This window comes from Ochotona princeps, chromosome 19 (assembly GCF_030435755.1).
Source record: "Ochotona princeps isolate mOchPri1 chromosome 19, mOchPri1.hap1, whole genome shotgun sequence".
In the NCBI taxonomy this organism is placed as follows: Eukaryota; Metazoa; Chordata; class Mammalia; order Lagomorpha; family Ochotonidae; genus Ochotona; species Ochotona princeps.
Genome location: NC_080850.1, coordinates 48,844,074 through 49,118,100, shown reverse-complemented (window position 1 = coordinate 49,118,100; position 274,027 = coordinate 48,844,074). Strand labels below are relative to the sequence as shown.

Below are 274,027 nucleotides of genomic sequence, written 5' to 3'. Positions count from 1 at the left end.
GTGGGTTTCCATCTGCACTGGGGCTACAGGGGAACGGCAGGGAAACAAAATGGGCACTGGGCGCTTGTGCAGTGTCAGTGGGTTCGTGTGCAATCGCTCACACATGGTTTGGCCCCTCACCCACGCAGGTGCTTAGCTCCGGAGTCCTAAGTTAGAGGGGGACACTCAATCAATGGTGGTTGATGGGGGGCTGCTAGTGGGGGTCCTTAGCCCTTGGGAGCCACCCTTGACAGAGGGGAGGGAGCTTAGGACTGCTGTGTGGCAGAGGGAAGTGTGCCCTGAAGGCCCAGGATGACGTGGGCAAGAAGCTGACCACTGCACTGCCGTCAGGTGGCTGTCAGGCTGTCCCTGGCTGGCATGCAGCAGCTGATACGGCCTCCCTGAATTCTGTCTGTCTTGTTCCTGGCATTGGGCCTTCCCTGGCGGGGCTTGGCCCACACTTGATGGCAGCCATGACCTGCCTTTCCCTTTGAGCATGCAGAGCCCAGCCGAGGGAAGCACGGAGGCCTGACGGCTGCTCTTTCCTTCCCTCAACGCCGTGCTGCTGGGAGGTGCTCCTTGCTGGTTCTGGGGGTGGGATGGGGGCAAACATTACAGCTGTGGACAGCACCAGCTGTTGCACCAACTGTGTCCTGTCAGCCCTCCCAGTGAAACATAGAAGGTCAGAAATGGGTTTTATACCTAGCTGGGATTTGCAACCAGTAGCTAAAACTATGACTTCTGATTTTGTGGATCAACGACTGCCTGATGTTTAATACAGTGTGTCCAGGCTTTGTCACATGGCCGCTTGGACACTTTTTGAACCATCCCACAAGAGTATGCAGGATAGATTAAAGCAGGAATCTCTCTTTCTGGATCCCTTTGGCATGTGATAACTTCCACGTTGCCTCTTGAATGTGAAGGAAAAGGTTTGTGTGTGAGATACTGAGAAATGCTGCAGGAAGCTGCAGCCCCCGTTGCCAGGCTCTGCGTTTGCAGTGGATTCTTGTTTTCTTGTTTTCCCTAATTTATTTGTTTTTATTGCAAAGTCAGATATATACAGAGAGGAGGACAGACAGAGAGGAAGCTCTTCCATCTGTTGATTTACTCCCCAAGTGGCCGCAATGGCCAGAGCTGAGCCAATTCGAAGCCAGGAGATTATTCCTGGGGTTCCTGGAGGGCCAGCCCAGCTGTTTCTTTCAGGGGTCTCTATTAGTATCGACTTCATAGCTCCTATGCAGTCTACGAGGAGGCCATAATTGGGGCCAGATACACATGTTTTTCAAATGGCTGGTTTCCTGGGGGGAGAAGCTGGTTATAGCCCCTTCAAGCCATACCACATGGACTGGTGTCAGCTGGGCCAATACCCTGTCCAGAGGAGTTTATCTGAGGGCTCAACAGCATGGCGGCAGTGTCCAGGAGGTAGCAGACAAAGCTGTCTGGGTTGGAGCCACGAGGTTTGTGATTACAAGTGGAAACCTCAAGACAGTGAGGTCACATTACACGTGGCACAAAATGGTGCCCTCCTGTGACTTTCCCCCGAAAGTTCCATGACAACGAGGCGGATGTGAAGAAGTCTCTCTGGGATTGCTCCAGATGTATTTTAAGATGGACATTTTTCTGATATAAAAGTTTTTTCATCTAGAGTTTTCCATTTTTAAGATAATTTGTGGTCCTTCATCAAGTTTATATTTTAGTGCATTGTTGCTGAAGCGAGCACAATTTTATATTTTATGTAGGCTTTTTTAGGTATTTACAAATTTATTAATACTTACAAATATTAATTTGTTTACTTACATCTACTTGAAAGGCAGAACAGCACACAAAGAGTCAGGTGTCTCCTCACTCTTTCACTCTCCAGGCTCTAGCCAAACACCTGGAACTCTGTCTACTGCCCTGGTGGTGGGGCCCCAAGCCTTTCCCACTGCCCCCCAGGAAGCATTAGCAGAAACCAAGATCAAAAGTGGAGGAGGGCCCACCGTGGCAGCCTAAGGGCTAAAGTCCTCGCCTTGAACGCCCAGTATCCCATATGGGCGTCAGTTCATATTCTGGCAGCTCCACTTCCCATCCAGCTCCCTTCCTGTGGCCTGGGAAAGCAGCTGAGGACGGCCCAAAGCCTTGGAACCCTCCACTCACGCAGGAGACCTGGAAGAAGCTCCTGGCTCTGAATTAGTTGAGATCCAGCACTGGAACCACTTCAGGAGTGAACCAGTGGATGGAAGATCTTTGTCTTTCCCCTTGGTGGATCTGACTTTCCAATCAAAATAAATAAATCTTAAAAAAAAAAAAAAAAAAAAAAAAGCAAGTGGAGGAGCCAGGACTTGAATTGGCACTCCTACAGAGATACAAACATCCCCGACAGCGTCTTACCCTGCCTCCTGACAACACTGACCCCCTCATTCGTTTTTTGATTTGAACGGTAGGGGCACATAGAGACAGAGAGAAGTCATCCATCTAATAGTTCACTTCCGAAATGCCTGCAATAGCTGCTCCAGATGTATTTTTCGGCAGGGTGGGCCTCCCTGACTCTCCTGAGACGGGGTGTTGGCGGCGATGGGAACCTGTGTCCTTGAGCACACCTGACTCCTGCTTCCCCAGGATGTTCAGCTCAACTACTTGCTTGTTTTTTTTTTTTTTTGAAGATTTATTTTATTTTTATAGGAAAGTCAGATATACAGAGAGGAGGAGAGACAGAGAGGAAGATCTTCTGTCCGCTGATCCACTCTGCAGTGGCCCCAATGGCCAGTGCTGAGTCAATCCAAAACCAGAGGCCAGGAGCCTCTTCCAGGTCTCCCATGCAGGTGCAGGGTCCCAAGGCTTTGGGCTGTCCTCAACTACTTAACCAGACCACAGGCAGGGAGCTGGATGGGAAGTGGGGCTGCCAGGACCAGAACCAGAGCCCATATGGGATCCCGATGCAAGCAAGGCGAGGACTTTAGCCGCTAGGCCACGCCGCCGGGCCCATGTTCAACTTGTTTTTAAAAATAGCTGAGGGCCTGGTGCGGTAGCCTACTAGCTGAAGTCCTTGCCTTGCATGTGCCCAGGATTCCATATGGGCGCCGGTTCTAATCCTGGCAGCTCCACTTCCCATCCAGCTCCCTGCTTGTGTCTTGGGAAAGCAGTTGAGGGCACCCATGGCCTTGGGACCCTGCATCTGTGTGGGAGGCCCAGAGGGGGATCCTGGCTCCTGGCTTCAGATTGGCTTAGCTCTGGCCGTCGCAGCAGCTTGGGGAGTGAATCACAGATGGAGGAGGAAGAAGTTCTCTGTCTCTCCTCCTCTCTGTATATCTGCCATGTGATTCAAATCTGTATATCCTGGAGAAGGTGGTGGCAGTGGGAGGCGGGCCACCGGTGAGACTAGCCAAGACTCTGTGTGACAGCCCTGCTGAACTGGCTTTTCCTGTCCAAGAGGAGGAAGTGAAGGGTTGGCCACTGTCTTGCGAAGGCAAAGCAGAAGGCAACCATGGTCCCACTTCAGAGTGACAATGGCTGGGATGTTGGAGACCTCCGGGACTTTGCCCTTCTGTCTGACTTTGGAGGAAAGCCCACCGAGGTCTGTGGGCTGCAGACCTCGGTGGGTTTGCTTGTGGCTTCTCTCCTGCGGCTCGCCGTGCATCTGTACCGGGGATGGTGGAGCGGAGTTGAGCAGCCTGCTGAGGGTTTTCCAAGGCCAGTCCAATCAGTAGCCACCAGGTGTGGACAGCCCAGCCTAGGGCCCATCCACAGAGGACAGCAGGCAAGGGTGGGCTTCTCAGGGTGTTGCTTTTGTCAAGTGTGCCTCACCTCCCAGGCCCTCCCCACGGACCTCCCAGGCCCTCCCCACGGACCTCCCAGGCCCAGTGTTGTGCATGTAAGTTGCTGAAGATAGCACACTTGTTTCCAGAAGGCTACAGAATCACTGATGTTTAAGATATGGTCAATCATTCCGAATATGCCCTGAGGGCAGAACCCAAGCTCCTGGATCTGGTGCTAATCACCCCGCAGTAGGGTTGCCTTGTGTTACCTAGGGTCTAGACACTGTATGGTGATATCACTACTGTTCTCATCATGGGAGGAACACTCATCAGGCTGTTGGCGGGGAGCTGGAGCAGAAGTAGAGCAGGAGGGACTAGAACCAGTGCCCGTGTGGGACGTGGGCAATGCGAGGCAGAGATTCGCATACCACACCACCACACTGGCACCCTTATTTTCTTTCTCCTTTATTTTGAAATCTCTTCTTTTTTAAAGATTTATTTTTCATTTTTATTAGAAAGTCAGATATACAGAGAGGAGGAGAGACAGAGAGGAAGATCTTCTGTCCAATGATGCACTCCAAGTGACCGTAATGGCCGGTGCTGCACCGATCCAAAGCCAGGAGCCAGGAGCTCTTCTGGGTCTCCCACGTAGGTGCGGGGTCCCAAAGCTTTGGGCCATCCTCGACTGGTTTTCTAGGCCACAGGCAGGGAGCTGGATGGGAACCAGCGCCCATATGGGATCCTGGAGCATTCCAGGCGAGGACTTTAGCCATTAGGCTATCACAGCAGGTCCTCTTTCTTTTTAAAGATAGACTTAAAGAAAGAGAGAAGAAAAAATAGAAAGAAATAGAAGAGTTTTTTTTTTTTTTAGAAACCCTGTATACGTATGTACATATACAGGGTTTAAAGCAATATGTGGATCACGCTATGCTCATCCGGGTCCGTGACTGTAGTTTCTGCTCTCCTTTGTCCTGTTGAGGACGTCTGCACTGCCTTTAGGTGAAGGAACAAGATGACCCTTGACCCTGCTTCGGGGCAGCGTGTAGGGGCAGGGACGGGGAACACAGGCCACTCCTCCCAGTAGAGTTTCTGTTGGAAACGTCCCTAATGAGCACTTAGTCCTCTTCAGGATTGTTTTTGTAAGCAGAATGAGATGTTTGGGTTCCAAGGAAGAAGCTGCTGTTCTTGGCAGCCTCTGGCCAGGGTGGGCTCTGGTCCCTGCCCTGTCTCCTCCTTGCCAGCTGGGGCATGGCCCAGCAAAGGTTCAGACCCCAAGTGACCCGGCCTGCAGCTTCGATTAAAAGACAAGGTGCGCCATGCGTTCCTGTGGCTTTGCTGACCTGAGCGGTTATTTCTGGGAACTCCAGCATTAGCACCACAGAGCCAAGCTGCTCCTGGGGAGAGGGAGGGTCTCAGTTACTTTGTTGCTGTTGCAATCTACTGTGCGATTTGTAGGACTGAGTAGCCAGCTGCAAAGTGACCACATGTGGACTTTTGTGGTCACCATGTCTTTGCTTTCTTTATGGTTCCATCACCCCAGATGCGCAGTTGAGCCCTAAAGTCTGCTTTGCCCTTAAACCCACACATCTCTGCCTGAGACAGCTTTTCCATGTCCTGACTCACTCTGCAGGCTGAGCCTGCCTGAAGCCGGGAGCCAGGAGCTCCACTCAGTTCTTCCCTGTGGGTGGCTAGGAGCCAGGTACTTGAGCCAGCACTGCGCCCTTGCAGGGTGTCTCACAGGCTCCAGGCACCCCAGTCTGGGGGATTGGAGACACTGGTGTGATATCTGCCCATCCCTTGCAGGACACTGGCTGCCAAGGAGCCCTGGCTGGGAAAGGGCATATATTTTTTTAAAGATTTATTTATGGGCCCGGCGGCGTGGCCTAGCGGCTTAAGTCCTCGCCTTGAACGCCCCGGGATCCCATATGGGCGCCGGTTCTAATCCCAGCAGCTCCACTTCCCATCCAGCTCCCTGCCTGTGGCCTGGGAAACCAGTTGAAGACGGCCCAATGCTTTGGGATCCTGCACCCGTGTGGGAGACATGGAGAAGTTCCAGGCTCCTGGCTCCAGATTGGCACAACCCCGGGCCATTGCGGCTCACTTGGGGAGTGAATCATTGGACGGAAGATCTTCCTCTCTGTCTCTCCTTCTCTCTGTATATCTGACTTTGTAATAAGATTTATTTTTTTTTTTATTGCAAAGTCAGATATACAGAGAGAAGGAGAGACAGAGAGGAAGATCTTCCGTCCGATGATTCACTCCAAGTGAGCCGCAACGGGCCGGTGTGCACTGATCCGATGCTGGGAACCAGGAACCTCTTTCAGGTCTCCCACGCGGGTGCAGGGTCCCAAAGCATTGGGCCGTCCTCAACTACTTTCCCAGGCCACAAGAGGGAGCTGGATGGGAAGTGGGGCTGCTGAGATTAGAACAGGCGCTCATATGGGATCCCGGGGCGTTCCAAGCGAGGACCTTAGCCACTAGGCCACGGCTCCGGGCCCGGGGAAAGGGTATATTAAATCCAGGCCCAAGCAGAGGCCTGGTGGCCTGGGCTGCCTCATCTCACATGTACTCCAACAAGTGCTGTGTCAGTTGGGGACACGGGGAGTCCCAGTGGACTCTTCAGCTTGGCAAATACCACGGGCCCACATGCACCACCCTTGACCATCTCGGCCACTTCTGTGTTCAGTTTTTGCACTCATGCGTGGGTATCCTGTGTGGATGCAAATCTTCCAGCTCTGGGTGACCCAGGGCGCCAAACCAGAGAGACAAGGGACAGAGAAAGAGCACCAAAATGAAAGAGAGCTGGGAGAGGCGCTTCCAAGCCCGGCTGTCCAGGCTGCAGATGCTCCGAGTCCTGACGGCGGTGTCTTCTAAGGCCAGCCCTGCCCAGTGAGTCCCTGCTTCGGCTCCCACACAGCCGTAAGTGACATGGGCCGAGCCTGTCACTCCTGTCCGTGACAAGGTGGTTGTGAAGGAGCTGGCCGCAGCGTCTCTAGTCCCTCGATTGCCCTGGGCCAGCCCTGTGCGAGGTGAGCTGTGCTGACCCCGGCACACACCTGGTTTTCTGGCTCCTATCTCTAGAGCTAGATTGTAAGTTCCTTGGGAGCAGCAAAGTGTATTTGCTTTTGATTTCCTACTATAGCTTGTGTTGAGCAAACGTGCGGCTGGTGATGCATTCGGCTTAAGTCACATACACCTGCAACCATTTATAAATGCCAAACTAAAGGACAGTCCACCAAAATCAATGTGTGTTCTCCACTTCCAAGATTTCCCCAAGGAAAGTGGGGTACACCTTTGGGGACAGGGGCATGGCCTTTCTCAAGCCCCATAGCAAGCACCCCCACACGCCACTGCAGGGACTGTAGAGGATGCAGTTCAACTTGTTTCAGTCGGCCTCTGCAAGCCCACTCCAATCCTCTGAGTGTTTACAGAAGTGGACTTCATTCTGCTAGCGTTGCTTAATTTGAAACATTGGAAGCTTCCCCATTTCTAAGTCATTGCCACATGTTCTTTGTATTTTTTAAAATTTGTGTATTTTTATTTTTAAGGCAGAATTACTGAGAGAAGGAGAGACAAAGAGAAACATCTTCCATCTATTGGTTCACTTCTCATATGGTCAAAAAGGCCGGAGCTGAACCAATCCAAAGCCAGGAGCCACGAGCTTTTTCTGGGTCTTCCACGCAGCTACCAGGTCCCAAGACTTTGGGCCATCCTCTGCAGCTTTCCCAGACCACAGGCAGGGAACTGGATGGGAAGTGCAACAGCCAGGACACAACTGATGTCCATATGGGATCCCATGCTTGCAAGGTGAGGACCCAGCCACTGAGCCATTGCGCAGGGGCCCATACATTGTTTTGTTTCCAACTGATCAATATCAGCAAATCATACACACTAGTGTGCTTGTTGCAAAGCCGTTCTGCCAGCTCCCTTTCTTCTCGTTGCAATGTGTACTTGTCATTTATCTCATGTGGATAGGGCACGCTAGCTCATTGTGTTTGAACAGCTATTTTCCTGTAGACAAGCACTGAAGTCACCCAGGTGCAAAAAGCTGCAGGGAACGTTCCCACTCACGTCAACTTAGGAGCACACACGTACGCACATACACATACTCACATATACACACTCATACGCACACAGGATTGTTACTGCTCACATCAACTCAGGGACACACACTCACACAAATGTACATACAAGGAATGTTTCTGCTCCTATCAACTCAGGGACACACACACACACACACACACACACTTCTCCGTCGGCTCTGTACATGAGTACAGTTGCTACGAGTGGATGTCTTCAGCCGTGAGTGGCTGTGCTAATGGAGACTCGCAGCAGTGACTGTGGAACAGGCTCCTCACCCCTGGCTAGGTCCGAGCAGGTGTGGTCACCCTGCAGCTGGTACAGTCCGAGAGAGGAGCGGGAGTTTGGAAATGGAAGACATCCCAGATAGGTTAAGTAAAACCAAAGGACGTAACTATGTATAGTATTCATTGGATTTTTTAAATGATTACTTATTTATCTATTTGAACAGCAGGCTGACAGAAGGGAGAGGAGACAGAGGAGAGAGTGAGAGAATCTTTTACTCTCAAATGCCCACGACAGCTGGGACAGGAGCCAGAAGCTCCATCCAGCTCTCCCACTTGGGGGACAGAATCCCAAATACTGAGCCATCTTGTGCTGCCTTCCAGGCATGTGAGCAGGAAGCTGGGTCCCACATGTTGGGCTTTGGGGTACTGACACCCCAAACAGTGGCTCACCCACTGTGCCCCAGTGCCAGCCCCCACCTGTGGAGGAAGATGCAGAAAGTGTGCAGTTTGGAGGAGATTAAAGAGATAATTAGACATGACTTAGTGCTAGGATTGGGTCATTGAAGATCTGAATTCTGGTCAGATTAATTTTTTTTTAAAGATTTATTTATTTTATTACAGTCAGATATACACAGAGGAGGAGAGACAGAGAGGAAGATCTTCCGTCCAATGATTCACTCCCCAAGTGAGCCGCAACAGGCCGATGCGCGCCGATGCGAAGCCGGGAACCCGGAACCTCTTCCGGGTCTCCCACGCAGGTGCAGTGTCCCAATGCATTGGGCCATCCTCGACTGCTTTCCCAGGCCACAAGCAGGGAGCTGGATGGGAAGTGGAGCTGCCGGGATTAGAACCGGCGCCCATATGGGATCCCGGGGCGTTCAAGGCGAGGACTTTAGCCGCTAGGCCACGGCGCCGGGCCCCTGGTCAGATTAATTTTAAAAATAACGAGCAAAAGGCCAGTGAAAATTAATCCTCAGCCTGTGGTGCCAGCATCCCGTACGGGCACTGGTTCAAGTCCCACAAGCTCCACTTCTGCTCCAGCTCGCTGCTAATGCACCTGGGAGAGCAGCAGAGGACGGCCGAAGGTCTTGGGGGCCCTGGACTCACACGGAAGACCCAAAAGAAGCTCCTGGCTCCTGCGTTTGGATCAGCTCAGCTCTGGCCATTAAGGGAGTGAACCAGTGAATGATAGATGCTCTCTGTAACTCTGCCTTTCAAAAATAAAGATGGGCCTGGTGCGGTGGCCTAGCAGCTGAAGTCCTCACCTTGAACATGCCAGGATCCCATATGGGCACTAGTTCTAATCCTGGAACTCCACTTCCAATCCAGCTTCCTGCTTGTGGTCCGGGAAAGCAGTCAAGGACGGCCCAAAGCCTTGGAATCCTGCACCTGGGTGGGAGACCCAGAGGAAGTTCCAGGCTCCTGGCTTTGGATCGGTCTGTTGCGGTCACTTGGGGAGTGAATCATCGGATGGAAGATCTTCCATCTCTCCTCCTCCTGTATATCTGACTTTCCAATAACAATGAATAAAATCTTTTAAAAAGAAGAAGAAGAAGCCGAAGGCTCATTGCTCAGCTGAGCTGAAGCTGCTCTGAGTATGGAGGGATGACGGGTGAGAATCCGCACGGTTTCCCTGATGCGGCTGACCGCAGTGTCAACACTGGACCAGGAAGGCTGCTAACTCACCTGCTCACTCACTGTCTGGCAAGGAGACTCCGGACTCTGAGCCACAGCCCCCACTGCACCCCCAGAGACATGGGCGGTTAGTGTAGCAGGTCGGATGGCACACGGGCCGCTGGACCACAGTTCCTGCGCCGGAGCCCCAGCCCGTTCCTGATCCAGTGTCCCCCCAGAGGCAGCAGGTGAGTCTCCGCATCCACAGTTTTATGAGCTGGAGTGAATTCCTCTCTCTACACTTCAGCTTGGCCAGGCCCTGGCTGTTGCTCGCTTTTGGGGAGAGAAACAGCAGATGGAAGATTCTCTCTCCTTCTCAGCCTTTCAGATAAAATGGAAATTTAAAAATTCTGAAAACCTGAGTATATAAAAATGAGTTAATAGATGTGAATGACGATAAAAGCCCAACAATCCCTGTTGACTAAGAAGCAACACTTGAAACAGTAACTCCTGGGGTTTCGGATCTTTGCATTCACTAAGCAAGGTCTGTTGCACACGCACCCAGGCAGGAATTTTGGGATCTGAAAGCACCCTCAGCCTTAGTCCTCTCACGCTCCCAGTCCTCAGAAAGACAGGAGCCAGGCAGAATCACACAGAAACTTTGATTACAGCACATTTGCAAGGAGAAAACCCGGAAGGCAAGTGCGCCGTGAAGGGGTTGACCACTCGGCAGAACGTCGCCTCGGACAGCCTCACGCACACTGACTCATAATGACTTGGGATGGGTGAACTCTGCTGCTTGGCTTGGGAGACGGCCACTTCAGACAAGAAAAGGCAGAGTCTAAAAAGAGACTTTGGTTTTGCCAAACAGCAGGAGATCCCCGCAGGCATGAATGTGTTTGAAGCTACAGGGAAGTACCATGGGCTGAGTGGGCTTGGTCTAGAAGATGCACGAGGAGGGAGGAAGCTGGGCAGCCAGGCTGGGCGGGCATCTGCAGAGCGGGCTGTCACTTCGCCAGTTGAGCTGGAGGCCTGTAAACACCAGCGTGTGTCTCTGGCAGTCATCATAGCGTCCTTGTGTGGGAGCCCTGGCAGAGGGGCGTTACAGCTGCCGCAGAGGGGCACGCTGCCTGGGCGCTGCCCGAGTGTGGCCATGCAGGTTCTCTGCTGTGGAACGTGCAAAGGTAGAAGAGGCTTTTTATGCAGGCACTGAAACCAGGCCAAGCTGCAGTTCTTTTAAAACCTGGCAGTTCGCCCATCAGCCATCAGTTGCCGCTCTTTCCCGGAAGATATCAGCATGGAGCCAGTGCCTAAAAGCCGGAGGTGGCTCATCCAAAAGATTTACAGAATTTTGGAAGCTGTGAACTTATGGCTTGTATCAGCCTGTTCTCATGAAAATAAAGATCCATGTGGGCAAATATAGGGAACTTAACCATCTGTTTCTGCAGAGTAATAATATCATGGCATGCCAAGCACACAGTCAGGAGGGCAGGGGCTCACCAGGCCAGAACCAGGGGGGAGCACAGATTCCGGGCCTGTGACTTGGGATGAGGGCGTCTTAACCATGCGCCCAAACTCCTGGCTGGGATCTCTGGTAGGTAGTGAAACAGAGGGAACTCTGTTGCTTTTAGACCTGATCAGGGTATCTACATGAGTGATGATGTTTAATGTATTATCCTCCTTTATGGATAGTTGCTTTTTGAGAGAATCTTTAGTACAGAGGGATATGTACATATATATCTTCACTGGAAAGGCAGATCCGCAAAAAAAGGAGAAATAAAAAGATGATCTGAGCCAGGAGCCTCCGCCAGGCCTCCCACTCTGGTGTGGGGTCCTAAGTACCTGAGCCATCATTTGTATTTGAAAGAATTACAGAGAGAGGCAGAGACAGAATCTTCTTTTTGCTCTTCACTCGTCAAATTGCCGCAGCTGGAACAAGACTGGTCTGACGCCAGGATTTTTTTCCTGGTCTTCCATGTGGGTGCAGGGGCCCAAGGCCTTGGCCCATCCTTTGTTGCTTGCCCAGTCCATAAGCATGTGCTCATATGGGATGCTGGCACCACAGCCAGAGGCTTAGCTGGCTACACCACAGTACCAGCTGCAGACTTTTAAGACTGAGGGTCTTGTTGGGTCATTTTGTGGATGGCTAGCCACGTGGGCAGTCAGGCTGGCTGGGGAGTGGCAGAGCCAGATCCTGCTGCTGGGACCAGGGACTCCCCTCCCTCTCACTCACTCTGTTGCTGTGCTGTGTTTTGAAGATGTGAGTTAGTCAGCCAGCTGTCTAATTCAGCAGTTGCAGTTCAGACTTAGAAGACTGTTCCACAGGCTCCTATTTCATTGGCGACACATTGATCGTGTTACTGTAATTCTGAGTGTTCCCAAGTGCTCTGGTTTGGGAGGCTGTTCTGCCAAGTGTGAGGTAGCGTGGTGGTCTAAGCTCCTGTCTCCACTGGCACGGTCACCGTTCCCTGCTGTCCACCCGCCAGTCCTCCTCTTCTCTTGCAATGTTCCCCCCTGTTGTGTGGCTGCCCAGACACAGCGAGACCATGCTCTGAGAGCCACCACACAGCTAGTAGGAATCTGTGAGCTCAGGGAGCTAGAATGGGCCATGTCTGTGTCCAGCCCTGGCTCTAGGCTACCGCGGGGCTGTCCCCGGATATCTGGGCTCCGCTCCCAGCAGAGATGCTATGGTCTAGGCAGGCAGTTTAGGTCGTTGAGTCTGGAAGCCACACCTCCCCTGCCTGTGTAATAATTTTTACCCACTCACATCAGTTTGTGTCTACCTATCAGTCCTTGGGACCGGGGCGAGGGACAGGGCTGTACTGTGGCTGGTCATGCCCCATCGGGCACTACCTCTAAAAGCTCATGCAATGAGGGGCTCGGCCTTTTGGCCTTTTGGGGCTTTTGGGCTTTGTGCAACTGCGGCACAGTTTCCTCGGGTTGGGTTTTCTCTCTCCCCAGCTGTCCATCCTACAGGCAGACTCAGAAAAAGGCAGCCATCTTTTCCCTTTAGACTCAATGTATCAATCTCTCCCTTACGCTTTTACTGTGTTACCTGGTTAGTTTCTGTTTCTGCCTTCTGAATAAACTCAACACTTCTTTATGCTATGTTGGTGCCTGTACTTAAAATGCTTTTTAAGTAAATGACAAGAAGCTAACAAACCACAGTCCACAGCAAAAAGAGGACGGAAAAAAAAACGTGATCATGGCATAGGTCGTGGGGTCTGAGCAGAGGACTTGAGCACTCCTGCCCGCCTCCAGCCCTAGCTCACTCCTGCCATGTGGCCTTTAGCTTTGTGTTCTGGAGGGTACCTCTGCCGCACCTGGCAAGCTCACTGTGCACACACGGGCCCTTCCGAGTGGACCAGGACGCAGAAGTGACCCAGAGGCTGAGCAGGCTGTGGGAGGAGGGCAGAGCTGGGTGTGCTGGTGGTGGGGAGGACGCACCTGCTCTGAAGGTGGAAGGAGGGAAGCCGGGCCTGGGAAGTCCTCAGGCACCTTAGCGGAGACCACGCCTGCACGATCGGGGCTAGCTGTTCTCCCTCCCGGCCGGAGCGCCAGGTCGGCGCCTGCAGAGAGCAGACAGGGACGGAGGGGACCACGCCACTGGGCAGCCAGGAGAAGGCAGACGGGGACAGAGGCGGGCTCCCGGTGCGGGAAGGGTGGTGAGCGCAGTCGGTCCGACCCGGGGATGGCGCCCTCTGCGGGCGGCACACGCGCTACGCTCCGGCTGTAGCGCATCTGGCTTTCGGAGCTGTTGGAGCAGCGCTGGGGAGTCGTGGTGTGGCGGGAAGGACCCTGCTTTCCTGTTAGATGGGGAGTGGTGGGGGAAAGCAAGCAGCATCTGAGAGCGCGGCCTGCGTTGTGGCACAGCCAGTTAAGCTGCAGCCAGTGAGTTCGGGTCCCATGTCAGAGGGCTGATTAGAGACCCCGCTGCTCCGCAGCTGCTCCAGCTCCCTGCTGGGGTACTTGGGAAAGCAGCAGAGGATGACCCAACTGTTTGAGTCCTTGTCACCCAAGAGGGAGACTCAGCTGGAGTTCTGGACTCCCGGCTGCGGCCGGCCAGCTCTTGCTGTTGTACCTGACCCAGTGGATCGAGGGTCTCTGTCCAGTCACTCTGATCTCAGATAAATAAATACATTCCTAAAGAAGGGGGAGGGCGGGACGAAAGGAGGAGGAAGAGAAGGAGGAGGAATGTTTCGGTTCGTGGAGTTCTTTGGCTTTTTAAAAGATTTTTTTAAAGATTTATTTATTCTTATTGGAAAGGCAGATAAACAAAGAGGAGGAGAGACAGAGAGGAAGCTCTTCCATCCAATGGTTCACTCCCCAAACTGCTGCAAAGGCTGGGGCTGAGCCACTTCTAAGCCAGGAGCAGCCCTAGCAGCCCTTCTGGGTCTCCCACACGGGTGCAGGGTCCCACGGCTTTGGGCCGTCCTCAAGTGCTTTCCCAAGGCCACAGGCTGGGAGCTGGATGGGAAGCAGAGCATCTGGGATAAAAACCGGTGTTCATATGATGCATGCAAGGCAGACTTTAGCCACTAGGCTATCACACTGGGCCCAAGCAGCCCTGGATTTTTAAAAAGATTATTTATTTAGTTATAGTTATTTGAAACATATATATACATATATGTATATATGTGTATATATGTATATGTATGTATGTATATGTATATATATGTGTATATATGTACATATATATGTGTGTATATATATATATAGAGAGAGAGAGGGAGAGAGGTCTTCTGTCCACTGGTTCATTCTCCAACAATTTGCACTAGCCAGGGACTTGAGCCAGGTCTCCCATGTGGGCAGCAGTGACCCAAGCCCTTGAGCCATGGCCTGCACATTGTGAGGCAGTGGGGAGCGGGCAGGGAGCCGGGACTGCAGGCACTGTGTGACAGAAGAGGCATCTCAGGCCTGCTCTCAACCTCCTCCCCAAACCCCGCCTGGTGCCGCCATGGAGCCACTTAGGTTTGTGAATCATTTAATCTTTATAAGCCTCATTAAGCTCAATTTGTTCCACATACTTATCGTGACTAAATGAGACAGCATCATGTTTTATAACTGCAAGGGTTTTGACAAACCTATTATGCAAAATTTGAATCAGTATTTCTCATGTAACTTCAGGACTCCAGTATCTCCATTTCCTTCAATTCCAAACTCTATTTTTTCTCTTTTTGTAATTATTTTATTTTGATAATCTTTACATAGTTGATTAGGGCACAAATGGTCAAGGGCTACAAGAAAATGGATAAGATTATTGTTTCCATATTATTATTATTATTATTATTATTATTATTCTATATCTGGGGTAAGGAGGAGATAAAGGGAGAAGCCCCATCCAGCCTCCCACCCGTATTAGATTATTATTATTTTTTTCTTTGCATTTTTTAAAAGATTCATTTATTTTTTATTGGAAAAGCAGATCTACAGAGAGGAGGAGAGACAGAGAGGAAGATCTTCTGTCTCATGATTCACTCCCCAAGTGACCGCATCACCCGGTGCTGCGCTGATCTGAAGCCAGGAGCCAGAGACCTTCTCCAGGTCTCCCACGTGGGTGCAGGATCCCAAGGCTTTGGGCCATCATCGACTGCTTTCCCAGGCCACAGGCAGAGAGCTGGATTGGAAGAGGAGCTACTGGGATTAGAACTGGCGTCCACATGGGATTCCGGCGGGTTCAAGGCGAGCAGTTTAGCTGTTAGGCCACCGTGCCAGGTTCCTTTCTTTGTATTTTTCAAGTCAAAGGCTGCTGGGGTCTGTGGACAACGAGATTGGAGTTCATGGCTCAAAGAAGTGCTTTGGTGGGCATTCTTCCATAGGGACATCAAAATCCTGGCAAGCCGTGTGTGAGGCCGCGGCGGGAGCAGCAGGGGGCAGTAGCCTGGAAAGTGATGGCAGGCACAGCCAGGGACCCAGGGGGCAGATGGGCCTGAGAGTGGGGGCTTCCTGGCCACTGAGTACCCAAAAGGAGTTCCAAGGTGGCTTCTGACCCGGGGGACTGGGCAGGTGCCTGGTCCTGGAGGGGCCTGTGGATGTGTGTTATGTCCAGTCCACTCACAGGACTGTGTTGTGCCCAGATCCCCAGAAATCACCAGGAGTCTGAAGTCGATCCAAGTGCACAAGGATGGTTTACTCAAGTTTGGCACATCCGAACCAGGGTTCTTGGTTGAGAGCAGGCACCTGGCTGACCGACTGGCACCAACACCCCTTCCTGGAATGTGGCTGCTAACAGCACAGTCATATGGTTTGTATAGGGGCAGTCCACAAGGTGAGGGGAAATACTACACATTCCCTACCTGTCTCAGCTGGACAGACCCTGCCTCCAGCAACTAAGGGAAGCACCCACTTAATTACTTGGAGCCACCTGTGAGATAACCAGCCTTAGGTGGGCCTTGATTCATAAGAATTGGGACCCTTCAGCGCCAAAGGTCACATAGGCCACTAAAGGTCGCCTAGGTCGTCTGGCCTGCAAGCTCACACAGTTTCTTAGCAATGAGCCATGAACAAATGGTTGGGATTTTGATATTGAGGTTCTTCAACTGAACTAGCATTCCCAGGGGTGTTGGCACTGCAGGCGCCAGCCCCTGCGCCACGACTCCACTGTGTAAAAACCATCCTTGAAATCCAAGAAAAGCAACTAGAGGGCCCGGCGCGGTGGCCAGGCCTGGGCGGGGAGGCTGGGGGAAGGTCTCTCGCAGAGCGGGGAGAGGGCATGGGGATGGCGGCGGAGCGGCAGCTGTGGGCCGACCAGGAAAGAGAACAGGTGGGCGCGGCTTCTGCGGGGCAGCTGTGGCCAGTCGGGCCGAGACCGCCCGGAGGCTCGAGGATCGGGAGGCGGGGTAAAGCCCTCGCTGCCCCTGCAGGGGTTCGCGGTGAGCGGAGGGACAGCCCGAGTCCCTGGGGACCGGCTTCGCGGTCACCCCAAGAGGAGCCCGGAGGTGCCAGGCTTGGGGCGGGCACGGCGCGCATGCGCGCGTCCCCTCAGGGGTTCGGTCCGAGGGGCGGGAAGTGGATTTTCGGGAACAACGTTTGAGGAACTTGACGACGGATTGGAGACGATGGGGCAACAAACAAACGTCCCATTGGGTAGCCGTACGCAGGCGCCTGCCTCCCCGGCTGCCCATTGGGCCTTTCAAGCCGACGCGGGGGCGGGCCCCCCGGAGCTCCGCCCCGCGCCGGGCCCAGCCTCAGGGCCCCGGGCCGGGGTCGGGCGGAAGCGCGCTGCCCGCCCCTTCCCCACGCGCCCCGCGGCGCCGCTGTCCCCCGGCGCGGACCCTCGCCGAGCCGGGATGCACTGCTGCTGCTCTGCGGCCTCAGCATGGAAGCCAAGCGGGTGGAGATTCCCGGCAGCGTGCTGGACGATCTCTGCAGGTACCGCGGCCCTCGCCGCCTCCTGCCCGGACCCCGCGCAGGCACGCGCCGCCCTCGGGGAGGCCAGGGCCGCGTCCCGGGGCCGCAGGGAGCGGTGGCCGCGGCTCGGCGGACGTGGTGTTGCTGGAAGGGGCATTTTGGGGGGTGATAGATCCGAGTGACCTGAGGAGAAGGCGAAGCGCTTTGCTCTCAGGTGCCAAATTTGATTAAAAAAACACCTGTGAGGGCGGCGTGGCGGGGCGGGACGCGTTCGAGTCCCGGCTGCTCCACTTCCACCCCAGGGCCTGGGAGACCCGCCCGGCCTCGGCCTGACCAGCCCGGGCCGCTGGGCCATCTGCCGAGTGAAGCAGCGGATGGACTCCCTGTAACTTCCAAAGTCAGCCTTTTGTAAAAATTGTTAGAAACGAACGGCTTCAGGTTTCCAAGGTTCTTGTGTAAAGGCTTCTTTATTTTCCCTGGGAAATCAGAGGCAGAGGATCTTCACCCGCTGGTCACTCCGGGTCTCCCACGGCCTTGCCGGCCTCCCAGGCCACAGGCAGGGCGCGGGACACGAACCGGTGCCCTGGCGTGGTATGGCATTGTGCCAGGTCACAATACCCATTTGGTGGTAAAAACATTCAAGATGCGTGTTCGGAAAGATTCATAATGATGATGTGTGGGTGAATAGAATTCTTTTAGGAAAAACAGAATCAGGAAGTCCCACCTGTTCTGGCTGTGGTGTTTCTGCTGAGGTTCACTGCTGTGTCTCCTGGGCTCACAGCCGTTCAAGACCAGAAATGCCGTTGTGTTCTGTGACAGTGAGTTAAGTGTCTGGTACATGTTTGCGAGTGAGCGTATTTAAGCTATTATATACATCTTGCAGGATATTTTTTCTGTAAGAAAGCTTTCTTTCGCGGTTACAATGTTTAGCAATGCTGACAGAAGTACAGGTGTGGTATATTTAAAAATTAGGGCCAGCTGCTTGGCAAACCGGTCATTTGCTAAAACTTGAATATATTGCATTTACAAGTTAATATTTATCGTATTTTTGTAGGGTAAAGATTTTGTGTTAATTCATGATTTTAACTTTAAGATTTTAAAAACAACTTTTCCAGAGATGTGTTTGTTTATTTGAAAGAGGTAAAGGCAGAGAGGCCTTCTGTCTTCTGGCTGCCAGGAGCCAGGGCCGCCAGGGCCGCCATCGTGGTCCGCAGCAGCAGCTGGCCCGCGCGGCTCTGCAGGCACACTAGCAGGGAGCTGCCTCAGAAGTGCAGCTGAACTTGAGCCTTGCAGCGCACAACCCCACCTCCTGCACCGGGATAGTGGCCTTGATTGTGAGGTGGTTTTTTTTGTTTGTTTGTTTGTTTTAAATACCTGCGCTTTAATTTGGAGAGAGACTTCCTCCTGGGCCACGGAAGGCAGTGAGTGATTGGAACTTGCTGGGATCAGCAAGAAGCTGGTCAGGAGTGAGAGTGGTGTGTTGGAGCTGCCAGGCTGTGCCCACCCCAGGACAGGTGTTTGAGTGCGTGTGGGTTTCTGCATGCTCTGACGGTCTGAAGGAATAGCTACTGGCCCTTCTAGTGACTGGGTGACACTGGTTCATTTCCAGTTAGGGGTGAGGTTGCTTTCTGGTTAAACATGTCCATGTGAAAACAACATGGAGGTACAGCATTTACCAAGCTGCTGGACTTGTCAGCATGGTTTTTGACTAAATTAGTTTATTGAACTACAAACCAGTTTTTAAAGTGTTAGCTGAAAAACTTGAGTTTAGAAAGTTGTTTCTCTTGAAGTTATGCTTGGAGTTTTTGAAAACTCCTGAAGAATTAGATGGTAAGGCCACTTGTGTCCCAGGGAGTGTGTTTCCTGGCTGGTGTCCTTGCTGTTCGGAAGTGAAGGTTGGCGGGTTCGTGCTCATCTTCAGCCAGCCACTGCAGTGTCGATCTTGCTGAAACATTTCTGTGCTAACATTTCGTCTGTAGGAATATTGAAAAGGTGGTATCTTATAATGTGGAGGGTTTTTTCCCGTAACAGTGTTAGAGAAGCCATTTTATTTCCACTGTTAACTATATGTTTGCTTATATGTATACATACACTTTTAAAAAGATTTGTTTTTGTTTGAAAGGCAGGACAACATGTATTCACATATATCCTATCTGTGTGTCCACTGGTTCATCCCTTACATGTCCAGAGCAGCTAGGGCTGGTGAGGCGGAGGCCAGGAGCCAAGAACTCGGGCTGGGCTCCCTGTGTGTGACTGGCGCCCAGGCCCTTGAGTCTCCTATGCTGCCTGGTGTGTTATCTGGAGACCAGGTGGAAGACGGAGCTGCAACTGCAATCCTGGCATGTGGGCATGCCATCCGGCAACTCAGCCACTGTGCCTGGCGCCCACCTCACGCTTTAATTTTAAAGACTTTTAGTGCAGACACCTGAGGAAGGAACGAATGGGTCAAGAGATGAGCAACAAACCTTGGAGATGAAAAGCAGAAAGCAGTGGTATGTGACTGTGGGGATACAGGACAAGAGAGAGTTGTTTGTCGCCCTCTGTCAACACAGGACATGCTGTGACTGTACCAGGGAAGCCAGTCATTGGGCCGGGACTCACGGGGTATCTAAGGACCCCATGTCCTTGGAAGTGTCAGATCTGACAGGGGAGTGTACTCCCCCCCCCCCAATTCAGACATTAGCCAGGTCTCCAGAACTGTGACAAGTTGGCCCTAAGTTGGGGTTTTCAGAACCCCTCTTTGGATTCAAGGAGTTTCTAGAACTTTTTACAGGACTCAGAAAACACATTTGACTTGCTTAAAGGATACAGATAGAGATGTATGTATGTATAGTCTTCAGAAAGCTTATAGAAAATGTGTATTATGGTGAAATGCATGGATTTTGAAATTTCTGCACCAATATAATTCCAGTTCAGGTTTTGCTATGAACTGATTTTATCAGTGAACTTATTACCCTACAAACTTTTTTTTTTAAGATTTACTTATTTTTATTGGAAAGTCAGAGTTACAGGGTGAAGGAGAGACAGAAAGCTCTTCCGTCATTGGTTCACTCCCCAAATAGCCGCAGCAGTCAGTGCTGAGCCAGTCTGAAGCCAGGAGCCAGGAGCTTCTTCCGGGTCTCCCACGCGGGTGCAGGGTCCCAAGGCTTTGGGCCGTCCTCGACTGCTTTCCCAGGCCACAGGCAGGGAGCTGGATGGGAAGTGGAGCAGCTGGCACAGGAACTGACATTCATATGAGATCCTGGCACTTACAAGGCAAGGATTTAGCCACTGAACTGTAGCGCCAGGCCCGTGGGCACGTCAGTGACATGAGTTGAGAAATGAATCAGCTAGGATGCAGTGAAAGGCGGGGGGGTGTTAGTGATGGGCGGAGTGGCTGCTTTGTCAGGAACGAATTCTGTGAGGTGGGAATAGGCGAGGTAGCGGTTTAATTGGCCGGTCATCAGCGTGAATGAGCACCTGTGCAGACTGAGTGTGGCCAGTCGCCCAGACCTCTGTGGTTGATGGACAGGTCAGGTGGTCTGCCAGTGCGCCGTCTGAACTCAGGCTGGCCTTACAAGGAAGTGTCCAGTTCTTGCTGCTGCCTGTCCATCCCTCTGCTCTGCAGGCCAATGGGTTTGTGGAGTGAGTTAGATGTGGTGCCCTCCGGTGGGTGGCCCTCCTCTCTGCAGTTCTCTGGGGGTGGGCTGTTACTGGCTCGCTGACTTGGTGCTGAGCAGGGAGGATCCTCCTGGGGAGCGCGGCAGGGTGAGGCGGGGCGAGGCTGAGCCGGGCCGGAACTGTCTGAGCAGGAGTTTGTGCTGTAGGCCGCGTGGCATCTTCCCAGGTGTGCCTTGTCACAGGCCGCTTGCTGAGACTTGCTGCCTACTAGAGGGGCTGCAGTGGAACTGGGCATGGAGTTAATTTCCCGTGTTCCAACTGAGAAAGTCACCAGCAGTGTGCCCTTTCTGGCCCAGAGGTCAGTGCAATTGGGTGACAGATCCTGTGGGCACTGCGGTGCGTCCCATGCTCCCAGGGCTCTGGTGGGGTCTGTGGAGTTGGTCGGCACATGTTTTGTAGTTTTCCAGAGTTGGACATGCTGTTTGTGTCCCATGCTGTGAAGTGCACACAGAGGTGGAATTGCTGTGTGCTGCGTTTTCTCAGAAAGCCTCCCTCCCTGAGCGACCAGCAGGGCCTGTGCTGGAGGGAAGCTGGGCCAGCCTGAACCCCCGCACCCCAGGGCAGGACATGGGCATCTTAGCTGCTAAGTCAGAGGTTTAAGCTCCTTTTCTTAATTTTTCTGTTAAAATGTATATTTCTATATGTATATTTGTCCTGTCACTGACTTATACCATATTGGAATTTTAAAGCACTTGTATTTAAAAATTTCTTGAGATTTGATTGGACTGTTAGAAACAGCTAAGTCATTTAGCTCTGTAGTGAATGATATAAGTGATCTAAAGTGGTACTGCTTTAAAAAAATTTATTGGAGAGATGGAGAGAGAGATGATCTTGGTTAGACTCGCTGGTCATCCCCAAATGGCACGCCAACCAGGACTGGGCCAGGCCAAAGCCGGGCAGGCGCCTGGAGCTCAAGCTCATCTCCGTGCTGCTGGCAGTCCCAGGCACCTGGGCTGTGCTTTGCTGCCCTTCCAGGCACATGAGCAGGGAGCTGGATTGGAAGTGGAGTGGCCAGTTCTCCATCCCGTGGCTTCCCAGGTGACGGCTGCCTGCAGCCTGGGAGGCAGGGCTGATGGCTAAAGCCCTTCGGTTCCTGCCACCCTTTCTGGGAGCCTTGGATTAGATTCCTTGTTTCCCATTTTGACTCTATTGCTGTTGCAGGCATTTGGAGAATGAACCAACTCAATGGAGGTACTGTCTATGCATCTTAAAAGTTTAAAAACTGGCCCTGGCTCGTTGGCCTAGTGGCTAAAGTCCTCGCCAAGATCCCACATGGGTGCTGGTTTGTGCTCCGGCGGCTCTGCTTCCCATCCAGCACCCTGCTTGTGGCCTGGGAAAGCAGTTGAGGATGACCCAAAGCCTTGGGACCCTGCACCTGCGTGGGAGACTCGGAGGAGAAGCTCCCGGCTCCTGGCTTCAGATCAGCTCAGCCCCAGCTGTGGCGGTTACTTGGGGAGTGAATCAGCAGATAGAAGATCTTCCTCTCTGTCTCTCCTCCTCTGTATATCTGAGTTTCCAATAAAAAATTATTTTACGTTTAAAAACTGTAGATTTCTATGTTTTGCATCAAAATAAACTTATTTTTTAATTTCATTTTTCATAAGCCTTTTGAGATACCCTCGTGTGTAAAAGTATGCTCACATCTCCGCTTGTTTTCTGGTTACACTTGAAGTAGACAGTTGAGGTTTTTCCAGGTGATTCTATTTAGCAGTCTGCTTGAACTGCTATGGAGGCTTTGGAGGAGGGGTGTGTGAGGAGGGGTGTGTGGAGGTGGGGTGTGTGTGAGGTGGGGTGTGTGTGAGGAGGGGTGCGTGGAGGTGGGATGTGTGGAGGAGGGGTGTAAGGAGGGGTGCATGGAGGAGGGGGTGTGTGAGAAGGGGTATGAGGAGGGGTGCGTGGAGGTGGGATGTGTGGAGGAGGGGTGTGAGGAGGGGTGCATGGAGAGGGGTGTATGAGGAGGGGTGTGTGGAAGAGGGGTGTGTGAGGAGGGGGTGCTTGGAGGTGGGGTGTGTGAAGAGGGGTGTGAGGAGGGGTATATGAGGTGGGGTGCGTGAGGACGGGTGCGTGGAGGAGGGTGTGCGGAGCATTGCTGCCTTGGTACTTCCTGTAATGTTTATGGGTGGGGATTAAGCAGATACTAAGCATAGTTTTGATTTAATTGTGTGAGCACATTTGCACATAAGCTTGGGAGGAACTGCTGGCTGGAGTTGCTTGCTCAGTTTTCAGAGTTGGGACGAGCTTTTACGTTCTGGACGGGTGCTCCTTCCGTGACGTGTGAGATGTGTATGGTGTGTTCTGTCTCGGAGACTCATTCTTCCCTGATTGCTCCCTGCCCAGGCCTTGCTGGAGTCCCTTTCTTAAGTTGACAGGTCGAGGATAAGACAGTTTAATCAATTGAAATAAATCGTTATGGCTTATACATTAATGCTTGCTCTTTTTTTTTTGACAGCCGATTTATTTTGCATATTCCCAGCGAGGAGAGAGACAATGCGATCCGAGTGTGCTTCCAGATTGAGCTTGCCCACTGGTTTTATCTGGACTTTTATATGCAGAACACACCAGGACTGCCTCCGTGTGGGATAAGAGACTTTGCCAAGGCCGATATCCTTTGCTGTGGTTGTCTCCGTTCTTGTTGGGGGTGTTCCTGACAAGTCTGTCTCCTTTGACTTCGGCTGCCTGTGTTCAAATGTGAACAGCAGGTGCAGTTGAACCGTTTTTATTTTTATACAGAAGACTCTCGAAATGTGCACTGGTGACTCGTGACTAAAATTTGATCTTTTCTTTCAGAAATAGCCTGTTATTTTTACCTTGTTGCTTTTAACCACGTGACTAATGAGGAGGTGGTGGTTCTTCCGGTTTGTGCAGACGCTTCTTAAATGGTCATTGACCATTTCACTCCAGGCTGTGTTTTTAGCTGAGGCACAGAGAAGCCAACGTCTTTGAGTATGTCTTCTGCTCCGTTGGCACTTCAGACAGAGCTTATTCTAATTTATTAGTTACAAAAGATTAGTATAAGTTATAAGTTAAAAGAATAGTGAATTACTAATAGCCCTGATGGTCTATAGTTTGGGAAAGGATGGACAGAGCCTAGACAAAATTGTGTTTTTAAGGGAAGGTAATAGTTTCTGCATAGGCAAATGGAGACTGTCTCAGAGAAAGCAAAAATGAAGAGTAAGAGATGTTTTAAGGACTGTCTTAGGAAGGCAGTTTGAGCGGAAGATTGCCCTGGCTGTGGACGAGTTCCACATGAAGGGCTTGCTGAAGCGGGCTCGTGTGGGTACTTGGCTCTTACTCTGTAGGTACTGTTCTGCGTCCTGCAGCGTGCGTTCACATGGATCTGTGCCCACGAGGCCAGTGTCCTTAGCACCAGAGCTGGGCGTGCAGATAGCCAGAGACAGCCTCACCCTCACCTCTGCCACTTTGCTGCGGGCCATGAGACATGGAATCCCTCGGACTCCGTAGGACATGGATGGCAGCCTGCGCCAGGTAGCTATGAGTGACAGTGTTCTGACACCATCTTAAAGCGGCATTCCGGAAGATTTGTTTGACCAGGATGGCAGGCAGTGTTCCCTGCGCTGTTGTGTTGCTTGAGTGCTGTAGCAGTGTGGTCCTGTGTGGAGCAGCACAGCAGAGAACGCACGCGGGAGAGCGAGTTCAAGGGAAAAGGGGGTCAGACCCTTTGCTCACTTGTTGAAGCGTGTGAGGAGACAGAGGAGGAAAAGGGTGCCGAGTGCTGTCTTTGTTGTGTGGTGCTTTGTTGTTTTTAAGATTCATTTATGTATTTTTAAAAGATTTATTTATATTGAAAAGGCAGATATACAGAAAGGAGGAGAGACAAAAAGGAAGATCGTCCATCCGATAGTTCACTGCTCAAGCGGCCACAGTGGCTGGAGCTGAGCCAATCCGAAGCCAGGAGCCAGGATCCTCGATCCTCTTCCAGGTCTCTCACACAGGTGCAGGGTTCAGGGCTTTGGGCCGTCCTCGACTGCTTTCCCAGGCCACAAGCAGGGAGCTGGATGGGAAGCGGGGCTGCTCATATGGGATCCTGGCGCGTACAAGACGAGAACTTTAGCTGTTATGCTATCACGCTGGGCCCAAGATCTATTTATTTTTACTGGAAAGTCAGATTAATATAGAGAAGGAAATATAAACAGAAAAATCTTCTGTCTGATGGCCCACTCCATCAGAACTGAGCTGGTCTGAAGCCACCGGCAGGGAGCTAGAAAGGAAGTGGAGCAGCTGGGATACGAACCAGCACCCATGTGGGATCCTGGCAGTTGCAAGGCAAGGACTTTAGCCACTGGGTCCTGAGCACAGGCTGTGTTGGTTTGTTGATTGAGCCTGTGGAGGAATCATGAATGACTCTGATTTTAAGGCGTTACAGTCTGTTTGGAAACAGTGAAATAGCCAGACCCTCTGTTTTGTTTTGGTGTTTTGAATGAGCTCGTGGTTCTACCACAGCAGCTTCACATGCTTTGCAGTTCTGGGTAGGACTGTGTGCGTGTCATACTTACGGGTCCTGTCCAGTAACTAAGTGGTGTGGACACTGAGCGGGGAGGCGGCACTGGAAAGCTTGCTAAGATGCTGTGTCATTAGCTGGTGGGAGAGGTTGGAAGCCTGTGGCAGTGCAGTGAGTGGAAGAGGTCATATTTGGAAGATCCCTGGAGGAGCGGCTGAGCGGGGAGCGCGTGCGCCTTTGTAGGTGAGATTGGTGAGGGGATGATGAGCTCGGGGATGGAGAAGCTGCCGCTGTGGTTGAGATGAACATCTTTGGAAAGGCAGAGTGAGACCTTTGTTGCTGCTTCACTTCTGGCAGCTTCGCCAGGGCTGGGCCTGCCAGGAGCCAGGAGTTTCATCTGGGTCTCCCACGCGGGTGCAGGGTCCCAAGGCTTTGGGCCGTCCTCGACTGCTTTCCCAGGCCACAGGCAGGGAGCTGGATGGGAAGTGGAGCTGCCAGGGTAAGAACCGACGGCCGCAAAGGAATCCCGGTGCATTCGGGACGAGGACTTTTGCCGCTAGGCCACCGTACCAGGCCTCCCCAGTGCATTTCTGCTGGCTCAGGTGGAACTGTGAGCCTAACCTGTGATACACCTAGGCTAAATGGAGCAGGTAGCAGTGAGTTGGTTTATTTTTTTATTTTTTAAAGATTTATTTATTTTTATTACAAAGTCATATATGCAGAGAGGAGGAGAGACAGGAAGGTCTTCCGTCCGATGATTCACTCCCCAAGTGAGCGCAACGGCCGGTGCTGCACCGATCCGAAGCCCGGAACCTGGAACCTCTTCCAGGTCTCCCACGTGGGTGCAGGGTCCCAATGCATTGGGCCGTCCTCAACTGCTTTCCCAGGCCACAAGCAGGGAGCTGGATGGGAAGTGGAGCTGCCAGGTTTAGAACGGCGCCCATATGGGATCCTGGGTCGTTCAAGGCGAGGACTTTAGCCGCTAGGCCACGCCGCTGGGCCCAGTGAGTTGGTTTAGAGAAAACAGAAAACAAAAGCCAAAAATGTGAAACTTGGCTGAGATGAAGATTCCTGGAGTCGGCTGGAGGACGCGCGGTGGGTGGAAACGCCCAGCTCAGGAGTCTTCCTTGACGGCCGCACTCTTCAGTCACTGTCCGTTCTTGCTGCCTCAAGGTGAAGACGTGGAAAAAGTCCTAGATGAATGGAAGGAGTACAAGATGGGGGTGCCAACGTACGGTGCAATCATTCTGGATGAGACACTTGAAAATGTGAGTGAAGCAAAAGTTTTAATGAACGGTGATCAACTGCTAATTTTTCATGTGGTAAAACACCTGTGGTCTGAATTGTTTTGAAACGTGTAGCCTTAAGGGCCATATTCTGTGTGCTGTTTGCTTTGAGTCTTAAAATATTAAGTTTGTTGCAACTGGGTGCAAAGAAGTGTCACTTCGTAATGAAGAATACTTTTTAAATGGGCACAGTTAACCTGTGCTGCACCCCCTGGCAGGGGTATATTCACGACTTTTAGAAAGTGAAATATTGCCTGAAGTTCCTGGTGGTAGCAGTCATGGAAGGGAGGAGGGAACCAGCCCTGTTTTGGGGAGGACAGTCTGATCTTCCCACCTGTGTTTGCCTTTTAGGTCCTTCTGGTCCAGGGGTACCTCGCCAAATCAGGCTGGGGGTTTCCAAAAGGGAAGGTCAACAAAGAGGAGGCCCCTCACGACTGTGCGGCCCGGGAGGTGAGTGTGCTGTGGCCGGGGTGGACGACTCCACGGCGCTGGTGCCGGTGCCAGTGGCACGGTCTGCAGCCTGGCGGCCTTGGCGGCAGTGTTTGTGGCCTAGGTTAGAGGGCCGTAGTAGGCTGTTAGAAGCATCGGTGGCTATTTACCAAAGAAGCAATTTGTGATTATTTACTATGGAGCAGGACTGAAAAACAATTGAAAATGCTGAGTTTCAGATTCGGTATGGAGTAGCTTATTCAAGGTAGTGTCTGTGGTAGCTTAGACAGCCTGCTACCTAAAGAACGTGGAGTTGACCCACACTCCCCAAAACTCAGAGTGGTTGGAGGACAGGCAGGGGGTGACCGTAAGTGGCTGAGAGCCTCCACCTGGCTTCTCTGTGTCCAGCCTCCTGCTATATGTGGTTTCAGGATTTCATATTCCAAGAATAACATAGAATCCCAAAGAATATGTTATACTGAAACTGACTTATTGTGCCTTTGGTTTAATGTGCACGATTAATGCAGAGCTGCTGTGGATTTTATTCTGCCTCTGGACTTGCAAGGCGAGGACTTTAGCCACTAGGCTACCACACCAAGCCCTGTGTCTGCCTTTTAAAGTAAGTAAAAAGTAAAGTTAAACAGAAAAACTCATGGAAACTGAATCTGGGTAATTACACATGGACTTAAAATTAGTTTTGGACTGGGCCTGGCATGGTAGTCTAGTGGCTACAGTCCTCACCTTGCACGTGCCCCGGGATCCCATACGGGCACCAGTTCTAATCCCGGTTGCTGCTCTTTGATCTGACTTTCTTTTTTTTTATGTATTTTTTTGAAGATCTTTTTTTTTATGTATTTTTTTGAAGATTTGTTTGTTTTTATTGGAAAGGCAGATATACAGAGAGGAGGAGAGACAGAGAGGAAGATCTTCCGTCTGATGATTCACTCCCCAAGCAGCCACAATGGTTGGAGCTGAGCCAATCCAAAGCCATGAGCCAGGAGCCTCTTCTGTGTCTCCCACATGGGCGCAGGGTCCCAAGGCTTTGGGCTGTCCTCCAGTGCTTTCTCAGGCCACAAGCAGGGAGCTGGATGGGAAGCAGGACCGGCGGGATTAGAACCAGTGTCCATATGGGTTCCTGGCGCATTCAAGGCTAGGATTTTAACCACTATGCTATTGCTCTGGGCCCTATATCTGATTTTCTTTCTTTCTTTTTTTTTAAAGATTTATTTATTTTTATTACAAAGTCAGATATACAGAGAGAGGAGGAGAGACAGAGAGGAAGATCTTCCGTCCGATGAGTCACTCCCCACGTGAGCCGCAACCGGCCGGTGCGCGCCAATCCAAAGCCGGGAACCAGGAACCTCTTCCAGGTCTCCCACGTGGGTGCAGGGTCCCAATGCTTTGGGCTGTCCTCAACTGCTTTCCCAGGCCACAAGCAGGGAGCTGGATGGGAAGTGGAGCTGCTGGGATTAGAACCGGCGCCCATATGGGATCCCGGGGCGTTCAAGGCGAGGACTTTAGCTGCTAGGCCACGCCGCCGGGCCCTATATCCGATTTTCTTATAAAAATAAAATAAATCTTTGAAAAAACTTGTTTTGGACCAAAATAAGCTGTCTTATCTTGGGTTTGGATGTATCCTTGCATACATTTCCTCTGACACCTTTCTGTTTGGAACCTAAGTACAGGTTTATTTATATGTAGCTGTATTCCTGTGAAATCTTTTAGGTCTATAAGCAGGTCACTTTCCCTTTGGTGTGGTAACTTCAGCAGTCCTCTGAGCAGTTCCGGGCAGTACCCACTTCCCCAGATTTCCTAGTGTTTGACTTAGTTCTGCTCCTCTGTGCTCCCCGTGTCACGTGAACAGATGTTACAGTGCAGTGCTCCCCGAATCACAGGAATGGGCGTGGCATTCTGCGCCCTGCGGCACATGACCAGGCATGGCACTCGGTGCTCCCGTGTCACGTGAAGAGGGGTGGCACTCTGTTCCCTGTGGCACATGAAGAGGCGTGGCACTCGGTGCTCCCGTGTCACATGAACAGGCGTGGCACTCAGTGCTCCTCGTGCCCGTGAAGAGGTGTTGCAGTTCGGTGCTCACACTCGTCCTTGGTTGAGTAGCACCCGTTGCGGTCCCCGCGGTTCTGCCAGGGTTGGCTCTGTGCTGTCGGTGTGCTGCTCCGCAGCAGTGTGAGTGTTCTAGCAGTGCCACGTGCTGGCCTTCAATATCAAACTTTTCTTTTTTTTTTAAGTTCTTTGGATGGGAATCTGTTTTGGTGGATTCCTCGTTTGAGGTTTCCTGAAGACGGTCATTATCTTGTGCTGAAGACAGACCTTATCCTGTTAATACCTCCTTTTGTTAATTGCCCATTTACGTAGTGCACATTAAAAGAAGAGAATTTTCTATTTGTTGGTTTACTGTGTGTATGGTCACAACAGGACTGTCTGAGGGAGAAGCCAGGAGCCTAGAACTCTGTTCTGGTCTCTCACATGGTCTTTTTTTTTTTTTTGTATTTGGAGGGCAGATTTACAGAGAAAGAGCGTAAGAGATCTTCTGTCCGCTGGTATGCTCTCCAAGTGGCCACAATGGCCGGAGCTGAGCCAATCTGAGCCAGGAACCAGGAGCCTTTTCCAGATCTCCCACGTGGGTGCTGGGTCCCAAGGCTTTGGGCCGTGCTCATCTGCTTTCCCAGGCCATAGGCAGAGAGCTGGAAGGGAAGTGAAGCAGCTGTGATATGAACCAGCGCCCACATGGGATCCTGGCACGTGCATGCAAGGCAAGACCCCAGCCACTAGGCTACCACGCCACCCCTTCCCTCCCTGCCCCCATTTTTAAGATTTATTTATTGGAAAGGCAGATTTATAGAGAAGGCAAGACAGAACGATTGATTTTCTGTACACTGGTTAGCTCCCCAAGTAGCCAGATTGGTCAAACTGAAGCCAGAAGTTTCTTAGGTGTCCCACACAGGTGCAGGGTCCCAAGGCTCAGGGCCGTCCTCCTCTGCTTTTGTAGGCCAAAAGCAGGAAGCTGGATAGGAAGTGGGGCAGCCAGGGCACAAACCCGTGCCTGCTTGGGATTCTGGCATGTTCAAGGCGAGAACTTTAGCCACTGAAGCATCTCACTGCACGCAGGGCTTCAGGTTCCCGCCCTGACGCTGGGTGCCACCAAGGATGTGTGTTAGCAGGAAGCTGCTGGAAATGGAGGTGGGCCTGACGCCGAGGCACTGGGATATGGGGCGCATGCGTTGCAGCCATAGCTTACCCACTGCTTCCGACGCTTGCCTGTGTTAAAGTTGAGTTGACTGTTCTCTTGAGGCGCATTCCGAAAGGTGGGTGTATGGAGTCCCTCTGGTCTGTGCGTTCCCTTTGTCTGGGAACGATGTGTTTGATCAGGAAATAAAGCATTACCTGTCGGAGCTGAGTGACGTGTTAAGTAAACCATTCTCACTTGTGATGGGTACATTAATCCTGAGCATGAAAGCCCTGACTCCGGTGGCTGCTGCTACTGTATTTTTTTTTTTTTAATCTATTTTATTGCATTGTTGTTGACAATCTTTACATAGTTAATTACAGTTAAAGAAAGAAAAAGAAAAAAAAAAGGTTCAGGGGGATAGGGAAGTGGGTAATACCATTATGTCCATATTGTTTCCATCATGTATCTGAGGTAAAGGGGGATATTGAGGGAGAAGCCCCACCCGGTTTCCCGCCCACCCTGAGTCCCAGATGTAGGGCATGCTCTGAGATATGTGCTCAAGTGGTGTTAATAGTTCTCCGGTTATGAATCGCTGCCAGTTTCACTCGATGAGGTCGTCCACTGATTGATATGGTCCATTATAAAGTCTCTGTTTTTAAAGATTGATTTATTTGAGGCTGGAGTGATGGTGTCTTAGGCTGATTCTCTGTGGTGCTGGCGTCTCCTATGGGCACCATGTCACTTCCTGTCCAGCTCCCCGTGACGGCCTGGGAAGGCACGGAGAACGACACTCACAGAGGAGGTCTGGGCGAGACTCCTGGCTTGCGACTTCGGCTCAGCTCTCGCGGCCATTGTGGCCATTTGGGGAATGATCCAGTGGATGGGAGGTCTTCTCTTTGTGGCATCTGCCTTTTAAGTAAAAATATTTATCTAAAGGACAAAATTAGAAAGGGGAGAGACAGAGAAAATCTTCCGTCTGCTGATTTACTCCTATTGGCTGTGGCGGCCAGAGCGGGTCTGTCTGAAGCCAGGAGCTTCCTCTGGGTCTTCCGGGAAAGTGCAGGATCCCAAGCACTTGGGCCATCTTCTGCTGCCGTCCCAGGCAGACAAGCAGGGCTTAGTTCATCCGGCACCATAGGCCACAGCTCTGTCCGCCACACTACAGGTCCAGCCTTGTGGTGTACGCTTTGATTTCAAAGGAAGGGGACAGCTGAGAAGCATGCATTTTGCTTCAGGGGGAATGCTCAGCTGTGGGCGTGGCTGGGTGTGGGGCTGATCCATGGGGCTGCAGGGTCAGATGCTCTGCCCTGTGCGTGTAAATGTCAAGACTGCAGACAGTGAGCCTTCTGAATTCTGTTCTTGGAAAGATGGAGACTTCAGAGGGTTTGGATGTCAGTAGTTCTTCTGCAGTACAAGTTGTAAATGAAGAAATGTTTTGACTGTAAAACCATTTTCTTAAAAGATATAGGCAGATATACAAACAGGAAGAGAGACAGATAGGAAGATCTCCTGTCCGCTGATTCACTCCCCAAGTGGCCGCAATGGCCGGTACTGTGCCGTTGCAAAGCCAGGAGGCCAGAGCCTCTTCCTGGTCTCCCACGTGGGTGCAGGGTCCCAATGCTTTGGGCCGTCCTCGACTGCTTTCCCAGGCCACAGGCAGGGAGCTGGATGGGAAGTGGAGCTGCCGGGATTAGAACCGTGTATTAGGTACAATTCAGTTTTCACATATTTGAAAAATAATGAGCTTAGGATCTGTATAAATTTGAGATCTGTTGGGAGTGGCATGGTGGCTCAAATAGACTAATCCTCCACTTGCAAGTGTCAGCATCCCATATGGGGATTGATTTGTGTCCTGGTGACCCCACTTCTGATCCAGCTCCCAGTTTGTGGCTTGTGAAAGCAAAGGAGGATGACCCAGGTCCCGGGGTCCCTGCTCCCACTTGGGAGACCTGGCCCAAGCTCCAGGCTTCATGGTGGCCATTTGGAGAGAGAGTCAACAGATGGGAGATACTTCCTTCTGTCTCTGCTTCTTTCCATAAATCTGCCTTTCCAATAAAATAAATCTTTTTTAAAAATCTGAATTCTGTGGCTGGAATCATGACAGTCCCTGTGCTGTGCTTCCTACCTTCCTTTGGGACCTCATGGGGAGTGCTGGGGTTGGGAATGCTGACCTGGCTTGGGAAGAGGCTCGTAGCAGTCGCTGGAGGAAGAGCTTGGGTGTCCAGGGAAACCTGCCACCCTCTGCGTAGTGTTTTCATGCTTGTCTTTTTTTTTTTTTTTTTTAAAGATTTATTCATTTTATTACAGCCAGATATACACAGAGGAAGAGAGACAGAGAGGAAGATCTTCCATCCCATGTTTCACTGCCCAAGTGAGCCACAACGGGCCGGTGCGAGCCGATCCGATGCCGGGAACCTGGAACCTCTTCCGGGTCTCCCACGCGGGTGCAGGGTCCCAAGGCTTTGGGCCGTCCTCAACTGCCCTCCCAGGCCACAAGCAGGGAGCTGGATGGAAAGTGGAGCTGCCGGGATTAGAACCGGTGCCCATATGGGATCCCGGGGCTTTCAAGGCGAGGACTTTAGCCGCTAGGCCACGCCGCCGGGCCCATCATGCTTGTCTTTGAAATATTATTTTGAGCTGGAGGTCTAACAGCTGAAACTGAAAATATCCAAATTTGTTATTGACAGGTATTTGAAGAAACTGGCTTTGATATCAAAGACTATATTTGTAAGGATGATTATATTGAACTTCGCATCAATGACCAGCTTGCTCGTTTGTACATCATTCCAGGAATTCCTAAAGACACAAAATTTAACCCTAAAACGAGAAGGGAGATTCGGGTATGTAATTTCTGAAACCCTTTTTCGATTGCAGTCGGTACTGCTAGAGTTAGGATGTTTCCTCTAGAATGTTCTTGATAACTAACAGAATGAATTGTGTGTTTCTGTTTTCAGAACATTGAGTGGTTCTCCATTGAGAAGTTGCCCTGTCACAGAAATGATATGACACCGAAGTCCAAACTCGGCTTGGCTCCTAACAAATTTTTCATGGCCATTCCCTTTATCAGGTGTGTTCTTGTCCACTGAAACAGAGAACTAATCATGACTTGGGGTGATTTTCCTAGAGCCAGAATTTTAAAATGAAATTGTCGCTGTTTCCTAGGCCATTAAGGGACTGGCTTTCTCGACGATTTGGAGATTCTTCGGACAGTGACAATGGGTTCTCTTCAGCTGGTAACACGCCAGCCAAGCCCACTGTGGAAAAACTGAGGTAAAGAAGGAGGTTCACGGGGCGAATGTAGTGACATGGAGGTGAATGTGTCACCTGTGACGCTGGCATCCATGTGGGCGCCCGCCAGCTTCCTGGCTCCCCCACTTACCAGCTCATGCAAGCCTGCCTGGGAGAAGCAGCGGAAATGGCGTCAGTCTTTGAGCTCCTACATTCCTGTGGCAGGTGTTGATGGCTTTGAGTGACTCAGGCCCACCCGTGGCAGCCTGCTGGGGAGTGATCTTGCAAGGAAAAGATCTGCCTTTGGCTAATTCCCTCTTTGTAACTCTTGCAAATGAATATGTAAATCTCTTAAAAATAGGTAAATTCAGGCCTGATTTGATAGCCCAATGACTAAATTCTTTCCTTACATTGGCCAGGATCCCATATGGGCACCGGTTCTGATCCCAGCAGTCCCACTTCCCATCCAGCTCCCTGCTTGTGGCCTGGGAAAGCAGTTGAAGATGGCTTGAAGCCTTGGGATCCTGCGCCCATGTGGGAGACCTGGAAGAAGCTCCTGGCTCCTGGCTTCAGATTGGCGCAGCTCCAGCCATTGTGTCCGCTTGGTGAGTGAAGCAGCAGATGGAAAATCTTTCTGTATCTCCTCCTCTGTGTATCTGACTTTCCAGTAAAAATAAAATAGATTTTTAAAAAGATTTATTTATTTTTATTACAAAATCAGATACACAGAGAGGAGGAGAGACAGAAAGGTCACTCCCCAAGTGAGTGCAATGGCAGGCGCTGCGCTGATCTGAAGCGAGGAGCCAGAAACTTCCTCTGGGTCTCCCATGCGGGTGCAGGGTCCCAAGGCTTTGGGCCGTCCTTGCCTGCTTTCCCAGGCCACAGACAGGGAGCTGGATGGGAAGCGGGGCTGTGGGGATTTGAACCGGCGCCCATATGGGATCCTAGCCTGTTCAAGGCGAGGACTTCAGCCGCTAGGCCATGGATCCAGACCCTAAAATAGATCTGAAAAAAAAAAATAGGTCAGTTCACAAAATTGTTACTGTGTAGACTTGAGAAACACAGTAGCGGTTTTGGTTCTCAGGTCGGCAGAGATCTGGAACTGCTGCTTCTCCCCAAGGGGCAGAGGAGCTCTGCTGGCTTACTAGCCACCTACCTATAGCTGGGGCAGACGCAGCCTGTGCCACCCGGGGGCGCGAATCCTGTCTACTACATGGCTACAGGGACCCGTCCCTGCTTTCTCAGTGTGTGAAGGCAGGAGGCTGGCGTCAGAGCAGGCCTGGGCATAGACCGAGGCTTTCTGCTCTGGGTGTCTCGGTGGCTTAGTCGGTGTGACAGACGCCTGCCCCTGAGACTGATGCTTGCCTTGTTCCTTTCATCCTACTCCCTCCCTTTCTTTCTTTTTATTTCTTTATTTATTTGAATCACAGTTACAGAGAGAGGAACAGACTGGAGGCTGGGGTTTTCCACCTGCTGGTTCATTCCCCGGATGGCCACAGCAGCTGAGCAGAGCTGATCTGAAGCCAGGAGCTTCTTCTGGATCTCCCCTGGGAATACGGGCCCAAGCACTTGGACCATCCTCCACTGCTTTCCCAGGCCCATTAGCAGGGAGCTGGGTGGGAAGCAGAGCACCTGGGACTCCAGCCAGCGCCCCGAGGGATGCGGGTGCTGGGAGCGGTGCCTCTCTTGCTGTGCCACAGCTTCTGCCCCCTAGGTTCCCTTTCTGGGTGCTGCTGTGTTGTTAGTCTTGCTTGTCATTAGAGATAATATTAACGGGTCTCTGGTGACGTGAGGAAGGGTGGTTGGACAGGCTTCCAGGGACATTTTGTGTTAGTACACTCTTGAGAGGTGCAGACGCAGAACTTGAGGAGGGATTATTTCCGCTCTGAGTCCTACAAGCAGGAATCGGCTCCTGCAGGCAGCTGTGTGAGGGGTGTAGGGAGTCTGGCTTTTGCAGGAGATGTACAGAGTGGCCCGTGAGGACTTGGACTTTTCTCTCTGCTGTGCCTGGTGTAGGCAGTGTGGTAGAAAGGTCCGCTAGTTGCTGGACAGGAACCATGAAGAACATGCTTACAGATCATTCTAGAATATGCTGGGGAAGTGAGCTTGTTAAATGATGTGCCAGTATGATGTGCAGAGAATGAAATAAAATATTTTTTAAAGATTTATTTATTTTTATTGCAAAGTCAGATACACAGAGAGAGGAGGAGAGACAGAGAGGAAGGTCTTCCATCCGATGATTCACTCCCCAAGTGAGCCGCAACGGGCCGGTACGCGCCAATCCAATGCCGGGACCAGGAACCTCTTCCGGGTCTCCCATGCGGGTGCAGGGTCCCAAAGCTTTGGGCCGTCCTCAACTGCTTTCCCAGGCCACAAGCAGGGAGCTGGATGGGAAGTGGAGCTGCCGGGATTAGAACTGGCGCCCATATGGGATCTCGGGGCTTTCAAGGTGAGGACTTTAGCCGCTAGGCCACGCCGCCGGGCCCAAAGATTCATTTATTTTTATTGGACAGTAAGATTTACAGAGAGAAGGAGAGACAGAGAGGAAGATCTTCCATCTGCTGGTTCACTCCCCAAGTGGTTGCAGTGGCCGGAGCTGAGCCAATCTGAAGCCAGGAGCCTCTTCCAGGTCTCCCATGTGGGTGCAGGATCCCAAGGCTTTGGGCCGTCCTTGACTGTGTTTTCAGGCCTTGGGCAGGGAGCTGGATGGGAAGTGAGGCCACCGGGATTAGAACCGGCACCCATATGGGATCCTGGTGCTAGGCTACCATGCTGGACCCTCTTTTTTTTTTTTTTTAAGGCTTTTATTTTTGATGATGCTTACTTAGTTGATCAGGGTGGGAAGGATCAAGGATTAGGGGAAAGTGTGTGAGACCATTGTTTCTGAATTTTCTTTTACTTCTTTCTGTTTCTGGGCGAAGTGGGGAGGTAAGGGGAAAAGCCATACCTAGCCTCCGAACCGCCCCAGTATCCAGGGATGGGGAATGGCCACCCAATGTCAGCCCCACGTTCCTGATGTGGCGCAGGTTCCAAGGGTTCTGCTCTAGTGGTTTTGATAGTTCTGAAATGCTGTTGATTTCATTGCTCCAAGGATGAGGAAATCCTTCCAAGGCCCACTGGCTGACATAGTTGACCTTGGAGTCTCCGTTAGCTCAGATATTTGCTGTCATCTTTTGGGGTATTTGTTGGATTCATTCCTCTCCCCTTTCCCTGCTGTGGTACCAGATGTACTCTGAGGGGCCCAGAGGGCCACTATATCCTTATGCATCTGGCCCTTCCATCCACTGCTCTGTCTTTTCCATTGAGGAGGGCATCCCAGGCCATCCAGCCTGGGCCCCCCTGGACATTCCAGCCTCGGATCTCAAGGACCTAGCATCCATTGTGCGGCCAGCCCTGAGAACCTGGGCCCTGCCAGATAGATACCCCATCCCCAGGGCTCATGGAATCCTCACCCTCCCCCCCACGTATCTCTAGAAAAAGAAGAAACAGAATAGGCTAGGCGACTGCTGGTCACTGGCGTGGTTAGCACAGCTCTGGCCTTAGCCAGGCCTTGTCTTGTGGCAGTGTGACACTTGCCTAGGCCATTGCCTGAGCTGGGTGCACCATGCCATCTTCATTGGGTGGTCTTAGGAGATAGATGCTTGGACCAGCTGCCCCAGAGCCATTTCTGCCTTGGAGAATCTGATTATAGTTCATCATCAAGTTGTACCGAGAAAGTGGAGCTAGGTAGATAGCGTGAGCCAGCGAGGCATGCAGTGAAGGTGAAAAGGAGGTACACTGCCCAAAAGTTGGGAAGGAGTGACGCTATCTGGAAATCACAGCGTAGGGTTGTTGCAGTTTGAGGAGCCGTGCGTCACGGTGTGTAGTGTGACTGTGGCGGTGTGGTCTTGTTCAGGCCTGTGGCTCTGCAGCTTTAGAACAGTCTGATGTTTAGTTGGAAGGAACAGGTGAATTTTCTCTAATGAAGTAGGTGAAAACAAAACTTTCATTATAACTTTGAAAAGGGAGAGAATTCTGAAGTGTTCTGACAGAATCCTGTGGGAACGTGCAGGGCTGGGGACATGGCCACACAGTGACACCTCTCATTCCGTCTTACACTGAGGGTACAGCCTTGCAGAGCCAGCTTCTTGTACACTGGAATTTGGGAACAGACCCTTGCTTAGCGTGTTCATTGCTGTCTTGAAGATACCATCATTTCTCACACCCTCTTGCAGCGTGGATGGCTTCCCTAGGCATAGTAACAGGAGCGCATTCTGTACTTGCAACTTCTTGTCAAGAACAGGAGTTGCCTGTCTGGCACAATAATAGAAAAAAATGTTACGTGTGTTTGTTTCAATAATGTTAGAAATCATTGTTATTCTAAAATTTTAAGACTAATCTCTTAGGGATGGGGCACCTTTTTTTTTCTGCCAAGGACCATTTGGATATTTAACATCGTTTGCAGGCCATGCAAAATTACCAACTTAATATTCTCCTGGCGTAGATGTGCTGAGCTCTGGAATGCTCTCTGTGGTCGCCATGCAGGGCCAAAGAGATGGTTTCTTGGCTGGTGAGCTTGATGTCCCCTCCCCGGTGTAGGGGTAATGTAGAATCAATCATGAAAATAACAGATTATTAATTCATTCAAGGTGGTTACTGCTCATTGCTCCAGGCTGCTGGGAACAGAGCAGTATACAGAGCAGACGGAACTCTCCCTTATGGGGCTGCACTCCTGCACGGGAGCTGGGGGCGGGGAGAATGTGAAAGGAAGTATACACTTTGGGAGATAGACCGTCAAGGTGTTGGAAGGCCTGTGCCTGGGGCAGGTATTTGTCCAAGTGGTCAGGAGGCTGGATCCCAGAGTTCCTGCGTTCAGGCCCAGCTCCTTAGGCACCCGCTGGCTCAAGTCTTTGAGTCCCTGCCCCAGTCCCACCCAGACCTGGGTGGAGCTCAGGGCTTGTGGTGGCTGTGTCGCCGCCCCAGTCCCACCCAGCTGTGGTGGGTATTTAGAAGTGAAACCAGTGAATGAAGTTGACTGCCTCTTTCTTTTCCTTTCTCTTCCTTTCAAATAAACTGAAAGTAAATTAAAATATATGTATATAAGTGGCAACACTGGTTCTGACTTTTGTGTTTGAACTTTGCTCTAGTCGGACCAGGTTGCGCCCCAGCCAGCAGTTGTTTCCCGAGGGTGTGCCCGGAGACCAGTGGGTGAGGCCCCGGCAGCCGCTGGCGCAGAGGCCACTCAGTGGTCAGCCCGAGCTGTCGGACCTCCTGAAAGCCAAGGTGAGTGGTGTGTGTTCACAGTGTTCCAGGAGCTCGGAAACCTTGACTCTGTAGTTCCTCTCAGCTCAGGAACTTCGTGCTACTTGTCATGGAACTCTACGTGGTGGGCAGGGCTCTGGGATCCTACTAACATGCCCCGGGAGGCAGCGTGCAGCAGCTGCACTTGGGTGCCTGCCAAGGGAGGCCTGGATTGTTTCTGGTTCCCAGCTTTGTCCTGGCCCACTGCTGAATCCACTCGGAGATTACTTTCCTTTCAAATATATTTAATAAATAAATACTTGAAAGAAGATTGTGTGCTTACAGGTAAACTTAAGTTGTTTAAATTAAAAATTCATGTTTAGAGTTACAGAGCTCTTACTTCTGCTGGTGCACTGCCCAGATGGCTACAACAGCCAGCACTGGGCCAGGCCGAAGGCAGGAGCCAGGAGCTTCACCCGGGTCTCCCACATGGATAGGGAGGTGGATTGGAAGCAGGGCAGCCAGGGCAAAGTTGGTATACGTTTGGGGTGCTGGTGTCAGGCAAGCAGTCATTTTATCTGCTTACCACAGTGCCAGCAACTTTGGGTTTTTTTTAAAAAAGTTTACTTGAACAGGAAAAAGCTTCACTTTTCTAGCGCCCATAATTGCTGGAGCTGCGTCAGGTCAGGGTGAGAAGCAGGAACTCCCGCTGGGTCTCCCACATGGGGGGCCCCCGAGTACTGGACCAGCAGCTGCTGCCGCCACGCTGTGTGTTGGCAGAAAGGCAGACAGGAAACACAGGCTTGCTAGGAGAAGGTGTACCCCTGTGTGGGTTCACTTTAGTTTTATGTGAAAAACAGACATGTCTTATACCTGCTGGCCCCTGCCTAAATGCCTAAAATGGTAGGAGCTGCCCCAGACTGAAGCCAAGAGCCAGATGCCGTCACATTGCCTCGCAGCATCCCTGTCTCGCAGCAGGCCCACCGACAGGAGCCTGGCCTTGGCATGCTCGGAGTGGCTGCTTGTGGAACACTGCCCCAGTGTCTCAGTGGGAGAGTTAATCGTGTTAATAACAAGATGTAACCTACTGCAAGTTTAGATTCCTTGTTGAAACTTAGTTATAGTGGTGCAAATTTGAAAAACAGCCTTGATAAGGACTTTTCTTTTTGAGAGTTTGTTTGCGAAGTGGCCGGATGAGTGGGGGGAACAGGGAAGGGGACAGCACCTCCTGAGAGGAAGCTGGGAGGCAGGGTGCCTCTGCAAAGGACAGAGAGATGCCAAGTCGGGATGGTTTCTCATGATTCATCTGCCACCTGCCATCTCTCCTGGTTCCTGTGAAACAAACAGAACACCCAAAAAACAAATCCGATGTGTTGGGCTCTGTGTCTGGCTTGTCCACAAGCTCAGTAGATTTGTGTGGAGGTTGGAGGTGCTGTTGCTGTAGGGTTTCTGGGAGCCTGCCTTGGATGTGGGTCTGGTGTCTGCACCTTAGTGGAGACTTAGCTGTTCAGAGCCCAGTCGGAGAAGATGGGTGGTCGGTATGGTAGGTGGACCCTGGGGAGAAGGTGGGGCTGTGTGTGCTGGGCGTTGGGGTGGATGCACGTTTTGCCTGAGGAAGTGGTCAGGGCCAGGTGCAGTACAGCTGTGCTGGGGACATGGGAGCACACGGGCCAGCCCAGGGCCAGGTGCAGTATAGCTGTGCTGGGGACATGGGAGCACACGGGCCAGCCCAGGGCCAGGTGCAGTACAGCTGTGCTGGGGACATGGGAGCACATGGGCCAGCCCAGGGCCAGGTGCAGTACAGCTGTGCTGGGGACATGGGAGCACACGGGCCAGCCCAGGGCCAGGTGCACGTGTACGCTGTGCTGGGGACATGGGGGCACACAGGCCAGCCCAGGGCCAGGTGCAGTACAGCTGTGCTGGGGACATGGGAGCACACGGGCCAGCCCAGGGCCAGGTGCAGTACAGCTGTGCTGGGGACATGGGGGCACACGGGCCAGCCCAGGGCCAGGTGCAGTACAGCTGTGCTGGGGACATGGGAGCACACGGGCCAGCCCAGGGCCAGGTGCAGTACAGCTGTGCTGGGGACATGGGAGCACACGGGCCAGCCCAGGGCCAGGTGCAGTACAGCTGTGCTGGGGACATGGGAGCACACGGGCCAGCCCAGGGCCAGGTGCACGTGTACGCTGTGCTGGGGACATGGGAGCACACGGGCCAGCCCAGGGCCAGGTGCACGTGTACGCTGTGCTGGGGACATGGGAGCACACGGGCCAGCCCAGGGCCAGGTACAGTACAGCTGTGCTGGGGACATGGGAGCACACGGGCCAGCCCAGGGCCAGGTGCACGTGTACGCTGTGCTGGGGACATGGGTGCATGTTTGCTGAGTTTCCTGCTGCAGTTTGGCCTGTTGTTGGGTCTGCTTTGTGCAGTTCATCCTGTTCATGTTTTATTCTTACTGGGAAAACAGAATCCAAATACGAGGGGAAATGGCAGAAAACAGTACCAGGACTCGCCTAATCCCAAGAGAAGGACAAATGGGACCCATAGCCAGCTGGCCAAGCAGCAGAACCCCCTGCCGGTAAGCGTGTGGTCCTGCCCAGGGCCCTGTTAGAAGCCCTAGGAGAGTGCGGGCATCCCCAGGGCACCTGGCTGGGACTCGCTTTCTTCCTGTCCTAGTGCTTAGCTGTGGGGTTTGATGGAACTCACTCAGGCCAGCCCACACTCCCGTGGACTCAGGGCACTCTGAGTTTTAGGTGTGAGACACTGATGAATTTGCATAACTAGTGTTTGTTTTCATACAGCTGTTTAAATTTAACCTGAAAACCATGCACCCAGACCTATTTATACAGTCATTCATGGGATATTATATGTATATTTTTCTTTTTTTTTTTTTAAAGATTTATTCATTTTATTACAGCCAGATATACAGAGAGGAGGAGAGACAGAGAGGAAGATCTTCCATCCGATGATTCACTCCCCAAGTGAGCCGCAACGGCCGGTGCGCACCAATCCAAAGCCGGGAACCTGGAACCTCTTCCAGGTCTCCCACGCGGGTGCAGGGTCCCAATGCATTGGGCCGTCCTCAACTGCTTTCCCAGGCCACAAGCAGGGAGCTGGATGGGAAGTGGAGCTGCTGGGATTAGAACCGGCGCCCATATGGGATCCCGGGGCTTTCAAGGCGAGGACTTTAGCCACTAGGCCACACCGCCGGGCCCTATGTATATTTTTCTAAATAATCACATTTTAATTAAGCTAATGGTTGGGCTCACTTCATGATGTATGATTTGGAAGGTAGAGATACAGAGCAGAGGGGAGAGAAAGTTAAGTCCTCTACCTGCTGGTTCACTCCCAAGTAAACTGCTGCAGTGGCTTGGATTGGCCCAGGAGTGTCCTCTGAGTCACCTGGCGGGGCAGCGACCCAATGACCTGGGCCGTCCTTTGTGGCTTTTCCAGATGCCTCAGCAGGGAACTGGATCAGAAGTGGTGCAGTTGGGACTGAGACTGATGCCCGTTTGGGATGCCAGCTCTCTAGGTGGCAGGTTAATTTGCTACACAACGACACAGACCCCAGAAAAACTTCAGTTTATTTTTTTAAAAGATTTATTTATTTTTATTGGAAAGGTAGATTTACAGAGAGGAGAGACAGAGAAGGATCTTCCAACTGCTGGTTCACTCCCCAAGTGGTCACAATGGCCAGAGCTGAGCTGTTCAGAAGCCAGGAATCAGGTGTTTTTTCCAGGTCTCCTACGTGGGTGCAGGGTCCCAAGGCTTTGGGCCATCCTCGACTGCTTTCCCAGGCCACAAGCAGGGAGCTGGATGGGAAGTGGAGCTGCCGGGATTCGAACCGGCGCCCATATGGGATCCCCCTGTGTGTAAGGAGAGGACTTTAACCCTGTTAGGCCACTGTGCAGGACCCTGTTCTTTATTTTAAAGATCATTTGTTTTGATTGGAAAGGCATATGTATTGAGAGAGAGACAGACAGATATGTTCCTTTCACCGGGTCATCCCCAGATGTCTGTAGTGGCCAGAACTGAGTTGATTTGAAGCCAGGAGCTTTTTGTGCGTCTCCCACAAGGCACAGGGGCACAGGGTCCCAAGGACTTGGGCCGTCTCCACTGTTTTCCTGGGTCCTAAGCAGGGAGCTGGATTTGAAGTGGAACAGCCAGGACTAGAACCATTGCCTATAGAGGGTCCTGGTGCTGTAGGAGGATTAGCCTGCTACACTGCCGTGCTGGCCCATTCTTTCTTGGATGTTTCTGTAATACACATGCAGTGAAGAACTAAGCAAGTCTTCGGCTTCGTGTAAGGTGAATACAGGCAAAGAAAGATAACAGAATGGGGACAGTGATTATATTCCTGGCTTAATTTCCTGTTTGAAAATTAGATGACATATGTCTGATTTTTCATCACTGAAGTCACTGTTCCGTGTGTGCGTTTGTACCTTTTAGAAATGTGAAAAGAAACTTCATCCACGGAAACTTCAGGATAACTTTGAAGCAGGCAAGTTACTTTCTATTTAAAAAATGCTTTGTGAGATGTGTGTTGTTCTTGTGGCAGACAGAGCTGTGGTGTGTCTCCTATGTCCATGTACGTGGAGTTCTGTCCGCAGGAAGCTGACTGCCCCAGAGCGACTGGCCAACTCCTCCTCTTGTCAGTGCCCGCTGGGACTTGGGCGTGCATGTTGGGAGTGAGCGGACTGAGCTTTGCAGAGTAGGGAACCAAGGGCCTCAGAGCGGGTTCCCCTTGTTTGGAGCTAATGATGCTTGCTTCCCAAGGGGTTCTGGGACAGCCTCCTCAGAAGGTGTCCTGTGGAGATAGGTGTGATGCTTGGAAACCAATGCCAGTAAAAGTGGTTAGTAATGGGATTTAGTGGGCATCACTTCAGGTACAGGTGCTGTTTTAGATTGCCGGAAATTCCAGCCGAGACCCAACCGAATCTCAAATGGAGAGCCAGACCACAGTCATTCCCCTGCGGGCAGCAGGCTGTGCTTGGGTGTTTCCCTCTTGTGTGTTGCCTCAACACTTCTACTCTTGGTGTCACCTGAAAGGTGTGTCCAGGCCCAGGCCTATGTCAGGAGCTCTTCCTGCGAGTACTACAGTTGCAGCTGGTAGAGTTAAGCTTCACTGTTTGAAGGAGTTTCTATGTATGATGTAAGGGGCCATTTTCTCTGTGTGAGGATCTCCAGTTCTCCCTACACCATGTTTTAAATAAAGATGTATTTTTATCGGAAAGGCCGATTTACAGAGAGGAGAGAGAGACAGGAAGAACCACTGGTTCACTCCCCAAATGGTCACAGTGGCTGGAGCTGAGCTGATCAGGAGCCAGGAGCTTCGTACAGGTCTCCCACGTGGTGCACGTCCCAAGGACCTGCGCCTTCCCTCCTCTGCTGCTCTCCCAGGCTGTTGGCAGGGAGCTGGATGGGAAGTGGAGCATGGGCACCAGCCAGTGCCCATATAGGTTGCCAGCACTGCAGGTGGGGGATTAACATTTGGAGCCACAGTGCTGGCCCCTGAAAGGCAGATTTTACAGAGAGAGAGAGAGAGAGAGAGAGGGAGAGCGAGTGTGAGCGAGTAGTCTTGCATTCATCCTTTGCCTCACTCCCCGAGTGGCCACGGTTGCCAGAGCTGAGGCAGTCCACAGCCAGGAGCTTCCGGGTCTGCCATGTGACTCTGCACTAGTTTGTAAGAGTCTGTTTGTTCCTGTTACCATTATGGGAAGAGGCTGTAAAGGGTACAGGGCTTTTTCTTAAAGGTTTTATTTGTTGGAAAGGCTCGTCGTAGAGGCCCACGTGCGTGCACACATGTAGAGCACCCTCAGGGCTGGGTCATGCCGGAGTCGGGAGCCAGCTGCTCTGTGGGAGTCTCCGTGTAGGGGCAGGGACCAAGTACTTTTCTAACTTTGGCTGCTTTCCCAGGCACATTGGCATGGACCTAAAGTCCCTGCTGCAGCCTGGGGTCCGGCCTTGGTGGGGGTGCTACCTGCTCTGCCATGGCATCAGCCCGCTGCTGCCCTTGGGCACATGGCCGTGGGCTTTGGAAAGCAGGTCCTGACAGTCTTCCACAGTCGGACGACAGGACCAGTGAAGGCAGACGTTGAACCTTAGCGCAGACGGGGAGGCTCTTCAGAAGGCTTCAGAAGAAAGCGTAATGGGTTCTGGTCCTGGAGGCCCCTTTTCTTCTGCGCGGCTGCTGGCGGTCATGCCAGACTTTCCCAGGGCTCTGCTTTTTTTTTTTTTTTTTATTGTCTTGGTTTTTTGTTAATTTTAATTAAGATAAATTGGAAGGTTTTTATTTTTTATTTTTTAATTTTTTAAATTTAGTTTTTTTGGAAACTCAGATGTACAGAGAGAATGACAGAGGAAGATCTTCTGTCTGATGATCCACTCCTCAAGCAGCTGCGACAGCCAGAGCTGTGCTGAGCCAAAGCCAGAAGCCAGGATTCTCTTCTGGGTCTCCCACGTGGGTGCAGGGTCCCAAGGCTTTGGGCCGTCCTCGCCTGCTTTCCCAGGCCACAAGCAGGGAGCTGGATGGGAAGCAGGGCTGCCAGGACCAGAACCGGCGGCCCTTATGGGATCCCAGCATGTGCAAGGGGAGAACTTTAGCCGCTGGGCTACCACACTGGGTCCGGAAGTTTTCTTTTTTGAAATGATTTATTTATTTGAAAGACAGGGTTTGGGGAAGACCCATCCACTAAGTTACTCTGAAATGGCCTCAATGACTGGGCCAAGTTGAAGTCAGGAGCTTCTTCTGGGTCTCCCCCGTGGCTGCAGGGGCCCAAGAACTTGGGCCATCTTCTGTTGCTTCTCCAGGTTCATTCACAAGGAGCCAGATTGAAAGTGGAGCAGCTGGGACTTGAACCGGTGCTTTCATGGGGTGCTGGTGCTGCAGGGACAGCCTAGCCCACAGTGCTGGCCTTGGGAGTTGGGGTTATGATTGTGAACGTTTGAGTTTTTCCTTTTTTCCACTACCTTCCACAATTGCATATTTTCATTTCATTTTGCAGTCAGAGGTTAGCATTTAGGTAGAGCCACCAGCACAGGCCAGGCAGGACACGAGGAGCCTGCTCTTCCTCGGGCGCACAGGTGCTGCAGCCGCTCAGTCCCAGGGTGCCGGTCTTGGTTGAATTACTCCTTAAAGACTTGGTTAGCTCCAGGCTTTAATTTTCTAGGTTTGTAATCTTCCTAGTTCTTAGGGTAACTGATATTTATAGTCTCTAATTTGATCTGTGAGGAAGTTCCCATTATGCTGGGAAAAATAGATATATTTGCTCTAGTGAGGCCCATTTTGCAAGCCAGGAAATGGGAAGGGTCTTAAAATGAAGGCTGATTAAAAAAACCACTCTTACACTTTTATTAATGTGAAATGCAGAGCTACTGCGGTCTGCTCCGCCATCGCCCCACAGCTGACGGGGCCAGGCTGTCGCCAGGGGCCTCTGGGTGGCAGTGCAGGCCGCTGGGCTGGAGCCGGCCGCTCCCGGGATGGGCTGCGGGCCTTCTGGGCAGTGGCTTCGCCTGCCCGCCAGTGCCTGCCCCTGAAAGCTGCTGTGTAGGGGAGGCTGTGATGATGGTGGACCTGAACACCTGTTCAGCGTAGGTTCGAGCTAGCCGTGGAACAAGCGTGTTACTCGCACAGGAACAGGTGGAGTGGCGCTCTGCTACCTGCACTCACTTGTGTCTGCCTCCCAGATGCTGCTGTGTACGACGCGCCCTGCTCCAGCGAAGACCCACCGCTCGAGCACCCTGGGGCTCAGGCCGCGGCCTGCAACGGACACTGCGCGTTCCCCTTCTCCTCCAGAGCCTTCCTGAGCTTCAGGTTCGACCATAATGCCATCATGAGAGTCCTGGACCCCTGAGAGCCGGCAGGGGAACTGCAGGCTCCGCCAGCTCTGAGACCACACATCGGAGTGGGGGTGTGAGACCACACCTTCCTCAGGTGTCCTCCGGAAGTGCGGGGGCGCGGGAAGCCCCAACGTGTGCAGCCAGTGTGGCCACCGTGTGCCCCGCATGACCTTGGCCAGTGCTTGGGGCAAGCTCAGTTCCTCTCTGGGAGGGAATTGTTTCTGTGTAGTTGGGTTTTACTCTGTATTCTGGTCAAGAAAATAAGGTTTGAGACATCACCAAGCAGCCAGATGGGTGGGCGGCACCCTCTGCCCACTGTAGTGCTTGCAATGATGGTTTGCTTTTATTGAAGTGTTCTTATACTGAGATTTTTAAAGGCAAGAATACCTGGTTGTTAAATGAACGCGGGAGCCGACATGTCACAGGCGTCAGGCCGTGGGTCCTGTGTGGAGGCGGCTGGCTCTCCCCCACGTGCCGCAGAGCCGCTTTCCGCCGCGGCTCCCCAGTGCTCCGGTGTTGGGGTCTGCAGACGGTTTATTTGGGGCTGGGGTCTGCGGCTTGAAGTTCCTGAGCACAGCCGGGGCGGGGGGTGCCGTGTACAGGCGGTGGGCCTGTGGGAGCCGAGGGTACACGGGCCTGGACGCAGCACTTGCTTTGGGCCGGCCTTTCCCTGGTGCCTCCCATGCCTTAGTTCCTACGGGGGTTCTGTCCCCAGAGTGTAAATGCCGCCCTCTGGTTGTGTTCCTCTGTGCTGATCTCTGGACGCTGGTGTTGTGGTGGGGTCCAGCCCACCATGGCCCCAGAGACTGCTGAAGCCCTGGGTGCTGGAGCTGAAGGGGCCCCCAGGAGGAAGCAGGGGGCGGGCTGGGTGGCCACTGACACATCTTGGGATTGCATTTTGCGCGTTGAGCCTTCCAAGGTACCAGGTAAGGTGACAGTGCCCATCTGAGGAGAGGCACCAAGGCTTAAGGGGCTGCAGCGTTTGGGCTGCAGCCGGCCTCCCTGGAAGGGCCTCCCAGGAGACTTGGGGGGTGTGAGTGTGTGCGTGTGTTTGCCTCCGTCATGTGGACTGAAGATTCTTCTTGCAAGTGCTGTCTACAGCATGTCTCTGCTTGTGCAGACAGCCTCTGGGGCCTCTGCGCACGGGGGCTGTTAACAGGAGTCACCTGGAGTTTGCGCTTGGTGCCGAGTCCCGGCGCGTTTACAGCTGGCCTATCCAGAATCCCGCGTGCTGCAGCTGCGCTGGCGGCATTCACTGTTTTTCCCAGAAATGTGGCTGCTTTGCTTGGGTCTCCCTGAGCCATATTGATCGTGGGTCCCAGCATTCCAGATCCCTGCTGAGTTGTCAAGGCAGTGAAACCTTGGCTGCCTGGTGGATGAATCCTCCCTCGTGGTTAGTGTGTGCATCTTAGGTGATGTGCTGGGTAGTCTGGCAGCCTGTGGGGCTGGGTTTCCCAGCTCTCCGTCTGAACCCAGAGTTGGACGTTCCCACAGGTGTGGCCCCTGGTGAGGAGCTGTGGGGTCGCCCCAGGGAAGGCCGTGCCAACTTCTCTGGTCAGAGCAGCCGAGGGAGGCCGTGGGGCCGGTGGGGTGGCTGGCCGTGCATCGTTGGTGTGTCGGGTTCACTCCTCACGTGTTCTTTGGTTCCAAGTTATGGTGCACTGTGAATCTTATTTTGTTATTTTTTTTGAACTTCTGTAGGTGCTTTTAAGTGTAATGTTAATTATTTACAAAATGTTAATGAACTGTTCTTACTTAACTGTTGTCACCCAGAAGATGAGGGTACAGTTTACATGCAATCATCAATTCTTGTTCAGGAATAGCAAGTGCATGGTGCCAGGCCTCCTGGGGTGGCAGCTGCCGCCAGCCGCTGCCCGCACCTGCGTCACAGGGCGAGTCTGAATTAGAGGGGAATTAAGGTGGGCTTTTCTATTAATACAGAGGCTAAAATTTCCCAGTGTTGTCAGAAATTGTGCTTGTTTGCTATTTTGAGCTTTAGATGTCCTTATTTTTCTATTAAATATCAATTAAGGAATATAATGAAGATATAGCAAAATTAATTTTATGCTGTAAGAGCGAGTCGATATGTTTTCTTTTGAAAGCTTCAGTTGTTTGTATATCACACGAAATAAAAGAAGTCAGAGCTATGTGAGTGCCGTGCTCCGCTCCCGAGGAAGGCCAGCGCTGGGGCCCGAGTGCGTGTGGACGGGGCCGTGCTCCGCTCCCCGAGTGGAGGCCGTGGGGACCGCTGGGGACCGCTGGGGACCAAGGTAACTTCGTAAATAGCAAGGACAGTGAAGGCAGTTTTCAACCAGGCTTTCTGCTGGGTGCGTTCTCTTCCTGTCATGCCCTCTTCGCTTTTTATCTCTTCCTGTTAGTAGGTCTGCCTGCTCAGAAAACAATTTTTTTTTTTAAGATTTTTTTATTTTAATTGGAAAGTCAGATTTACAGAGAAGGAGAGAGAGGAAGACCCTCTGTCCTCCATTTGATTCCCCAAGTGGCCACAGCATTTGGAGCTGAGCCGATTCAGAGCCAGGAGCTTCTTTCAGGTCTCCCATGCAGGTGCTTTCCCAGGCCACAGGTAGGAAGCTGGACGGGAAGTGGAGCAGCCAGGCACAACCAGCACCCATATGGGATCCTGGCACATGCAAGGCAAGGACTTCAGCTACTAGGCTACCATATCAGGCCCGAAATCCAGCACTTTTAAAATTTATGCTAGAACAGGACTTTGAGCTAGCAGTGGTAAGATCAGGAATTTTTATGTTAAAACATGAAAAGGAGTGCGTGGCTAAGGGTTTGTGTGCAGTCTGCTGGCGGCCGCGCCTGCCCGACGAGCTGCTGGCCCAGTCCTCCTGGTATCCAGGCGTTCTGTTTCCACCGTGGGGATCTTTTCAAGGGAAAACAAGGTCTCCTAGGAGATGGGCACCTGTGTGTGCTGGAGAAGAGCCAGCGAGGACGGTCGTGAAGGCGTCTCAGGCCGCTGTGCACCCAGCAGTGCAACCCAGGGACATCTTGCTTCTTAATCAACACAGGTAAGGCATGCCATGGGATTAGAAATATTTATTCAGAATATAAGAATGTTTGTAAAATATTATAAATGTCTCTGTATAAATAAATGAATTTTTTTAAGAAAACGATTCTATATCAAATAACACAAAGCTGTTTTTACAGCAGCTAAAACTAAAGGCATGTGGGAAGGTTTAAAGCATACAGGCCGAAGAGTCTAGAACATCACCAGGTACAGTACAGCAGGAAGCAGCAATTCGGACCCTGCCACGTGTGTGCTTCAGTTGAGGCCCCCGTCCTCACACGTGTGCAAAATGGGAAACTTCCGTCTCAGGCCAGCGTGGAGTCTCGAACGGATGGGAGAAGTGATGAGACACAATGGCACGTCCCGCTGGCCACCGTGTGCTCCGCCCAGGCCTGTCCGAGCACTGCAGTCGGCGCTGCGCTTCTACCAAGGGCCTTTCCCGCCAGACTCTGGTGTGGACAGAGTGCAGTGGGAGTGGGCGGAGTGTGGTCCTGCTCCTGTTCTCGGGCCGTCTTGGCCACAGCGTGGCCTGGGCGCGTCTGCTTCCTGTTACCAGCTGCCGGGACGCTGTAACAGGTGATGTCCTTTGGTTTTGAAGCGTGTGCAGTGGGCAGGCTGCAGGTTCCGAGCTGATGGACCTGACCTGGGCACACCTGGGGGACGGGCTCGCTGGGTGAATGCTGGGTTCCACATGATACCCACGTTTTGGTGTTCCATGGAGCCGCGGCTGTCGCAGGAGAAAGCAGAGCCCGGGCACCCTGATGGCCGAGGTGAGCTGCAAAGGTCCTGGGTGTGATGTTTGCACCTTAATGGGGCCAGCAGGGAATGGCTAGCAAGGATGCCAATCACTCAGGCCTCTCTCCTCACTTTAATTCAAAGCAACTTAAGAGCCCTGAGTGACTGCAGGGTGGTCGTGGGCGGCTGTGTGGTTGTTGGTGTCACCATGGGGGTCCTGGATGCAGTGTTTGGGGGGGAAAACCCGTGGCTGTCCCCAGATTGCCCCAGGAGGCTGTGGGTGTGAGAGAATTGGGTGCTTTGCAGCCTGCACGTGGTGAGGGAGTGGGCAGGGCTGGTGGCTGCAGCCAGGCGGGGTCTGTGTGGCGTGCCCAGAGTGCACGATGGAAGGCCTCTGAGGCTGTGCCCCTCTCCAGACCACAACCTGGACTTGGGGTGGAGGGCAGGGAAGCAGTGAGCTGACTGTTAATCCTTAGCAGAGGAGGGGAGGTAGACCCACTCCTACTTAGTCCAGTTGCAGAGCCAGGTGATCTGGGAGAAGCGGCTTGGGGACCTGGGCTGGGGTGTGGCTTTGGGGCTTTGAGTGAGTCCGTCTCCTTACCGTCCCTGGCAGGTGACCCCGTGAAGGTGAGCCCCTGCCCTGCCCATGCACACGAACACTGCTGGCTGTGATGAGGGCACAGGCCTGGCTGCTCAGCTCGCTGTGGCACTGGGGCATCTCAGGTGCACACACACAGCAGAGGGGACCAGGGACCTGGGAGAAGAGGATGAGTGCCAGCCCTGGCCCTGCTTTCCTCTGGACACAGCCTCGGGAATGCTGGGTTAGGCACTAGCCCTCCACAGCCCCATGACGCCCTGCCCGCCCGCCTGCAGGGAGGGGCTCAGCGCGCTCTTGGCATGGAGGAGGGGCTGGGTTTGCAGAATAGCAGCTCCTGGCTTCACTGTCCCACCCATGGTTCTTGGCTAGCTCTGGGGGGCAAGCTGCTCCTCCTATCCCCAGTCCTGGGCCTGCTAAGGGTCCCCGAGACCCCCTCCCTTAAGCTCTTGAGCACAACCTAGTGGGTCACACCAGCCTTGGCACGGGAGGAGGAGGACAAGGGCTCGGTGGGTCCTCGGGCTCCTGCAGGCCCTGTGTGCCCTGGGAGCAAGGGGCGGGCTGGCCAAGGTGAAGGCTGCTCTGTCTGTGGCACAGCCGCAGAGAGCAGGGGCCTGGCCTCCCGTGCACTCAGGTGGCAGTGGGAGACGCCTGGGCCTAGAGGGCTGTCTCGTTGGTGTGTGGTCTCGAGTGCTCCTCCTCCAGCAGGGCGATGCGCTGTTTGAGCATCCGCACTTGCGTCTCGTGCCGTTCCACCATGGCCAGCATCTGCGCCTCCAGCTTCTTGAGCTTGTTCTGGTGCTTCTTCTTGGCCTTCTCGTAGGCAGCCACCAGGTTGCTGGGGGGGGGGGCGGGGAGGTCAGCCCGCCACGGCCGCAGTCTGTGTGGTGGCATCTGGCCGGGCACCCCCACTGTGCTCAGAGCACTCCAGACCACCCCAGGACACCTCAAACCCAGTTGGAGTCCTGTCTAGGGAAGGCCACCCACACGCCAGGTCCCTTGCTGGCCCTCAAGAATGGTCTCTGGCCTACCAGTGTCAGTTTCATGACTCCTGGTGCGTCATTTCCCCCATCTCCTTCCTGGGAGGACCCAGCCCGGGCGCTGCCCATGGGGTGCCCTCACCTGTTGGCACGCTTCAGGTCGTTGACGAACTCGGCTGACTGCTGGTGCCGGACCTCGCTGCTCTTGGTGAGCCGCTCCAGGGCGCTCACCAGCTCCTGCACTCGTGCCTTCAGCTTCTTCTCGCTGCCCGGGAGACAACACGGGCGGGAGTTGAGGGAGCCTCGCTGCTGGCAAGGGCCCTAGAAGGGCACCTGGGCGTCCCATGCTGGCATCCCAACCCCAGAAGCAGCCTGGGACCTAGTCTTCTGCCCGGCCATCCCAGCCTGCCCACGGCACAGGCACTGGCCCTGCTGCAGGGCACGCTCTGCTCCAGAGGTGGACTGGGTGGCTCCAGTATCAGCTTGGTTCCTTGCCACTGCCACTTGCCACGTGGCGCTGGACACCAAGGTGCTAGTGGGGCAAGAGCCCTTCCCAGTGTCCCGGAGTGGCCATCTGTGGGGTGATGACAGCTGCCCCCTCCCCATACCGCCCTGCCCCGTGTTAGGGGAAGGAATGTCTAAGAGGGGCTTGGCCCGGAGCCAGGCCTGTGAGCCTGGTGGCATGGGCAGTTAATGCCCAGCTCAAGCTCCAGACTCTAGCCTCCTGTGGATGGGTACCCGGGCAGGCTTTGTGCCCATGGGGGTGGGGCGGGACACCTGGGCTGTGATCTTGGCTCCGAGGGAGCAAGTGTAGGGCAGGCACGTGGGTGCCCATGGTGTCCCGGCTGCGAGCATGGCTGGACCCAGCAGTGTGACCCAGCATGTCCAGGCTCCCAAAGCTATCTCAGAATCAAGGCCTGGTGGGCACAGCAGCGGACATTCAGAGGGGCAGGCTCTGCTTAGTAAGACTTAAGTCTCCAGGCTGGGGTGGGGGTAGCTGGCTGGAGTCCCTCTCAGGTGCCCGGTGGTCCAGACCCAGTTCTCACAGACCCGCAGAGTGGAAGCCTGTGCGGGCCTTGGGGCTCTGCCTGGGCGCCAGGAAGGCCTGAGCCTGGCGGCGTTTCCTGCTGGAGCCACAGGGTGGCAGTGTTGCCCACACCTCTGCGGCCAGGGGAAGTGCGAGCTGTGAGCCCCACGCTTGGGTTCACGCTCCTTATCTGTCACTTTTAGGCTGAGCAACAGCACAGGAAAGAAATTGCAATTAAGGATGAAAAATTTGCAACAGAACTGTTGTCCTTGGTGAGTGCACCACCCGCCCTGGGCTGACTTCTCTACCCTTTGAGCCAGCGGGAAGGAAACTTGGTGGAGACGCCACCAGCTGCCTGCCCTGGCCACTCCAGCCTGGGGACTGGCCCGGGGCTGACCAGGGCAGGGGAGTGAAGGAGGGGTGGTGCTACCTGGCTGTGTGCTTGAGGGGCTGAGTCAGAGAAGGGCGAGGAGCCTGGGAACTCCTGGCCCTGCCTGGGCTTAGGCTGGAGGGACTGGCTCCTGGCAGTCCAGAAGTGCCAGGGCACATGGGTGTGCGTGGGCCGTGCTCCTCCCTCAACTCGGGGTTCTGTGAAACGACACACGTGGGCTCATCTGCCTGGTCTACGGCTCTGCTGAGTTTCGCAGAAGTCTGACTTCACAACCCCAGGCCTGGCAATCTCTCCAGCAGCCAGCCTTGCTCGAGGGCCCCCGGGGCTCAGCCCCGCCCATTTCTGGGCTGTGTGACCCTGCGTGTAACAGGTACCCACGTCTGGGGCAGAATCCTTCAAACAGCTGCCCTGAACCTCCCCCTCCTCCCTGGTCTGCATGGCCCCAACGCCTGTGCACCACTTAGACACCTGAGACAGGACCCTGACCCCACATGCTGGTTGTCATGTAGCTCCCATGGTCATTTCTGAAACAATGGAAGAGCCCGCCTTACTAGCCCACCTACACTGGTGGCAGCCAGACCTGCTAACCATGCACATGCCTGCTGCTCCGCTCTAACAGCAAAGGGCCATCGAGCAACCAGCCCATGCCTGTCTGGCACTGCATTTATCAAAGAAAAGTTCTCTGTTGGGGGCCTAGTGTGGGAACACAGGGCCTAAGCCTCCACCTAAGGCTCCTGGCTTCAGATCAGCTCCGCGCTGGCCATCGTGGGCAGGGAGTGAGCTACTGGATGGAAGGTTTCTCTATCCTGATTCTTCTAAATTGGCTTCTCAAAAACAAAAGATGGGCAGAGTTGGACTGTCACTCCTGCCTGGTGGCAGAGGGGCATCACACTCACAGGTGAGCCACAAGGAGCCGTGGGACTGATGTCCTGGGGGTGGGGGATAAGGGAGTCCCATCACACCAGGGCCACGGGGTGCCTGGGAAGGCCATTGAGTGGGGTGACACAGGCTGACAACCTGGGTCCTGGTGCTGGGCCTGACTGCAGCCCTGTGCAGGGTCTTGGCTGCCGGGCAGCCCTTGCCTGAGGGAGGGGCCTCCTCAGCGCAGCTGCACCCTGCTCGTGCCATCTCAGGCCTCTGAGCTGCAGGCACTGGGACTGGCACCGGGCTCAGCCTACAGGGCTCCCTGTGGGACCCTACAAGCAGCTTTCCTCCCACCCTGGTGTGGTTGGGCCATCTGCTCTCTGCCTACCCCGAGCAGAGCTGCCAGCCAGAGGTGCTGCTGGGTGTGAGCTGAGTGCAGCACAGCATGGCGAGCTCGGGCTGCCAGCAGTGTGGTGGCCGGGCACCGCGATGTGCAGAGGGGTGACCTCGCCCATGCAGTGCCTTGCTAATGGCCTGTGGAGAGCAGCAGGGATGGCCCGGTGCATGGGAGACTCTAACCCTGCCTTTCAAATAAACATTTCAAAACAATGAAAGGGCAGATGCATCACCAAGTAAAAACAACAGAGGCCAAAGACCATCATGAATGAAACAAAAATCTGAGCTGGACAGCCCGCTGGACTTGGTTCCTCTGGGGTGGCAGTGCCCCCCAGGCAGCCAAGGGCGTGGCCACCAGAAAACTAGAACTTGTGATGTCCTTGCGTTCCGTTCCCACTGGCTGACACTGCTCTAGAGCCCAGGATGTGGGCACAGACCTAAAGGGTCTGGTGGGGCGCGTTTCCTGACAGGAGGGACAAAGGATGGGTGGGAGGAACAGATACGACAGCCCCACGAGGCTTCCCTGCCCAGGCAGCCCAGCAGGCCTCGGCGGGTGGGCCTGGCAGCAGCAGCCGGGCCACCGTCATCCCACTCAGTCCTGAGGGTTTGGCCAAGGACAGAACCCTCTTGGCCTGCAGTGCCAAGACCTGTGCATGGTTCTCTGCCTCCAAGTGCAAGGACCTGCATGTGGTTCTCTCCTTCCAGGGTTCCGGCACACTTGGCCTCCACAGCCAGCACAAGCCTAGAGCAGCCCGGCCCCAACCCCTTATAGTCATGAGAACTTGGAGCAAGGCCTGTGCAGGGCGGCAGGTACTCACCGTCGGATGGCGCTGGTGAACTCGGCTGCCAGCTCGCTCTCACTGCATGTCGTCCTGACTTCGGCCAGGGAGAGGGCAGGGGGGGCGGTGTCGGTACACTCCTGAGGACCGCAAATGAGGCCTCCGATGAGCCGCCAGTGCAGGAGCACCCCGGACTCTGTCCTGGCATGGCATGGAGACCCAGGAACAGTGGTTGGGGGTCCTCTGACTGTGTGGGGAAGTGCAAAACCAAAGCCAGTCCCAGCTGTGGTTCTGGTCACAGGCTTCCCGGGGGGCTGAGCACAGCCTGGGTCTGGGCCCTGGTCCCATGGGCACGGAGGAGTCTCCCAGCCCAGTGGCTCCCCGTCAGGGTGTCCACATGGGAGACACCCAGGAGCCTTGCTGGGTTCTGCATCCTCACGGGCAGACAGGCTGGTGTGCACAGGGACCAGACCTGACCTGCCTTCTACCCCTGCTGTGGGTGTGGAGTCTCCAGGGCATGGCCGCCCAAGCCCACGGCCCAGCGCGCTGCGCCCTCTGCACACCCAGCAGCCACTGCCCCATCGGACGAGTGCACCAGGGAAGCGATGAGGCCAGAGCCCAGCCAATGTGAGGCAGGCAGCCACCAGCAGGCACAACCACCTTGGAGTACTGCCCCTTGGCTGGCCCTGACCCTGGGTACCCCCTCTGCCCACCAGTCCCCTGCCAGCAGCCCTGCAGTCGGTCCAGACTCCGCAGCAATGTCTCCTTCGATATCTCACCTCCCATTTGGTGTTAACATTCTAAGACTTCGCAGACAAGGGGTGCCTGTTGGCTCCTGCTGCACATTTATGGTGCTGCCTGTTGTAAACAGAGCAGGCCTACATGTGTCCAATGGGGTCCACAGCATAGTAACGGTTACCTGTTTGTAAAGTCACAAGACCACCAGGGGAGGAGCGCCTGGTGGCAGAGAAGCCACAGCATGAGCTGCATGGACCAGTGGCCACAGCGCCTCACTGGCTTCCCGTGCTCTGCACCTGCTGCACCTGCTGGCCCTGCTCTAGACCATAAAACAGCCCACACAGGGGCTCTTACCGAAACAGCAGTGGGCTCTACTATGAAAGATAAGGTACCTGGTTATGGGCATTTCATTAGCTGAACAGCCCAGGGGTGCTATAATGTCAGGACGAGGAAGTTACCCGGCTTTCCTGTCAGATGTCTGTGCTTTGAAGCCAGCCCATAAAACATGCTGCTTCTCTCAGTCCAGCCAACACACAGAACACGGAAACACTGAGTTCCTGGCTTCAGGGAGCAGCCTGACTGCCTAGCGATGCTGACATCAGTGCCTGGTCCACTCCCCAGCACCGGGCACTGCTGGCCCTGCCCACTCTCCAGCTGCCTGACCCCGGAGCTGCTGCCTGTGAGTTCCACAGTTTCCTCTCCCCACTGGTCAGAGGTCCTTCCACAAAGCTCTCGAGTGTGTTCCACACCTGGATCGTGGCCCCGAGTGGCACCGGGAACATGATCCTTGTCCATGGGACAACTGGACCTCTGTCCACCACAAGCAATGTGCCTGCGGATGTCAGAGCCACCCACACAAGCAAATGAATGAAGCAGAGGCTGCCAAGGCCTAGGGGAAGCTGGCCAGGGGATGGCCCACAGGGGCCGGCAGCCACTGGTGAAGCACCTGTGGGCGCTCGGCTGCCCAGGGATGCCCACTCAGTGCCACTCTGGCCTGCATGGTCCCCTCCTTTCAGGGACACAGCTCACACAGGGACCTGGCTGCTGTGCTGTGAGAAGCCACTTCCGGAACCAGCAGGCCAGATCTGCCAACAACACTGGGTCAGGAGCAGCCCCCTTCAGCGGGAACAGAAAGTGATGGCTGGCCCTCCCCAACATGGGCAGTGCCTGCCAGGGGCACGGAGCCCCGTCGGGGATGACGTGCTGGGAGGCTGCTTTGCACTGATGCCGTGTGGGGTGCGGGCACCTACCTTGGGGGGCTTGTCCTTGCTGCCCCCGCCGCTGCCGCCGGAGCTGAGGGAGCGGGAGTGCTGCTCTCGGTGCTCCTCCACCTCGGCCTTGAGGTGCTCGATGTGCACCAGGTAGGCCTGCTCCTGAGCTTCCCGCGTGCTCAGCTTCAGCTCCAGCGCCGCCTTCTCCTTCTCCAGCAGGTACAGCTGCGCCTTGAGCTCGGCCATCTCCTCCTGCAAGGTGGGACACAGCGCGCCTGAGGCCGGGAGGGACGAGGGGCACACACGGCTGCCCCACACAGCTAGGACTGCTGTGTGGATGTGGCCACGAGCCCTGCTCCTCCATCAACACGCAGAAGTTACCGGCGAGCAGTCGGGCTCCCCAAAGAAGAGCTCCAACATGGACCCCTGGCCTGGCTGCAGCTCAGCTCTCAGGCACACGGGCTGCCGCCGCCCAAGGCCACAGTCTCCCATGTGTGGAGGGACGAGGCCCTTTGATCCCACCCAGCTGCTCTGCTCCTTCTGAGGGCCCGGAGCCAAGCGGCGGAAACGGATCCTCCCTGGGGGACTTGTAAGGGTGTCTCAGAGAGGCCTGGTGGGTGCTTTCCAAGGAGAAGGACATAGAACCAGGACGCCCCTCAGCCTCCACTGAGCAGGTATGCCGCTCAAGTAGCTTACTGATGCCCCTGCCCTAGGTGGCTGTCAGCACCATCTGTCCCTGTGGGGCAGATCCACCTCCCCATGACCATGGAGTCAGGTGTGGGGCTGCTCTTGGGAGCCCAGGCTGCTTCCCTGCCCAAGGGGCCCATGTGGGATTCGACCCTCGCCTGTGCTGACGGGCCCAGCTTCCTGGTGACCTGCATGGCTTCCCCTCAGAAAGACAACAACTATGTGAGTTGACTTGCCAATGCCGCTGGCCTGGCCACCCAAGGAGACCCTCCCCGAGAAATGAACCACAGGCCTTCGGGAACCGTGAGCAGGCCAGACCTGGGAGCGGCCGTCTCCCCCTCCAACGTGGACAGATGGCCAGGGAGGCTCAAGTCACGTCCCCCCCATATTGGGTGTGTAAATCAGTGGGCCAAACCCTGTTCCCTGAAGTGCCACAGTGGAAGGTTTTCCTGTACCCAGGCCTCTTCTGCCATCAGAAGGCAGGTTCTCCAAGGTCCTGGGAGCACTGCATGCTGACCCGAGGGGTCACTCCTAGGACAAACTCATAAAGCAATGAGGACAGAAAGGAAGGGGTGTCCCCAGATGCCAAAGAGGCGGAGAGAGCCCGCTGGGACACAGGGTCGGGGGAAGGCAGCAGAGGGGGCGACAGTCACCGATGCCTCCTCAGACCCTGAGCCCCACTGTCCATGCAAGGGAAGACTGTGGGCTCAGGAGGCAGAACCGAGGCCCCTCTGTGGACAGGGGTCCCCCAACACTGCCTTTGGAGGTGTGCAAGGAAACCCGTCATCTGGGCTCTGGGCGGGAAGCCACAGAGAAACCAGTCACTTGTGACCCATGTGTGTAAGAGGCAAGAATCTGAAGCCAAGAACTCAGCAAAACCTAGTCCTGGGGCTTTCACATCCACAGAGGCCATGCAGCACCACCCCGCAGGACACGCAGGACACAGGACTCCATGGGGCAGAGCTGCATGAAGGTGGATCAAAGTCCGTCCCCACCTGACAGCAGGTGCGGCAGGCGCGGTGAGCAAGGAGCACCAGTACCAGCAGTGAAGAGCCACAAGACAACGACCCAAAGGCACATTAAAGAGTAAAGGGACAGGGCCCAGCGGGGCACGGGACGTTAGGAGAGTGCCCTGAAGGAACCAGGCAAAACCTCACTAAAGCCACTCACAAGCAGGCAGTTACATCCCAAACAAGATGGCCACACCCATGTGACCTGCTGCTCTGAGACTTGGGATGTGTGAGGACATACTCAGGACGAGGCCCCCTGGTGGACCCTCCACAAGCCTGCAGGATGGCACAGCCAGCAATGGACGCTCTGTCCTCTCGGATGACTGCGCACTTGGTTTTCTAGTGCCAAAAAGGACATGGCGTGATGGCTCAGTGGCTAAATCCTTGCCTTACACACACTGGGATCATCTAAGTGCTGGTTCGTGTCTTGGTTGCCCCACTTCCCATCCAACTCCCTGCTTGTGGCCTGGGAAAGCAGTGAAGCATGGCCCAAAGCTTTGGGACCCTGTACCCACATGGGAGACCAAGAAGAAGCTCCTGGCTTTGGACTGGCTCAGTTCCAGCTGCTGCAGCCACTTGGAGAGAGAACCAGCCGACAGAAGATCTTTCTGTCTCTCCTTCTCTGTAAATTTGCCTTTCCAATAAAGATAAATAAATCTTAAAAAAAAGGGGGGGGGTAGGAGAAGGGGCGGATACCAAGGGTCTTAATAGGCATATACAGAAATGCCCTTCCTGGCTGGAGTGACACTGAGTCCCAGGACATGTTGTCCAGGAATGAAAAGCAAAGCCTTGCTCCCTGACCAAAGCAAGCACCTGGGTGTGCAATGAATACCGGCCGGGCAGCATCTTGGTCAGCCACAGGGTGTGAGGGTCTAGAGAGAGGACCCCTGGCTGGGTACTGTTGTGGCCAGCCTGTGGGCAGGGAGGGGCTCCCAGCCATGGCAGCCACTGAGGGCAGAGCACTGAGCAGGTGGCCTGGCGGGAGTACTATCCCCACAAAGAACCGAGTGGATCCCAGTGGGTGAGCACCCACCTTTGTGTGGTGCACCTGCTACCCTGGCCAGGGCCAGGCAAGCCAGGCCTCGGCTCTGGGACAGCAGTCTTGTAAGCAGTTGGAGGTATGGCTGCTACCTGCTAGCCCCTCTTTTCCCTCTCCAGGGCCTAAGCTGAGCCCCATGCAGACCAGCCTGGATAGAGGCGCTACAGGTTCCCGACCCTGAGAGCTGGGGTCAGCGTGGCCCCACAGGCCAGGGCACCTGCACTTGGGAATGACCACTCTGACCCACCTAGACCCCTCATCAGGGGAACACTGAGCCCTCGCCCCCTGGAGGGTGTCACCTGACTGGCATGCTGGCATGCTCCTTGCTTTGGGGGACTCTGATCTAAACAAGAGGGTTAAATCCCTAGCCACAAAGTGGCACTCAAGTCCCTCCGGCATGCCAGGCCTCTAGCCCCGGTGCAGGCCTGCAGTCACAGCCCCACCAGGTGCTTCAAGGGGCCCGCCTGAGTCACTTGCCTAGCTGATCAGGGACAAATATCAGACAGGCCTCAGTGTGGGGGAGCAGGCAGCAGGTGACGTGTGTCAGAACCAAGTGATGCGTGCCCTCCCTGCCGAAGTGTTGGCTTAACCAGCTCCTAGAGACAGGCACCGGCTTTCCAGAAGTCTCCCCTGTCCTTGGGATGCTGGCAGGAAGCTTAGCCAGGGCCTGGTCCACTCTAGATCCTCCCAGGAAGCAGGCAGACCGCTATGGCCATCCCAGGAGGGACGGCACAGGACCTGAGCAGGCTCAGCACCGCCAGCGGCCTCGCCCATCTCCGCTGTGCCCACGTCAGGCTGGCTTCAGTGGGGCAAGCCTTGCAGTCAGGGGTCACGGCAGGCGGACTACGCAGTAGAGGTCTGCTCTGGGGATCTGCTCTAGGACAGTCCACCCCAAGGATCCCAACACAGGAAGCCACGCCTGCCTGCACCCAGCCCCACCTACCTTCATGGCCATGAGTTCCTGCATGAGCACGGCGTTCTCCAGGTCCAGCCGCTGGCTGTCACCCCGCGGTTTGACGTCGCAGCTCAGGGGGTCGATGTGGACGCTCTCCAGTTCCAGCATGGTCAGCTTGACAGCGGCCCGCTCGTTCCGGAGCTGCTGGATGTAGTCCTTGAGCCTCTGCTCGTCCTCCTTGGTGAACTCCGTGTCGCAGCTGCTGGCCGTGGAGCTGGTTGTGCTGCGGGATGAAGAGACGCTGCCCGTGTCCACGCTGCCCCGGCAATCCTCCCCTCACCCCTCTGCCCGGCGCGGCTCCCACGGCAGCCAGAAAAGCCTTCTCCACGGTTCAGGACACCAACAGCATTTTGTTAAGAATGGAAATGCTCACACCAAGCAATTTCCCAACAACAGAAGCTTCTACTGTCTGCCACGATGGTGCAGGAACCCAAACAGGATTTCCAAACAAGTTCCTCCCCAGAAGTGTGTGCAGCTGTTTCACGCAAACGAGTCCAACACAAAGCAGGGTGGCCAGCCATGCTCCCTGGAAGGCGGCAGGCAAGTCACCACGGCGACAGACAAGGGTGGAGGTAATAACTAAGAACAGCGTGTGTGGAAGAGGTGGACACAGGGCAGGGCTTTGCACAAGGGCATGTGAAAGGGACACGGAGGCTGAGCAAAGTGCCATGTAGGTGTGGGCCATAGTAATGCATGAGCGCACACATACACACCCACACACCCCCACACAGTGGCAGGAGCCCCTGGGGCGCAGGGCGGGGGGATGGCATGAGGAGCCTCCTGGGTCCTCCCTGACACCTCCCCTGGTCCTGCTGCCCACTCAGATGCTATGCCCTGCTAACCTTAGCTGCTTGCATCTGGTATCACAGGACACACGGGTGGGTGTAACAGGAGAGTAGCAACCTTGAAAGTGGGGTGCCTGGGCCTCCCTGTGAGCAGGGACGTGCCAGGGCAACCCTGGGCAGTCTCACTGCGTGCTGACCGTGCAGAGCCTGTTGGCCTGTGATGCACACATGTGCACCCTGGGCTGGGGGCAGCGAGCCACCCTGGAAGGCAGGACAGCCATGGCCTGGAGACAGCTCAGCCTACCCCAGCAGCAGCTGCAGGTCAGCTGCCCCGATAATCAGACCTGCTCCAGCAGGTGCTGCAGTGACCTTGGGCTTGGCTGTTGCAAGGCACCAGGGCAGTCTGTCCTAAAGCCTGGGAGAGCAGCAGGAAGGTCAAGGGAAAGCACACCCTGCAACTCGCCTCCCCATCCAGGCAGGAGGCCCCTCCCCACAGCCTAGACACGACCAGACGCACCTGCGCTCTCAGAGTGCATGAAGATCAAGTTTCCTGGGAAGGGAGAGACGAGGCGGAGTGGAGCCCCTCCCCTCATCTGGTGCTCCTGGGCAGACATCAGTCCAAGGCCTGGCGGGGCTTTGTGCCAGAGAAGATGTGGGACAGGAAACACCTCAATGGCTGCATTTCCCTGGGGCTGCCCTGGTTCCCCCTACCCGTGCAGGACAGGAACCAGCAGGTTAGCCCAGTGCTCAGCAGTGCCTCTCCCAGGGCGGCGATGCCCTGGTGCCCGGCCACGCGCCAGCTGCATTCACGTGACTAATGTGAGAACCAGAGACCGTGAGTCAAGGAGCCCTGTCACGTGGGAGGTTGTGTCCGGCCACTGACGCCGGGAGAACGGAGCGCAGCGTTCTGCCTGCAGGTGGCCTTGGAGCTCAGCACAGCGCACCTGCTCTCCTTGGGTTCCAGCCTGTCCTGAGCCAGCTGCGTAACCAGACCACCAGCTCCTTACGCTACATGTGTGTAGGTACAGGCGCCCACACCGCAATGCAACAATACAGCCACATCTCCAGAGGCAGGCGACAGGTGCCCGCCAATAGAATGACCACCTCCAGGTACACACGCAGCGCCACCCCCAGGGAGACGGGAACACAGTGGCACATCTTGGGGTAGATTTTGTGTGGCTACATCACCTCACATTGGTCCTGTCCCCAGGCAGAACCCTAATCCCCAGGGTCACCTCTTCCTCTGAGCATCCTCTACTATCTGCAGATTTCCTGACCTTATCTATAAAAATCAGCTGTTCCCCAACACCGTGTTAAGGCATAAATGAGGGAAAATTGGCGATGTTTAGCACGGTGACCACACAAGGTCAGCACTAAATAAATACACTACTCATCCATTCAACATCCTGGGTGGCTGCTATGGTGGTTAGGCCACAAGCCCTGTAAAAATCCTAGTCCTCAGAGATTCATATTTTGGCAGGAAAGACAGGAAGTGGCAGACGAAGTGTCTTGGGAGTGCAGGAATACCAGGAAGAGGCTTGGGGCTGGGTTCGTACTGAATTCCATCTAGAGGCACATCCGAGTGGCCTGACGAGATGTCAGAAAGGGGGCTGTGTGGCCACCATGCGGAAGGGTGATCCGAACAGGGGACATAGCACCTGCAAAGGCCCTGAGGCAGACAGAGGGTCAGCAAGGACACTGTGAGTGGATCTCCGACATGTTGTTAGAAGACCCAGGAGCTTAGTGACAAGGACATATGCGGGACCCCTGGTAGCCACGCCGAGACACACTGACGAGTTCTGAAGCTAACGGCCGCTCTCTGGCTGCGCCTTCCTGATGCGCAGGCATGCAACAGCTCTTCCTCAGTAAGCGCAGGCCGCTGGCGTTGCCAGCCCGGGCCTGTCCCGACTGGCCACCGCTTGGACCCACTCACCCTTTTAATGCTGTGACTCCACTGTCCTCAAACCTTCTTCCTGTGCCAGGGAAATCATGGTCTTCTAGACCAGCCTAGAGGGCAAGGCCTCGGCCTCTTCCAGAGCTCCGCCACCCTCCGCTGCAACTAGAAGCTCACACCCGGTGTGAATCGCCCCCAGGGGCATCTGGGCTGCCTGGGTGTTCTCAGCCTGTTCTCACCGGCTCCCCACAGGACACTGAAATCAAAGGCATTTGGTTCCAGCCTTCCAAGCACTCACTGCTATGGCTCATCCTGTCTTGGCCACAGGCCCTTCTGCGGAGTCAGACCCACCAAACGAGCTGGATCATAAAGTTCGACCCAAAGGTGGGTCTGGATAAGAAGTTCTATCTCTGGTTTTTCCTTCAAAATAAGTAAATTTTTAAAAGAGAGAGAAAGAAAGGAAAAGAAGAAACAAATACTCACCCACTGTCAGCTAACAGCTGACTTCTGAAGTTTGTTTCTGGGGCAGGTGCTGTGGCACGGCATCCTTTACAGGCATGTCAGCCTGAGTCCCTGTGTTGCCACTGTGCACTTCCACCCAGCTTCCCATTACTGTCTGGGAGGAAGCAGACCATGGCCTGCCTGGGCCCTGCATGTTGGAGGGAGCCCGCACTCTTCATCTCAATGCACAGAAGACAAACCAGTGGAATATCCTGAACCCCCAAATCTCAAAACCTCCCGAGCACCAGCAAGACGCGACAGGTGGAAATGCCTGACCACTCATGGTCCAGCACGCAGGCTTTGTGCAAGGTCTATATGAAGCAACTTTGTTTATACCTGGGTCCTGTCCACAAGACATTTAATTTCTAAGTGCAAATACTCCAAAAACCAAGAAATCCCCAACACAAAACACTTCTAGTCCTTTGCCTACCAGAGAAAGTATACTGAACTCACTAAAACCCAACTTCTAATAAAAAAAAACCAACTTTTCTAAGAAAATGGTCTCCGAACCTCATACATCAAAATTATTTTTTTACAAGTATTCAAGACCAAGATCTCCAAATTCACGTGATTTATGACAAAAAAATTCTTTGGGGATAGGAGGTGTGGTGACGTGCAGCCCCGTACCCGCACTCTCCAGCTCGCCGGGCAGGCAGGACACAGCCCTGTCCACACTGGAGGGAGAGGAAGCAGATTCACACTTGTGGGAAAGTCAAGTTTGAGAGCATCTACTTCTGTACTGAACTAGAAGAATCTGGTTTTCAGGACAAAGTGAGTTATAATCCCTGTTTCCTAAGACAACCAGTGCTGGAGCCCAGAGGAAACGAGAGCCTCGCGTGAGCCCTCGCACCTGGCCAGTGCCGGAGTGGCTGCTCTCCTGGGGCCATGGACGCCGTGACGTGTGCAGGCAGGCGACCAGGCCTTGCCCGAGGGACAGAGGCATGGAAATGAGACTGTCAGGGCTCTCTCTTGGTATCCAACCCACCTTCCTGCCAACCTGGCCGCTTGATCTGCAAACAACTGATGTGCAGGAGTGTTGAGGGGCCTAAGCGCAGAGCCTGGTGGAGTTCTGGGTTTCAACACAGGCTCCTCCTCCACAGGCAGACAGCCCTGAGCAAGCCCCCTACCCACCTGAGTCTAGGTTTTCTCACCTGAACAGGCTCATTTAGCCTTCTTGTCTCTCCTGCTTTGGCAACCAGCTAAGAAACCAAGAAGCCACGTTCCAGACCAGGGCTGGGACATGCAGCCTGGAGCCCCAGAAACTGCCAGCAGACTCAAAATTCAATAAACTTCCTGTGGACTATACTGTTTCAGCTGATAGGTTTGTAAGGCCTGACAATGATTTCACAAATATCCGAATGACCTTGACAGAAGTAAGTTTCCTCATCCCGTAGAATGGTAACTGGTACATGGAGGTGTGTAGGACTCTGGCGGTCAGAAACGAGAAGACAGCGGGGACAGACGCCGCCTCCAGCTGACGCAATCCAGCTGCCTCAGCTGGGCACGGCCTCCCCGCTCGCCTTTCTCCAGTGCCCACAAGAGCTTCCTAGATTCACAGACACAGACCCAGCCTCTGGCTGCTAAGCTGGTGCATGAGTGCGGCTTCACTCTCCAATGGACAGGAGACAGGAGAAGCAGCTCGGGTCTATGGGAAAGGACAGACCCACCAAGGGTCAGAGCCAAGCTAGGGTGATCTGCGTCGCCACTGCTTGGGTACCACGGGTAGTGAGTAGGCCTAGCCCATCCCAGATGTCCCCAGAAGCAGAAAACAACGTGTAGGAGACTGAGCTGGACAGAAAGGCAGCACAGGCCCCGTCCGTGCCACCTTCTACGGCAAAGCGCCCATGTCTCTGGGCTGTGTCCCACACCAGCTGCTTTCCCATGCCTCACTCAAGCCTTGTTCCTTGCTAAGGGGAACAGGCAGTAGACGGGGTGTCTGGGCGGGAGTGAGAGGCCGGCGTTACCTGGTGTGGCTATTGGAGGAAAGGCTCTCCCAGGGCTGCACGCTGCAGCCCGTCACGGCAAAGGCTCCGCCGCAGCTGCCGTCCAGCTTCATGAGCAGGGCCTTGGCGGCGTTCTCGGCCGTCTTGCGGCAGTCATGGGCACGCTTTAGCATCTGGGTGATGTTCTCCTCCCCGGACTGGTCTCCTGCATGCCAGAAAAGCCAATGAGTTAAGCCCTGCAGTTGGACAGGGCAGCTGGTAGTGTGCACCATTGATTCCTGGTTGCTCAGGGCAGGGGTGGCCAGCCGGCACGGATAGCTGTGTGCTGGCCTTTAGGCTGGCATTGGGATGATATCTCTCAGCCCCAGCTCCACTGTTGTTAAACAGCATGTCAGCTGGGCACAGCGCAGTATTCCAGTGGGTGAAGTCGTCATCTGACACGTGTCGGGATCCCATATGGGCACTGGTTCCTGTCCCAGCTGTTCCACTTCCCATCCAGCTCCCTGCTTGTAGCCTGGGAAAGCAGCAGAGGACAGCCCAAAGCCTTGGGACCCTGCACCCGCCTGGGAGACCCAGAATAAGTTCCTGGCTTCTGGCTTCAGATCGGCTCAGCTCCAGTCACTGCAGCTAGTTGGGGAGTGAACCAGCACATGGAAGATCTTTCTCTCTGTCTCTCCTCCTTTCTGTAAATCTAACTTTCTTATAAAAAAAAAATCTTAAAAAAAAAGGACAGGGCCCAGCGGCGTGGCCTAGCGGCTAAAGTCCTCGCCTTGACCGCCCCGGGATCCCATATGGGCGCCGGTTCTAATCCCGGCAGCTCCACTTCCCATCCAGCTCCCTGCTTGTGGCCTGGGAAAGCAGTCGAGGACGGCCCAATGCATTGGGACCCTGCACCCGCGTGGGAGACCCGGAAGAGGTTCCAGGTTCCCGGCTTCGGATCGGCGTGCACCGGCCGTTGCGGCTCCGTTGGGGAGTGAATCATCAGATGGAAGACCTTCCTCTCTGTCTCTCCTCCTCTCTGTATATGTGGCTGTAATAAAGTGAATAAATGACAGTGTGAGCTGCGAGACGTTGGCCATGTGAGGCTAACACGCCCTCACTGCCCGGCTCTCGCTCAGCTCATCCTCCCATGTGCACTTCCTTGTAAACAAGGGCGAGGTGCTCCGTCTGTCCACAGCTCCGGTGAGAACACTGTGGAGAGTCGAGAGACCAAGCTAACAGTTCAGATGAGAATGGTTTAAAAAAACTACACATACATGAACATATACGAATATTACACACATGCATAAACTATGTACGTTGTACCAACACAGACCCTGAGCCTTCTCAGAGCTTGATAATGGTGGGGACACAGCTCCCCTGGGGGCCACACTGCTTCCAGGCGTGGGAGCCCAGGTAGCTCACACTGTGTGTGTTCAAGGTTGTTCGGAAATGCAAAACTACACAGACATTCAAAGTCCTGGTGGCAATCGGGCAGCAGGGTGGTGGCGATGGCAAGGAAAGGGACGGGCAGGCAGCAAACCCTGCTGCGCGACACTACAACGGTGGATGCACAGCCAAGAGTCTGCCATGATGCCAACCATGGGCCCTGGGCAGAGCCGGGCTGACCATGTGTGCATCTGGCATGCAAGTTAGGACGCTGGCATCCCAGACGGAGCACATGGTACTATATGTGCAGTGTGGCAGACAGCAAGTGCCTCAATGACCTGGGTCTCCCTGCCTGGGAGACGGATTCTTTGTTTAGTCCGGCCCAGCTCTGGACATCACATCCATTTGCAGAATGACAGATCTTTCTCTCTCTCAGGGAAACAAAACCAAAGCTATATTGGACATGGACATCCCTGGTTTGCCACCTCTGCAACAGATACAACTTTGGGGATACACCTGACTTCTCCTTTCTTCAACCCCACTCCTCTGGCCTCCCAGGGCACAGTCTGACAGCCAGCAGCGTTAATTCATCTTGAGTGAAGACAGTCAGTGCAAGAACCAGAGAAGGCCACAGGAATACTGTACACAGTGTCGCCAGCTTGCTCCTGCGTGGCTGCATGGCAGTGCGTCATACAGGTGTAGACTAACAGGCAGGCACTGTTGGCAGAACGGGGAGCTGGCCCCTTTTGGGGGGGTGCCTTAGACCAGCCTGGGCCAGGTAAGAGGGCAGAAGCAGGTGGGTGCGACTTGCAGGCTAAGACCCACTGGGCCATCCTGTGGCCACTTCCCGGACCATCCGTACACCATGCTTCCCTCTATTTTCCCATTCCCTTCAGCAGCTGGCCGCCTGATCCTGTCCTGAAGCAGCGCGAGGCCTGCCCAGCTGCAAGCGTGGACCTTCTCATCACCGACATCACACACCTTAAATGCAGCCTTCAGCGCCTGTTCAGCTCCTACTCGGAAACTGCTCTGAGGAGGCACAGGCTTTGTAAACGCCTTCTAGGACAGAACGGGTTAAACCACCTGGTACCAACTGCCAAGAGGAGAACTGATTTCTCCCTCTTAATTGATCATTTATCTTAACACACATACATTTTTAAAAGCACGGACAACAGGCCAGGATCATTTTAGGATCTGTTTCATATGAGGAGTGCAGTTTTACGATCTAGTTAAAGGGCTCTGACAAATGAGGTTTCTAATGGAAACGCTGGCAGAGGTTCCACTCTGGAGCTGGGAAGGTAATACTATTAAAAAAGAACAAGAAAACCCTGGAGGAGGAGGACTGGGTGGCCACCCATACCAACGAGGGCCTGCTCCCCCCATGGGGAACCCGGAGAGACAGCAGGACACCGACACCCCAGGACGCCCCCTAATCCTGTGAACTGCGAAACCAAGGAGAAAATACCTGTGGAAGTTCGGGCCAAGGTGACCCCAGGCGTAGGGTGGTGCCGGTCAGGACGGGGTACACCCTGGACAGTGCTGGGAGGCAGCTCAGGGTCCCCAAAGAGCTCAAGCCACCACAGGGGTCACCATCTGCACCTGGCCTGAGGACCACCCAGTCTCTCTGGCTTTCTGGTTACTGGTCCTGGCTTCTGCAGAGAAGCTGCTGCCGGCAAGTGGGGGTGCAGCCACATTACCAAGAGGGGCACTCTAGTGGCTCAGTCTGTCCTCTCCAGCCCGGGACCTGCTGCTGCCCCCCACAGCCTGTTTTGAATCAAAGCTGAGGGACAGAGGCGGGGTGAGGGGCGCAGGGAGGACCTGGATGGACAGGTCCTGTCAGCCATGTGTGTTGGGGCTCACAGGGCGAGCATCGCTTACTTAGAGGAAACCTGCACAGGAAGGGGACATGCTTGGATGACGAGCAGTGAGGGGAGGCAAGGGTCCAGCCCTGGGCAGCTGGGCAGCACGAGGGCAAACAGCGTGGCAGTGGGTCCACTCAGCATCACGACCGCCTCCCTCTCTAGGGGAACCAGGAGAGGATGTCTCCCAAGGCCCCTTTGTTTTCCCCTTGCCTGTAATTCTGTTTCAACCTCAGTGCTTGTTGCAGCAACAGCAAATTACCTCAGCCATGAGGGAAAATGAAAAGCACATTGGGCAAGTGTCTCGTGCTGCTGCGGGAGCAGCAGGGGTATCCTGGCACGAGGAAGGCAGGCCCGGGGGACTGATGGGCAGACGGGGCACTCACCAGGGGAGGAGCCCACGCCGGCCGCTCGGAACTGGCCCAGGATCAGGCTCTGCTCACTCTCAGCCAGCGCCAGGAGGAGCTCGTAGGCTTCGATGCACTGCTCACTGGAACACAAGCACAGGATGGGGTCTCCAGGGCAGCGTCAAAGCCAGGGCTGCTTCCTGGGACAGGCCTTGGCCTTGCCGTCCACCAACATAAGTGGGAGGCCACCCAGGATACCCCTGCCCCCGGGCAAAGGGAGTGCCCCGATCTGCTGGCTTGGTGGCTGTTCTTGCTGTACCTTCTAACCGACTGAGTTCTAGAAAAGGACAAGCGCAGAGGGGGCCTCTGCTCCTTGGAGGACTGGCTAGAAAAGACGTGAGCTGCCCCATGAGGACCCCACTGTTGGCCCTTATGCCCCTGTACCAAGCTTGGTGCCAGGCCTGATCTGTTTCGCTAAAGAACGGGGCAGACGTGTGGCAATATGTAACACCACTGCCTGCAATGCTGGTATCCCATATGGTGCCGGTTCAAGTTCCGGAGACCCCACTCTGGCTCCCTGCCAATGACCTGGGAAAAGCAGTGGGGGATGGCCCAAGGGGTCTGGTCCCTGCTACTCAACGTGGGAGACCTGAAAGAAGCTCCTATCCCCCAGCTTCAGCCTGGCCCAGTGCTGAGAGAGTGATCCAGCAGACAGAAGAACTCTCTCTGCAACTCACTCGAATAAATGAATAAATCTTAAATAAAGAAAAGGATGTGACAGAAGGGGAGAGAGAAACACATCTTTTATTCACTGATTTCCCCAAATGGCTGCGCTAGGCCCAAGTCAGAAGCTTAGAGCTTCATCCAGTCTCCCGTGGGGTGAAGTGACCCACGAGCTTGGGCCATCCTCCGTTGCTTTCCCTGGAGCATTAGCAGGGAGGGAGCCTGGAGCGAGGGAAGCAGCCAGGACATGAACACACACCCATAGAATCTCCAACATGGGAGATCCAAACAGAGCTCCTGTCCTGGCTGGTTGCAACCAGCTGAGGAGTGAGTCAACAGATGGAAGAAAGCCTTGGTTCTCTAACTCTCAAATCAATGAATAATTTTCAAAAATGGCATAACAGGTTAAAAAAAATCACAAACTGAACAAACAGAACGCATTCTATTTACAACATAAATTAAGTATAAAAATATAATTAAGCACCAGAAAGAGCAAATGAATATGTAACATGAAATTGGTATTTTGAATGGCACTACTTAACACTGTAGTTGAATATGCCAGCAGAAAAATGCCTCTTCACTAATGTCACACCCATGGCCTGTGTGCTCTAACTGCTCCAGCAATCCTGATTAATTTTAGTACATGTTATGCCAGTATTTGTCTTCTAAAAGCTCGTTTTCTGTTTGGACGCAGGAGGTTAGTTAGGGATGCATTTCTGAAAAACCTCAGTGGCTAACGGGGCCGGGCACCGTCCTCCCCACGCCTGCCTGCGGTCTACCTGTACTGCAGGGCTAACGGGGCCGGGCACCGTCCTCCCCACGCCTGCCTGCGGTCTACCTGTACTGCAGGGCTAACGGGGCCGGGCACCGTCCTCCCCACGCCTGCCTGCGGTCTACCTGTACTGCAGGGCTAACGGGGCCGGGCACCGTCCTCCCCACGCCTGCCTGCGGTCTACCTGTACTGCAGGGCTAACGGGGCCGGGCACCGTCCTCCCCACGCCTGCCTGCGGTCTACCTGTACTGCAGGGCTAACGGGGCCGGGCACCGTCCTCCCCACGCCTGCCTGCGGTCTACCTGTACTGCAGGGCTAACGGGGCCGGGCACCGTCCTCCCCACACCTGCCTGCGGTCTACCTGTACTGCAGGGCTAACGGGGCCGGGCACCGTCCTCCCCACACCTGCCTGCGGTCTACCTGTACTGCAGGGCTAACGGGGCCGGGCACCGTCCTCCCCACACCTGCCTGCGGTCTACCTGTACTGCAGGGCTAACGGGGCCGGGCACCGTCCTCCCCACACCTGCCTGCGGTCTACCTGTACTGCAGGGCCAGCCTCAGCGCTGTGGCGTTGGACTCGTATTTTCCCACCAGCATACTCATTCGCTCAGCGTTGCTCTTACATTCCTCCAGGGTTATTGTCAGAAGGTCATTTTGAGATTTGAGGTGCTCAATGCGGCTACAAAAGAAGAAACATCACATTTGCAAAAGGATTGTTGATTCACTCACTACTATTTTAGTTGTCTCGTCTGGACTCAAGTCAGAAATATGTCAGGACACAGACTTACCAGGTGTTCTAACAAATGAAGATGACAAAAGCAAAGACACAATTCTAAGTACTCAGTAAATTCCATGAGAATCAGAAAGGAAAACAAGCCCCCTGGCTGTTGCTCCTGATGTGTGCTGAGCTCGGCTTGGAGGACACACCAAGGCAGGGAGAGAGCTGTGAGTCCAAGGCCTCGCGAGAGCTCTGTCAGAGGCACCAAATCCCACTGCAGGGTAACAAAGGAGTTAGGAGTACAGTGGCTGGGCCCAGAGCAATGGTGCAACAGCTAGATCACCTTACAAGTGCCAGGATCCCATACGGGCACCAGTTTGTGTTTCGACTGCTCCACTTCCCATCCAGCTCCCTGCTTGTGGCCTGGGAAAGCAGCAGAGGATGACCCAAAGCCTTGGGACCCTGAACCCGTGTGGAAAACCCAGAAGAATCTCCTGGCTTCGGATCAGCTCAGTTCTGACTCGGTCATTTGGGGAGCGAACCAGCAGATGGAAGATCTTTCTGTTTCTCCTCTCCATAAGTCTGATCTGCTTTTCCAACAAAAATCAACAAATCCTTTTCAAACATGTCTTTAGTTGAAAGGTAGTGTGACAGTGAGGGCGAGGATGAGATTGTCCACCTGCTGGTTCACCCAATAGCAGGAGCTGGGCCAGGCCAAAGACAGGAGCCAGGAGCTCCTCTGCGTCCCCCAGGTGGGTGGGCAGGAATGCACACACCTGGGCTCCTTCCCAGCATGTCAGCAGGAAGCTGAACAGGAAGCAGAGTAGCTGGGACTTGGGCCAGCACTGAGGTTGTATGTGGGCATCCCAAGCCACAGTTTAACTAACCGGCTGCACTTCTGTGCCTGCCCAGCCTTGGCTAGAGCATCCTCCCATTAGCGCTTCTTCTCAGATGAAGAGCAGGCATCGAAGGCAAGGCCCTTTGCCCGAGATCTGAACCAGGCAGTGTGTGTGGGCAGATTCTGCACTCTGAAACCACTCCTGGGGAGAAGCACCAGGTGAACCGGCAGGTGGGGGGGTGCCTCAGGATACACCCTGGGGGTGGGGGCGCCTCAGGATACACCCATAAGAGCTTCTATGGGAGACGGATCAGAAACTGGGTTGTATCCAGGGCTCTCGCAGGATCCACACCAGCAACTAGCTCCTGGGAGCACAAGTCCTGGGAACATGTACGTTTTGCAGGGTTTAGAACTGCATAGGCAGCGCAGTCAGAAAACAACACAAATGCAGCCCTGCAGCTTCTCCACTCTCGATCCCGGGACATGAATGCTAGCACGAGGGGGCCTGCATTTTCCCACAGAACATGCTCTCTTGTGCTGTGACCACCGTCTTAACGACACTCCTGTTGCTTTCCATCCGGCCTCGGAGACCGTTTCTCTTCCGCCTGAGAGGCTGGTGTTCCCGCAGGCCTCGGCCCTGCCTCTGCTGTCCTGTCGTGACGTCACTCAGGCCCGACTTCAACAGGTGCCTGTGTTTCCACAGCCTGGCACAGCCTGTGTTTCCAGCTCAGGCCTCTGCTGCATGCCAGCCCCACAGAGCCTGCTGCTCCTCTGGCATTTCCACTGGGCCACACTGCCACCTGGGCCTTAGGACTCCCCAAAGGGCACTCCTGGTTTCTCCCACACGCTGGCCGCCTTTTCTCAGTAAATGCCACCCCTCAAACCCGACTACTCAAGCCAAGTTGTTTTCTTTAGGACCACCCCTTTCTCTTACGTTCCAGCTTAACCCTCCTGTCAGACACCGCTGCCGGCTCTGCTGAGGGGGTCCTTCTGATGGCCTTTTGGGAGCCTTCTCTTACTATTTTTTAGTTTACCTTCCCTTATGTCGCTTTTGTATGTCAAGAAGTCTAGTACAGAACAGGTGTCGGACACAGACTCGCTAAAGCAGAAAACATCCTTTCATTGTGGGGAGGCCTCTGAGGAGATCCCAGAGGGTGAAGGTGCCATTTTTTGAGGGTCATCCCTCCAGCTTTGAGACAGGTCATCAGGCACCAGCCATCAGGCTGCAGAGAGAGGTTCTCTACTGTCATGACCACAGCAGGGCTGGATGTGCCCTACAGCTAGTCGGTGCCTCTGCACTCAGGGCATGCCAACGACACCCCCTGGGAAGCCTTTGTCTAGGCTCTCGTAAGAGACTGAGGACCTACTCCAGACAGGACTCAGTGGCTGACCGCGACAGCCTTCACTTAACGGCCCAGCACCTGGCCGCCGCAAATGCCACTCTCCGGGGCACACAAAACTGAGCAGAAAGGCGCCAAGCACCCCCAAATCCAGCAGAACCAGCAGAAATGAAGGAGTTCCTCAGTAAACAGGCCCCTTGACAGCATGATTTCCGCCCACTGCCAAGGGCACACCTGGCTCCCAGGCCAGCAAAGGCCAGCAAGAACGGCTGCTGCATGGGACCCTCGTTCCTCAGCATTCCAGATTTAACAAGGAAACCATTAATGTCAAGGCTCAAAATGACCCAGATTGCCACACTGTTTAGTTTTCAAAACTCCCTCACATGGCTTCAAATCGGGAAGGATAAACACGCCAATTGGATTCCATTTTGCCACCCACCAGAGGAGCAGACGAGGCGGCAGCGGTGGGAACCGGCTCTGCGTGCCTTCCCGATTAGCTCACGGGCCTCCCAAGCTCTCACCGCACTGTCCCACCGAGGACGGGAGGCTGGAGGTGGCCACACCACCACGGCTGTGGCTGTAGACTGTCCTGTCGCTGCGGGCCCTGCTGAGTCAGAGTGGTCGCTGTGGCTTGGCCAGGGTCCTCCTGGCTTTCTGAGCCTCGTCGTGGGATGACACACAACACCAGTCCTTGCCCAGAGCCCAGAGGGCAAACTTGTGCTCCCTCTGCTGTGTGGCTTCTGGGAGAAACCCTGAAACCAGTGCACGGTCAGCGGATTCTCAATGAGACAGGGCAGACTGTGGGGACTCAAGGCGCATGTGCTCAGAGCACAGATCCAAGGCAGCCATCAGCAGAGCAGAGTCGGAGGCACGGGCCTGGCCATGCTGGCCGAGACTTGGCCAAACTGCCTCTACCGGGATGCTGGCCGGCTACATGATCCCATGCAAAATGAAATGGTGAGGTCCCTGGCTTATGAATTATTTACAATAATGGGAGTAGAGCAGCTGGGCACAGGACTGCTCCTTGGGTGTGTGTGACCACAGGGCTGCACCCCTAGAAACCAGCCCTGGCGACTGTTCACACACTCCCGACAGTCCAGACGCTAGACTCGCTCCACAGTGGTGCACAAAGCAGCCAACGCTCACACCGGGGTTCTCCTTACCTGTTCAGCCGCTCGGTCTCTACCTCAAACTCCCGGATCTTGCTTTCGGAGATGGCGGAGCCGTGCGAGTAGAGCGTCTGGAAAATCTCCTGGATGTTGGAGCAGTCTTGGAGCGAGTGGGCCAGGTGCTCGGCCACACTGCTGGAAACCTGTGCACATGAGCGTGAGCTGCCCGGAGGACAAGGTCACCATAGGGACATCCCCATCACTGTGGCTGCGACTCTGCCGGGGCTCCTCACAGCGGAACAAGAGACAGGCTGAAGCATGCACTGCTGGGCACAGCACGGGGCCTAGTGGACCCGGCGTGCACCGCTGGGCGCAGCACGGGGCCGGCAGACCCGACACAGGCTCCACATTCTGGATATGAAACAGTTTGGAACCTCTCCCCATCCTGCTGCTGCGGGCTGTGACCCTCAGCACTGTACTCCGGGAGCAGGCTGTCCCTTACTCCCACCATTTGCCTCCAGGCAATTGCTGTTCAGGGCAAAATTCAAAATTAAGAATCTTTAAAATGCTCCTCAGGCTCTCCCCAGCCCTGGCTGCCCTGGTCCCAACCTGCAGCAGGAGCTGCCCCCTAGGATCAGAGACTGCTTCCCGCCCTGGGCTCATAGGCTCTGGGCCGGAAACCCGGGCAGGCACAGGCCCGCTCAGGAGACACGTACAGATGGGAGGCTTTGCTGACTCTCTTGGTCTCTGCGTAGGTGAGAGAAAGCAGATGCCTCAACCAACACTTTTGTCGGAAGTACTGGGGGCTAAACCTGGCCATTTCTTTCTTTACTTGAATGGTATTGAGTGTGTGTGTGTGTGTGTGTGTGTGTAAGGAGGGGGATCTCTCTTTTTCATTTAGTAAAGGGAGAGAGATTTGTTTGATCTGAAGAGAAAAGGTCTCTTTTAAGCCTCAAGAAGTAATTCACCATATGGAAACTGGTGCTTGTTTTGATTTGAGCCTCAGGAAGGAAGCAGAGTCATACCGAGCTGGCTTACTGGGGGGAGCTCTGGTTGTTCCTTGGTGTCAGCAGGCAGTCTGCGGAGCTCCTGCAGCCCAACCCTGCCCGGCCCCAGGACCACTCACCCCTATGCTGCTGATCTCCGAGCCTAGGACTGGCCGGTCAGAGGAGGAGGACTCGGACCTCGTCTTCGAAAGCTTTACCCTCTCAGCAATCTTAAAAAAAAAAAAAAAGAAAGAAAAAATGACCAAGAAAGTACATATCATGTCCTGGATAAAGTGTTGGGGGTAGCTACGCAGAAGGCTTACTTTCACCCCTATCACCTCCACAGACCAATTCTGTAAAGAGTTCACTCAGCCAGCTTGTCTACTGTCACTTAGGCTGAGGGGTTCGGGTCATCAGCACAGCTGATACTGAGCTGGATGGGGCTGCATGGGGCTGCTCCATGCAGCGCACAATGTCCAGTGGCAGCCCGAGTATCTCACCACGAGGTGCCAATGGCTGCGAACAGAGTCACTCCACATGGCCCACTGTGCCCTGGAGATTATCACTGTTGCGGACAAGCACTGCGCTAGCCTGACTCACTACACGTGACTGCGGAGAACCAAACTTGCTGTGGAGACATGACTGGGGACGTGTGGTGCTGCATCGTGGGGCAGGCCCTGTGAGGCGGTGGCAGCCACCAGGTAGGGCTGCCGCTTGTAGCGGCCATGGCCTGCCCAAACTGATGTGCGGTGTGCTGGCAAAGTGGGGGGCTCATGGCTCACACTCAGGGTTCCCTGTTGGGCTGGCCCTCAGTCCTGGCACTCCGTGTCCAGCAGGAGGTACAACACACCTGGCAGAACCGGCCCCGCTCAACAGTGATTTGTCAGTCATGACATCCTTCAGCCAGCTGAGGAATGAGATGTGGGATCCAGGTGCAGCTGAGACACACATGAAGCACTGGGTGGCTATCTGCCTGTGGCTCCAGGGCAGGATGCCTGCCTGGTGGCCAGGCCCAGACAGCAGGAAGTGCCCCGGCCCCGGCCCATGCTCACCTTGGCAATGGGAATGTCGTTGCTGCTGCTGCTGGCGCTCAGCTCCCCAGTGCTGGGGTTCACAGGCCGGCTGGCGGCTGTGAGGCGGCCAGGGCTGGAGGGGCCGCTGGCCTGTATGCTCTGCAGCCGTGTCTGAAGCTCTCGAACCTGAAGGCACAGTGGTTTTCAGATATGGTTGGCAGGTGCTCCAGCAACCGGCATCAAGTAGACATAAATGAGTCAGCCTTCCTGGGGAGCTAGAGCCATCTAGTTCACGTCAGAGGTCCTGCATCCCTACCTGGGGCTGCCCTGGCCCCTGCCCGCTCTTCATAAGCATGAGGGTGCACTGAAATCCCAAGTCATGGAAAATCTTTATGGAGCATTTCTTCACCAGGCCCCAAGTGCCTGGCTCTGTGCTGGGCCCGATGGGTGGAACTGCAGGAGGAAACCGCCTCTCCTGGACCCAGAGTTCAGAGGAAAACAGAGACAACCGCAACACAAGTGCACTCGAGCCCACCAGAACCTCTGCTTCCACGGGAAGTTGCCAGTGGGACGCAGTGAGCGACTGGCATCAGTGTGTGTGGCAGAACTGGGGATGGGGTGGGAGGCAATCGCTCTCACAGCTGCATGGCACCAAACAAGCATGGCATAGGGGTTGTCTCAGAGGGCACCAGGGTTTGCACTGAAGACAGGACCCCAGGGGGTGAAAGGGTCCTATGGCCCTACCCCTGGGAGTTCTGGTGTAATTGGTCTCAAGCTCATTAATGGGCGCGTTTAATAGCTCCCATAAGATGTTGATGAAGGCCACAGGCAGGGCAGCACTGACCTCAGGGTCTGAAGAGGTGGACTGAGCCAAATCAAGACCCTAACCCTGGAGCCAGCCTGGCCGAGCAGCTCTGCCAGGAAGGGCGGGGCCAGGGCGCACAGCCCTCTAAAGGTCAGAGGAAAGCTTTCCATGCTAAGCGTCTACAAAGTCCACCTTGCGGACTCGAGAATCAAAAATAATTGAAATTTCAATAATTCATCAGCACATTTGGGAGCCAAAATAGGCAAATTTCCTCAGAGCAAATTGCACTCAATGGTGAAATGGCTCAGAGGGCCTCATGCTCGGCCACGGCTTCCAGAACTTCAGGTGGGTTGATACTGGGTCATCGCCTGAACATGCCAGACATGGGGACCAACTGCATCAGCCGGCCAAAGCCCAGTGGGACAGCTCATTCTGGAATGGTCCCTGACAAACAAGGAATAGATGCCTCGTGGCAAATGGAAGGGTCTGTTTTCCTGTCAGGCACCAGGAGACCTCTCTGGTGGAGAGCTGCATTTTGATTTCTGCTGCATTGTGATCTGAGGAGATCCTGAATAATTAACAATGTTAACATGCCCTCTGCCACTAAAAACCCTGGAGTGTCCATGTGTGTCCACGCTGTAGACATGGTCAGTGGTGAGTTCCTAGAACCCCACCAGGCCTTCTCACTTTGCTTACTTAAAAACACAAATGGCCCTGGACTACTCACACAAATGCCACTGCAGCTGTGTTTTGAAAATATTTCCCCCTTCAAGGACACAAGCGAACCACATTCTTTGTTGGAAATTAAGATGAAAATGAAAAAGACAGAACAAGCACTCACTCTTTCTTATTTCTCTCTCTTTCTAACCACACAGAGACAACACCTTCCAGTCAGTTCTGAAGGTGGGTATGCATGGAGCCTTCAGTTTAGAATAACTCCTAGGTCTAAATACGCTCTTCAGTCTTCAAAGCGTTGCACTTGGAGAGCATCACACTGGTGGGCTACACTTCACTATCTCCACAACAATTGTTAGCAGAGGCCGTGTGGTGAGCTGCCTGAGTGCAAGGGCCTTCTCCCTCACCCACCCTGGAGTGGGGCTCTTGCCTGATTTGAATGAGTAACTAATTATCCAGAAGTAACTAAGGCTACAGCCAGTCTGTGGACTCCGCACTGGCAAGCCTACGAGAGGGAGAGATTTACCCTTCTTCTTCCGGGTGTTGGGTTATGTCCTGCGTCCTAATGTTAACCCTCAATGCTGTGGGTACTGCCTCATCTCAAAACGGTGTCTTGGTAGACATAATTAAGTGAAGGCTCCAAAGCAGGGATGAAGGCACCATGGTGGGTTTAGAGGGGGCCCATATCCAGTGGCTGGAGAGGAGAGGGAAACCTGAGACACAGAGATCTGGGGAAGGAAGTTGTGTGACGTCATGTGAAGACAGAGTCAGAAACTGGCACAAGTTCAACATCACCAGGAATGGCAAGAGGCAAAGGAACATTCTCATTTGGAGCCACTGGAGGGAGCGTGGCCTGCAGGCACTGCAGTCCAGGGACACAGAAGAGTTGATTCCCTTGTCAGCTTTGGACATGCTGAACTTGGGTGGGGGGACCTTCAAGTGTGCAGGTGGCAAGGCCTATGTTGATCATGAGACCCAGCAGTCTGAAGGAGGAGATGAGAACCTAACAGGTTCAGGAATCTGGGGCAGAGTGGAGAACTGAGGCACAGCTGTCAGGCAGGGGCCCGCGGAGGATGGGGTGGGAGGAGAGTTGGCAAGCAGAAAGCAAGCCTGGACACCCAAAGGGGCGGACAGGCCGTCGAGGACACCCGTCTACTGGCCTCTAGGTCTCCACTAGGCATGCTGGGAGGAATTGGGGATGTCAGATGTGAGAAGGAGGCTGAACGGGACTGAAGAAAACCCAGCACCTTTCACAGCAGTGCAGCTCAGCTGAATGTTCATCCGAGAGTGACGCAGTAAGCGCCCATTTTCTTCATGGAAGTCATGGTGAAGAACAGAGGAGGATTAAAGGCCTAACAGTGAAGTGTGTGCTTAGGGCATCAGCAGAAGCAAGACTCGGGCACCTTCCTGACAGGCCAAGAGGAAGGAAGACTGTTGATGAAGGAGACTAGAAAGAAAGATACTCTGATAGACTCAAAGGGAGGTGGCCAATCCCGGCCAACTGGGCCGAGGATGACAGAGCTGGACACAGGTTTACAGAGCAACTGAAAACTTCAAGCAAATGACAGCCTCCAGTGAAGTCAACAGGCCCCGCCATTAAAAATGCATAGAAATGCTGCCTAATAAACAATGAGCAAGAAATTCATTGCCAAGGTTAAAAAAAGACAGTAAACCTGCAGGGGCCAGAGCAAGAAAGGCAGACGGCCAGGTGAGAGGGCAGGTGGTGTGGTAACCAGCGAAGCAGAGCAGACACAGGAGGAGCTCTCCAGGGGTCAGGAAGCCGGTGCAAGCTCTGCACCAAGGACAGACCTGTGTGTCGCCATTCTGCTGAACAGACAGCACTGGCAAATCCCCCTGTGGGCTCTCCGTGCCATGAGAAAGCTCATGCGCACATGTGGGCAGCCCCAATCACAATGGGGCCCAAAGGTGACACAACTGTGGAAAAGCTCCTGGCGTACATGGGTCCCCAGAGCGTGATGACGGGTGAGGGAAATGCTCCCTCCTCCTCTGTCCCTGTCCATTCACGCTTCTCCCTTTCTGGCTTCATGGCCCTGACAGGGGCCCTGTGACCAGGAATTCGGCTCTCTCTTCTGTGAAGAGGAAGAGGCTCTGGTCCACTGTGCCTATCTGTGGGGCAAAACGGACACCATTTCAAATGGAAGGATGGAGGGACCTGTTCAGCTGGATCAGGGAACTCCAACTTCACTCTGTGGGCTCAAGGTTCCAGAGCAGTGGAATCCTGCCTAGTGTAACACTGCAGGTGGGTGTCCAGGGAACCGGTCCAGAGGACACACTGGACGCCCTGTTCCCAGCCAGAATCTTCAGAGCCGCATTAAGGTGAACATCACGAAAAATACAAAAGCGATTTGGAGGGGAAGTGGGGCAATCAGAAAGAAGTTCAGATGAGGGGATTTTACACGTTTCATAAAAAGAGTAGAAACAGTTTCCTGAACGTGCCAAATGGAGCAGACGCCAGGCTAGCAATACAGGGACTCAGATGTGCTGAGCAAACCCAGGGAGCATGAGGGAGGACATGCAGGGAGCTGTTACCAATACCTCTGTGCCAAGCGCACCAAGAACATCCTGAAGAACCTCTACAGACAGGTTTGAAGGGATGCCGTGGACTATTTCTATACAAGTTTATGATTAAATGGGCAATGGATTCTCATGCCTGTGGCCACATCAAGTTTGCTTTGCTGTAAAATTGAGGAAAGCATGGCTCGTTTCTGTGATATGGCAGGTAACCTACACACTTTAGGCAACAAATGCAGACAATGTGGGAAGGCTGGGCTTCGCCATGGCCTGACTCTCCAGGGCGGCCACCTGCCCCTTCAGACACACATGGCAATCGCCTATTGGCAACCTGACAGCCAGGGCAGCCACCTGCCGCTTCAGACACACATGGCAATCGTCTATTGGCAACCTGACAGCCAGGGCGGCCACCTGCCCCTTCAGACACACACATGGCAATCGCCTATTGGCAACCCTGCCTGCCCATCTTAGCAACCAGCAGCCCAGGACACAAATGGCCAATCCCACTGATGAAGTGAACAAATCAAGAACAAGTACTTATTTCCTATAGGAATTAATTGTACCTTGCCAAAACCAAACCCTATTCTTTAAGTGTGGGTAAATAAGTGATTATATAACAGAGAACACTGAACGAAACGATTCTCTCATTTAATAATGAAGTATGTCTTCCTGCTGTTCCTTAGTTACTGCTCTGTCATGCAGCCCTATTTGTTGACTGACTATATTAAAGACCTAATTTAATTAAATCTTGAACAGGGCTCACAAGACCTATGGACAACACTTTGTTTAACTACAGGAGGCAAGCACAATCTATTGATCTGATCAGTTAAAACTTAACTGTCAATGTGGGCGAAGAAAAACATGTGGCCCCCATGTTTTTATGACAACTTTGATAAGCTGTGGATTTGGACCCACCACGCTCCGTGGCACCACAGAATCTGCCGAAGTAAATACCATGAGTACAGAGGCAGCAACAACCACAAAGGGCAGACTCGCAATGCACTGAGTGTGGGGCAGGCACGGGGTGGCAGCTAAGGCTGCACCCCATACAGCGTCTCACATCGCAGCCCACTCTGAGGGCCTGGGTTTGAGTCCCAGCTCCCCTCTTACCCCAGCTTCCCATTCATGTGTATCCTGGAAGGAGCAGGAGCTGCCGAGCACTTGGGTCCCCACACCCCCAGGGGTGAGCTGGCTGCAATTCCATCGCCCTGGCTTTGGCTTGGCCCGGTCCCAGCTATCATGAGCACCTAGAAAATGAACCAGCAAATGGAAGATGCTCTCTCTTTTTCTGTTATTTTCTTTGACTCTGCCTTTTAAATAAAATGAAGGTAGAAAATATGCTAGGTAGATGGTGATGTGTGGAAATCTTTTAACATTGGATGTCACGCCACCTCCAGTGGAGCTAGGTGAGAACATCACCAGAACATCACCGGGCCGAGGCGGAAGCTTCAAGGAAGGATGCCTCCTGGGTTCGGCTGCATCTCTGGTGGTCTTGGTGTTCCTGGCTGTACTCTTTGCTCTTATCGTTATGGCTGGAATAATGTTACTTATGCACACGGCAAAGGCTCAATATTCCTTTATGGTTCTATGAAGCCTTCTGACAGAAGACTGCACAAGGATTGCAAGCAGTATAGGATAAAACTATCAAGTCACTAGCTTTAATAAACCTACTTAGGGCTATTTTTGATTATAGTAGAGATCTATAGCTTAAAAAAACCATACAGGAAGAAAAACTAAGAAAACTAGACAGGTTAATATTAAAACCAATGTAAGGCACAAAGCACAATGAGAGTTAACCGCTTATGATTAAAACTGCAGCTGGTGCCAAACTGCGTCCACAAGAAGTAGCAACTGCAGTCTGTCACCAGGCTGTTAGAGAACAATCTTTTCTCGACAGACCCACTTACCTCCCTGGAATAACTGTTTGTAGAAATGTAACCACATGAATAAACAAAGAAAATGTCCCTTTGCAATAATCTATTGTATATAAGTTGATGCCTTACTTTTGCAAAATGCACTCAGATACAACTGCCTTGAGTTGTCATGTCTGCTTGTCACTCGCCGAATCCTTGCCCACCGTTCCCGGGTTCCTGTTCCCCTCGCACTGATTGTTCCCACCGAGCCAGTCCATCACAATTGAAAATCTAGTAAAATGCTATTCGGTTATCTAGAAACTTCTTTGAAACCCATTCTTTGAAAAATCTGTCTAGAGGGCCTGGTGGCGTGGCCTAGCGGCTAAAGTCCTCGCCTTGAACACCCCAGGATCCCATATGGGCGCCGGTTCTAATCCCAGCAGCTCCACTTCCCATCCAGCTCCCTGCTTGTGGCCTGGGAAAGCAGTCGAGGACGGCCCAAAGCTTTGGGACCCTGCACCTGTGTGGGAGGCCCGGAAGAGGTTCCTGGTCCCGGCATCGGATTGGCGCGCACCGGACCGTTGCGGCTCAGTTGGGGAGTGAATCATTGGACGGAAGATCTTCCTCTCTGTCTCTCCTCCTCTCTGTATATCCGGCTTTCCAATAATAATAAAATCTTTAAAAAAAAAAAAGAAAAATCTGTCTAGAAATAAACAGAAATGCACCCAATATTTTCTTATTTGGAGATAAATAAGGCATAAATATAAGCCATCCAACAGTTAACTCTGGATTTTACCCCACCCCTCCCGAACTACTGTAAGGGTTTGGAACTTTCCCACATGCCAGGTACTCTACACATCTCATGTAGGCTTCCTGTATTGAGAATCACATCATTTCTACTTTCTGGCAGAGTAAATGGAGGCTGAGAAAGGTCAGGCAACTGGCCAGGGGCTCATGGTGACTTGGTAGGTCACGTTCAAAGCTACTGCACCAGGCATAGTTCACCACACCACGCTGCTATTTGTTGACAGTGAGCCCTGGAGCTAGCTGGAGGAGACGCTGTAGTCAGGAGGTGGGAGGACAGCTTTGCGCTTTGTGCTCATCATAATCTAGGGCTGACAGTGCTTCAGTAATTCCAGTTGGAAGAGGAAATTCATTCTAAGTCACAATATGTAATTATGTCCAGGACCCACACTCCTCCATAAGCCTGCACCGTCAGAGCACACACTCAGAGCAAGCCTAATTAGGGCATGCCTCCCAACAATCAGAGAGGCGGGTCAGGAATGGCTAGGTGGGGCGGCCTGGGTGCTGAGGGACTCTCACCAGGCTGTCCAGGTAAAGCCTCTGCTGACTAAGCAAGTGTGGCGCGTGGCATCCAATACAGCTGAGCTCTGGGGATGTGCTTACCAAGTGAGATCAAACAAAACCATGTTTGCATAGGAGAGGCAAGACTGCCAGCCTTTTAATTATAATATCAACCATCACTGAAGAAGAGTTGATAGCATTCAAAAATAATAACTTCCTCCACATTCAGACCTAATGGTGGACAAGGATACCTGTACATGGATTAAGAACAATGGCTTACACCTGCTGACTTTATTGAAAACATTACTTCTAAGGTGTAATTTAGAGGAAGGGAAGACCAAGCAATGGAGAAGGACCGTGAGAAATACCAAATGTATCTTCCTCTCTTTGATCCTACTTGATTTGTGTGTAAAATTACTAATCAGAGCACAGGAAAGCAAGCTTCTAATACAGCCAAGATTCACAAACAGAGCAGGTCTACTAAGTAACAGTGAGGTCAGAAGGGAATTGTCTGTGCCTGAGGAATTCATTGCTTTGCCCCCTCTCTGTCACACACATCAGATAGGTAACTCCACCTTTGGAAAACTTAGTGTTGGAACAAGTCTGCCCCACAAAGTATTCTCAAAGCTGTGCAGGTATCAGCGCGAGTTCCAGGAGTCATACACACAGACACAGGCACACATGTGTAGGTACACATGAGGGTACTTTAAAATCCATGCAAAAACAAAGTTACCGGTCAACTTCGGAAGAGGCTGTGGCCCAACAGTTAGGATGCCTGGGTCCCACAGTGCAATGCCACCCACTGTGCAGATCACAGAGGCTACCATGACGGCTCAAGCACCTGGACCCTGCCAGCCCTGTGGGCTGGGATTGCCCTCCCAACATCGGACGAGAGGTTGCTGCAGGCATTTGGGGAGTGATCCGAAGATCCCTAGTCCTTTGTTTCTTAAAAAAAAGTAGTGCTAAAAAATCCGTTAAAATCCATGCATGGGATTTTTCTTTTTCTAATAATATGCACTTCTTGCAACTTTTTAAGGGCCCATCACATTCATGGATTTCTAATTTTTTTGGCACCAAAACGAACTTTTAATTCCACTTCCTGTATACCTTTTGAATTACACACACACCACACACACACACATGCACACACACCACACACACAGAGGCATGCATGCAGACACAACCACAGGAGTGCTCTAATTTTAGTAATTCTGCACTAGGAGAAATTAGGACATTACACCTTAGATTTAGTGTAGGTAAGTGAGAGTACTTACCTACAATATTAATGCATATTTTATAGCGAAAATGAAAAAGGGAAAATTCTATATATGCATTTTCAAATTAAAATCATCTTTCAGTTGAGCTGGGGGAATTTGCAGACACCCAGATGGAAGTTGGAGAATCTTTGGCAGCATTTCACCATCCACATAAGAGTTAAGATTTCAAAGAAAAAGCAATCTTTGAAGTCTCATCTCTACAAATCATTACTTTCAAGACACATTTCATAACAAGAAAGGGGTGGGGCCTGCCAGGATGACAAGTGCCACCCCTTGGCTGAGTGTCCTGCTGTGTGTTCTGGCCAGGAGCGGCCTGGCCGGGGCGTGCTCACCCTCCTCCGCAGCCGGTCCCGCTCCTCGCGCACGGCATTCATGGTCGCCTTGGTCCGGGTCAGCTCCTCCTCCTTGCTGCACAGCATGGCGGTCAGGCTCTCGGTCTCATCCCTCAGCCCGGCCAGCTCCTTCTCCCACCGACATCGCTCCTCGGTCAGGCTGGGGTACAGGTCCCGGCCGAGCACCCCCTCGATCTCCTCAACTGTCTGCAAGACGTGGAAGCAGAGAGAAGCCACGTGGGTCACCCTGGAAAGAGAGGCTGGCAGAAAGCAGGCGGGGCAGGAGCAGGTGCCCACAGTGGGGTGGGTTCTAGAGCTACCTTACTGCAAACGATGGCTGTGAAAAGCAACACCCTCAAATCATCCCGCCTCAGGTTTCTGTCATGTGCCAGCATTGCAGTCTGCGCTGTCCAGCAGCCCTCAGAGCAGGAAAAGCATAGCCAGTCCTTTCTGCTGCATCGCCATCACGGTCCCACACACAACTGCCCGTTCCTTCATTTCAACTCCAGGATGGGTGGAGAAGGTACGCAGCAGGCAGAGGACGCAGTGAGCAGCTGCTCCAGAGGACACAAGCCCAACACAAGGTGCAAACTGCACCCCCACCTAACTCTGAGTTTCCTAAATGACAGGCCTCCCACTTGCCAACTCGGCAGTCGGATAGGGCACAGCCTCATCGCCGGCTCGGCAGTCGGATAGGGCACAGCCTCATCGCCGGCTCTCGTTGTCTGGTTGGAACTCAGACACTGCGAATGAGGCTCAGTCAAGAGAGAGATTGAGGGCCCGGCGGCGTGGCCTAGTGGCTAAAGTCCTCGCCTTGAAAGCCCCGGGATCCCATATGGGCGCCGGTTCTAATCCCAGCAGCTCCACTTCCCATCCAGCTCCCTGCTTGTGGCCTGGGAAAGCAGTTGAGGATGGCCCAATGCATTGGGACCCTGCACCCCCATGGGAGACCCGGAAGAGGTTCCTGGTTCCCGGCATCGGATCGGTGCGCACCGGCCCGTTGCGGCTCACTTGGGGAGTGAAACATCGGATGGAAGATCTTCCTCTCTGTCTCTCCTCCTCTCTGTATATCCGGCTTTCCAGTAATAATAAAATCTTTAAAAAAAAAAAAAAAAAAAAAAGAGAGAGAGATTGAGCTTCAGTGACATGGAAACAGAGGAAGTGCCTGGTGGAGGTTTCTAAGAAGCTATGCACCAAAAAGAGGGGAATGTATACTTGGAGAGCTCTTCCCACTTCCTTTAAACACAGCATCAACGGAGAACAAGCACCACATCAGACAACAGAACCGACTGCTTGCTCACACTTGGAGAGGAAGAGTAAGCCAACTGATTTTGTAACAGGAGGGAGAATTCTGGGAGGCCGGCAGTGAAGGGGGCGACAAGACACTAATGACATGAGGACACACCTCTCTCAGCTGCCAGTGAGGTCCCTGATGGAGACAGCCACCCAGAACTTGCTGCCGTCCCCCCAACTAAGCTGTGTCTTTCCTTTTAGACTTGAGATTCCGACCCTCCTCAACTCCGCCTTGGCCCCGCGAAGTCCTTGGTGGTTAGCAGGGTCCTCACCTTCAATTTCCCTCTGTGGGCTGTGGCCACACCCAAGTGACACCAGAGAAAGCAATCCCAGAGACTGCTGTCTGTGCCCCACCCACAGCAGCTGTGTATGCCCTGAGACCAGTGCAGATCCCAGATGCAGAGGCAGCTGTGTAATACACGGGCATCATGCTTCACCTGGAGACAAGAAATCCAGCCTAAATGCTCCTGTGGTGTGGTGACTATGGAGAAGCAACACACAGACACCAGGGACTCTGTACTAAGAGAACACAGCTTGCCACTGCTCAACGATGAGTTGGTGCAGAAACAGAGAATTCCTCAGCGGCTCCTCCCTAGGCGGTAAGATGAGAGCATGAACAGGGAATGGCGTATGCCCAGTCCTGGGTGCTGGGGATTCATGACTGAACCAGGCCCGAGCCGTCCACCGTGTCAGCACTGGGAATGAGAACTCCTTCAACAGTGACCTGGTGGCCTTAAGGCCTTACAATCATGCCTCTAAGCACAGCTTGCAACCTCAGAGGGCACGACAACGAACCGGAGCAAAACAACGTGGTACAGTCCCGTGGCCTGATGGCCTCCCAGTAACCCGTCCTCTCGGCTGCAGAGCCTCACATCTTGATACTGACGTCAGGACATCGTCTAGAGGAATTCAGCCCGACAAGAGTGTCCAGGACTCCTGCTCCTTCCGGAGCCCCATGGCTCGCCCAACGACAGCCTGGCCTGGGGATGGGGATCTGACTGCTGCTCCGGGGCCAGGGTGGTGTGCCTACCTTGATGGCCAGGTCGCAGTGCTCGCTGGCTGTGGTGAGCTGCTCGATGTGCCTGTCCACCTCGGCCACCGACAGGCCACAGCTGCTCTTCTTCCTGCCACAGACCACGTTCTCCAGCCCCGTCAGCACCCTCTGCAGTTCCGAGTTCAGGTCGCTGCAGGTGTCTGTGAGCCGAGGACAGTGTGAGAGGTGGGAGGCAGGGATGGACGTCACTGGCTTCACCTCCCTGGAGGGGCTCCTTCAAGTCAGCGGAGCCACCAGGGCACTGCACAAGTCCAACCTCACTGCTGGCCAGCCCGGCCTCAGGACCACTGGTCCCGCCCCCAGGCCCGGGGCTGGAGTGCAGTGCTTTCCGAAGGGTCTCAGACCAGTCACAGCCCTGATCTCTGGCCATGCCCAGAGGGCTGACGACCCTCAAAAGCCGCCTGTTTAACTCTCCAGTGCAGCCATTCAGAAAAGCAATGACTGCAGAGAGCAGCTCTTCACTTTACTAAGCAAACGGGTCAGAAAGTACCGGAACGAGCAGGGACAACAGGCATTTTGGAAAACAAAATTGCCCGAGAAGCAGCTCCTGTCCTTAGATAAGTTTAAAAATCTGGACTTGCCTCAAGCCCCAATTAACCAATCGATATGCTTCATAACTTACGTCCTCCCGGCACAAAAGAGTAACGAATGGCCCAAGGAACCATGTAATGTTTTCTAGCTAATTCTAATGAACTGACCCTTGAACCTTTGAGTCACAAGTCTGGTTTGTCTTTGTCTTTAATTTCCAGACATCCAGGGTCTGGTCAGGGAATGAAAACTTCAAGTTAGGCCTTGGAAGACAATTCTCTGACTGTGGGAAAATTGTCTTAAACTCAAATGTGAGCTTCTTAATATGACATTTTGAATCCTGCATTTGGTCATGCCACTCAGGTATTAGGACGACACGCAATCTCTCAAAGCATACCCCTGCCCCAAATCCAGCCTGGGGTCCGTGCAAGTGGCACTCAATTTCCTCCTCTCCTCTTCCTTTTCATCACAGATGCTATGCACTGAAACGGCCAATTGTTTTTTCAGGCTCACTGGGCTGCCTGTCAATGACTTGAATCTAGAAAGAAGACGGTCATTCCAAACAAGACATCCAATCACAAATCTACCCTTCACTTGAACCTGCTCCCCTCCGTCTCTCCCATCTCTGGATGGCACCCGGCCTCCCACTTACTCAGGTTGTCTCAGAGGCTACTCCAATGTCCTTCTGCTGCGCATTTTACATCCAATCCATCTAACGACCACGGTCTTACCCCAAACTGACCTCCTCGGACTACTCCCACAGAGCCCACCACGACCAAGCCATCAGCCTTCCTCAACTGCGACCCTGGCAGCAGCTGGCCACTTTCACACCAAAGCCCAAGGGAGCCTCTCAGAGACTGGATTCTGACCAAGCCTCCAGAGGCTTCCATCGCCATCCAGCCAAGGCCAAGCTCCTTACCAGAGCCCGTGAAACTCAGCATTGCTCATATTCAGCCGGGCTGCCCCGTGGAGTTCCCCAGGGTGGAGTCCCCAGGGAGCTTTAGCCCCGCACCACCAAGATGCAAGCCACACCCTGCACCAACTAAGACACAGCCTCTTGGGGGTGGAGCTCGCTCACAGGAGCTCACAAATCCACTGCTAACTCCAACCATGCAGGGAGTGAGAAACGCTGAGTCCTCCCCATTCTCCCTGCAATCTTCCCTGGGTCCACTAGGATCTGTTCATACTTCTGGCTATCCCTGGAATGTGCTAGAACACCTGTCTGCCCAGGAGCTCCTTTCCTTGCCACTTTTTGTGTCTACCATGGATTTCCACTTGGTTCTTCAGTTTTCTCACCTCACCGGGCTCTCCCTCTTCGAAGCCTGGAGTGTCCCTCCTCCTCTGCCCAGTTCCAAGCCCATTATCCAATTTTCTTCACTGTAATTATCTTTATCTGATCTGACTCACGTGTTTATCTCCCCCTACTAAAACATGAACTCCAAGGAAGAGGGGACTCTGGTCTTCCTCACCACACAGAACAGTGCAGGTGATCACGAGGTGTTAAATGAGCCAACACAAACTTCACATCATCGTATGTTTACCAGACAGACCTCAACCAAGCTGCAGCAGCATGCTCTACACCCACCTATGCCTTCTTCCTCGTGTGGACCCCACCCTGAGCAGGACGACAGGCCAAGGCCACCACTGCAAAGGCCTCTGAGGGAGAGTGGTGCAGCCACTGCTGAAGGCCAGGGAGCCTGGGAGAAGCAAGGGCCCAGGGTTCCGGATGGGGCTTCACAGAGGTGGCATTTGCACGTCTTAGGAGCCTGAACACCAGCATGGCTCCTTGGGTGTGATCAGCATCCTGGACAGTGCAGGAAGGGCCTTCCCACTCCTGACCCCATTACATCCCATCAGGCAGGTGAGCTCTGCTCCACAGAGGGGCTACCACTGGTGACTGACCCGATGCTGTGCACGGGGTGGGTAGCAGACCTGGAGTGACAGAGCCAGGGCAATGCACAATGCTACTCCAGCGGAAGGACCTTTGGGGGCATTTGAGCACAAGGCACATCACTCAAGTGGAAGCACAACTGACCAACAGGAACAGAAATCAAAATTAAATGAGGAGTAATGACTTTGAAAAGATGTGCAAATTTTAATTCCTAGAACCACCACAAAGACCAGTTAGAAGTCAGCTGACAAATGGAATGTTAAATAATTTAGCTAATCTAAAAAAAGGAAGAAAACATGCAAGAAGGGACAAAATGAAACAAACAGTAACCCAGAAGATCTATCAAATGTTTCTTTAGTAAGATTAAATATTAATGAAACCCCCCAAAAAAGAGATTATCAGAATGGAATTTAGAGCATCTACATAACAACTGAAATAGCTGCTTGAAAAAACAACACAAAACACAAAATAACAGAAGTACTGGGCCCGGCGTGGTAGCCTAGTGGCTAAAAGTTCCCACCTTGCATGCACTGGCATCCCATATGGGTGCCGGTTCATATCCAGGCTGTTCTACTTCCCTTTCAGCTCCCTGCTTGTGGCCTGGGAAAGCAGACCATCAGACATCGTGGGCGCTGCCCTCCAGCAAGCCGTGGGTGACCAGCAGCTGCTCCCTGGACTTGGCATGTCCACGGCCCGAGGATCAGCCTTCTGCGTAGGGGTGCTGGCGGTCACCCCAGTGTGTGTGGTTGCCTCACCTCTTGCAGTGTTTTCTATACGTAACTTTTCCCAGATAGAGCAGGCTGGAGAGCAGTCAGCTTAGAATAACAGGAACCCAGAGGATTGTTTTGATACTGCTGCTGAGGGGAGACCTGTGTCCTGGGGAAACTGGGAGTGCAAGCAAGAGGCCACTCATGGCTTCAAAAAGGAATGTGGCTCCTGGCACTCCACTGGAGGCGGCAAAGCTGGTTTTCTTTTTCCCTCAGGATTAGCTACACCCCTGTTCAGAGGTAACACTCCAACACTGAAATTGATTCATTTAGAACCAAGTGTTAAAGCTACCTTTTAATTTTTTCCCTTCTAATGTCCTGGAATAAACCTATCCCAAAAGAAAGGTTGGCCCAAAGGGCTAGATGTCAAAGCCCGCCTTCCCCGCTCCGAACAGCCCCAACTCCTCCAGAACGCACCTGCTCTGAAGCATGCTTCCCGAGTGTGGGGCTCACTTCACAGCCGGTGCCGGCTGGCTGCTAGCTGGGAAGCTCCTCACCCTCTTCTTCCTTGAGGCATTCCCAGCATACCATGGAGATCCCACTTCCCAGATTTCCTCATCACAGATGGTCTCTTATTAAACCCCCTTTCGGAGGCACAGCACTCCCTGTAAACCTCTGTCAACTGACGCGCAGACCTTCGCCCATCATTCAAAGCTCTGCTCTCCAACCTGAAGCCTCAGGCAGGAGCAGCCTCTCCGGATGCAGCAGATGCGCTCAAGGGCGAGCACACTAAACACTCTTAGTAAAGGGTTGCGCTTTTGTTAGTGCATCTGTTCACTGAATTTAAGGCAAAGTCAACTGATACCAGGTATCCTACTAAGACGACAAAACATGCAGTGAAGCCATGTGTTGGCCGTGTGAATCCCGGCCAGGCTAAGAAGGCAAGCCCAGGCTTCCTGCGGTGTGGGCTGCAGCTGAACAGGCTGTCTGCTGTACCCTTGCTACCTGCTTGGGGCTACAGGGGTCCCAGATCACACCTGGGAGAGCAGCTCAGAGGGGACAGAATTACGGCTCCACAGCCCTGGGCAGCACCACAGACAGAAAGAGGGGTGAGGTGCCACAAGGCAGTAACTGCTTCTCAAGCAGAGCTCTTTAAAGAAACAGGACAGCGCCCGTCCTCGCACAGGAGCAGCATGGGAGGGACTCGGCACCAACACACCTGGGCTCTCTCCACCGGCTGCCGCCTCCTCCCTACTGTTCTGACATTACTGCCTCTGCAAACTGGGCGTCTGCCTGCACAACACTCTCCTTAGGGCAGACAGCTAATTTGGGTCTTTAGTTCCACTACAACGGACACAGTAGCATGTAAGGCAGTGAGAACGGCTGTGCTTTCCTCCACTCAACCAACTCCTCGAATAGTTAAACTGTAATATAGGCTTCCCCGTGATCCCAGAAGTCCTATAATGTGCCTGAAGCCATGCTCCAGCTTGGTGGTCATGGAGGGTGGACTCACCCACATCGGCCATGACCACGGTGGACTGGTTTTCAGCGATGGAGACAGAGGTCTGGTCCTGGTCCACGCTCCGTGGGTCCTCGCTGACCTCGTGTTGACTCTGGCTCAGGTCGGAGCGCAATTCTGAGTACTCATCCTCCTCCCTGAGAAAGACAGCAGAGTCAGCTTCCCCCGGCAGCATGGAGACAAGGGGAGACACGCAAAGAAAAGGCAGACGCATCGCTCCCAGGCCCCACAGACCGTGATGCCCTCGAGACCAGGCCAGTGAGCCGCATCTGTGCACCATCAGCGTGCGCAAGCCAACGGCCACTTCTGCACCCAAACGTGCACACATAGGTGTGTACTGGACATGGCTCGTCTGTCAGCCTCCCCGGAGCTGTAGGCTTCAAGGGTATCCCAGAGGATCAGCCTTCTGAACTCCCTCCAACTCTGAAGTGAGACAGAACCAAGACTGCTGGCTTGCAGGTGTGGGTTAGCAGAGCAGCCGAAGGCGTGAGGAACGGCAGCCACAGACCGTGGCTGTGGCTCTGGCATGTGGGCTCGGTCCAGAGACTGGCAGGGCGGCCCCTTACTCACACAGGCCAAGAGGCACAATGCTAGCTCTCTCCTCTCCGTAACGCTGCCTTTCAAATAAGCAAATCTTTAAAAAAAAAAGAAGCCCTAGTTTATAGGGTATTTTTAATTAAAACTACCCCCTAATTTGGGAAAACTTTTTTCTAACCAGTTATAAGGTCCTCAACCATGTAAAGTATGAATGAGGAAAGGGAGTGGCAAACACATGAGACATCCTCCTCTCAGTTCATCCCAAGGTCAGCCAGGAAGGTTAAACAGCAAACACAGGTATATTGTGAGCTCCGGAGACGAGCGGGGAGAGCCTGTGGCACAGGATGAGGTAGGAGGTTAAACTGAACTGAAATACAAGGAAGTCTGGTCTTTTCTGCTGCTCCTCCAGCGACCCTGAAAAATCATGAAGCTGCACATCGCCCTTGTCTTCTGCCTCCTTCCTGGATGGAGGCTGTAACAACAGGGCATCCTCTGCAGACTCTTTGCGATTCTGTGTACACAGCAGACAGATGGCTCAGGGCTTTCTGCACCATTTGGGAGCACTGGCCCGTCAAGAACAGCAGCGCCTGTGAAGTAAAACCACTGCTGCTCCATGGCAGCTGTGCAAACACGCGGTGCTGAGGTGAGTCCCCAGGGTGCCGTGCCACAGCCTGGGTGCCCCACCTGGGGAAGGCCCCGCCACAGATGCAGCATCAGCAGTACAAGACGGCTCTAGGGATCAGTGCCCCTCACCAAGTGATGCTCACCTCTCCAGAGGAAAAAGTGCCTTCCAAAAGCACATCATCTGCAAATTCTGGTGCTGAAAACCAGGACAACACAAAAAGATCCTACAAAATGACCATTTTATACCAGCAAAACAGAAGCTTTGAGGCTGGCACAGCAGGCTGGCCCTCTGCTTCCAGCACTGGCATCCCACAGGGGCACTGGTTAGTGTCCCAGCTATTTCACTTCTGACCTAGCCCTCTGCTTATGGTCTGGGAGGACAGTAGATGATCCCTGCACCAACATATGATGATGGAAAGAAATTCCTGGCTCCTGGTTTTGGATCAGCTCAGCTCTGGCCATGTGGTTATCTGGGGAAGAAAACCAACAGATGGAAGACCTCTGTAAAAGCAGCCTTTCAGCTAAAAATAAATTTTCAACAAAACGGAATCCAGAAGTTTTGGTAAACTGAGTAAGAAAGATAACCAAAGCACTGAGAGGTCAAACGACTAACCTGGGATTACGCAACCAACTACTGAACTCAGTACCACCAAGGAAAGAATCTGCTACCATGCCTGAAGGACAGGCCTGCCCACACTGCCCAGCATGAAGAGCCCTTCTCCTCCCCAGCCAGGAGGACAGCAGGCAGAAAGGGAGAAGGCCGGCAGAAGCGCTGTGCCCTCCCTGCTCACCAGACTTGAAGATGCGATACCGTGGAGTTGGAGGCATCTAGGCGGCAGCATCTCCCTAGACCCGTCCCCAAGTCTACCTTCCTCTGGGTACACACTCCTGTCCTTCCCTGGACTGTGACCCAATGCTGAGGGCCAGTCAGTCTTTCCCCTGCCCAGTCACTGTCGCTAGCCCCTGTGCCGACTTGGTGTTATTGAGCTGTGTTCAGTCTTACACTTACCAAGGGATGTGCCCTGAAACAGAGACGTTTTAGATATAGGGAGGGACTGTCCACTTTTCAGTTCTCTGCAAAGAACCTACTGCAGTGGGGTTTGCAGGGTGACACATCAGCTCCCTATGCAGTGGGGTTTGCAGGGTGACACATCAGCTCCCTATGCAGTGGGGTTTGCAGGGTGACACATCAGCTCCCTATGCCTGCAGGGCTGGCATCCCATCTGGGCATCAGCTCAAGTCCTGGCTGCTCCACTTCTGATCCTGTCCTCTGTTGGAGGCCTGAGAAAGCAGCGGAGGATGGGCCACGTTTGGGACCCTGCGCCCACATAGGAGACAGGAAGAGGCTCCTGGCTTCGGATGGGATCAGCTCTGGCCACTGTGACCCTCTGCGCAGTGAACCAGCAGACAGACCTTTCCTTTTCAGTCTTTCTGTCTCTCTAAATTCTGCCTTTCACTTCTGCACGGGGTAAAGACCAGGCTTGGGGATCACTTCTACAGCTGCCAAGGGCACGGGGTGCACGGGGTGGGGTACGGGGTGGGGCCTGGGGGAGAAGCAGGGGAAACCCTATACCTACAAAACCATACAACGGAAAATAAGAATTAAAACAATTTAAAACTCTGCATTTTAAATAAAAATAAACCTTATAAATAAACCTACTTCAAGTAATAAGTGACAACCAAACTTGTGCTTCTTCAAGGTCACCTCCCCTCGTCCTGCGTCACACAGAGGAAGCTCAGACTCCTTCCCGACTCTGCCAGCAGCTGAGCGAGGGGAATTCTGAATTGCTCTTCTACACTGCAATCCCATCCAAACGAGATCTGACACAAGACATTAAGAACTTTCAAACAGCGAATGAGGCCTGAATGCTGGAAGAAAGGGGTAGAGAAATGCGTCTTCTGGGATTTACTTTTCCTCCTTAGGACAGGACAGGCGACAAAGAGGTTCTGGGCAGACTATGTTGGCGGTACAGCAACAGGTGGGATCAGCCAAAGCACAGCTGGAATCCTGGAGAGCAGGGACACCCTGGACACGAGCTCTGCTCCGAGAGGTATACGGCAAAAAGCAGGAGGGCTAGACGTCCATGCATACAGCACAGGAGAGTGCTCAGGACTGAGCCGCTGCCACTCCAGTACAGCAGACCACGGCGCGCGCCTGGGAGGACGGAGCTCAAGGAAAGAGTGAAGAGTGTGTCAGGGAGGAAGGGGGACTTAGGGCCAACTCTACACCAAAGGACCAGTAAGTATCAGGATAAAAATCACAGGAGATGGGCCTGGCGAGATAGCCTAGCAGCTAAAGTCCTCGCCTTGAACACGCTGGGATCCCTTGTGGCCACCGGTTCTAATTCCGGCAGCCCCACTTCCCATCCAGCTCCCTGCTTGTGGCCTGGAATGGAGTCAAGGAAGACTCAAAGCTTTGGGACCCTGTACCCATGTGGGAGACCTGGAAGAGGCTCCTGTCTTTGGATTGGCTCGGCTCCAGCCATTGCGGTCAGTGGTTACTTGCGGTCACATCGGACGGAAGATCATCCTCTCTGTCTCTCCTCCTCTCTGTATATCTGACTTTCCAATAAATAAATCTTTAAAAAAAAATCACAGGAGATGACTCAGGTTGAAGAACCAAAACCCGGGTGAATTCCTAATTCTGACCTAGCCTGGAGTGACAGGGCAGTCCTTTGGACATGGGCGCTGCCCCTGAGTAGTGTCCCAGTCACTCTCTTCCAGGACATTTGGTTTCTACGGCTGTGGGCCTACGCCGCAGCACAGCAGGTCTCAGGCCTCAGCAACTCATGGGCATGGAGGGACTGGAAGATGCTTCCTCTCAGGATGCAGAGGACAGAAGAGTCTGCTCCCACCGGGGCACGGCCTGTACCGACCCCGCCATGCGGCAGAACCTGCTCCCACCGGGGCACAGCCTGTACCGACCCCGCCATGCGGCAGAACCCTCAAGGAGGGCAGGCAGTATAAAATAAAGAGTAAATAAAGAAGCTAAGTAGAATTCAGAGTGTCGCCTGTACAGATGCAATTTCCCGATACATTTTTTTAAAGTTTTTTTTTTTTTATTGGAAAGTCAAACTTACAGATAGAAGAACAGACAGAGAGAAAGATCTTTTACTTGTTGGCTCACTCCCCAAGTGGCCACAGTGGTTGGAGTTGAGCTCAATCGAAAGCTAGGAGCCAGGAGCCAGGAGCCTCTTCCAGTTTCCCACGCGGGGGCAGGGTCCCAAGGCTTTGGGCTGTCCTCCACTGCTTTCCCAGGCCACAGCAGGGAGCTGGATGGGAAGAAGGGCTGCTGGGATTAGAACCAGTGCCCATATGTGATCCCGAATCATGCAGGGCAAGGACATTAGTTGCTAGGCTACTGCGTTAGGTCCCTCTCTATATAAATTTAAGGCACCATTACATGTTTAAGACCAACAAGCTCAATGGACTTTCATCAGAGGAAGTTTGGTCAGTACAATCAATTTAAGCATCTTGAAGCTGAGTTATTCAGGTTGTGTAAGATGCATTTTCTTTTTATACAACTCACTGTGTCCAATGGCTTTCAGCTTCTAGTTTTCGGAAGTGAAACATGTCTCACATGTCTCAGAGTTACAGATTTGCCAGCATCGTGTGGCTTGGTCTGGGGAGAGCAAGGCTGAGCTAGACTCTAACACCCACTGGTACTCATGAGAGTGAGGGTAGGGTGCAGCATGGGCTGGGCTAGATCTCAGCTCTTGCTGAACCAAATGAGAGCTATGTCTGGCAAAGGACCAGGTGTGGATGGGCCACAACACCCAACAGTGAGGGATGGAAAGGGTATGAGCTGATTGGGCAAGGACACCGTTCCTGCCAGGACAACAGGTGGACAAAGTCAACCTGGGCCAGAGACCCACTGGTATGTGCAAGACCTGCCACTGGGAGGAGACCGGATAGAGGAGCCCGGGGAACTCCTCTGTCTGGCTGCAGTCCCTGCAAGTTAGTGCAAGAACCAAGGCAAGGGGCAGCTCAGCCCAGACCAGGTTACAGTACCTGCCAGCATACATGTGGGTCAGGTCAGGGGTTGGGCCAAGCTGAGACAGTTCTTAACATCCACTGACAGATCTGAGAACCAGGATGGGACGTGGGAGCGGCCATGTCGGACCGCATTACCAGCTAGTTCACACTCAAGCCAGCACTGGGGGCTGCTGAAGCACCCACTGGTGGATGCCGAGGGAAGGTGAGTCACGTCTGTGGGGGAAGTAGATGTTGTGTCCATGAACCCCAGGGAGGGAGGGGCCCTTGGGCCTTCCAGGGCAGTGGAACCCCTGGAATCCATTAACTCCAGGGAGGGAGGGACCCTTGGGACTTCCAGGACGGTGGAACCCCTGGAATCCATGAACCCCAGGGATGGATGAGCCCTTGGGCCTTCCAGGGAGGTGGAATCCCTGGTATCCATGAACCCCAGGGGTAAGTGGCCTGGGTCCATGAGCTCCGGGGATGGGGGGGGGCAGTCTGTTGGGTCCTGGGTCACATGGCCTAGGGTCAAGGGCCCACCTGCACAGTGGGTGCTGGATACGTGAGCCTCAGGGGTAGGGGTCCGGCTTGGCCCTGGGTCTCCTGATCCAGGTTCTAGGACCCACCTATGTAGTGAGAGTTGGGTCCTTGAGTCCCTGGGGGTGGGGAGAGGATCCAGCGGGACCTGGGTCTCCTGGCCCAGTCCTTGGGCCCACCTGTGTGATGGAGATTATTAGGTTGATGGTGTCAGGGGTGGGGGACTCGGAGAGGCCTGGGTCTCCTCGTCCAGGTCACTGGGCTCACCTGTGTGGTGGGGGCTGGGTCTGTGAGCCCAGGGGGTGGGTGGTCCAGTGAGTATTGGGTCGTGGGACTGCCTATGAGGTGGTTGCTAGATTCGTGAGCCCTAGGGGTGGGGGTCCAGCGTGGCCCAGATTGCCTGGCTCAGGTCCATGAGCCCACCTAGGAGAAGATGGAGTGCTGGATGGCAGACCATGGTGCACATGGAGGACATGGCAGCTCATTAGGGCCTGCAGGGGACACCCAGTACCACAGCAGAGAACGGAGAACAAAGCTTATGGACAACTACCCCAGACACATGAAGACAGCAAACATCTGGGCAACTGGAGATTATTAGGTTGATGGTGTCGGCCAATGGGTATTGCAAGAGATTCCTCATCCAGGGATCAGCGAGATTGACAGCATTTCAAAGCTATCACATCCACCTGGGCAGAACCCTCGGAACATGTGCCATGGTGACCCTGGTTGGTATCAGGTGGCCCTTCCCCATCCTCGGGTACTGGGATGGTGGGGAGTTTGGGAATGGCCTATCCCCTTATCTCTCCCTCTCACCCTTCCGCAACAGGAAGAAGAAATAGAAAGCTTGGAAACAATGATCACACCCACTTCTCCCTAACCCTCGATCCTTCCCACGCTGACTGACTATGTAAACATCATCTAAAAACAAAACAAACAAACAAAAAAAAAAACCAAGAAAACAAAAAACAAACCCCCAGCATCCCCAGTGGGATCCTTTAAATGTGCTATAATAACGTCTTGGGGCTGAAAAGTCTTCATGTCCGTGCAGTTCCAGCCTGCAATCACTAAGGAGACCAGGATATAATTTAAAAGCCTTGAGGTTCTAAATTAGAATATGAAATTTATTGCGTGGCTCCAGCTCTGTGCAAAATTTTCCATAATTCCTCCCAGAAAACCAATGCCCACCAGCACTCTCCTCCAAAACTTGACTGTTACTGTGCCTCAGAGCTGGCACAAAACCCGACTTCTACAGAGTGCTTCCGCTGCTGCCTCTACAAGTGCCTTTACCGAGGCGTGGGTGAACACTCAGCAGTCAAGGACTCTATGGCGCAGAAGGCAGGTCCCAACTGTTTGTTTGCCTTTTAAAAATATCAACATTTTATTTGTTTGAAAGTCAGAGTCACAGAGAGAGAGAGGGAGAGACACACAGAGCTCGTCCATCTGCTGGTCCACTCCCTAAGCAGCAGCAATGGCCCGGGCTAGGCCAGGCCAAAGCCAGCAGCCGGGAAAGTTGGGTCTGCCATGTGGGCGGCAGGGGCCCAAGCACTCAGATCATCTTGCACTGCTTTTCTGAGGCCAAAAGCAGGGAGCTGGACCAGAAGTGGCAGCTGGGAAATAAACCAGCACCCACATGGCATGCCACTCTTGGAAGTGGCAATTGCACCTGCCCTACCACCATATCAGCCCTAGTTTGCTTTCCTCATGGCTGCTGTTGGAGTGTCCCTGGGGAAGTGTACAAACTCTCACTTGGGCTCTGCAAATGTGCAAGCACTTCCTCTGAATTGCAGGCAGATGCGATAAAGCAAGCACTGCATCTGGAAGACTCAGCGGTCAAATGACTGATAAACAAGACGACAAAATCCCTGATGGCAACTTTTATGGAAAGAAAATCAAGTAAAAGCAGGGAAATGCTGGGCTCAGACACCTCTGTTCATGCTGAGCACAGCCATCAGGCGTTCAGTTACTATTTTTAAGCTGCAGCTCATATGAGCAGAAGCATGAGTCAAATCTTGTCCCCAGCCTCAAAAGCCTTAGAAGAAAATGAGCCAATGTTGGCAAAGCAGCCAGAAGGGAGCACAAAACGTCATTTGATTATCTGACGTCTACACAAACACTTAGCTACAAAGCGTGCCCGTGATGTCTTCAAAACCTGCAAGGGTTTGAGAGCAGCCTGGCTGGTGATAGGGGGTGGAAGGGAAGCTGGTGTCAAGACATGAGGGCTGCATTTCCACTTCACTCAGCCCATGCCTTCAACCTTGGTGAAATACAGGGAGGCTCTCAACTTCTGCCCTGGCTGCCTCCCGGGGTTACGGCCTGGCCACAGTCAGGACAACGGGTGAAGTGCAAGGTGCTGCAGGAGCCAAGGATGTCTTCATGACAAAGCAAGCATCCCTCACACCCAGATCTGATCCAGCTTCCAGGGGAGAGACGGCCAGTACCTGATGGTGGTGGCCTGCAGGCGGTCTATCTTCTTGTTGAGCTCGGCGATGACGCTGTGCAGTTCCGTAATGCGCTCCTCATACCGCAGTGTCGTGCGCTCCTGGACGACCTCATGCTCCCTCAGGAGGTGAGACTGCTCGCACTGCAGAGAACAGCACAGGCATGCACTGAGTCCACACACCTGCAGCAAGCTGTATGGCTGAGCGCAAATAAAACCAGTGCCCACTCACTGCCACCCAGCACTGTGGCCAAGGACTGTCTCTGTGGGCAAACTCTGCGTCCCCGATTCCCAGGACACTGCATAATTCTTGTGGGATTGTCCAAGTGCCAGGCTTTCCCCAAGACAAGCAACAGGCCAAGGCCCAGGCTGGAGCCATCAGACAGTATCCCTGTGGAATCTGTCTTGAGGGCCTAATTCCTCGGTTGTAGGAGCCAAGCCTCCAACAGCCCTTGGAAGACTTTCCCCTGGTCCCACTGGCCACCTCCTGGACCCCACTGGCCGCCTCCTGGACCCCACTGGCCGCCTCCTGGACCCCACTGGCCAGCCCCTGGACCCCACTGGCTTCCTCCTGGACCCCACTGGCTGCCTTCTGGGCCCCACTGGCCAGCCCCTGGACCCTACAAGCTGTCTCCTGGGCCTCACTGTCCACCCCCTGCCCCACCCCCCACCCAGCTGTCCCTTGCGCCCCACTGGCTACATTCCCAGACATTCCTACTCAAGTTCCTTGGGGCCCCTTGTCTCTTTCTTTTGTCAACTGACTGTTTTCTGCAAGGGTGTGTTTGGCCTACTGTTGAAGCCATCCCACACGGCAGGCCACAGCGACTTCTCTGACTGGGTGTCTGTGCAGATGTCATGTTCTCTGATTTCTCTCCCTCGACTGTCACCTCCTGCAGTGGCCCCAGTCTGGCTCCACGCTGCATGCTGCCCTGAGGCTGCCCGGCAGGAACCAGGACGCGGGCAGGCGCTCCCCACGCTCAGAAGCAGAAGATGCTATAGAGACATTTTGTCCAGGCAGAGTTTCAGTCCTAAGGAACAAGCCCACCTCTGTTACTGCTCTCCGCTCACCACAAGCCCCACCAGGCCCTGGGTGCCTCCTGTTACTTGCACAACAAGTACCCTCAGGGATGTGACAAGCCATCCAGTCATACTGACCTTCCCATCCACAGGAATCTTCAGTTTGAGGACACCAAGAGCCACCTGTGTGAGCACCTGCTGGCTCAGCAAGCCTGCACTTCCAGGCACGTGGAGAAAAGAAAACTTCCCACCCACTACCTCTAATGCTCTCCCTCCTTTCCAATGGTGCAACTCCGGCCAGGACAGAGGCTTTCCGACCCCTGCAGAAAGCAGCCCTGAAACAACAGACATCAGGGATGTCCGGCCAGGGGCTGTGGTCATGGCCAGTCTGCACAGTGCACAGGAAGCTGCAGGGCAGCTGTGCCAGCATCTGTGAGTCCAGGGGTCACCCAGGACACCCCAGCATAGATAGTACGGTTGCTGAAGGGAGGTCAGCCACAGACCCTGCAGGGCAGCTCTGCTGTGAACTGCCGCTCTGAGAGGCAACCTGAAATGTCACCCAGCTCCCGTGTAAGGCCAAGGACACAGGACCTAAAAGCGCGACCGCAGGCAGGGGTTAAGCAAAGCAGGAGCTCTGTGTGGAGACCATCCCAAACAACAAGACTTTCACAGGCCATGAATCCCTTTCCCAAGAATCGGAGGCCCAAACAAAAGTCTGTAAGATGACAGGATCTCAGGGACAGTTTCTGCTCATGGCTGCAAGCGATTCCACAAGACCAGGGCTTCTCAGACAAGCCTGACCTCAGAACACTCCTCTGAGCACTACAGAACATTTGGGAGCCCCTGCCGCTGGGCCTGGGTTCCTCCAGACAGCTGTGCTCTGCCTACGAGTGTACCACGGTGGACATGCCCGTCAAGGTCACAAATCCCGCTTTTTTTTTTTTTTTTTTTTTTTAATTTACGTCCTTGAAAGGCAGAGAGAGAGAAGGAAGAAGAGGAGAAGGGAGAAAGGGAGACCTATCCACTGGTTCACTTTCACTTCCCAAATGACTTCAACAGCCAGGGCTGGGCTGAGTGTTCCAACATGGTAAGCCAGTCTGCAGGTGGTGGCTTAGCTGCTACCAGCCCCATGAGTTGCAGTTTTTCAAAAAATTTTTTTTTTTTTTGCAGGCCAAGCACGGTAGCCCAGTAGCTAAAGTCCTCACCTTGCATGCGCTGGGATTCCACACGGAAGAGAGTTCTTGTCCTGGCTGCTCTGCTTCCCCTCCTTCTCCCTGCCTGTGGCCAGAGAAACCTGTCAAGGAAGACCCAAAGCCTTGGGACCCCACACTCGAATGGGGGACCCAGAAGAAGCTCCTGGCTTCTGGCTTCAGACTGGCTCAGCTCTGGATGTTGTGGTCACTTTGGGAGTGAACCAGTGAATGGAAGATCTTTGTCTCTCCTTCTTTTTGTAAATCTGACTTTCCAATAAAAAGAAATCTAAAAAATTTTTTTGCAAAATAATACTTTCAGTCCACTCAATAATCACAGGTTTAACACACCAATAACCACAACATTCAACTAGTAAAGAGATCACAGTTTCACGGGCGTATGAACAAGGCCTATAAACAAACTAGATATGTCTGTTTCATTTGCTATATATTTTTCTGTATTCCCTAGTACTACTGCATACATGAGAAAATGCGAGGTTTACCTTCTTGGAACTGGCTTACCACACTGAGCACAGCGGTTCCAGTCCCAGCTGTTAAAGCAATTGTAGGATACTTGCCCAACCCCTCCCACATAGACACACAGCCTCCCTCTCTGGTTTCCAGGCCGTTCTGCAGGGCTGTGGGCCACTGTGAGAGGCTCCCGGAGCTCACCCTCTGATTCCTCATTCATTCTTCCTTCTTTGTAGGTCTCACAGATCTATGCTGTGCTCACCGTCTGGGAGGACAAGCAACTGTCTCACATGTGCTCTTACAAAGCACACAACCAACTGACAGCCATTCGGTGTGCCCTCTGACTGCTAAGAGCCGTGGGGGATCTTACCTAGAGAGCAGAGACCACACCTGCCTCCCACGGGAAAGGGGGCTTGGGGGGTGCAGGCAACAATATCAAGGCACACACAGAAGGTGCTGCAGCGGAGAGGAGAATCCCTAATCATGTGGATTGGAACTCAACAGTTCATAGAGGGCAGTGACAAGATGCTGGGTGGCACAGGGGAGGTGATTATGAAACGTGCCCAGGGGGAGCTGCAGTCTTGTCTTCCAGGTAGCCAGAGAATCTTGAGGTGGGGGAAGTTCCCCACAGAGTCTTGCCCAGTGAGAAAAAAATGCTGGAAGAGCAGTGTCAAAGCAAGGCCCAGTCTCTACAGGGTGGGAACTTATTTTGTGCAAAGGGCCATTTGAATATTTTAACAACATTTATGGGCCACACAAAAACATCATCTGAAAAATTAGCCTGCCAGAGACGTACTGAATTCTGAGTCCTACCTGTGATTTCTTACATCCTAAGAGCCTCCCATGGCTCATGGCTAGACACGCCTCACCCAGGCTAGAGCAAGGACTGACAAGACACTGCTCAAGTTCACACGCATGAGCCAGCATCTGCCGTTCAACACCCTCACTGTGTGTCACAAGACCGGTGGAAACACATCTCAGAGCTTAGGGAAAAGCCCATGGTCTTTGCAAGCTGTGACGAGGAAGGCAGAGCAGGTCCGACAAGGCCTGGATGTAAGCGGAAACAGGCCACCACCTGCAAGTGTCAACCCAAGAATGTTCCACTTCAGCGCAAGTAGAAGTCAAGCAGGTAGTCCCCAGGACAGACAAGGCTATTCTTGGCACAACAGTTGCCTTTTCTGTCCTGGTCACCTCCTAGCCACATGGGCATAACTGTCAGAGTGAGATGTACTTCTCCTGGTGTCCGCACGGGCCAGGGGTGTTCCAGGACCTGGGAGGGTGTGTGACTGCAGGCGTTTCACAAGGATACCAGCTAGGCCAAACTCAACACCACACCCCATGGAGAGCCGCCCAGCAAAAGTGCTAACACAATAACATCTATACAGGAAGAAGGGGCGAGACTTCTATCACTGCTACTTAACAACTGTACAAAGCCAGCTGTGTTTTTGTTTTCTAATTTGAGAGGGAGGGAGGGAAGGGGGTAGGGAGAGGGAGAGGGAGAGCACCATGTGAGTAAGCACACTCTTATCCACTGGTTCAAGTCCCTAAATGCTTGCCATGTTTGGGGCAGGGCTTGGGTAATGCCAAGAGTCAGGAACTCCATCCAGGTCTCCCATGTGGGTGGCAGGGACTCAAGCATTTGAGGCAAAGTCGTTGCCTCCGAGGGTCTACACTGGCAGGAAGGCAGAATCAACAGCCCGCAGAGTGAACTGGATAGAAGCAGAGGACAGCAAGGTCAGAAAGCCTTTGGTTACACTCTGTATTTTTTCTTGCCTATCATGAATTTCTGAAAATCAGTGTCATGTGGGGTCCAGCTTTCTCCTGCAACTACGGACAGTCCAAAAGGAAATGAAAAAGAGATGGAGATTAGAAATGATAAAAGCATTTTTTCCCAATCCCATCTGGCACTGAACTTACATCCTAAGCTGCTTCTCACAATCTTGGTTCTACCATAATGATGAAGCAAATTAAAAACCTGTGTGAACATTAATGTCCACTCCAAAAATGGATAAAATTGCCTATATGCAAAACAAGCAACATCATCATTTCAATCACCGAGAATGAAACCTTACAGGCTCATCTCTGCTTTGGTGCAATCCAGGGATAAAGCTGTGGGTTAGCCGGAAAAGCCCTGGGCCATGAGGTGATGCTAAGCTTGACAGTCTTATCTCCGTCTACATAGGCCACTGGTCTTCTATCACCCCATTAGTCTCAGCTGTCAAACCCAAGAATGTGACCCACTGGATTCTTGAAAAGAACCACATCAGCACTGGTCTGTTAACCCCTCACCCACCCTTCTGGACAAGGTCCCCTCCTCAGATTACAACCAACACCATGTACTGGCATCCTTCTGCAAAGCTTTTGTGCAGGTTCCCCAAGAGTCACATGGGGGACCCAGGTCAGCTAAAACAAGAGGCACCACCACAATTGGAAATGCCAGTAAGGGGCAAAGCCAAAGAACATAAACGAGAAAGGGGGAGCGTGTGGGCAGCACATGCAAACGACACCAAGCATCTTAGGAAAAACCAGCAAGGTATGGGGAAAATGCTTTCAACTGCATGTCAGGAAAACCATGCATTCCTGAAATCCAAGAAGTGGAAAATTCCAGAGTCAGCATTCTGGCGCAGCGATTAAATTGCCACATTTGATGCTGCATTCCATCATCAAACTGGGCACCAGTTTGAGTCCCAGAGGCTCCATTTTGCACCTGTCTCCCTGCTAAAGAGCCTGGGATACAAGATGACCTAATTGCTTGGGACACTGCCCCCTCATAAGCAACCCTAATGGTGTTCTAGTTTCCTGGCTTTATCTGGGTCCAGGGCCCGCCACTGCAGCCATTGAAGAGTGAGCCAGTGAGCCAAAGATTTTTCCGTCTTTTCCCTCCCTATATGATGCTGCCTTTTAAACAAATTAATAAAATCCTTAAAAAACCAAACAAGGGCCCAGCCCGGTACCCTAATGGCTAAATCCTTGCCTTGCATGCACCAGTATCCCATATGGGCGGCACCGGTTCATATTCCGGCTGCTCTACTTCCCTTCGAGCTCCCTGCTTGTGGCCGGGGAAGGAATGAACATGGCCCAGGGTTTTGGCATACTGCATTATGTGGGAAACCCGAAAGAAGCTCATGGGTCCTGGCTCAGCTCAGCTCTGCCTGTTGTGGCCACTTGGGGAGTGAGCCAGAGGATGGAATATCTTTCTGTCTCTCCTCTCCCTAGATCTGACTTCCCAATAAAAATAAATAAATCTTCAAGCAAACAAACTGACAAAAAAAAAAAAAAAAAAAAACCAGAAAGTGAGCTTCAAACGACCGGGAGATGGGAAATAGTGTCTCACACTGCTGCTAGCTAACTGCAGAGGGGCTCAGAAGCCCATTTCATACATTTCTTTTTCCTTTTTTTTTTTTCAGTTATTTAATAGAGCACTTGTTGAAATTTTTTGCTTCTTTTAATTTTACTTTTTATTATCATTTTATGATACAGTTCTATAGGCCCTGAGATTTCCCTTATCTCCTCCTCAATTCCCTCCCCCCTGAGTTTCCCTATATGATTGCTATAGTATAATTCTTCATACACAGTCATATGTCCAGCATTGTGGGCATGGACAATGGCAGAGAGTCCAGCATCCTATTGTCAAGATGTAGTTAACAGTTCCATTAGGAGTCCATCTTTGGAAGTAGAGATGCATACTGCATGGTATCCTCACATCTGGATAGGATAGTCTCCATTACACAGTTACTATACATCCCCTTAAATGAAAAGCCACAAAACAAAATCAGCAACAGGAAGAAAAAAAAGAAATTAACAAGACCATGAAATTAAATAACATGCTACTGAATGACTAACATGTCCCTGAAGAAATGAAAAAGAAAATCAAGAACCTTCTTGAAGAAAATGCTACTGTATGATCTATGAGTCATTGAAAATTTTAGTCAGAAGAAAGTGTTTTGAAGAAATGAAACTAACAAAAAAAGTTTCATAAATTTCTTTCTACAGTGATTTAGAGCACGGCTTAGAACACATCAAGTACCTGGTCCTCCCACTTCCTGCTCCTCTTCCCTCCCTACCTCTGTCCTTACAGTCCCACTCACAGTTCGATGTCAAGACCACAAACAAGGATCCTGCTTGCATTCTGCCAGTCTGGGACTCCTGCCAAGTTCATTCAAGGCACGTGTGTGGCCTAGCAGCCAAGACACCACAGCTGGCACAGGCGTCTCCTTTCAGGGTGCCTGGGCTGCAGTCCCTGATCAGCTCCTGGTTTCGGCCTGCAGCACACACCCTGGGAGGCAGCAGATGACGGGTTAAGTAACTGGGACACTGCCACTCACACTGCAGCCTGGATCCAGCCCCAGCCTTTGTGGGCATTGGGGAAGCGAACCAATGGATGGCAGCTTTTTCTGGCTCTCTCAGTAAACAAAGAAAATTTTATAAAAATAATGTATTCAACGGATGTTAGGTTTTTTTCTGATCATTTCTGGTGAGCCAAATCACCATTTGTATTTGGCATTCATTGGGTTACAGCACTGTGACACGCGGAGTGCCGCACACTACCAGCACGAATTTGTCCTTCTAACTGCTGTGCTGGCGAAGCCTCGAGCATAAATCACGACCAAAGCATGGAACAAACACGTCATTGTGCTGCTTTTTTCTTGCATAAATCTCATCTTCATAACATGTTTGAGATGGCATGTCTGGAATGACATCCCAGAGAAAGCAGCAGCAGGTCATTGTTAAGTCTATTTGTTGTAGAGCACTAACAAGGGAGAGTTAATGCTGCTGCGGTATGGCTGTCACTGACAGGGACAAAATCAGCCCCCAAAAGCTATCACGTGAAAATGGCTGGACCTGGGCCCGGCGGCGTGGCCTAGTGGCTAAAGTCCTCGCCTTGAAAGCCCCGGGATCCCATATGGGCGCCGGTTCTAATCCCGGCAGCTCCACTTCCCATCCAGCTCCCTGCTTGTGGCCTGGGAAAGCAGTTGAGGACGGCCCAAAGGCTTGGGACCCTGCACCCGCATGGGAGACCTGGAGGAGGTTCCAGGTTCCCGGCATCGGATCGGCGCGCACCGGCCTGTTGCGGCTCACTTGGGGAGTGAATCATCAGACGGAAGATCCTCCTCTCTGTCTCTCCTCCTCTCCGTGTATCTGACTGTAATAAAATAAATAAATCTTTAAAAAAAGAAAAGAAAGAAGATGGCTGGACCATGAGTAATCGTACAAGGAAGTGAATCCCCCGATGCGGCGAGACAGAGTGCTCCCCTGCCTCCCGCAGTGCTCTACACAGCTGGGCTACCTCAGAAGGCAAAGCAGAAACAGCACGACAGAAAAACAGGTCCCCATCTCACCCTGCTGGCTCACATTCCAACATCCACAACAGACAGGCTTGGCCAGAAATCCATGCCAATTCCTCACAAGAGTGCCAGGCACCCAGCACGTAGGCCATCATCCATCGCCTCTGTGATACACAGCAGGAAGCTGGATAGGAAATGGAGCAGCTGGGACTCCAACTGGTGCTCATTAACACGGGATGTGGTGAGCCATGCAGCAGTCCAACGAACTATGCCATAATACATCATGCCTGCTCCTGGGGTTAAAGCTAAACACTTTCCTAGTCACCATTTACATAGTGTACACACACACACACACACCTACCTACCTACCTACCTACCTACCTACAGGCTATCTACATGTATATATAATCTATCTAGCTATTTTGAGGCAGAGAGAGTATAAAAGAGCGACAGAGAACCCTCCAAATCCCTGTGACAGCTGGCACTAGGCCAGACTGAAGCTGCGAAGGAACACAATCCAGGTCTCTCTCATGGCTGGCAGGCAGGGAGGCAGCTAACACGTTAGATTCAAGGTCCCTGGCATCTCCCTGCAGCCCTGCCTGTACTTCAGCTCTGCCCAGCCCTCCTCCCACCCAGTCCAGGCTTCCACCCAGCACAGAACTCCAGCACCCACAGTTCTGACACTTACAACCAGTGTTGCAGAAGGACTGAGTTTGGCGGCCAGCTGAGTCCCAGCAATGACCTTCGGATCATTACGTTATCATGATAAAACCACCACGGCTGGCACTCCATGTCCATAACCCACCCAACATGACACTTCTGAGACTAACAAAACAGGCAAGGAAATGAGGGCAAACTCCAGCTCCTCTGACGACTGCATGAAGTCCATACCACCACCCCTTATGCTCCAGAAGCCTCAGGGCCCGAGCCTTGCTGAGAGTGGGCCCCCTGAGTGGCCGGCACCCTTTCCCCAGTGTGTACTTCTGCTGTGCATGGAAATCAACCTGCTTTCCAGGCGACCTTCATCAAGCTGACTCCTGGGATTCCTTCTTGCATCACAAACAAGAACTACTCACACCACAGCAACTTGAGCCATCGGCCGTTAACATGCAGGAATCTGGGACTTGAACCCAGGCATTCCGATAGGGGAACTGGTTAAGCCAGTGTCTTAACTACTTACATTTTAACATACAAGACTACAGCACAAGCTAGTTTCCAGGTAAAGCTTTCACAATCTCCATTCCCTTCAAAACGGCTGCTCACTAATAAGAACTACTACCAGTGGTTGGTTCTGGTGAGCGTAAATTAGGAAACACAGTCTCTAAATATCACCTGATTGTTTTTACACACACATAGAAAGCTTCTTTAAAAAATATTAAGTTTCAATTCACCAGAGACTAGCACTGAAACATTATAATGATGTTCTCAAGTTTTTTAAAAAGCAGTATTTTATTCATTTTATGATCACTCAAAAAGTAAAAATTTTAATCCAAGAATAATTTAAAAACTTGCCTTGTAGTAAGAAAAAAGCACTGCGGTCTTAACAATCTATTCACTTGACCGCTGTCAAGCAAGTTCACGTCTTTGGGTCACACTGGTGGAAGCAGCTGATTTACAGTCAAGGAAAGGTCTCCACCCGCTCCAACAGTCCATGTTTATGAGATTTCAGAGTTCCCAAAAATTTTCCTTAGGTTATTCTGACATGATGGCTATAGCAGTCTGTTCTTGCTCTTTTTTAAGAGTTATTTATTTAAAAAGCAGAGTTGGAGAGAGAGTGAGCGAGTGAGTGAGCATGTGTGTTAACTTTTGCACGTGCTGGGGAACATGCCAAGTGGATATAACAGGGGCTGGGTCATTCTGAAGCCAGGAGCCAAGGGTTTCCTCTAAGTCATCACCTGGGTAACATGGATCCAAGTATGTGGGCCAACTTTCACTGCTTTCCTGGGTGCATTTATAAGAAACTGAACGAGAAGCAGAGCAGCCAGGAGTCAAGCCAGCACTTTGGGCAGCACCTGCAGGCGGCAGCTCCACCTGCCAACCACAGAATGGGCCTTGCAGCCTGGATCTCCCCGAATGGTTACATACCACACAGAACATCTACACAGAAGAACCATAAGCTTGGAGACAAGGAATCTCCTGCCAACTCAACAATCTATACTATCCCTTAGGTGTGACTAGGTGTGTGTGTGCTGGGGGCAGCATCACAGACAACCAACAACACTGAGCGATCTAGGAACTAGAGGCCCTCAGGCAACTAACAGCAAAGGGCAAGGGCCGGCTGGGGACTCAGAGCTAGGAACCCAAGTGGGTAAGCTGGGTTGAGAGGGAGTTCACGAGGTCTGTGAGCAGACACAGCTGGGCTCTTACTGCCCCCAGGACCCCATTCTAGGAGAAACTACTGGAAATAAGATCAAAACAGGACAAGGGGAACAGAAACAAACGGAATAGAAGATGTGCACACATGTAGGTCCAGCAACAAAGTCCAGGAGCCCGAAAACAGGCTCCCACCTTCCAGATGACAAGGGAGCAGCAGAAGGCTGTTTTCCAGAACGGTGCAACACATACTAACAACAACAACAATCAGAGAGAGACTGGACGGGATGAAGTCAAGTTACCCTTGTGACAGGATCTTCTACAGTGAAGGGGTGGTGAAGAAACCCTACACTTGATCTTAGCCAAAAGGCTGAGATGCAATAGGGTGGTGAAAAAACCCTAATGTTAAGCATATAGTTTATAAAAAAATATCCTGAAATTTAAAAAAGAAACATATGAAGCAATAAGGAAACCTGAGAAGAATCAGAACGAGTAAGGCTATATGGGCCTGTGTAGTGGTGCAGCCAAGCTGTCTGCTGTAACACTAACACTCCACGTGAAGACTGACTAGTCTTGGCTGCTCCACTTTCACTCCAGCTCCGTTATCACACCTGGAAAAGCAGCAGACGCCGGCATTCCTACGGAACAAGCTGGATCTATTTCTGGTTCTTAGCTCTGGCCCAACGAGGGTTGTTGCAGCGACTCGGGGTTGAACTGGAGTATAGAAAATCTGCCTTCCTCTCTCTGACATACTAATAAATAAATATATTTAAAATACTAAGACTTACTATGGCAAAATTCTTAGAATGAATGAATCAGCAATTGAATGGAACATCTGTCATGAGTTTAAAAATTTATTTATTTGGAATATTTGGAAGGCAGAGCACTAGAGAGGGAAAGAAACAGAGAAAAACATACCTTCCACCCACTGGCTCAGTCCACAAACAGCTGCAGAGGTCAGCTTAGGTCTGGTACACGCTGAGGCCATAAGCCAGGACCTCTGCCCTGGCTTTCCACCTGGGTGGCAGGGTCAAGCACTCGGGTCATCGCCTACTGCCCTCACTCCCTCTCAGGCATCTCACACAGAGTTGGGTGAGAAACACAGCAGCTAGGACTCAAATCAGCACTAAGAGATGGGATGGTGTGTGGCAAGTAGCAGCTGAACTCACAGGGTCACAACACTAGCCCCTGGAAACAATCTCCCATAACTTCGGAGTTTCAGTGTGAAACAAAGCAGAAATAGATAAAATACAGAAAGAAAAGCACTCAGTAGTCTGAATCTAAACTGGAAGTAAGAATTCCTAAGGAACAGGGTTCAGTCCGGTAGCCTAGTGGCTAAAAAGTCCTTGCCTTGCATGCTCCGGGATCCTACGTGGGTGCCAGCTTGTATCCTGGCAGCTCCATTTCCTACCCAGTCCCTGCTTGTGGCAGCTGAGGACGGCCCAAAGTCTTGGGACCCTGCACCATTATGGGAAACCTGGAAGAAGCTCCTGGTTCCTGGCTTCAGATCAGCTCAGCTCCAGCTGTTGTGGCTGCTTGGGGAGTGAGCCAGCGGAAGGAAGATTTTCTGTCTCTCCTTCTCTCTGTAAATCTGATTTTCCAATAAAAATAAATAAATTTTTATTAGAAAAAAAACCTGTAAAAAACAAAGTCTTATTTTTCATCTTTTTTTAATGCTTATTTTTAATTTTGAACTTTGTGGTACAATTCTGTACAGTTTAGGATTTACCCTCCCCTAAATTCCTATCCCCCAAAGTCTTAAATTTTATGTGACAACATTTTGAAATGTGGAAAAACTGAAAAGATGAATTCATTTTGTTGCATAAAAATCTTGAAATTCATTCTTCACAGTTTTTTCACAACCCACATTTCCATGAGCTTTGTCAAGACTTTCTCATATATGGTTAATTTTTACATCCTTTTTAGGAAAAAAATATTTGCTTGAAAGGCAGAGTAGCAGAGAGAGCACATGTCCACCTGTTGGTTAATCCCAGAAGCTTGCAAGAGCTAGTCTGGGGACACAAGTACTTGGCTGCACAGCAGGTGCCTAGCAGGAAGCTGGATCCAGAGTGCAAAGCCACTGGGACATGGCGCAGAGCAAGAGTGGATGCAGGCAGGTTCAAGCCGTGGCATTCCCCACTCGGCAACGACACCTATTCCTATCCAATTTCTCCACAAACTTTATTAAGCATTCTTATACGCAGATTAAGTTGCAAATACATGTATATACACATACAAAGTATATATTTAATTTAAAAATCTACAAAAGAAGCCTCAAAACAAACAAAACAAAAACTCCCAGAAGCAATAAGAACCCGTAGCATGCATGCAGACAACAGTGCTGAACACCCTTCCTGCTGACAAAAACTGTCTAATTCCAGATCTGCAGCAAGGAACACACCACGGGAGCCTAGAGCAACTTCTAGACTTGCATGCTAAGACCAGGAAGCACCCTGAGCAGGCACCAGCCAGACAGTACAATCTGGGCTTTTACACGGAAAATAATTACAGTGCATTCAAATCCAAATGCAAACATATTCAAACGCACAAACTGGCAAGAATATTTTAAAAGTAAAGAAGCACACTCAGAGGATCATGGGAAACCAATTCATTATCTTGAAAAATGTTAAAATGAACAGAAAGATCGAATTACACCAGGGCTTGACCACCTAGATGATGGAGAAGGCCCTAGACAAGTGTCCTAAGGAATAACTGACAGGCAACAGAACTCAGCTACCAAGACGTTCTAAGTTCTCATGAAGCAACGAATCTAGACACAAACCATCGACAGCTGCCAACTTCTCAGAAATGCAAATAACCCAGCAACATGCGCCTCTGGAGAAAAAACAGGCAAACACCCTTTGCAGGTTCAGCTGTCCATCTGTAGGAAGTACGGGTGAGCCTGGCTTCTCTGAGCCCTGAGCATGCACTCAGAGCATGGAAACTCCAGTCTGACAGAGAAAGCAAAAAAGCAAACAAAGGGTGCAGGGAAACTACATAGGTTAAAAGATTTGAAGGAATTGCCATTTTTTCAAATGGACAAAACTAAACTCTACTTTCAGGGTTAACAAACAGAACTGATAAACTGTAAAGAAACACATGTAATACCACTATACAAGTCATCCCAGGCTTATCTTTGTGGGAGGCCATGAGTGGAAATGGGGGCGGGCTTCCAGAGCGACAGGGAAGCCTGTTTCTTGACTTGGGCAGTGGTTCTGGGGGGGTCTGAGGGACTGGGGTCTGTGCTGCCGCGCCCCCAATCCATGTTGAAGAGGAAACCCTCAATGTGGTGGCTTTGGGAGGTGATTCCCCCTCTTGATAGCGGGCCCTTTTCAGAACAGACAGTAGCACAGAGGAGGGAGCTGCCTGCAGACTGGGAGCAGCGTTGTTAGACAAATCATGCGCAAGAAATGCTTGGGAAATCTCCCGGTTCTCAGAGCTCAGTCGAGCGGACCAAACACTTTCTCATTAGACTCTGATTTGTTTGGTAGGAATTTGCTTCATGTTAAAACCAGAAACCTCACTTACACACACGCTTCTCCAACCCTTACCTGTGCCTTGGCCAATTTCTTTTCCAGAAGGTCCCGCTCCCGTTCTGTCTGCTGCAGACGCTTATTAAGCTCCGCTATATCTCCCTTCAGGGACGCCAGGGCGGCCAAATGGAGCTGTGGCAAGAGAGAGAACACAGGTTAGCGGTCTCAGTGAACACAAGCACCTTGGCATTCTCTCCTGAAGTTAGCACAACCACCTGAAAAACACGCCATTCAAAAGAGACCTGGGCAAAGTTTCTAAAAGATGTATCTATGTGGTTATGTATTTGAAAGGCAGAAAGAGCGAGAGGAATTGTGAAAAACAGAGTGTGGGGAGAGAGGACGTGAGAATGGCGGTGGGGGAGACTTCCATCTGTGGATTTATTCCCCAGATGCCCCGGAAAGCCAGGAGGAGCCTGGTACTCCAGCCAGGCTCCCCAAGAGGGTTGGGCTGATACAAGTCCCTGAGCCATCCTGGGTTGCCTTCTCAAGACCTCAGCAGGGAGCGGGAGAGGAAGAGGAATAGCCAGGACTCAAACTGGCACCTGACGAGGGATGCAGGCATCCCAAGCAGTGTGTCACCTGCTGTGCCGAGACATCTGCTCCCAGAAGGTGCTATTCATCTCAGGGAACAGTGGACACAAGTCACAGGTGCTAAGGGACTGGAAATGGATTTAACCCCTAAAAGGCAAATCTACCAAAGCAATCAAAATTGTGCATGCATCTATATGTACAGCACATTTATAACCATTTTTGGAATCCTTTGGTCATATCTTTGTAAAAATTCGTGTGTGTTTGTGTTTGGAGGTTCACACCTTGGACACACACAATGGCCAGCACTGGGCCAGTCCGAAGGGAAGAGCTGGGAATCCAATTCAGGCCTCTCGGCCTCTCACTCTACTACCTGAGCCATCCCCTCTGCCTCTCAGGTCTGCATTGGAACAAAGCTGCATTTAGAAGCCAGAACCAGATATCAAGCCCAAGTGTACCAATAAACAACACCACGGGGCACCGTGCTTCCTTCCTCCCCAGATGCCAGACCACTCTGAAGAGAGCTCTTGCACGGGCACCTTCGTGTATCCCTGGTTAGTGGTGCTTCCCCAAGCAACAACACCAGCAGCCACGCAGGGCCTGGCACGCACTCCTCAGCACCTTACTGGATCTGTCTCAGCATACCACAGTGCTGTGACCTGAGGTGGGGATGGGCTGGAGGAGGTTAGGGTCTCCAGTGGGCTGAGGGATGAATGGTTCTCCCATGGACTACAGCTGGCAAGGGGTGTCCAGGGCTCAACACAGGCTGTCAACCTCTAAATGCGCCATCCTATTTGCCTTTCTGGAACGGGGCCAGCTGTCTGAGTAGCACTGTCTTCAGGACATCCAATGCTCCAAAGCCATGGTCAAGACTGGGTGATCCAGCAATAGTCTCCAACCAGGCCCAGGAGCAAGGGTACACCTCTAGATGTACCACTGGTTGCCAGGGTCCTCCTCAATGATGACAATGACTTCTCTCTCTTAATGGGACTGCCTGCCCTTACAACCCCGTGTTTGTGATGCTTCCACTATGGCAAGGAGTAGTGCCAACTTTGCTCACCCAGTGACCTCTGCACTAAAGTGGAGGAACAACTTACTGAGCACACTGGCCTGGCTGATTCTGTACTGTGTGCTTCATTCACTTTCCCCCACTCCTGGCAGGTCTGAGTCCTGCAGAACCTTGGCAGCTCCGAGCCTCAACACAACCTCTGGGAGCAGTCTGAGAACTGCAGGTGACTATCTAGTGACAACATGGTCCTCCTGCTAACAGCTGCAGCTGCTGAGCGCTCACTGGCCCCAACATTGGGGCCAGCATAGCACTAGGTAGGCCCTGCTTTAAACTGCACAGCAGTGCTGCAGAGAGATGTTAGGAGCCCTCCCACAGATTGAAAGATCAAGGGACAAGGGCACAGAGAGTCGACTGCACGGAGTCATGCGTGGAGTCATGCTCTAACATTCTCAGCTGTCCACCTTCCTGGCACTCTCAGCTCAGCCTCCACTGCCCCTGGTCTCTCGCTGCCTGTGCATGTGGAGTGCCAGTGAGGTATCTACAGGGGTACCTGGGCACTTGGGGAGTAGCAGGGTCAGGATCTCCAAGGGTGTGATATCTGGTAGAAGTGGGAAGGGTGGCAATGACGGAGCTTCGCCCTTGGCTCTGGATGAGTTCGGGTGACTCTCTGATCTTTCTGTGCCTTTCACAGCCTCTGCAGACACCTCTGGTTTTAAACTAGGAGGCATGCACAATCAGAACACTTGCTCACCTGCCAGTCCAAGGGTGCTTGCACACTTTTTCCCCCACTGGTCCCAGAAAGGACCTGCTCAATCTTAGCTGCTCAAGGAAGCTTCATACACAGAGTTGAGGAGCACAAATCTTTCTCCCAGAAGTGGAGAGAATGTTCAGAACCACGCACATGGAAATGTCTGCTCGCATCCGCTCCCCGTGAAGCAAGGAAGCTGAGGCCCAGAGAACCAAGATTCCTCCACTGCACATGTCCCACCCTGTCTGGCCAGAGGCTTCCTCCTCTCCCACATGGCAGCCAAGAGCTGGTGGACAGAAGGAGTGCTGTCCCAGCTGTCCCTGGAGACACAAGTATGTGAGGATGCTCACCTTCCCCTCCAAGAGGCTCCACATGCTGATGCTCTCAGAAATGTAAGGAACAAAATCTCAAAAACAAACAAAAAACCAGGTAGCATTCCTGGCCAGGTGGACACAAGGTAGGCCTGTTTTCTGCCTTCCAGAACTACAATGGTTCTATTTACTGCAGGGTTTCGCCCAGAGGCACTTGCTGTGCAACTTGAAAGTCCACCTCAGCCCCAGCAGAGATGAGTTTGTGCACTGGCTTTGTGCTGCCTCCAATCAACCAACGAAGCAGCAGCCTTGCTTTCACTGCACCTCCTGAATGCAACAAGAGCTCAATGCCCGAGTCCCTCCATAAGCCAGAGCTAAAATTTACTTGTTACAGAACAGCACTGCAGAGGGTCCTTCCAGGAGGCAACACTAAAATACCACTACATACAAAAAATGAAACAAACAACAACAAAAACAAAAACAAAGCCAGAGCCCACCCCATCCAGCCTGTGAGAGCAGGTCCCGCCCTGTCATCCAAGGAGTCACTTGGAACTGCTCCTTGCCTCTCTCCCAGTGAGGCAATGGTGCCCAGATAGGGGCAGTCTCAAAGCCTGACCACCAGCTCTTTTTTTTTTTTTTTTTTTTTTTTAGGATTTATATATTTTTGTTGCAAAGTCATATACAGAGAGGAGGAGAGACAGAGAGGAAGATCATCCATACAATGATTGACTCCCCAAGTGAGTGCAACGACCGGTGCTGTGCTAATCCGGAGCCAGGAGCCAGGAGCCCCCTCCAGGTCTCCCACGCAGGTGCAGGGTCCCAAGGCAGGGAGCTGGATGGGAAGCAGGGCTGCCGGAACCAGAACCGGTGCCCACATGGGATCCCGGTGCGTTCAAGGCGAGGACTTTAGCCACTAGACCACTGCACGGTGTCCTGACCACCAGCTTTCAAGGTCCACGAACCCTCCTTGTTACTGCAGTAAGTGCTGAACACCAGTTCATTGCTACACTGGGCTTTTCCTCAGTTCATCACACAACACTATGAGATGGATAGGACTCCTATTCCCAATTTCAAGGGATTCGAATTGAGGCTTGGAGCCCAAGTAATTCTTCAAACCAGGAAGTGGCAACACCAGAAAGCAAGCCCAGGTTTGTCCACCCCCAGAGTTGGGTTCCTGAGTAGGCAGTGGTGCGTCACAGAACCTCCGAGGTCCTTCCAAACGCCCTGCAGACTGTGGAGAAGAGGTCTGAGACACAGGCTTGCTTCCTTAAGTGGGGAAAGCAGAACTGCAAAGTCAGCATGGACATAAAGGCAACTGCTCCTGAAACGCACAACATCGGAAGAGATTACTTGGCTGGTCTGGATCTTTCAAGGCATCAGTGACAACCCCACCAACAGCCACTGCCCCACACTAGGAGGGAAAGGTGACGGAAAACATTGTAGTGTGGGTTAAAAGAAAGCCCTGAAAAACAAATGCAACCAAAACAACATATGCAGGGAAAGCTTACCTCAGTGGTTTTCAAAAACTAAAAACCTTAACAAACACTTCATGTAGATCTTTCAAGTTCATTATGCCGACTTATAACACAATAATAGTTATTAAGTCACAGTATCTTCCACTAAAAAAAGAAAACCTTATTTGTTGTGTGCTGCCATCGTGTTTACATGAGAAACCAAACTAGGTGGTTATACAAGGAATTACAGAGAGAAGCACAGACAAGAACAAAGACACTGCAATAAACAGGCTTCAAGGTGAGTTTCAGCTTAATGACACATCAGGAAGGAGACGAAGATGTAACAATTAAATCCAGCTAATCAGAGATCATGAATATTTCACTGCACACTAAACACTGATGTGGTCCCCGAGGCAGAAACTCCCAGAGAGAATTACATGGGACATGAGTAAGAGTTCCCTGACAAGGCCTGTAGTGCTCATCAATTTTAATATTGATCCAATTTAGTAGGTAACGAATTCCCCATTCTAGGGAAACCAAGTGCCTTTAACGGTGAAACAGTCAATAAATTCAGATCAGCAAAGGCCCAGGGCTATTGTCACAGCAATGACTCACGCGCTTTGGAAGGACCCTGCTTTCTACTGGCCTGAGGACACTGTTTTTCCTTCAGGAAAGCAAGCAAAGCTTCTAGATTCGATGGCATGTGTTGTATGTGGACACAAATATGCATATGGACCTCACATACAACTCAAGACATGGGGCTGGTAGGTAAAGTCACTTCTGACCTAGCACCCTGTTAAAGTGCCTGGGAAAGCAGCAGAGGACAGCCTAAGCGCTTGGCCCTGCACCCACGTGGGAGACCTGGAAGAAGCTCGGAGATCTTGGCATCAGTCTGGCCTACCCAGAATGGCTGTGGCCATCTGAAGAGTGGATGAGAGATCTCTTCCTCTCAGTAAGATGCTGGACTCTATGCATGGTACATGCTTGCAATGAATGAATCATGACTGGATTTGAACTGCAGTACTGCAACAAGGTGGAGGAGTCCACCATGGGGGGAGGACACGGGAGGGGTGGGGGAATCCCAGAGCCTATGAAACTGTGTCACAAAATGAAATAAGATACATAAAAAAAGATCTCTTCCTCTCTTTGTAGCTCTGATGTTCAAAATAAACACATCTTTTAAAAAAAAGATTTATCTTTATTTGAAAGGCAGATTTATAGAGAAGGAGAGACAAAGATCTTCCATCCACTGGTTCACTCCCCCAAATGCCCACAATGGCTGGAGCTGAGCCGATCCAAAGCCAGGAGCCAGGAGCCAGGAGCTTCCTCTGGGTCTCCCACGAGGGAACAAGACCCCAAGGATTGGGCTGTCCTCTACTGCTTTCCTAGGCCATAAGCAGGGAGTTGGGTTGGAAGTGGAGCAGCTGAGACATGAATCAGTGCCCGTATAGGATGCCTGTGCTTGCAAAGTGAAGATTTAGCCATTGAGCCATCACACCAGGTCCAAAAATAAATAAATCTTAAAATAATAAATAAAAAGAAAGACACTGCTTAGAAAATCTGTATTGCATATTTGAGTCCCGGGCTCCACTTCCAGGCCAATTTCCTACGAGTGTGTGCCCTAGAAGAGAGTGGGTAGATGTTCACATACTCAGGTCCTTGCCCCTCTCCTGCGAGACCCACATGGAGTTCCTGGCCCTTGTCTTCAGCCTGGCCCAGGCCACGCCATTGTAGGCAGTTGTGGAGAGAACCAGTGGATGAAAAAATCTCTCTCTGCCTTCCAAATAAATGAATCAAACTAAAACAAGTGTCCCAGACACATGCTTTCAGATTCTTATCCACAGCACAGACACAGCCAAGATGCCAAATATTCAGATACGTGCTGAGAGATCATCTTACAATATACTCTCACATTATTTTGTTCTAAGAAAATCATCTGTAACACTTTATGCCAGGACATGCTCCCATCTCAGAGCCCGTGAATGAGGCTGGTGGTCGCACCTCGCCACCAGCCGGCTGATTGCTTGCCAGCACACTCTCGCTGGGCGCACAGGGAAGGCTGGGCGACCAGGCTGGCGGTCTCCCTGCTTTGGTCTGTGTGTGCGGACAGATGGAAGAAGGCCTTAGGTCCACATCTCTTCCTTGTCCCAACCTGCATCCCCTCCTTCCCAGAAATGGAAGGGAACAGGAGGGTCAAGGGAGAGAACACAATGTGGAAAAACAGTAGGCGGCTAAGAACTCGGGTTGTGCCAAACAAGCAAAAACAAAGATTCTCGCCTGGAGAGCCTGCTTAGCATTCAGAGCCTTCTCATCCGTGTGACGGGAACGCCCATCCACTCGGAGGCGACAGGATCACAGGACACACCGTGGGAAGCCACTCACACCCAGGCCCAGTGGGCAGACCATCCTGTCATGGCAGTCAGGTGCTGGTTTTGCGTGCTAATAGGTATGAAGATAAGACGGGGATCCGAGGGCTGTGGTGGGTTACCACGCTACCTCCTGTTTACACACGTCTTGGTGAGGCGATCAGAAAGGGTCCTGGATCACATCCCACACTCTGCTTTTCAACACTGAGTCAGGCGGCGGGATCAGCTTGCAAATCCCATAGGAGCCAGCGCACGAACCACAGAACCCCACCAGCCCAGGACCTGGAGGAGCCACGTGCCCAGGCTGCACTCCACACCTCTGGCTCCTCCTAACATTTCACATGATCAAGAATCAACTGAGAGGGCAGTGACCCCAACATGAGCTTCTGCACAAATAGATCTCATTGGTAAATACACAAGACAAAACAAGTTACTGGCTGCAAGGATACACAGTAAGAACTGTTCACAACAGCAAAAACCCTAAATGACTATTGAATAAATGTAGGACAGGCATAGAATATTAAACAAAACAGAGGTTTGGGAAAAACAGTAACTCGTTGGGCTGGGGTTTGGCTCAACTGGCTCATCCTCTGCCTGCAAGCACTGGCTTTGGATTGGCTCAGCTCCAGCCACTGTGGACATCTGGGGAGTGACCCAATAGATGGAAGAGATATCTGTCTCTGCTTGTCTCTGTAAATCTGCCTTTGAAATAAAAATAAATAAAATTTGAGCCCGGCATGGTAGCCTAGTGGCTAAAGTTTCTGCCTTGCATGCACTGGGATTCCATATGGGTGCCAGTTCATATCCTGGCTGCTCTACTTCCCTTCCAGTTCCCTGCTTGTGGCCTGGGAAAGCAGTCGAGGACGGCCCAAACCTTGGGACCCAGAAGAAGCTCCTGACTTCTGGCTTCGGATAGACTCAGCCCTGGTTGTTGCGGCCACTTGAGGAGTGAATAAGTGGACAGCAGATCTCTCTGCCTCTCCTCTCTGTAAATCTAATTTTCCAATAAAAATAAACAAATCCTTAAAAATAAACAAATGAATTTTTAAATGAAAAGTAAATAAAAATCCTTTAAATAAAACAATAGCTTGGTCATCATTATTTTCCATGTTATATATGGCACATTCCCTAAATTCTTTCAGGTTGATTTCCACCTGCCCACCGCCTGCCTGAACTGAGGCTCTGCCTTCCCCACTCCCCGCTTTTCTGAACACTCACCACTAGCTGGCACGTGTCGTGCAGGTCTTTGTTGGCCTACTGCATGAGTGCTCTACGAGTCCCGAGGAGGCAGGGGAGTCAGGGTGCCATGGAAGCAGCCAGCAAACCTGGCGTGCTGGGCCTGGTGCATGGCGGGACTTCCGACAGTATATGCTGAATGGGCATATTGAAAACATTAGGAAATCTACAAATGAAACCCACCCTACTACCACCAGACGACATCACCTCAAACACCTGTCAGATGGTTTTCTTTGTGCATTATCCTTAAGACAATTAATATGAAGCAAGAGTTTAACACAGTACTGTTGGGACCAAACTACCTACAAGGAAGTCTGCAAACACAGGTTATCGCAGTTTTCAAGTTTATTATTTTTCCTATACAATTTGTTATTTTCCTGGTCCATTTATCCAAAGTTATAGGAAATACGGCTAAATGTAACAGGTATAATTGTCCAATAAAGCAGTCTTCGTCCTTAACAATGTCCCTGTATACTTAGAAGGTATTTTTGGAACCCTAAGCAATGGGATCATCAAGAGCCTCCTCTTAGCCAACAGTCCAGCCAATACCAGAATGCTGCCTGCACACACCCACGGGTGCTTCCACGCTCCTATGATAGAAAGCTCAGCTGCTCTGTACATGGCAAGTCTGGCAACTGTTGCACAGCCATAGTGGTGGGCAAATTTTGCCTTGCCCAGAGAAACCACATCCTCAGAACCTCTGCTTATGGGTCAAGCTCCGTAAGTGGGATAACTTTAGCTCTCTTCTATCCCTGAACTCCCTAAACTCTGACAGATCCACTGCATCAGTGACACCCTCTGTGTGTCATGTCTCCTGAGCAATCCCGCATTCCCCGGAAAGCGGTGCCAGTTCACAAGTGAGGACCTTCTCAGCACTCCACATTACATCTGAGCTGCCCATCACCTCACACAGCTTTCCACAGTGATCCAAGTAGACAGCTATTGTGAGGACCTCACTCTGCAGGGAAGGCAGCTTAGGGCACAGGTGGTATGTCTAGTACTTGAAGCCACAAGCTTACAAGCTGACCTATGACATTTCCCATGCTTGTGGGACACCCCATTCTTGGGTGTCCAGAGTCACTTGGTCTGAGATGGAGTATCTGGTATGAGCCACGGGAGTGTCTGAGTGCCCAGCACCAGTTGGTTTACAGCAATGCTGAAAAAACTAAAAAGACATCTGGGCCTGGCAGGCGCTCCAGTGAGAGCCCTGTGCTGGAGGGGCTGTCACACAGACAAAAGGCAGCCCGAACTCCCAGGCCAAACAAGGGCTATTCCATCCAGAAAAACTCCATTCCTGCAAGTGAGCCGCAAAGCCAGCAAGGTAGGTGACCTTGACCTTGACATGCCTGCCAGTCAGGGCCTGAGAGCCGTTCACAACTCCTGGCTGCATCATGGAACTGCAAAGGTGGCAAGAGCACACCAGACAAAAGGTGACTCAGCCCCACAGCACTCCCTCTCCTGTGTGCCCAGCCTGGCAGCACTCCTGCTCCTGCCTTCCCTGCAGGGCAGCCTGTCCTCCCCTCTAAAACCACAACAGAACCAGAGGACAGGTCCTACCAGCTCAGCTTTATTTCCACATACAAAGGCCTCCCTCCCCCACCCACTACAAAGAACACAAACATTTCATAGCACCTTGCCAGCTTTCCCTTGGAAAGACTTTCTCCTCTTCGGGCCCTTCATCTCAGAAGGTCACTCAGACACTTCTAGAGAACAGCAAAAGGAATGGTTAGGGACAACACGAGGTCTTCCACGTCGGGGCTCATCTCCACACTACTGTTACTACAGGGACCCTACGACACCCTGAGAAGAGAAACAGCACGAGTGGGTACAGGCCAGTTCCTCTGGAATTTTCTGTAAAAGGAGTCCCAGGTGAGGACCGCTGTCTTCAGGCTGTGAAAAGTGGGGCATTTAAGGACCCCTGCACAGCTCTAGGCTCTACTCAGTGGTCACGGTGAGGCACTCGGTGACACATGGGAGTAACCCAACAGAATCAGAGCAAGGTGCTCCTCCAGCACATGGTCCTGCAAAGGGCACTGCTTTCTCCCCGCTGCAGGGTTTTCCTGCAAACCGAGTCCCTGCTGTGCTCCCCTGTACTCAGGCGGGGGCACCACTGCAGGGTCTCCCAGGCTCCTGACACCTGGCATGCCATGCCAACAAAAGCCCATCTAATCCGTCTGTCCCTGCCCTTCCTCTTACCTTCTCCTAGGCAGGGCACTAAAATGCAAACAGGAAAACTGCCTCAGGCTGCCTTATTGTGTTTCTGTAAAGCAGAAAAGGCAGGGAACTGAGAAGTTTCCAACCTAGACAAGCACATCAAAGGAAAGCGTAAGTCCAGAAGTCACTGGAGATCCTGCAGGTTCAACAGTACAAAGCACAAATCACCCCAAGTATTAAAAGTTAAGTCCCACAGCGATGGCTACTTACACTGTCAATCATGAGACCCAAGACTAAACACTGGGTTGAGACGCGCCAAGGAAGCTAGTGCCTGTGCACGATCAAAGGGCTGGAGGGCAGCCCTGAGGCCAGGCTGGGGACGGCAGTCCAGGGCAGGCATCACGGAGACAGAGACAGAAGATCAAAACAGACACCTGAACACTCTGCGAAACAGACCTCCCTACATCTCAATTCAGGGCATTGTTCACAAAAAGAACCAGTTCAGTTCCAGGTTCCGAGACAAATGTTGCCAATCTGAAAAGTGACCACTCAGCTGAGAGGCCCATTAGCGCTGCCTGGCACACATAAGGAACCCTTCCAAGAGGGGGCTTGGCCGTGTGTCAGCGAGGAACAGAGGGGGAACAGAGGGGGAAACTGGCTCACGCTCATCTGACATGAAGATTGGGATGGACTAAGAAGCTGCAGCAGCGGCTCCGAGTTACTCTCCCAGAAAACCTCTCCAGACTAGCCGGCCTCATCCCTGGGCTTACATGTCTGCAGTCTTAAAAGTCATTCCAGTCTGCTGATTCTCGCCCGTTACACCTGCAGACGCACTGGGGCCACAGGGGTGATTCAAGGCAGAACAATGATGAAGGGTGCCTCTATTCATGCTGCACCGACCACAGGTTACTTAGAGGGAGCAGGGACACTGCAAGGCAAACCCTGGCAGCTGGCACTGCCAACAGAGCAGCACGTACAGGCACAGGGAATTTGCACGTTTCATCCCTGATGTGCTGTAGCTGAGCATCATGCACTTGCACACCTGCAGGGGCAAGGGTTATCCACAACAGGACTGTGACATAACTACATGGTTATTTCTAGTGACTGACACGGAAAATAAACAGAAAACAAAGAAACCCTCCTTTTCCACAAGCTAGCAATCTAGAGTTTGGAAAGAGGTAAAGAATATCCCACTAACAATCTGAAATTAAACAGATCTAAACGCTCTTGAATCTTAAAATAATTTCTGGGGCAGAGACACCTAACCTACAACCTCTATCTTCCATTTCCAATAAGTACTGCAGAAGAATCCAACATTATTCACAAATAGCCTAAGGCTTCTTGATTCTAAGTTCACAAATGACCCTGCTTCATTTTTAACACTACAATTCTTTGGGGGCAACGGTTTTACATTCACCAAGAAAAAGTGCAAACATACCACGGTGTTTTCTGAGAGACCTATAACCTTTCACAATCCTCATAAAGCAACGAGGTTATGTCGAATTTTCCTTTGTCGGTTCACATAATGAATGTAATGTTATGCCAAGGGCATGACACAACACGCCTGGCTGGAGCTTATACAATGCACATGTTTAAGTCAACATGGCAACAGAGAGCTAAGCAATTCATAACTTATACATGGAAGATTAAAATTTTGCCAAAAACAAGCCCTTTCCCAAGTAACTTTCAGATGTTAACAGTATATTTAGTTGTCATTTTCAAAATGTATTTACTTTCAGTTTTTACTTAAAATGCAGAAAGACAAAGAGGCCTGGCAGGGTATGTGTGTGTTTCATCCATGTGTTTATTCTCCAAATACCTACAGCAGCTGCTGCAGAACAGGCCAAATCCAGGAACCTAGAATCCAAAGGGGGTCTCTGAGCGAAGGGCCAGGACCAAGCACTTGAGCTGTCACCTGCCACCTCTCAGCACACACACCGGCAGGAACCTAGAGTCACAGACAGGGCTGGGACTTGACCCTGACAGGCTTCCTAAACAGCATCCTAAGTGCTGTGCCACAGCGTCCCCTTCACAGCCACTCAGACCAATGCTTTCCAGGATTTGCTCAGAAACCTTCTGGAAAAAAGCTTACATTTCTCTCTCCCCCAACTACATGTTATGGACAAAGTTGCCGACATTTACTTTTTTATAATCTGGGGAAAAATTACATACATTGTGCAACTTAAATGACTTCCACAGAAATAGGCTAACAGAATACAGGGGATTCTCCGAGAGAGAACAGTACCAAGCACCATCTCATTGACGGCCAATTCAAGCTCCAGGAGACACTGTTTGCACAAAGTGCCTGCAGTGTAGACTCCTTCATCTCCAGGCACAGAAAGTTGGTGCAGGCCGTGCAGGCCAGGCTTTACTGCTGTGTCTGTTTTTTTTTAAATCAAGTACTGCTGGTGCTGACAGCAAACAGATCTGAGATGAGGGGAGGAAAACAAGGGTGAGAGACTTGCCTACAGGCCAACTCCACCCAAACCCACCTCTCCCCAGTTCAGGCCAGACCAGTGCCAGGCCACAGGCTAGGTGGTCTCAGCTCCACAGCACTCACCAGCTCTTCTGCCCCATGCGTGGGTACAGGCTGTGGCATGAGCTCAGCCAGCAGAGCTCCTGGAAAAGCCCCCAGGGAACCCTCCCCCTCCCTCAACCCAGACCGTTTCTGGTGCCCGCCTGCTGGACAAGATTCTGGAACTGCTGCTGTTTGACACTTGCTACCCAGAGAAGGCACCCATGTCTGCACCACTCTTGCTGCTGTACCAGGAAGACAAGAAGGAAAGAACTGAGCCCAAAGGTGAGGGACGAGAACGGATATGCGCTCTACATACAGATGGCCACTGGCTGTTAAGGAAGCCAAAGAACACCAAGATACATAATTAGTTTCACCAACAACAGCCAGAAAACAACTCTACCCCGAGATTTCCCTTTAGGCCCATCCCTACCTAATGTGCCAAAGCTTCATGCCGCACAGCCTCGGGCAGCCAGTCCAGGTCACTGAGAAGGTACACTAAGGTAAGCGGGTGGAACCAGTTGTGTATGGGAAACAGCTAGAGGCTGCTGTGCAGAAAGACATCTGAGACCTGGCTGGTCAGAACCTCACCTGGGCCTGTGTGACTGTGGGGAGATGCAGGGCCTTGCTTTCCTCCCCATGAGCTTAGGGAGACACAAAGCCAAAGCACAAAGCCTCACTGCGTTGGCATTGCCATCCAAGTGGCAGGAGGCAGTCCAGGGTAGGCCAGCCAGGGCACTGCCTGGGAGATGGGCAGCAGGGGCACTGCTTCTGCCCCCCAGCTTTCACGGCCGCCCGCATCCCTAGGGTCAAATCGAGTACTGTTCTGTGGAGATGGCAGGTATGTAACGCCACAGCCACTACAGCAGAATGAGAGGGAATCATTGCACACAAACACATACCCATGCAGAACTCCTGGTGTTTTTAGTAAGGAGCACAGGTTCGTGTTGTTTCTAAGGACAAGATTATCAGGAGGTCTGCTTCTCATGGACAGAAGTAACTAATGGAGTGCTTTAATTTACAAAAGGCTTTTCCTCTCTATATACCACATACTTCTTTCAAACAAGGACAAATGGAACCACAGGATGCAGTTAGTTTCTTTATTCCTTACCTTTTCCCCTCTTCCTTCAAAATGGACTTTTCTCTGTACCCTGTGGCAGAATCGCCCTTTTGTGGTGGAACGGGGCCATACACTGCTTTCCCTACTTGTCACACAAGCAGCTATATTTCTGAGACCACCTGATGGCTGGTGGGAAGGCTGCCTGCTTGGGTTTTGTGCCTGTCTGTGTGTGAACACTCATCTCTGCTTCTTTAATCCCTGCAAGTGAACCCTTGTCCTATGGCTTCCTGGGACTAATGGTCTGGGCCCATCTTAATGTACTGCTACTTGCCATAAGCAGTGTAAGAATGTTAACTACATGGTACAGTCTAGGTGGTATTTACTGGCTCTCATATGGAACTCCTTCTTGCTTGCCTCATTAAAACTCATTTTGACATTTCATTTGGTTTGTCTCTATTTATAAAATGTGAGGGCCTGGCACGATGGCCTAGCAGCTGAAGTCCTTGCCTTGAACACACCAAGATCCCAAATGGGTGCCGGTTCTAAGCCTGGCAGCTCCTCTTCCCATCCAGCTCCCTGCTTGTGCCCTGGGAAAGCAGTCGAGGACGGCCCAAAGCCTTGGGACCCTGCACCCGTGTGGGAGGCCCAAAAAGTTCTCGGCTCCTGGCTTCGGATCAGCACAGCAGCAGCCATTGCAGTCACTTGGGGAGTGAATCATCAGACGGAAGATCTTCCTCTTGTCTCTCCTCCTCTATGTATATCTGACTTTGCAATAAAAATAAAAATAAATCTTTAAAAACATGTGGTAAGTCCTGCTAGGACTCCAGCAGGCAGAGTGCAAGGAGCAACTCTGATAAGGGTTTGCCCTGGAGAGGCACCTCGGGGAGTACCCATCTGTGGGTACAGGGTTGGAGATCTGGAGGGCAGGCTCAGATACCACCAGGTCAGCCGTGTCCGTGACCGGAGCCTCCTACGGTAAAGACCTTAACGATCTGGAATTTGAGAGAAGTCCAGGGGAGTGTGTACCCAAAGCCTTAGCTTCACAAACGCCAGGGGCTCTCCTGAACCACTTGTGGTCGTGGCAAGGGCTGTGCCCTGGAACTGAAGGCAGATGTTTGCCACATCCACCAGGAAGGTCCTGAGAGGCTGTGCAGTATGTAAGCACTCTGGCTTCAATGTGGTCTCCACTCCCAGGAGCAGCCACTCTGGGATCTCCTGGAGAGGTGGTACAGAAATCAGAGTTGCTCCATCACTCTGGAACCACTGGCTTGCATCTCTGTGCCAAGACACACTCAGCTTTGTTCTGGCAACTTGCTGACAGGCAAAACCAGGCATGCAGAAGGCAGACCCTCTGCAACTTGGAAACTTGGTAGCCCTGGGTCCCCTATTATTTCACAGGCAGTTACTAGGCAGCAGAGATAAACAGATGCAGCTTTGATGATGGAACTCTCCAGAAACCATGAGGATTCTACACAGAAAGCTTCAGAGATACCCGTCTCCCACACCAGGAAATGGTGTAAACTCGTCAGTCACCCACCTCACCCCAGGAAGTCTACAGGCAGGACTCACTCCCAGCACTGGCTCTAACCAACTGACCAGCCCAGCTTGACCTGGAGGAAGCAAACGGAACGTGATCCAAACTCTGGTGGATGGACTTCAAGTGCTGGGAAGGCAGAGGCACCACCAAGGGAAAGGATTCTGTGTGGGAACACTCAGCATGCACATCACCGACTGTCTCACGCAAGCCCAGCTCGGCTCCAGCCCCTGCATAGCTCACTCAGCACTGATCAAGTCCCACGTGGTCACTGCAGACAGGACTCGGAGCTGTGCGCCGTCACACTTCACCCAGCAGCCTGGAAACATCTTGGAAGCTCCCTCAGAAGCACACGGACGTCACAGCGTGCTGCCTTGCCCTTCACGGGACATGTGGCCGGCTGTTGCCAACAGCGTTAAGGCTGAGAGGCCATCACTCTGCCACACACGTCTTTCCCTTCCCCAATCTTTCTTAAATTTTGTCACCAAATGAACCAATCCAGGCTACAGAAAGACCACACCCGTGGCCATCTATCCATCTCAACATGATTACCTAGGTGCTAAAAGTGCATATGTAGCCAAATGCTAGATGAGGAACCGAGTTTTCTTATTTTGTAATATTGCAAGGAAGACTCTCAGGGCAAATTCTTGGAAATGGAATTAGCTGGCCAAAGTTTCTGATATGAAATGGCCCTTACAAGAATTATTATAATATAGCCTTCTGCCAGCTATGCCTACTTTACTCGACTCCCAATAGCTTCAAATATGTCATTTAAATAAAATGCTTTTGACAGTATGATTCCAAAATGAGTCACCATTTCTTGATGATTCAAGATTAGATGTTTCTTCATGAAGCTTTTAGAAACATGAATTTGTTTAGTATTTAAAATTATATTTTACTTATTAATTTTAAAAACAGAATGAAAATGAGAGAAGGAAGGGAAGAGAGAGGGAGCGAGGGGAGGAGAGAGAGAGAGAGAATGAATGAATATCAATCTTCCATCTGCTGTTTCTCTCCCAAAACAAGGCAGCTGAGCCTGGGCCGTGCTGAAGCCAGGAGCCTGGAACTTCACCAGGTCTGATCTCCCACAGGGGTGATAGAGTTGTTTTGCAACTGCCTGTGACGTTATGTGCATATTGACAGGACGGTGATTTCCCAGGCTTGATGAGTATTGCAGATATTAACCTTTCACTAGACACATTGCAAATGTTTTTCCCGGTTGAAGTTCACCTTTTAGTTGAATAGCTTTTTTGATGTCTATGTGTTTCACATTTCCATGTTTTCTATGTAAACCTTTTCCTTTAAACTTTTCCTCTTTGTTTAGAGTTCTCCTTTCCACTGAAATTAGAATAACTACCTACATTTTCTTCAGTGTAATTTCTTACTGTGTCCTTTTTTAAAAAGCCTTTTAATTCATGTGAAATTTTGTCACATACATAAATTACAAATCCACTTTTTTTATTTTCCACTTGTTCTAATGCTACTGAATAACTAAACCAGATCCTTTCTCGTGTTACTTGACTTACATGTATTTGAAAGGCAGAAAGACACGAGACACACAGAGACAGACACACCAAGATTCCTCATGCGCTGGTTCATTCCTAAAATGCCAGAGCCAGGAAACTGGAACTCCATCCGGGTCTCTCACAGGAGTGGCAGGAACCCCAGGGAGCCGAGATATCATCTGATACTCCAAAGTGTGCCAGAGGGAAGGTGGGATTGGAACTGGAGGCACCCTGACCCGGAACGCAGGTGACCCGGTGGCACCTGACCCTGCTACTCACACATGCAGCACTGCAGTGAAAAGCCTTCCCGTTATTGCGGAAAAAAAAAAAAAACCAACCCTCTCTGCCATATGTTTATCCTTCTACATAAACACAAAGTCACCATGCAGAAACTTCTTTTTAATTCCATAAGGCTTTGGATCAGGACACTCAACTTCCAGGCATTCTGCAATTGCTGCTGTCACACTTAAGACAGGGTCACATCTGCTAACACAGACACCGTATTCATCGACTGTAATTTCCCCACAGAGGTCTTAACTTGATGCAAATTCCAGAGGACAAATACCTCTGCACCTCAGCAGAGTCTGTTCATAACAAGTACATGACATGCTAGTTACTAAAGGAATATTACTGAAGGAATTAAATCAAGGTGACCTGGAACTTTTGTCCTGAACACTGAATTTAGTGTCTCCAACCCAAATGTTTATAACAGCACTCTAATCCTGAACGTACTCAGTGCATATAAGCTGAGCAAAGGTGTACGTACCATATAGAATTTTTAAAAATTTTTTATTGGAAAGGCAGATTTACACAGAGAAGGGGACACAAAAAGATCTTCCATCTGCTGGTTTATTCTCCTAGCAGCAGCAATGACCAGAGGTGAGACAACCAAAGCCAGGAGCCAGGAGCTTCTCCCAGGTCTCCCCCATTGGTGCAGGGTCCCAGTGCTTTGGGCCATCCTCGACTGCTTTTCCAGACCATAGGAAGAGAGCTGGATGGGAAGAGGAGCATCCTGGACCTGAACCAGTGCCCAAAGGGGATCCTGGAGAATGCAAGGTGAGTATTTAGCCACTGAGCCATCATGCCATACCCCCCTACAGAAATGTTAAGATTTATTTTTATTTTAAAGGAAGTTACAGAGAAAGAGAGAATTTCCAATCAGTGCTTCACTTGTCAAATGGCCATAATAGCTAAAGCTGGGCAGGTCAGAAGTCAGGAGCCTGGAACTTCCTCTGGGCCTCCCATTACGGCCCAAGCATGCAGTCCAGCTTCCACTGTCTTCCCAGGACATCAGCAGAGAGCTGGATAGGAAGTGGAACAGCTGTGACTTGAAGAGGCGCTCACATGGGATGGCAACACTGCAGGCAGAGGCTTCACTTACTCCGCCCCTAATAGAAAGATGGCTTAGGGTGGCCAAATTCAACTCAAGTCCTAACCAACTCCCACACTCCTGCAAGAGCAGTACTCACTGCAAACAGAGTTGACGGAAAGGAACTCAAATCACCAGAGTGGGAATTCTTGGTGAGAACTGCAAAAATCTGTCTAGAGTGAGGCACACCACTGCCATAGGCGGGCAGAGAGGGCAGCTGACTGTTGGGCACAGCACATAAAGCTGCTGCGTACAATGCCAGCACCCTATTACAGCACCAGTTCACATCCTGGCTGCTCCATTTCTGATCCAGCTTCCTGCTAACAGCCCGGGAAAAGCAGAAGATGGCTCACACACGTGGGCCCTGCAGCAACATGGGAAATGTGGAAGAGAGCCTGACTCCTGGCTTCCTCCTGGACTAGCATCAGCGAGCTGTCCAGCTGTTATGGCCATTTGGGGTATGCACCAACAGACAGAAGATCTCTCCCTGCCACCCCTCTGCTGTCCTACTTTCAAGTAAACAAAATAAATTAAAAAAAAAAAAAAAAAAGCCAGGGCCTATGTTAGGGATAGAAAGAACCACTTTAGGTCATGAGGACGGCATGGCTAGGCAGCTAATGAGCCCCTCTTCTGATCTACAATTTGTTTTCCTTTGTTTACAAGGACTTACTCATCCTGCTTATCTCAAGACAGAGCCAGCAGACCAAATGGTCTTCAAAGGTTCTAAATGTTGAACTCCAGAAAGATAATACTGTTCAGCTACTTAGAGTGGCCCATTTGACAAAATGCTAACCAGATCACTGGAATTAGCGTGATTAACCACTCAACCTGGAGTGGAAGTACTAACATCAGTCTTTTTCAGCCTGCTCAGGAATGTGTTCGGAAACTGTAGAAGGCTCCAGATCTGTCACACAGTTCCCCAAGGAAGTAACTCAACCTCATGATGACCAACTGCATGATGCTACCTCTAATATATGAAATATACCCAATTTCAAGGATATATACCCTACAATGCTTTCTGTGAATGTTTTTCAGACTGTGGTCCCAATTCACGAATGAATCTTGAAACAAAATTTAGAGTGTTACAATCAGCATATGTCTAACCTTAATAACAACCAAAAACAAAGCCTGAAAACCACTCGGCGAATATTTCCTTCTAGGATGAGGAGTTGACTCGGTGGTCAAGACAAGTTCCACTCCACTCTGTCACAGATAGCCCTTGGAGCTGCAGGGCATGGCTCCTGGCAGAGCTGCAGGGCATGGCTCCTGGCTCGCGCCTGATCCAGCCCTGGATGCGGCGGGCACTTGGAGGGTGCAATAGCAGATGCAAGACCTCTTCCCGTCTCTTTCAAGTAAACTGAAAATTAATTTTAAAAATTCCTTACCGTCTCCTATTCTCTATCTTCCACTCTAGGAGCCTTAAACAACCACAACAACAGTCAAAAAATCTTCTCTCAAGCCTAGCTAGCAGTGTCCTGTGCCGATTTTCAAGGAGCTGATTTTGTCACTAAAACAAGAAAAGGTGTCCACTAGAAAATTCAAGAAACAATTTTAGCTTCTCTCTCAGCAAAATGTTCAGAATAATGGGTTATAAGTGGTTTTGCCTTTGAAACTGAGAAACAGCCTCTCAATGCCCTTCCTTGAACATTACAGTGACTGCACCCCCAGTCCAGCAGGCCCTCCCCTGGGACAAGTCTCCCCTTGCAGCTCAGCTGGCTGCCCTTGAAAACACCAGACTGTGGAGGCCAGCACAACTCGAAAGGGCAATCACATTTACTACCGAAGCCCCAGCATGTTCCCCACACACAGAACACTGAGCCCAAAGTCTAACGCACACAGGACCCGCTCCCTCACGCCCTCGAGACCAGCTGCCCATGTCTCTGAACCCAGAAGCCCAGGCTCCACACACCCCAGCCCTCCACACTCTGGGCCCAGTCTGCCAGTTCAACTAAGGGACCACGAAGCAGAGCAGGGCACCAAGCTTCTGAATTCTTCCTCCACACTCCTTACCCATCTTTGTAGAATCTGCCCCTGCCGGTGCCCACCTCAGGTCAGGAGCTGCCTCAGCAGCAGGGCCTCCAGCTTCTCTCAGCTTTTCCTCAAAGTCAGAGTGAACATCAAAGTCCAACTGTATCTCACCTTCTCTCTCCCTAAAAAGGAAACTTTGATAACCAAGCATCAACACCCCACCCCCTGGCCGCCCTTTGCCCTTAGATGCAGCCGGACCCTTGTCATCTTCCAACAGGCTGACCCCAGGTGGCTCTCTGCACTCCCACTGCGCTTTGCTATGCCACCCCGACAGCCGCATTTCTCACGCCTTCTCCACTTCTGAGGTGCCCCTGAAACAGCAGGTCTGCGTGTGACAACAACCAGCCCCGCACCTGGCCCGACCAGGCAACAGGTATGGGGAGGTTCCAGGCTAATGTTAATCCGTTTCCCAACAGCCACAGTGAAGGCTGAACGAGGCACGGCAGGCCGAGTGATCTGCAGGCATACAACGTGGACTTCTGGCAACGGCACTAGGAGCATCCTACCAGTCTGAGATGCACAGGGTGAAGAACCTGGGGCTACTTGGTCCAGCAATGACTGACTGACGCCAAAGCAGGGCAGCACTTGAAGCCAATGATGAAAATCCTGCTTACTGTTATTTACACTGAGATGATGTTATACAAAGAAATTACAACAACAAAAGAACTATAACCAGAACAGCTACAAGATGTTTCCATATTCCTTTCTACCTTTTTTTAATTCCACATTTGTCTTTATTTTAACACGGATATACACACACACACACACACACATATACACACACATTTCACTAATTTAGTGTTATTTTACACAGGCTTTCCTGAGTATATATACAGCCTTCATGCTTGTAGCAGTTTAAAATTTATTTACGTATCTGAGAGTTAGACAGATGGTTCAAAATTTATTTACGTATCTGAAAGAGCAAGCACTGCTGAGCTACCCTCCAGATGCTTGGAAAGGCAGCAGCTCAGCAGAGGCTTAGGCCAGGAGCCAGGACTCCAACCCGCAGTCCCCACATGCACGGCAGGATTTCAGTCCCCAATGTCGTCAGGCTGCCTCCCAGAGTCTGCACGGGCACAGGAGCAGCCCAGGAGCTGGACATGGGCACTACGCTGTGGGATGAGATGTCCTAACTGACATTTTAATCCCAAGGTCAAATGCTCTTTTGTAGTTTCAACATCTGGAAAACTGTCATTAAGCTAAACCATCATACTGACCTTATAATTTTTGTTAATTTCAAATAACATTGCAACTTACAAAATTCTCAAATTTAGACGGAATTATTTTTTCCTATGTGAAACAACTCATACTCGAGACGAAAAGCCCATGGTCACATGAACAACACTTGAAACAGTGGCCAATCTAACAAAGGGAAGAAGTAGGGTTTTCTTTTTTTCTTATCAAGATTATTTTTCTTCTCATTCTTTTCCTTTTATTATTATTTTATCATACATTTCCATAGGCCCTGGATTTCCCTTACGCCTCCCCAAGTCTCCTCCGGCCCTTCACTGAGTTCCCCTATATTATTACTACAGTATAGTTCCTCATAAACAGTCAATGTCCATCGTTGTGAGCATGGACAACGCAAAATGTCCAGCATCCTATTGTCAAGATATAATTAACAGTTTCATTGGGAATCCATCTTTGTCTGAAAGTAGAGATGCATACTGCATGGTATCATCACATCTGGATATGACAGTTTCCATTACACAGTTACTATACATTCCCTTAAATGAAAAGTCACAAAACAAGATCAACAACAGAAAGAAGGAATAAAAACGCCATAAAGTTAAATAACATGCTAGTGAATGACTAATGTGTCCCTGAAGAAATGAAAAAGAAAATCAAGAACCTTCTTGAAGAAAATGATGCTATTGTATGATCTAAGAATCACTGGAGAATTTAATGAGGAAGTGTTATGAAGAGATAAAACAAAATGAGAAAAAAAATCAAAATCCATGAGATAGTTTCCGCTGATCTTTGCTGGTGAGATATGTCTTCTGTAGGCAACAAATAGATGGGTTTTGTTTTTTAATCCAGTCTACTAATCTATGATATTTGATTGATGTATTTAATCCATTTACATTTAGGGTTAACATGAATGGATAATTTGATCCTGTCATTTTAGCAATGGGTTGTTTATTGATTTAGTCTTCTGTTGTTATTTTAATGGGATGTTCTCTGCATTTGCCTTTGGTTTTGGTGGGTGCTATTCCTCTTCTCTGTCAAGAGAACATCTTTAAGTATCCTTTGTAAGGTAGGCTTGGAGAGGCAAATTCTTTTAATTTTCTTTACTATGGAAGAATTTTATTCCATCTTCAAAGACAAAAACTTTGCTGGGTACATTATCCTGGGCTGACAATTTTTTGCTTTTAGAATTATGAGTATTCCACTCCATTCTCTTCTGGCCTGCTGAGCTTCCTGTGAGAGATCTCCTGTGAATTTAACTGGCATTCCTTTATACGTTAATTGATTTTTTTCATGTGCACATTTAAGGATCTTTTCCTTATGTTTGATTGAAGAGAACTTATTATCATGTGTCATGGTAAAGATTGCTTTTGGTCAACCCTGTTGGGAGTTCTGTGCCCCTCCTGGATATTGTTTCCCAATTCTTTCTCTAGATTAGGGAAGTTTTCTCTTACTATTTTATTAAAAACATCTTTAATTCCAGCTTCTCTTTCTGGACCTTCTGAGACTTCCATAACTCTTAGATTTGGCCTTTCGATAGTGTCTTTTACTTCCAGCTTTTTGTTTGTTTCCCCCTGGTGAAGGGAAATATCTTCCAATTCCGAGATTCTTTCTTCTGCTTGCTTCATTCTATTTTGGAGACTCTCCACTGTACTTTTAATTTGATCCACTGTATTCTTAATTTCTGATACATCAGCTTTCATGATTCATTTCCTATGTGATGTTTTTGAGTTCTTTTTTTTTTTAAGATTTATTTTATTTTTATTACAAAGTCAGATATACAGAGAGGAGGAGAGATAGAGAGGAAGTAGAGCTGCCAGGATGAGAACCAATGACCATATGGGATCCTGGTGTATTCAAGGCGAGGACCTTAGCTACTTAGCCATGCCGCCGGGACCTGTTTTTGAGTTCTTGATCTGCTGCCCATCAGGTCTGAGGGCTACCCGGACCTGTCCTGGGTGGAACCTATAGGATGCCACGTTTTTGCTGTTCACTGAGTCAGAAATGAGTTCACTCCCAGCTCTGTACATGTGCAGTATTGTCCCACAACCTTTGCCTCCTTAAACAAAATGGCATCCATTTCAGCTCTAGAGGGGCAGGCTGGGCTATGAAATCTGCCCTGTTCCTGTACCGTTTGTCTGGGACCTGCCACTCTGTCTCTGCTTCTGTTCAAATCAAACAGACCAGCAGGACAGGCAATTCTTTGTCTGGGTTTACTTCCTGAGCTCCCAGTCAACACTCCTTCCCGTCTTGTTGCTGGTAGAGTTCCAGCTGCCGGTGCAATTCAGAACATCATTGGCTGAATGTTGCTGGGGTATCAGTCACTACAATACGACACTGGTGTGTCCGCTGCTTTCCTGTGTCTGTCGGTCTTCAGGTGCCCCTCTGCTGTTGTTCTGTCCTCTTGTATTTCCTGGAATGTGCCCTCTCTGCTTCACACTGGCTAACGTTTCTTTGCATGCCACAAAGGCTCCCACTGCTGCTATCCTTGCTCAGAACCACGACAGGATGGGGAGTGAACCGCCTCAAGACCTGCAATCCTGCAGCAGAAGCAAGATCCATCAGACCTAAGAGCCACCATGGACGGCAGAGGATCCTGACCCTTCTCCAACGGTTATGGAGATAGAGGACAGAAGAGAAAAACAAACAGAAGGAGAAGGGGCAACAAGCCAGAAAATACTTACTGTTACCCAAGTCTGGCCCTCGTTACGTACTGCATTTGTTAGCCTTTTGTCACTTGGCCACCTCTGAAGGACAGAGGCTTTGAAGGCTTGCAGTCTGAGATGGGCTGCGCCCTGGTCCTCAGATGACCCAGAGATCCTGCCTTTCTTCATACAACCACCAAGCTTCCTAACATGCTAATCCCAAAGGCTCGGATCGAAGCACCTTAATTGGATTAGATTTCAACCCTGTTAATATCATTAACCTAAGACTTTGGAGACCAAATGTTTAAGAGTTGGGCTTTTGAAGCCCCCCAAATTATTGTCCAAACCACAGCAGCCACCTCTCCTCCTGCCAACAGCTGAGATACCTCCACAGCAGACTTACAACAACTTGATTCAGCATTCATGAAAATATCTCACATTGCTGTCTCCCCTTACTGTGGTGCTAACCTCAACAATTTTCCCACTCTGCTTCCATCAACAAAACACAAACTCTCCTAGCTGGCTCATTCTTAATGAATGTGTTCTGTTTTCTTTCCCTCCTACCTTTGTAGCTCGAATGGAAGGCCAAGGGGTCTGAGATCTTTCGGCAAATAGAATGTGGTCTCAAGTGACTTCGGCCCTGTTTCTATCTACTCAGAGTCTAACAACAATATTTACACATCCTCTAAGCCAGGTACACTTGAGCTTAAACCTGCGAGGAAGACAGAATGCTCACCGAGTTATACTTCACTGTTAAAAATGCTCTGTATCACAAAGCACCATCCCCCATGGCCGCACTTTCAGCAAGCCTCATTCAATACCCTCAGGGATCCTGTGAGAATAGTGTCCAGGCTTTAAGCAGGAACTGTCACCCCTGTAATCCCAGGCTCTCTGCTGCCCACGCAGCAGCATTAATCTCCCCAGCCCTCTTGCTCCATCTGCTTTAAGTAGGGCAAGTGTTTCACTCATCTTAATTGTTCTGACAGATGAGGATCAACGCTGCTTTAATCCATTTGCAGCCTAGCGGAGGGCACATCTGTCTTCTCTGATGCTGTTAGAGCAAAGTGCACTGGCTGTGAGTAACATGGGAGCTACGCGGGCAGGGCTCGGTTCTCAGCGACAGGCTTTCCTCTCCTGCGCCAGGGAATCCAGAGGAAATTCTCCCTGAAGCTCGGTCAGGTTTTTTCAGGTCGTGCTGCGATTCTCTGAGAATATTACACAGTAGGATTTCATTAAGACACGTGGCATCGATTTCTATTGATTTCTTCTAAAATGTTGGTGTATCGTCTCACTGATCAATTAATCACACACAAGTTCTCTAAAAGACAAATGGATATGGTAATCATATTCAGAAGGATCTGCTGTAAAACTCAGTAGCTCAGAAAGGAACTTTGGTGCATTGTCTAAGGAAGGGTCTACCGGCTCCGTCGTAACTCACCAGGAGTGTTAGTGACAGGTACACCTGGCTTAAAGGGTCAAGTTGGCTCACTTTGCCTGGCATGACCAGCTGTGTTGGCATTTCGAGTACCCAATGTTACTCCACCTTGCCCAAGCCCATCTCCAGCCAAGGGAACTGGGTGTTCACTTCAACTACTGTCATACATCCCTAAGCGTTTATCCTAAGTTACGCCTGAAACATTCCTCCCAGAGAGTGCATTCTTACCCAGAACAAAAGAAAACCACTTGGACCTAGAATGACGACCTCAGGCCAGCAGCTTCATCCCCTGGTTTAGAGGGAGGGACCAGGCTCTTTGCTTGCCCACCCTGATGAGTGTTTCCTCACCAGCATTTGGATTCTGCTATCCCACCGCTATCAACATTCCCCAGGCAGTCAGGAATTTGCTTCTGTTGCAATTCTAACTTGTGGCTCCCATGCTCGGGCTTTCTATCAGCAATCGAACAGGATGTGTCACTGACCTGAGCCGTGCTTATCCAAATGTGCCAGCACTTCTTGTTCCCAGCATATACTTGCATGTATGTTGGGGGATTTCAACTGTGCAAAACAAGGTCATTTTTTTCTCTCAATAATAGAAACTACAATGCAAAATATATCTGGATATGGGATTTTAGGTAATCTTTCTTGCTAAATGTAACCTCAGTTATAAGTTACATTTTAATCAGAGAAACAAAGTAAACAGTGTGTTCAGCACTGTACTTCCCAAGTCAGCTGCATCACCTGTCCCCTCCTGAGCCTCAGCTTGTCACACAGTGACCCCTGGTGCTCACATCACCCCGCAGGGCTCCACCAGACCTGTCCTCATGGCTGTGGGATGGAAAGCCAGCCCTCTACTCTTCCCAAGGCCCATTCCTTACCTGTCAATTCAGGTCCACATTAGGGGAAGATCCTTGGCATAAGTGGGACTTCTTTCAAGGAGGTATTCACGGCAGAAGATAGTTAGCTGCATGACACACATTCTGCAGAACCTCTTTGTTCAGTATTTACCAGGGCCTCCGTACACTCTCATCTGTCCCCCGTGCAGCACTCCAGCTAGGCCCAGTGTTACAGTGTGGTCCAGGGCATGACTCTCTAAGCTAATTCAGCAGTGACTCACTCTAAGCACACACTGGGTGCCAACTATGGGCCAGGTATTCTGCCTGGCAGGGAGGTAAACCTAGTAAGAACCTCTGCTCCATTCAAAAGTCAAGACTTCAAAGCCATATAGACAGTCGTGTGGAAACATCACAGTGCTGGCTTCCTCCTTTCACAACACGCCACGTGTTGCTGTGAGCTTCCTGTCTTCACGCTGCACTCCACACTTCACAGTGAATGTCTAGATCTCCCTCTGGTTCCCGGTGTGAGGTCCAGCACGGTCAGCACTTCATGTGCATTTGGTGAGAGGTGATCCACTAGAGAGCTAGACAGGTATGCCCAATAGCAATGCAGCACCTTTTCAGGTGAGTAAGGAAGCTATTCTCAGACAGTGGCCATCTAAGTGTGGAAGCAGGATTCCGACAGGTGGCAAGAATGAGACACGGGAAGAGTCTATGGAGGGCGGGGAGGGGGCCAGAACGGCTAAGATGAAGTGATGGATGTATGTGATCACTCATCAGGGCACGTGGCTGCCAGATGACAGGCACGGCGCAGCTGGGGCCCTGGCTGTCTCGGCAGCCCCATCTGCTCCTGGCTGGTATTGATTTGAAAGGTTAAAGTGCTCATCTAGTAGCCAAAGCACAGGCCTCTGACACTCCCACTGGAGACAGCTCTGATTGAAACGTCTGTGTGTGAGCACGCGTGTGTGCATGAAGCTCTGTGTGTGTCCAGGCAGGCACACTGTGTGTGGAGCAGGCACACGTGAGCGCATACACATACAAAGGGAGGGATTTCATGTATAATACACATCCCTTCATTTCAACTTGAGCAATCTTCAGAGTATGGAAAAATACATGCAATTTTTAAATTCTACCATTCCATGAAGTTTTGAAAATGCCCTCACTATGACTCATTTGAACTCTGTTCTCTTTCTTTAGGTTGTGAGGTTTGAGAAAAGGTCAGATTACTCTCCTCCCTCAGCAGCAGCACGGCATGGTGCCAGTACCCGCTGTACACTGTAACCTCTCCCCTCCTGCACCATCACACTCCTCAGAAGCACCCTTGCTCCTTTACCTGAGAGCTTCATCAACTGGAAGGGGCCCTCGTTGGCACCTCCAATGAGCCCCAACCTTGGCTGCAGTAACAGGACTGCTGCCTGCAGGGCAGGGCAGGGCAGGGGCTGGTTTCTGGCCACAGCTGGAACCACTCAACTCTCAGGAGAGGGATGCAGATCCAAACCATCCAAACAGCCTCAGAGCACCACGGAAGCTGGAGACCCCCGCACAATGCGCAGTCAGGGGGCCAGGGTCACTGAGGGTCTGTGCTCAGAACTCCGAGCTCTTTTTGGAAGACAGAGGTGAGGCAGGCTAAGTGCTGACATGTGTTTAGCCTGTCTGCATGCTGGCCACGCAGCCCCTGGTCCCCTGCCCTGTCCCATCAACACAATTCCCAACTCCATTTCTCCATCGTACAAGTAGGAAGCCATAACGGTTAGTCACTATTCCAAATCACAAAGCCAGTAAAAGAACAAATGTTCAAAACCAAAATTCACTTCCACCCACTGGCAAAACACATCAGAGGATACAACTGGCATCCAACTTCCGGAGTGACCTTCAGAGAACCATAATCCCTTCACGGTCACACTCGGTTCTTCCAAGACGCTTTTCCTATGCAGCGCCAGGTCTCTAGAGATGGTGAGGGCTAAGAGCAACACTCTTGAAGGACACGATGGGATAATTCATGTCCTCCACTCAATTTTCATTCAAGATAGTCCAAAAGGCTACGTCAGCTTCTAAATCTTTGCCACCAAATCTCCCTTGAACTCAACTGGTTTTTCTTAACTGCTAAACAACTTAACTGGGTGTGGACTGGTTCAAAGAATGCTGGTGGAAAAATCAAACTAACTTGTAAAACATTATTGCTGACCTGTGCATTAGTACATAGCTGTCCTCTATAGTTCAGTTGCTATGTAGGAACAGAGGTTAATATAGTTTCACATTAAAAATACCGAAAGAAATGGACACATCTTAGTTAAGCGAGTCAGTCTGAAACTGAAACTGTGAAATACACAGCCTTCAGATTTCACTGACAGAGTAAGTTGGACTTAATGGCCAACAACTTCTCTACTTCTCCAGTTCTAGAATTATACCCCCACGCAGAAAACAGTCTGAACTTTAAGTGTAAGGCTTGGTGACATTCACTCCAGTAAGAGAAAGGAGGAAAAAGTTACTTAAACAACCTAGGTTTGTTTACAAACCCCAACCTCATTTCCATCCCCTCCCCCTCTTCACCTGGAAGAGGTAGAGACGCAAGGTCACCCCAGGGAGCCAGGGGAAGGACTGGGCAGAGAGGCATGCTCCCCCATCACATGCACGGGGACCTTAGGTCACAGACGCCACTGCTCAGCCCACCCGCGGACAGCTTCAGTCCAGGTAATGGGGTGGGGGTGGGGCAGTGGTCACGTGAGGAGGAACAGGCCACTGGAGGCAGGCACATTTCAGGGAGGCAGCAGCCCAAAGGGGTTGTGTCCTGGCTAGCAGGCACACATCCTGTCCCTGCAGCAGTCACACGTCTCCTGCACAAGGACCGAACAACTCCAGTTACGTCCCCCTGACTGAACACACACTTCGCAGGACACTGCAGACTGGAAGGAAGCGATTACATAGCTCGAGACAGCGACACAGACACCAACAAGAACTGACAGACACGTAAAGGAAGAGAATAATTACTTTGTAAAGCAAACACATTCTTGGAAAGGAACTAACGGTTTCAGACTCCAACTGCACTTGAGTCACTGCAATCCCCAGGCATGCTAAAATAATTTACTGTAAGTAAGGGAGAGAAATATGGCTTGGTAGCAGAACACATAAAAGTGATTTAGGGATTTTAGTTCATGCTAAGTTCACTGTGAATTACGTGTGCCATGGCTGCCAAGGCGACACAGACTCTGCAGGGGGAGCGGGAAGGAGAGGCAGCCTAATGCTTTCTGCACTCCATTTCTGAGAAGCAAAGGCAAAGACGTGCATGTTCCTTCAGATGTGAGGCAGTGGGGCTGGCACAGTGGCACCACATCCCATATGAGGCCGGTTCCAGTCCCAGCTGCTCTGCTTCTGATCCAGCTCCCTACTCGTGGTCTGGGAAAACAGTGGAGGATGGATGAAGTTCTTGCGTGTCTCTTAACTTCGAACACGCTCAACTCTAGCCCCTGTACCATTTAGGGAGTGAACCAGCAGATGTTAGATCTTTCTCTGTCTCTCTCTGCCTTTCCAATAAAAATAACTTTAAAACAAAAAGGCAAAAGAGAAATGATCAGACGAGATGTGAAAATGGAGACTATGAGATATTTTTCTCTTGAAGTGCAGGGATAGCTGGGAGTGAGTGATCACCCCCCAAGTGATCGGACTGATTTGAAGCTACTGCTGCTTGGGGAGGGGAGAGGAGAGGAGGCTCAGAGATGCCTGATGTAACAGAATATCCTACACACCTGCGCAGCAGTGGTGCCCCCAACTTAGCATCCCTTTCGGGGTTCCTGGCTCTTTGCTTCCCAAAAGGGAACCCACAGTGCAGGTGGCAGTGTGTTAGCAGCCAAGAAGCTACGACACATGGGGCTCTGGGGCTGTAGACACTGTGTGGCTGGCACAATCTCCTTCCCACTGCGCCACCTGAACTTGCTTGAAATATAAGCATATTTAAATAAAAACATGAGGGAACTCCAAACGGTTCATGGAAAATAGAACTAAAGGGTAAGTGTAGTTTGGTGCAAAAACTTCTGAAATCCATACAGGTTAAAGATTAGTTCACGAAAATGTTCTGCATGGATTTAAAAACTGAAGCAGTCAGAGTGCTTCCAGATTCCTTTCAAGAAGCTGAATTAGGGCAGCCAAAATCTGCCCAAGGCTTGGTGACAGGAGACTCCAAATGAAGACGGGTCCCCACTTTGCCCACCTCCTCCACAAATCAACAAAAACAAAGCCTCCTAGCCTGCTTTCTCTGTCTCACCTGCCCCACCTGATGTCCCACCCACAGCAACCATCTGGATGCAATGTTGCAGTCTTTTATACCTGAGGACAACGAAGATACACTAAAGAACAGATCAACACATGAGCAGTTTTCAAAACAAAACAACAAAAAATAAACAACAACAACAACAACAACAAACTTCTCTTAGCCCAATGTGGAAAGGGCTTCAATCTTACGCTGGCTTTGCTCTGCTTCCAGGAGAGGAGACTTCTCACACTGCTTCACTTCGGGCAGCCATTAGTGGCTCTCACACAAGGACTCCATCCCCAGCACATTGGACGGTGCCAGGAGACGCGGGGAGGGTGCTGCCGGCACCCCGTGTGTGGGGTCAGGGTGCTGCTGAGCACGCTTCAATGCACACGGCAGCCTCCAAACCAAGAATTACTGGGCAGAAACCCTGCTCTGTGGGTGTCTGTACCACGGGCATACTTGAGCTGCTCAACGCCTCGCCCACAACAGCCATTTCAGACTCCTGGAGCGTCTCCTCCATTTCTCACCCTCCTCAAGGCTGCCAATCTTCAGTCACACATTCTGGCCAGGCGAATGAAGGTACTTCACTGCTACTTATCTTAGGTCACCTCCCATATCACTTCCTCCTAAAAGCTGACTCCGGAAGTCTCCCTGCCAAATCAGGTTGTTTTCTGTGTTCTCACATTAACACTAAGAGAAGCCACAAGCACAACAGCCTACGAGTGCTGCGCCTGTCGTCCTTACGGCACCGTGTGATTGCAGCAGGCATCAGGAACCAGCCGCCCGGGCAGTTAAAAGTGGGGGTCCTGACCTGTACTTCCCTATTAGCTGCCAAGTGTCCCCACTTCCTTCTAAGAAAATGCAGATGAAAACAAGCCTCCCTGATGCGAGAAGCACTGGAGCCCAGGATGTGTCGGCACTTTGACGCAGACCCACAGCCAAACCAGACAAGTCAACAGCCTCTTTCCCCCAGGAACCCCACCTGAGTCCCAGGCCAGACCCCAGCTCCGCAGAGCCCCGCTGTGCACCACAGCAAGGGCTGAGTCTGGGATGTGACCCTGCTTGGTAGGCAGCGGCAGGCCCCTCTCCATCCGGGACTTTGAAAGGGGGCCATGCATGATTTAGGGCTCAGGAGGCAGGACCTCAGAAGGGAAGGGAGTGACATGGCCTAGATGACAGCCCGCTGGTCCATGTCACCCATAAGACGCACATGTGTCTCTGGGCACAGAACATGTCACTGCAGCCAAGGCTGGATGTTTTCAAATTTCACAAAAAGACCCAACTGACCAAATCATTCTTCAGCAAGCAGTTTACCAGTACAATCTAGTACAATCCCTCCCCAGAGGAGAAATTCAGAGTCAGGCATTCTACCACTGAATTTGGTGCATTTCAAGTTTACCTTGTTTCAAAGGGCAGCCATTGGCTGTAGTCTGTTACTTAAAAAGTAAACCTAGAGGCTAAATCCTCACCTTGCATGTGCCAGGATCCCATATGAGCGCCAGTTGCCTAGCAACTAAAGTCCTTGCCTTGCACATGCTGGAATCCCATATGGGCACTGGTTCTAATCCCAGCAGCTCCGCTTCCCATACAGCTCCCTGCCTGTGGCCTGGGAAAGCAGCTGAGGATGGCCCAAAGCCTTGGGACCCTGCACTCACATGGGAGACCCAGAAGAGGCTCTGGGCTCCTGGCTTTGGATGGGCTCAGTTCTGGCCGTTGCAGCTACTTGGGGAGTGAATCATCTGACAGAAGATCTTCCCCTTTGTCTCTCCTGCTCTCTGCATATCTGACTTTCCAGTAAAAATAAATCTTTAAAAAAAAAGTACAAATAAATCTTTTTAAAAAGATAGTAAATGCTATCAAGAAGGTGAAGGCTTTGTGTTTTCACATTCATTAAGCACACGACAGCAGCAGAGGAGGGGCAACGAGATCCTCAGGGGTGAGTATGAAGAGGCCACCAGCACACGTCACCTGAATGTCACGTCCATTAATCATCTGCCCAAGGCAGGTGCCAGCGGTAATTCTCCTCTCACAGCATGCGATCACGGAGCCTCGGGCTGAACACCATGTCTGCAGTTACACAGCTGCTGGGGGACAGAGGCAAGACTCAGAAAGCCTCCGACTCCCAGAAACACAACAAGCAGCATCAGAAGCCAGTGTCAGACAACATAAGGAGAGAACAGCCACAAGACGGGGAACCGGGAAGGTGAGAAGGGGAACCCTCTTTCCTTTGTGGGTTCTTCTCTTCAGGAACTTAAAAATACTTTGTGCATTCTTAAATGTCCCCCGCCCTTTTCAAAGAATGAAAGGTAGATAGCCAAACTTGTTTTTCTGCTGAACATAAAGCCAACAGACGCCTCCTCTCCAAGGGGTCAGGTGTCTAGTGACACCTGTGGAGAGAAAGCACCACGCAAAGTGCCCCGAGAAACACTGGGAGTGGGTTAAGAACTACCTGTGTGGTGAGACATCTGTCCCACACGGGAGAAACCAAGCTCCAAACCTGGCTCCTGTCCCTTCCTGCTCATGCACTTCTCGGGAGGCAGACAGGACGGTGTGGGTCGGTGGGTCTTTCCTGCCACCCACGAGGGACGGGGATCGAGTTCCTGACTCCTGGTTTAGACGGGCTATGCTGGCCTGTGACAGCTTGCTTTCAGGAGTCAGCCCATTTTACAGGGCTGAAACTGAGGTTGGAGGGTTAATGGTAACCGGCTCACTGTGCCTAGCTGAAAGGAGCAGTGAGGAGGTGGGCAAGTCATGCCACCTTACACATTAGGAATGCAACACTGCACTCGGCTGAGCCAGGAGGCGGCCCCACGTGCTGCAGCAGCAGTAGAGTCCAGTGGGCTCAGTCTAAGCTTTGAAAGGAAGCACACAGGGTTCCAGTCCTGAGAGGGCAGTGCTAGTCGCTTCCTTCTCTTTAGCTCCACGATGCCCACAGCCAGTGCAGCTGTGCTATGACTGCAGGCTTCACTCCACACAGCAACCAGGGAGCGAAGGAGTGTCTAGTGCACTGGGATCCTGGCAAGAGGGCAGTTCAGGAACACGCAACAGCCTGGTGTCCCAGCTTCAGTCCCAGCCCAGAGACCTGCAGTCCATCCCAGCCACCAGGGAGCTCCTGTTAGCACCTGGTCAGCTCTCAGAGTGCCCACAGGGTTCCAATATTGCTTGTCTACATTGCTACTGCAACAGTTGTGGCCAAATGACAGGCCTGGAGTGAGCCAGCTCTAGAGCTTATGGGACAGGTGACAAGCCTTGAGTTTTCTAGCACTCACGAAACAGCTCAAGCCATGAAGGCCCTGCCAGGCCTTCTTTGGGTCTGTCACCATTCAAAGCTGAAAGCTGAAAGTTATGAGAAAGGCCAATGACATGGATCCTGGCTCCCTAGGTCTGAGCAAGGGCAAAATCGCAAGAAAGAGGGCGTCAGGAGAATTCTGCTGCTAGTCTGAGAAGACTTTACACTTCTAAGGAGAAATGGCTACACTGAAACAAAAGAAACCCATGGAGCAACTGGTTCCTGAGTCGTAGCTGGAGGAGGTAAGGTCAGTTAGTCCTTAGTAGCTTTCCTTCTGCTGATAAAACCAACAAGACAAAACCACAAAACTTAAGAGCAGGGTCTATGTGCAGCAGATGCTGGAACTGCATCATACGTTGTCCAGATGGCCTGAAATGACAACACCAAGAGCTGCCAAAAGGCTGAGCCCAGGAGCCTGACTCAGGAGCATGTGGAGTAAGCCTGTGGATATGGCCTGGGCAAAGTTTGAGTGTGGTATCTGCAGGGGGCCATGTGATGGCAGCATCACCGTGGCAGGACTTGAGGAGCTGGGTCTCCTGGGCCACAGAAGCTGCAGCTGATGAGTGGGCAGGCTGAGGCAGACCCTGGGACTGGATGAGTGCCCATCAGAGTGAGCTGTTACAGAGCCCTTCTACTTCCCACTGTGTTGGGATGCAACCAGATGGCAGTGCCATGCTTGTTGAACTTTCCTGCCACCAGAGCCATGAGTGTATTTTCTGTAAGTACCAAGTTTCGGAATGGACTCCTTTGAGAGGGTGTCTGATCCATTCTGGGAGGCAAAGACAGCCTGTCACCCGACTCAGAGAAGTGGAGCACAGCCCTTCTCCTCCTGGACAGATGTCTGCAAGGTCGAGTGAGTCTGAAGTCTCCTGCAGTGGAGGAGGGAGAAGGCGTGGAGGACAACCCCAGTCACGCACAAAGCAGACACACACAATCCAGGTGTCGGTGCAAGGCCCATGGACCCCTCCTCTTCAGATTCTATGAATGGTCCGAAGTGAGCAGCAATCCTCAAACGCAAAAATGACCACTACCCTCTCTGGGCATTATCCATTACACCACATTTACATCCCCAACTGTCACCAAGCAGAAGGCAGAGGCCAGTTACCTGTTCTTGCCACTCATGTCTTCCCATCCATTCCTGACAAAGGTTGCCAGGGGAGACACTGACCAGCCCCTCCCAGGCTCCATGCAGGGCCACATTTTCTGACCCTTAATCTCTAGTTCCCTTGAGTCTCATCAACCCATGCTGCTTTCTTTTTCTTTCAAGATTTATCTGAAAGACAGAGTTACAGAAAGGCAGAGCAAGAGCATCTTCTATCCACTGGTTTACTGCCAAAATGGCTGCAACAGCTAGGGCTGCTATGGCTAGACTGAAGCCAGAAGCCCCGGACTCCATCTGGGTCTAACACAAGTGGCTGGGTCCAAGCACTCGGGCCATCTTCTCCTGCATTCCCAGGCACATTAGCTGGGAGCTGGATTGACGTGGTGCTCACATGCAAGGCCAGCACTGCAGGTGGGGGCTGCATTGCTGCTCTCCTCCCTTCTCCACTGAAGGACATGGGGGAGGGGGGTTTTCACCTTAACATCTCTGTCCACAGCCTGTCTAGGAACAATGCTGGCTGCTGCGGCAATGAGGCCTACAGACACATTCCACACATGACAGCACCCCCAAAGTGTTTCGCAAATATGCATTTTCCGGGAATTTAAAAATATTTTATGCATTTTAAAATGCCCCCCCCCCTTTTTTTTAAAAGAAATGTCTGAAAGGTAGGTAGCCAAACGGACTTGTTGCGCTCAGCTGTCTACAGCAGGAGTGAGGAACTCAGTGCAGGTGTCTCCCATAGGTGGCAAGGACCCGCTACCTGGCCAGCCCCTGCTGCCTCCCCAGCACCTGCACTATCAGCAGGCTAGACTTCATAATGCAACTAGGACTTCAAGTCTGAGGTTTGGGATGTCCCAAACACTAAGCCAAATTCCTGCCCCTATTTAATTTACCTGAGACACACGCAGACACACAGGAAGGCAGGAAAGAGAAGCGGAAGGCGGCTGTTGGGGGCAGGGAGACGTTGCGCAGGACAGAATACACTCCGATTCACCTCGTCACTCCTTCCTGAAATGCCTCCAGCAGCCAGGACTGGGCTAGGCTACCCCAAGCAGGGAATCCCATCTGCATCTCCCGTGTTGGTGACAGACAACCAACTACTGCTCTGCCTGAAGTGGCATTAGCTCCCAGAATGTCTCAAGAACCTTTGCATGCGTGGACTAATAAAACAAAAGTGCTTGCTAAAACACACAAACTTCTCTTTTGATTCTAGTTTCCATGACCATTTTGAAGTGCTTTTATAGGCCCTATATAAGAAATTAATTCTGAAAACCAAAACAAAAGTAACTGCAGTCACCATGACTATGTGCAGGGTAGCGTGTCTGTCACGTGCAGAATGTGGATCACGAGTGTCAGGAAAAATCCTAGTTTGGAAACTAACAATGCGGTGTGCAGCTTAACAACATAGGCCTTCCAGGTTTAGCTATCTGTGCACACATGAGACACTGCCCTCCTTGCAGCTGTGAGGAAGACAGAGGCGACATGTTCAAAACACAGCTGGAAGAAGCAAGAATTGGCTCAAGGACATCAAATGTGTACAGAAGCTTCTTAATCACATCACTTCTGAGTAATGGTCCTCCTGCTTGAGGTCAAAAACAACCTCAAATTCAGTGGCTTAACGTGATACATGTTTATTGTAATTGTGGAGGGCGGACGCTTAAAATGGCTTCGTCAGACTGGCATCGAGGTGTTGGCCGGGACAGGTCACTGGTGTTTCTTGTCTGGGCACCTCTCTCTCATCTTCAGGGCTCATGGCGGCACAGCATCGCTGTCTCTCATGTTGCATCCTCTGCTCCCATGGTCACGTTTTTCTTCTGCCTCACCTTCCTGCCACCTAGGGATTACACTGTCCCACCTGAACAATCAGATTCTGGGATTAGGCTATGAATATCTTTGATCAGCTGGCCTAACAGATGTTCTTTCTCTATTAATTGATCTGAAGATGTACCAAGGACTTGTTAAGTGGCACTTTCTTAGTTCATCTATATTATTTCCACAAAAGTCATGTATTTACTGATCTATGAGTTTTTTGGTATCTCTTGCACTAATTATGAGCCTTCTATATCGTAGAAACACTAATAGTCCATAGCTTTGTGGTTGGTGTGTATACACGCACTTCATTCACTGCTATAATTTGAATATGGAAATACACAAAGCAGGATTAACACTTGCCTTGCATCCTTGCTTTGGGTTTTCCAAGGAAACGGCTTTATAGCTTAGCCCTCTTCCTCAGGGATCTGTCTCTCATTCACTCACAGGATTGCTATCTGCTGATGCAGCCAGTCTGCACCCTAAGTCTAGGGCTCAAAGGGCTTTTACTTTCATGAATGGTATATGCCTACAAATCCTTCCTCTAATTTGCTTTTTTCTGAAGACTGTCTGGCCCTTTGTTTCAGCAATATTTGATATTTTTCTGGGAAAGTGTCTTCCAGGCTATTCTCGTTTTCTTTCTTTTGTCATATCCACACCTGGGAACCATCACCTGTTTACAGGTGCGATTGCTCACCCGCCGGCGATGTACAAACACAAGGAGTAAGACTTGCACAAAGTCATTTTGAAAACCCAAACTACTAAGTGACATAAATGCCACCTTCTGGCTTCCTGATTGGGGAATGACAAAATGACAAAAAGTTTATATGTGACAGATGACTTAATCTGTCTTCAATTTGTCAAAAACAAGTCCAATAATCTAGGAGGGCACGGTGCTAACCTTCCTAGGAGTCGCACAAGAAGCTTCTGTTGACTAGATGGGGAGCAGGGCAGCACTACCCCTAGAAGAGGAGCAGACGATCCGCTGGACATCCGCTCAACCCTCTGCTGCACCGTGCTAACACCCTGTCCACAGGACGATCCCGGCAACCTTGAACTCCTCAAGAACCCCTGTGACGATGCATCAGGCTGCAGAGTCAACAGCAAACAAAATAGCACAGAACCACGTGAATCCCCCTGCTCCGCAGTACGCCTCATGCTCTGGCTCAGTGGTGCTGCCACAGCCACGCTCAGGACTCCACCACCAGCAGAGGTGATCCCTGACTGGTCACCCAGCCAAAAAGCATCCACACCTGCTCTCATGCAGTGACTGTGCCACAGGCTCTGTGGGTGAGCCGTGTGGACTAAGTGTGTCAAAGCACCAACTGAAGTAGCAGGAGGCTAGCTCCCAGACTGCAAAGGAAGCATGATGGAAGTGAGGGCTGGACTTGTTCATGAGATGGCCAGGCATTCTCCGCAGGACGCACTGCAGAGCTCCAACCTGGTGCTCCCAGAAGAGGGAACCTCTATGAGCACCCTGAGGTGAGTGGCACGTGCCGAAAGAACCCAGTGCACCCCTGCATGGAGTTACAGTAGCCATCTGTCTCCAGCAGATGCAGAGAAGGCGCAGAGACCTCGTCCATCCACCTGCACGTCTTCTGTCTCTTTACTGACAGGCATATGAAACTCCCAAGTGTCAACACAGTCCTCTAGTGTGTCAGTTATGACCCTGGGTGCAGACCCTGGGATTCTGCCACCCTTACAAAGAAGGGGTCCTCCCAACACAGCAGGGCACCCTTGGCATGAATGGGGTGAAAGGAAAGGCAGGATGGAGGGTGCTGGAGATGCCCTGGGCAGGCACCTCAACGAGCCTGTGCTGCGGTGATGTATGCTGGCGGCCAAGGCCGTCTTCCTACTGGGACTTCTGTGAACATGACTTCCCCCTTCTCAGCTGCCTCTGTGAGCCCCTTGCTCTCCTCACGTGTCGTCGCTGTCTGGCCCTACTCCTTCTGCAGTCCCCTTTGCTCCTCTGTTGAGGGTCACCCTGGTCAGGTCGCAGCTGCCTTTTCTTGCATATGTCATTCCCTCCAGCTACTGAAATTCTATCAGTCATAAAGAGCTGGGCCACAGGACCGTCTTGTGGGACCCCTTTGCCTCCAGCAGTTCAGGCAGCAGATGGCCCCAGTTCAACGCTTTATTGCAGCATTCATTTGGCATCCATGGTCTTCACTACAGTCAGAGTGTATGCGACTCATTCTTCATGCAGAGATACCTTCATTTTCTCCTCCCATGCATCTCCCCAGCAGCCCAGAATGGATAAACAGACTCCACTAACATGCCCTCAGCAAGGAAGTACAAGTATCTACTAGCCTTTATGGATACTTTCACAAGATGGACAGATGCTTATCTGATTCAAACAGAAAGCCCTGCTGAAGGACCCAAGTCCACACTTTGGCCTTCCAAGGTGTGAGGACTGACTGGAACATGGCCCTGAAGGCCCTGCACACGCACGCACACACAGACACACACACACACACACACACACACACACGTCAGCTTCCTTAACTTTCACACACTTTTCAGGTTTAAATGTTGCTGTCTGCCAATCCGTTGTAACCTCACGGTGCCTTACCAGACAACCCCACCCACCAATCCCTCATGGCCCCTCCTAACAGTCCCCTGCAGCTCCAACACTCCCTCCCAGCCTCCCTCCCTTCCCCTTCCTTCCCCCAACACCTGCTGCTCTTCCCAGTTCTCCTTGGTCTGCCCTTTCCACATTCCCTTGCAAACCCATTCTGCCACCATAGCAGGAGACATCCCTTTCTGTTCTCTCCCCCAGCCTCTGTTCCCACCCTGCTGGAATAAAAGACCAACTGTGTCTGGTATTTTGGCTCTGCGGCAAACTTCTCAGGAAAACAGGACTTAACTTCACCTAAGAGTTAACACAAGGTCACTCCAGAGTAACGATGAACTCCTCAACAGGTAGCTACTGCTCTAAGCATTTCTCATCACTTACATGCCTCTTGGAAACCTAAAGTCAAAAAAGTTAATCATAGTCTTCAGAAAGTCTGGCTCAGCTTTGCCAAGAGACCTGAGACGCGGCTTACACTACTGCCTGTTGCCCTCTGCAGGATGGGACCAGCTGCTAAGGCTGCTGTAAAAGTCCATTTTGGTGTTTTGTGGACGGCCCTGACAGAGACTGAGGATCAGATAAAGTACATTATTAATACAGGCCAGGTACAAAAGGCTCTGGTAGAATATGGTAGTGAAAGGTACAGTATGCAGTGAAATTTCCCAGTGCCAGACTGCAAAGTTACAAACAGCCTATCTCCACGGGAGACCTACTTTCATTAAAAACGCGGAGACAGAATCCACCTCAGACCAGCTACAGCCTTAATGGAAGGGACCCTGCCAGCGCTACCGCGTGCATCTGCCAGTCACGTTACTGGGCATCCCGTGCTGGGTACTGTTGCCAAGAATTAAGTGTCTGTGTCGTGAGTCTTCAGCACTGCACACAGAGGACAGATTGCTTACTGTTGGAAACTAGTGAAACATCTCAAACTTCAGAAAGCAAAAGGAAAAGTCTTGGCTTTCGTTGGGGTAAGGCTGTTGTACTTTACAGCAGGCATATTTTCCCTACATCTCCTGATTTTCTCAGGAAGCCGCTATTGGCAGGACAACCCTCAGTGAGCTCTATCATGTTAGTGGAAGATTCTGCTGTCTTATAAAGCTATTTTTTAAAATCTATCGCCTATGGCAACCTAGTCCATACTGCATGCCAGTTTTTATAACGAGTACTCCAGTGTGTGGATGGCTGACGACTATCCTAAGAGTACAAATTGAGAGCCTGTGTGCAAATGAATAGAATCTGCCACATCAACTCTGGTTGCAGGCAGTACCCTCACTGAAAAGAGATTACACACCCAACGCCCAGGGTAGATGTCTCACCTGCAGCGTCAATCTATCAGCCAACACTTCTTACAGAGGATTCCACCTGCAGTTACCGTTTCCTAATTATACTTGCCCTGACCGATGATCCTGGTTCAGAACTGACAGCTTCTTAAAACAATGCCACTCGTGTGGGTGCCACGGCCACCGGCTCATGAAAGCTCTCCGACTTGGAGCTGGATCCCTTAGATGAGCTACAAAGATGTTTTTGGACTCAAATTAGGGATCACACTCGGATTGACTGGAACAGACGCAGAAGACACAGGGACAGACCATCATCTGCCAGCACCACTTAAAGAAATCTCTAAGGGGAATGATATGGATAGACAGGCAGCTAGATAAGATTAGGACCACAGAGCACTAAGTCCCAAGCTACAAGCCCTCACTCCAGATAACTCTACCCTGCATCCATCAAACCACTCCGAGATTCCCATCTATATCGCGTTCACCAGGGACCTGAGGGAGCAGTACGCCCTGTGATCAGCCACTTCCCTCCCGACCTCACAGAGAGGGCTGCTCCTCCTCTCTGCTCATCACCCTGGAGGTGGTGTGAGATGGCTTCTCCTTTCCCTCGCCCAGCTCTTTGTGCTTTCTGGCCTCATCGCCCTCCTATGCTCACGTGTGTTTGCAGTCACATTTTCACCTTTTAAATAAACTTCATCACTTAATGCACTATGTGCTAGTACCTGATTAGAACATTTCTCCAGGTAGGAAGTAAGGACCTGGAATAAAAGTTAGGTCCCACTTCCCCACATCATACCGGCTGTTCTTCCTGGAGAAAACTCAGCACCTGTTTCGCTCCAGCAGCACTTGGGCCTCATGATGCCTTAAAGTAAACTTTCCTAAGAAATCTCAATCTGGATCCTTACAAGGGAATGCTGGGGGCCAAGCAGCTACCACAACAGGCTTCCCATTACACAGCAGCTCACTCTGCCCCTTCTCCAGCACCCAACCTGACAATGATGGAAAATCACTTGATTTTACCACATGCTACAGTTTTCCTTCTATATTCACAATCTTTGCATGTGAGCGGTCCATATACTCAGATTCATCCAACTGTGGACCAGAAATACTTGAGAAAAATGCACGTGTCCTAAACACACAACCACACTTTGTCTTGTCACAGTCTTACAACTGCTTCCATAGCATTGACATTGCATTAGGTATTTGAAAGCAGCCAGAAATGACTTCAACCTACACACAATGACGATATGTGGGTTACACACAGGCACTGTGCCGCCCCACGGACGGGACCTGAACATCTGAGGGCCTGCCATCTGGTGACAGGGTGGAGGTGTGGTGCTGGAGCTGATCCCCTAGGGTTAAGGAGACACAACTGTATTTCGTGGGCTATGCCAGGTCAGAACAACCAATGGTGGCTACTAATACTGATAATTTGCCATGTAAGGGGCACTTGGTAATAAGTATTCTAACCTCACAGCAACCCTATCCAGGAGTACTTTCATCAGTTTACAGTGGACAAAAGTGGAAAAAATGCATTAAGTCATCTGCTCAAGATCACAGAGTGACTGTGAAGCCCACATCTGAACATAAGGCAGGTACACACTGCGTATCACTAACCCAGGCAGATTCAGGGGACAGATGCAGAGGAACACCTGTGGCCCAGGGTGAACAGATGATGGCGCATCTTTGATGAGCTCACAGCATCAGAATGCCTGGTACACACTCAGAAGAACTGGCAGCTGTCCACACAACGGGTCAGCACTAACTCAGACAGTGGAAGCAGGTGCGGTAGTGTTGCGTCACGCACATGGGTGGGAAAGCTTTCGCAGAGCACAAAGTAACAACAGAAATAAGTTTCTGTGTGAAATGTGGAAAGCAGAGGTAGATGCCAAAGTGACACTTAAAGTCTATGTGCAGCCGTAGAAGAAAACTACGCAGGTAACCACAGAAGGAAGAGGTTTCAAACCTGAGAGCAAAAGGGGAAATACGATTACCAAGGCACAGGATGCAGCTAGCAAACACGAAGCTGACACTACAAGGGGAAGGTGATCGCACAGAACCCTTAGCTTTGCTAGGGGATACGTCACCAACAAGACGATTCAGGGGAGCAGGGGAGCAGGGGAGCAGGGGAGCAGCTGTCAGAGTTGGGACTTCACAGGGCAGCCCAGCGCTGCCTGCCCACTTCCACACCCTTCCTTGTTCAGACGCAGAGTACACATACAGGAGTCGCACCGCAGTGCCACCTGACTCAACCTCCCAAAATGTTCTCCTGTATCTAACAGCTATTCCACTTGATGAGTCTACAGAGAACTGTGCTGACAGATGAAGCTTGTTCCCCTTGGAACACAGACAGGCTAGACACATATTAAGAAATGAAGAAGCAAGGTCGGTCTCTCTCTCTCTCTCTCTCTCTCTCTCTCTCTCTCTCTCTCTCACACACACACAATCCCAAATAGAGACAGCCTTGTAAGTAACAGGGTCAATCCCCAGAAGCAAAGTGGAATTTCAACACAAGAAAAGGGGATATGAAGCTGGAAGACGCCCCAGGGTTACCTTGGTGAGGCTAGCAGGGAGGTCTAGGGGAGACGCCTCCTTGGGAAGCCAGGAATGGGAACTTGGCTCAGGCCACACTCTGACGTGCACAGGCGTCATGCACTTCATGTACACTGCCTGAACCATGCAATGAACAGTCAGACACACACGATGAATCTACAGGCGATGTGGAATATAGCAGCTTATTTGAGATAAAATACTCTGTTCAACTCTCATGCCGACTGCCCTAGATATGAGGAAAAGACATTCCAACAATTCCCTCCACATACTTGGCTGCGGGATTCAGAAACTATTGGCCCCCTACCATCTGGTGTCCCTTACTTCTCCATCCCTCCAGGGCCCAAGTTAGATGAGCCCCAAGCCTTCTCACTAGTGATTTAAAAAAACAGAAAAAGAAAAAGAAAAAATTCCATGAATCAACCAGCTTTTTTCTCTCCCCAGTGATGAGTTTTGCTAAACAAAATTTGTATGCCTTTATAGTCAATACTTTCAATATTCTCCTTTTTTGACCTTTTATGAAAACTTGGAAAAAGACATTTAAAACATGTTCTAGAAAGTAATTCAAACTTCGATGTCTAGGTGTTCCTGCAATTCAAAGTAATTTAATTATGCAGGAAGACTGGCTTAGCAAAAGTTCATCAATGCCCAAGACACACATTCCTTCCCTTCTCTTTAAAAGGGAAAAGCCTTATTCTGCTACAGGGACAGATTAAACTAAGCAAGCTTTGACACTGAGACTAATTGAGACCAGGGGAGTCAGGAATGAAGTGGTTTCCTGCCTGGCTGTCCAAAGAGCACTCGCTGCGGGCCTGGAAAGGGCGACAGCGCCAGGGGAGGACCTCACACCCGAGCCTCTCCTCCCGGCCCGTGGTCTGCTAACAGAACCCACGCCCCAGGTGACAGCGCCAGGGGAGGACCCCACACCCGAGCCTCTCCTCCAGGCCCGCGATCTGCTAACAGAACCCATGCCCCAGGTGACAGCGCCAGGGGAGGACCCCACACCCGAGCCTCTCCTACCAGCCCGCAGTCTAACAGAACCCACGCCCCAGAACAGGCTGCTTTCTCCCCAGACCCTACTTCACCCAGATTTCCCTGCGGCTCATTTTCTCCTTTTAACTGAAGTCAAGGAGCAGCTGCTGTCTGCCTCCTTCCCTCGGACACTTCTAAACAAATTCTGATGAACTGAATCCAATGTTCATTATGCAAAAGAAAAAAGGCTAGGACAGGAAGCACAAAACAACTAACAGAAACCCCAGGCTGTGGCACAGTGAATAAAGGTTAGACAATGCCAGAGTTCCTCCCTATCAAAGCGATGGTTCAAGTCCCAGTTAACCCTACTTCCAGTTCAACTTCCTAACGACACTCTCGAGAAAGCAGCCGGAGACGGCCCAAGTACTCAGTCCCTGCCAGCCACACGGGAGAGCTGGGTGGGTCCCAGCCCAGCTTTGGCCTGGCCCGGGGAATCTGGGAAGTGAGCTACTTGGAACACAGATCTCTCTCTCTCTCTCTATTGTTCTACTTTTCAAATTAATAAGCACATATACTGTTTAAAAAAACTAAATGTATTCTCCTGGCTTCGGATTGGCTCAGTTCCTGCTGCTGTGGCCATTTGGGGAGCGAACCAGCAGACAGAAGACCTTTCTCTCTGTGTCCTCTCTGTAGATCTGCCTTTCTGATTAAAATAAACAAATGTTTAAAACAAAAAGTATTTTTAAACTGTATACAACTTCCAATTTTGAAACTTGTGAGTAACCAAGCCAGGTTTTGGGGGCCACCTTCCTCTTTGTTTGTTCAGGACGAGGGGCTAGACTAAGCAAGCTCGGGAGAGCCCACAGTTCACGCAGCGTTTCAGTCTTGGAGACCCCACCCAGGATGGGTTCAAGCTCAAACACCTCCCTGGGCTTGCGTGGGAAGGCTGGCACCTTACCTTGCCGCTTGCCACTCGCTCTGGTCTGGGGTGAGTGCTGACTGACCAGAGCGGGTGGGCGTGGATGTGGCAGCAGCACACTGCATGGCTATGCTCACCCGGTCAGTAGCCTTTTAATGAACTCAGTGACTCAGCACCTGCCCCTCCAGCTCGGTCCTCAGCCACAGCAATGCCCATGTGACAGAGCTGCATCTTCACTGAGACTCGCCCCGCCAGCCAGAGCTTTCAGCACCACCCCCACCAGACTGCCCTGTCTCCCACGGGGCCACCATACTCCCGGAGCAGAATCAGGCAGACGCCTGACCACTTGCTGCGATGGTTTCGCTCACACAGCCTGTGGTTTCTTAACAAAGCAACTGGGCAGAATGACATTCAGCCACCCACCGGGCATTGCACAAGCCACAGGATGAGAAAACACAGCTGGGATTTACAGCCACGCAGTGATCAATACAGCCGTCAGGAGAGAGTGGTTACCGTTCCATCACTCACCCTCCAGCACAAAGATCACACATGATGCTGCATGATAAATGCCAGGTTAAGACGAGCTCTTGAACGCCAGCTGTGTGGGAACTTGGGCAACGCAGCACTGCTCGTCTCAGCTTAATGCGGACTAAAGACAATATATTTCACAAGAAGGTTAAAGCAAGACTGGTTAACTTTGCTCATTGGTCTGATTCTATTGTTATTATCTTTTTTTAAGATAATTTACTTTCATTTACTCGGATGGAGAGTCACAGAGACCGCCAGCTGCAGATTAACCTTCCAACCGCCCACAACAGCCAGAGCTGCTCCTCTGGTTCCTGAAGTGTGACTGTCGCTGCCAACATGAGCAGCGAGCAGAAAGTTTCCGTGCACTGCTGGGGTTCTGAAGTCTGACTGCACACGTGCCCAAGACAGTCTTCCAAACTTCAGAGAGAGAAATCCCACCAAGGCGGCAGACCCCGTGCTAACCTTCCAGAGGACTTCTTCAGGCCTGGCCTGGCGTCACCAAGTCCCCCAACACACCATGTCCCCACGCTCTCCTCCTCCGGAAAGCACTGTCTGTCAATTGTGTAAATAAGGGTGTTCAACTCCAAAGCTGTGACTAGAGCTAGTCCAAACTTATCCACTTTTCTAAGAAGCATGTTAATTTTTTAAAATACACATAAAATTTAAAATTGCATTTGTATTAAGATGGGAACTCACCCAAGGGAAGTGCCTGTGAAGTGGCTTTCAGCCTCACAGTTCTCACTGCTCACCACAGGGACTCTACCCCAGCCGCTTGCTGACCGGAGCCCTCCTGTTTGTCAGAGAAGAGACCTCAAAGCAAGGCAGATTGGTTTGGGAAAGTGAAATGACTCTTTTCTGAAGCATATTTTTGCTTTTTAAAGATTTATTATTTCAGGGCCCGGAGCAGTAGCCTAGTGACTGAAGTCCTTGCCCTGCATGCGCTGGGATCCCATTTGGGCACCAGTTCGTATCCCAGCTGTCCATTCCAGCTTCCTGCTTGTGACCTGGGAAAACAGTGGAGGCTGGCCCAAAGCCTTGGAACCCTGCATCCACATGGGAGGCCTGGAAGGACCTCCTGGCTCCTAATCAGGTCAGCCTGGCTGTTGCGGCCACTTGGGGAGTGAACCAGCAGAGGAAGATCTCTGTCTCTCATTCCTTCTGTAAATCTAATAAAAATAAATCAATCTTCAAAAATAAATTTATCAGTTCAAAGTGTACAACAAGAAAGGAAACGACAGAGAGATCTTTCACAGTTGGTTGATTCCCCAGGCAGCTGCAAGGAACTCTGACGGGCTTTGGGGTCCAGCTCAGCTCCCTAAAGCTCCTGGAGGCACTTCTCAGGACACGTCCTTTCCTGGCACTTCATTTCCCATCTCCTTGTTCGGTATGGTGAGCCCAAGCTCAGGATGATGGGCCACAGGAGCCTGGAGTAGTTCCATGCAAACATCTCATTTTACAGAGAACTGAGGCCTGAGAGCAAAGTGAGGCACTGTCCTAGGAGGCAGCAGGAAAGACCCACAAGAACCCCGACCCCACGCACACTGCACTGTCCCAGGAGAGGCAGCACCCAGGACCCACGAGGTGAGCCCCGACCCCATGCACACTGCACCGTCGCAGGATCCTTGAGCACCCTGGCCCTGTGAGCCCCGACCCCATGTACATTTAAGACCTTAAAATCACCCTCAAGCATTTTCTCCTTCTAGTTGGATGAAAATATATCCTTTCCTTAGCAAATTACTTTCCAAATACTTCATATTTCAGATGCTTTGGGGAACCTGGTGTTGAACATTTTAAATTTACAAATGAGGTAATTTGCTATGCATACTTCCTAGCTCCCTCCAGCATTCACAGCTTGTCCCCGTTTGATCCTGTGAAGTAAGCAAGGCAGGGATTACCAGCCTGTTGAATTCCCCTCCAGGGAAGTTAAATGATTCAGAACAAAGTACAGATCTCCTTACCACAATCTCCAGCCCTCCTCCTTCTGCACTCAACCCAAGCAAGAGCTTAGTATGTGTCCGCCGCTCCTGCTGAAACCAAGTCACACAGAAGCCAGGGCTCTGGGGAGCCAGCCCTGCAGCACCACCTGCACACAGCAGGGACAGAACTGGCGGGCTAGAAATCCAGAATCACACAGACCCTGACCAGTAAGTCACAGTGGACAAATCATGCCCTCCCAGGCAACAGTGGGCAACATCCTGACCTCCCAGGGCTGCCAAGAGAACTCAGAGGGCAGATGGAAGGTGTGTTAACCTACTGGCCCTGCTACACACCCAGGAGGTGCTGGCGGTTCTCATGAACACACTGACTGTTCAGTCCCATGGATGCATTACGGAGCAGGCCTGGGGACTTCCTCTTGGGCCCGAGGGACTGAGCATCTGCAAGGGACTCAGAGGAGGTGCCAATGAAAGGCGTGTTCTTCCCAGTTCTTGCTTTCAACTCTTTCTCCCTGTGCTTACCCAGAACCCACAGAGGACACAGTGCTTAACACACACTGCTCAGCAGGCCTCCCCTGAATCCGAGGGGAGGTTCCTGAGGCTCTTTCACAGCAGCTACAGCGACTGGGTGAAACCAGGTCTACGCTCGCTGGAGGGATGGCTGAAGAGATGCAGAACACCCCAAAGGAGAAGCTCTGCAAAGTGACCACTGGCAGCCCAACGACAGGTCTTTCTCGACAGGCGCACTGGCCCGGCTGCTGAGCACAGCCCCCGGCAGGGCCGAGGTGCCGCGGCTTTCAGTCACGTCTGTGAGGGAGAGGAGCTCCCTGGCTAAATGCAGTGTGCATAAGCAGTGTGCACCATGCTTGTCCAAGGCAGCACAGCTAGTAATCCCACACTTGCCACGTGGCACTAGCAGTTCAACTACCTCTCCATTCATACCTCTCCACTGATGGGCTCCTAGCAGCCAAATGAGCTAACCTGACGAAGCAGAAACGTGGCCGGAGTGGGCTAACCTGTGAGCAGTCTTAAAAAACAGCAAAGACAAACAGTTCTGCTGAGAGGCATCTTGTGCACATTTCACAACGACGCGTCAGTCACCAGACAGGGCAGGCTGCCAAGAGCATGACGCTCTCATCTCAAGCCTGCAGAGAGAACTCTGACAAGGGAAGGGTCCATCATCTGGACAAACAAGCCTGCCATTTTCACCAAGTTCCTTAATCCTATGCGCAAGAAACCCACTGCCCTTCCAGAACCCTGGCAGGCTGACTCCAGCTGCCTCCTGCTCAGCTTCCCTGCTGCAGAGGAGGGATGGATCCCAGGCAGTGTCACCAACGACGGGCAAAGACCCTCACGCTCACCTGAAAAGTGAAGAACCTGAAGGAAGCAGGCCTGTGAGCCACAGGAGGCAACGCATGCATTTTCTGTAACATTTGCTTATTTGAAAGGCAGAGCTACAGAAGGAGGGAAAGAGACAGAGAGATCTTCTATCTGTGGACTCACTGCCCAAATGGCTGCAACGGAGGGGCCGAGCCAAAGCTACGAGTTTCTCCAGTTCTACACGCGGGGGCAAAGCCATGTTCCACTGCTTTCTCAGGTGCGTTAGCAGGGAGCTGGCTGGAAGTCGGCAGCTAGGATTTGGACTGGTGCCCATGAAGGACGCCAGTGTTGTAGCGAGCAGCCATAACACACATCGTGGTGCAAGAACCTAAAACTAAGTTTGCTAGGCCAAGGAGGCCAAAGAGCATCCAGCTGCAAGAGTGTGACTTACACAGACATCCTTGCTTCTTAACACCAAAGTCTTTAAGGACACACCCCTACCTAGGAGTAACAGAGGTTTCTGTATTACCCAAAGGTATTGTCCACAGTAACATGGCCCCATAAATGCAGGAGTCGATTTATTACTGTCCCTATATTCACGATGATCCCCTGACACCTGCAGGGTCTAACTTCATCCCAGGTGAACTGGCCCAGATTGTCTCTGCATCCTCTCCCACACAGGGGTTCTGCAGGGGCCACCTGTCCAGCAGTGCAGCCCGGCCCCAGATCCTCCTGACAGGCTCTTAGAGCCCACACTCTGAGCAACTCGGTGACTCACACAACCCATTCTGGTTCCAGGGAGTACCTGACATGTTTACCCAAAAGCAATACAGAACAGACTTATTAAAATGTGTAGTGCGTGCAGCAAGGCTTCGAAAATTATTTCTATTCCCAAAACATGACTGTTCCCAATCGCCATGTATCAGTTGCTTCCCAATCAGTCATGCTCTGCCTAGCAGCACAGTAAAAGACTTCTGATGCCAACTCCACAGGGTCGCCACAAGCGCAAGCATAAAGACGCAAGGCACAGAGAAAGAAGATCCAATACACACACGCTATTTGAAATCCATGTTGAGGTTCCTCAGGCTTTGGGCACAGGACTGTCTTTATGGCTGCAATAATTTTGTTATAAAGACCCAAAACAGGAATTTCTTCTGGGGAATTATTTGAAGTTGTCAAATAAAACGCAAGACATGTTTTTTTCTCATTCAAATGTCACATTGGGGGCACCACAACCAAGCAGCTGTCTTGCAGTATTAGATTGCAGCTTCTGGGGTCAGCAGACCTACCGACCCTCCTCCCACAGCCATTCCCACAGGAAATCGTCTACCGCGTGGGCTATTGTGTCTGAGGTCAGGCTCCCAACACTGACTCTTTTAGACCTGCCAAAGGCGGGGGGAGGGCGGCGTGTGAGGGCTGAGGGTAAGTCTAGTGTACTTATTCCTAGAAGGATGTTTCTGGAGCGGCACTTCACTCCCACTCCCAGAAACAGTGCCGTGCTCACAGGCGTCCACGCATCGGCGCCATCCGGCGTGCACCTGAAGCACGTGTGGCTAAGGGCTCGACCCTTACTAAGCAGCCTTCACCACCGACCTACCCCGTCATAGCCACAAGCTCTTCTGGTGCATACTTCGGCATTACCCAAAGGGCAGATGGTGACAGAGCAGTGGCGGGAAGGAGTAAAGACAACGGGATCTTCTTTGGCAGACAAATGACTCGCAGTCACCTAAACACACCCTCTCTAGCTTTAACTACCAAACATTCACTCAGTGCTTCATATGACTTTGATGCTCTGCTAAATCACAGAGCACTTAGGAAAACACATAAGAGGCTCCCTTCTTAAATCCTGTATCTTGACCATGAAGTATAAGGGATACAGGTAACAAAATATAAGAAATACAAATGTAAGAAATGTAAAGCTAACACCAGTCTTCCCCCAAACACAGACACAGAATCAACATTCAGTACGAGCTGTCTAATGGGCCTCAGGAATGTGTGTTCCCAGAGTCACCGCAGCTGGGATCAAAGTGGCTGGGACCGACCAAGGACAAGCTGAGGGGAGGAATCTGAGATGAAAGGAAAGAGAATGTGTGGGGAACCCATGAACCCAGGCACAGACATAGGACCCGACAGAAATGCCTGTGGGAACAGGGCTGCTCCCCGAGGAGGAAGCCGACACTCAACAATGAAAGAGCTGTACGAACTACATCATCTTTTCAAACAGTCCATCACAGTCATTTTTTTTTTCAAAGTTTTATTTATTTTTATTACAAAGTCAGATATACAGAGAGGAGATCTTCCATCTGATGATTCACTCCCCAAGTGACCACAACCTGGAACCTCCTCCAGGTCTCCCACGCGGGTGCAGGGTCCCTAAGCCTTGGGCCGTCCTCAACTGCTTTACCAGGCCACAGGCAGGGAGCTGGATGGGAAGTGGAGCAGCCAGGATTAGAACCGGCGCGCATATGGGATCCCGGCGTGTTCAAGGCGAGGACTTTAGCCGATAGGCCAACGCCGCCGGGGCCCCATCACATTGACTTTTAAGATCTGCCCCGGCAAGGCACCTGATCACAGTGTGGTGTGCGTTCCAGCAGCACTCTGGAGACAGCGACCTCAAGCACTGGTACGTGCATGGCCATGTGTGGGAGGAAGCCCAAGTGAGGGAGGAGGCCTACAACCCTCACCTACCTCAAGCACTGGAGGTCACCCAAGAACTTCACCTAATTAAAAATGACCCAAATGGCTTAGAAGTCAGTTTGCAACACACACAAATGAAGACATAAAAACTAACACTTGTAGAAGTATGCAAGATGGGAATATTTTGTATACGTGCTTGAGAAAACAAACTGCAGATGACAATGGATTTTCATTATGTCAGAACCTCAACACACACAAGTGGTTTCTTAACACAATGTCTCCAACACAATACAAAACCTCAGATAATTAAGAAAATGCTACTTAATAAGGAAAATTTCAAAGTTCACAAGAAAAATGGAATTCAAAGTTTATTACTGTGCAAAACACCTGAAATCCATGGATAGTGTTCTCATAACATACATTTCTAAGAAGTTTTAGCAAATTCGCTGTATTTGCAGTTTAGTTAATGAATTTTACTGAAGCCTGGCGTTTTAGAAAATGAACAAATGTCTGATAACTAACCGTCCATTACCCGCTCTTAACAACCTAGGAAATAACATAGGCTGACAACAGGGAGGGGGCATTTGGCCTAGTGGTTAGGACATGGTTAGGAAGCCTGTCTCACACTGGAATGCCTGGGTTGGACTCCGGATCCCGATTCCAGCTCTGTGTTATCGCAGGCCCCGGGAGGCAGCAGTGACGGCTCCCCTCACCGGGTCCCTACCGCTCAGGTGCACATCTGCTTTGTGTCAGCCTTCAGGCCTGGCCTGGCCTTGGTACTGGGGAAGTGAGCCAGTGGACAGGGGCTCTGGGGAAATGAGCCAGTGGACAGGAGCTCTTTGCCCTTGTACCTCTCAACTTAGTAAGTTTTAAAAACTACAACAGTCTTTAAATTACATATATAACTAATCTTCTTCAATCCATATGTAAACTAATAAATAACCCCCATTTCTCTAACAAGTTCCATGACACACATTTCTTCCTGCTTATCCTTGAACCCCTAGATATTTAGAATGCAGCCCCTTGTGGCTGACAACACCAACAGACAGGACTCTGTGAGCTGGCTCTGCCCCAGGGGAGGTCACAGGGAGGGTGCATGCCATCCTTAGAAGGCACTCAGTTACCACACCCAGCCTGAGTGCTTCACGCGTGCTGCTGTTGCACACACACCACCAGTGCAAGCCCCCACAGGCACCTTTATTTTACAATACCAATATTCAAACACAAAATTAGTCACCATTTCAAGCGACATTCATCACCACATCCACTCTCTCAACCCTCAACCCTTGAATGAGAACCTGCCCTCCCTTACTGCATGATGAAAGGCTGTGCCAGGCTGGACCAGGACCAGATCCTTGCTTGCCAGGAGCTCAGGCTGAGGCATGCTTCAACTAAATCATACCATCTCTGAAGTGCCAGGCCCTCTCCAGCTACTGCTAAAAACAAACCTTACTTCATCATAACTCCTTCACTTACCCTCCTTCCTACAAATGCCTCTTATCTAATGCTAAGTTTTCTCTATGCTTTAATTATTTAAATCTTTTTAAAAAGTTATTTATTACTTGAAAGGTGGAATTATAGAGAGGGAGGTTCACCCCCTCAAATGACCACAACAGGCAGGAGCTGGGCCAGTTTAAAGCCAGGATCCAGGAGCTTCCCACCTGGGCATAGGGCCCAGCACTTGGGCAATCCTCCATGGCTTTCCCAGGCACATCAACAGGAGGCTGGATACGAAGCAGAGCAGCTGGGACTCAAATCGGCACCCACACAGGATGCCAGAGCTAGAGATGGCGGCTTTACCACCATGCCACAGCACCACCCCCAAGTGTTTCCAATCCAGCTCCTTGCTAACGTGTCTGGGAAGATGGCTCAAGCACTGTGCGAGATGCAGTGCACCTGGTTCCTGGTTCTGGCCTGGCCAGACCTGCCATTGGGGTCATGTGGGCAATGAACCAACAGCTGAAAAATGTGTGTGTTTATAATGGGTATGTACATGTGTGCTTGTGTCTGTCATCAGGACTTTCAAATAAATCAGCAAATAGATTTTAAAAAGAAATGAAGAAAGCACAGCCCATCAGAAAGCAGAACGGTGACTTGCACTCCGAGGCTCCTGAGGAAGTACAGTCAGCTTGCAATTCCCAGCACGCGCTTCCTTTCTTAGACACTCAGAGTGGACTGTCAACTACCCTTTGTTACCCTTGTCACTCAGAATTCTATAACTCACTTTCCAAAAGCCATTCGGTCTGGAGAAAGACAGATCAGCTAATCTTCAGCCTTTCAGCGCAAAAGAATTCCCCCCACAGGGTGCAACATTTATATTTCCTCCCATTCCCAGGTCTTACTCATTCCTGAGGCATAAAATGCAGCCCCAGGGACCCAGTCAGCCCGGGGAACTCACAGCACGAGTGATTTTGCAATGACTTGGTCTCTCCCTTCCCCAGTTCCACCTGTTCCCATGTGCAGATTGAAATGCAAGGCAAGATTCAATGTGACAACTGCACAAGAACTAAGAGCCACACACCAGCAGCCTGAGCCTCTGCCCTGAAGTGCCTCCCCTGGACTGTGGCCAGGGCCCAAGTGCCTCTGCTAACTTCCTTGAGCCTCTTGCAAAGGCCACCAAGTGGCAGCACTGAGGACCGGTGGAGTCCAGCCACCAGGCCTGCCCAGGGGACATCACAACACACACAGAGGTCCCTTCTGGTCCACCACATTCCCAGACCTCTCATCAAGCAGAGGTGGGCAGGCCACCTTGAAGCTAAGACTCAGTGGAGTGGCCTGGACCCCACTGGACAGACCTCTTGGAGTCACCGGGAAGGGACTGCAAGTTCGTTTGTCAGACTCCTATTCTGGGTGCCGGGGGTACAACACTGAGTCCTTGAGAAATTCACAAACCTGAAGACCCAAGAAGTAAACATTTAAAACCCTAGGGGAAACACGCCTAAACAAAGTGGGTCTGCAAGGCTTGCTCTTCGACTACCCCAGGTTCTCCATCCAAACACAGGCTCAGCAGTTCCAAGGTGCTGGCCACTCTGGGTTTTCTCCAGCCCACAGCCCACACAGTTCAAGTCACTGCCCCTCCCTCCAGATCACTTGAGGCCGCTCACTGCTCTACCATGCAGCTGGTGTATCCTCAAAGCCTGCTGCCCCTGAAGATGTCAGCCTGTGGCGTCTCATTGCCACAGGAGATCCCTCTTTGCCTTCCCACATCCTACAAACACCCACATCAGCCCTAAAGAGGAATCCGCAGTATCCCTAACTTAAACTCCTCCTCTACTCTTGGGACTTTACACAAAAACCATTCCCCCTCCCCAGGAATCAATTCCTACATTTCCGTCTTTTCCTTCATTTTCTACTGCTCTTAGATTTTGAAGTTTGAACTGAGACTCCACTTCCTCTGTTTTTGCAAGCTACCCTGTACCGGGTACTATGCCTCTTTTTCACGTGTCTGCTGCGAAACTTACCACACAGCCTTTTAATTACTTGACAGCTTATGTATTTCCTCTGTTACACTTCAAATAACTGAGGTAACTAGAATGGAACCTTAAGAGTAAGAACAGTCGGGCCTGGCGTGGCAGCCTAGTGGCTAGAGTCCTTGCCTTGCATGTGCCGGGATCCCATATGGGCCCTGGTTTATATCCCGCTGCTCTACTCCCCATCCAGCTCACTGTGGCCTGGGAAAGCAGTGGAGGACGGTCCAGGCCCCTGGGACCGTGCACCCACATAGATGACTAGGAAGAAGCTCCAGGCTTTGGAACAGCTCACCTTCAACCATTTGGGGAGTGAACTAGCAGATGCAAGATCTTTGTCTCTTCTTTTCTCTATAAACCTGCCTTTCCAATAGAAACAATCTTTTAAAAAAAGCAAAAAAAGACCAAAATTTTTAAAAAACCAGTATTCCTGGTACGCTCAAAACAAGCATGACTCCAGAAGAGAAAACACAAGCTTTCTAAGACTTTTCCTTTTTCTTTAGAAAACACCATCAGGCAATTTATATATAACCCATCTAAAATGTAAATTGAACTTCCAGTCTCCTACCACATCACCTCCACCTTCGCTACCAGCCACGTCTGTTACAACTTTCAGGACAAACAGAAGCCATCACCGAGTCACTCTACAAATGCTACTAAATGTCCATAAGACATTGAAAGTAGCTGGCACGATCACACTCAAAGTCAATCAAAGTCACAGCCAATTGTCTGGTTATTCAATCAAAGTAGTTAATCAGAGGCTCCTCGCCTTTCCCCGCTGCAGGGTCAGGAGCCACGCCCAGGAGCCAAGCTGGCCAGCTGCCTGTTCTGTACAGTTGTGTTGGAACACATGGCCCATTCAAGCCCCTCGTGTTTTTAGTTGCTTTTGTGGCTATAACGGCAGAATTAACAAGTTGTGACCAAGACTATATGGCCCACAAAACCTGTAACAAGGCCTATGTGCCCTTTTACAGAGAAGGCCTGACAACCCTAACTAGGGCAACTTGTGTTGTGGGTTTCCACTTCTCTGTACCTGCTGTCTCGTGTTGCTCTGTAGCCCAGCACAGGTATAAAGGTGCTCGTTCACTAGGATCCCAGCAGTCATCTTAACAGGACATAACTTTCCAGCAGTCCTACACACTGCTCCAGGAATCACAACACCTGTATCTTTAGTTTCTCCACTATGGGGCTCCTGAAGGACACAGGCAAGCTTTACAACCCTGCTTCAGCAGCATAGGCATCCAGGATGGACATACACTCACCAAGTATTTTAAGAATAAGCATATCCAAAAGTTCTAGAAAAAGTTTAACTACAGCCCCCTGGTGAAGAATCATGCACTTCTGGGCCTGGCATGATAGCAGAGCAGTTAAGGTCCTCGCCTTGAACACACTGGGATCCCATATGGACGCCGGTTCTAATCCTGGCGGCCTCACTTCCCATCCAGCAACCTGGGAATGCAGTCGAGGACGACCCAAAGCTTTGGGAACCTGCACCCACATGGGAGACCCAGAAGAAGCTCCTGGCTCCTTGGCTTCGGATTGGCTCAGCTCCGGTTGTTGCAGCCGCTTGGGGAGTGAACCATTGGGCAGAAGATCTTCCTCTCTGTCTCTCCTCCTCTCTGTATATCTACTTTTCCAATAAAAATAAATAATAAATCTTAAAAAAAAGATTCATGCACTTCTTAGAGTTCCTACTCATTTCCTTTCTAGCTTTGAGCCGTCTGTAAGTGGCACTGATGGCAAAGTGGACATACCGCACGTAAGAGGAGTCTGCTCTTGATCTCTGCTGGCTGCAGGATCTTGAGAGCCCCAGTGCCCCACCTGGGCAGCGGACCTACAGGGATGTCACCTGTACCTCATGCAGTGGCTGTGGAAACACAAGCACATGTAAAGTGTCCAGGACCTTGTTAGGAAGTCTTGGTGCTCAATCAACAGAAACTATCATTATTATTTTTATGGACAAGGTCTTTGCGTTAAGATAACAAGTACACACTGGGACTGTCACATTACAGCATCACACTGTGACTTCACAGCAGGTACACAGTTTCATATTTTAATCATAGAAAGCAAGCACTGGGGTCTTTAAAACAGAGTACCAAAGGTCAACTGAAGAGCCTTTCCTCGTCCCAAGATGGCTTCTTCAGGACCAACACTCTACGGCCGCCCTCCCGGAGATAGTGTATGTATGTATAAAAACAGCTGTGGGTTCTTGAATATACATATAGAACATATATGAATATATCGGAATATATATTCAATATATAAGAATATATATTGAATATATATTTATAAAGAGAATCTTTGTAAGAAAGATCTGTTTCTTTGTGTGTGTGTGTGTATATATATATATTTACAAGGATAATACACACACACACACACAGAAAGAGAAAGATCTTCCATCTGCTAGTTCATTCCCCAAATGACCACATGGTCAGAGCTGAGCCCATCTGAGGCAGGAGCTTCTGCTACCTCTCCTACACAGGTGCAGGTCCCAAGGCTTTGGGCCGTCCTCTGCCTTCTTCCCAGGCCTCTGAAGGGAGCTGGATGGGAAGCGAAGCAGCCGGGACATGATCTGGTGCTCCTATGGGCTGCGGGTCCCCACAGCCTGTGTTTTAATACATAATATTGTCCTTAGAATGTAAATTTCATATTTTTCAGAGTGGATATTTTGACAATCAGAAAGATAATAATTAATAAGTATTTTTAAGGCCTCATAATTACGATGACACTGTTTCTAAATCAATCTCTATATATGAAAATGCATATTTTTCACAGTGAATGCTATAAGAAAAGGACTGAACACAAATTTGAGTTTAATATGTCAAAACAGAGAGAGCAAATCATTTTCATATGCCAACTTATTTATAGAAATAAAATCAGCAAAGAGGAAACAGACTCCCACCTACGAGAACATCTGAAAGAACTGGATCGAAATCAAGGGGGAAGTGGAGCTTCAAGCCAATTACAGGGAAAATTCTGTTTACATGATGTTGTGGTTGTAGCATGTGGCTCTATGGATGGCCAGGGCTCTGCTGTTTGTCTGTTGGGGTGAAACCAAAGAACTCAGGCAGAGCCCAGGGAGCACTACTCCCAGAAGTGCTATTCTTCCTGTTCCCAGGAGAGGCCAGGAGGCACCTGTGACATGGGAGTGTGTACAGGTATGCATCCTGCCGGCTCACTCCTCCAGGTCAACATTCTAGAGTCACGGAAGCATGTAGCAGGTGTGCAAGAAGAACTTCCCATATTCTCTGCAGCTTAGATGTGAACCGTAACGGGGAAGAGCAGGTGGGTGGAGTGGAGGTGGCACCACACAGCCCTCTCTCCCAGCTGCAAAGATCCCGGTCCATGGTGTCTCATCTGTGATAAAGAACTCCACATTTATGTTGGGTGGGCAAGCCCCCTCCTCCCTGGCTTTAATTAATTTTACCCCTCTGCTTTTCTAGCACTTACATGCTCTTCCCCAGATTAACTGTAACTTCTGCCACAGGTTGAGAGGTTGAGGGCTGGGCAGAGCGACTGTGCGGGAGAGTGAAGGTCGGCTGAGGCCAGAGGTTGCCCTGGGATCTGATGAGTGCCTCTGCTTCCTCCCTGTTTTTGACAGCCTCATCCACTCAGCCAGGATCATCAGCTAAGTGCATTCAGGGGCCCCTCCCTATTGCCCGACAAGTCCCCCGTGTGCACCTCAGGAAACAATGCCCAGAGATGGAAACTAACTTCTTAACATCTAAGTGAGCATATTTCAGCTTACATAGATCACAAAGTACAAACTACAGACACCAAGACCACCACCACCACAAAAACCCAAACAAATTAGGGAGACCTTTTTTACATTACAAATGAATTCTCTATAAAATTCTTAGAAATATCAATGTCTTCTGGGGGCCAGTGCTGGGGTGTAGTGTGTAGAAACTGCTGCCTGTTACACCCACATGCCCTTTGAGCACTAGTTTATTTCCTGGGTATCCCACTGCTGATCCAGCTCCCCGCTAATGGACTGGGAAAAACAGAGGAACACGGCCCAAGCATCTGGGTCCCTGGCACCCACGTGGGAGGCCCCAAAGAAGCTCCAGGCTTGGGCTTTGGCCTGGTCCAGTGTGACCCAGTGAGGAGTAAAGCAACAGACAAAATCTCTACCTGTCTGTCCCTCTCTTTATCTGGCACCAATTTTATGCAATGATACACACTCAGACATGGAAAAAACTTCAGTTATCGATGTTTAGTTACTTCAACAAAAATTTTAAATTAATAAAAATAGAAGGGAAAACATTGTAAGACATTTTAAATCATCTAGAACTGGGAAAATTTTAAATTAATAAAAATAGAAGGGAAAACATTGTAAGACATTTTAAATCACCTAGAACTGGGATTATCCACACAGATTCTCAACATATTATGAATAATAATTAACTCATGCTTTCTTTTTGCAATGGAAGGTTAGGGTAGAAAGTTGTAAAAGGGAAATTAAAAAACTCCCTAGGTAGGCAAGAAATTCAGTAAACAGCAGTTTTTCAACTGTCCTGTGACCCCTGAATGCTTCCAGGTTCCTGTGAATAATAAAGGAACTGCTTTAATAATAAATAATAAAGGAACTGTGAATAATAAAGCAACTGTTAAGATCAGAATAAAATGCCTGCAGATACAATCACTTCACTGCTTTAATCTTTTTGCTTATCTTAACTGTTGGAATGCTGCAGATTTCACTGGAACAGAGTTCTGTTGCCAGGGAGGTCTGGAAATGCTTGGTTGGCAGGTGCTGCACACAGCAAGGCTACAGGGCAGCCCTGGGCAAAGCACCCAAGGAAGGGGCCTGTGAATTCCAGCTGTGAGTTCCAAATATAAGTCAATAGCACCGAGTATCAGCGGTTACAATTCAACAATCCATTGCTATGGTTGGCCATAAATTCACCTAGAATAGTTTGCACATGGTTTTAATTTTTTTTTAAAAAAAAAGCCTTTTTTTGGAAGAAATATATAGTTAAAACAGTATCTTACAGAATAGCTGGCTGGCATACTACTAACAGCACGTTATTGATGGTCACATAATCATCACTTTAAAAATTTTAATAAGGGCCTGGCGCGGTGGCCTAACAGCTAAGGTCCTTGTCTTGAACGCGCCAGATTCCTATACGGACAACGGTTCTACTCCCAGCAGCTCCACTTTCCATCCAGCTCCCTGCTTGTGGCCTGGGAAAGCAGTCAAGGATGGCCCCAAAGCCTTGGGACCCTGCACCTGAGTGGGAGACCTGAAGGAAGTTCTTGGCTCCTGGCTCCTGGCTCCTGGCCTCAGATCGGCGTAGCACCAGCCGTTGTGGTCACTTGGGGAGTGAATCATCGGACAGAAGACTTTCCTCTGTCTCTCCTCCTCTTCTCTGTATATCTGACTTTGCAATAAAAGTAAATAAATCTTTTTAAAAAATTTTAATAAGACATTCCAAATAAGGGACAGTATTAACAAAGCCCCTTATGTTCACTTTTTTCATTGCATATTCCACTAAAGAAATCATTTTTTGCCAGGAACAAAGTGGGGCTTGTCTTTTTCAAAGGTCCCAGAAACCTGTGCTAAGGCCCATGTCCAGAAGGCTCAGGGCCTTGGTGAGGATGGCACTGACCCCTCTGCGGCCGGTCCCATGGGCCTCCACGGCCATTCTCCCTGCTGTACTTGCTGCTTTCCATCTCAGCAGTATGGTGTGTCCGACCAACCAGCAGCCAGTTCAAACACCTCATCACATCCTCTCTCTCATCAGGAACCTCTTTATTTCACACAGAGGCTCCACAAACGCCAAGCTAAGAACACCAACACAGGCTGATGAGGAGGGGATTTCTGGCGACACACTGCCCGTGCACGATGAAGCCGACTCAGTCTCGATGGAAACCATTTTCATTCTGTATCTACCTGGGTTTCCTCAAAACAAGAGACAATCACTATCCTTCCGCCTCCAAATCAGGCAGGAAAACAAACTAGCATGGTTTCGTGACCTGGAGAATGCATTTAGCGGATGGAAGCCAAAGAGAAGGGGCACAGTGCAGTGCCAGTCGGAATCCAGAACTCAGAGGCTCCGTGGGCTTCCCCGAGAAGGCAAAGGCGGGATCCGGAGCTGAGCCTTTTCCAGCTACAAAGCTGTGCAAGCCGACACACGGCTCTAAAGGCCTGCTCTGTTTGTCTTTTCTCAAGAAACCAGTCTACTAATGACAATAAAATAAACATTGGCACAGTTTAAAGTGGATCCAACTTGTCTATAAATTTGAGTAAACAAAACTCAAACCACAGAATTTGGAGTGGCTCCTCACACAATTTCCCAACTCCCCACTTTATTTTAAACAAAACTTACAATGGGATATAATTACACAGTGCTCATTACAGGCAAGTATGCATTCTAAAAACATACAGGACCAAGCACATACAAATCCGGTTCCCATCCTGCGCTCTAAAGGGTAACAGTCAGCGGCTAGCTTTGTGGCACGGCAGGCCAAGCTGCCCCCAGCACCCCGGTAGCCCATACGGGATCATTTGTGTCCACTGGCCCTGGTCATTGCAGCTACTTGGGAAGAGAATCAGTAGCTGGAAGGCTACTCTGTCTCTCCCTCTTTGTGACTCTGATTTTCAAATGAACACCGCAGATCCACCATCCCCAAAAGCTTCCCCTGCCTCTTCCTGCTTCCTCTAGTCCCAGGCAACTACTGACTTGCTCTCTGTCGCTATAAATGTCTGTGTATCCTAGAGTTTGTATTTAAATTGAACCATAAGCTCTGTATTCTTTTCCAGTCTGATCTGTTTCACTCCGCATCACTGTTTGGAAATTTATCCATGCTTTTCACAGCTCAATAGTTCCTACTTGGTTATCCGTGCTGTTGCTGATGGGCACCGGGCTTGTTCCCAGTTCCTGGGTATTGTACATAAGGCCAGCATGACGTACAGGTATTTGGAAGGGCTGGCTCACCTGGTCTGTTTTCTGAAGTGGTTACACAAGCAGTATTCCAAATGCTGCGCTTTGATACCAAGCTCTGCTCTGTTAGCTTTCTTCCATTTTGTCCTTTCTGAGGGTACCTGGTCATGTGTCTTCAAGGGTTTACTCAGTGACCGCATCATGATGTTGAGCGTCCTTATGTTCATCATCCATCCTTATCGATAAGATGCTTGAATCATTCATGTATCTTTAAATTTTGATAAATGTTCATTTATCTGAAAATCTGAAGACAGTTCATCTGCTGATTTACTCTCAAATGCCTACAACAGTCAGGACCAGGAACCCAATCCAGGTATCCCAAACAGATGGCCGGGACCCAGGCTGCTGACCACGACCTGCGGCCTCCCAGGGTGCACATCAGGAGAAAGCCGGATGAGAAAGCAGAGCCAGGGCTTGAGCCAAGGCACCTGATGTGGGATGCAGGTATCCGGGTGGACGCTTAATAGCTGTATCACATGCTTGGAAATCTATTTTTTTTTCAAAGCAAAGTTTTTGTTGATTTTTTTGATAAAGATTTATTTTATTTTTATTGCAAAGTCAGATGATATACAGAGAAGAGCAAAGACAGAGAGGAAGATCTTCCATCCGATGATTCACTCCCCAAGTGACCATAACCGCCAGAGCTGAGCTGATTCGAAGTCAGGAATTTCCTCTGGGTCTCCCACGCGGGTGCAGGGTCCCTAAGCCTTGGGCCGTCCTCGACTGCTTTCCCAGGCCACAAGCAGGGAGCTGGATGGGAAGTGGAGCTGCTGGGAGTAGAACCGGCACCCATATGGGATTCTGCTGCATTCAAGGCAAGGACTTTAGCTGCTAGGCTACCACACCAGGCCCTTTGTTGATTTTTTAGGTGAAATTCAGTTTAGGAGCTTCTTTTTTATATTCTTTTTAGGAAAGCTTCAGAATCTCAAAAAGGTGAAACATGTGTTGTGCTGTTTTCTGCAAGTTTGGTTTCAGTTCTTACAAGGATAACTCACTTGAAGTTCATTTGCATACTTGTGCGGCGTGTGGATGAGGTGCTCTCTGTCCAGTTCTCCCAGCATCATTTCTTGTCAAGATTATTCTCATTCTGGTTAGCCATGCTTGCACTTTTCAGTGTCCTGACCTTCATATCCATCATCAAGTTATCTCTAAGTATTTCATCTTTCTGATGCTAAAAGTGGTACTGCGTTTAAACTTCAATCTTGATGGTTCATTGCTAGCATGCAGAAATACATCTGTTCTTTATTCCTTTTTTATCCTGTACGTTTGGTAAGTTTTACTGCTCTGATAATTTTTTCCTTCTTTGTAACCAGACAGTTCTGTTGTCTGGAAGTAAAGACAATTTTACTTTTTTCCTTTTAGATTTTGTTCCGTTTTCCTTCTTTTCCAGGTGTAACAGCACCTGCTAGAGACTCCAGCACAACCTTGCACAGAGCAAGGTACAGACGTGGGTCCCTTTCCCCCAGCTTTAGGGGGCGGGGGAGACAGTGCCTCTTTGTTATGTTAAAAGTGAGGGCACCAGTAAATGTCCCACAGCTTCCTACTGGCAGGCAGAGAAAAAAAATGCCTCTATTCCGAGTTTTCTAACAGCTTTTTTTAAAAGGCAAATGCATGTCGGATCTTGTGAAATTCTTTTTCTGAACCAATTACGATTCTCCTCTAGGGTCCCTCCTTAAGTCTGCTAATGTGATGAATCATACTGACTGACAGTTCATGCTGAACCTGCTCTGTGGTCCCAGGATAAATCTACTTAGCCAAGACGTGTTGTTTTTACACATTGTTGGGCTTGATTTGATACAATTTCCTTTCAAATTGTCACCTTCTGTGTTTCTATGGATACTGGTCTATATTTCTGTCACTGCAGTTTTGTTGTTGATGGTTTGGTTTGGTTTAGGCATTTGGCAATTCTTAACTTCACAGTCTGTGGAGTATTCCCTCCCACTTCAACTTAATGAAAGAATTTTTGTCATGACAACATTTTTTGTTTTAAAAAAATGTTTTCTTGTTTGTTTGAAAAGCAAGGTGATGGGGAGGGAGGGAGAGAAAGCTTTGATCTGCTGTTCTGCCCCACAAAGTCAGCCAATGTCTGCATTAGCTGGGACTGGGCCAGGAACGGCACCCAGGTCTCCCATGCCTCCATCCCATCCACCTCACAAGGGTGGCAGGGATACAAGTATTTGAGCCACCCTTTGCTGCTATTCCAGGCACATTAACAGGAAGCTGGATCAGAACCCTAGGAGTCAAAACTCCCAGGCACTCAGACACGGCTGTAGGTGTTCCATGCATCGGCTTAACCAGGTCCTGTCACCAGTACGATCTAATGTCTCAGAGCCAACTACAACATATCCATCAGTGTTAAATGTGCATCAAGAGAAAAACACAGTGGTACAGAATTATAAAAAGAAGATTGATTCTTACTAGAGGAGAAAAAGTAGTATCTTAAAATTACACACAATCGTGTTGCTTGATTCACATGGCACAGACCATTGCTAGAGCTGGCAATGCTGAGCTGATCCAGAAGCAGGCCCTGTCTGCAGGGGGACCACAGCATTCACACAGGGCCAGAGAGAAGAGCAAACACAGTGAAGAACACCTGGTCCTGGCAGAACACAGAAGGGGTCTTCACTGGCCCCCTGCGCAAGGAATGATACTGAGTCAATCAGAAATTGCAAGTATCATCCCACTTACAATGCAAATCGGCAGGTGTTCAGGGCTACAGATCACAATGTGTACTGCAGGCAACCAGCCAGGATTCCACTAAGGGAGGCTGGGAGGCACAGAACCACCAGCCATGGGGGAAGCCAGCAGGGTGGCAGGGCTGCAAGAGGGCCTGGCTCAAGCACACAGTACAGAAGATACAAACTAGGGGCCTGTGCACCAACCCATCATGAAACACTGGGTTTAATCACTACAATTCAAACTCTGCAGCTTTAGCTACAAATGAGGACTTTGAGTCTCTCCTAAGCTCTGGCCACACAGAAACATGTTCACCTAAGCTGGAACTCATCTGTCTTCCTCAGCAGCATCTAGCAAACCATGGCTCCAGTTCACCCTGCGCCTGGGCAAGCATCTGAGTGCGCAAAATCCCAAGTTCTTAGATAAAACTCATCTACTGCTAACAAGACAGGATGGCTAAACCACATCCCTCCTGACCTGACCGGTGCCCATCTCCTGACCTGGGAACCCAGCCCCACCTCCAGAACAATCTGGAGCAAGCAGCATTCAGACTGGCACTGCAGTGGCCCCGCCAACTGTCAGGTTTGGGACATCCCCAACATGAATGCTCGGAAGAGCCCAGGGCCACCGACAGGAGTCAGCAGTGACCAGCACTACCACGGGCAGTGTGTCACGTACAAAAAGGTGTGAACTCAGGTGCCAGGTGCTAAGCAGGATGTGCCACAGACGGAGAGTCACCTCTCCGTGGAACGTGGCCTCCCATCTTCCTCAGGTTCAAGTGTGCACCCGCTATAAGCCCTGCTCTGGCTGCACTGTGACCTTCAATCCAGGTCCACTTGAAGAAAATCAACAGAGCTGGGACCAGTACCCACCTGACCTGTAACAGGAAGGCTGAATGCAGGACAAGCCATCTCTGAGAGGCGGACAGAGAAGCAACAACTGAAGAGCAGGGTCACTTTCTTATCTCAAGAAAGGACTTGGTACTGACTGAAGGAAGGAGTCCCGGATCCTGTCCTAGCCAGGATCACAAAGAGGGCCGTCTCCTGGGGGGGCGTGGCTCCCTCACAGGCCTGCTTCTGTCCAGCCGCTCAGCTGGCAGGTCAGCAACAAATCCGCATTTCATTCTCATTAGAGCCCCTTCCCACGTGAGCTACAGACCCCCAGTCCCTGCCACAGCAGCTCCTCTGGAGGCAGTGCAGGCCTATGTTACATAGTTACACTGTCTATACAGTTACACAATACCCAGTGAACACAGGAGCTATTTTCCTTACTCCAAGTCTAAAGCGAGGCCCATGATACAGAAAACACCTTTCTCCTCCAACAAATTGTCCTCACCCTGAAGTATTTACTCAAGACAATGTAACCACTGAGTTTTTACAAAATGTTGGGGGCGGGGGGAGATGCTGCTGCTTCACTCCCTGGATGCTGGCAATAGCCAGGGTGGGCCCCAGCAGAGCCAAGAGCCCAGGACTCCAGCTGGGTCTCCCCTGTGGGTAGCAGCAGCCATGGGTGCTCCAACTTCAGCACCCAGCAGCAGGGCCCTAGATCACAAGTCGAGCAGCCTGACCTTGAGCCAGCACTGGGACAGCACCACAGCATCTGCCCTCACTAATTTTTTTTTTTAAACATCACTGTGGAAAGATCAGGAAAGATCAGGACCATTTTAAGACTCAGTAAACAGCATGATTTTTTTTTTTGTTCTGTGTAAATTTCAAAAGTATCACCATTAATCCAAACAATAGCTCTTCAAATGGGAATAAACGCAGGAAAAACATCAACTGAAAGGTCACAGGAAAGGTTTTCCTAAAAGTTCGAGCAACGGCCACAAACGGTGGCTGCTAACTTGGAATCTCTCACAGACGTGATGGGTTAGTCCAAGTTCACATGTTTCCACAGAGACAAAGTCAACCAGGGGCTGGAGAAGCAACAACTTAGGTGAGGGTTTTCGTTTTGTTTTTAATTCCTTCATAGAATCAATTGCAGAGGACAGACATGTTAAAAACCAAACCAAAAGTTATACACAGACCAGGCCAGAGGTCTTCCTAGGGAGTAAGGGGTCTGGGAGTGGTGTGCCTCAACCCAGTGTATCATACTCAGCATGTGGCCATAAAAGGCCAGGTTGAGGAATGATGTCACTGAAGCCCCAAACATCAGCTGCGGGATCTGGAGACACTTTGAGATCCACTCACAGGCCCAGCCCGATCATCTCATCGCTGCCCTCAGCTGCCCTGGAACCCCAGGAGCTACTGTTGCCAACCAACCAACGTTCTTCGCAAGCTCTGCCATCTGAGCACCCCAACACAGACAGGTCAGTCCTGACTCCTCCCAGGCAGCCGCCAGTTCCTGCTCTCACTCACTCAGAACTCTTCTGCCTCTCAGAGGTCCAGCTCACACCTCCTGGCAGCCCTGGTGCTTCTGTTACCCTGATCCTCGCAAGAGGCCTCCAGGCACTCCCCGGACTCAGGTACAGCTCAGAACACTCCACTGGCACCCTCCTGGACTCAGGCACAGCTCAGAACACTCCACTGGCACCCTCCCGGACTCAGGCACAGCTCAGAACACTCCACTGGCACTCCCCGGACTCAGGTACAGCTCAGAACACTCCACTGGCACTCCCCGGACTCAGGTACAGCTCAGAACACTCCACTGGCACCCTCCCGGACTCAGGCACAGCTCAGAACACTCCACTGGCACTCCCCGGACTCAGGCACAGCTCAGAACACTCCACTGGCACCCTCCCGCATCCACTCTCACTCCAAAGCCCCACGCAGCGCTTCACCTCATTCACCTTCCAACACAGTCACAGGGGGTGAGCCTCAGAACCAGGGCAGACCCTGCCTGTGTTCCCAGAGGGCCAGGCACATGCACACTCGCATCCCGGGAGGCAGAGAGAACCACAGGGAGGGATTAGGTGAGCCCATGAACTTCTACCATCAGACATGAAAACAGCAAGGTTGCAGAGACAGGGCTGGCAGGAGCTTCCCTAAAGGCAACAAGATAATGTTAGGTCCTAATTGATGAACTAGACAGAATAAGACAAGTGCTAAGGCTTCTGATTCCCCAAGAAAGGACTAAGAGACCTGGACGCCAGCTACCACTCCAGTGACGGAAGGGCTGCAGGAGACTGTGCAGAACCCAGGCTTTTCAAGGACAGGCTCCACTTTCAAATCCCATTACACATGTGGGGGCTGGCACTGTGGTTCGGTGAATAAAGCTGCTGCTGGTAGTGCCAGCATTCCGCACAGTGGGCCACTGTGCTTCTGGTCCGGCCACAGCAGCTAGCCCAAGTCCTTGGATCCCTGCCACTTGATGTAGGAGACCAGGAAGGAGTTCCTGGCTCCTGGCTTCCACCTGGCCCCTACCTGGTTGCCATGCCTGTTGGTGGAGAGCACTCCTCTCTTGTCAATCGGCCTTTCAGATCAAGAAATCTCAAAAAACATTTTAAGAATTATGCATGTGTCTAAATGGCACAACCTTTGCAAGTAATCAGCAACTTAGAGGAACTAATTTACCTTTTTCACTATCCTTAAATCAATTGAACACTTTCTTAAATTGATTATGAACAATCTCTCCTAACTATTAAAAGTAGTTGACTCTGAGATATAAAATTACAGGTAACTTTAAACTTTTAACCTCTAACTCCATAATATTGCTCCTTCTACATATCCACTTGAGATCAAAGTCTACCTGTTTCTGATGAGTAACGTCAACTTGTTTTTACTATCTTTTTTTTTTCACATTTGAAAACGGGGATAAGTGTGCCCGCTTATGTACCACTATGACAATTATGCTCAGCAAAAATATACATAACAATGCAATTACGTAAAAAGATATTTTAATGTGTTTATTTTCAGCTACTTAAAAGGAAGAGAGAGACAAAAATAGAGACAGACACCCATCTTCCACTCACGGGTTTACGACACACATGTTTGCAACAGCCAGGGCAGTGCCAACCTAAAGCCAGGAGCACAGAACTCCACCTGGGACTCCCAGTGGGTGGCAGCTTGTCCGACCCCCCCGGGCCACCATCAGCTGACTCCCGGGATCTGTACGTAGGGAGCTGGATTCAGGTGGAGCAGCACTGGAATCGACATTCTAATATAGGAGGTAAGTGTCGCAAGAGCAGCCTCACTGGCCGGGCCATGACACCGACCCCATGTCAAAGATAAAATCTACACTAGCAAGGATTGCGAGTTTTCTGTTTTCCAACCAAAGGAATATGATTACATATTTTAAAATGTTAAGTGATGGGGGCCCGGCGGCGTGGCCTAGCGGCTAAAGTCCTCGCCTTCAACGCCCCGGGATCCCATATGGGCACTGGTTCTAATCCCGGCAGCTCCACTTCCCATCTAGCTCCCTGCTTGTGGCCTGGGAAGGCAGTCGAGGACGGCCCAATGCATTGGGACCCTGCACCCACGTGGGAGACCTGGAAGAGGTTCCTGGTTTCTGGCATCGGATCGGCGCGCACCGGCCCTTTGCGGCTCACTTGGGGAGTGAAACATCGGATGGAAGATCTTCTTCTCTGTCTCTCCTCCTCTCTGTATATCCAGCTTTCCAATAATAATAAAATCTTTAAAAAAAAAATGTTAAGTGATGTTATTTAAAAGAGCATAACAAAATGTTAATTAGTTAAACTATTTCTCTATATGATTGTAGCTTATTATAGCTCTGCCTACTTTCCTATCTCCCGTGTAAACCTTTATCAGGCCACTATCACCGATGTGTGAACTCGCTCATGCTAGATACCGTGAGACATACCAACACATCTGGAGAAACACAGCATGAAACTCCACCAAAAGATACTCTCTACTGTGTATAACGTATAACTGTGCCTCAGACAGCCCGACTACCATGGTCCCAATATTTCATTCTTTTTCAAAAGATTTATTCATTTGTATTGGAAAGTCAGATTTACAGAGAAAAGGAGAGACAGAAACATCTTACATCCACTGCTTCACTCCCCCAAGCAGCTGCAATGGCCACAGCTGAGCTGATCCGAAGCCAGGAGCCAGGAGCCTCTTCTGGGTCTCCCACGTGGGTGCTGGGTCCTAAGGTTTTAAGCCATCCTCCATTGCTTTCCTAGGCCACAAGCAGGGAGCTAGAAGGGAAGTGGGGCATCCAGGATATGAACCGGCACTCATACAGGATCCTGGCGGTAGCAAGGTAAGGACTTTAGCTACTATGCTACCTCAACGGGCCCCTAATATTTCATTCTTTAAATGAACCAAACTTTACAGCAAACCAAGTTACCTATGCCTTGCCTTTGAGTTGGTGATGGTGCCTTCTTTCCTACAGCTATAACTGATCTTGGCTATTTTAAATAAATGTGGCTTATAGAACATATGCCTTTGTTTTATTTTTTCTTGCAACAAAGGTTAAATTACATGTCTTTGTAGATGGTAGAACTTAAGCAAGCTTAGCAGAAATAGTACTGGGCCAGCACATTCCATTTTCCATGGGCAGGACTTCTCTCTAACCACATGACTATCGAGTAGCAGGTGATACCTGTCAGAAACCAGGACCACTGCCGCCTTCTGTGGCTGGCACAGCGTTATTTCCATTCCTACTTACAATTTTTTATTTTCCTCTATCATGAAATTCGGAGAAGTGTTTATCAGTTGTTATCAGATATGACCTGATCTTTCATTCTTGGAACAACAGATCCTTCTAGTCTAACAAAAAGCAGTGAGGACAGCGGAGCTGACCCAAGGCCATTCAAAATATACCACAGCTCAACTGTCTGTAGGCAGGCAGCCTGCACTCAGTTCACCAAAACTCAGAGAAACTTTACTCAAGTACTTGTGCAATGACCCACCTGGTTTCCTAACTCAAGATGAAAGATCATGAAGGAGAAACTGCTAAAACTTTCACATGTTCTGACCAGAGGTCCCAATTCAAAGTCTCATTATAGCGATCTGCAAGCTGTACTAAAAAAACAAGATCAAAATAAAAATAAATAAAACTCTGGTGGTCACCGACTGATGAGGGAATCACTGCTCAGGTGCCCAGCACCAGTCTCCCCAGGCTATGGCACGTGTTACTGCTCAGATAGGGTAACCTGAGGATGCCTGACACAGCTGCCCCAGACGGCCAAGGCCACGGCCCCGCGACACCTGTGGCTCTGCACTTCCCAGGAAGGGTCCTTCAGGATGACAGTTCCCAGAGACGCCCACAAATCCTCAAATGTCCGTTTATTTTCTCCACCCAAACTGGGAAACACAATTCCTCTTAGCCAACTTGGGAAAATTTAAGGATCAAAATAATGACAGTAATAAATTTTGACACTGAATGTTTTAAAAATTCATCACTTGTACTGATACCAAAAAAAGATTTCCGAACAGAAAAAAAAAAACATACAGGAAAGTAGGTTTTTTGTTGTTGTTCTTTGTTTTTAACAAAAGGATGTCAACTAGTAAACAGAGGAAATGATAGAAAAAAGAAAATTGCAATTTTGATAATCATGATAATAATTGATTCAAACGGGAATCATTAATAAATACCGAAACCATTGGGCAAAAGTCTGACCAATAGTCTCAAAATATCATCTGAAAGACTGCTGCGCGTACAGGAAGAGGGGCATCTTTAGAACAGGGAAACGGCCAGGCTTGATGCCAACTGAACGACCCTAAGTGGCATCAGCAGCCACGAGACAACGTGACATACACGCCCTGTGAGGTGACCGACCGAGAGGCACACCACACATCAGGGAGCTGCTCTCTTACAGATCAGGCTACAAAACGAGATGGCACCCACCTAACAGGCACTCTGCCACGACGCGACTCAGACAGGAGGAAGCAGAGGCCCGACTGGGCCGGCAGCAGACCTACAAGTCAGGATTTGGGGTGTCTCCAGCCATGACGTGGAGGACCGAGGGTTAGGGCGCACTGTGGCCTGCGGGAAGGACAGAAGAGCCACACAGGAGGCCAGAGAGCGCAGCGAGCCAGGTGGCAGAAGCACCGAAGAGAGCAGTGTTCTGGGCAAGGTAACACATGTGAAATGCACGTCTACTGGGGAGTGTCAAGTCAAATACCTTATAAGCATTTTACTTAGGGATGACTAATAGCCCATGAAGACACTGGAGTTCAACACAGTGACAGCAAAGTCTCAGGTCACCACACGTGATTGCTGTGAGGACTGCGCTAACTCCACCTTTCCCAAGGGCCTGGGTACAAGCCTGGACCTGATCCTCTAAGCAGCCTGCCGCACAGCTCTCTGCAGGCCTTACACCTGCCCCACGGCACCTCTCACCTCCAGCTCACACCCTCACAGACAGGAACAAGCCGTCCTCAGGCCACCTCAATAATTCTCAGTCCCTAATCAAGAAACTGTTAAAGGGCAGATTCCAGGCACTAGCACCGTGGTGTAGCTAGCTAAGCCTCTGCCTGTGGCACCAGCATGCCACACAGGCACCAGTTCAAGTCCTAGCTGCTCCATTTCCCATCTTGCTCCCTGTTTGTGGCTTAGCAAAGCAGCAGAGGATGGCTCAAGTCCTTGGGACCCTGCACCCATGTGGGAAATGCAGAGCAGGCTCCAGGCTTCAGATGGGCTCAGCTTCAGCTATCGCAGCCATTTGGGGAGAGAAACAGTGGATGGAAGATATTTTTCTCTCTCCTCTTTAAAGTGGCCACTGTACCACTGTATACAGCTGAACTGTCCAATTCTTTTTCTTATTATATATGGCAGCAATGGGACTTTTTTTTTTTAATTTTTTTTTTTTATTGCAAAGTCAGATTTGCAGAGAAACGGGGAGACAGAGATGAAGACCTACCATCTGCTGGTTCACTCCCCAGGTGTCCACAACAGCCAGGACTGAGCCGATCCAAAGCCAGTAGCTTCCTCCAGGTCTCCCATGAGGGTGCAGGGTCCCAAGGCTTTATGCCATGCTCTCCTGCTTTCCCAGGCCACAAGCAGGAAGCTGGATGTGAAGTGGATCAGACAGGACACAAACTCGTTCCCATATGTGATCTTGGTGGTTGCAAGGCAAAGACTTTAGCCATTAGACTACTGCACCAGGCCCAGAATGGAACTTTCAAAAAACTGTTTTGCAAATATATTTAGCATCCTTAAACATCCTGATTAAGCCTCCTTGAAGTGTGCCTCTCAGTCACTTTGGACAGCACTTCAGGAGTTATTATCCATGAACAGCACAGGCTCACCAACGTGACACCACACGTCATGGAGCTGTTGCCCATCTTCCTCTCTAGCACAGCAAGCGAGAGCTATACTCCCTGCCTCTTGCTTTAACACTGACTTTACAGCCAACCAAAGTTAACACTTCCGATCTAACAAGAATTAAAGACCTACTCCCGCCAAAGGAAAGCTCTGTTCACACCAGCTAATTCAGAAGGGATGTTCTCTTTTTCTTTGGAAGCTACAAGTCGGTGCACTAATATGCATGCATAAATAGGACTATTTGATGCAAGAAGGAATGACCACCTGTTCCCACTGCAGTTACAGGAACTTGGCTATGTGGCCACACTCCACACGCTGGTTTGTTTGAAAACCAACCCATGAAGTTTCTACTAACTTCAGGTTCAGGCAACTGAGATCCTACAAGTGACCATCACTCAGTTCTTACTAGCGTGCCCCAACGCGCTGCACACTGTAAAGGAACTTTCCGATTCTGAAGAGATGAATCCAGCACTTTCTCAGCCTGGGAATTTCCAAGATTATAGAACGTGTACATTTCCAAGTGTTCCAAGTCCACATTCTGAACAGCAAAAGCTATTTCTCAAAACTCTTTTCTAAGTCCTCAAATGTTTCCTAAGAGAAATAAAAAAGTCTAGTAAGTGAAACTTTTGATCACTGCACAGTAATTTCTAATTTAAGGAGCATGCATTCCAACATCTCCTTTACTACAACGCTCCCGCAGTCCCTGTGGGTTTCTTTTTCCCCGAGAGTTTGCTGATGTCTCACTTCAATTCTTCATGTGCTGTAGGAGCTCAGCTTGCGTGCATTCTCCATGCTACCCGTGCCAGCTTCCTGCCACACTGTCGCAGCCCACAAAGTCCTGGTACACATGGATCCTAGTGTCTGCGTTTTGTAAATCAGGAATTAACAGATCTCGTCAAGGTGGAGGGATCTGTTACTCAGCCAGACCACAAATCAGAATGTTGATGGGAGCACAGGACAGGGAGCAGGCTTCTCCATGCTCCGCTCACTCCTACAACATGTTAACGAGCTTTCTCATCCATCTCCCCGCCCCCATCAACTCCACACTGGGTTTTCTGCCCAGGGAGCAATGGCAGCCTTCAGCACAGCCATGAAGGTCACGATACTTCTTCAGCAAGCTGACGGTATGATTAGTTTGTCAACATGCATGGAATCTGGAAACGCCTAGCAGACTTAGGAACAGTAAAGAACACCATGGATGCTAACATTCACAAGCTTTCGTAATTACTCCATGCCTACTGACATGGTAAACATTCTCTACAAGCACCGTCAGTATACTTCAACTTCATTTATACATCCAAGTACGTAATTATTATGATTTTATTAACTGCCACTAAGTTAAGTTCTATAGATCACACAATTTTGACCTTAAGCCCTCTGGTTTTATACTCATCATAGAATGGATTCAAAAAACAAGAAAATACAATTACCTAGATAGCTTGTTGCTTAAAGGACATGGACAAGCAAAATTACAGCTTATTATTTTCAAACACTAACGTTTCCAAATTCTGGAGGTGAAAGAGCTACCAAGGAGGAGAGGCACACTGAGGCTGCTGGAGAAGAAGGGAAACAAACGTCCAGGATACCCTTCCCTGTTTGCATCTACACTGTTCGACTCCACTGAACACTGCGTGACTACGCCTCATCTCAGAGCTAGAACACACAGTCTCGCGGATGGAGCAGGTGCTCAGGTGACTTCTGGGGCCACTCTTCCAGAATAAGATGACCAGACTCCAGCACCGACCAGCAGCGGGCTGTGTGAGCCGGCATGTCCACCTCAAGCCACACTAGCCCCTTCCCCTTGTCGCTGCACTCACTTGGGGATCTGCCACACTCCCCTCTGCCTCTCAATTCTGGATTCAGGAGCCCTAGAAGCTCCCAAAGGGGCGGATCTGGTTTAAACAGCCAGTTTACTAGGTAGGCTGTCACATTACCACTCAAATTCGGATTAGCACTTAGTTATATATACATGTATTCAGGGTACCAGTATTTCAAGAGACCGTTAACTCTAATGAAAGGCACTTTGAAAATTCATCAAACTAAAAAGAAGCCTATCTAAACACATTACAGAATTGCAAATTAAGTGTAAGTAATATTCACAAATTCACAAGAGGCAGAACTTTAACACAGATCTCCAGAAAGCATTCAACTCACCCACATGCCACAGGTTTGAGGAGGGCTGGGGCCACATGGTCTGGGTACGATCACTCTCACCCCGTGCCACAGGCTTGAGGAGGGCTGGGGGCACATGGCCTAGGTACGATCACTCTCACCCCGTGCCACAGGCTTGAGGAGGGCTGGGGCACGTGGCCTGGGCACGAGCCAGGCTCCACTTACTACGTGATCTGGGACAGGTCTCGAAATGCTGCACTCTCTGACATTCAAAATGCAGATTATCAAATGCTTCGAACCCAGGTGCAGAACCAAGATTTGCAGACCTAAACCTGTGTGAGCCCCCCAGCTGGGCCCCTCTAGAACTTTCTAAGAAACTCTGGCAGTGTGCCGGGGTCCGTGTGATGGATGTAGAAAAACAGCAAGGTGTGAGAAACATTGCTTCCCTTGCAGGCAAGGCCGCGAAGGAACTCCCCGCCGAGCAGGGCTCCGGCGGGACGTTTTGATCACCTGAATGCAGCCCGCTTTCCATTGCCGGACACCGGACTTCCCCACTGAGTTTTCAGTGATCTGCCTAGGCACTGTCTGCCCCTGCGGAGTTAACAGTTGACCTATGGTATCTGTGTGAGCTTGGAAGTTGATGTTACTGATATTCACTTCCAGCATAAAGGTTTTTACCTACTACTGCTATGGCTGCACCATTGCTATGTTAATCAAAGGTGTTCTGTCCTCAGGTGGTGGGGACTTGTTTACAGCCTTTCCTCTCCCATTGACGATATGTTAATCTTTTGGGTCCTGCCTCCGGACACATTCCTCCCTTAGCTGATTCAAGAGGTATGTGTTACTGGTTGAACTTTCCTTAGGTGAGACGAACGGCAGAATTATCTTTAGCAACACCCATTTGATCATGACGTAAAAAGTCTGAGCCAGAGTTTGACTGACTGTATAAATAAAGCGGACGGCTTTATTGCATAGTGCACTATCATCATGGAATCCTAGTGGTCCGTCTCTTTCTTTCTGCGCCTCATCCACGCACCCTTCCCGAGTTCTGAAACCCAGGCTGGAGCTGGACTCCAGCAGCAGTGAATTTTGAAGCTGGGCTTCCTCACCAACATAATCAGTCGGACACATCTGTGCCTCTGGAATCTTCCAGGGGCTGAAGGAAGTGAGACACTGAGCACACTTAGCAAGGCACCGCACAGCAGACATTCTACAAATCTGACCAGCACTAACACTGGTGACATACACTTGGACAGCAAACGGGTGGCACAGGTCCATTCATGTCACCGGAGGCTGTAACAGCAGTGGAACTGTTCTGGAGATAAAGGAAGTGCTTTATTCACACAGCAAGTTATAATGGAAAATATGTGTAGCACAATGAGCCGCAAAAGCTAAATCCACTCTTCTGTGGGATACAAGCTCCCGAGAGGGTCTGTGCTTTCCCAGAACTATCTGAGACAACCCTATGAATACTTCCAAAGCTTCCAGGTGTCTCGGGGCAGGACGCAGCCTTCAAGTGGTGATTTTAACAAAAAGTGACTAAGACAGCCATATCACAGGCTCAGGACACAAGTGTGAGTGCAGTGAAGTCCTCTTGACTTCCGTGAACCCCTGCAGCAGTCCAAGCAGCACTTCAGAGCCTGCACGGGGGAACAAAATGGCCATCTCTTTGGGATGCCCCGCTTGCGGGTGGTGCGAAGTGGCAGTTAGGCACCTCCTCCCCTTTCTTAGCCTCTCCCTTAACTCTCCTAACCCTGTGTCCCCACCCCCAGCCCACCCTCTCTGTTCCCAGCTGGATGTCTGCCACTTTGGGAAAGGCTCAAACATTTATTTTAAATGTGTGGTTTCTTACCAATTAGATCCAAACCCATTCCAAGCTACCCAACATATTTTACAAATGGGTCAATCCTGAAGACTACAGAACCCTGCCACTTTAACAAAGGGCCTCGGACGGCTGGCCAGCACAGTCTGCACATCTGAGGGGAGGGGCGGGGAGACAACAGCCAACAGCAGGACACAAGAGCCGGAGCCCAGTCAGGCCCTCCCCAGGGGTGCAGAGGGGACTGCTCTCACCACGCACGCACAGCTGCATGCTCTAGACGTGTTCCGCACAGCACCTCAAGAACTGCAGGCCGCAGTGTGGGCTGAGCACATTCAGTGTGCCCCCTTACACAGCAGGGGCTCCCAGACACCACACTGTGTCGTTACCACATCCTCATGGCAGGAGACACTCATATGAATGAAGAACTCTGTTATATCATCACAAAACCAAAAATTACCTTCCAATCAGACTGTACTTTGCCCCACAGTCACTTCCAACACTGAGCCCGCGGGATGAACTCTGCACACTGACTGGCACTGTTCTAAGTCTGAACTCCCACATGGGAGGTGCGTCCACACTGAGTGACACACGGGCAGGTGGGAGACTTCAAGCCAGAGACAGGATTCTCACCAGTCTGTTGTGTCGTGAGCTGAGGTGCAGCAGCTGCATCAGTTCAGGACAGACACCCTCGGCCGGCCTGGCCCTGCTTCAGGGGGCTGAGCAGGCTCCCCGCACCCTATTCTACCCACCATTCCTAACCTTCCTTCCAAACGACAGGAAATCACAAAGCTGTGCTGAGTGCAGCCCTATAAATAGAACACAGGCAGAGTTAAAATGGGACCACTCTTCCTGCCTGCTTCCTCAAGGAAGCTCACCGTCCCACCCAGCCTCCTCTGGAACACTCCACACCTCAGGGTCCTTGGTGTGGGCAAGTCAGACAGACACAGCTCTCCTGGGCTCTGGCGATCCTGTCCCAAGATACCCGAGACAGGCACCAGTGCCTCCCGCAAAGAGCTGCAAGCACAGCTTGATCCAATCATCCGGAACATGGACATGAACTTGAGCCGACGACTTCAGTGCAGGCTACTGACAGGGGCAGCCCTGAAATGCTCCCTCCTAGCTGGTGCCAGCTGATCTTCAGGAATTATTTACAAACAACTTCACCATACTCCTCAATCTACCCATATACGCTGTCCTACACAAATGGGCCACATTGTATTATTACCTTTTAATTATTTTTATTGGAAAGGCAGATTTACAGAGAGGAGAGTGAGAGTTCTTCTACCCACTGGTTCACTCCCTAAATGTCCAAGGCTGAGCTTATCCAAAGCCAGAAGCCAGGAGCTTCTTCCAGGCCTCCCTAGTGTGTGTGGGGTCCCAAGGATTTGATCTATCCTCCACTGCTCTTCCAGGCCACAAGCGGAGAGCTGGATGAGAAATGGAGCAGCCAGGACATGAACATGCTTGAAAGTGGAGGATTTAACTAGAGCTATGGCACTAGCCTGAACACTTTTTTATAGAACACAATATTCTCGTTCTCTTTTCCCTTCATATTCTGCGCTCTCTACAAGATACAAATGTAGGAAATTAAGAGAAAGTTTGCTCTGAATGCACGCACACACACACACACTCACACCAGCTCCTTGCTGGTTAACACACTTTAGAAGTGTCTGTGATATTGTTATTTTCTTGTCCATAATTTCTCACGTTCAGGCAGGCTCTAGAGTGCCCACAGGTGCGGCTGTGTAACAGGTCAGGCTTCTGCTGTAACGTCCCCTCTCCAGGCCTCGGGGATGCCCCTTGTGCGATCCTGCTCCGCACAGGGCATGAGACAGCCCCTCAGAGGGGACTGCCATGGTCCCACACCTGCAGTGCCATTGCTGAATTTGGTGAATAAACTGTAAGGACGTTGATCACCTGGATACAAATTTCAATACATTCTAGAAACATTGGGGCCCGCGGGCCTGCCAGGCTCAGGAAGCACCCCCGCTGGTGTGTGTGCTTCCTCACAGGCACAGTGAGGATGATGCTGGGCTGACGAGCAAAGCAGGATGCCCGGCTCACAGCTAAGGCTACACAGTGCTGTCCTGGTTGTTTGTGGTGTGGCCAGTCATAAATATTACAGCTTCCAAATGAGGTTCTCTGATCAGCAACAAAACACAAGCTTGGGGCAGACTTAGAGCCCCAGACTTAGAGCCAGGCCTCACCAGGCAGCTGGGCGGCAGTGAAGTCAGATCTGGAATCAGGAACCCCAGTCCTTTCTCCAGAACTGAAAGAATGAAGCTCAAAAATCAACAAGTCACAATGTGCACAGTAAGAAAAAGAAATTAGGCTCTGAATATCAGATGAATTTACCAAAAAAAAAAAAAAAAAAGCCCTAACTGAAAAATTTGGCAGCCCAAATACATGGAAGCCCTTGGCGTGTTCGTTAAGTACCGACAGAACTTGCCCCTTCAAAGACAACTTGGAAATGTGTATGTCTCCAGGGGATTGAAAGCATACAATTAATGAAGTATCTTGCTTCTTAACAGTATCTACAAGGTTGACATTTAAATATTTAATTGGTAAAAATATATTACTTGAGATTGAAATCACGGAGGCAAAATGGGGCGGGGGTGGGAACAAAGAGAGGTCTTCCATCCTCTGGCGCCCAGGCTGCAGCAGCCAGGGCCAGGAGCTCGGGAGGGGCCCCCCGGGCAGCAGGCAGGAGTTCAAGGACCTGAGCCATCATGGTGCCCCTCCAGGCCCATCGTCAGCTAGCTGCACGGGAAATGAAGTAGCTGGGACTTGGGCCTTCACTGCACCCTTTGATACGGGTGGGTTCACATGCAGCTAAAATGCCCATCTCTGACACTGGTGCGCCTGGCTTCAAGTCCAGGCTCTGCTTCTAATCCAGCTTCCTGCTCACACACACCCCGGAAGGCAGCAGAGGATGGCTCAAGGTTCCTGTCACCCACAGAGGACACTCAGATGGTATCTGGATGGCTATACTGTACCTGCCTTGGCCCAATCATAGCCTAACCCCATTTACTGTGGCATTTTGGGAGCGAAATAGCAGATGTAAGACCTTCCTGTTTCTGCCTTTCAAATTAAAAAAAAAAAAATGTTGAAGAGAAGTTGTCCTACACACTTACTGAATTACAATTATATTGGCGAATACTTGTTAGAAATTTTTCATTCCATGGAAAAAATTAAAAATGAAATGGCAAAGCAGCCAAACTGGTGCCTGTGGGATTAGGAGATCATAAAATTACCTCCCCTTACTTCTGCCAAGCAGGGTCACTCACATTAACTACAGCAGTCAGCCAGGGAGCCAGGGGAAGGACAGGCCACAGGTCTCAAACAGCAAAGACAAAAGGCTTCACTGTTTCAGCAGCAGCACAGGCACACCCATGGGCTGTAAGAGATTGTGCTGGAAGACGGAAATGAGGCTTCCTACCATTTCTGACAGAGCTAGAAACATTCAAGGCTCTTCTCAATCCAAGACAGGCAAGAGGTTTGATGTATGTCGGCTGGAGGCAGAGCGCTGCTGCCGACTGAACTCCTAGGGCCTCTCCAGCTGGAGGTGTCAGAACTGAACTTTCTCAGCAACAACAGAGACAATTTCCATGAACAAATATTGTCTGGGGGATCAAGAAACAACAACTCCAAGCTCAGTAACAGAGACCACCTGCTTTGTGGGTTTTCTTTCCTTCAACACAGCGGTATGGTGGGAGTGGGGGCACGTCGTACTGATGGGTGCAGATATTTCTGGCTGGTAGTCTATCAGTTAGACATCAAAACCGCAGCTATATCTGGCTTGCCACATGGCATGAGCAGCAGACCTACCAACATATACCTGATGTTACGGTGATGTAGGAGTGATGAAGCCACAGGGCTAGGGACACCAGTGCAGTCGGAAACACAAAAATGTAGCACAACATCTAGCAATGTTTCAACACCTTTCGGTGCCTACTGATGTAAACATTTCAAACTTGGCTGATGAGCTTATGGCACTTTTTTTAAAAGGCAGTTACACTTGGGGAAATTTTCTGTTTTGTAAACAAAGCAATATCACCAAAAACTGGAAAATATAGGGGGGAAAAAGCCACCCACAATCCCGTTCTGGGAGACCCCACTGCTGTGGCACCAGCACCCTGAATCAGAGCCAGGTTTCTGGCTGCTCCTCTGGTGACCCAGCTCCCCGATACCATGCCTAGCAAAGCAGCACAAGATGACGCAAGTCGGCCCCAGTTTGGGCACCAAACACCCACAAGAGAGACAGGTGGGCGTTGCAGGTTCCTGGCTCTGACCTGGAACAGCCTCACAAGTTGGGACCACTGGGTAGTGAATCAGCAGACAGAAGATATTGCTCGCTCGCTCTCCTTCTGTAACATCTTCTCTGCCACTCTGCCTTTAAAATTATTTGTTTTTTATTTTTTTTAGAGATTTATTTATTTGATTACAAAGTCAGATATACAGAGAGGAAAGACAGAGAGGAAGATCTTCCATCCGATGTTTCACTCCCCAAGTGAGCTGCAACGGGCCGGTGCACGCCTATCCAAAGCCGGGAACCAGGAACCTCTTCCAGGTCTCCCATGCGGGTGCAGGATCCCAATGCATTGGGCCATCCTCGACTGCTTTCCCAGGCCACAAGCAGAGAGCTGGATGGGAAGTGGAGCTGCCGGGATTAGAACCGGTGCCCATATGGGATCCCGGGGCGTTCAAGGCAAAGAATCTAGCCACTAGGCCACGCCGCCGGGCCCTAAGATTATTTATTTTTAAAAATCACCATCATAAAACTAACTAGCATTTTGTGTATTTTGCACTAATCTTTTTTTCTTCTTTCCTATCTTCCGGTTAGGAATGAAACTAGGTTTAGTCCTGCATTTCATTCTCTATATTCATTAAAGCTGTTACACAAAAATTATACAGCATGTCCAGCTAAACCAATCTCTGCTTAAAAAACTCCCAACTGGGCCTGGCATGGTAGCCTTGTGTTTAAAGTCCTCGCCTTACATGTGCCAGGATCCCATAGGGGTGCCACTTCATGTTCCAGCTGCTCCACCTCCCATCCAGATCCCTGCCTGTGGCCTAGGAAAGCAGTAGAGATGGCCCAAGGTCGTCCTTGGGACCCTGCACCTGCATGGGAGACCCAGAAGAAGCTCCAGACTCCTGGCTTTGGACCAGTTCAGCTCTGGCTGTTGCAGCCACTTGGAGAGTGAACCAGTGGATAGAAGATCCTTCTCTGTCTCCCCTTTCTGTAATTCGGACTTTCCAATAAAAAAGTAAGTATTTTTTAAAAAGTTCCTCTAACTTCTTGTTTTAAATTTAAACACAAAGGCTGTGGCTGCCAAGCTCACAGAAGACACGGAGCTGTGAAAGATGAGGCTTCAGCCCACACCTGATGGGAGGGCAGTGGGCTAATGCCACACGGTTCAGCAAGCGCACTGGGGGCTGCAACACAGGAGGCGCCGGGCAGGACACAAGCACAGACACACTCCACACTACGCATCACAGAGACCCGTTTGGGGCCCTCGGTTCTCTTCAATCTCACCAAAAGAACAGAAAACTGTTGTGTCAAGCTGAGATGGGAGCCACGTTTTACCAAAACTAACAGGGGTCAGGGGAGACCAACAGAAGGGAACAAGTTCCAGGAGTCAGTGGGAGTGAGAGTGGTCACTCCGCCTGGGATGAAGGTCTTCCAGTAAATCCAGTTCCTTACAAGATGTCACACAGAAAAGTCTTCTGTTTGTTGAACTACTTAGTTTTAACTGTTAAAGCCCGAACATCTAGGGTAGTCATCTAATGAATTTTTAAATTAACAACCATGCCTATTGTACGCATCTTTTGCAACCAAAAGCCATGGTCTAAATCCAGTGCTTACATGATCCTGGTTGTCTGTTTCACTCTTGGCACGATCTAGAATCTACTGCTACATCAGCCTGTTTCTGGCAATGAATCACAGGCGCATACAACTAGATGGTAGAGAAAAGACTATTGTATTGAAAGAAACAATCGCTAACCCGCAGGGAACAAAGCCTTAGCAGCTACAGCAGCTCAACAGAGCCAAACTTTGGTTTCTGGAAAATGACCCCAAAGTGCTGGCCACACCTTATTGTTTTAACCCTTCTGCCTGTCTTTAAAAACCTGCGAGGACTCCCTTTGCCAAGCACAGCTTGGCTCTGGGGCCTTGGGGAAACAGCCTGTGGCTCTCTGCCCAGGCGTCCATTTTCCACCGAACTCCGTCCCTGCTTTAGGCTCTTCTACTCCCAAAAGGACCTAGATTCAAACTCTGTCCACTGGTGCTAAGCAGTGAACTGGAAAACCACTACAATTAAACACTCAGCAGCTCTTTCACAGTCAAGAAGTAAATAAACAGAAATCTTATCAGGACATTTCTCTGGAAAATATATGCAGAAATACTTCAAAGGAGTGAAGCGCAGCATGCCCGCAGCCGTTACTGGAGCGCAGAGCTGACTCCTGGCTCCTCTGCTCCTCAGACAGCTTGCTGTTAAGGCAGTGGGTGAGGCCAAGGACTCAGGTTCCTGCCAGCCACATGTGACAGCCAAATGGAGTTCCTGGCCCTGGCTTTGCTATGGCCAGCACACACATGATTTCTCTAACTCTCCTGTCTCGGTGGCTCTGCCTTCCCAATAAATACATAAATCCAAACACACAAGCAGATTCCTTAACAGGAACATGCCTGTCACGCCCAGATAGTGCACATCTTGTGAGGAGAACTTTGCAACAACACAAGGAATGACCATCTATAATCTATAAGTCAATGAAAAACAGATACATAAAATAAGCACAGTTAAGGAATCTACACTTAGTCACACACATTGAAGCCCAGAGGATTATCTGGTGGATGCATTTGAGTAAACTGAGGAAATACTTCAAGTTAAACGACACTTGATGGGACCTTTGGGACTACAGTGAGAATGTGTTCTTATGCACTCTGAAATGGAGCTTGAATGTTATAAAGCTTTAAAATCTCAGTTTTAAGGGGGCTAGGGGAACTTTAAATACAACAAATGACTACAAGGAGGACTTAGGAATGAAAATTTATCTGAAAGATGAACTCTAGGATTCCAAAAGGAAGAAACGGAATTATCACCAACACACACCTTCTCTCCCATGGAGAAGCCATGTCACTGGGTGCGTCGCTGACCCAGGCCTCCTCAGTGACCTGTTGTGTCCAAGCAGCCCTGCAGACACTCAGTCACATTCCAGAAGAAGCGTCCACCAACCACCCCGAGCCATGGGCAAACCCCGCTGCCAGAGCACTGCACTAAGAGCTCAGGGGAAACCAAGCCACAAGGAACTGAGAACACTCCAAACCCATTCCATCACAACAGCTGCCACTTCTTCCCCCTTTTTTCCCAATAATTATTTTAATTTTGATGAGTTTTACATAGTTGATTGGGGTGATAAGGGACAAGGGCTACAGGAAGGTGGGTGAGACTATTATTTCCACCTTCTCTTTTTTTCCTTCCTGTATCTGGGGGAAGAAAGGAGCTAAGGGGAGAAGCCACACCCAGCTTCCCAACCCCGATGTGGGGCCTGCTCTGAGAGTCCTGCTCAAGAGATTTCGATAGTTCAACAGTTCTGAATTACTTCCCATCTCGCCACTCCGATCACGATGAAATCTTTCCAGAATGCGCTGGCTGACATAGTCCACCTTAGAGTCTCCGTTTGCCCAGATATTCACTGCCAATGCTTGGCTGGGGTAGTTGATCAATTTGTTCTGTCCTCTGTTGTGATACCAGGTGTCCTCTGCAGGCTCCAGTCGACTGCCATATCCTCCATGTGAACCTGGATATGCTGTCCACTGTTCTGTCTGAGCCACTGAGGAAGCTCAGCTCTGACACAAGCACTCCATGATCACACCGTGGAACCTGCAATTTCCTCCATGATTGGGGTTCTGAATCCAGCAATTCAGTTAGTTGGGGGGAATCCCAAAAGAAACTTCATCTGAGGTGATCCCAGACCTGATTCAGCTATCAGACACTGGTGGCTGCAATTGCTGGGTCAGTTCTTCCTCCAGCCCTGTCTTCTACACAAACCAGTGGGTATTGCAGCCCAGCCCGATCCTGCCTACCACAAACTCGGCCCTCACACAAACCAGTGGGGGCTGCAGCCTAGTCGGAGCGACCCGTAATAACCCCATCAGGCCCACCCTCTGCCCTGGTTCCTGTGCTTGCCAGTATGTACAGCAGACTTGTTCAATCTGTCCCACATCCCATTCTGCTCTCATACATGTGAAATGCACATTAAAGCCTGGTTCAACCCAAGCAGCCCCACATCCAGTCCATATTGGTGCTGGTGGGTAACATCCTCTGCCCCTACTGGGCACAGTCCCACTCCCAGATCTTGCACTCTCCAGGTGGCTCTGCAGTTTAAGTTGACATAATTTGCCCCTCTTGCTAGCATCTACTGTAGCAAAGCCCAACTAACTCCCACCTACTCTAGCTTATGCGTGCACCAGTAGGAACAGTCAACTCAGCCTGGTTTTCCCCTGATACAGCTCACATGAGGCCAACAGGTATTGTAGCTCTGCCTGGCCTTATCTGCCCCCATCCAAACTCTCATGATCACCAGGGAGTGGTTGTCCAGCAGGGGAGCCCCATAAGGCCTCTCCACCAGGGTCACACCCTCCAACCCTGGGTCTCGTGTGTGCAGGCCGGGTGCTGAGTGCTGTGGCCCACTCTGATATGGCCCGCATTACCTCGGCATTTGCCAGCGGGTGCTGTAGCCTGGCCCGGCCCATCCCTAATTCCAGCTCATGCTGGTGAAGCTACAGCCTAGCCTAGCCTAGCCCAGCCCAGCCAGCCCCCAGTTCTGGCCCTCTTGTGAACTGGCTTGTGTTGCAGCCCAACCTGACCCGACCCCCACTCCATTCTGGTGCTCAGATTTGTGAGCAGGTGATACAAACTGACCTAGCTTGATTTACCCCCGACCTGTGCCAAATGTATGCCAGTGGGTAGCATTCCCCGGCCTGGTCTAGGCTGCTCCTTTTCTTGGCTCTTGCGCTCACCTGCAGGTTCTGTGTCCCAACAGAGGAATTCTGCAAACTCCACCATCAGAACCTCTCTCAATGCCGGATCTCATGCCCATCAGTGGGTCCATGGGCCAGCCCCACTCAGTCCACCTCCTGTCCTAGCAGGAACAGTGGCCTTTCCTGACCCGCCTTCACCCACTCTGGTTTTTACTGTTGGGTGTTACAGTCAAGCCTGCTACACACCCAGACACAGCTCACATGGCTCAGCAGGGGGTAGAGACCTAGCCCAGGCTATCCTACATCCACTGGTTCTCACAAATACCAGTGGATGCAGGAGTCTAGTCCAGTCTGGCACTCCCCAGACACAGTCCACACTGGTGCTGAGGGACACTGCAGCCATGTCCAGACCAGATAGCAGCCCCCACACTCTGATTCTTGCACTCACCAGTGGGAACCACAACCCAGCTAGGGCATCCCCTTAGCTCCCCAACCAGGTCTGTTCACAGTCATAGATTTTGCACGTGCCAGTGGTTGCTCTGACCCAGTCTGGCATAGCCCCTCCCATCTTGGTTGTTGCCTTGGTTGTTGCCTTTGGGCAACTCTCACTGGCAGGTGCTGAAACCTGGCCCTTCTCAGTCTGCTCTCATCTTTGGCTCATGTAAACTGATAGGTATGACAGCCTAGCCCAGCATGACCTATGCTCCATTCTGGTTTCTTATTGGCACTTGCCAATAAGCTAAGGTTTGCTCGGCCCTACCCGGTCTGCCCTCTTCCAAAACCAACCCACACATTTACCAACAGCTGGAGCTATTTTGCCCAGTCTGCTTGACTACCAGGCCTAGACCACATGCTCACCGATGGTAACTATGACCCAGTAGGGGAAATTCCCCCATTCACCCCAAGCCCACTCCCATGTGCTGGGCCCCTGCCTAGCATAGCCTGCCCCTCCATCTTGGCCTTATATGGGCTGGTGCGTGTTGTGACCAGGCCCGCCCCACCTTGGCCTTATATGGGCTGGTGCGTGTTGTGACCAGGCCCGCCCCACCTTGGCCTTATATGGGCTGGTGCGTGTTGTGACCAGGCCCGCCCCATCTTGGCCTTATATGGGCTGGTGCGTGTTGTGACCAGGCCCGCCCCACCTTGGCCTTATATGGGCTGGTGCGTGTTGTGACCAGGCCCACCCCACACCCTGTTTGAGGATGCACGTGTGGATGCTGCTGCCTGGACCTGCCCATGAGTGTTGGCAGGTTCCATGGTCACACCTAGCTCAGCCCAATCACCAACCCAACTCTTGATCTAACCAGCGGGACTTGTATTTCCACAGGGTTTGACCCATATATCCCTTACAGAATCTACCCCTGGACCTGGTTCTCTAACATACTGCCTAATGACATTCTGTCAGGTACTGGGATATAGCTCTGCCAGACAGGCCCCCAGCTCCAGTTTTCATGTAGACTGGCATGTGGTGGTCAGCCATGTTCTGTGCTAAAAAGCCCAACTCAGGACTTCCATGTTGGCTGGTGCATCAGTGTGACCCATATAGATCATCCGTTCTCTCCCCTCCAAACCACCAGGTCTCAGTCCCCTCGCTTACCTGCAAGTACACTGGCCCTGTTGTTGGGTGACCCTCAGGTTTCATTCCTCACCTGCGTGTACTGTGGCCTTATCCATGGACGTCCCTGGGCAGTAATTCCACACCCCGAAACCCCAGAGCTCATTGCCGGGCAGCCAACAGGTGAAGCTCAGTGTCGTTGGCACTCTGGCCACCCACAAGCTCAGAATTTGCCCACTGCTTGGCAGCAGTGGACGGGGAGCTAGGACCCCCAGCAGAAAGCCTGGCCCGGTGCCACATGGCTGGGAGATTCAGACACTGCACCTCAGAGCAGACTCACCTGGACTCCAGCAGCTGTCACTTTGAAAGGAAAAAAAGTCCGTGGGAGCAAGGATCAGGGATGTAATCATATTCTAACGAGATCAGAAAACATTGGGAGGTCTCAGCCTCAGGTCACCAAGGCCCAGAGCAGAGCTCCTGCAGAGCGTCAGATCTTAGAAAAGTTTCCCGGGGGAGACGGCAACAATCTGGGAAGCCTTAGTAAAGAAGGACCTTCAGATTCAGTTAAAGAAACATGGCTACTTTAGGAAAACCTGAGAAACAGAGGGAAACAGCATTCAGAAAGAAGTTCAAGACTTTCCGAAACAACTCAGATTCTAGAAGTTTCAGGGTTGCGGAAGCACTTAAAAGACAGTTTCCATGTGCTTGTTTCTGATCAGAGATAGAGCACAATGAATTCCCTACCTACAGCGATGCTTCCAAACTTCATTCTTTTAGCAGCAATTTCTTGTGAAAAGTTAAGTCTTACTTGATTTAGAAGAGTGACATAGAGGAGGCAATCGTGTCCAGCACAGGAGGGGCAGTGAAGTCATACTATGGAACTTGGGGAATTTTGTGATGTCTTCCAGATTTCTGGAGTGGGGAGGAGTGGTAGGAGGGGGTGAATTTAATCTGCAGGAGAACAGGAAGGAAAAGCAGCAAATACTGCAAAGTTAAAGCAGCTCTTTGGAAGAATGGAAAGAGGCAACTAATCCTAATTTGTATACGGACAGAGGCTGAAAGCCAAGCGAATGAATGCTAACGGGAGATACTGGCTGCTTGCTGGCAACTGTCAGGTTTAGTTTTTTCAAGGGGAAAAAGCTGTCTCATCGCTTTCTGTGATTGTGGTTAAGGAGAAAGCCTCCTACTCTGCAGGCTTCATTAAGCTATGCATGAATTCCACAACCTAGTTCACCTCCTTCCTAATCATCCCAACAGGAAGAGGAAAGCAGCCATCCACACAGCATTTCCAAATCCCATCACCAGAGCCCTTCGTGTTTAAAACCTGCAAATGGCTTCAGCCACCTTCTCATTTAAATACACAAACACGGGATCCAGGGAGATCTGCAAGATTCTCTGTGAGTTAAAGTGTGAGGCTTTCTTCAGCTGTTCCAATGTCCAGTCTCTTATAGAGCCCCTTCTTCTTCGCCCCCATAGCTACCCTGTGCATGCAAACTGCAGAGAACTCTTAACACCCAATTCCTAAGACATGGCCCCTGTGTGAAGCCACTGTGCCACTGGGAAGCCGGCTTGGTGCATATTCATGGGAACACAGGGCTTAATCTGATTAGAAAACCAGGGATCACTTCTCGGCCTTTTGGTGGAGAAGAAAACCAGAAAATCTCAAAGACGAGGAGCCTTTGACAACCGCAGCAACAACCGAGCAAGGTGCAGCGAAAAGTTTTATAGGGGCTTTGTGGACAAGGATGGGAGGAGGTCAAACGAAGCCCACCCTAGTGGGGCTGGGAGCCAGCACAAGAGTCCCACTCTGCAGCACAAGCAGGGGGCGTCTGTTAGGCTTAGTGTATATTTACATTATAAACAGAACAAGGTGGCTAGGGATTCAAAGCTAAGGAATTTGGGCCTTATTTTCCACATGAGCAAGAGATTTTCTACTGGTAACATTTTCTGCAGAGAGAAATTTTAGTGAAAATTAAAGCAGTAAAAACAGGATGGCTCTGGAAATACAGCACAAGTTGGACTGAAAAAAAATGCAGCACAAGCCTGGCCCCCCATGGCTCAGTGGGTAAATCCTCACCTTCCACGTGCCAGGGTCCCATGTGGGCACCAATTCATGCTTGTGGCCTGGGAAAGCAGGAGAGGACAGCCCAAAGCCTTGAGATGCTGCACCCACATGGGAGTCCCAGAAGAAACCCTGGCTCCTGGCTTCAGATAGACTCAGCTCCGGCCACTGCGGTTACTTGGGGAATGAACAGGAGAAACAAAGATCCTTCTCTCTGTAAATGTGCCTTTCCAAAGAACTATTTTTGAAAAAAGAAAGAAAAGGAATAAAAGCCTAGAGCCAGGAAAATTCAGAGGAGACCCAGCATTCTGGATGAGGTGAGGACTGACACGCAGAGAAAGAGCAGGCACAAGCCAGAGACTGTGAAGGAAAAAGAAATCACATTTTCTTCATCAACTGCATGTGGAAATCAAAGCTCTAACCCTTGTGAGAGGTGTATGGGAGAACAGTGTCCCCATCACCAAACCGAGGGAACACCCAGACAAGTGGCAGCAGGAGCAGGGTGTGGCCACCTAGGCAGCTACAGCCCACAGAGATGCCAGGAAGCCTCACGCTGGGAGTCACAGAGCCAAACCACAGGGTGAAGGCAACAGCCAGACTTCCCAGGCTGCACCCCGAGAAGGGGGCTGCAAGAAGCACAAGAGAAAGACAAACCTCCAGAAAACACTGAGGACCAAAGGGTGAAAGGCACAACGGCTCATGCTGCAACCCGACACTGGCATTCCATAGGGTTCCCGACTGAATTCTGGCTGCTCCGCTATGGAACCAGCTCCCTGCTAGTGGTCTGGCAAAAGAAGCACAAGACGCTTGCCTACTTAAGCCCCTGGACCCACACACGACACCAGGAAAAAACTCCTTCCTGGCTTTTGCCTGACCCAGCCCAGGCTACCGTGGCCATCTGGAAAGTGAACCAACGAATGGAAGATCTCGCTTCTCTTTCAAATACATCTTAAAAAAAAAAAAAAAAAAAAAAAAAAAAAAAAAAAACCAAAGGAGCACTGGCGCCACAGGCCAGGTTTCAGCCTGTAGTGTTGGCATTCGTACATGGATACTGATTTGTATCCTGGCTGCTCCGCTTCCCATCCAGCACCTTGCTTAAGGCCTGGGGAAGCAGCAGAGGACAGGCCCGTGTACCACGTGGGAGATCGAGAAGAAGCTCCTGGCTCTCCTGGCTTTGGCCCAGCTCAGCTCTGGCCTTTGTGGCTATCAGGGTGAACCAGCAGACAGCAGAGCTCTCCTGACACTCTTCTCTCTTCAACTTTGCCTTTCATATTTAAAAAAAAGTGAAACCTCACCTCGGCCACCTCTAAAGCCCTCCCACATCACCCAAGAAAAGGTTCACTGGGGACTATGCATTGAGGCAAGGGGACAAGTGCATGAGGGAGGAAGCAGGGTCAGCCTAGTCGGGTAAAGCAGAGGAACACAGCCATGTGACAACGAAGCAGTGACTCCAGGACTCTGCTGAAGCCAAGAGGACACTCCATCCAAGAATGTCTGGAATGTTGTCTGCACAGAAGGTCAACCCCCGTGGTGACAATCTGTCCACCACCACAGAGGCACCCCAAAAACGAAGCTCATCAGTGCAAACCCACGCATGGAGACTGCGTATTCCTGCGAGCCTCTGGAAGAATTCAAAGTCCATTCAGAAAGGACTTCTGATAAGTAACCCTCCCTGCATCCCTATACGGCCCAAACTTAGCATAACCCCTTCTCCTCTACCACAGTTCAAGTAACCAACCTTACCACCTCTCCCAAGGCTCGTTTCTGTGCTGCAATGGCTCCAAGCGGCCACGATCAACTCCCCCTCCCCCAGTCCTTGCCTTTGGGTAATAAGCGTGCCCCAGTTGTGCTTGTACAATAAGGCTGAACTCTCACGGCTGCTCCCTTCGCCAGCTTGCTCAAAGAGCGTCGTCTTCCTCCCGAGAGATCAACCATGGTTACCCCCCTGTCCTCCACTGGATGAAGGACACCTATGTGCCTCAACCCAGCAACTATCACACAAATTTTAAAACAGCCCTAAATGCCACTGCTTCGTCCCTAAACTCTCTCCAACACCAACTCACCTCTCTGGCACAGGTTCTGTACAGGGGTGCCAGCCTCTTCAGATCTCCCGTTCCTCCCCCAGACATAGTGAGACCACCACCCTGAGGACACAACACTGCACCCAAACTCAGCTCAAAGAAGCTACGGAAACAGAAGGATGCCCTTTTTCTTTATATTTAACAAAAGGGAAAAATGTGAAGAGTGACTCACATATTGGTCCCCCGAGAATGATAAGACCCCCACCATTTTGGACTCGGCGCCATTTTTTTTTTAATAATGCAATCCTCAGCTGCCAGTCAGTCGTGTGATCACAAGGTATTCTACAATTTCTTTTTTTTTTTAAGATTTATTCATTTTATTACAGCCAGATATACAGAGAGGAGGAGAGACAGAGAGGAGGATCTTCCGTCTGATGATTCACTCCCCAAGTGAGCCACAACGGGCCGGTACGCACCAATCCGAAGCCAGGAACCAGGAACCTCTTCTGGGTCTCCCACGCGGGTGCAGGGTCCCAATGCATTGGGCCGTCCTCAACTGCTTTCCCAGGCCACAAGCAGGGAGCTGGATGGGAAGTGGAGCTACTGGGATTAGAACCGGTGCCCATATGGGATCCCGGGGCTTTCAAGGTGAGGACTTTAGCCGCTAGGCCACGCCGCCGGGCCCGGTATTCTACAATTTCTATACTAAGTTTTGTTGCTTTTTAGATTTTTATTGCAAAGTCAGATATACAGAGAGGAGAAACAGAGAGGAAGATCTTCCGCCCAATGATTCACTCCCAAAATGACCACAACAGCCAGAGCTGCGCTGATCTGAAGCCAGGAGCCCAGAGTCTCTTCTGGGTCTCCCATACAGGTGCAGGGTCCCAAGGCTTTGAGCCGTTCTCAACTGCTTTCCCAGGCCACAAGCAGGGACCTGGGCAGGAAGTGGGGCCACTGGGATTAGAACTGGTGCCCATATGGGATCCCAACACATGCAAGGCAAGGACTTCAGCCACTAGGCTATCACACCAGGTCTTCAGCATCATTTTAAATGTCTGCATCCCCTATGTCTTGAGGTTTATACCCTTTAGGCTAAAATTCACTGTGACCTCACAATCCTGTTCTCCACCAATCTGCTATAACTTTGCAACCCTGTTCCCACCAATCCGCTGTAACCTCATGGCACCATACCTGATGGGCCTATCCACCAATCCCTCGCAGCCCACCCATGGCCCCATCCACCAATTCCTCATGGCCCTGATGCCCACCCCAGGCCATAAAAGCACATTCCTGCATGCATGTCACCCTTGTGTGTGCACACTCTCTCTTCCTCCTGTCACTGTGGCAGGAGAGCTCTCTCTTCCTCTCTCTCTTCCTCTCCCTCTCTCTTCCTCTCTCTCTTCCTCTCTCTTCCTCTCCCTCTTCCTCTCTCTCCCTCTCTCTTCCTCTCTTTCTTCCTCTCCCTCTCTCTCTTCCTCTCTCTCCCTCCCTCTCTTCCTCTCCCTCTTCCTCTCCCTCTTCCTCTGTCCCTCCCTCTCTTCCTCTCTCTCTTCCTCTCCCTCCCTCCCTCTCTTCCTCTCTCTCTTCCTCTCCCTCTCTCTCTGCCCTTCATTCTCTCCCACTCCCTGTGGTTGCCTCTCCCACTGGAATAAACATACTCTGTGTGGCTCGCAACATCCGGCGTCTTAGATTAATGGTGAAAATTCCTAATAGTGTGTGTCCTGGGCAAAGGATGCACTTTGATTTGCCTGAGCGCGTGCTGGCTTCCAGAGTCCGTGAGCCTTTGTGACTTGCCAGCTTGGCTCTGCTTGGCTCTGCTCCGGTTCCTCTTCCTGCTGCATGCCCCCTCAGGGTCCACTAGACAGAGTGCCTTCTGCAGCATGCTTGAATGTGCAGCCCGCCAGGTGCCCGGGGAGCAGTGAAGTGCCACCGGCAGTGCCGCCATTCCATGCGGACACCAATCTATGTCCCAGCTGCTACACTTCTGCTCCAGTTCCCTGCTAAGGTGCCCGGAAGGGAAGAAGACGGCCCAAGTGCTTGGGCCCCAGCACCCACATGGGAGACCCAGAGGATGGAAAATGGTCTATTTTTCCTCACCCCTCTGAAACAAGTTACAAAAACAGAAAATACACACAGGAAGATCTGTTCTTGAGCCATCCCCCCAACGCACCCTCCCCCCGGCACACTGCCTTCCTGGATCTGTTTGTTCACAGACATGCGCCCCTATGGGTTACCAGACCTGTGCTGTGCTGCTATGTTCTTGCTGTTCACGCGATAACATCAATCACAAAGTCACACGCTTCCTGAGAAGTGCATGGAACTGCTTATGGAAGCAGTGTGGGGAATTCAGATCAAATATTCAGTAACTCAAAGACAAAGAGAACCAATGCTAAAAACACATGTGGCTTTTCAAATGGGCCAGGTTCCCATCACGTGTAACACGACTCCCTCTGCTTCCCATGTTCTGACGACTGGAAATCTTCAGGTCAGTTCAGGCCCGACCTTCACCCACAAAGGGAATTCCGTAGGATGGTTTGGAAAAACAGAGCCTCCAAACACGTCAGTTTACGGCACATCATCCCAACAAACTGTCTCAACTGACAATGATCTCAGCCACGCTTATGCTGCACAAAGAATTTACATCTTTCCTTCCTGCCATCAGAGGTGGGGACCTCCTCCTGAGTGGATCCTGCCAGAGTGCTTCCACAACACAGCCAGACCTGGCATCCCTGCAGGCTGACAAGCCCATCTGAGACTGTGGCCCTGAAAAACAGAATCCCAGCTGCTGCTACACTCCCACTGTGTGAAGAGCAGATGTGCCAACCTTGTCTCCAGGCGCATTTCTTTGTTTGTTTGTTTGTTTGTTTGGGAAGCCTCCAGGAACATTTCTTTACATCTGCTTGGCCAAGCCAAAAGCAACCCACAACTTTCCTCAGCCCTTCCTGCTTTTTCTTTTTTAAATGGCAAGTTTTGGTACTGCCTGAATTAGATTTCAACTGGTAGAATTAGTTTATCAATTTTTTAAAAAAAAGTTATTTACTTTTATTGGAAAGGCAGATTTACAGAAAGAAGAGACAGAGAAAAGATCTTCCGTCTGCTGGTTCACTCTCCAAGTGGCATTAACGGTCGCAGCTGAGTGATCTGAAGCCAGAATCCAGAAGCTTTTTCTGCTTCTTCCACGTAGGTGGAGGGCCCCAGACTTTAGGTTCTCCTCAACTGCTTTCTCAGGCCACAAACAGGGAGCTGGGTGGGAAGTGGAGCAGCCAGGACATGAACTGGCACTGATATAGGATCCCGGTACTTACAAAGTGAGGATTTAGCCACTGAGCCATTGTCCCAGGCCCTATATTTTATGGATCTTATCCCTGCAATCTGTTTGTTAAAAGGAATACACCCTAAAGAGCATCTGGAGTAATGCTGGGTTGCAGACTGCGTCCTAGAGAGTCAGGAATCACTTACAATGCAAGCCAGGGAGGAAGACAGCTACCGACAGAACTAGTGGGTCCAAAGGTCAGGACCAAGGGGACAAAGAATGAACTGCCAGCAGGGGCGGCAGCTCCGAAGATGGGCCAGCTATTACCAGGAGGAAGCCCGCCCAGCAGGGCCCGGAAATCCAAGGTTCAGGGGAAGTTTCCACGTTTTAAAATGTTAACATAAGCTGAAAACAAAACACTGTGCTCAAGTAAATCGCCTGTGACTGGATGTGGCTGCAGACTTTCCAGTTAGCAGTCTCTCCTCCTTAGGAACATTCAAGCATGCTGCAGAAGGCACTCTGTCTAGTGGACCCTGAGAGGGCATGCAGCAGGAAGAGGAACCGGAGCAGAGCCAAGCAGAGCCAAGCTGGCAAGTCACAAAGGCTCACGGACTCTGGAAGCCAGCACGAGCTCAGGCAAATCAAAGTGCACCCTTTGCCCAGGACACACACCAACAGAGCGGTACCTCTGCTTCACCCCTGCCCGGGGCTCTAACCTGCCTGTGTCTGCCAGCACTCTCCCAGCCCTTCTTCTCATTACCTCAGTGCCGAGCTGCACTGCCACGAATGGCTGTGGTCGTGGGGCACCCCAGCTCCCCTCTGCTCCTGCTCACACACAGCTACCACAGACACCACACACACCATCAAAACAACTCTTCTAAAATCCACGCCTGCCATGAACCCCCTGGAGCTGCGCAAAAAAAACCCTGCTCCAGGGTGGAGAGGGACTGCAAAGCCCACAGCCTGGTGAAAGCAAGGCTCAATTTCCTCTGACTCACGCTTTATATCTTGTCTGAAATGCAGCTTAACTTCTCTAAACACAAACATCTAGGCTAAGAAGCAAGATACCTCCTCGCCAATCCACTGCAGCACAAAGGCTAAAAGTTTTAATAAATGAGACAGCAGTGTGCTGAGAAATGAGCTACTACAAGTACAGGGCAAGGCCTGAGGCAGAGAGGGACAGGGACAGCAAGGCCCGAGGCAGAGAGGGACAGCAAGGCCCGAGGCAGAGAGGGACAGGGACAGCAAGGCCCGAGGCAGAGAGGGACAGGGACAGCAAGGCCCAAGGCAGAGAGGGACAGCAAGGCCCGAGGCAGAGAGGGACAGGGACAGCAAGGCCCGAGGCAGAGAGGGACAGCAAGGCCCGAGGCAGAGAGGGACAGGGACAGCAAGGCCCGAGGCAGAGAGGGACAGGGACAGCAAGGCCCAAGGCAGAGAGGGACAGGGACAGCAAGGCCCGAGGCAGAGAGGGACAGCAAGGCCCAAGGCAGAGAGGGACAGGGACAGCAAGGCCCAAGGCAGAGAGGGACAGGGACAGCAAGGCCCAAGGCAGGGCACAGAGGCGGACTGGCCCCCACCACCTGCAGAACTGGAGAGCAAGACGGTGGGGTGACAGGTTGGGCTTCCCTTCCTTCCCTCATGGGGCAGGGGAGCAGTCTGCCCCAGTCTGAGGGGAGACACCCAACTCGCTCAGGGAGAACACGATCTGCCCAGAGGGCCTGGTGCCCCAGGAGTGTGTGCGTGTGTGCCGCTGAGGGGAGCTCACCAAACTCCGTTCATTTCACCAGACACACCTGAACATGAACGCTGAGCTCTGACATGCTATAGCCTGATTCCAGAGCCCCCGTCAGGTCTCAGTGTGGGAGCAGCAGGCGGCCACAAAAGTGGGAAGATCATGACGGCCTCATACTTCAATCAGGATCCCAGGCACAAGGAAAGTCAGACAATGAGAGAAAGATAAATATAAAAAAGATTTCCTAAGAAAACAGAGAGCAATTCAAGAAGCTACAAGAGGCAGCTGGCATTAGGGCACTGCAAGCAGGGCATCCACCTGCTATGTCAGCATCCACTATGGGCACCAATTCATGTCCTGGCGGCTCCACTCCCCATCCGGCTCCCTGCTAAAGGCCTGGAAAAGCAGCACAGGATGGCCCAAGTGCTTGGGTTCCTGAACCCACATAGGAGATCGTAAAGAAGCTCATGGCTTTAGTCTGGCCCAGCATTGACTGCTGCAGCTACACAGGAAGTCAATCTGCAGATAGAAAACTTCTCTGCGTCTCTCCCACTGTTACAAATACTTAAGTACATCTTTAAAAACAGAAATAGAAAAGGGTTCTAGAGAGAGGAAAAAAACCTAAGACTTCTCAAAGACATTAAAAGATATATAAATGAAACAAAAACAGTATTATGAAAAAGAGCAAGCTGCAATTAAAATTTAAATTAGAGGATTACAAATTCAATAAAGACTGAAATAAAAGGGTGATGAAAACGGAACCAGGAAAGAAAAACTGATAAAACAATTTAACAGTTAATCTAGGAGGCCTAACTCCAAACTACTGATCAAAGCAAAAAAAAGAGGGCTGCCACACAACAGGACAAACCATTCCTACTCCCAGTAAAGCAGGAACCCTGTCCGGGCACCGTTTTGCTTTCCTGGCTGCTTTGCTTCTAATCCAGCAACCTGGTACTGTTTCTGGGAAAGCAGTAACAGAATGCCCAAGTGTGCTGGCCATGAAAAAGCAAAGGAAAAGGGAAATTAGAGAAGACGGGGGAAGGGAAAGGAGGAAAGAAGGCAGAAATGACAAGGAGAGGGAACGGGAAAGAGAGAAGGGTCCCGAGGGTCTTTCATCTAAATGTGAATTCTGGGCCCAAGTACCAGGGGAATAATCCTGACACCATGCTAACGCCACACCTATCTACCTTCCTGGACTCAGCTAAAACAAGAGCAGAGAGCTTCTATGCTCAACTGCTGTCCCAGTGAGAGACCCTGCAGAGGGAGCCTTTAGTGCTGCCAACACTGGAAAACCTAGCAAATTCCAAGATTCCAAGGACTGAGTGACGGAGTTCAACAGCATCAACATTTTATACCCACCAGTGCGTTCTTGGACATTCACTGAACAATGGCACAGAGAAGCCAAAGCAACATTTGTCTTGCACAAATTTGTATTTTCAACTGCTTGTGTCTACTTCTGGGAATTCACCACACCCCAAACAGAAGATTCTAACTCCTGAGGAACAGCACATGGGACAGCCGAGCCATCCTGTCCCCTCTGGTAGGGAAACTCTGGTTCTCCCAGTTTCCATGAGGAAGCTGGCACCACCACCAAATGGACTGAACTCTCTCCTCATCCCAGCACTGCTGATTTTATTTAACACTGTCAAATGAATACATACTATGTCAAATGCCATGGACCACACCCACGCTCACACGGCCGCGTTGCTAAGGGTGATGTCAGCACACAGAATTTCAGCTTTCAACAGGAGTCATTAACTACCATACCATACAACACCGAGTCCTAAGGAGGGAAGATGGCAGCACTGTGGAAATACAGGACAGTCACGATACAATAGGCATGCACTCCCCACACAGGACAGCACGTGCAAAAGTCTAGCCCAACACCCTACATGCAGCAGGCCAGAAAAGTCCAAGTGGTTATCTAAACCACTCCAGTAACATATTCAGAGAACCTTCCCCACATCAGGTCTGTCCCCCATCCCCAGGCGCTAATGTAGTCTGATAGCAAGGAGCAGCCCCTCCCCCTTCTCCCTTCCAGATACAGGAGGGAAAAAAACAAAAACAAAAAACAGAAACATGTGTCCCACCCACCTTCCTCCATATCTGACCCTTCCAACCCTAACCAAGAGGCCCACAAGGACATGCAGCCCTCTCAATTATGTAAACAATATTAAAAATAAAATTACATTTTTTAAAAAGAAAGCCAGTTGTATCATTTCCCTAAACTGGTTTGATGAGGAATATGATGAGTCAGTACCTGGACACTGTTAGTTGGCTGCGAGGTGTAACTTGAGAGCTGTGCGGCCACTGCAGACACTGCCACTAGCACTTGGGACAGCCTCAGATCTGAGAAGAGCCACTGTGTACTTCAAACCCGAGCCAGCTTTTGCTTTCAGTCTATACCATTGTCTTAAAGGAAAAAAATAAGCTTGCACAAAATGCTAACAAAGCAAAAACCTTTCCCAGAACCAACCACAGCCTTCACTGAGTTCTCAAAGATGATGAATTTCAACTTGGCTCTTTGTACGAGGAGGTACTTGGCAGGAGGACCCTCCATCCTCGTTCTGCCTCGTCCCCTCTACGCTGACAGTAGACCTCCGTGGGAGCCCGTGACACCGAGACGCACAGACAGCTGGAACGTGTGGACTGAGCGTGTTCGGCTTTAAGGCTCTGGTCCTCCTGGCCTAGGATGGCCTAGGATGAAACTGAATAAACCTCCAGAAAGGACAAAGCATGGGGGAAAACCAGGCCACAGGTAGAACCCCAACCAACTCAGGAGACCTAGGAGATGACAGAAAGGCCCTCAGGCAGAGGAAGCCAAGGTCAAGACTGTGGAAAACAAACAGCAGGGAGCTCAAGTGAGAGCGAAAGCTGAGAGGTTGGCTGAGTGGGAATGCCTCTGATGACATTGGTGGGACACCACCAGTGAAGCACAGGACCTGTGGAGGCCCAGCAGGAGAGCAACGCAGGAGCCAGGAGCCCGAGAAGAGCTACCTGTGTGCAAGAACAAAGAGTTTAAGTATATTTAAAGATTGCTGAGAAGGAGAGGGAGATCGTGAAGAGTGGGATTAGTGCCGGTGGCATGACGAAGCCCCAAGAGTAGGAAGGGGCTTCTGGCTAGATCACAGGGGCAGAAGGGCAGACGGACAGCTGCACGGTACAGAGCACAACATGGCAGTTCTGGTGGCCAGCCAAGAAAGCCGCATACAACAGCTCTCCCTCAAGTGGGAGACCACAGCAGCTACAGAAATTGGCCAAAAAGATCAGGTATGAATGAAGCTGAATGAGAGAAAACACAGTAATATGTAGTGAATAGAACAGACAATTTCCAAAGCAGTGGTTTTCCACAAATGCATTTCAAAATGTAAACTCTAAATGTAACAAGATCATAAGGTAACACGTTCTTTCTGGCAGTGCCAAAGCATTTGTAAGCCAAGGCTGGTGGTCATCTGCTAGTTAGGACAGTGACCAGAACAGGTTGCAACTCTGCTAACAGGGACCTTGGAAGCCAGAAGCGATAGCTCAGGTCATTGGGCTATTGCCACTCCTGACCTGAACTCTCAGCACCGGTTCCAGCCTATCCCCTGCAGGAACTTCAGGAATGAAATCAATCAATGGGTTATCTTTTTTTCCTCTTCAATAAATAAATTTCTAAAGATTTTTTTTTAAAGATTTATTTATTTTATTACAAAGCCAGATATATAGAGAGGAGGAGAGGAGAGGAAGATCTTCCGTCCAATGATTCACTCCCCAAGTGAGCCGCAACGGGCCGGTGCGCCGATCCGATGCCGGGAACCAGGAACCCCCTTCTGGGTCTCCCACGCGGGTGCAGAGTACCAATGCATTGGGCCGTCCTCAACTGCTTTCCCAGGCCACAAGCAGGGAGCTGGATGGGAAGTGGAGCTGCCAGGATTAGAACCGGCGCCCATATGGGATCCCGGGGCTTTCAAGGCGAGGACTTAGCCGCCAGGCCACGCCGCCGGGCCCCTAAAGATTTTTTTTTTATTAGAAAGGTAGATTTACAGGGAGGAGGGACAGAAAGATCTTCTGTCTGCTGGTTTACTCCCCAAGTGACTGCAATGGCCGGAGCTCAGCCAATATGAAGCCAGTGGCCTCCTGCACGTCTCCCACGTGGGTACAGGGTTACAAGGCCTTGGACCATCCCTGAACTGCTTTCCCAAGCCACAAGCAGGGAGCTGGATGGGAAGCAGAGCAACCGGGACATGAACCAGCGCTCTTATGGGATTCCAGTGGATGCAAGGCATGAATTTAGCCACCAGACTGTTGCACCAGGCCTCAATGAATAATTCTGAAAAAGAATATTTGAAAGAAAACAGACTAGGGCACATGAAAAAGAACTGCTTATAAACTCTAAAAAGAAAGATTTCAATTTGCACCAGCACTAATCTGACCCTGGCCCAAGTGAGAGGAGGTAATTAAATTTAAAGGTCCCTCTTAAAGGCTGTGACTCAAGGAGAGAACACATCTCAAATATGAAGTCATACATCTTTATCACTTCTCTACTTAATTATGCTAATTAACATTTTTACAGTCATTTGGCAGTAAATTAAGAGGCTGTACAAGGACGAGATTTGTACTACTCTGTATGACCACATAATTATGCTTTTTTGCTATCCATTAACATTCGTATACTAAAACATCTTCAAGTGATATATTTATCTTGCAGATAAATCATGTGTAATAAGGTTAAACGATGCTTTTTCTTGAAACCACCCACATTTTTTGTGATTTACAATAGCAAGAAGACAAAAAAAGGCCCACTTATGACCCCATTATTGCTAAATACCTGTAACACAATGGGCAGTAAATGGATTATCTCTTAGAAGACACTCCAAAGCCAACAAGTAGCTCCATTATGAAGAAACGCATTTACATTTTACTGTTTGTAAAATGCCACTATTGTTACAGGTGAATTCTGATTGTAACAGTTAAACATACACTCTCTTTCTTCCTTATCCAAATTTTAAATGTTATTCGAGATCAAGACGGTCCTTCAAAATCATTCATCCCTGACTTTTAATCCCACAGAAGACAGACTTTGAAAAATACAAGTCAAGCTTGTAGCAGACTCTACCTCCACTGCCACACTTTAAACACGCTATCATTTATCGAAAGAGAACAAGATGAGCTGGAAAGCACCTGCTGTTCATGAGCACCCAAAATCCTGCGGAGAGAGCAGGACACCAGCTGGTAGGGAGCAGGGACAGCTCAGCACGGCGAGTTCTCCCTGTTCCAGCAACGAAGCGGCTGCAGCCCTGCAACACGTCCTAGGTCCAGAGTAGGTACCACACAGCTCAGGGAAACAGTCATTTCCAGGAAAAGCAGTGTCTCAAAACACATAAATAAGCTCTAAAAACAGGATTCTAGGCTACCACGCCAGGTCCTAGGGCACAAGTGGTAACATGAATTACATTTATAAATAACCTAATAGTATGGGGAAATGCTCATGATATGACTTTAAGCGGAAAGTAGGAAAAATTGGTTTACTCAAACTCCATTATCACCTGCATTAAACAATTGCACATCTTCCTGAAACTGTCCATACTAGATAAAATATGGAGATCCTCTTCAAGTCCATGAGAAATGTGTAGAATGAAAAAATGTGGCCTACAAACCTTTTTGGCACCAACATAAGCTAATTTTAATTTCTACTTCCAGGAACTTTGAGATAATTTTTTTTTGCCATAAAATCAACTAACATTTAATGCCTGCACCACGTATGTGTACCTTCAAATGCGTACGGCAGAAGACCGTACAAAGAAATCCCTTCATACGCGATATTAACACTGATAGGTAAATCTGACCAATCCTATCAATGCTAAGATGTAAAGAAAACAACCAAACCAGCTTTCATTTTCATCCACACACAGAAAGACAATAATGACGAATGGCACTCGATTCATCTAACCATGAAGAAAGCAGGTCCTGTCTGCTGACACAGGGCCTGGGTACAAAGAAACATGTTTGTACAGGTTCTTACCCAAAGCAATGCCCCTGGAGACTCGGACAGACAAATGGGTTTTGTTCAATTTGAGCTATTTCCATTACTCACCTTCTTTTACTACAGTGTCCACATGATGCTAAGTAACTCCTACAATCTATGCTTACCAACGTCATCAGGCACATAAATGCCTAATACCATCAAAGACAGTGTGTCCATCTGCCTTTCGGGTGACAGACTTGGAAGGCCTGACTAGGCAGCCAGCACTGACTCAGTGGCACTAACTTTTTCACACACGTCTTGGAGCTTCTGTAAACCACAAGGGGCCTTTCTCCCAAGGCTTCCTGGAGGCAGCGCAACTGCCTGGTCACACGGTTCTCCCAGGCCCTGTGTGTCTCTCCGGCACACGGCTATGGGCACAAGCTGCAAAGACTGCCAGCAACCGCAGTGCTGAGCCCGGGGCCCTGGATCTGTCACTCCTCTGCTTGCTTTCATTATCAGAAGAAAACGAGATTGGGGAGGGACGGGACCCAGGACAATGATCCACTGGCTAATTCTCCACCTCCAAGTACCAGGATCCCATATGGACACTGGTTTAGTTCATGTCTCAGCTGCTCCACTTCCCATCTAGCTAGCTGCTAGTGGCCTGGGAAAGCAGTGGAGGATGGTCTTGGGATCCTGCACTCACATGAGAGACCTAGAAGAAGCTCCTTTCTCTTGGCTTTGGATCGGCTCAGCTAACTATTGCAGCCACTTGGGCAGTGAAGCAGCGATGGAAGATCTGTCTGTCTCTCCTCTCTGTAAATCTGCCTTTCCAACAATAATACATGAATCTTAAAAAAAAAAAAAAAGAAAAAAGAACCATCCATGGTTTTGATCTTTATGAGAAAAGGTACTATTTTTCTATTTCATTACTTGTATGTAGCAAGATACTTCAGAAAATTTTTGGAAAACAAAAGACAATTTTGTTTGCAAATTCTTAAAACACATACCAATATGAATGTTTAAAAAGTTCACAGAAAATACCTATATTGACAATAACTACATATGGATTTCAAAATGTATTTGCAATAAAGTAATGCCCTTTAGAGATGGCAGTAAACACCAGCTTATCAAATATTTATGTGCAAATATTTATATGTTTCCTTAATTCCCCATCATGATCTAGAAACATATAAATGATTATTCTCTACTTAATAAAGAAGGTAAAGGTAAAGTAATTTGTTCCCAGTTACCTTTTTGACTCACTATTTACTTTTATGTATTTGAAAGGCAAGGAACAAAGACAGAAGATTTCCACCCACTAGTTCTCACCCCAGATGCCCACGGCAGCCAGGAACCCAGCACTCAGCAAAGAAACAGCAGAGATCCAGGCATGTGGGCCACAGCTACACAGAGTAACAGGGCACTACACAGAGTAACAGGAAGCTACAGAGTAACAGGAAGCTACAGAGTAACAGGACGCTACAAAGAGTAACAGGACACTACACAGAGTAACAGGACGCTACAGAGTAACAGGAAGCTAAAGAGTAACAGGACGCTACAGAGTAACAGGACGCTACAGAGTAACAGGACGCTACACAGAGTAACAGGACGCTACACAGAGTAACAGGACACTACACAGAGTAACAGGAAGCTACAGAGTAACAGGACGCTACACAGAGTAACAGGACACTACACAGAGTAACAGGACGCTACAGAGTAACAGGAAGCTACAGAGTAACAGGACGCTACACAGAGTAACAGGACGCTACACAGAGTAACAGGACGCTACAGAGTAACAGGAAGCTACAGAGTAACAGGACGCTAGAATCCAAAGTAGAGCCAGGACTGAAAGCCAGTAAGGGCTGCAGGTGTCCTGACGGAAGGCATCTTCACCACTTACCAGACGATCATCATTCCAGTTACCCATCTGGTAACACAACTGTGGTCCACAGAGGTGACTCTCCAACTTGAGGCAGGTCAATCACTCCAGAAACCTCTTCAATTCTGGGACCTGTACCCTGGTCTGAAAAGGGACCTTGTAATTAACATTTCTAACAACTTCCAGGCAAGCCTGATCCTGCTGGCCCACAGACCTGAGAACTACCATGCAGACTTGCAGAGTCAAGCATGCACACATAGAACTGAGGAAGGCCAACAGCCGAACACATATGCAGTGCACGAGCTGGAATTCTGACACATTTTTCCAAATCCGGTTTGGGAACTGTCTGGTATATACTTCTACTCTCAATCTATGCCCTTTAAGAAACCCAGGTCGGGCCCGGCGGCGTGGCCTAGCGGCTAAAGTCCTCGCCTTGAAAGCCCCGGGATCCCATATGGGCACCGGTTCTAATCCTGGCAGCTCCACTTCCCATCCAGCTCCCTGCTTGTGGCCTGGGAAAGCAGTTGAGGACAGCTCAATGCATTGGGACACTGCACCCGCGTGGGAGACCCAGAAGAGGTTCCAGTTTCCCGGCTTCGGATCGGCGTGCATCGGCCCATTGCGGCTCACTTGGGGAGTGAATCATCGGATGGAAGATCTTCCTCTCTGTCTCTCCTCCTCTGTGTATACCTGGCTGTAATAAAAATGAATAAATCTTTAAAAAAAAAAAAAAAAAAAGAAACCCAGGTCAGCGCGTGGCTGGATGCAAGACACAGCAAGCTAGGATTCCACACAGAATGCAGCATATCATATCAGAGTGGTCTCTGCTTTGGACCCCCTTCCTACCAGTGCACCGGGCAGGCAACAAGGGACGGCACAGGTGAAAGGGGGAGAACGCTAGCGCAGGCATTCCAACAGGCGAGGCCGTGGTTTTGGGCAGTGGCTTAACCTGCTGCCTTACAATGTCTACTCCTTTTTGAAGGGAAGTGGCCTTAAGACCAGGCCTGGAAAGAAGAGGGTCCAGGTCTCTTCTCACAGTTTAGCAGCAACTGCTGTTTAGACAGAGAGAGCAGACACTCTCCAAACCAACAAGTCAGTGGAAACAACAGCTAAGTGACTTCGACCGAGAGGATCCTGCAAGTGTATGGACGCTGAAGGCAGAATACAAGAGAAGACATCTTCCAGGACATTCCCTCAGGATCAGAGATTGATAACCATGTCAGAGAATCATAGCTGTGTCACTATTGGTTACCAACAGTGGTTATGGTTTTCTTGGACAGCTAAAAAGACACAGGTTCTGTTAAGAAGCCTCCCCCAGGAGGCTTCACAGTTGCTAAAACGCAGCTCAAGACTCGCCAACCAAGATGCACTCCTCCCCAGCGGCATTTCAGTTCTCAGAACAACAGGATTCCCAAGGACAGGGTGAAGAGACTGTGATGATTTCAATGCAGGGAACCCACTCTGAAAGGTGAAAGCTGTGTACAGCTACTACCTGAGGGCTCATCTCCAGGAGCATCTTAACTTTCCCAAGACATTTCTGATAGGGCAGAAAAACAGCATGACTGTCAAATATAATTCCACACAAATCAGAAGACAAACTTCACACCTCATCACAGGAAAAACACCAGGAAGGAGGAGAGCAGGAGTGAAAGCCAATTCATTTCTGTATCAAGGGCAAAAAGAAAGAAAAGAACATCCTGGTCAGACTGTGAGCCAAAAAAACAAACAAAAAATCACTTGGCCTAAGCCATACAATCAATTTTCTGGGAACGGAGAAAGACTGAGTAGTAATGTTTTTTCAAAACAGCAATAAAAAATGATTTTAAAAAGTTAAATGCCTGCTTTCTCTATTTCTAAGTGACCTACTCCTAGGCACCCACCCAAGAGAAATAAAAGCCATGTCCACTGGGGTCCTGACACGGAGTGTTCTGTGTAATGACCAAAAGCCGGTCAAGAGAGGATTGAACAAACTGTTCCATCTCCACAATAAGAGGAAGGAATGAGCTGCTGACACACGCAGCCACACAGATAAATGCTGGAACTATGCTCAGACCCACAGGTGTCAAGGGCTCATTCTTTGTGATTCAGTAAAACTCGTCTCTAGAGAAGGAAGCACACCGGAGCCTGCCTTCAGCACAGGGAACGTGAGGAGCCGAGAGGAACCTCCGTGGGGTTGGTAACCATAGTTGGTTATCCGCACTGCAGTGATGGCTTCAGGCACACACCTTACACGTGCACAGCTCACTGCCTGTCAACTCACATCACAAAGCAGGCTTTTGAAGAATAAACAAAACCAGCACAGATCTTTCCACTGCATGACAAGGGGAGGATGTTAATACCGATGGCTGAACTACACAGTAATCAGCTTCCAGGGAAGTTGGTTTCTTTATTTCAATGTGGACAACAGCCTCTGGTGACGACACGGTGAGCAGTGCTCAGCCGTGGTCCACGCATCCACAGCTGAGCCAGCTGACTATTAGCACCCAGACGAAAACCTAGTTCCACCACTTTTACATCTTTCCTTAAAGCTCAAGGGTTAGACACCAGCTCGTTGTCTTACAGAGGCCACCTGGGGTGAGTGAAAAGTTTTGACATGGGGGAGACCCAGCAAAGACTCTGGCCATGGCTTTCTGGCCGCTGCAGCTGTTTGAGGAGTGAACCAGTAGACCGATCTCTGTCTCTCTCTCTGAAACTTTGCTTTTCAAAAAAAAAAAACTACATAAATTTTTTTGAAAAAAATAAGTAAACAGAAAGGGTGAACTGGTCAGAAATTTAGACTCCCTGAAGGGTTATCTTACCCACCTTAGCTATTACAAAGAGATGGCAGCCATGGGCTGCTGCAGGGGTTTGCAAACTATAGTCTGTCACACTCATTTGCACAGTCTAGAACCAAAAAATATTTGAACACTTTTAAATGTTTTTTTTTAATCAAAAGAACTCACAACATGTAAAGTTTCCATAAAATTCAAACCTCAGCATCTGTAGTCATGCTGTAGTGAAACAGCCACGCTCTTTCATCTGCATGATGCCTCTATCTGCTTCATTCCACAATGACCGAGCTCAGTTACTGAGACTGAGAATATCTGGGCACAGACACCAGCAGCATTCACTGCGCATCCTGGTGCCCACCCAGCGCTGGGCACAGACGCCAGCAGCATTCACTGTGCATCCTGGTGCCCACCCAGCGCTGGGCAGACGCTAGCAGCATTCACTGAGCATCCTGGTGCCCATCCAGCGCTGGGCACAGACGCTAGCAGCATTCACTGCGCATCCTGGTGCCCAACTCGGGACAAACAGCCACACTGGACGCCACACAGCGCTGGTTTGACTCCACCCAACGTGGTATCCTTTCAAGCATTTTCTCCTCCTACACCAGAGTAAGGCTGTCACATCACAGGATGTTCCCCAACTTTGAAGGACACAGCAGCGTTCTCAATGGTCCACATTTTCAGCCACTCAGTCCCCAGCCTACCCTGCCGTGAACAGGTCTTCACACAAATTCTTAAATCTCGGGCTTCTTTTCACTACCACATTAGGGCGTCTTGGATTCTAAGCTCAAAACCACTAGACATAGTTTAAGCAAAAATGTACACACTTGTTCCTCTGTAGGAATCTCTGGGAACCCACGAGCAGCACGTGAGCACCTGACACATCTCCTTCAGTCTCCCCTCATTGCGATGCAGCCCCCGCATTCATACGCCACCAGGGTACACATTTCCCCTTGTTCAAAGACCTCATTTCCAAACAGTCAGGTAACAGGCCAAAGTCAGAGATCTGATGGTGAAAACAGGAACACAGGACAACTCCCAGAAAACAGAGGAGGAGGAGACCTGGGTAGACAACACATCATGCACCCATCTGCCTGCCGGGTTGGAGGAGGGAAACTCTCTCTCAACCTAGGAAGAGGCACACCTTGGACTGGGACTGGATGCACTGAGTCGGACCAGCCCCCAACACTGTCTGGTGTCCTGGAGGACCAGGGTAGATGTGGGATGGACTAGGCTAGGTCTCAACCCCTACTGAACCATGTGTGAGCCTTATGTGGGTATGGACGAGCCGTGGCTGGGCTGTAACATCCAACAGTAAGAACCAGATGGGTTGAAGACCAGTCAGGAAAAGCCACTGTCCATGCTAGGACAGGAGGTGAACTGAACAGGGCTGGCTCATGGACCCACTGGTATGCACTAAATCTGGCACTGGGAGGGGTTCTGATGGAGGAGCCTGGGCAACTTCTCTGGCAGGACACAGTCCCTGCAGGTAAGCACAAGAAGCATGATAGGAAACAGCCCAGAATAGGCCATGGAAAGTTTCCCACTGGCATACATTTGGCATGGGTCGGGGGCAGACCAGGCTGAATCAGCTCATGTCATCCACTGGCAAATCCGAGCACCAGAACAGAGTGTGGGTCAGGCCAGGTTCGGTCGCAACAAAAACCAGTGCATAATATGGAATGCCAGGGTGAGGTTGCCTGTACTGGATGTGACCGCAGCACCCATCCAGCACGCGTCAGAACCAGGAAGGGAGGGGACAGAACTGGCAGGGGGAATAAGGAGTGGTTCCCTTGCTGGACAGCTACCCCACTGGAGAGCGTGAGCTGGGATGGGGGACAACCAGACTAAGCAGGGCTACAACACCTGTGCGCCTCATGTGGACTAGATCAGGGAAAAGCCAGGCTGGGCGGATTATTCCTACTAGTGCAAACAAAATTAGAGTGGGTGAGGGTTGTTTGGGCTTAGCCACAGCATCAGCTGGCAAAAGCTGGCACTGGGGGCTAAGTCTGTCAGCCAAACCACAGAACCACCTGGAGAGTGCATGATCCGGGAGTGAGAGAGACCTTGGAGGGAAATAGTGGGTTACCACTCCCACGGGAGGGCTCAAAAACTAGGACAGGGGCTGGGGTGGCTAGACAGAGAGGCACTCAACAACATCCGTGAGGGCTGGACAGCTGGTTAGACAGAACTAAGCTTCAATACCCATCGACATTTACGAGAACCAAATGGGATATGGGGCAGACTGGATTAGTCTGCTACACATACTGGCAAACCAGGGTAGGAGGCAGGCCTGGTGGGGGTTATTGTGGGTCATTCTGACTGGGCTGCAGCTCCCCCTGGTTAATGCGAGGGCCTAGTATGTGCTAGGCAGAACCAGGCTGGATTGCGACACCCGCTGGTTCAAGTGGAAGTCAGGGCTGAAAACAGAACCAACCCAACAATTGCAACCACCAGCTGATCGGGGCGATGGACTGTGCTGGGCCCTGTACTTGCTAGTACATACAAGAATCTGGTCTGGGAACACCTCAGATAAAGTTTCTTTGGAGATTTTCCCAATTGAAATGCCAGACTCAGAACTCTAACCAAGACAAGACAGAAAACAGAACAAGTCAATCAACCACCTCAGCTATATGTTGGCAGCAAAATACTGGGCAAACGGAGACTCCATGATGGACTATGTCAATCAGTGGATTCTTCAACGACCTCATCGTGCTTGGAGTGGCGAGACTGGCGGCGATTCATAACTGGTGAACTATCGAAACCACCTGAGCAAGTATCTCGGAGCATGCCCCACATCCGGGACCTGGGGTGGGTGGGAAACTGGGTGGGGCTTCTCCCTCAAATTCCCCCTTTACCTCAGATACAAGAAGGAAACAATATGGAAATACTAGTCTTACCCACTTTCCTACAGCCCTTGAACCTTTTTAGCCTAATTAACTATGTAAAGACTGTCAAAAATACAATAAAAAATGAAAGAAATTCAATCACCAAATTAGCTTGATATTATTTGTCACTGATAAAATACAAAATTTAAAAATGAACTCAAAGGGGAAAAAAAAAGGAAGAGGCACACCTAAGCTTCTGTGCAAAGACCCTCAGCGTACAGGGCAGACCTGACCACCTGACTTTAACCCTCACTAAAATCCCAGGTCCCAGGCCAAGCGCCAGGAAGGAGGTAACACTCTTTGTCCTGGTTTTTCTTGAAGACATCCACACTTCCGTCCTTCCTTGTTTAGGTCAACCTCTACATTCAATCAGCACTTCTTTCTACTTGATACCCTTTATCCATTCTCAACACACTCAGCTCACCCACTATCACCACTTCCAGGGAAAACACACACACACACACACACACACACACACTATCACCACTTTCAGGGAAAATACACACACACATCCCCACACACACCCACTACCACCACTTCCAGGGAAAATACACACACACACCCACTACCACCACTTTCAGGGAAAATACACACACACACACACACTCTCACCCCTTCCAGGGAAAATACACTCAGCTCACCCACTATCACCACTTCCAGGGAAAACACACACACACACACACACACACACACACACAGAGGAAATAAATTCAGACCAGAGAGCCACTCTCTGGAGAGCTTACCAGGCATCTATTAACGACACCATGCACATATGTATTACACAACAAAGCAGGGCTTTTCAGAGCCAGTCCCTGGGAAATTCCCAGTATCTTCCAACTGGCTTTATTTGCATTTATCAGGGAGAGGGTGGGAAGCTGATGTGGCAGCACCACCCCCAACATTTAAAACCAACTTAGCACGCCCAGGAATGCAGGAATCTTCCAGCCCTGAAGTGGTTCTCAACACGCCTGCCCCACAAGGGAACTGCCTCCTGCAGACAAAAAATCCAAAGCACAAAGAGATCACCTCACAAATCCGGCTGAGTCCAGGACACTGCGCAAGCGCGCATGGTGTGCTGTTTTGTTTCTTTTCCTTTTTTTTTTTTTTTTTTAATTTAATAAAGGCCCAAGTTAGTGACCAGTTAGTTAGCACAAGGCCTTGGGTCAACAATAAATTAGGTCAGAGAATCCTGCACAGACATGACTTGGCTAACAGTTGACTCATTAAGAGAACTTAACCATGATCACATTATTAAACCATTTTGGCAGAACAGGTTTGCCACTCCCCTGTATCCTGGGGCGGGGGCTCTGGCTCTGGCTCGGCTCCCGCTCAGCAGCTCTTGGCTTCCTGAGCTCCGGAGCAGGTCCTCTCCAGAGCTCAGCCCTTGCCATCATCTTCAAGCTCTGCCCTAGCAAAGCTCATCATGGACCCACCATGGATGCATCCGCAGGATGACTTCCAAGGAAAATTTTCATTTAGCAATTTACACTTGGACCAGCACCAACCCAAAAGTAACCTTGTCTACATTTTAGCCCCTCACAATGGAAACTTGTAAAATAGGTTATGAAATCCCCAAGTTTATAGCAATCAGTGTTCACAAAACATTAACTGATCTTTACAATAACTTTAAAACAAAAGTACTTATTTGAAAGAGAAAAGCAGAGACAGAGACCCAGAAGTCTTCCATCCGCTGGTTCACTCCCCACACAGCCACAGCGGCTGGGGCTAGGCCAGCGAGAGTGAGGCCACATCTCTGGCAGGTTTCCCACATAGAAAGCAGGGGCCCCAGAACTTCAGCCAATGTCTGTCCTTGCTTCCCCAGGCACATCAGCAGGGAGCTGGAACAGAAGAGGAGCAGCTGAGAACCGACAACTTGGTGTCACAGGTAGTGGCTTACTCTGATGCCACTAAGTAACTCCTGCAATCAGAAAGGGTGGCATCATCAGTGCCACTTAGTGAACAGTGTGTACCATTAATCTCTGAGCAGAATTCTGTCAGGAACACTATCTGATAATCACACCAAACTGCTACATGCTGAGACATGGCTTACCAGAAGAAAACACCTTGAAAAGATTGTAAAATAAACAGGCCCCACAAAGGGCCACATATCACATTGATCCCTTGACATCCATGGGGACTGGCTGCAGTAACCAATTCCTAACAATTGATCAACAATCCACAGATGCCCCAGCCCCTTACACTAAGCAGGGCAGTACCAGCACGTAACCTGTGCAGATCCTTCCGTGTGCTGTGCGTCATCTCCGGATTACTGAGACCGTCAGTAGCTGCTGTGCTGAGCCAGAGAACAGTGACAGTAGCGCCTGCACACACCCAGGAGACACAATGTCTTTCCCTGAATATGTTCTCTTTCAGTATGTTTCTCATTTCTGTAATGAAGTACCTGGGACTTAACAGAATTTCACTTTTCCTCATGGCTATGGAGGTCCAAGATCAAGAGTGTTACCTTCTTTCTGAGGTAACACAGGGCATGGGGAGGAGGGAGGAGGAAAAGAGGCAGGGGGAGAGGCAGAGACAGTACAGGGCATGGCAGGAGGACGGGGAAGGAGAAAGGAGAGGGAATGGGAGCAGAGAGGGAGGGGGAGTCAGGTATGTATGTGTGTGTGTCTTCTGCGCTCTCCCTACAAAGCCAATGAAATCTATCAAGGGACTCCTCCCTGTGATGAAACATGATCTTATGCACATCCCACAGGCCCCTTCACGGAACACTATCATTGGACCAAGTTTTTACTTTGTTAATACAATTCAAGTTAGATTTCAACTCAGAATCCTTGACCTCAAACCACAGCATTTTCTAGCTGAAATTTGGTGACTCCACGGCTGTGGCACCACAGGCGTGTAATACTGACTGTTTACAAGTCCCAAAAGAGCAAATCCAGACACAAATAGGTGTGCGGTCCCCAAGACAGGAGCTGGGAGGAATTTGCTAATGGAGTTTCTTTATCCAGTGGTGAAAATGCTCTAATATAAGATTATGATAATGGCTGTAAGGTCCTGACAATACACGAAAAGCCACGGAATTACATATTTTAAAGGGGTAAATTGTATGGTGCGTGAACTAAATCTTAATTGTTAAACATAATTCCTGTATTTAACATTTCATTTAAAAGCTAACATCTGCTGAAAAAGAACAGATCTTTGAGTAGAACAGAAAAAAACGGAATGAATTAAACAAATAATAAATAAATCTAAAGGTCATATTTGTCTCCTTTGAGGCCCTTGCTTCAGCTATGAGGGTGACCCAGGTAAGCCTAACCCTCGAGACAGGCCCACCTCTGCGGATCCTCATCACTGGGACTGCTTTCCTCCTTCCTCACTGCCACAGCTCCGTCTAAGACTTCCTCCTCTGAGCAGCACTCGCACACCGCCTTCCTGCTGCAACGCTGTCAGGGTTTTTCCTAAAGCAGCTGGCAATATTAGGACAACCCTCACAGGGCTGGTTAAATCCAGGCTTTTCCAGCAGGTTCAGCAGGCTTGCCTGGTCATGAGCGCATGTGCGCGCTCTCTCTCTCTCACTCTCACACACACACACACACACCACCCTACTGGGAAGACTTCCTTTTGTATTTCCTGCTTACAACAAGTCCTTTATATATCTTCTTTTTTTTTTTTAATTATTTTTTAATAATCTTACTTAGTTGATCAGGGAACAAAGTGTCAAGGGCTACAGGGTGAAAGTGTGTAATACCATTGTTTCCACATCAATATCATTTTACCCTGTATCTGGGGTCAGGGAAAAAAACAAAGGGAAAAGCCCACCCAACCTCCCACCCATCCCAGATCCCCAACGGGAGGCGCACTCCGAGGGTCCTGCTCATACAGTTTTGATAGTTCAACAGTTCTGGATTGCTGCCAATCTCTGAGTTCCAATCGCAATGAACCCTATTTAGAATCCACTGGCTGATAGTCTCTTCATGGTTGGGGTTCTGAGATCAGCAGGTCAGTTGGAGGGATCTCCAAAGAAACTTCATCTGAGATGATCCCAGGCCTGATTCTTGCGCGAGTTTGCTAGTACAGAGTCCAACAATCAGCTTATGCTCATGCTGGTCGTTGGGATTGCTGGGTCCATTCTGTTTCCAGCCCTGTCTTCCTCGTGAACCGATGGGTGTTGTAGTCCAGCTCTATCCTACCCACTTCATACTCGGTCCTCACGCAACCCGGTTGGAGCTGCAGCCTAGTTGGGGCGACTCCCCATAACCTGCACCAGTTCTGCCCGCTACCCTGGTTCCCATGCTTGCCAGTATGTACCGCAGGCTTGTCCAGTCTGTCCCACATCCCATTTACCTCTCGCACATGTCAATGGGCACTGAAGCCCAGCTCAACCCAACCAACCTACCATCCAGTCCATACACATACCTACTGGCAGGTGCCCTTCTGTACAGCCACCACTGCCCCTGTCCTGGTGTTCGTGCTGTCCAGTGAAAGTGGTAACCCCGAGGGAAGTGCCCACTATTTCCCTTCTAGGCCACACTCACTCCCAGATTATGCACTCTCCAGGTAGTTATGGCATTTGACTTGACAGAATTAGCTCCCAGTGCCAGCCTCTGCCAGCTAGTACTGCGGCTAGCCCAACCAACCCTCACCCACTCTAGTTTTTGCTTGCACCAGTCAGAACAGTCTGCCCACTGTGGCCCTTCCCTTATCTAGCTCACATGAGGCCCACAGGTGTTATAGCCCTTCCTAGTCTGATCTGGCCCCATCCCAACTCATGCTTTCCAATGGAAGTAGTTGTACAGCAGGGGAGCCCACATTCCCCTGTCAGCTTTGCCTCCTCCCCCTGATTATCACATGTGCTGGTTGGGCGCTGCAACCACATCTGGTACGGCTCATCTCACCTTGGCATTCCTTAATGTGTACTAGTATGTGTCGCAACCGAACCTGGGTCGACCCACACTCTGTTCTTGTGCTCGGACTCACCAGCGGTTGATGTGAACAGGTTCAGCCTGGTGTATACCAGTGGGATAATTTCCATTGCCTGTTCTGGGCTGTTTCCTATTGTGCTTCTTGCGCTTGCCTGCAGGGACTGTGTCCTGCTAGAGGAGTTGCCCAGGCTCCTCCATCAGAAACTCTCCCAGTGCCAGATTTCGCGCATACCAGTGGGTCCATGAGCCAGCCCTGTTCAGTTCACCTCCTGTCCTAGCAGGAACAGCGGTGTTTCCTGACTGTTCTTCAACCCAATCTGGTTCTTACTGTTGGATATTTCAACCCAGCCATGGCTCTTCCATAACCCCGTACAGCTCACACATGGTTCAGTAAGGGCTGAGACCTAGCCTAGTCTGTCACACATTTCTGCTGGTCCTGCAGAGCACCAGATGGTGTTGGGGGCTGGTCCTGCTTGGGGCTTCCAGTCCCAGGCCACACTTGCACCAAGTGAGATTACAATCGTATCCTGACCAGAACGCAGCCCCAATTCCAGCCCATGCGTTCATTGGTGGGAAACTCAACCCAGCTAAGGTGTCCCCTTAGCTCCCCAGCTGGGCCTATTCTCAGCCTTAGATCATGTGCAGGCCATGGTTGCTCTGACTCAGCTTGGTAGAGCCCCTCACTTGTCCTGGCCCCTTAGATGCTGTGGCTTAGCGTCCCTGTCTCACGCAGAGCAGTAGGTTCAAGGACCTGCTTGGCATGACCTGTGCTCCAACCTGATGTCTGTTGTTTCTTGTGAGTTAAGGTTTGTTCAGCCCTGCCCATTCTGCCCCCTTCCAGTGGCAGCACGGCCCACCCCACATCCTGTGAAAGGATGCACATTCAGGTGCTGCTGCCTTGACCTGCACTGACTGTTGTGGGTTCCTGCACCTGTGTGTGATGGCAGGTGGCATGGTCACACCTAACTTAGTCCTTTCCAACCCCAGCCTGCGAGCTAACCAGGGGGACTTGTATTTCCACAGGGTTGGGCCCACACAACCCCATCGAATCTACCCCCAGACCAAGTGCTGGATAGAGTCTTGACCCTGCCAAATGTGACCACTCCACCACTCCACCACACAGTCGGGTAATGGTACTCATCACTGCCAAAGAGGCCCCCATCCATAGCTTTGGTGTGGGCTGGTGTGTGGCGATCAGTGATGCTCTATGCTAACAGCCCATCTCCGTATTCCTAATTGGGCTGGTGAATCTGTCTAACCCAAATTATCTTCTGGGTACTTCCCTCCAAACCACCAGGTCTCAGTCCCCACGCATGCCTGAAACTTTCATGACCCTGTCACTGGGAATCACCCAGAATTCACTTCTCACCTACACTAAAACTAGCCTTAGTCATGGGTGTTTCCAGGCAGCAAACATATCTTAAAAACCCACAATTTGCCGCTGGGTGGCCAGCAGGCAAAGCCTGGCACCACATGGTGCACTGGCTGCCCTGGGGGAGGCCGAGGACTCGTTCACTGCCTTGCAGCAGTGTCTTTGGCGTGAGCCCCCAGCATTGGGTCCGACCCGGCAGGGGCACCCCCCCATAGCCGCCACACTGTGAGGAGCGGCACTTGCCCCCGAATCCCAAGGGCCGAACCCCTCCCAAACTCACCCAGCTGCACGATATTAGCAGCTGGGCGGAGTTAGGAATTTTAACCCAGTTCCCCTGAGGAAAGAGCTCTCTTGGGTCCTGGGGGAGGCCGAGGACTCGTTCACTGCCTTGCAGCAGTGTCTTTGCCGTGAGCCCCCAGCATTGGTTCCGACCCGGCAGGGGCACCCCCCACAGCCGCCACACTGTGAGGAGCGGCACTTGCCCCCAAACCCAAGTCCCGAACCAAGTCCTTTATATATTTTCTTCAACCACTGCAGACCATCATGTTCCTATGACCACCTACCATGACAGAATGGCCTGATTCATACTTGGGTACCATCAGGAGAGAATGTTGCAGTCTGTGACTCAGTATGATCAACTAAGACAGCTATACAGCATGTACCTGCATCTACCCACTAGGCCTTGAATGCTGTTAGACAGAAGAGCTGCTCAACAATCTACTTACTATCTACTATAACATTTCGTCACATCCGTAGGCAAAACAAAAATTTTCTAGTTTAAGAAAAGGAACCTAAATTTTTAAAAAGAGAGACCGATGGAACTAGCTCTAATCCAGTGAGCACTACCAAAATACCTGGAAGCCAGGAGTCCTGAACGCGCAGGAGGGAGCCAGCTGTGAGCTGTCAGCACTGCCTCCCAAGGTGTGCATCAGCAGGAAGGTGGCATGGGCATGGGGCCAGGACTCAAACCCAGGCACTTCAACAGGTGCTTTCACTGCTACACCAAACGCCTGCTCTGGTTTTTAAAAAAACATCACCCAGTCGTACGTCTCTGGTTATAGCGACAGCCGCTCTAATGAGCTACTAGAACACCAAAACAGCTTGGGGGAAGAAACATCTGCTAATACATACCACCTGCCATTAAACTCAAGATTCTGATTGGTTGGTTCAGGACACAAGGGCAGGGACATTACAGCGACTGATGTTATCCACAAAGGGGAGACCAGGGACAAAGTCGAAGCGCCACAGGGACCAGAGAAGAGCGACAGAAACTAAGGAGTCAAGGTGAGTGGGCATTTGACAGAGATGCCAGGGAAAAGCTACCCAAACCCAGGCCAGCTTTGCAACCTGGAGTGAGCAGGGCACACTCCACCATGCCTGCAGAACAGGGGACACCAGCAGCACCCCACAGTCTCTTCAGGGAAGACTGGACCTTTCACTGTGCAGAACGGGAGGCCGCTGAGCCCCAAAGGGAAGAGAATGCCCATGGGATTCAACTCCTATTTCTGGAATTTAGCTACTAAAGCAGTAATACTTTCAAAGGCACTCTGTCTACATCAATAATGTGGGCTTTTTTCCTCAGTGACATCAAAACAAACACTTACATCCTGGTAGCTTTCTAACCATGATGAATGCCATCCCGGGACTCCCCGCAAGCCGCCTGCCATTTATTGCACTTGCTAATTAGCAGCAGCGAGGTCTTTGTCTCCAGGGCCTCCAGTTGTGAGGCCAGGATGGGGCTCTGCTGAATTCAAGACTTCTGGGCTAAGACTATTAATGAGTTTAGCACTGCTAAAATGTCAATGGTTTTTTGATCTGGTGAGAACGAGCCTGATTTATCTAGTTCAGTGCCCTCAGTGATCTTCCCGGAAATGCCAGAGCCGCAGAGAGCATTAGAATGGCAGCAAAGAACACCTCGGCCACCGGCTTTCATTTCTTCTCCTGATGCAAGATCCTGTTCACAGGTGTGGCAACAGGGTACAGAAGCCACCAGCAATCCATAACCGTGCATGCTGAGTGAAACACACCTGCTTCGCTGGAATGCTGAAACATCTGCAAATGAAAAAAACTGTACTGCCAATCTCCCAAAGGAAGGAAAGACAGCACAAAAAGGGAGGAGACCCAGGGCTTCTGAATATCATTTCAAATTTTAGGATGCTAAATAAGGAAAGAGTACCCAAAGGAGCTAAACCTAGCATGTTCTAACACTTTCACATTAATCTGTTTTTACCATTTACTGAAGACAAAAAAGTTTCCTTCTGTAGCCATTTCAGTACATCTTTTCTTCAGTAAGCCTAATTCTTATAAATGCAACGGTCAGAGACTGCGGCTGCGCATCTTTGGTTGCTGGTGCAGGGCACCGGGTGCTGCACACACTCCCCTCAGCTCTCCACAGGACAGGCAGAGAAAGCTCCCCCTGGTCCTTGGCTCAGACTCGCATTGCCAGAATTCCAATATTCACTGTGAGCACACATCAAACACAGTGAAGTTTTTCTGGAAAAGGAATCATTCAAAATAGAGGATAAGAAAATAAATCACTCAGTTGATCCCTGGAGCAGGGAGGCGGGGGAGGGGAGAGGGAATACAAAATACATAAAAAGTCCACGCCTCCATGGTAGGCATTGTTGCTTATAAAGGATTCAGCCGCGGCCTGGGACTCCAGCACTGCTCCCAATTCAGTTTCCTGCCAACGCTCCTGAGCGGCGCCAGGCGATGACAGCTCAGGTGTCTGAGCCCTAACACACATCGGAGAGACCTGGATGGAACTGCAGGACTTGCTTCAGTCCAGTTCTGCACGGCTCTTGTGGGCAGTAAACCAACAAACAAGAGCCAATCTTTCTGCCTCTAAATAATGTCAGAAGTAAGCCTGAAGACAATTCCAGATGCCCAAGGTATCAATCACTATGCCATCCTTTCGACACTCACCCATTTCTGACCTGACTTACTTTTGCCCACCTACTATGATATAATCAAATCACCCACACACCTCCATCCTGGGCAGCAGGAAAAGTCTGTGACAGAAAGAGAACAACCTGCCTCTTAAATTTCCTTGCACAAACCAGACAAATGTGGGCACATATGGGCTTAATTTCTCCTTGGAGAAAATGAACTGTTTGACAGGACAAGGATAAAAATATTTGCTTCATTTAACTTTCTATCAGTTCACCCAGCTTAACCAAGCATTTTAACCAAGTCATGATTAGAGTGGTACATCAGACCCTGAAGTGATCAAGTCTGTTTACTTTCAGATAATGGAAGGCCTTGGCTTACATTTCTAAGCAAAGTATCTCAGCCGGTGGTGCTGCTGCAGGGGCTGCGGGGTGCCTGCGGCCTCAGGAACATCTCCTCCCCCTGACTCAGTTTCCTCATATCCCTCCCACCATCTACCCCAGACTCTGAACTCACACAGCACAGGGCACGGGGCACAGCACTACGCAAGGAGAAAACTCCAGCAGACACACCCCACCTCAGAACAAAGAGGGCTCACTATCCCTCATCTTCAGTTCACACAAGGATGTCCCCGTGTGAAGTTAGAAACAAACTCGGTGCCAACACGAGACAGTGACCCACTATCCTGGGGCTCAAGATTGCTCCGTTACTGCGCTGAGATCCCAGGCCAAGAGGTGGCTGGGATCCCCAGCAGAAGCCACAGGAGCAAAAACATTCACACAAAAGAGCTACTTTATTTTTTTTTAGACATATATTTTAATGGCATTTCATTTCTTTTAAATTTAGTTACATTGCATTATGTGATACATTTTTTATGCACTGGAACCCCCCCCCAAAACCCTCCCCCCACGGCGGATTGCTCCACCTTGTTGCATTTCCATAGTTCAAATTCAGTTGACATTCTTTCATTGGAGGTATTTACCAAGCATAAAGTCCAGCATCTTATTGTCCTGGTAAGTTCAATGGTTTCTTGGTGAGACCATCTCTGGTCTGAAGGTAGAGCCAGCAGAGTATCATCCCAATCAATTAAAAGCCCCAACATAATATTTCCAGCCATTTACAACATTGTGGCATTAATTGACATGGTATTGATTAGCCAATATGTTAATAGGAAAATGCAGGTTCTCAACCACAACATGTGACTTCTTCATAGACATTTCAATTTTGGTTTATATTCAACCGTGTCTTATACACCTTAAAATGGCTTAGATTGCTATTCAGCTGTCTCATGCCTATTTTAATTTTAGTATTTAGCAGTTTATAGCATTGAAGCATGTTTTCGCTGAACCTGGCTGTTTTTCAGGTGGTCTAACTCTATAATTCTAACAGGATATATGTCAACAGTTTAGGTGAGCATGTTTAGGAGGGGTGTGCAGAGAAATCTTCCATACCCCAGTGAGGAGTAACTAATAAAAGAGCTACTTAAAACTCAGTCTCCATTAAAAAGCCAAGCTTGTTCATCTTCAGCTTTGTATCTTATCTTTCCTTGTCCTTTTACTCTTGATGGTGTGTGCTGGGGGAAGGTGGGAGTGAAGTATTACCTGAGGTTCTTGCACTTCTTGTGTGACTTTGGAAAGTCATTTAACCTGTTCCAAGTTTTTCATCACACCAGGCACACACTAAGCACTCAAGTGTGAACCTGTACTATAATCTCTAATGTTCAGTCTGACGACAGTCTTTTTTGTTACGTTGGTTATTCTTTAAGAATTGTTTTAAGCTGATGCAGTTGACAGACTCCTACTCCCCAGAGGCCTGGTCACAGTAGGCGGGGATCACATGGCAAGTAGGGGTCACACGGCAGGTGGGGGTCACACGGCAGGTGTGGATCACACGGCAGGTGGGGATCACACGCAGGAGACAGGGACACAATCCAGGTCTCCCAGGCAGTAGGAACCCAGTGACCTGGGCCATCACTGCTGCCTCCCACGAGACGAGAACTGAACTCAGGCACTCGGGCGAGGGAAGCGCATGTCCCAAATGCCATCCATACTCTACATAAACAATGGCGTCTATTTTATAGTCTCAGGACAGCCTACAAATACCATGACGCCAATACTCTCCTTAATTCTTCTGACAGACAAAATAGAAGAAATTTAATCTCTTTCATCAAATTAAAATTCGGCTCTATTATGCTCACTTTGGCATAACCAGGTGACATAAAACTATTTAATAACAAAATATCATTTCTTTCTCTGCAATTTCTAATTACCAAGATATACTTGTCCTCATGCGGATATATTTCTGACAGCTAACCTATAAGCACGAATAAGCCCATCAAAATTCTAGCAACACCAGTAACGAGACATAATTAGCCCTTTTCGGATTTAGAAGCCTATTCTTTCAACAAAATACTGTAATTATTCTTTTAAAAATGAATATGATAATGCTAAGATTGCAGGGGAACACGTGCATGAATGAATTACGGTGCATTACTCTATCATATCAGGACAGGTTACATTCATTTACTTCCATTTTAATTCTCAAGCTAATAAATCCACTAACTTTCAAGTGAACGGGTAATACAAGACCATAAAATTGAAACAATGTCAACTAGGAAAACACTAATCCTTGAGGCTGCCACCATAGGAAATTTTTAGCAATGGAGCAAAGAATAGTTTAAGTAAATTGCTGTTACTTAACACTATTTCATAATGTAAAAACAGGAATGAACATTACTGTGTAACCCACATATAAACGTTACTGAACTCCTAAAGAGAGAACTATTGATTCCCAGATAAGAGCAAGGGAAACAGCCTCCTAACCCTGCACTTACCAGAGCAGTATCTGAGGGCTGACAACGATACAGGGCACATTTTTGGAATGGGAAGAAAAAAGTGGCTTTCAGGAAATGTACTCATTACCAATTACTGAATGAACCCAGTCCCCAGAGAACAGCAGCAACACCACAAATGTGTCCTTTTTCCCTAGCAGCAAAGTTCCACCATCAACTGCAGCATGTAACAAGGAAACCCCAGGGCCCCCACCCACGGTTTTCAAGGAACCACCCCCATGAGCTCTTAGGGACTTGGAAACTGAGTTGGGCTCTGGGCTTTCCTGAGCCTTCACCATCACAGGGTTTTTATCAACTGGGTCATCTTGGATTTTCTGACAATTTACATTAGATGTCACAGCAGGGCAGCAGAAAGGGACAGAAAGTACAAGACACCATGGCTTCCCGGCCTTTTGGCTGAGACCAAGTGTAGGAAGTACAGGACACCAACCACAGCCTCTGGAGATGCTGCAAAATTCACACAAGAAACAAGATGAAGCTGTATTTAAAAGCACCTGGGTACAGGTATAGAAATGACGCACAAGAAGATTTTTAGGGAATCTGGCGGCACCAGACAGTTATCTGTACCAAAGAATGGCGTTTTCTGACTCAATTACAGTAAGCCACAAAATGCAAATAACATACGGAGATGGTCACAGCAAACATCAGGAGTTCTCTCACCCACAGTCATCAACTGGAGGACGAAAGAAAGGGGGAGCAGTCTCAGCGACGGACCAGTAAGGGAAAGCCCTTCCGGCAGAAGAGCGGCCCACGAGGACAAGCTGAGGCCCGCCAGGGCACCCACACACCCCGGCACTGCGAACCCCAGTTCCTCTCTATTGTACGGGCCAAAAGCCTGTGACACTTTCGCACTACCACTTCCCGTCACGTTCCTGGACCTCACAGTCCATCACACATGAGACACCAAGACACCACCCCAGAGACAAGCAAGAGCTTCAGCCTACTTGGAGACGCCATGACACTTCCAAAAATCAGCAAAGCCAACAGTACTCAAGCCCCACCCAAGCTGAACTGAATACTCAATTAGGGTTCCACTCCACAGCGTCTTTTTTTTTTATTATTTTTTAATAATCTTACTTAGTTGATTAGGGAACAAAGTGTCAAGGGCTACAGGGTGAAAGTGTGTAATACCATTGTTTCCACATCAATATCATTTTACCCTGTATCTGGGGTCAGGGAAAAAAACAAAGGGAAAAGCCCACCCAACCTCCCACCCATCCCAGATCCCCAACGGGAGGCGCACTCCGAGGGTCCTGCTCATACAGTTTTGATAGTTCAACAGTTCTGGATTGCTGCCAATCTCTGAGTTCCAATCGCAATGAACCCTATTCAGAATCCACTGGCTGATAGTCTCTTCATGGTTGGGGTTCTGAGATCAGCAGGTCAGTTGGAGGGATCTCCAAAGAAACTTCATCTGAGATGATCCCAGGCCTGATTCTTGCGCGAGTTTGCTAGTACAGAGTCCGACACTGTCTGTCACACCAATCTGTTTATGCACATGCTGGTCGTTGGGATTGCTGGGTCCATTCTGTTTCCAGCCCTGTCTTCCTCGTGAACCGATGGGTGTTGTACTCCAGCTCTATCCTACCCACTTCATACTCGGTCCTCACGCAAACCGGTTGGAGCTGCAGCCTAGTTGGGGCGACTCCCCATAACCTGCACCAGTTCTGCCCGCTACCCTGGTTCCCATGCTTGCCAGTATGTACCGCAGGCTTGTCCAGTCTGTCCCACATCCCATTTACCTCTCGCACATGTCAATGGGCATTGAAGCCCAGCTCAACCCAACCAACCTACCATCCAGTCCATACACATACCTACTGGCAGGTGCCCTTCTGTACAGCCACCACTGCCCCTGTCCTGGTGTTCGTGCTGTCCAGTGAAAGTGGTAACCCCGAGGGAAGTGCCCACTATTTCCCTTCTAGGCCACACTCACTCCCAGATTATGCACTCTCCAGGTAGTTATGGCATTTGACTTGACAGAATTAGCTCCCAGTGCCAGCCTCTGCCAGCTAGTACTGCGGCTAGCCCAACCAACCCTCACCCACTCTAGTTTTTGCTTGCACCAGTCAGAACAGTCTGCCCACTGTGGCCCTTCCCTTATCTAGCTCACATGAGGCCCACAGGTGTTATAGCCCTTCCTAGTCTGATCTGGCCCCATCCCAACTCATGCTTTCCAATGGAAGTAGTTGTACAGCAGGGGAGCCCACATTCCCCTGTCAGCTTTGCCTCCTCCCCCTGATTATCACATGTGCTGGTTGGGCGCTGCAACCACATCTGGTACGGCTCATCTCACCTTGGCATTCCTTAATGTGTACTAGTATGTGTCGCAACCGAACCTGGGTCGACCCACACTCTGTTCTTGTGCTCGGACTCACCAGCGGTTGATGTGAACAGGTTCAGCCTGGTGTATACCAGTGGGATAATTTCCATTGCCTGTTCTGGGCTGTTTCCTATTGTGCTTCTTGCGCTTGCCTGCAGGGACTGTGTCCTGCTAGAGGAGTTGCCCAGGCTCCTCCATCAGAAACTCTCCCAGTGCCAGATTTCGCGCATACCAGTGGGTCCATGAGCCAGCCCTGTTCAGTTCACCTCCTGTCCTAGCAGGAACAGCGGTGTTTCCTGACTGTTCTTCAACCCAATCTGGTTCTTACTGTTGGATATTTCAACCCAGCCATGGCTCTTCCATAACCCCGTACAGCTCACACATGGTTCAGTAAGGGCTGAGACCTAGCCTAGTCTGTCACACATTTCTGCTGGTCCTGCAGAGCACCAGATGGTGTTGGGGGCTGGTCCTGCTTGGGGCTTCCAGTCCCAGGCCACACTTGCACCAAGTGAGATTACAATCGTATCCTGACCAGAACGCAGCCCCAATTCCAGCCCATGCGTTCATTGGTGGGAAACTCAACCCAGCTAAGGTGTCCCCTTAGCTCCCCAGCTGGGCCTATTCTCAGCCTTAGATCATGTGCAGGCCATGGTTGCTCTGACTCAGCTTGGTAGAGCCCCTCACTTGTCCTGGCCCCTTAGATGCTGTGGCTTAGCGTCCCTGTCTCACGCAGAGCAGTAGGTTCAAGGACCTGCTTGGCATGACCTGTGCTCCAACCTGATGTCTGTTGTTTCTTGTGAGTTAAGGTTTGTTCAGCCCTGCCCATTCTGCCCCCTTCCAGTGGCAGCACGGCCCACCCCACATCCTGTGAAAGGATGCACATTCAGGTGCTGCTGCCTTGACCTGCACTAATTGTTGTGGGTTCCTGCACCCGTGAGTGATGGCAGGTGACATGGTCACACCTAGCTTAGTCCTTTCCAACCCCAGCCTGCAAGCTAACCAGGGGGACTTGTATTTCCACAGGGTTGGGCCCACACAACCCCATCGAATCTACCCCCAGACCAAATTCTCTCGCGAGCTGGATAGAGTCTTGACCCTGCCAAATGTGACCACTCTACCACTCCACCACACAGTCGGGTAATGGTACTCATCACTGCCAAAAAGGCCCCCATCCATAGCTTTGGTGTGGGCTGGTGTGTGGCGATCAGTGATGCTCTATGCTAACAGCCCATCTCCGTATTCCTAATTGGGCTGGTGAATCTGTCTAACCCAAATTATCTTCTGGGTACTTCCCTCCAAACCACCAGGTCTCAGTCCCCACGCATGCCTGAAACTTTCATGACCCTGTCACTGGGAATCACCCAGAATTCACTTCTCACCTACACTAAAACTAGCCTTAGTCATGGGTGTTTCCAGGGAGCAAACATATCTTAAAAACCCACAGTTTGCCGCTGGGTGGCCAGCAGGCAAAGCCTGGCACCACATGGTGCACTGGCTGCCCTGGGGGAGGCCGAGGACTCGTTCACTGCCTTGCAGCAGTGTCTTTGGCGTGAGCCCCCAGCATTGGGTCCGACCCGGCAGGGGCACCCCCCCATAGCCGCCACACTGCAGGGACACTGCACTTGCCCCCAAACCCAAGGCCCGAACCCCTCACCACCCCATAGCTTCTAAGAGAACTACCTCCAGTCCTTCCTTTCTCACCATCATAAGCTGTCTGCACTCAGTTCATGCGTGTCAATCCATTCAACAGAAACCTAACTGCTTTCTTGCACACCTTCACATCTCCTCCTTAAATTCGTTTCTTATGTGTAGTCAAGAACTTGAAAGAAGCCCACCTACAGATGCAGGAGGCCACACCATCTCGGCCATGAAGCAGGCTCTGACCCCATCGCCTTTCGCTGCTGCACTCCCCCCACCCCTCCCACAACAGCCTCTCTCAGCACGACAACATCCAAAGAGAAGCTTTCCCCGGGGCTGAGGTATGCAGGCTTCTCCAGCACCCGGAAGTCTGATGGCCACATGAAGTCAGGGGCCTCCAGAAGGGCACTGGAGAAGGCCACGGACAGGATTCATCATCACACCTGCTGTGAGGCAACACCTACTTGTCAGGATGGCTTCAAGGCTGGTCACAACGGCCTATGGCAATCAAAGGGTAAACAAGCCAGGTTTCCAGCATGGGAAACAGCTCCCTTCCTTCCCCCAGTTTGCTACTGATGGTGTTACTTAGCAAATCAACTTCCTCCTGACAAAGGGGGAAAACTAATGGGGAAGTAGCTATATTAAGTTGGGATAGTTTAATTTTAACTGAAAAGCTTTGATGGTTAACAAAATTGAGGCCAGGCTAACACTCTGGAAGCCATTTCCCTTCATTCAGTCAAGTTTCCACTATTCCTTTGATGAGCCTAATACTGGGCTATTGGACTCATTAAATATAAACGCTTTCATCATCCCAGTTTCCACAACTATTTTCCTAAGTGCTCCTTTCTGAATGAATGGTATACCCTATGCTGGAGAAACATGTTATCCCTGAATGGTGCTCCTGGCTAGGGAGCTGGTCTGACCCTTCTAGTACCATGCCTGGATTCCCAGCTTGGCTTTCTGCACACTGGTGGGGGGGCGGGGGACAGAGGACAACAAGGCCAGCTTGCAGATGGCTTCACTCACAGAGCTTGAGGTCTTCATCTCAGTTCCTGAAAGCTGACAAAAACCAAGACCATCCTGGTAACTGGGGCCTCCAGCCAGGGGGTCATGGGGGGGGGGGGGGCACTGGATTAACGAGCTCTTTAAAGAGAAAAACAAGAAACACCCCAAAGCTACAAACCAGCCCTCCTCCACTCTGCTACAAAAATAGTTACTCTGATTCCAAGAGCTAAATTGATTACATGGCACAGTTTGCCAGCCAGTGGGTTAAATGTTGCTCTAGATTACCATTTTGGTCACATCCACTTGAAACAAAATTAAATAAAACTGTTAACTGTATACAGGCTTGTACTTAGCAACATAGTTCAATTTAGGGATTTTCAAGTAATAATCTTGTTATTTATAGGAAGTCACCATTGAAACAGAGAAACACCAGCAATTCATAATGGCAACATTCCTTAGCCAGAAAATAAAATTCAGCAGTCCCTATGATTAGAAAGGACTCCACCGAGCCCTAAGTTTGCTACATTAGATCGGCTCAGGGAAGACTCTGCAAAAGTAGATTAATACTAGATCATGTGGAGACAGCGATATGTCAGGATAGAGGCAAATGTTACTAGAGGTTCAAGTGAAACATCTTTCACCAAAACATTTCAAAATTGGTTTCACTTGGGGAGCTAAAAGGGTAATCGTTAGGGGGAAAGGGGAGCCTGCCAACTTAAGTCCTTAGCCACCCCCCTCCCCAGATGAGAACGCCAAGTCCACAGACATGCTGCCCCACAGGAAACCAGAGTGGAAACTGCACAGCAGCCCAGGCCGCCCCCTCCCCTGCGCCCAGCTTTCCTCTCTCCACACTCCATCCTGGCAGCCTCTCCTTCCCTGTTTTCAGGCACTTCCCAAACAAAGCAATGGGCAGAAGACTGCAGCAACAGATCACAGCAGAAAGGCAGATGGTTCCAATTTAATGCACAGGGTGTGTTTAGTCTTTTAAAACTGATTTGTAGACTGTTTCACAAAGACCACAGCAGGGTCTCACCATCAGACAGCACTCGGCACACCCAGCTATTGGCCTCCTCAGTCCTTTCCTGTAGCCCCTCACATGCCCCTCCCTGCCTCCCTCCCCCTTGAACTGCCCTAAAAAAGGAATGGCCCCCTACTTGGGTCTTGCTTCTTTTGAGTTTCAGGTACCCATAGTCAACCACAACCAAAAATGATAACTGGAAATAAACATTAAGTCCTAACTTTGTCATACTTCTTCTATTTTACTATCATCACTGTTCATCTTGCTGTACTTATTTATGCATGAAATGCCTCATATGTATTTACAGGAGAACATACAGGAAGGACTCAGCACTATGTGTGGCTTCAGGCAGCCACCAGGGTTCGGCACAACATCCACGGAGAAGCACACCTAAGAATACACGTCACGTGGGTGCAGCACTCATACTGACAAAGGCCAAATATCTAAACACTGACAGCTAACTGTATAACATGGTATATAAGGTTATCAAACATCAAGTTTTTAAAAAGGAAATATCTCAAAGAAAATGAAAAACTGTAAGATTTAATATCAAACTCAGGTATGATGCTCCTTTTTTTAAATAAAAAGATTATTTTTATTTCAAAGGCAGATTTACATACAAAGGAGAGAGAGAGATCTTCCACCCACTAGTTCACTCTCCAGATGGCCACAACAGCATGACCTGGGTTGATTCAAAGTCAGGAAACTGGGAGCTTCTTCCAGGTCTCCCACATAGGTGCAGGGGCTCAATCACTTAGGACATCTTCCACTGCTTTCCCAGGCGCATTAACTGGGAGATGGATCAGAAGTGGAGCAGCCAGGACTTAAACAGACACCCATATGGGATGCTGGTGCCAAAGGTAGAGGTTTAACCTTCTACACCAGGGCGTCAACCTTGATTTCTTGAATTAGTAACAGGGAAAAGAGGGCTGGCACTGTGGCACAGAAGGCTAATCTTCTGCCTGTGATGCGGGCATCCCATATGGCATCTGGAGAATGAACCAGTAAATGAAAGACAACTCATTGTGGCACGGCAATTAAGACCCATGCCTGGGCCAGGCGGCGTGGCCAAGCAGCTAAAGCCCTCACCTTGAACGCCCCGGGATCCCATATGGGCACCAGTTCTAATCCTGGCAGCTCCACTTCCCATCCAGCTCCCTGCTTGTGGCCTGGGAAAGCAGTCAGGACGGCCCAAAGGCTTGGGAGCCTGCACCCGTGTGGGAGACCCAGAAGAGGTTCCTGGTTCCTGGCTTCAGATCGGCGCAGAATCGGCCACTGCGGTCACTTGGGGAGTGAATCATCAGATGGAAGATCTTCCTCTCTGTCTCTCCTCTCTGTATATCTGACTTTGTAATGAAACAAATAAGTCTTTTAAAAAAAAAAAAAAAAAAAGACCCATGCCTGCAATGCCAGATTCCATATCATGAGTGCCAGTTCGAATTGTGGATGTTCTATTTCCAATCAGCTCCCCACTAAAATGCCTGGAAAAGCAGTGGAAGATGGCCCAGGCACTGGGTCACAGCACCCATCTGGAAGGCCTGGAGGAGTTGCTGGTTCCTGGTTTTTGCCTGGCCCAGCTCTGACCTTGACAGTCATTTGGGGAATGAATTAGCAAATGGGAGCACTTTTTCTATTTCTGTTTCTTTCTGCCTTTCAAATAAATAAAATCTTGAAAACCAATAAAAAGCAACTTAGGAGCTGATAATGTGGCACCACATTATCACATTTGAGTGCCACAGGTCCAGGTCTACCTCCATCCTGGATCAGTGTCCTGCTAATAAGCACTCAGAGAGGCAGCGGCTCACGTACCTGGGTCCCTGCGATTCACATGGGAGACCCAAACTGTGTTCTAGGCTACACTAGATTGTGTGTGCCCCAGCCCCAGTAACTGCAGGCATCCAGGAAGTGAGCCACCAGCAGGTAGAAGATTTCTCTTTTTTTTTTCTTTCATTCTGCCTTCCAAATAAATGACAATCTGTAAGAAGCAGCAGCAACTTAAAATCTGCTTGGTAAATGAAAGGTAAGAACATGCAGGAAAAGCCATCTTAGTCTTCAGCCCTTTGATAGAAGAGCAACGAAGAGGTTACTTCTTACCAAGGTCATGCACTTCAGGCCACTCCAGCATATACCCTTGGGGGCACCAAACGCGCTGCTCTCCCCACGCAGCCACAGCAGGGTTGGCAGGGCACAGCAGCCTGCCCAGCTGGCAGCTTTGCTGAAAACTTCTTTCCCCCACTGAAGAACACCATTGTCTTCACCTGAATGAAGGCCACCCAGTAACCTAGATCTCACTGGATTGCCTGATGAGCTCCTTACAGTACTGCAAATACCTTTTCAAAAACCAAATCAGCAAAATGAATTTAAATATCTATCATTCCTAGCGGATTAAGAATCAGTTACCCGGGCCAGGCGTGGTGGCCTAGTGGCTAAAGTCCTCGCCTTGGAAGTGCCCAGATCCCATATAGGCACCAGTTCTGACCCCAGCAGCTCTGCTTCCACTTCCCATCCAGCTCCCTGCTTGTGGCCTGGGAAAGCAGTCAAGGACAGCCCAAAGCCTTGGGACCCTGCACCCACATGGGAGACCTGGAGGGGGTTCCTGGCTCCCGGCTTCGGATCAGCGCAGCACCAGCTGTTGCGGTCACTTGGGGAGTGAATCATTGGACAGAAGATCTTCCTCTCTGTCTCTTCTCCTCTCTGTATATCAGACTTGGCAATAAAAAAATAAATAAATCTTTTTAAAAAAAAAAAAAGAATCAGTCACCCAAGGAGAGCAATTAACATATTCCTTCTCTTGCAAGCAAACAATGAAGTTTAACTGTTTGGGCCTCACTACATTTATAAGAAAGGTTATCTTTTGGCATTTAGGGCACAATTAAATATAAAATTACTAGGAAGAATGATTCCTGTGAGACTCAGCACAAAGCAAAGTCTTTTCCTTAAAAACCACATATTCGTTTCTAACTTGGAAAGAAACTTCCTGAAGACAACAGTGCTACCCTTGTAGGAGACCCAGAGGGAGCTGCTGGCTCCTGGCTCCAGATCGGCTCAGCTCTGGCACTGGGGCCACTTGGGGAGTCAATCAGTAGACAGAAGATCTTTCTGTTTCTCCTCCCCTCTGCGATCTGACTTTCCAACAAAAATAAATAAATCTTAAAGAAAGACAACAGTGCTAGGTTACCATACTATGAGCTCTAACAGTTTTCCGTGAACCGAATCAATGGACAATACACACGTGACAATACTAATTTAAAAGGGTATGCTTTTTAAATATTAGAGCTATTATTGTGCATTAAGCAACCAGATTTTACTGTATGCAAAGCAATAAGGTTTTAGGAGTATACATATAAAGTACACACACAAAGGGATGACCAGATGAAGCAAGTAACTGTGCACCCAACTGCTTCACTGGAAGTATTTCAACAAAACAGTGCCACCTTTCACATTTATCATTTCTTTTGTTAAAATTATTTACTTAATTATATGTCAAGAAGGAGAGAGAGAGAGAAAGAGAGGAGTTTCATTAGATCGTTCATTCCCCAACTTCCCAAAACAGGGCTAGGCTGAAACAGGGACCCAGGAACCTAAACCAGGTCTCCCACCACCTGAGCTGTCACCCCTGCCTAGCAGGATGCTGGAGTCTGCAGGGGGGGCCAGGTGTTAAACCTAGGCATGCTGGTTCACCCCGGGGAGAAGGGCCATGAGGGCGTGGGGTGCAGGAGGACACCCCAGGGAGAGGGGCCATGAGGGCGTGGGGTGCAGGAGCTCACCATGGGGAGGGGCCATGAGGGCGTGTGGTGCAGGATCTCACCCTGGGGAGAGGGGCCATGAGGGCGTGGGGTGCAGGACACCCTGGGGAGAGGGGCCATGAGGGCGTGGGGTGCAGGATCTCACCCTGGGGAGAGGGGCCACGAGGGCGTGGGGTGCAGGAGGACACCCCGGGGAAAGGGGCCGTCAGGGCGTGGGGTGGACACCCCAGGGAGAGGGGCCATGAGGGCGTGGGGTGCAGGACACCACGGGGAGAGGGGCCATGAGGGCATGGGGTGCAGGACACCCCGGGGAGAGGGGCCATGAGGGCGTGGGGTGCAGGAGGACACCCCGGGGAAAGGGGCCGTGAGGGCATGGGGTGGAGCTCACTACATTGGCTGGTGTAAAAGCGTCTGTCTTTTGCACCTCCTACTCTTTCTGTCTACTCTTCCCATCACTCTTGATTACGCCGTATCTTGGCAGCCACAAGCGAGTCAGACACAGAGCCTGGATGAGAAGTTTACAGAACGGGAAACTTTCAGACCCCAGGAGACACTTGGCACCAACCAGATCTGGGGTGACAGCAGACTGCAAATACATCTTAAAAACAAAAAAGAAAGGAACCCCCACAGTCGAAACTAAGTTCAAACCAACTTAGTAAGGAGATAAAAGCAAGTAGTATTCCTTCTCTCAGCTTCTCAGCATTAGAATGTAACACACACACAGTTCTACAACGAAATCAAGGTCACTTAACCTGAAGAGGTAAAGACAGCCAAAAACTCATAGTTCTTCCTAGTCATTCAATGCACTGTCCTAACTCCAGCATGTCATCATGGCTACTTGAGGACAGTCCAATGTTAAGACGTGTCACCTCTGACTCCGGGACTTAAAGGGTGCAGAGCCAGCCTAATCAGCATCACTTTCACTGGCAATAATTGCAAGTGGGCCCAGCCAGCACTTCTTAGGTAGCTCTCAAAGCTCCAACATGAGAGACAGTCTTGGAAGTCAATCAATACATTAGAAAGCCGACTGTTGCCCATCCATTTCTACCTCCACTAGCCAAAAATAAACCAGGAAAAGGAGGTTTCTAAATCTGCGTTTAAAGCTACTATTCTAACTGAAAGCAACAACTGCTGTCCTGGGACCAGGCCATTTCACCTAATCCCCCTGGCCTCACTCAACCCAGGCAACGGCGCCTACAGACTACAGCCATCATCAGAAACGCTCCCAATCAGCCGTGAGGAGAAATTAGATTTTGATTTATCCGGGATTAGATTTACAACAGGAAGAATACAGTAACAGGCTGGCAGGCCAGCCTGACTCCCAAACTCCCTTCCAGGCCCCTCTGGCACAAGCATCCCTGAACACTTCTGCAGACACTCACCACTGGCATACAGAAGGTGCACCACAAGGAGCAAGGTGCAAGCTTCACAGGTCACTCCAGCCTGTCCCCCACTGCCAGCAGACGGGAGCAGTGAGATGCCAGCCCGCAGAAGCACTCTGGCCCTCTCCTGCCACACGAGGATCCTTAGCAGGGCTGTGGTGGGTGCAGGTGCCTAAGATGCCACCTGTGAATGTGTGACGTGTGCGTTCCCACTCAGAGCATGGTCAGAGTCCCACCGCTGCTTCCCACCCAGCTGCCTGCTCACGCACCTGGGAAAGCACTGGAGGACGCCTGCTTCCCATCCAGCTGCCTGCTAATGCACCTGGGAAAGCACTGGAGGACGCCTGCTTCCCATCCAGCTGCCTGCTAATGCACCTGGGAAAGCACTGGAGGATGGCCCAAGTGCCTGGGCCCTGCATCCAAGTGAGAGAGCCAGATGGAATCCAGATTCTCGGCTTGTGCCTGTCCCTATTTGGAGATCACCAGCAGATGAGAGAACTCTTTTTCTCTGAATTTCTGTTTCTGTAACTTTGACTTTCAAAGGTTTATTTATTTTTATTGGAAAAGCAGATTTACAGAGAGAAGGAGAGACAGATGTTCCATCTGCTGGTTCACTCCCCAAGTGGCTTCAACAGCCAGAGATGAGCCAACAGGAAGCCAGGAGTCAAAAGCCTCTTCCGGATCTCCCATTTGGGTGCAGGGTCCCAAGGCTTTGGGTCGTCCTCGACTGCTTTCCCAGGCCACCAGCAGGGAGCTGGATGGGAAGTGGAGCAGCCAAGACACCAACTAGCACCCAAGGCCTGCAGTGGGAAAATTAGCCAACTAAGCCATGGTACCAGGCCCCAAGTAAGTAAATTTTTAAAAAAGAAAAAAAACTCCTTGTCCCTGGGCGCCAGGGAGCTGTCGCTTGTGCTGACACAGCCTGTTTTTCATGGGAAGCAATTCATTCCTGAATCTAACTTTATATTCACCTCACCCCATCCGAAAATGTCAAAGGCAAGTACTATGCAAAACTCAAATAATGAGGACACTGAGAAGACGGAGGTGAGGGGATTAACACAAGGAGTTCTCATCACTCAACAACAATAGAAAAATCAAACAACCCAAATCTAAAATTGGATGGAACGAGGGGTAAGTAGGAAGAAATTCATCCAGGCAAGCAAGAACTACTGTAACCCTAGAACACGGTGTTGTCTTGTTCAACTGTTGATTTGGTATGCCCACCTCCGCAGGAAGAACCTGCAGCCCCCTCCTGGCGCTCTCTGTTTCTGAGAGTATCGGCTGCATCCAGCCTCTGCCCAACCAGGGAGGAGGGCAGCACTCTGGCACCTGCGCTGCCCCTCAGCTCCGACGACCTTCCCGGCGGGGGCTTCAGGCAGCTGAGTCTGTTTGCAATTCATTTACTAGATCACGCTGGGGGTTTCTCAGTGTGGAGCAGCCCAAGCTCATACGTGTCAATTTATCTCCTCAGTGTGCACATGGTACCAGTCTCTGCTTGGTATATCAAGCCTGGATTAAAAATCAGTATACTGTTTCCCCCATCAGGAGGACTTGAGATATTTCTCCAAAGAAGACACACAAATGGACCACACACACACACGAGATGTCTTAGAATCCCTAAAGATTAGGTAAACGCAATCTAAATCATGAGACAATACCTCACACCTCTTAGGACAGCTACTACACTACGAACAGCTCACACCTCTTAGGACAGCTACCTCTAACCCTAATCCCCCTCATGGGAAAGGAGAACCTACATTTTTTTGTGGAAATGTAAAATAATGTAGCTGCTATGGAAAACAGTCTGGCAATTCCTCGAAAACTTTACCTGATACAACCAAAAGACCCAGCAACTCCACTTCTGATTACATATTCAGAAGAAGGGGGCCCAGCGTGGTAACCTAGTAGCTAAATCCTTGCCTTGCACATGCCAGAATCCCACATGGGTGCCAGTTCGTGCCCTGGCTGCTTCAAGTCCATGGGACCCTGCACCCATATACAAGACCAGGAAGAAGCTCCAGGCTTCAGATTGGCTCAGCACTGACCACTGCAGCCATTCATGGAGTGAACTAGCACATGGAAAATCTTTCTCTCTTCTCTCTATAAATCTACCTTTCCAATAAATAAATAAATCTTTAAAAAAAAAAGTAAAGACGGTCTTGAACATTTTCTTCATATTCATAGAATTACTCACAATAGCTCAAAGACAGAAACAACCCAAGCACTCAGCAAGCAAGGACAAAGAAAACATGATGCAGGTACCTGTAAGATATTACTCCACCTTAACAGGGGGAGCCCTCACACTGCAACACAGACATGCTACTCAAAAAAGGGGCACACGCTGCATGGCTCTACTGCTCTGGGGAACCCAGAACCTGGGAAATCAGACAGTGACACTGGTCCACAGGTCCCTCAGTGGGAGACAGCAATGAATACAGTTTGAGAGGCACAAGATGAAGTTCAGGAGGAGAAAAAGTTGATGGTTCACACCTCAGCGTGAGCAGGTTCAATGCCACACACACACACACACAAAGGTACACTTAAAAATAGCTAAAATTGTGCATTTTGCAACAGCTAAAAAGGGCAAGGGGGCTGACCAAGTCCTGTAGCATCAAGAAGTAGCAACTGGCAAACTAGTCAGTGAGCCCACTTTGTCCCCCAAATAAACTGCTCGTCTGGATTCCTACAGCCGTGAGGTCCCAATACTCACTGCCAGTAAGAAGCCAGTGAAGGCGGACAGGACAACACCCCCCAAAGCAGAGGCAAATGTGTGTTCATGAACCCCGTGATCTACAGTTGTGTCAAACTGACAGTTTAGAAAAAAAAATCAGGCTTCCCCCTCTTAAAATAATTACAGAATATTACAAACCACATACTTTAAGGTAAATATTAACAGGAAAGTGCGGCCAGGGAAGGAGGCAGTGAGTCCCCTCCTTGGCCACCTCCTTCAGCCTCGGGCATCTCCTCAGGCATCAGGTAGCACAGGACAGAGTTTAGGTGGAAGACAGCTTCCAGCACCACCCTCCACCTGAGTCAGTTAGCAGGCTCATCCCGACCTGACAGCAACAGCCTAAAACAGGAAAAAAAGTGTCAGCAGTCTCCTTGGAGCTATATCGGTTATAAGTCAATAAACTGGTATTAAGGTTCATAAAAATGAAATCTGTCATTCTACAGCACTGAAGCAAATGGGTGCAAGCAGCAGCAGAATGCAGAGCCTACCTGTACTGTAGGGTGCCAGCACCCACCAGTGCAGAACCTACCTGTACTGACAGTGCCAGCACCCATCAGTGCAGAGCCTACCTGTACTGACAGTGCCAGCACCCATCAGTGCAGAGCCTACCTGTACTGACAGTGCCAGCACCCATCAGTGCAGAGCCTACCTGTACTGTCGGGTGCCAGCACCCATCAGTGCAGAGCCTACCTGTACTGACAGTGCCAGCACCCATCAGTGCAGAGCCTACCTGTACTGACAGTGCCAGCACCCATCAGTGCAGAGCCTACCTGTACTGTCGGGTGCAGAGCCTACCTGTACTGTCGGGTGCCAGCACCCATCAGTGCAGAGCCTACCTGTACTGTCGGGTGCCAGCACCCATCAGTGCAGAGCCTACCTGTACTGACAGTGCCAGCACCCATCAGTGCAGAGCCTACCTGTACTGTCGGGTGCCAGCACCCATCAGTGCAGAGCCTACCTGTACTGTCGGGTGCCAGCACCCATCAGTGCAGAGCCTACCTGTACTGACGGGTGCCAGCACCCATCAGTGCAGAGCCTACCTGTACTGACAGTGCCAGCACCCACCAGTGCAGAACCTACCTGTACTGTCGGGTGCCAGCACCCATCAGTGCAGAGCCTACCTGTACTGTCGGGTGCCAGCACCCACCAGTGCAGAGCCTACCTGTACTGACAGTACCAGCACCCATCAGTGCAGAGCCTACCTGTACTGACAGTGCCAGCACCCATCAGTGCAGAGCCTACCTGTACTGTCAGTGCCAGCACCCATCAGTGCAGAGCCTACCTGTACTGTCAGTGCCAGCACCCATCAGTGCAGAGCCTACCTGTACTGCCAGTACCAGCACCCATCAGTGCAGAGCCTACCTGTACTGTCGGGTGCCAGCACCCATCAGTGCAGAGCCTACCTGTACTGCCAGTGCCAGCACCCATCAGTGCAGAGCCTACCTGTACTGCCAGTACCAGCACCCATCAGTGCAGAGCCTACCTGTACTGCCAGTGCCAGCACCCATCAGTGCAGAGCCTACCTGTACTGTCGGGTGCCAGCACCCATCAGTGCAGAGCCTACCTGTACTGACAGTGCCAGCACCCATCAGTGCAGAGCCTACTTGTACTGACAGTGCCAGCGCCCATCAGTGCAGAGCCTACCTGTACTGACAGTGCCAGCACCCATCAGTGCAGAGCCTACCTGTACTGCCAGTACCAGCACCCATCAGTGCAGAGCCTACCTGTACTGCCAGTGCCAGCACCCATCAGTGCAGAGCCTACCTGTACTGTCGGGTGCCAGCACCCATCAGTGCAGAGCCTACCTGTACTGACAGTGCCAGCACCCATCAGTGCAGAGCCTACTTGTACTGACAGTGCCAGCGCCCATCAGTGCAGAGCCTACCTGTACTGACAGTGCCAGCGCCCATCAGTGCAGAGCCTACCTGTACTGTCAGTGCCAGCGCCCATCAGTGCAGAGCCTACCTGTACTGTCGGGTGCCAGCGCCCATCAGTGCAGAGCCTACCTGTACTGACAGTGCCAGCGCCCATCAGTGCAGAGCCTACCTGTACTGACAGTGCCAGCACCCATCAGTGCAGAGCCTACCTGTACTGTCGGGTGCCAGCACCCATCAGTACAGAGCCTACCTGTACTGCCAGTACCAGCACCCCATCAGTGCAGAGCCTACCTGTACTGCCAGTACCAGCACCCCATCAGTGCAGAGCCTACCTGTACTGACAGTGCCAGCACCCATCAGTGCAGAGCCTACCTGTACTGCCAGTGCCAGCACCCATCAGTGCAGAGCCTACCTGTACTGCCAGTACCAGCACCCCATCAGTGCAGAGCCTACCTGTACTGCCAGTACCAGCACCCCATCAGTGCAGAGCCTACCTGTACTGCCAGTGCCAGCACCCATCAGTGCAGAGCCTACCTGTACTGACAGTGCCAGCACCCATCAGTCCATGGCCATGTTCAGATCACTGTTGGCCAGCATCCACACATTCAGTTCTTCAAACCATTCCTTCTAAGGAGATGATGAATTCAATTGTAACTGTGGAGCATCTGGGTGAGCCGCCACCTGCCATGCTGCTGGCATCCACAGCAAGTACCTGCTTGTATTCCAGATTCAGCTCCCTACTAATGCACCTGGGGAAGCAGGTGACCTGGACCTTGGCCCCTATGGGGGAGACCCTCACGAAGCCAGGGGGTCCTGGAGTGAACCTGGCCCACCTCCAGCCACTGTGGCCATCTGGGGCAGGAAGCTACAGACAGAACTCTCTTGGTCTCACACTGATACACACACGCTCTCTGTGTAACTCTGCCTTTCAGATAAACACAGTCCTTCCTTAAAAACTGCAATTTATTTTTCACTAATAAAAGGAGCATTTCTGGTTCCAACAACAACAAAAAAAGATAACTTAAGAGTTTAGAAGCAATCTACACAGGGAGACATGTGATAACAGATAACTCCACTGATCTCAAAAACACCTTCCTTGATACTCCTGGCATCTTCTTGGTGAACTGTTTCTCTTCCACACATCTCCCACATCTTGACTCAAAATTTAAAACTAATAAAAAAATACAGAAGGGTCAGCTTTATTACACAGGTTAGGTTGCCACCTGTACACTGGCATCTAACATGGTGCCAGCTCCCATCCTTGATGCTCCATTTCCAATCCATCTCCCTGCAAATGTGGCTGGAAAAGCAGCTCAGGATGGCCCAAGCACTTGAACCCCTGCCACCCACACAGAAGACCAGGTCAGAGTTCCTGGCGCCTGCCCTCCCTGATGGATGGATGCTGACAGGGTCAGGTACGGTAGGTTCTATATTAGCGAAGCAGCTCTGCACTCAACTCCCTTCAATGGCGTACAATGGCAGATTTTATTTTTAGGAACCACTTGGAGAGTGAACCAGAGAATGGATGGTCTCTCCCTGTTTCTACCTATCTGTAACTCAGCTTTTTAAATAAATAAAATAAATTTCTTTTTTAAAGAAAAAACAAATAAATCTGAAGTTTGAAACCCTCCAGAGAAATCTACTCTCCAGGGCTTGGGACGACCTAGGGGCTCTGGCAAGCACTGAGTATCAGAACTCCTCTTCGTCCACTCGCTCCTGCTCACTGCACTCAGCCGCATCCCTACTCACTACAGCACCAAGGCACGGAGCTCAGAGCATCCTCCACACCCTGGGCTCACTCCTGCCTCTGAACTCACCCCTCTCCCTCACAGCTCGCAGTTCCCACTCCCACGGCCAGGTCTTCCCTGCCTGTGTGTACCATCCAACATGTAGGAAAGCATGAATGGTAAAGAGACAGTAAATTTAATCATACTGAGCAAACTGATTTTCATCAAATGTGTACTATATCCAAAAAAGTAGCCATTCTTATCTATCACTCTAAAACAGCAACTGAGATTTGATACAAAAAAGCAACTTTGAAGCCCCTGTAGCCTCACTGATCAATTTCACCCAGCCTCCTAAGAGGTCAGCTGTATAGTGGGTAATCACAGTGAGTGCTCTAACCACAGATGAGGGGAAGCAGCTCACGGGAGAGGCTGGGAAGGGACAGGGCCGGGGGCAAGCAGTCACTCCAGTATGCCCTGCGTTCTACAAGTTCACATAACCCATAGGAAAGCAGCTACTGGCAGCTCCTCCCACTCTTACTATGCAACCAGCCAGAGACCCTCATCACCCTTCTAATCGCAAGGCAGTCTCCTGTGAGTTGGCATTCTTCCCTAGACAGCTACAGTATTTCTCACAGGTCCAGCTGGAGCTAACCAGCATGCACACACTAATGTTTCATGAAACTTTCTGTTCTCAAGTAATGGAACACTACAGTATCTGGCCCCACATGTTGTATGTAGCTCCAGGTGCTGATCAAATCTTAACAATCAGGAATCTAAACACATCCCAACCAAAGAGGAGCTTCTACCACACAAACATCCTAGCCCGAGAATCTTTCATTGCTTATTGGTTACAAAATTGATAAATCCAACCTATTGCCTTTTGTATGGTAGGTACAAATAGTTGCCAACTGCATTTTTCCACCTGAAGAATTTTCTCAAAGTTAACACCTTTACTGACTTTGAGGACTGCCTTGAAAGGGGAGCATAAAGAGCTTTACAAATCATTCCTAATGCTGAGGTAGGCCTCCACCTCGACCTGACACCTAAGCACCCCCCATGCCCCCGGGGGTACAGGCTGCAGGCAGCAGCTGCAGAACAGAGGGTCCTCCCCTGGATGAGGGTCCTGCTACCCCTGAACGGACCGTCTGCTCGCAGGGCTTTGACAAAGGCAGTGCTCTGAATACCGCACCCACGTGCAGGCACAGGCAGGAACGAAATCCCTGTGCTCTAGTAACACTCCTTTCCTTATCAAGTATACTTATCTGGGTCATGCCTATGCATGATTACAACACAAATCAAGTTCAACAAGCAGCCAGCTGACTAAATAGAATGCTCTCTCCTAGGAATATGTGATCGAAAGCTCAGAGAAGTCACACGCGAACTGAAAAGGCCTAAAATGATGCAGCTCCAGGGAAGAGCCACCTAGGAATCAGCTGATCCCACCTTGCTCGGACCTTGTGGCCTCGCTAGATCTTTCACCTCTCCCTGCCTCATGTTCTGCATCTACAACATGAACCCACCGGAATGTGCCTCGTACAGCTTTGGTAAGTCAGCATGGCAGTATCTGGAAGGTGCTTAGAAAATGCTAGCTACCCACAAACTACAAGCGAACAGCTAAAATACAAAACAAAACAGCAAAAACTACTGCAATGAGTTGAAAATTAACTGATGTCATTCTGTAAATCCTGCAGTGGTTCAGAAATGGCTGTTTCATTCCAACTTGTTGGTTACCCAGGACCTCTCCTCCCCCTGTGAGAGGACCGGGCATGCTAACAGACACCCGAGTCCCACATCCCAGCGTCCAGGCTCTGCATCCGACCCCAGCTTATGCTAACACAGACCCTTGGAGGCAGTGAGGTGGCTGCTACAGTGGTTCCTGCCACCCACACAGGAGCGAGGACCAAGTTGTTAGCTGCTGGCTTCCACCGACCCCTGCAGGTACCTGGAAGGAATCCCCCCCCCCCCCGAGAGGAACTCCTTTTCTGCCTGTGAAATAATAAATTTGAAAATGTTGTATTTATTAAAAAGGACAGGAGAGAAGCAGTAAATAGCTCTTGTAATTTAATTGCTCATATACAGAACACTGAAACTGTGCCAGATTCTGCGCCAGGTCCTAAATGCGTATGATCTGTGCCTGACACGGCCACGAAAGAACTCATCCCAGCGAAGTGCACCCCTGTAAGACCAAGCAGCCAAGGGAGCACCCCGGAACTGAGGAGTTAGACCAGACAGGCTCCCAGAAGTGACCCCTTTCCAACGATGGCATTTTGTCCCTAAGCGGATGACAGAGGACACATGTGTCTGCGAGGCGTCCAATCCACTTACGGTCATACAAGACAAAATAAAGGACAATTTGTTTCTGTCAAATTCTTTCTTAGAGTGACAGTGAAAAGCTACCAGGAATGACCCAACAATGAAACGGCAAGAGCATGGAGATGGCCTCTGATGGCCCAGTGCAGGAGGGCAGCGGTTGGACAAGGAAGGCTTTAAAAACAGGGTGGGAGAGAGTAAGAAAAACGTAATTCCCAGAGTAATCAGTGATGAAGACCTTTTTTTTTTTCCTGTTCACTATTTAGATGTTTAAAAGGCAAGGATCTTACGTTGATTGCTTCAGACCAATGATTTGACTGACAAAGAGGAGCTGCTTTGTTTTCATTTCCAAAGATGTCAGTGGTTTCCAGGAAAGGACAGACTTTCAAGAGGTTTTTCTCTTTCTCTATAAAGGGCAGCCGTCTGCAAGACAAGGTTGCTTCAGGCTTTACCCAGATAACTGCTGGACCTTAAGACATCTTCCTCAGACTAACAGTTAACAAGAACGCTCACTGTGACGATGAAGCAAGGACATAACAATGGCCCATACACTTTACTAAGACAAAAAGATAACAGCTGACTTCAAACAGTGAGGACACCACCAGAGCCTTTCCCAGACAAACCCAAGCTCTCAGAAGTGTGACCATTCAGCTTCCCGGTGGGGATGTGGACACAGCCAAGCCAAGCAGCTGCTTCTCTGGAGGGCTGGTAATGCCTGCAGTGGCCTTTGCCTGGGCCGAAGCTGGGAGCCGGAACCCCAGGCTTCCATGGGCGAACACAAGCCCAACTATTTAAATCATCACCACTGCCTTGGCAACGTGGCACACGGGTGTCCTGACCACTGGGCCAAGTGCCCACCCCTAAGGACCTTTAATGTGGCTGATGGTGAGCTCCTTCTGAAGTAGGCAGGGAGGCAGCACGGAAGAGCCGCAGCTCAAGTCGGCCAGCAGCCTCTGTGCACAACTATTCTGCAAACCCCACGCCCTTTGGTGCACTGGCTGGATGTGCAAGCTCAGCACAGTGTCCTCATCGGGCACCTGAGGCTCACCCCCCACGGCACACACACCAAGACACCTGCCTAGAGATGACCACATGAGGCAGCCCCATGTGTACACACCCTCACACACCTGAGATTCCCAAACTCCACTTCCTGTATTCAACCAAGGCACCACTCCCCACCCCATAACAAGGATGACTCCACAGCAGCTCCCCCTCTCCCCAGAGGCTGCCAGCTGATGTCAGAGTATGTACCACCATCCTTGCCCAGAAATCCTGCTTCCGGCTCTCCTTGTAGGTCTCCTCCTGGATTCGAACTCTCACCTCATGCAGAAAAGAGAAACCCAACAACGTGTCAGATGCCCCACGGCACTTCCTTAACCTTACATTAAAAGATATTTTCAAGTCTTTGTAATGGGAAGCAAATCATCCAAATCACGCTTCTCAAAGTTCCCTCTGCATTTCTGTCAGTTTATTTGCAGTCATGGATCAATACAGACATGTCTGAGTGTTCAGAGAGGTAATTTCACCCTTGCAACCAACTCATCTGGTCGTAACTGGCGACGGCTCAGAACAGACACAAAAGGACCCAGTCATACGTCTTCTGGCTTTCCACCTTAAAGTTCTCACCCTTGGAACACTGCATGCCCAACACCGGGCACCGGATGTCCTAATGATGCAACCTCCACACCCCAATCCCTCCTGGCTTAACTCAAGCATCCTCAGGCCTTCTAGGCGCAGGCTCAGCTGCTGCCCAAGCTTGCTGGCCACAATGAGAACCTGAGGACCTGCAGAATGGGCCAGCTCACCAGGCGGCACTGATAAGGAGTGAAGCCTGAGAACAAGGCTGCACGTGACCCCCTCCTGACCTCCGGGCAGCTTTGAGGCTCCCGGGTAAGAGATAAGGCACTAAACGGGCCCCCGGAGGTTTTTACTAGCTCGGCTTCCAGGTGAGGAGGCCAGTTAACCATCAAAGGAAGATTGCAACATTGCCCTGCAAAGCTCTAGCCCAGGACGAAATGAACCAAACACATCCTCTTGCCTGAAGTTCTCTTCACACGTCTCCGGATTTGAAACACACACGAAAAGTAAAAACAACGAACCTTGCAGGCTAGCACCACTCCATCTCCCGGGAGGCCAGTATTAAAGACACAGCAACTGAGGGAGAATTTGGGGTTAGTGCACCAGAAGGCGAGACAGACAGCACAGCAGGCTGTCAGCGGTGGTTAGGGCAGGACAAGGGAGACTGCAGGAGGTTCCAATTGACTTAATGGGCTAAACTTCCTAGCAGAGGTCGGTCCGGAAGCTTCCCCTCAAGCTTCCCCTCAAGCAGCCTTAAGGATGGAGCCTGCAGACTGAAGACGAAGACCATACAATTCTAATTTAACTCCTCACACCTTCTTCACTCACTGAGGTTTAAGTTCTTGCCGGCAGCACCTCCCCGGCGAAACACAGGTGCGCTACCAGCTGGGGCCAGCACCTCACACCCGTTCCTACCCGGAGCAGGGCCAACACCCAGCGGGCACCCTCCGGAGGGAGGGCCAACCCGGACTCACCCCCGACCCCGGGTCGCCCCTGCGCGCCTGCCCCGGGTCGCCCCGGGTGCCTGCCCCGGCCCTCTCCCTCTGCCCACCGGGGAGGCCGACGGCCACCACGCCTCCGGCGGCCGCCCGGCTCCGCGCGCTCCCTGGACGCGACCGAGGCCTCCCCGAGGAGGCGCGAACCCGTTCCAGCCAGAGCCCCCCGAGAGCCCGCCTCGGCCCGCCCGCCCCCGGCGGAGCCCACCTCACTCAGCTCGGCCGCGGCGTCGCTCCCGCACTTGACGGCAACTCCGGAATTCATGCCTGCGCCTCGGGGGTCCGCGCGCCGCCGCTCGGGAGGCTACACGGCCATTTCCGCCCGGACCGCGGCGCAGCCCGAGGGGGACGCGCGCTCCGGCGGGGCGGCCGCCGCGGGGTCCGAGGCGCGGGGATCCGGATGAAGACCACGCTCGGCGCCGCCCCGCGCCTACCGAGCCGCGCCGCTCCCCATGCCGGACCGCAGGCACCCCCGGCCCCGTCGGCGCCGGCAGCACAACGCCGGAGGGCGCCCGGCCAAGCCGCGCTCCTCGCCAAGTTTCCCTCGGAATGCTCGGGAGTTGAGGGCGCCCGAACGCAGCTGTCCCGGCGGGGGCGTGGCCGGCGAGGGGCGGGGCCTGCAGGCGGGGCGGGCCCGGAGAGGGGCGTGGCGTGGGGGCGGAGGGTGGAGTCGGTGAGGGGCGGAGCCTGGAGTCGAGGGCTCGGCCGGCGAAGGGCGTGGCGCGGCGGGAGAGGCGTGCGAGACCGGCGAGGGGTCGTGGCGTGGAGGCAGAGGGTGGAGCCGGCGACGGGCGGGGCGTGGAGACAGAGGGCGTGGCCATCGAGGGGAGGGGCCTGGCGGGGTCCGCGAGGAGCGGGTGGGGCGGAGCAGGCCCCGAGTCCGGCGCAGACAGGGCGGAGCCTGCCAGGGGGCGGCGCCTGCGAGAAGGACACGTGGGCGAGGGGCGTGGCTGGGAGCCCGCGGGGCGGGGGTCGCGGGCCTGGGTCCAGGTGGCTGCGACCAGAATTGCGGGACCCGAGTCCTGGGGGCTGGGAAGCAACAGAAGAGTCTCTGAGCAATCAAGAAGGAAAAAAAAGAAATTTGAAGCTCCCCTGACGGCGCCGCTGAGCGGCGGCGCGGGGTCTCCTCAAGCACGCCCGGCGGCCGCTCTCCCCGAGGAGCTCGCTGCCCCGCCCGCTCAGCCGCGCCCGCACGCTCCCTCTCCCGGTGCGGGACGCGATGCGGCACGCGGCGGTCTCCCGTGCCCACCCCGCAGCCCCCGGCCGAGGACGCGGGGCCCGGCGGGCCGCGGTGGAGCTCAGGTCCGGCTGAGGCGCAGAGGCCTCGCCCGGGGGCGTGCAGCCTCCTTCGGAGCCCTCCTCCAGCTACACAATAGGAACAAAACGCGGCAGTTCCTGAAGCCGTTGTAGTAACAACTTCCAGAATCTTTTTTTTTTTAATCGGATGTTTAGCTTGCTCCTTGAGAAGCTCCAGGTTTGCGTCTGTCCTCCCCAGCTTCTTGAGTTCACACATGCTGGTGGAGGCCCCAGGGGCTGCGGGGCTGCAGAAGCCATACTAACTTCCTGTCCGCCCTCCTGTGAGAACTGCCTGGGGTGCTGGAAGCTGGGACAGCTGGAACAGCTGTAGGTACAGGTGGAGTATCCTGAGGATACAGGTGGAGTATCCAAAAGCTCAGAGGGTGGGTTCTGTGGTGCTCGGAAAGTTCCAGAAGTCAGAGAATTCTGGGGATTCGGCATTTGGGATCCTCAGCCTGCGGAGATGTAAAAGCTCAAGCACCAGCCCGGCCCTTATGGTGTCAAGGCCTCAGACACGCACAGAGAAGGCGGTTTTAGATTCGAAACATCCTGGACATACACGAGCCGTGCAGCAGTTCAGCTGGGCAGGGGGAGGACTCTGACAGGATCTGAGGAGTAGCCCACCCGGTGATCTCCACCGCAGGGGTGGGAAGGGGCTCAGCCTGAGGCCTCGCAGGCTTTCCAGGACGACAGAGAGCCCGGATGGAGAATGAGCTGGACCAAGTGCTTGAAGGAAGCCGGATCATGGAGGAAGGGCTTCCCGAGCGCTCCAGCCTGCCGCAGAAGGGTTCTGAGAAACCACAGGACTCCGAGTTTGTAGATGGACCTGTGGGTTTGTCACGCACATGGGAATCTAGGCGAATGCAGAGGCATCCCTGCGTGAGGTGTTGGTGCCAGAGTTCTCTCCAGGAACAAGGAGTTGGACATCGTCCCCGCTTGACATACAGCTCGGCAGCAGAAGGTGAGCCGGAACAACAGACCGGGAAAGCAGGTGGGGCTGCCAGAGAGGACTGTGCCTTAATGAGGGTGTGTAGCCGGAGAAGCCACATCTGGGTGTCTAAGAGACGCTGCCGCAGAAGGGATGGGGGACGGGGCAGTTTGAAGTCAGATGAGAGCGCCCCTGGGGCGTGCGTGACTCCCCTGCAGTGTGCAGCAGGGACAGAAGGCGGAAGGCCACAGGCAGGGAGGAGGACCTGGGGCAGGGCCCAGTACTGTTCTGTCTGCAGACATGGTGGTGGGGAACAGGAGACAGGGCCATGTGGCCTTGGTGACATGTATGTAGACTCCTGCAGTTGTTCCCAGGCATACCGCTCCTAAGCCAGTGGAGTCCTCCAAGATCTGGGGCAGGCAGGGAGACCTCAGATGGGGTGTTGGGGGGCTCCCCTAGAATGCTCCGAGGAGCTTTAGAGGGTTGGGACTTTCAGATCCTCCCTGAGCTCAGCCACAACCACGGAGACAGGCAGGGGCTGAAGACTGAGCTGATCGCCAACAGCCAAGGATTTCCTCAGTAGGAACTTTGGAATGAAGCCACCACAGAACACCAAAAAGATGGGCTTTTAGAGCTGAATGCATGAAGGATCCGAACACGGAGTCTGGGGAGGGCGTGCCAGCTCCAAGCCAGCACCCAACCTTTCACTGTTCTCCCTAGACCCTTTACAACCAGCCGGTCAATGTGCATCCCTGGCTCCTGTGAGCCACTGCAGTGAGTACATGGGACCAGAGGAAGGGGCTGTATAACAGGTGAACACCCTGTTTGGCATCAACCGGGGGCAGGGCTGGGCGCCTCAGCCCTGTGCCCTGCACTGTGTCCACATAGATGGGGTCAGAACAGAATGGAGCTGCAGGACAGCCAGCCTCGCATGCCCTGTGCAGCCTGCCGCCCACCTGACCTGCAGAGGACATGCCCAGCCCGTGCTCTGACAGCCCGGCAGGACCCCACGGTGTGGGCCAGGTCAGGCTCCCGCAGCAGAGGTGTAAGCAGAGGCAGAACAGGGGGTCTTATCAAGACCAGGGGTGCCAGCAGTGTGGCACAGTGAGTAAAGCTACGGCCTGCAATGCCAGCATCCCCTGTGGGCCCCAGTTCATATCCTCACCACTCCGTTTTCAATCCAGTTTCCTGCTAGTGGCCTGGGCCATGCAGCAGAGGCTGGCCCACAGGCTTGGGCCCCAGCTGCCACGTGGGAGACTGAAAGAAGCTCTTAGCCCTGCCTGTTGTGACCGCCTGGGGTATGAAACAGCAGATGGAAGGTCTCTCTGTGTAACTGCCTTTCAAATATACAAAAATTGAAGCAAACCTGCTTTCCTGGTGACAGTGGCCTGGTGCTTGGTTGGTCTCTGTCCCGTGTCCTCCCTGTGTCCCCAGAGGCAGCCTCTTGTCACATGTTTTCCGAGATCAAGAGGTAGCGCTGTCTGGTGGACCCGTTAAGTGTGTGCCTGCTGCCCTTGCCACAGGCACGCCAGCCTTGCCTTCCGGCTGGTCCTGGCTGTGCCCACTGTGACCTGGGTCAATGTCTGCACTGTGGAGCTTGTGTTCTGGGTCAGGCCTGTATCCTTCACTGATCGAGAGCCGTGAATGAATTGAAGCAATCCGGGATAAGGGTCTTAGACCTCCAGCATCAGAGAAATGGGCTGAAACCTTGGGACTGGCTGGCCTGTCCCTCCATCTGGTCCCCTGGGATGTACAAGCCACCCCTGCCCGCCCAGCAGCCAGCATCCCTGGCCATACACCAGGACCCAAACTCCAAAACTGCCCCCTTCCCCCTGACTCCATTAAGCTAAAATAAGTATCAATGGTTTTGCTGTTGGGAAGAAAGCTAATTCACTCGAAGGTGAAAAACCGCTCATCATCTTCTCAACCCCTCAGGAAACTCTTGGATTGCAAAGTGAGAAGGCTTTGAAGTCATTGTTAAGGCGGTGGGATTTTCTATAGAAAATCCTGAGAGGAAAGGGGGCTTTCAGACTCCTGTGGGGACTCAGGAAACCTCTCCAGTCCTGAGGGTCATAAAAGGCTACACTCAGAGGCACTTCCTGCCAGGGTCCACAGGCCCGGCCCAGGCTGCCCACCATGACTCCAGAACTGCCCTTTGCATGCCAACTCACATGGCCTTGGGCTCAAGTGCCAGGCCCCAGGGCAAGCCCGAGTCCCCAGCCCCAAAGCCCTGGGGAACGCAGGCATCAGATGCTGCACCTTGAGGCAGTCCAGCTACCACACTGGGCGTTCCAATCCCCACCTCCACGTCCTCCAAGAACACAACGGGAGGAATTCACCCATCACCACGCTCATCCCCGTGCCCCCCTGGCAGAGGTGAGGAGGTGGCGGATTGGCAGGTGCCTGGTGTCCATCCAAAGAGGGGAAAGCACCCATGGTGTGCTACAGGCTGTGCTGTGTGTGCCTTGAACATAAGTGGTGTGTGGGACAGGAAAGACCCTGCTCTCCCGAGCTAGCATGCTTAGGGAGAATGACTAAACCCAGGAGGAGACACTGGGCGCTCATCACAGACACTATAAAGGAGTTAGGAAACAGGAGCCATGACGGAGCAGAGCTGCTGCCTGTGTGAAGTGGTCAGAGAGGACAGAATCTCCACACGGAGGTCAAGGAGCTGGCAGTTTGGAAAAGGCATGCGGGCAGAGGGATGAGCAGATGCAAAAACTCCAAGGCAGCAAAGCACTTGCTGTGCCACCTGCTTCCCTTATGGAGGCACCAGTCAGAATCCCGGCTGCTCCACTTCCCATCCAGCTCCCTGCCAAGGTGCCTGGGAAAGCAGCAGAGGACAGCCCAAGAGCTTGGGTCCCCCATCCACCAGGGAGACTCAGAAGTACTTCCTGGCTCCTGACTTCAGACTAGCCCTAGCCGTCCTTGCTGTTGGGGAGTGAACCAGCAGATGGAAGATCTCTCTCCCCTTCCCTTTCTAGTCAATAAACAAATAAATCTTGAAAAGAATAGTATATTCTATTTAAACACACACACACACACCCCCAACCTTGTTCAGCTGCAAAGGTGCCAGCAAAGGGAGCCCTGCGGGGTCTGTCCCATTGGCGATTTTGCGGATGGACTGGCGCCTGGCTGAGGCATTCTCATAACCTAGAGTCCCTGGGCCTCTGTGTTCCTGCCAGCGCAGTGGGGGAATTCCAGCTCAGGACGTACCACCTTGCACAAGCGCCACAGGATGTCTCAAAACCCCCTTTCTGTCTGCTGAGATATCCCTGGAGCCCAAAATATGCTGAGTCATCCCCAATATTCACGGTCTCTCTCAAAAATAGTTACTCATTTGTTTTCCAAATATCTTTAAACTGTATTAGATCCTGTCTAAGGACACATCATTATTGAAGTGACAGATTTTAGAAAAGATCCAAGTTTTAAAAGATTTCTTGAAATCCTCGCCAGGAATTTAACCGCATGCAGTTATTCCTGGCGAGGAAAGCAAAAAAACAAAACAAAAAACAAGTATTATATGGATGCATAAACACAAAGCTAGGAAAATTTGGAGAACATGTTTAAGTTAGATAAATTTAATTTCCACGCCATGGTTATCTCTGGAACTCTCTGAGCCAAAATAGCATGGTTCCATGAGTTTCCTTTAGCGAGAGTAACTTACAGCGATTGTCCAAAGGGGCAGAGAACTGATCAATGTGACAGAATGCCTCATGCACCTACTGACCAGTAGGGCGACCAGCCTGGCACTGTCCCAGACTGAGGCATGGGCTGGGGACAGCCACCCTGCCTGCTGAACCCGCGAGATGTGCAATGAGCAGCGGCTGCAGTGGCGCTTCCGAGGACACTGAAGCATGCAGAGGGCTCTGGCTTCTGGGGCTAAGGCAGCCTCCCCTGCCAGCCACCTTGTGGTTTTGGCATGACTGTCACATGAGCTCCAATGTTCCCCTCTAATCCAAAATGCTCTTAAACCGCCAGCCATGACCCTCACTCGTGTTCCAGGTCTTTTCTCATGTGACCACCGGACACTTGAGTAACTGTGTTTAAAACGGAATATGTCACTTTCCACCAAGGAGCGAGTATCATTGGTGGGCAGACTTCAGTAAATGGAATCAGGTTCCCAGGCTAATAACCCCGGGGTCACTTTCAGTTCCCCTCCTTCATTTTCTCTTCCAGCCAGCTAGCCTTCTCTTTCTACATGTACTGCCGGTAGGTAGCATCTTCAAGTCATGGTCCCCACACCTTCAGGAAACTGTAAACTTAGGGACACAACTCCCCTCCAACTCATTCCCAATCATTCTGTGAGACATAGTCCAGCTGTTCTCCAACATACAGCTTTCTTTTGTGTCACTCTACATACTGTGTTTTCATAAGCTTCACTGAGACATAGTTCACGTATCATAAGACATACCTTTTAATGTACACAACTCTGGCTTCTAATACATTCATAGAGCTGTGCGGTCATCATTATTTCATTTGTGTTTTGTTTGTTTTTGAGAAACAGAGTTACAGAGAGGGAAAGAAACAGAGAGAAAGATCTTCTACCCACTGGTTCATTCTCCAGACGGCCTGAATCTTCCCACAGACCCTTCACATCAGCGGCAGCACTTGGCACATCTTTGGCTGCTTTTCCAGAGGAGCTGGATCGAAAGTAGAGCAGCTGGCACCTGACTCAGTACCCATGTGGGATGCCAGCATTAGAGGAAGCGGCTTAACCTGCTGCACCAGGACGCCAGAACAAACTCATCACCTCCACAAGAAACTCACACTCATCAACAGTCATTCTCTGCTCACCCCTCCCCCAGCTCTGCCACCCCTTCCACAACTTCTAGCTGTATAGATTTTTCTGTTCTGGATACTTCCATAAATAGAATAACCAATACGCAGCTCCTGACAGCAGGTTTCTAATACTAGCATGTTTTCAAGTTTGCATTATATTGATACTTTATTCCTTTTCATCGTGAAATAATAAATCAGTGGTTTGAGCAGACCATGTTTTGTTTGTTATCAGTTGACAGACATTTGGACTGTTTTCATCTTCTGATTATCATGACTAATATTGTTATGAGCAAGCTTTCATATGGGCATATGTTAGCAATAGGTAGCTTTTCATTTTAAACCATGTACTTATTTATTGAAAAGAATAACAAAGAGAGAGAAAGAAAGAGAAATCTTCTACCCAGTGGTTCAACCTAACATTGATTGTTCTCTTCTTTGAACTCTTTTCCTGCCCTTGACAACTCCATTAAATGGTGAGCCGTATAATGCTTGGTTCAATTAGCTACTGGGAAGAGCAGGGCCAAAAGGGCTGTGCCAGAAATAGAACATGGAAGTGATTCTAATCCAGCAGGGACAGAACTGCTGCCTCAAGCCGCACAGTGCCCACTCCCTCTCCATCCGATGTCCAGGCTGCTCCAGCCTTGAAACCTCTAGACCTTTCCGCAGTTGAGCAACTACACAGGGTTATTACTTCACACATTGAGACTTTCAGAATCTTTCTCCATGGCCATATGTGGTTGGTTCCCATTTTTAAAAAAAAGCTTTATTTTATTTATTTGAAAGGCAGAGAAGATGGAAATGGGTGGGGGGGCAGAAAGAAAGAGAAATCAGTTTTCCATCTGCAGGTTTACTTTCCAAATGGCCATGACAGCCAGAGGCCAGGCTAAAGCCAGGAGCCAAGAATTCTAACCCAGTCTCCCATACGCATGGCAGTGGCCCAGCAGCTGGGCCATCTGCTGCTGCTTTCCCAGGCACATTAGCAGGGAGCTGGATCAGAAGCAGAATAGCTAGGACTTGAACCAGGGCTCATATGGGATGCTGGCATTGTAGGTGGTGGCCTAACATGTCATGCCACAACACAAGTCACGGGGTGCTTCATCTTGCAATGCTGTCACCTTGGGTTGCGTTTCCATGTGGATTTTAGAGCATATATCATCATCCAGACCACAAGAGGTGCCCACATGGCAGACCTGAAAGGGCGAGTAGGAGGCTGGTGCTTCCCACTGCTGTGTTTCTAATAGCTAAGAAAACAAGTCGAACACTTTGCAGTCTGGTTAGTTCTGGAACATGAAATCCTAAGATAACTGATAAGGGTGCATTGCACCGGCAGGTAGGATGGAAGAAGAGGACACTGCCTAGGAAATGGGACATGGATTTCATGCTCAGACGACAGTCAAGGGGCTGGGCCGTGCTGATTCAAATACCCTAGCAGACCTCTGTCTAAGAAAGAGGGTGAGTTTGTCTGGCTGGGCAATGGAACTGGGCAGCTGAGGAAAGGAAAGTGCTGTTTGATTCTGTCTTCATCTGAGATACGACCTCGTTCCTCCAAGGACGATATTAACATGAGGTGGGACCGTGTTGTGGCATCTAGGCTAATTTATCTTCCTGAAGGCGGGGATCTACTTCCGAGGTGAACAATTCTTCAGAATCCTGAGACAACAGCATCACACCAATGCCTTCTCATACTCGGGCCTCCCTTCAGTCAAGAAATACTGACCACCTTACCACCCACCAGGTGCCTAGCATCTCTCTGGTCCCTGGAGAAGCTGTTGGAAGGCACACTGTTGCTGCGAAGGCAGAGACGGCCCAGGTCCTCACCCCCAGCTCCGTACGCGTGTCCTTGGCCTACAACTCCGCTATGTTGCGCCAACTCGGACTCCGGGCTTGTCCATGTTCTCACAGGCTAACTCTGCTGTGGGGCACTCAGAAGTCTCTCCTAGGCACACCCTGAAAGTTTTACAGGAGTTTCACAAACTCTAAAACAAGGGTATTTACTCACTTGTCCTTTAATTTGATGTACATGAAGGAGCCAGCTTCAAATTAGGAGAAACGAGTAGACGACTCAGGAATTGAGTGAGCAAGGACCAGACACCTGTCCAGTCCGTCAAGAGGCTGACCTGTGCCGTTGCAGGCCTCACATGAGGAGGCTGTGGAGCCGGCACCTGAACCGGGTGGACACCAGTTAGAAGGCTTGCATCCCGTATGCAGAGAGTTGAGAACTGTGCACAGCTCCAGTCCTCAATTCCAGCTTCCTGCTGAAGTGAACCCTGGGGTAGCAATGGCAGCTCCAGTCACTGGGTTCTTGCTACTCAGGTGGGAGGCCAGGCTTAAGTTCCCATTCCCTAGCCGCAAACCACTGGGGAAGTCTGAGGAGTGGACCAGTGTTGGGAGCTCACTTTGCCTGTCTTTCTCTCTGTGACTCTTCAACCAACTGTTTCAAGAAAGAGAGATAGAAATAATGCACTTTAGAAGTGTAAAAAGAAGCATCTAACTCTGCAAGAGCCAAACTGCACACACGGGAGCCACCTGGGCAAGGGGAGATTCCGGCTCTGATCCCGACCTGAGAATTTCTGTTTGTCTATCTCAGGGGGAGGAAGACGGACGTGGGGGAGGAAGGCTGGGGGGTCCCGGGCACTGCAGCGTGGGTCTCCAGAAGACGGATGTGGGGGAGGAAGGCTGGGGGTCCCGGGCACTGCAGCGTGGGTCTCCAGAAGACGGACGTGGGGGAGGAAGGCTGGGGGGTCCCGGGCACTGCAGCGTGGGTCTCCAGAAGCAGCACATCGTGCCCCTCTTGGGATGTCCTCTGACCCATCACTGGAAACCAGAACATCCAGAAAGCGCTGTACAATTCAGACAGTCCAGGTTTTCCTGCTGCTCCCAGGAAAGTCTGGGTAAAACAGCAGAAGAAAAACTACAATGAGGCTGTCCTTTGCCTTTAGCTGGCCTTTTACAACACTGGACTAAGCTAATCGGAGTTGCTTTCCCAATTATGATACAGAGATGGACTTGGAACAAAGGTCAGATGATCATAAGTTGTGGGGACTTTTAAAAATAATTTTTATTGTTTTTTGATACAATTTAGTTGGCAGTGGGCTCTTCCCTCCCCCGCCCCTCCCCTCTGTTCTCCTCTCTAGAATCATAATGTGTGTTCATCGTGAATTTTCCCAAGTCCATCATGCTTTCACTGGAGTATCTCCCAGCCAGGCAGGAGAATAACTCTTTGTAGGTTAATTCTTGTATCCTGGGATCCTAACGTAGGTACCGTGAGGATTAGGCCTTCGTTGTTTATGGGCAGTACCAATAACAGTTACATGTGGACACTGACAATCACAGGTGGTTATAAACAATCCACCTCTAGTGGATGGTTAATTAATTAACTACATCACAGTTCTTATTACATTAGGTACAAGTAAGTATGAAGTAACGTTGATCAACATAGGGTAAGATTCACATATGGGGCTCGGCCTCATATGTGGCCTAGTGGCTAAGGTCCTTGCCTTGATCCCATATGGCCGCTGGTTCTAATCCCGGCTGCTCCACTTCCTCTCTATCTCTCCTCCTCTCAGTACATCTGACTTTGTAATAAAAATAAAATAAATCTTTAAAAAAAGAAAGATTCACATATGATATCTCTAGATTTGACATCACATTATATTATATTAGAGCAAACGTATGATATCTGACCTTTTGGGATTGGCTCATTTCTCTTAGCATTATGGTCTCTAGTTTGGCCCATTTGGCCACAAAGTAATGCATTTCATTTTTTTTAATCGCTGAGTATTATTCCATAGTGTAGATGAACCACAGTGTCTTTATCCAGTCTTCTGTTGATGATCATTTAGGTCGCTTAGCTGTGGGAATTTTTATGGGATCCTGTTTCCTAGCAGGTTCCAGGTAGAAAGGGGGCAAGGAAGAGCAAACAGAGCCAGTGATCTCAGCCAGAACGATTTGTTCCACTCCACCCCCAGGCCATCTCAGCACTAGAGATGCGAACCAAGAAGGAGCTCTGAGGCCTGCGTGAGGCTCACTTCCCTAACCCTCCACCTGTAAGCTCCAGCATCGCATATGCAAGCATGTTTATGTCTGGGCTGCTCCACTGCTCATCCATCTCCAAATGGGTGACCAGGAAGAAGCTCCTGGCTCCTGCCTTCCGATTGGCCCAGCTCCGGCCGTTGTGATCATTTGGGAGTCAATTAGTGGATGGAAGGTCTGTCTCTCCTCTCTGTAAAGTTAGCCTTTCCAATAAAAATAAAAAATAAAAAGAAAGAGCTTCCCTCCCACAGGGACCCTGAAAGACCTCCCCGACACCTCTGGCCCTGCTGGGTCACAAAGTTTGCTTGGGAAGTTAGTGTGAAGGTCCAGCAGTTGGCAGGTGCCCTTCCCAGAGAGCTGCCCACTGCGCTGGCTCTGGCTCCTGGCTGTAGACTCTCACATTCTCTTGGTCTGTAGAGTTCATCTGCCAGAGGACTTTGCTATCTGTCAGTAAATGAGAGACTAGTTTCCACCAAAAGCCATTATAAACTCTACTCGGCATTCAAGCTTGTGATCCAACTATTGGGTGAAAAGCTTTTAAGGTGAAGATTGAAAAAGATGTTAAATATGAACCTCAGGTTTTTTCTGATGCTCAATTTGTTTGATCCCCTCCTTCCTGCCAGGAAATCACAAAATTCACACCATATCCCCCAAAGAGGTTTTTTGTTTTTTAATAGGAGTTCCCAAAGGTTCCATTTCATATTACGATCAGAGCCTGATTATGCTTCATGCTCTGGCTACTGTTACACATTCTGAGAGATTTCAAAAAGTATGCATGTTGGGCCCGGCAGCGTGGCCTAGCGGCTAAAGCCCTCGCCTTGAAAGCCCCGGGATCTCATATGGGCGCCAGTTCTAATCCCAGCAGCTCCACTTCCCATCCAGCTCCCTGCTTGTGGCCTGGGAAAGCAGTTGAGGACAGCCCAATGCATTGGGACCCTGCACCCGTGTGGGAGACCCGGAAGAGGTTCCTGGTTCCTGGCTTCGGATCGGCGTGCACCGGCCCGTTGCGGCTCACTTGGGGAGTGAAACATCGGACGGAAGATCTTCCTCTCTGTCTCTCCTCGTCTCTGTATATCTGACTTTGTAATCAAATAAATAAATCTTTAAAAAAAAAAGTGTGCATGTTAAGTTAAATTATATGCAACTATTGATTTTAATAGATTCAAGATAGGAAATTCTGTCCATTTTAAGCAGTTCAGTTTATGATGAAGTTCTAATGCATACAGTCAACTCAGAAAGCCATGTTTTACTTAGACTGCATAAGCTCAGTCACATCAAGCTCTGCATTTACACTTTCATTAAGCGACAGCAGGAGACCGGGCCCTTGGACCTTTGTCCGGCAAAGCACCCAGGACAGCACCTTACAAAAAGGAAAAGCAGTCCGCCTTCAGGAGATATCTGCTGCTTTAAGTAGGAGAACCTCTTTGTCATTGGTCACATTTCCAAATAAAATATAACTTCGTAATATTGCTTAAAAACCCTTTGCACTGATAACCACATTCAAATTCCAATCACGAATAATGAGACAAGTAAGTTTGCAAGTTTCATCAGCTAAGAAAGTCAATGACATGGGTCTCAAAGGGTGAGGATTCTGAGGGCTGAGTGTTCTGGAACACAGGGCTGAGTATTCTAGAATGCAGGGCTGAGTGTTCCAGAACGCAGGGCTGAGTATTCTAGAATGTATGTATATTTTTGTCATGTGACAGTTACGTCCCAGGAGCGAGAGACACTACATTTCACAAGCTCACGTGGACCCTGGGACATTTCACCTGCAATCACACGTTTTGTTTACATCTGAAACATGAATGACTGAGCAACTGCAGTGATGTCAAAACCAGGGATACAGACACACAATACCCAGTTCTGCAACTCCTGATGGCCAGTTCAGAACACACTCTATTCCAAGGGCACTCTGTAACAAAGAGGGCATACCACTGCTTTTCCCTGGGAGCTAGGTGTTTGAGACACCCAAATATCCTATCTTAGATCAAGTCTTGGCTCTGCTTCCTGGTTCAGCCTCATGCTAATGTACCCTCTGAGAGACAGCAGGTGGAACCTCAAGTACTTTGTTCTCAATCGTCTCCGTGGAAAACACAGGCTCAACCCCCGGCCCCCAGCTTCAGCAGAGCCCAGCTTTGGCTGCTGTGGGCATTTGAGAGGGTAGCAATATATGAGAGCTTTCTGTGTATGTCTCTCTCATCTGCGAAATAATAACTAAAACAAAAGATTAAGTTCAGGGAACGTGTTGTGTTTGGAGCCCCAGTATCCTATATAGGCATCAGTTTGGAACCAGTTCCCTGCTAATGGCCTCTGAAAGCAAGGGGAGAGGATGTCGATGAGTCCTTGACCACCTGCACCCACGCGGGAGACACAGAGGAAGTTCCTGGCTCCTGGCTTAGAGCCAGCCTAGCTCCAGCCTCCCCTCGTACCTTCTGTAACTCTGCCTTTCAAGCAAATAAAGTTCACAGAAAATGCACCTTTTCACTCCATTTTCCCAGGAGCTTTTTGAGCACCTACTTCCTACTTTATGGAAATGAGACTGGCAGTGTGGTGCAGTGGTTACGATGGCACTGGCAAGGCCAGCTCCTCATGTGAGCTGGCATTGTTCCGTGCCCAGCTGTTCCACGTCTTATTCAACTCCCTGCCACGTGCCCCGGAAAGTGACAGAAGATGGCCCAACTGCTCGGGGTCTCCCATGAGCGCTGGATGGAGTTGCCGGCTCATGCTTCCACCTGGCACAGTCCCGGCCATTGCACCAATCTGGGCGCTGATTCAGTGAAGGAAAGATTTACCTCTCTGTTTCTTCCCCTCTGTAACTTTGTCTTTTGAATAAATAAACATATATTTTTTTAAGAATTAAAAAGGGGCCCAGCACAGTAGCCTAGTGGCTAAAGTCCTCGCCTTGAAGGCATTGGGATCCCATGAGTGTCGGTTTTTGGCCCGACACTGCTCCACTTCCCATCCAGCTCCCTGCTTGTGACCTGGGAAAGCAGTCAAGGACGGCCCAAAGCCTTGGGACCCTGCACCCGCGTGGGAGACCTGGAGGAGGCTCCAGGCGCCAGGCTCTTGGCTTCGGATTGGCTCAGCTCTGGCAGTTGTGGTCACTTGGGAGTGAACAAGCAGAAGTGTTTCTCCTTCTCTTTGTATATCTGCCTTTCCAACAAAAAAATAAAAAATTTTTTTAAAAAGATAAAAAAAAAAGGACTAAAAGGTAAGTATACTTGATATTCAAAAATTTGAAATTGTGGTAGTTTCATAATACATGGTTTCCATGTTGAAGGCTCCATCATATGCAGGAAATAAAATATTTGTATAACAAAATAAACTTATCTTTTATTTTTATTTTTCATATTATGAAGCAACTGTGTAGCTCGTATGTTTCTACAACCCAGTTTTCAATTTAATACCATCCCTTTTTAATTTAAAGCAAAACAGAATGGAAATAATATCGGAACAGATGCAAAAGTGTGGCAAAGAACTCTGGTTGGACAAAGCTGTTTTAATGCAAGCAACCCTTGGCAGCCCTCTGACCCCCTAAGCACCCAAACACCCACGTCACGAGCTGCCTCCGTCAGGCTCCACAGGCCGGGGTGGGTGTGAGTTACCCGCAGAGAAATGAAAGGTGAGCATTCTAGGGCAAGGAGCTAGGTTTGGAAGGCATTCAGATTACGTGAAGAAACTTGATTAAACCCTCAATTCAAGATAATGACGAGCTGAATGCAGGAACTCAGCTGTCTGCCACACGTTAGCATATGAATTAAATTTTCTGTTAGCTAACCAACTTTTCAGAACAATTATGCAAACAGCTCCCTTGGGGGAACTGGCCATATGTGGAATGAAGGGCCTCTGAGGTCCACATGGGGCTGGGTGTGGGGTTCCTGAGTGGGCTGGGAACGTGAGTTTATCACGGTATATGATGACGGCAGACCTTAGCACATTTGACGAGCACATGACTCTCGAAAGGGCATGTCTAGCCCATTGGATATACAGGTGTCCCAGCGGATGTTTTCATGAGCAGTGCTACCGCGGAGGGATGTGTAGGGCCAGCTGTGGGAGAAGGCAGCTCAGACGCATGCGGTGATGACAGGAGTAGGACGCACAGCGCGGCTCTTCCTGGGCACGCGCACAAATCCACAGCAAGTGTTTCCCATAAAAACCTTCAGCCCACAAATAGACATGAAAGTGGGGTTACAGCCTGTGGCCATGAAAACTGCAAATGCAAATTCGCCTGTCTCAGAAGGCCGAGGAAACGGGCGAAGGTATGCAGCTCAGTGGGAACGCCCAGATGGCCGAAATTCCAGAGCCAGCTCGGGAATCTGAAAAGGAAAAACGCGATCAGAATCTAATTACAGCCTTGGAGTTCACAAAGTTTAAATATCGCAAAATGCACAAGCAGATCCAAGGGCTTTACCGGTCCCAAAGGAAAAGAGGGAGCAATCCAATTATAGGGAGGTGGGGGCTGAGCGGATCCCAGTGACTGACGTAACACTACAGAGAGAGGGAGTGAATTTTGCAGAGGAAATCCAACACACCGAGGAAGACAGAAACATCGTCTATCTGCTGGTTCACGCCCCCACATGGCTGCATTGACCAGGGCTGGGCCAGGGCAAAGCCGCACTGCTATGAGATGCCGGCATCATAACACAGTGCATTTAAAAAGCAGAGCTACAAAGCGGGGGGCGGGGGACAGA

At 50.8% G+C, this 274,027-nt stretch overlaps 2 protein-coding genes across 2 annotated transcripts; one reads left to right on the top strand and one right to left on the bottom strand.

The window, feature by feature from the left end:
* The first annotated feature begins 16,921 nt into the window (after positions 1-16,921).
* DCP2 (decapping mRNA 2) lies at positions 16,922-46,338 on the top strand. Its single transcript, XM_004586585.2, has 11 exons — positions 16,922-17,005; positions 23,094-23,245; positions 26,244-26,371; positions 26,741-26,839; positions 32,693-32,845; positions 32,960-33,072; positions 33,168-33,275; positions 38,360-38,495; positions 40,921-41,031; positions 42,903-42,954; positions 46,140-46,338. Exons 1-11 carry the CDS (start codon positions 16,953-16,955, stop codon positions 46,304-46,306), a joined length of 1,272 nt encoding a protein of 423 aa, XP_004586642.2. The 5' UTR covers positions 16,922-16,952; the 3' UTR covers positions 46,307-46,338.
* A 4,972-nt stretch (positions 46,339-51,310) lies between these two features.
* MCC (MCC regulator of WNT signaling pathway) lies at positions 51,311-258,750 on the bottom strand. The gene is made up of 17 exons (XM_058677491.1): positions 258,507-258,750; positions 114,635-114,748; positions 100,809-100,951; positions 92,692-92,834; positions 88,029-88,192; positions 85,706-85,912; positions 76,966-77,112; positions 76,054-76,143; positions 74,982-75,130; positions 71,461-71,601; positions 69,467-69,570; positions 65,875-66,058; positions 60,719-60,953; positions 57,079-57,291; positions 55,130-55,230; positions 51,776-51,898; positions 51,311-51,491 (listed from the first exon to the last, which is right to left on the bottom strand). Exons 1-17 carry the CDS (start codon positions 258,561-258,563, stop codon positions 51,311-51,313), a joined length of 2,496 nt encoding a protein of 831 aa, XP_058533474.1. The 5' UTR covers positions 258,564-258,750.
* Between the last annotated feature and the right edge of the window lie 15,277 nt (positions 258,751-274,027).

What these genes read in the sequence shown, in the direction of transcription:
- MCC (XM_058677491.1), bottom strand. Translation starts at nt 258,563, where the DNA reads ATGAATTCCGGAGTTGCCGTCAAGTGCGGGAGCGACGCCGCGGCCGAG. An exon ending in CCGCGGCCGAGCTGAGTGAG is followed by an intron (nt 114,749 to 258,506) that starts GTGGGCTCCGCC and finishes CTCTTGCCACAG; the next exon opens with CTCCATTTGGCCGCCCTGGC. An exon ending in GAGACCGAGCGGCTGAACAG is followed by an intron (nt 71,602 to 74,981) that starts GTAAGGAGAACC and finishes CTTCTTTTGTAG; the next exon opens with CCGCATTGAGCACCTCAAAT.
- DCP2 (XM_004586585.2), top strand. Translation starts at nt 16,953, where the DNA reads ATGGAAGCCAAGCGGGTGGAGATTCCCGGCAGCGTGCTGGACGATCTC. An exon ending in AAGAGACTTTGCCAAGGCCG is followed by an intron (nt 23,246 to 26,243) that starts ATATCCTTTGCT and finishes TGACGGCCGCAC; the next exon opens with TCTTCAGTCACTGTCCGTTC. An exon ending in TCAGGATAACTTTGAAGCAG is followed by an intron (nt 42,955 to 46,139) that starts GCAAGTTACTTT and finishes TCTGCCTCCCAG; the next exon opens with ATGCTGCTGTGTACGACGCG.